The sequence below is a fragment of the Vulpes vulpes genome, chromosome 1 (assembly GCF_048418805.1).
Source record: "Vulpes vulpes isolate BD-2025 chromosome 1, VulVul3, whole genome shotgun sequence".
NCBI lineage: Eukaryota > Metazoa > Chordata > Mammalia > Carnivora > Canidae > Vulpes > Vulpes vulpes.
Genome location: NC_132780.1, coordinates 37,947,221 through 38,188,966, shown reverse-complemented (window position 1 = coordinate 38,188,966; position 241,746 = coordinate 37,947,221). Strand labels below are relative to the sequence as shown.

The following is a 241,746-nucleotide window of genomic DNA, read 5'->3' as shown; positions in this document are numbered from 1 at the left end:
AAAGAAATAATAAAACCTTCAAATGGTAATGGATTTTGTTCACTAGGTAATAAATCAGATTTGCATTTTTAATCTAGAAGGGAATGATTACCAATTCCTTAAGACCCAACACAATTCTTTTGATCTCTCTCTGTTTTAATTTTCCAGGAAATAGCTTTTAACAACCTATACCTTGTCTATTGAATTCTCAACCAGTTCTTGCCCTTATCATTGTTGTGATACCAGAGTACAGTCCTTCTTACTGGCGACTGTTGAAATGAGATGATAACTTCCCAGAAACTGCCTAGAAATAATCATCACTTTATTACCCTTTGAAAAGAAGATTGATAGAAAAGTCATTTGAAAGATGGTTCATTACCATGCCCTAGTCCGATTTCTTTACTCACATCTATCCAAAGCATGAGAAAGGGAGGATTATTCTCTGAGGTCGGAATTTGAAGGCTGTGTGTTTGCCTCTTTGAAGTCTTGGTATTTAATTTTCTGTAGTCATTTCTTGGGCAATTTTCTAAGAAACTAGTTGAAGCTAATTTATCATAAGTTAAAGTCAAATGACAGAAAAGATTTTTTTCCCCCTTAACAGTCTTTTATTCCACAGAGGTTAGCTTCTGAAGGAAAATGAGACTTAAAATAGCATTTCAAATCTCCAGCCACATGGGTGGGTCCATAGAATAGAAAGCGTTCCGGAAACCACACTGGTTTTTTTATTTCGCACAGTTATTATTTTGTGACTTTTCTTTCCAGACCATGATGTAAAGATAAAATATATTTTTGTGAAATGCTCTCCTAAAAATAATTAGTAAGTTGCTTAATGTTTCAAAGAGAGATTTTTTTTTTTAGTCCTCAAGCAGTAACAGACCTTGGTCTGTATCATTGGCAGACTTTGGTATAACTTTATATAATTTGCCTAACCCTTGTCTTAACCCCTAACTCTGAAATGGAGATGAGATGCTTACCTTTTCAAACAAAGGTGAACAATAATGAGAGAGCATTTATAAAGCCCTTTGAGAATCTCATTCACCAGGTTTCCTGTGCGCATGGGATCCAGTTCAATAAATAATAAGAGGTTTTCATTTTTGATATTATGTGATCATTATTTAATGTTTATAGAGGATGCTCAGTGGACCTGTTTCAGTGTAAACACAAAAGTGGTCTCTGCTATTTCTCTGTTTCCGAGGGGAAGAAGCTCATTGCTCCCTTTTTGTTTTGAAGCTTAATTAAATAGCTCAAAATCAGGACATTTACCATTTCACAGTATCTCCTATTTATTTTGCTTTTCGGTGTATTTAGGTTTATGCAGTTAATTTCTTTTGCCATCTTCTGCCTAAAGAAAGCCTTCCAGAACAAGTAAAGCCCAAATCTGGCACCATGACCAGTGATGCTTTTGGGAATAAAGGAGAGCAGGTTTAGAATCTTGATGTTTGTAAAGCTGGATGTTTTACAAAAATTCTAATTAATGGTGACTTACATTTTGTCAGTATGGGGCTGTTTAGTAATAAGAAAATTCTGGCCTCTAGCTTGCCAGCATCTTTTAGCAACTACAGTTGACCATTGAACAACATGATTCAAATTGCATGGGTCCACTTATACACAGATTGTTTATAGTATAGTATTGTAAATGTATTTTCCTTATGATTTTCATAATAGCATTCCTTTCTCTGGCTTACTTTACTGTAAAAATAAGAGTTTATAATACATATAACATTGAAAATATGTACTAATTGACTGTTTATGTTATTGATAAGGCTCCTGGTCAAGAGTAGGCTACTGATAGTTAAGTTTTGGGGGAGTCAAAAGTTATGCATGGATTTCCAACTGCAAGGGAGGTTGGTACCCCTAATCCCTGTGTTGTTCAAGGGTCAACTATAGCCTCCTTTAGAATTTTCACCTTTCCCCAGTGATTTTTTTTTTCATTGTGAACCTGTAGAAATTCCATTTGCTACATTAGTATCACAAAGTCCTCACAAGTATTATGGTAGAAACCCTTTAGCTAATGACTGTCCAAATGCCTTTCCATGGAGACATTTGGAGGAACCATTTATTGATATCATGTGATTGCATTTTGGCTTCTAATGAACCTTTTTCTCTGTTTCTCTATTGGTCATCGACTAAGAGTTTACACAGCCTCAGGATCTTTTGGTAACCAAAAGAAACTCTTGGTGTGTGTTATAGGCTAAAATGTGCCTCCCCTCCTTTCACCCCCAAATTCATGTGTTAAAATTCTAACAAAATTGTGACTGTATTTGACTTTAATTAGTTAGATTAAATCAGGTCATTAAGGTGGGCCCTGGCCCAGTATTACTGATGTCCTTATAAGAAGAGGAGATTAGGACACAGACACACACAGAAAGATCATGTCGAGACACAGAAGGTGGCCACCTGCTAACCAACGAGAGACACCTCAGAGGAAACTGGACATGGCGACACCTTCATCTTGGACTTTAAGCCTCCAGAACTGTGAGGGAATTAAGTCCTTTCATTTAAGCCACCCAGTCTGTTACTTTGTTGTTATGGCAGCCCTAGAGAACTGTTATGATGTGTTGCCGTATTTTGGAATTCCCTACTTACTTTTGAAATTTTGTAGATAGGGGCTTGGGGATCAGAGATGCTGGTATCAACAAAGAAGAGGAGGAGGAGAAATGATTGTGGGATGCATGCATCTGCTGGGGGTGAGGATAGAGTACCACGGGTGGTGGTAGGACTAGTGAATTGCTTTATTGAGAGAGTAGAGGATGGTGTGTTCTGAAAGATCACATGAATGTTGCAGATGAAAACAAGCATGGGCTGAGCTTCATGAGATTGGATATTTGCTTACTGTTAAAGGGCTTCTGGGGATATCTTAGGGGATAGGGTGGGAATAGAGGTGCAATCCCTAGTTTTATACTACTGTTCAGTACACATCCTATTCAAGAAATATTTATGGAGGCTTACCATGTCTTATCCCTTACACTAAGGTTAGACTTATTAGATAAGACCCATTTCTGTCCTCAAAGGTCAAATAAGGACCATTGTCCTCCAGGACAAATAAGGAATTCACAGTATGCTGATCATCATTGCCCAGCAGTAATAACAATTAGAATGGTAACTTTTTATTGTTATTATTATAGGCAACATGTATTGAGCACTCATTATGTGTTAGGCATTGTACTAAATGTACACTACACGTCATTTCATTTATCTGAACACCAACCTGATGGCTATGCTCATTATAAAGATTTGGAAATACTGGTTAAAAGTTAAGTAACTTGATTAAATCAGTACCCAAAGGGGACCTAGGAGTTAAAGCTAGATCAAATCAGTAACATAGAAAGCTAGGTAATACGAGCCAGCACATTTAGTATGCCTTAAAACTGTAAAAACACTTATGAAGGAAATTAAAGATGACACAAAGAAATGGAAAAACATTCCATACTCATGGATTGGAAGAACAAATATTGTTAAAATGTTTATACTACACAAAGCAATCTACACATTTAATGCAGCCCCTATCAAAAACACCAGCATTTTTCACAGCGCTCTGGAACACACAATCCTAAAATTTGTATGGAACCACAAAAGACCCTAAATAGTCAAAGCAGTCTTAAGAAAGAAAAGCAGAGCAGAACATCACAATTCCAGACTTCAAATTATATTACAAAGCTGTAGTGATCAAGACAGTATGGTACTGGCATGAAAACAGACACATGGGGCATTGGAACAGAATAGAAAACCCAGAAATGGACCCATAACTAAATGGTCAACTAGTCTTCAACAAAGCAGGAAAGAATATCCAATGGGAAAAAGATAGTCTCTTCACCAAATCGTGTTGGGAAAACTGGACAGCCACTTAAAGAGTGAAAATGGACTACTTTCTCACACCATACACAAAACAAATTCAAAATGGGTGAAAGACCTAAACATGAGACAGGAAACCAACAAAATCCTAGAGGAAAACACAGGCAGCAATGTCTTTGACCTCAGCCATAGCTAATTATTACTAGATATATACAAATGTCTAATCAACACATGAAAAGATGTTCAACATTACTCATCAGGGAAATACAAATCAAAGCTACAACGAGATAGCATCTCATACTTATCAGAATGGCTAAAATTAACAACACAGGAAAAAATAGATATTGATAAAGATGGGGAACAAGGGGAACCAACCCTCTTACACTGTTGGTGGAAATGCAAACTGGTGCAGCTACTCTGGTGAATAGTATGGAAGGCCTCAGAAAGTTAAAAATAGAAGTACCATATGAACCAGCATGGCACTACTAGGTATTTACCTAAAGGATACAAAAACACAGATTCATTTTTTACAGATTTTATCCATTTATTCATGAGAGACACAGAATGCAGGCAGAGAGAGAAGCAGGCTCCATGCAGGAAACCTGATGTGGGACTCAATCCCAGGACCTCAGGATCATGCCCTGAGCCAAAGACAGACGCTTAACTGCTGAGCCACCCAGGCATTCAAAAAAAAAAAAAAATGATTTGAAGGAGTACATGTGCCCTGATGTTTATAGCAGCATTATTGACAATAGCCAAACTGTGGAATGAGCTCAAATGTCCATCAATTGATGAATGGATAAAGATGTGATATATATAACTACATATATAACTGTATATATAACTATGTTTATAAATATATATATGTAATGGAATATTACTCATCCATAACAAACAAAATCTTGCCATTTGCAGCAACATGGACAGCACTAGATAGCATTATGTTAAGTGAAATAAGCCAGAGAAAGACAAATACTATTTGATTTCATTCATATGTGGAATTAAAGAAACAAAACAATTGAACATAGTGGGGGGAAAAGAGAATCTTAACAAAAGAACAAATTGAAGGTTATTGGAGGGGAGATGGGTGAGGGGAATGGGTTAAATGGGTGATGGGTATTAAGGAGGGCATTTGTAGTGATGAGCACTAGGTGTTGTATATAAGTGATGAATCACTAAATTCTATACCTGAAATTTAAAAGAAGAAGAAGGAGAAGGAGAAGAAGAAGAAAGAAGAAAGAAGAAAGAAAGAAGAAGAAGAAGAAGTTCTAGAGCATGCATTCTGGAACAGATTGAATTGCAGATTTGAAAGTCAGGGCCTAATTTAGGTCATCAGATGAGAAAATCCAAACTGGCATCTGTGGAATGTTACCTTGTGTCCTCTGCATCTGTCAATATCAAGGAAATCTTTCCTGCACCTCAATGGCCACTTACAGACTGTGTAAGTCCATGGTAAAGCCTTTCCCTTTTGACATCACACAAGGTAAGTGCAAGATGATGAGTGGGTTCTCTTGAGTCCAGCATTGTTTCTGCCAGTGAAATTTTCTGCCTCTACTGTACTATTATTTATTTATTTATTTATTTATTTATTTATTTATTTATTTATGTTTTCCTAGACAATTAGATTTTTTTGGTCAATACAACAACTATTGGATAACATCTAGTGACATTCCAGTTTATCAAATATAGTGAAAAGTAGAATCTATGCAAACTACAAAAACTTAATCAGCCTGACCATCACACTGTGTCCCTGAAGGACTTGGCAGATGAATTATCATCAGAGGGTTGCTTGAAGTGCATGGGTTCAGAACAAAGAGAGTTAGATAAATCAAGTACTTAATGGTTCTGGGCTAAGACATTCTGTTTCATCCCATCTTCTCCAGAGGGATGGGCCTGCTGGTGGGAGTGGAATACCAAAGCCTACAAAACTCCAGACTAATTCCAAAGGATGCAACAGAATTTCAGTTGATTCTCATTATGTTACATCTTTTTTACACTATATTGACTGCAAATGTGGACCAAGAAACATTAATTTTACAAGTGAGATACCAATTTTTTTCAGAAATGTAGAATTAGAAAATGTGAGAACTACAAAGACAGATGAAAGTAACGAGAGCCAAAGAGATTATGCTTCACTCAAAGTTAATATAACTATTGTCAGAGGAGGGACTAGAACTCAGGCCTTCCTAAGTCACCATCATTTATATTAATAGTGATCGAATTTCTGTTAAGGCAAATGATGTTCTGTTGTATTAAAACCTTTCTCTGTCTTCTTGGGAAATATTCAGATATTTCTGTGACTAAGTTCTGAACTTGGAAATCTTTATATGGCTGTCATTAAGATGAGTCAAATGAGATTTAATTGTTTATGCTTCTCAATAAGATTACTACATTAGATAGGTGACTTCAGAATTCTAGTTGCAAACTGATACTGCAAATTAATGATTTTAACAATTCTTTAATTTTATGTGTGTATGTGTGCTTGTGTAAGTGGAAAGTAGCTATTTGAATACCAGGCTTGGGTAACCATTGAAGATATATAGTGAAAAGATTGTATAAGACCTGGATTTCAATGAATCTGTCAAATATTCATTTATTGAGGATGATTTATTTCCTATTACCATAAAAAGTCTCTTAGACCTGTGGCATGCCTTGAGTTTTCCTAGGATGGGTTAATGGGAATGGTAGAAAATTCTCTAGACTTTGGAGATAGTGGACTTAGGTTTGAATTAAATCTTTACCACTAAAAATTTTGTGATCTTGGGCAACTTGTTAAACCTCTCTGAACCCATTTTATCATCTGAATATGGCAGGATAATCCGATAATATACTGACCTATGTTTCTTCTTGCTATTTTCTGTCCCAAGAAGGTAGGTGGATGCACTTGCCTCAAGACATGGCTTACTACAGAAGTTGCAAAGCCCCAACATGACAACCTCTCACTAAGATTTCTGGAAAATTGATAGGGGCTAGAATGCGGAGTTGATGAGGCAGAGGAAGTCTACCCTAGGGAAAAGAAGAGGGATTCATTCCTGTAGATAGGAAAGATGGCAGTGTTTTCAGTGAGGGGTTTAGGGCTTGTGAAAGGGCTGGTTCACGGATATCAGGAGGACTAAGAACTATGGCCTGAGAAGTCACAGGGAGCATTACATGTCCATGCTAGTCATGGATCAAATGGAACCTCTTGCCTCTCAATGAATCATGTAGGCTGCGATCAGGGGCCTGATGTCCTGAAGGTTAGAAGACCTTCCCTGTTTTCCAACAAATTACCTTTGTTTTTACTTGTTTTATAATTGGAAAGTATGACTGAGATTGACTCTTATCATTTTACAGAGAGGAAACTTCTTTCTAGATTTAGAAAAATAAAGAAAGGTGCCATTTCTTGTACCTGAGCATTATAGAGAACATTATCTCTGCAACCTAATCTCTACCAAGCAGGATTATTTTGAGAATTAGAAATAACATACATAGAGCACTTAGGGCAGTGTCTGGCACAAAATAGACTTATTGAGAAATTGTTAATAATCATTATTTGAGACATTTTTATTTCATCATCAAGACAGCCTCTAACTCAAGATTGGTGGAGCTAGAGCTTCTTTCTCTTTCTTTTTCAAAAAATAGACTTTATTTTTTTAGAACAATTTTTGGTTCACAGAAAAGTTGAAAAAAAGGTACAGAGATTTCTAGTATACTCCTTACCCCAATATATGCATAGCCTCCCCATCTGCTTCTCTTTTCAAACAGAAGACTAATATGATAGTTCATAGGATTGATCCTAGAATGCCAAAACTAAGAGAGTCCTATATTAGGGAAAACTAGGCAATAACAGTAAACACCAAAATGTGGTGACTTAACACAATAGACATTTCTTTCTTTCTTACTTAATATTCCAGGGCCCAGGCTGACAGTAGTTCTTCCATTTTTAACAGATGGATCCCATGATTGCCCTTGTTGCATATCCACAGCCCTGGGTCCAGAAGGGGTTCCAAAAGGGTTCCATGGAGGAGACACATGGGAGGTTTTATGGACCATCCCTAGAAGTGAAACATCCTTTTTTTCATAACACTGGCTACAACTCAATCACAAGGTCATGCCTACTTGCAAAAAGGCAAGTGCAGTCTAGCAATATATCTAAGAAAAAGAGAAATAGGAATGTGATGAATAGCTAGAAATCTCTACCAAATTAGGGATTATCTAGTCTGATCTAATTCCTCATTTGAGTGAGTGTGGCTCTGAAAGTGGAGTGTTTTTTGGTAAGGCTTTGGAGAGTGGATTTTTTTCTTACTTTCTTCAGAAATCTTTAATAAGTTCTCCTTATTTAGGACAGGACACATTTTTGACTAACTCTCCATATCTTGTACCAGCCATCTTCAAAATATCATCATATATATTCCCTATTGCTTTCCCATAATTCATTTATAATGGCAAAAACTATTGGACACAAGGAGTAAAATCTAATTAGAATGAGAGTAGGCTTTACTGAGCACTGTTAATTTGGTGACAACTATAAAATATGTCCATTGTAACTTTCCTTCCGCTGCTTGAACCCCACCCATTTTCCTCCTTATCATCCCTTTAAGCAACATCATGTGAAATCAAACATATCTTGCCCTCATTTCTAAATTGCATACAATCAGCTAGCAGGCATAGAAGCAGTGAGGTAAGAGTAGAAATTTACATAAGAAGCCTATTAATATACTATACAAATGAGGGTCCTGTGGAGAATGTTAATTCATTTCTTACACTGAATGGCCATGATCACTGTAAATTTTCATCACGGCAAGAGCTAAGATGGAGGTGGAAAACTTGGATGTACATAAGAGATGGGAATTGACTACATTTTATGAAGAGAGTTATCACGTACCTTTTCCACCAAGTAGAAGACCTGAAAGGGTGCTTTGACTTTAAAGCTTACATGCCAGGGATCCCTGGGTGGCGCAGCGGTTTAGCGCTTGCCTTTGGCCCGGGGCGCGATCCTGGAGACCCGGGATCGAATCCCACGTCGGGCTCCCGGTGCATGGAGCCTGCTTCTCCCTCTGCCTATGCCTCTGCCTCTCTCTCTCTCTCTCTGTGACTATCATAAAATATATATATATATATATATATATATATATATTTAAAAAAAAAAAGCTTACATGCCCCCCAAAAAAATTTAAAAAAAAATAAAGCTTAGGTGCCTAAGCTTGAAAATAATTTTCAAGAGTCATCTTGGATCATTTCTTGAAGGGCAGTGGGTGGGGAATTGAAACATTTAAATAAAATATTTCAATTTATCAATTTTTAAAAGGAAAGCCATTTCTAGTGTAATTTTGTGAAAATTTATTGTCTCTTTTTTAAGCTGCCCAAGGACCATGGATGATAGAGCGCATGTAGACTAGACTAGATGTGATCTTTTTGTAACCCCCGACCCCAGGGCTCCTCAATTACTTTATTGGTTGAGTCGTTAATTCATTGATTTAACTAAGATTCATTAAGTGTCTAGCATTTGCCAGCCACTATGCCAAGATCACCAAGGTGGGTGCTCACAGGTCCATGGTAAGACAGAAGTGTTTAGAAACCTTCCTGTACCACAAGCCACAATTGAGACATTTGCAAAATGCTCTTGGGAGTCAAGTGAAGGAAGGGCTCCCTCCGTCGAGAAGGAAGGGAAAGCTTCAGAGAGAATGATAAGAATTTACCTGGAGAAGGGAATGGTAGCCAGCAGAGATGGTTGGGGACTGATGAGTCCATGGGTGGTTATTCCTAGAGCACATTATGAAATAAGATGGAAGGTGGCAAGACAAAAATGTGAGAAGAGCGGGGGAAATTTGTTAAAAGCCTTTCATGCAATTATAAGGAATTAAGTTTTACCACGCAGGCTGGAGAAATAAGGAACTGCTCTCAACACAGTCGATACTGGGTTAATGAATCAAGTAACTAACCACTGAGTATAAACTGCTTGGCCTTAGTAGTACAACACTGAGAATAATGTAGACTCTGCCCATAAGCAACTCTCAGTTTGGTGAGCAGTTACAACCAATAGAGATGGCTCTAGGGGTTTTTTGGGAAGGGCTTTAACTGTTCACACCATCAACCCCTTCCAAATTCACTTCATATCACCATTAACACTGTTATACATGGCTGATAGAAGTTTTCCTAATCTTATGTCAAATCCATTTTTTGGAAAATACTGCTATTCTATTGATCTACAACATAAAACCTGTATGAAAACAATGTCCTCAAAGGACAAGCAAGAAAAGATCCCTAGTCTGCTCTTTCAATCAGATTGTTCCCTCTCTGTAGCTGCCCCGTACAGGAAGTCTGGAATAGCCAACAAGGACAGGTTTTACTGTATACAAGGTACTCTACTAGGTGTGTTCTAGAGGGACACAAAGACCCAAATCAGTTGTTACAGCACAGGGGAGAGAGAGCGAGCAGGTACATGCAAGAGCATGGCATGGGGAGACTTCCTGGAGGGGCCCAAACTTGTCCTGAGTCCTAGGGAATGAGAAGACTGGGGAAGAGCATGTTCAACAGAGAGCACGCCAGGGAGCAGGAACATCAGTGTTTTGGACCAATTGCTGTGTTTTTTTGGGGGGGTGGAGAGATTGGAGGTTGAGGGTGGGAGAATGACATGGTCACCTTGACAAATGAAAGGTTTTGAAGAAAGTGTCCAGACTCATTTGATCAAGATCTGTTCCTTGACAACTATACAATAATTTAAGTGAGATATGCAGGGACGGGGGAAAGGAAGCCCACTCTTATTGACTCAGCATCACTGTCCCATTAATTCATTCCCTTGCTCCAAGAAATCTCATAAGACAAACATCAGGGCGACTGGGTGGTGCACTCAGTTGAGTGTTGGAGTTGGTTTTGACTCAGGTAGTAATTTCATGGTCAGAGGATGGGTCCCCAAGTCCAGCTCTAAATTCAGCCCAGAGTCTGCTTGAGATTCTCTCTCCCTCTCCTGCCCCTCCTGCTCCTGCTTTCTCTCTCTCCCAAATAAATAAATAAATCTTTAAAAGCAAAAAGACTCAAAAACAATGAATATCATGGCCCCAGCATAGACTGCCAAAGATATCTTGGCCATAGTCTGCTTTGCAAGATTGTTGGCATGTCTTTCGTGACCTGTGTGTCCGGGTCTGAGAAGTTGGGTGTTGCATATTTGAGCCTGGTTGGTATTCCTCAGGCTAAGAGGAACAACTGGTTTAGTAAGAGACCGATTTCATTGTACCTCCTAACTTGGGGACTCAGGAGAAGCTTCCTGAGAAAAACATAAAAACCTGTAGATACCTGTGACTTTAAACAATAGAAACTGGCTTTGCCCCTTTCCATTTTTAGAGAAAGCATGGAAACTGAAGATTAAAACCTCTGGCAGGGAAATAACATTGCAGCTGACCAGATGGGGTTTCTTAAAATGCCAGGGACCATGGGTCCTCTTCATTGAGGCCATCGGCTACACATACTCTAGGAGGAGTGGGAGGCCTCTCCTGATACATGCTCTGGTCACAGTCTGGTTTAAGCTTTCTCTGCCAAGGCAAGACGAGACCAGGAGTTTCCCAAAAGGATTAAAAAGAGATGCAGGGAACTGTTCTTAGCTTTAGCATAAACTTTCCAAACTGTAGCCATTTCAAAATGCCCTAATCTGGCACTGCTTTCCAGTAGTTTCTCTTTTCCTACCAGTATAAACTGACTTTTTCTCCTAGTATAGACTGATTGACTGTATCAAACACCTTGTGCCTGGGCCTTGTGTCTCTTGTCCCGCCCCCATTGAAAGCAGTTCTTATGTCAAGAGTAAAATTTTAAGTTGTGTATCTCTGACATACCTTTGACTTCTGCAGAGGAAGTATTTCATTAGATTTTGGAGAATTAGCCGAAAACTCCGCTGGCCTCTGGGCAAGGGAGGATTCTACTGCTCAGGCCTCCCCTTCACAGACAGACACATGCCGTCTGGGAAGGCTACTTTGACCCTCTTTTCTGGAAGGAAGGGGGCCAGATAAGTCAACAATACCAACAGCTCTGGTCCCTCTCTTCTGACACAGAGAACACCCCCGCCTTCTCATCTTATTTTTGGCCTCACTGAGGTACGGTTACCTCCCGCACATCCAGCCAGATCAAGACACTCACCCCAGCCTCCATAACTGAACCTTCCAGCCCCAGCAAGGACTTGAACTCGTGGTCCCAAGAGCAGGATGGATTAGCGCTCAGGGCTCCCACGCTGACTCTATCAAAGCTTTCCTCCGCACATCTCCATTATGTGAACAGCTCTGTTAACCAAACCTATTATCTTTCCCCCTTGGTTTCAAGTTGAGAAAGGGAAAGCAACTTCTTTAATGGCCCACAGATTGATGATTAACATTTTACATGTCCCTGCTGCTAAGTAAAAGAACTGCTTTGTGGACAGTGAAAATGCCTAGGAGAAAGAAGCGGGAGTCAGCTTGGTTTATTAAGTTGTGCTGCTTCATTAATCACAATCTTTTTTTATGGCAGTACTTAAAGGCCCATCCATTGTACTTCTCGGGAATGGGGTAGATCAAAAACAAGTGCTTTTAGTGCACCTTTGACATCTGGCATAGCAGCCGGCTATCTGCGATATTGCTCTCCAGCAGTGTGGGGAGCTGCATTTACTGTGACCGTGCTGGCCCTTCTGATTTAAGCTACTGCAGAGGGCAATGAATTACCTTAAAGGAGCTCCGCTGCCGAACTCCCAAGTTTTATGCCGGACCCCTGCCAGCTTCCCCACTTTATGAGTATGAACAATCAGACAATTGAACTGATTTGACTTTGCCACTCCCGGAGTTTCATTGCCGTGAACCTGGGGATGTTATGATGGCAATGCCACGCTAAGTGCTGCTCTGACTAGCAGCAGCGCCCGCTGCCCGTTCAAGTAGGGCACCCATTCTTGTTAGCTGAAAAACTCTTCTGATTTGCAGCAAGGGGGAAAATAGATCCCATGCAATCAGATTAATTCAACTCTGAATGTTATTTTCATTTAACACTGTGGAGCTAGGCAGTGTCCCCAATTTTTTTTTAATGGTAAACTCATTAAAAGGCAGGGTTCTTTAGCAAGGAGTCTTGTAGCACTGGTGTGGAAGGCACCTGCCAAGTCCTGATGCAGATTTGCACACACACACAGAAATTTACGTACATAACACATATATACCTACCTACTCCACAGGCTGGCTTAGGCTTAATATTGTCAATAAAGGGCATCCAGTCTAGTCATAATCTGAAAAGGGGTGATTTACAGTGTTTAAAACTGATGTTAGGACATACTCATTCTGGCTCTTTATGTAAACTGAAGACACGTGCTAAGGTTTAGTTATTGTACACCTGCGTCAGAGAATGTATTTACTTTCAAGGTTTATTACATGTAAATTTCTATTATCTTTTGAAAGTAGTGTTATTGTATATGAAAGAACAATCTAATGTTCGTTGTAGGAAAAATTCAAGCAGTGCAGCAAAGAACCCAAAAAGGACGTGCAAGTCACCCACTATCTTACCACCTGCAGATTCCGATTATTAAAACTTTATCCAGATTTCTCTGCCAATGTACACTGATTGACTGCTTCATTCATTCATTTTGCAACCCATCTTTCCCTAAACCCACACTCCCTACCTCCTCACAGATGCATATTTAAGACACTCAGTTGACTTCCCAATGGCCTATCTCAATCTCCCACATTGTTACCAGATTGACTTACCAATATGAAAATCTGGCAATATTATTAATGTCATTCTTCTGGCCCAGCAGAGGGGTTCTGTTGCACTTCTAATAATGTCCAAACACAATGTGGCACGTGAGTCCCCTTTACCTCTCTGGATGCAGGTCACAGCCTTGTACTTCCTCCTTCTTGCCTTTGTTATGTTGTCCCTTCTGCCGGGACTCTTCTTTCTCCACCTTCTCTTTGATGGCTAAGTCTCAGCCTGTAAAAATCCCAATATTTATTTATTGATATATAGTCAAATATAGAAATCTTAAGCATACAGACTAGTGAGTTTTGATAAATTATTCATATAACCATCATCTAGATCAATATAGAGGATAATGCCATTATCTCAGAAAAATTTTTCATGTGTCATTCCAGTCAATTCCCAACCCCTACCTTTGTACTGATTTTTATTACTATAGATCATTTTTTCCTGGATCTTGAACTTTTTATAAATGGAATCACAAGGTATATACCCTTTTGTGTCTGACTTATTCTGCTTAACATGTTTTTGGGATTTTTCTCACGTGATTGTGTGTATAAGGACTTTGTTTCTGTTTTGCTTTGTTTTTTTGTTTTTTTGTTAGACTTGAATATTTATGTAGTAGTATCTCATAGTTTTAATTTGTACTTTCCTGCTATCTAGCAACATTGAGTACCTTTTCCTATGCATACTGGCTTGTTCCTCCTTTAAACCAATGTTTTACAAACTACAGGTTTAGTCCAATGGTAAGTCATGAAATCAATTTAGTTGATTGTAAGCCACATTTAAAAGAAAAAAAGAAAGAGATAAGACAAATTATCATAGAATGCATCAGAGAGATTCATACATGGTAAGGTTATATATTGCTTTGTGAAAATTTTTCAGTTTTTGGGAAGAGTGTATGTGTGTGTATATATGTGTCCTGATAGCAATTATATTTGTGAAAAGAGTTTAAAATGACTTAAAAGCAATGAATTAAATTTCAATTAATGGAGACACTCATTGGGCACAGTGAAGGATGGAGAATGAATTGGGGTGATGAGCAAGCAGGAAACAAGTATCATAACTTTTTTTTTTAAAGATTTATTTATTCATCACACACACACACACACAGAGAGAGAGAGAGAGAGAGAGAGAGAGAAGCACAGACACAGTCAGAGGGAAAAGCAGGCTCCATTCCATGCAGGGAGCTTGACGTGGGACTCAATCCCAGGTCTCCAGAATCACACCCTGGGCTGAAGGCAGCGCTAAACCGCTGAGCCACCCAGGCTACCCATATCATAACTTTTTAAGGAAGCTTTACCTGCTTCCCAAATAAGTTTGAATTCGATGCCTCATATCTGATTCTATTTAGCTAATGTTTTGTCATTATTGAATTTTGACTCATGATGGTGCTTATTTTTGTTTCTTCAAAATATCTACTTCCATTTTTCTTCTATTTCTTTTTTTTTTCTATTTCTTTTTTAAGGTTTATTTTAATCACCTGGTGTTCATCATGATTAAGTTGTTTATTTATTTAAATTCCAGTATAACTAACATGCAGTGTTAAATTAGTTTCAGGTGTACAATCTAGTGATTCAACAACTCTATACATTACTCAGTGCTCATCACAATAAGTGTACTCTTAACCTCCTTCACCTATTTTACAACCATCCCCCTCTGGGAACCATCAGTTTGTTCTCTATAGCTAAGAGTTCTTTTTTTTTTTTTTTTTTTTTTTTTTGTATTTTTAGGTTTATTTATTTTAGAGAGAGCATGAGTGGGAGAAGCAGAGGGAGAAGGAGAGAGAATCTGAGGCCGACTCCATGCTGAGCATGCAGCCCAACTCAGGGCTTGATCGATCCCATGATACTGAGATCACGAACTGAACTGAAACCAAGAGTCAGATACTTTAACTGACTGTACCACCCAGGTGCTACAAGAGTCTGTGTTTTGGTTTGCCTCTCTCTCTCTCTGTCTCTCTCTCTCTTCCCCTTTGGCTGTTTGTTTTGTTTCTTAAGTTCCACATATGAGTGAAATCCTTGGTATTTGTCTTTCTCTGACTGACTTATTTTGCTTAGTATAATACTCTCTAATGCCATCTATGTCATTACACATGGCAAGATTTTATTCTCTTTTTTAAATTTTTATTTATTTATGATAGTCACACAGGGAGAGAGAGAGAGAGAGAGAGAGGCAGAGACACAGGCAGAGGGAGAAGCAGGCTCCATGCACTGGGAGCCCGACGTGGGATTCGATCCCAGGTCTCCAGGATCGTGCCCTGGGCCAAAGGCAGGCGCCAAACCACTGTGCCACCCAGGGATCCCTTATTCTATTTTTTTTATGTCTGAATAATATTATATATATATATATATATATATATATATATATATATATATATGGCACATCTTTATCCTTTCATCAGTCAATGGACACTTGGGCTGCTTCCGTATCTTGGTTATTGTAAATAATGCTTCTATAAACATTGGGATGCATGTATCCCTTTGAATTAGTGTTTGTGTATTCTTTGGGTAAATACCTAATAGTACAATTGCTAGTTCCTAGGGTAATTCTATTTTTAACTTTTTTGAGGAACTTCCATACTGTTTTCCAGAGTGGCTGTACCAGTTTGCATTCCCACTAACAGTGTAAGAGGGATCCCCTTTCTCCCCCTTCTCACCAACACCTTTTGTTTCTTGTATTGTTGATTTTAGCCATCTTGACAGGTGTGAAGTGATATCTCATTGTCGTTTTGATTTGCATTTCCCTGAGGATGAGTGATGATGAACATCTTTTCATGTGTCTGTTGGCCATCTGTGTGTCTTCTTTGGAAAAAATTGTCTATTCGTGTCTTCTCATTTTTAATTGGACTATTCATTTTTTGAATGTTGAGTTTTATAAGTTCTTGATAGATTTTGGATACTAACTCTTTATCAGATGTGTCATCTGTAAATATCTTCTCCCCTTCTGAAGGTTGCTTTTTAGTTTTGTTGATTGTTTCCTTTACTGTGCAGACGCTTTTTATTTTGACAAAGTCCCAGTATGTTTTGAATCATAGCTAGACATTCTTTTAAATACTTTATGAGAGATTACATCAAAGCTTTTTAAAAAGAGAATTCTTTTTTTTTTTTTAATTTTTTAAGTTTATTTATTTAGGTAATCTCTACCCATAACATGGGACTTGAGCTCATGGCCTCAAGATCAAGAGTCACACACTGCTCTGACCGAGCCAGCCATCTTTGTTTTAAAGATGTGTTCTCCACTTTTTAATCTTCATTTATTTTCCCTGGGACTCTGCATTGTGTTCTGTACATTCAAATAATTGTACCATTTGAAACAAAACCTCTTTTTTTAGTGTTTAGCTTTGCAATAAGTGAAGTAAATATTCAGATTCATCAATTAACTTTCGTGATTATGTTTACAGGTTTATTAAAGGCAGGAAGGATGGGCAGCCCTGGGTGGCTCAGCGGTTTAGTGCCACCTTCAGCCCAGGGTCTGATCCTGAAGTCTCGGGATCAAGTCCGATGTCAGGCTCCCCCCATGGAGCCCGCTTCTCTCTCTCCCTTGCCTCTGCCTCTCTCTCTCTCTCTCTCTCTCTGTGTCTCTCATGAATAAATACACAAAATCTTAAAAAAAAAAAAAAAGGCAGTAAGGTATAAGGTCTGTAAGTTTGAAACTCAAATCCAGAATGCTGCAGTTCAAATCCTGGTACCACTTCTTATTGACTGTATGATTTTGAGTAGCCTTTCTATGTTTCATCCTCCTCACTGGAAATGGGGAATAATAGTAGTAGCTACCTCATTGGTTTGCACAAAAAGGCTCATTGAATTATTATAAGCACCCAGGAGAGTGCCTAGCATATAGCAAGCACTATTAGCTATTATTATTTTCTCTTTTCTTTGTGTTTGGATCATCCTCTAGTGTTTTGGTAAATGTCTTTGAAAGTGACTTCTTCTTTATCCAGAAAAAGTAGTTAATTATGATTATTCTGCAATCTTGCATATTTGAATATGATTTTTTTTTTGCATCCTCACATAGGAGCAAGAAATTGATGGAGTAGGAATCTTGGATAACAATTTTTTCCCCCTGAAAGCTAGTAAATAGCTTTTTATTGTCTTCCAGTGTTTATTGTTGCAAAAGTCAATGCAATTTTTGTCCCTTGAAGGTGAACTGTTTTATCTTCTTGGATTAATTAATCAGTTCAATAAATATTTATTATGCTGTTTCTATGTGTAAGATACAGTTATATGCTTTAGGTATACAACAGTGAACCAAACCTTTTGAAGCTGACAACCTCTTTGGGGTATGGGGCAGGAGGAAGACAATAACCCAATTACCCAGAGTTAGCTAAAATCCAAGGTCTGAGGGAACAGTTCCCACAAGACTGCTCTCACTTCTGACACCAATTATAAATTTAGGGTATTCACAAAACCACCTTCAGATTTGATAATTCACTAGAAGATCTCACAGAATTTGCTAAAAGCAATTGTACTACTGGATTCAGTTTGCTACAGGGGAAAAGATACAAATTAGAACCAACTAGAGGAAGAGACACATAGGGAAGATTCTTAGAGGGGTACAAACTTCTGGTTGTCCTCTCTTCATGGAGTCATGGTGGCATTACCTCCTCCTGACCACAATGTGTGACAGTTTGCAGAGAGTATTGGCAACCTAGGAGACTCACTTGAGCCTCTGGGATCCAGAGATTTTACTGGGCTCAATCACATATGCAGCTTGCCCTGTTGTCTTTTAGGCTCTAACCCTCCTGAGGTTGGGCTACTATCTTTAATCTTCTATCCCTCCAGAAGTTGGAACAGATGCGGCATAGCCCAAAGTCCCCTGTGTAAATCATGTTTTTACACATTCCAGTGCCCCAAACCTCCAGACAACGACATTCTTATTATGACATTCCAGGGCCCTGCAGTTCACCTCCCTGTAGCGAAGGGCAAAATCAAACCTCCTTTTAGGTGAGGTTAATTCTTCATTGCACACTAATATGTATACAACAAATGCACCGAAGAATAATAAAGCATGGGAAGGGGGATAGAGAGGGACGTGAAGGTACTTCTTCCTGTAGATGCATTGGCAAGAGAGGCCTCTCTTGAAGTCTGTTTTAAGCTTTTTCCAGGGTCAACTCTTTGTTTTCTTTTCCTTTTTTTTTTTTTTTAACTCTTTGTTTTCTTGATCAACTCTCCTTAATTTTGATTAATTTCTGCTTTTGTCTGCATTATTTCTTTCTCTTAACTTTGTGTGTTATTTTATTCTAATTTCTTGAGCTGAAAGCTTAGTTTTATTTCTTAAAACATATGAATATATATTCATATGTATGTATATATATATTGGTATTTAGAGCTTAGATTACTTTTATTTCTAAATCATTTGTAATTTAAGTTTTGATTTCCTCTTTATCCAGGAATTACATAGGAGTTTATTTTTAAATTTCTACATTCGTTTTCTTTCTTTCTTTCTGTCTTTCTTTCTTTCTTTCTTTCTTTCTTTCTTCTTTCTTTCTTTCTTTCTTTCTTTCTTCTTTCTTTCTTTCTCTCTTTCTTTTTTCTTTCTTTCTTTCTTTCTTTCTTTCTTCTTTCTTTCTTCTTTCTTTCTTGTAATGTTGTTGTCTATTTGTTGTTTAACTTCTAGTTCTTTCCATTGTGGGGTGTACTTTCATCTTTTTGGAATTTATTGAGAGTTTCTTTGTGACTCAATACATAGTCCATTTTTATGAATGTTCCATGTTTTTGAAAATAATATGCATTCTCTGTTTATTGGGTACAGAGTTAAATATTTATCTCTTAGATCAAAGTTGTTAACTGTGGTATTAAAATCTCTAAATTTTCTTGATAAAAAATTGATCTTCTAGGATCTGAGGTCTGTGTGATTTTTGTTCACTGTAGCTTTTTCAAGTTCTGCTGGGAACTCTAATAAATTTTGATGTATATATATTTCAAAACTACAGTGATAGGTACGTTAAAAAATAGATGACTATTGAATCTTCTAGGTGGATTTGTAATTTTAAAAAAAGCTAACTAGTCCCTACTATAATGTCCTCGAGGTCTGTTTTGTCTGACTACTATTTCTACATCCTTAGATCATTTTTTGTTATCATTATTAGGGTATCTTTTAAAGTTTCTTTATTTGCAACATTCCTGTATCAATTTGTTTTAAAGCTCTCTTAAAAACACGATCTATTTAAATTTTTTACAAAAACCTGATTTGTGCTTCTACCTTTAGAAAGGTGAATTAACACATTTCTCATAAATTATTGCTACCATAAACTTTTTTGAGTCATTTTATTATGTTTTCTACATACTATGTTTTTGTTGTTTCTTTTCTCATTCTTCATTTAGGAATGCTGTGTGATGAGTCTCTCTGCCTTATTGAGAAAGTTTGTAATTTTGTTCATATAAGTTCTGTAGTTTTACTGTCAATTTATTCACTGAATTTTATAGTATTTATTACTGTAGCAAATGAGACTTTTTTCACTTCATTTTTACTGATATAGTAATTTAAAATTTAGGTTTTTGCATATTTATCATCCATGAAGCTAATGAAATTATCTTTTTACTTTGAATAGATTTTTGAAAAGTAGTCTTTTGGCTTTTCTAGATATTGTGTAGACTATAAGGATGCTTTTTGATTTCACAGCTGAATTTTGCAAGTCCTGGCTACAAATATTGATGATCTTCTGTAACACCTGTTTTTCCCATAGTGGGCTTGTTGTGATGCTCAAGTGAAGAATATATGTTAAAGGCATTTTAAGGTACGAAGAACTCTGCCATGGTTGGTCACTATTGTTAGAGTGGATACTCAGTCAGTATGTGCTGATTCAATTTGATACCTATTTTGGCCACCTTTACCACATATTTCCTTTTTCAATTATCTGTGCCCTTTACAAAAGGCATATGAAACCCTGTGCCCAGGGACACAGTAGATCATGGGAATTTTTATTTAGAAATGAATTACAATATAAAGCTTTCTTTTAAAGTAAGACATTAGGGTCTTTTTTTTCCCTTTTTTTCTGTTGATTCTGATAACACATCTGTGGATACATGCATCCCTGTGGTCATTTTGGTCAAACACAAAGCTGAGCAGATGCTTGCTTGAGCCCCAACCACCTGGCAGGCCTTTGTTATCTCAGCAAGAGTCTCCAGACTGGGAAATCTAAGGGACACATTTCATTGCAGCTGAAGGCAGGATTATGAGCTGATGATTTACTGTGAGACCCAAGCTTTACTGTAGGCACCATTTGGAATGGGAAGCACAGGGATTTGCATCCATCAGGCAAAAGGATCAGGAGCCAGGAGGTGAATTATGGACCAAAGCTGTTTCACCAGCTGGTGAGACTGTGATTCGGGTCCACACAGGTAGGGTTGTGCTCACTAACAAAGGGCAATCAGGCAAGCTGGCATCAACCTTGCCTATGAGGGCGAGGGCATTTGCCTAAAAGAACACTATCTTCCCGCGAGGCAAATGGAGACTTGGAGAGAAAATATTCTCTGGCTTCTCCTGGGTTGAGTTCCATGAACCATTTCCCAACCAGAGAACTGGAAAGCCTCAGAAAGTCTTCTCTTGCTTCATGCTCATCAAGTGTATTCAGGTGTCAGAATTGCTGGGACCCGTGTTGCTCCTTACAGAAAAAAAATCATACATTAATGGGATGCCTGGGTGGCTCAGTCGGTTGAGCATCTGCCTTCGGCTCAGGTCATGATCCCAGGTTGCTGGGATCAAGCTCTGCATCAGGCTCCCTGCTCAGTGCAGAGACTGCTTCTTCCTCTCCCTCTGCCACTACCCCCAGTTCATGCTCTCTCTCTGGCTCTGCTGTCTCTGTCTCTCTCTCTCAAATAAATAGATAAATAAAATCTTTTAAAAAATCATACATTATTACCAAATATTAAGATTAGTCATAAAATAATTTAATATGTAATTTTGTTTTAAATATTATTTCACCAGTGATTAAGTTCTACTCTAAACTTAAAATTGGCCAGAGCTTTCATTTTCCACGATCTAGCTTAAAACACACCAATTCTACATCTCCATCTAATATCTAATTGAAGAAGTCTAAACATCTTCTAAAGATTTCTGTGAGTATCTGCATATCTAAATCCTCAAGGTCACATAGCATTTTGAGGTTGATATTATTAAAAATCAGAAGCCACATCAATGGGAGGTGTATGTCCCACATGGGGGTGTATGTCCCATGTGGTTCCTTGAGCAGCAAATAACCTGAAACCATACATTTACCATCCCTGCTTTATTTATTTTTTAAATAAATGCCCTTTTTATTTTATTTATGTATTTATTTGACAGAGAGAGACAGCACAAGTAGGTAGAGTAGCAGGCAGAGGAAGGGGAAGAAGCAGACTCCCTGCTGAGCAGGGAGCCTGACCTGAGACTTGAACCCAGGACCTCGGGACCCAAGCCAAAGGCAGATGATAAATGGACTGAGTCACCCAGGTGCCCCACCATCCTTGCTTTAAAACTCCTTTGGGACATTCCGACACTGACAGTTTCTCATTGATCCTTTGGCCCATTAGTGCCCAAGCTTCAGGGTCTCACTGACTCCTTTCTTGGTGTCTTTTTCCCCTTTCCTCATGTACTTCCTTTGTCTTGGGAACTCTGTATTCTACAAAACTTATAAATCCAAAACCCTCAATGAAACTGAGGGTTTTCTATTTACCAAAAACTGTCTCCCTGAGCAAGTAGTTGTGGTTATGAATAACAGATATATATATATTTTTTAATACACCAGCATAGAAGAGTGGCAACCAACCCCAATACTTAAAAAAAAAGATTGATAAGGAAATAACAGATCAGGTATTTGATCCAACTTATGAGTGACCAGTTCTGTAAGGCACAGTCATAGAAACACTGAACTACAGAAGCTTCTCGGGTAGGCATTCCAGAGCCATTGTAGCAAGGCTACTTTGACTTCTCTCCTCTGATCTTCTGTCATCGGTCCCCATGAACGCAATCATCGAAGGAACCAGACAGGTTAGGAAAAGAGTAAAGAGCAGAACTAGAGAAAACATGTCTTATCTAAAAGCAACAGTTTTTCCAGCTGGGAATATGTGCACAATGTTGCTAGATCTTCTATTTTTTATAAAAGCGTCTGGAGGGACACCTGGGTGGCTCAGTGGTTGAGCATCTGCCTTCGGCTCAGGGTGTGATCCCAGGGTCCTGGGATCGAGTCCTGCATCGGGTTCCCTGCAGGGACCCTCCCTCTGCCTCTCTCTTTGTGTCTCTCCTGAATATAGAAATAAAATCTTAAAAAAAAAAGCATCTGGAGATTCCAATTTTGTACAGAATTTGTGTAATTAAGTATAACACAGGCAAAACATGTCTGGGGGTGATATTCAGAATGCAGCTCCAGTGCTCCATGTTCTAGATTTCTCACTTTCTGTTGGCTCGGGCTGCTTCCCCAGCTGGAAATACTCCTTCTGATAAACATCTTGTCACCCTCAGGGCTCAGTTCAAATGGTCCTATTTCTCTAGATCTCCCCCATTTTCTCCAACAGCGATTCCCAAATAGATATAATGACTCCTTCTTTACAGTGATCAGAACCCTCTCTATAAATACTGCTTTTAAATGTGTGGCTGCTCTTGCTCGGCCGCTCTGCCTGCTTTGCCACACCATGAAAACCTCAAGGACAGGGACCAGGTTAACCATCCTTTTATCCTCGGATCTGCTATGATGCTTAGCCCAGAGCAAGCACTCACTCAGTGTTTGTTGGATGGCTGAGGGAAATGGACAGGACTCTGGGGGTGGGGCCTGAGCTCAGCTTTCTTTTGTGCTTACCTTTCAGATGGTTCTTTTTTTTGGGGGGGGGGGTTTGTTTATTTATTTTTTATATATTTATTTAATTATTATTATTATTATTATTTTACATTTGCTCACAATGCCTTGCCTTTTGGCAGTTGTTATTCCTGACCTCCCGGGACACGCAGAAAAATAACTAATACAATCTCTGTGAAAAGCTAGCAGGGGAAAGACAATTTACTGGCCATTTTGAGCCAGTATCTGGGCTCTTTCACTGAAGAGTTTATTTTTAAAAAGTATTTCACTGCACAATCCATTGAGGGCAATTGGACAAGGCATTTGTTCTCGTAGGGTGAAGGAGAAGGCGGGTGTGAGTGAGGCAAAAGCGGGACGTGAGACAGAACTGTCTAGATGGCACCTGGGAGTCCTCTCTGAAACATGAATTAGAAAGCAATCTGACTGCTACCTTGAATTTGTCTGGAGACGAGATTTAAATTCTAAGAAGTAGATGAGTATTTCCCATAGCACGATGCCATTTAACCATCTGAGGGATAAGTCTCCACACATTCCTATAACATTACTTTTAGGAATTTAATTCTTAATCTTTTGGGGGAGAGGGCTACGGTGTTTTGGAGGAGAGAATTTAGAGTGAGAGAACTTAAATCCCCTACCCTCTCATGAACCTGGAATAGTTAGTTTTAATTTTAAAGATCAATGACGATGAAGATTTTTTGGTTTTTAGATGGATGATGTAGAATTAAGACATACACCAAGGGATTTTTTTTCAGGGGCCTGTTATTTTAACACCTAAAATATTCTGACTTTCTCTTCCAAGACTAGAAACATCTTAGGATTCCATGGCTTTAAGCACAAAACAAACAAACAAACAAACAAACAAACAAACAAAACAACAGTTTTCACTGGTGTCATGTTTCTATCTTGTCTGGTGTGTGCAGAGGGAGTTTCAAGGCTTCCTGAACAAGAATTCCCTGACCAACAATGTGGGTGAGAGGTTTGCAGAGGGAAAGCTTCTGTGGATTGAGGGTTGAGTTTAGAGTTACTATTTATTTTGGCAAAATCTTTCTTGACTTTGCCTCCCCTGCTTACCTATCTCCAACCCTTAGTAAAATGGCATTTTACCCAAGTTTGTTAGGAAACTTCAGGTCTTTAGGTTTGTAAAGTGTGGTGATGATGGAGAGTATCGAGGAAGAGGTTGTTAACACATTCTAGATGATACTAAGTAGTATCTGTATGGAACATAGCGCCGATAAAGCTTCCCTACTTGGCAGATCCCTTCTACTGCTACTTGGAGCTGTAAAAGGATTGTTAATTCCATTTTCTGCCTTCCTGGTTAAACATTTCTAGCTGGCTGTGAGAAAGTATAAATTCTCAGTTCCTGTTTGAATAGAGAAGTGGGGCCTTTGGTCTGTGGGAAAAGCTCATAGAAGGATGATTGGAAGGTTTGGGGTTGGCTGGCCATGTTGGAATCTCTGAATTCCCACTTAATTCACTTACCTCTTAAATGCCTCTTATAGCATCCTTTAAACAACTTTCTCTCTTCCCTCTGCCCTGTTATTTTCTAAGGCTGCTTTGGCCTCTTTCCTTTGCCTTATGAATGAGTTGTGTGATCTGTGTATTGTTGGTTCATACAAATGTTCAAGAAAAACCTTTATTTTCTTGAGATCAAATTTGAGTGTCATCTCATTGGACAGGTGGAACTTACAAAATGTCAGTGGAATGCACGCTGTGTGAGAGGAAGGAACTTGTGTGCTTGTTCATTATTTTGTCCCCCTACTTTTCATGAGCTGAACTGTGTCCCTTAAAAAAAGGACATGCTGGTGTCTTAACTCCTTATTCCTCAGAGTGTGATCTTATTTAGAGATAGGGAGTTTACAGCAGTAATCAAGTTAAAATGAGTTTATTAGAGTGGGCCCCAACCAATAGGATTTATAAAAGGGAGATATTTGGACACAGATACACACATACAGGGAGCATGCCAGGTGCAGATGAAGGCAGAGATCGGGATGCTATTTCTATCAGCGGAGGAACATGAACGATTTCCAGAAAACCCGAGAGGTTAGGTAAGAGGCACAGAACAGGTTCTTTTTCACAGCCCTTAGAGGGATCCAAGCCTGCCAACATGTTGATCATGGACTTCTAGCCCCCAGAACTATTAGACAATAAATTTCTGTCATTAAACCACCCAGTTTGTGGCACTTTATCACAGCAGCCCTAGCAAACTATTATTGTAATGATCCGCACACTGTCTGGCCGTAGTAGGGTGCTTAATAAATCATGGTGCCCCCCCTCACTAGGGAGGTCTCTGTCCTGCCTAGAAATTGTGATAAAGTGTCTTTGTTCCAGTCAGCACAATCACTGCATATTTCTTCATGATCCAAACCTTGAAGATGAAAGATCTCTTCTTTGGTACTCTAGGTGAGATGCTGGGACAGGCTCAGGAGCCTGGGACTCAGCTCTCTGCCTTGTAAAAATCCTTGGAGTAAGGAATTACGAAGAGCCTAAGGTGTGAGCCTGCCTGAACCAGAGAAAAAAAATGTAAAATGTAAAAACACAGATGATTATCTCAAAATATATCTTCCCATGAAAGACAGAAATTGTTCTGTTCTTCACATATAAGACTTGAGATTGGGTGTTTTCCCCTGTGGGTCAATACGTACAAATCAATTTGCATTTAGCCTGTCTTTTTATTGTGATGCTTTTACATGTGGGGTTGTGCTGACCCTGCAAAGACGAAAGACTCCCAACCCCCACCAGGGCTGACAGGTTCCCAGGACAGGAAATGATGCTCCTGTCCTGATGCTCTTTGAAATGCATAGTGACCAATTCAGAGTCCCTGCCCCAACTGCTTCTCTAATTGGGCTCTCACACTCTGCTCACTGTCTCCCCACCTTAATCACCCCAGGCCTAGGTACAGAGGAAGATTGGAGACAGTTCCTAAACCCCAGAGCCTGCTGAAATGATCCAAGTCCAATTATCCAGATCGGCCAATCCTAAACCTCTTTACCTTGTCTCATCAGTTCCTTGCCTTAGAAACCACGAGGAAAGCGCTTTCCTGGGTTTCTCCCTCACTCTTTCTGCCTCCTGACCAAGCTGGTGCTTCCCCATGTGGTCTTATATGGCTTGAAATGGATGCCCCCTTCTCTTGGAAACTGTTGGCAGCAAACTCTTTTCAATGGTACTCATCTGGGCAGCCCCGGTGGCTCAGCGGTTTAGTGCTGTCTGCAGCCTGGGGTGTGATCCTGGAGACCCAGGATCGAGTCCCACATAGGGCTTCCTACCGCGAGCCTGCTTCTCCCTCTGCCTGTGTCTCTGCCTCTCTTTTTGCTCTCTCTGAACGAATAAATAAATAAATCTTTAAAAAAAATGGTACTCATCTCCTGATCTGTTGGCCTCCTGGTACCCGAATAATAACAAAAACTATGTTTTAAAACACAAGTATGTGTAAAAACCATGTTCTAAATGCATAGATGACTAATACCACTGATATAGATCGAATCCCTAAGTGCCCCTCATGTCATTGATCTGTTTTACTGGTTGTTCTGAAGAGGTTCTTCAAAATGAGCAGATTACGTTGTCAGAGATATTTGGAATACTTGAGAATTTTTAGTGTACGAAAAGGAAGACTGGGAGTCAGGAGTGAAAGGTGTATTTTTATTTAAGGTGTTGATATGACCAAGAGGTTTGGACACACACTTGTTCTGCTGAATTTCAATGAGTGGAACCAGCTATAATCAGGGGTAAAAAAAAAAAAAAAAAAGGAAGATTTGGTTTCACTATTAAGACATTAATAATTAATTACTTTTTTTTTTAACCAGAATGGGCAATGGTGAGTGAATGATGAGTGATAATGAGTTCAAGAGTAGAGTTAGAGAATAAATGACCATCTGTAAGAGCATTTTTTAATTTTTTTTTTTTTAGTTAGTGTGGTGGTTGTAATAAAATTTATCTTTTATAAGTTATTTATGTTATGTCTTTGTCCTCTTGTATATCAACTGTTCTTGAACGATAAGAGCATAATCTTCATCTGTCATATTTTATGATTTGTGTACCTGGTGAACAATGCCTGGCATATTGTAGTAGAAGTAAATATTTGTTGAATAAATGTCTGTTATAGTACCTGATAGGAAATTAGAGACTTTCCTGGATTCTTTTCACATTTCTGTCAGGACTGCTGAGTGTTTCCAACCTGCTTTCTTTTCCCTGTGGGCACACAAGTGGACTACATCTCCCACAACTTTACTGTTATGTGGCACCATTGGATCAATTCTGATTGGTGGAATGTGGATAAGCCTACCTCATCCAAACCTACTATGTAATCTTGCGTGTTCTCTCTTGCTTGCCTCATCTTCCGGCCACATGCAAATGTCCAGTGACTAAGGTGACATGTAATATGACATCTGGCTCACCATTTTGACTGCATGAGGAATGCATATGACAAGCATATAATGTCCCTCTCTTAAAAAGCAGTAGCTTCTCTAAAATTTCTTACTTGTCCAGTGAAATAGCACAAGAAGTGATCAGTTCTCTGGATTCTCCTTCATCTTGACTGAGATTTTGTGACTTAATCAGACTGGATGAGGGGATTTGAGAGGGATATGCCAAATCCAGGCTTTTAGATCCAATTTGTTTTAACAAAATGGGCTCTCTGGTTTCTCTATTTTTTATTTCCTGCCTGGCTGAGTAGTTTGTGAAAATCTAGGAAGTCATGTTCAACCTCTAATAGTCACTCAGGCTCCTTCTCTCATTGCTTTTGGTTAAATCTTTGGAGAAAAGAAGGGAAAGAGTTCTTCCAGTGCTTTTGCCAAGGGGCTGCTATTTCCCCTCCTGCTGCTTATGGTAAAAAACCAAAAACAACACCAAAAACATGTCTAAATCTGGTGTCTCTTCAAGAGGGTCATTTGTTCAAGGGTAAAACCAGTGAAATGACAGCAAATAGTTGGGAAGCTAAAATGACCAAAAGAGAATGGACTTCAATACATGTAGTTGACACATTATTGAGTACTAATACAAGCCATGCCCTGCTTCATGAACTTGAGAGATTTAAAGATCTGGGAGACACAGCTATAAAGAATTTTATAGCATCTTATTTTATAGTAATATTTATTCATCCAGTTAAACTTAGCAAGTTCAAGTTCAGTAAACAGTGAGAGAAAACTTGTATAGCATGATGGCTTGGCCATGGGAGACACCCCCGCCGCCCCCACCAAGATGGTGTGGCGGGATCTGCTTCACTTGTACCTCTTCTCTAACTGGGTCAAGAAGCCATTTGCCATGTGGAGTATGGGGCCAAATGGTGGCTACTCCTGCGATATCTGAAATGTCTTGTGGACACCAGCTTGGTGTGATTATGGGAACATGTTGCCAGTTCTTACTCTTAAATAGAGAAGAGGATCTAGGAATGGAACAATGCTCGGTGGCTCAGTGGTTGAGCGTCTGCCTTTGGCTCAGATCATGATTCCGGGGTCCTGGAATCGAGTCCCACATTGGGCTCCCTGCAGGGAGCCTGTTTCTCCCTCTGCCTATGTCTCTGCCTCTCTGTGTCTCTCATGAATAAATAAATAAATAAAATATTTTTTGTAAAAAAAGGTTAATATCTGTCATCTTATATGGTCCAACCAGAGTTTAAAAGTAGTTTCGCCTTTTGTGTTTCAATGCTGCCTAGATCTAGATTTCTGAAAAAAAAAATTGATAATTTTTCAATAACGAGTTTTGTGATCAATTGTTGGTGGCAATTGACACAAGCCTGGGATAGATAGAGATCGTGAATTGGCTGTCTCTGACCAGTTATTTGAAGCCTGATTAGAAACCATGGGGCACAAGTGGTGCCCCAACAGAAGGATGGGTGCAGTTCTATTTCTGTGTCCTCTCTTCAGGGCCACATGGGGTCTGGATGTCTGGAATAGAGACGTTGCTTGAAACATACTGCATGGGCTACCACTGGTTCCAAAGACTGAAGTCAAGAGGAACTTTATATAAGGCTCATCTTGTTGTGTGGATCAATGCTTTTAGTTTTAAAATCTGTTAAATTTTGCTTTAAACAACTAGTGGAGCATTTCAGCTCTAGGACGCCAACCTGAAACAACCTCCAAGCACCTGGAAAATCACCAGCTTCTCTTAGAATTGCCTTTTTTTTTTAAGCATCTCTGTGAGTCTATGATTATTCTCAATTACTTTCTACTACATCTTCACATAGAACTCAGAGTATTTATATGTTGGTGAGCATTGATTTTTTTTTTTAAGATTTTATTTATTCGTGAGAGAGAGAGAGAGAGAGGCAGAGACCCAGGCAGAGGGAGAAGCAGGCTCCATGCAAGGAGCCTGATATGGGACTTGATCCCGGGACTCCAGGATCAGGCCCTGAGCCGAAGGCAGGCGCTAAATCACTGAACCACCCAGGGATCCCCGGTGGGCATTGATTTTGATGGTGGAGCAGCTTGGTGCTGTTTTGTTAAAAATAAAAATCAGATCTCGAGACTTAATCATCAATTATTTGTGATCTGAAAGTTTTCATCAGATGTAGGGATTGTCACATCTATTGCAAACCTGCTGCAACTTGTTCTAACAAAGTGGGAAGGAGCTGCTTACAGCTCCGCTAGCTGCTAGAGCCTTCTTTTACAAAAATTCTGGAAAAAGGAGAGCTGCTGTTCCTATTTTAATTGCAACTTGGTGAGTTATTTGGCTATAGTGAAGTGTGGGTCTTTTCTCAGTGAGCACTTCTAACTCAGGCTAGGTCCATGAGGATGCAAGAATTTCCAGAAAAAAGTTATTCATTATTTCCTGGGAAAAGGGCAATTCTGTAAGGTAAGAGCCCAGGGGATAATGTTTTCAAAGGCAAATCTATCTCCTTCATCCCCTCCTTGTTCCCTGTTGGGGGAAAGAAAAGAATTAGGCAAGACTTTTTTCTTTTTCTTCTTTTAATTTTGTTCAGCATTAAAGGAGGGAACTTCATAAACATTGATTGTCATTTACAGAAAACATTCAGAAATCATGTGTGCATTATCTGGGAATGCTAACAGTATCAACTAATAATTTACAGGACATAAAATAAGGACAAAAATCTATTACATTCTAAAGTAATATAAAACTCTTTTTTTTTAATTGTTAGGGAGTGCTGTTTTATTCTAGTATATTTATAATAATAATAAAAAAACAACTCAATGCTTACTTCCTAAATGACTCAGGCTGCAGTTTTACTCACATACACAGAAATGAGGGCTTATATATTAAACAAGGAGAGAGAGAGAGATCAGAAAATTTTAGATTTTAAAACTATATGTCACTGGGTTTATTTGTAGTTTGCCTTCGGCCTCTATAGGCCAATAATAATACAAGGTAATAATGTAATTAAGCTCCAGAAAAATCAATGGTGACTATAGGAGGCATTATGCTTTTTTAAAAAGTATAATTATTATGCATCTTAGAGTGAATACTTTCATTGTACATGTGTTTGGCAATGCAGCCTTCGTGCATCGCCAGCAGTGGTGTGCATGCTGTGTCAACTGCACCTCACAGGTGCCCCTTCAAGGTGTCATCCTGGTTGGAAGGTACAGTTAAGTCCCCCAACAGCCCCTGGTTCCAACCGCTGGAGGACTTGGAGTGGTTCTTCACTTTACACACGTAGGCTGGAGCTAACGTAAAAAGTAAATCTCTGAATGTTGGAAGTAGATGAAAATCATTTCTCTCAATCCTAAAAGCAGGGAAGCGTTGTCAGGGATTTAAAAAATATTGGAAAGTCTCATTTAAATCTAAATATCTTTTTTTATTATAAATCGATCATCATAAAATACTAGCCTTTAAAGTCATATCTGGGATGCAGGAAAAGCATCAGGTTCATCAGACTTGCTCCTGCCTGTGTTGTTACAGCTCGTGACACCTTCAATCTTCCTTTCTCTTGGTGTCTCCCAACCCTCCCTCAGGTTCTTGACAACATTTATTTGGTGAAGGTCAGTTATGGCTTCAGCGAATGAGTGATCTGACCTCAGGTTACTCATAAGAAATAAACGTGTACAAAAATATTTTGTTCATCGGAAAGCAGAGTTTGTGTTCCTTAAGCTAGTCCATGCAGAAAGGATTTGGACAAAGCCACACTTGCTACAAGGAAAGATGACTTAACTCAGGCAACCTTTTTTTTTTTTTTTTTTTTTAAGCTTTCTTTTCTCACATTGTCTAGTTCAGATAGCGTTTGCAGGTCTTAGGCCAATCTTCCATACAAATTCTTTGGAGCAGATTTAATTGACAGCCCTGTCCCTTTCTCAGCTGTATTACAAAAAGAAGCGTACACTTAACACCAATGACCCGTCAAGATGCTTAAACTGTTAACAACCAGTTTCTGAGAAGTACGTAACACGCACAACACGCAGAAAGGAAGCAAGTACATATTTGCTCTTTGTTGGTTTTTCCCCCTCTAAAAAAATTGTTACAAAGTCTTAAGCTTAAACAGAGACATAGAAAAATCAGTGTATCCACTGTCTCCAGTTATTTACAGCAAAAATTACAGAGACAGCATACATTGTATTAGACCTTCCACAAGCATATATTAAAAGTAATTACATTTGAAAAAATATTTTTATTTTTCCTCTACATTTCTACAATACATATGCAGTTTTCTGTGGGTGTAGTTTGCACTCGTGTGTGTGTGTGTGTGTGTGTGTGCGTGTGTGTGTGTGTTCCTCAGATGAAGCAGACAGTACTGTGCTTGGATGTGCGATCTGGAGCTTTTCAGACATACCTTATGTGTGTCTGTGTGTGGTCGCGATGGAGGCATGGAGATGCCCCCCTCCAGCCACCGCCAGAGGAGTCTGGTTTTAATAGAAGGATCGTGCCGCCCAGCTGGGGGTGGACACCCTGCGCCTCCCTCAACTGGGTCTATTCAATGCCGGTCACCTTGTGCTTTAGTTTTGGCCATGAGAACAATCACTGAGCTGCTTTTTCTAATCCACTGGAGGTCGTGCTTACAGTCATGCAGGAGGCAAAGATCACTATGGCCAATTCACTTCGGAGGATTTTCAGCAGCTTAGGCAAAAAGTGCACAAACACACAACCTCCATCTGCTGCATAGGAATCCCAGGTCCCGCACTTGAGAACGTGGAGGACTACGTGATCATGACTACGGAATAGGTTCTGCAGATACTGCTAAGGGAAAATCAAAACTTGTCACAGATATCGAAGCCACCACACATTTAAAGAGACGCATCAGGGACTCAAAAGTATAAAAATTGTGTGTTTGGTGTTTAGAAAAAAAAAGTGGCCAGAAAGCCAGCCACCTGGCTCTATGAAGCTAGGAGTTTGGGCAAGACAAATAGAAGCGTCTCTTCTAAGCCATCGTTAAATTGAATCGCTTGCATTTTTAGACTGCTGGTTATTTTTCAACCCGACTCTTGCTATGTCCTCTGGCAGTGATGGTCAGGTAAGGAAAAGAAATGCAGGATCAGTGGGCAAGAGCTTGGCCCCCACCCGCGCCCCACTCTGACTCATGCGGAGTCCTGTCTGGCCACACTTGCTCCAGGAAACGGGCCCCTACATTCAACTCTGCTTGAAACCAGAGGTTGCAAACTGCAGACCCTCTTCTGCTCGGAGACGTGTTGGTTGGGTCGGCCCTGAGCTCTGAATCAACGGACATCACTTAAACTAGAGAGATGTAAGATTCAGAAGCTTGAGCAAAACTTGTGCTTTAGTTCACTCTCGGAAGTCCCTTTACCCATGGGGCATTTCCTTGCCAGCTGGCCACTGGGCTGCTTTCCCTCATTTGCATCAACTCCCTGGCTCTTTAGGCTTTTCACTTTTTAGCTCCTGCTTTAAATGAACACGTACCTCTGGTCCTGAGCCCTGTGCCCTCCCCTGCCCTGTCCCCAGCTGCCCCTCCAAAGACAGGTTGGCAACTCCATCTAAAGACCCACATGGTTTCCTATACCAGGCTGCTGCTTTTATTAGCAGTTGGAAAGAAAAATATTAAATGCCACTTTATCTAAAGCAGATAGTGGACTTTTCGTCTTCTTTATACAGGGGACTTTGTGCAAAGTTTCACTACAGATGCATACTTTCAAGTTATTGCTGTGCTATTGAAAGGTGGCTCTGTCAGGACACAGGCATCCTTGCCTGAGTTTACTGCCAACTGTAGTGACTTCATGGGAAGCAAAAGTTTACAGAGAAAAAGAGAGTCAGGAAAGAGTTATTTCTTCTAATTTCCAATAGCAGTAGAATTTGTCCTTGCTTCTGTAATAAATGGAAACAACGTGCAACAAAACTGACATCATTTACATCCGACTGATGTTTTTTGGGGAAAAAAAAGGCTGGTTAAGTTTTAGGTTGTCCTTGGGACAGAAGAATTGCTTTTGCATTCAAGCCTGGTACACATGGGATTGTAGAGAGTGAGCGTGAGTTGACTAGCCATGTGCATGGCTTTCTACAAACAATTTAACTTGACTGCTGTGACGTTATGTGTCGAACAAGGCAGCTGCGATAGGAAATGGACTATTGTCTCCCTGGCACCTCTTGCTAATGTCCAGAGTTCACTGTGATTTAAGGTGTCACAGATTCTGCCCAAGAAGTCAAATTATACAAGAGACCACTAGATTCACTGTTTATACCTACACAGTGGTCCTTTATTCCAGAGCGCTGAAGACAATATTCAAACAAGGCAAATCCAGAAAAGGTATGTTTGTAGAGTACATCTCTACCCTGGGCTTTCAGGCTCTGGAGGACAAAAAAGAGCCACAAAATAAAGGATACAAAGATGACCCAGATCATGGACGGTAGTATGTGTGGCATCTTAAACCAGATTTAGAATTCCTTCTTCTCCTATATTCCCTCCAAAATTTGCCTTCCCTTTCTATAGATCATAGAAACACTGGAATTTGAATTCACACAGCTTTACCTAAGTTGTCAGATTCAGCTAACACCACTTAGATTTCTGTATTTTCCTTGTTCAGGACTTGTATAGGAAGCTTGGGTTTGCTCGGGAGACACATATTCCTATTAATAGGGCAGCTGGATTATTTGGCTCTTAGCAGCTTTTAGAAAATGAGACTAAGTTGTCCTTATTCGTGTGCAACTTTCTAGCAGGTCCACACAGTTAACAACAGGAAGTTACTGCTTATTGTTCTGAAAGCCTTGTCAGAGAGGTTCTCTCATTGGCATATTTAATTTATGCCATTTACATTTTGTTGTCATTTTCCTGTTTTATTTTCCCTCCTTCTTGATGTACTTTTTTTTTTTAAATGAAACATCCCTGAGTGGCTACAGTGCAACATCTGCATCAAGCAGTGATTGTCATTTACGAAGCATGAAGTGAAGAGTACAGATCATGGATTCTTTCATCCAGTGCCTGAAGGTGTTGTGGATACTTGTGAGTCTTCGTAGGGAAGGGACAAAGATTGTGTGTGGTAAAGAAAGTTGTTCTCAACCAAATTTCAAAATACCTTGGGATGTAGTCACAGAAGATGTTCAAAAGGCAGCTTTTAAAGGCATTTGTTACCACTGAAAATATGACCTGGTTCTCTTTTCAGGGACAGATTTGGCAACTGGGGCGCAAAATGGAAATCTCTCTTCTCAACTGAAGCGGGCTGAGCATGTACTGGTTTTCCACTGTTTTGTTCTGGTTCAATCGCTAGCTGTTTCCTGTCCCCTCGCTTCAAAAGGTTCACGCCGTCCCAGTGAAATGCTTGCACTAGTGGAAACGACAAACAAATTCAAATCCAGTACCTCTTGAGGCAAATGCGGGGAACAATCCTTTTCCTACATCACCCATGGGACAAGGGAGGAAAAAATTCTCAGCCACTTCATCAATTGAGCCAATTTAAATCCTCTAAGGTAAATTGGAGGAAACGAATGATTCCCTTTGCAACGGAGCAGGAATTACAGGCCGACAATGGAAAACACTAGGCCAACGGAACAATGAAAACAAAGTTTGACATAAGTTCAAAGCTCAAAGGGAAACCCCAAGTAGACACATTAAGCATTGCCTATCACAAGCCAATCATAAAACATACATTGCATTTGGAAACGGCTTGGTTTAATTGAGCGCCTTCCATTACCCTGTTTTCCTAGCAATCAGTAAAGTAATCTTTCCATTAGAAGGAAATATGACTCTTGGAATTAATTCTTTATACAAAGAGCTAGCAGGAGTGACATTTACACCAGAAACAACCAAGTCCCTGCAGCAGCATAATATGCAGTCTGCAGCTGTCTTCTTAGACACCAAAGGTAATTTGGTTCAATGTAGTTAAATTAATTGAATATAACAGTAGTTGAGAAGGAGAGTCATTATTTTAAAGCCTTTTTGTTTTTCCCCACTGGCTTGGAATTCATCAATCATGAGGTGGGCAAAGGCCCTGTTTTCTAGAAAAAAAGACTATCACTAACGACTGATCATCAAAGAGGGGTTCTGTGGCCTCTCAGAGATGGCTCTCAAGACCATGTAACTTCAGGAGAGCATCAGAGATGAAAGGGAAATCAAAATTTCCCCTGATGGAAACTTCACGAAGCAGGTGTGCACACCTGCATGTGTGTGTGTGTGTGTGTGTGTGTGTGTGTGTGTTTGCTGAGGAGGAAAGGGTAGTGCCTCCTGAGCTGGTGGCTGTGCTGTGCTGACAGGAGATGGTGAATTCCACTGTCTTTTGCACAAAACTCAGCTCTAGCTTCCTTTTTAAAAGCTCTCGTCTGGGATCAGCTAAGACCAAAGGCATAGGGCCTCCAGACTGTAGGCAGAACAGGCTGCTTGGGGTTTATGCTTTCCCAGTACTCTGCTTGGAGAGCAGGGGGAGAGAGGAGACTTGTCCTAGGAAGTCGGAATTCAGTAAGCCTCACCTTGCCTCCTGCATTCTGTACTTTGTACAAGTTGCTTAAAAAAAAAAAAAAAAAAAAAAGGCCCAGGCTAGACGGATGATGCAGTTTTAAACTGCATAGGAAATAGTTTTGGCTTTGAGGTGTATTAGTTCTACAGAATAACTCAGATGTGTTTTTGTTATCTGTGGAGTTCTGTGTGTACAGTACAGCATTTTGGAGTTGAGAGAAATTAGAGGTCCCACATTAGAAGGACATATAAAATCCTGCTTCCCCCTTTATTGCTGCTTTTTCTAACAAACTTAGCAAAGAGAATGCATATAAAGAACGACTTCTTTACTTTGTATGTGTTCTTTCTACCTCTCCTTTGCCAAAAACAAAATAAAACCCTAACAGCAACAACAACAACAACAACAACAACAAACCAAAGAAGCCCCTCCACAACCCAAACCAAACCAAAACAGGTTAGAGAGAACACATTTACATGAAATGGCATCCGGACCCTGGGTTCTGAGTTCCTCTGTGACTCTAATTTTATTAGAAAAAATTGCTGGTGGTCAGACCTATAGTCTGTATTTCTCTGCTGAGCACCAAAATCAGTTTCTTTCCCAGCCTGAAAGCCAAAAAAAAAAAAAAAAAAAAAAAAAAAAAGTATTTTGCCTGTCTAGGTGAAAAATAGGAAACAGTGATTGTTGGTTAAAAAAAAAAAAAAAAAAGTCCTGGACTTCAAATATTACCTGTGGCCTAATTCTTAAAACAGGAAAATGGCTCCAAATCCTTCCCTGCCCCCCACCCCCCCAATATTTACCATCCTGACAAGGCTTTGTTGTCACTGATAGAGATAGAGTTCTTATACAGAGGCCGTGCATTATATATACTCCTTTATAGACTTATCTCTGAATTGGTACCATCCTGCTGTACACGATAGTTGTAAAGTCTGGCTGGGAACACAAAATCCTGATTGTCTAACGTAAAGGTAACATATAACACAGAAGGGAAATAATATAAGAGAGCCTGACTGAACCTCCTTCGCTAGTGGGTATGGTATTTTAAGCCACAGTGCATGTGCAGGTATACGTAATAGTCATATATAATATTCTCAGATATTATATACTTATTACATACATGCACAGTGCTTTCCAAGACAGCTACAAATTTACACATGCATCAACTATCTAAAAACATAGAAATAGGTAAGCCTATTAAGTGGGATTTTCTTAAATTATATTTGAACAATTAACAGGAGAAAGTAATCATGTAAAGTACCGCTCTGTTCTCGTATATATCTACAATAAAATTCTATAAACAGTTGTCTCCCAAAACATACCCGAATAAAATAAAATTAAAAAAAAAAAAAGATAACACCCAGTGTCCTCTATTTGTATATTTATGGTCATTTCAAAAACAAACAAACAAATAAAAGAGCCCCACTCAGGTGCATATTTACATTCTTCAAACTGTAGCGGTGAAAAATAATTCTATTAAGTGCAGGACATTCCTAATGTTGCAGTAGACATTTTTTTTTCTTAAGTCTTCATGAACACATTGCTTTTGTCTTAACGGTGATGCCTTTCCCGACTAGGAGACAGTCCTCTGGTCGCCTTCATTTGCAGACGGTGGCACAGTCGGGATTAAAGAGTTCCTTGTATAATGGAGGAAAGAGTGTATTCACTATGTCTGGATGTGATTGTTTGAATACCTGCAGCTTCTCCCCATGCAAGTTGCAGACCGCCGTGATGGTGGGGATCTTGGCTATTAACTGCAGAGTGGGGAGAGACAGGAGGGAGGTGGGGTGGGGGGGCACAGAGGGGGAAGGAAGCTCATTAGTGCTCTGTCTTCTGAATCCGTGTCCTTCCTGGCCTCGGATGAAGGAAAGTGGCTTTGGGAAAAAAAAGATGCTCAGAAAGAAAGGAAAGCTCACTTTGGGCTGCTTCTCCTTTTCGACAAAACAAAACAAAGCGCCCCTCCCACCCCACCCCCCCCATCCTCTAAAGGGAAAACAGAGAAAGCAAGCGAGCGGGGGCCAAGCTTCCTGATTCACTGCTCTTAAATAAAGTGTGTATGGGAGGTAGTCGAGTTTAATCGTTAGGAGTGGGTGCTTTGCACAGCCAGGCCGACTGACTCAGAATCCTGATCCCAAAATAGCCAGATGGCTGTATGGCCGTGATACATTCTGTCTCGGTTTTCCTGTTTGTAAAATGGGCCCACTCATACAGTTCCTACCTCTTGGGTTGTTGTGTGGACCGATGTAATTCACAGAATAGTGCTAAGAGTAGTGTAGGCATGGAACCCGATTGGGAGCTAATATTATCTATCATTTCCCACAGATTTTTATGATATGAACGTGAGATTTCCAGTTTTGGAAGGCGACCATGCGAGGAAGGTGTAATCTAAACTGTACGAGGCGTGATCCATAATTCTTGGGACTGCTTTGCTCACTAGCCTGCCTGGATCTTTCTCGTTCTTTTCCACTATAATGCATAAAATGAAACCTATATTTAATCAACAGAAAATTTGGGAGGTCACTGGCTCTTGTTTCCTCAGGGAGGCATTTAAAAAAAAAAAACTCGTGGGGGAATATCCACTTATAATTGCTAGATTTTGGTACATATGTATCATGTGGGATGGATTTTTTTTGAGTTCAAATACCCAGAAGATAGTGTTTTATAAAAACTTAAAATGTCCACAGTTTGCTAAATGCTACATAGGTCTTAGGAGATGAACAATTCTCGCTTTTAACATATTTATAATATTTTATAATCATCATTTTATGTCAAAATCAGCTAATGTCATTGTGATCAAACTACTGTTGGAATAAGATGTGTTCTCATGTGGAGAACACTCTCACAAAAGATAATCCTGATAGTTCATATAGCTGACCAATGGTACACTTGAAAGTGATGATAAAATATAAAATTAAATAAACCCCATCTAATCACCAATTAGGCTCGCTGTGTTCCCTACCCTATTCAATAAAAAGAAACCATATCAGCCTTTGAAGTAAAAGAGGAAATAGATAATTAGTTACTTTGTGGCTCTTCAAAATCAGAAATTTCCACTTTCATTAACTTTCCTTTTAACAACTAATGACTGTAAAACCACACCAGGAGCAATTCAAAAATAGCATCAGGATTAGAGCTGTTGACATATTCATTAAAGGGATCTAGAACACATAAAGAAGTTTGGAGTTCAGACTATCCATTTCCATGGCTGTTTGACAATAGAGGTAGAAATAAAAAATGTGAAATCTTTGTTTATAGAATAGATGTTAAATTCTAGACTGAGAATTAAGGCTGTCTTTCCAACATGAGGTCACTTACATTGTAGCAGGTACTCTGTTGGACACTAAAGTGCCCAAGACATGGGTTCTTGCTTATAACCTGCTTGTGAAGACAGATGTGAGTCATGGTATCACACAGTCAGAGGCAGACTGAAAAACTGTGGTGGGTGCCATGCAGGAATTGGCTAGAAGTGGAAGGTAACAGAATGTTCTGACTCCTGTCAGGCCAAGGAAAGCTTCCATGAGCTTCCATAAGCTGAGCTCCGAAGGGAGAGTGAGAGCTGGCTAGAGGCTGGGGTACATGACAGGCACCGGGGGGCCATGGTAAAGATGCTGTGGTACGTGGCACACCAGGAGATCAGAGCAGTGAGTGAGCACATTGGAGGGAAAAGATGGAGAGATGGGCCTGGCCAGTATATGCAAGTCTACGTAAGGGCTCTTTGGGAGGGTTTTCAGCAAACAAGACGATCAGAATCGCATTCTGAAAGAGTTGCTTTGGATCCGGGGTGGAAAATGGTGTCTTTTCTATATTTTCATAGGTAAAGAGTATACCAGGTCCACGTAACTGAGGTCCCTTGGGAAATTATCCAAGCTCTCCCGACCAGCTGGTTCACACAGACGGAGGCTACAACAATTTGGAACACTTCTTACACATTACAATCTCCCTGAAATAGCAGTTGGATGCAGAGAGGCTTTGGAAGCTTTCTATAATCATCTACAGTTGAACTGATGATATGCAGAGCTCCCGAAACTTCCAGATGTGATTCTATAATGACTGTCAACCTTTACTCTGTGTAAGAATCACTGGGGTGCTTCCTAAAAATGCAGATTCCTGGGATGTATTCTTAGGGACTCTGTTTCAGTAAGTCTAGGTGGAGCTCAGCCTCCCTATTTGAAACAAACATCCCCAGGATACTGTTGGGCTGTGTCCATCGACTGGACATCAGAAAACACTGTTACAGAGGTTCAAATCTCATACATTTACAGCTGATTTTCACAATTGAAAAGTAAACTCTTTATCATATTTGAAACAGACCTGGGAGCTGAGTGAAGAGTTAGCTCCTTTTCAGGAGGCAGAGATAGAATTTATCATCCTCAGAGAGGGGAGGTTTCATTTGCTTAGCTCCATTAGTTTGGTGGAGGATAAGTAATGGAATTCTGGAATTCCCGATGGCATGCAAATACAACACAGAGAGGATTAGACTAATGATTAAAGACAAAAACAAAAACTATGGGTTTTAAAGCCAACTGCTTGGGGGTACTTAGGTGGCTCAGTTGGTTAAACATCTGCCTTCAGCTCAGGTCATGATCCTGGGGTCCTGGGATCAAGTCCCACATCGGGCTTCCTGCTTAGCGAGGAGTCTGCTTCTCCCTGTCCCCACTTGTGCTTTCTCTCTTGTTCTTTCTCTCTTTCTCTCTCAGATAAATAAAATCAGAAAAAAATTAAAGCCTGACTGCTTGGGTTTGAGTACTGCACCTGCTATTATAGCTGTGTGATCTTGGGCAAGTCACTTATTTCTCAGCTTTGTTATCCATCAATTGGTCCCTACCTCAGAGGGTTGTAAGGGTGAACCGAGTCAACACAAACTGTCTAGAGCAGTGCCCAGCACGTGGTGGCGATACATGCATTAGGTGTTATGCTTCCACTCCCACATAATGCTTCCTTCAAGGAGATGAACAGTCAAGGCCATGCTTGTTCAGCCAAAAGATACAGAGAGCAAGAACCCCACTTAAACTTTAACCAACTACTGAAAATCGAGTCATGTGTTAATGCATGGGGGAAATCAGCCATTCACTTTTGTTGAAACGGAAAAGCAAAGTCATACTGATTTTCATTTTCTCGTAGCAATTAGTCACTTGCTCATTTAATAAACTGTGATTCATAAAGTGGAATCCTATATACTACAATTCTTCAAGCTTGTTTCTGCTTCTTTAGTGAAGGGGAGGAACTGTCCTCTTAGCTAAGCATTAATTTCTCATTAAATGCCTAAGAGGACCACCCTTCTTTAGTCGCTCACCTGCATTGGAAATACTTAACTTAGTGTCTTCGGTTTTGGAAAGTGAATATGGACTCCTGCTTCTTTCCTGCCCCCAAACTGGGGTTTAAGGAACATCTGGTTCAGGACCTAATTATGGGATTTGGATCTTGTCCCTGCTTCTCATTTGTATAATGGGCCCGATGATGAGAATTTGCTTTTTTGTGATGAGCACGGGGGCCGCTCGAGCAAGAGTACCAAGGAAGGCAAAGAGCTTCCCTAACCTGTGTGCTCTTGGAGGAGGCCAGTTTAGAGGCATCCATTCAGCTGTGGAGCTAGACATGGGGCCGGGGACATGCTTCACCCCGGAGGCATGAAGGGCCAGGAGGGCACGAAGAGGCAGTGGCAGTGCTAGAGCCCAGAAGGGCCTGGTGGAGGGAGCAGCAGGCAGTCACTTACTGCTCATTAATATTATGTACTGCAGCTGGGGGAACCCCCATTTCAAAGGGAGCTTAAAGGAGCCTCAGCGGCAGTTAATGGCTAAACAACTTTTTAAACAGGTGGGGAAGTGATCCACAAGCATTTGGAGATGGAGGGGGTAGTTGATTTCAAATCATAGTGAAATTATTTTCATGTTTCAATAATCCCCTGAGCAGGGGGAGACACTGGGTCTAGAAAAAGGCAGTGTCGCATTCATATCTCTCTCTCAGGACAAGCATTTCTTATAAGAAGGAAGCTTTGGCTAATACCCACAGGGGTCTACGAGAAGAAAAAGCAGCTGTTGGAGGAGGGATCATAATCCTATGCTTCTTTTCAAGAGGGTAGTTTTATGAGAAAATCCACCATTTTATAACTAGTACGTTTATAACTAGTACATTTGGAAAACTAGTGATCTTGTCCATAGGGGCTTCCAGGCCATCAGGATGCCCTCAGCCTGAAGCAGGGAGCAGACACTGGTTTGACACCGGTAGAAGAAACTCCAGAAGCACTGATAAAAACCGGGCATGTCAAGGGAGGTTAAATACATCGATTTCGCATGCCCATTCACTTTTCTTTTTCTGGGTGTTTGCTTAGCTAAACCTGGATGTGTGGATCAGAATTGTAATACTGAACTTGAGATACCTGTCAGGATGTAAGCCCTCCTGGGCCCACCTTTCCCCATCCTTGGCCTCCATGCTGAGCTGACTGACTAAAGTGAGAGTGGACACCCACTCAGCTAGGGCTGGAGTCTGGAATCAGACTGAGAACCAGCAAGTTACTTTCTAAATGTAGCAGAAGCTACAAGTAATTGAAGAAGCTAAGAGCTACCCTATTTCACCATGTGGACCAGGGAAGCAGAATTAGCTGGTATTCAGGGAGGGAGAAGAATGAAGGAGATGCCTAAAGAGAGATAAACACGTGGGATGGAGAATTATGAAGGCTTCCCAACTCCCTGTTCTAGTGCCTTCCTGAATGGTGGCTGTGTTTCATCCTTAGGTTCCATGAGCTATCTCTCCATTCTTCTCTTTTGCTTAAACTAGTGTGAGTTGGTTCCTATTACTGTTACCAAAGAATTCTAATGAATACATCAACTTGGCAACTTGATGCGTGAGGAATCACATCAAGACCTCTCTTCTTACTCACAGACCATTAGTCTGATGGAGAAACCCTGGAATTTCTGGGTGGCGGACATGCAGCATATGCCAGCAAACTTGGAACAGCTAAAATGGACCAAAGCAATCTAGTCTTTCACAGGAACTCTGCAAGGAGACTGCCCAAGGCCAAGGCCATGTGTGATCCCCATTTTCTGCCTTGCATCTGGCACAGAGTACATACTCCTCATAAGCATGTGCTGAAGTAGAAAACTGCCCCAGGACAAAGCTATGCTCCTTGAGTATGGATTTGGAATTTAAAAACTTGGGTAACATGCTGAATTGTTTTCTATAGTTTTGCCTATCCTTGGGTTATTTTAAAGCATAAATACCCTCATGAGGAAGCCTGAGAAGCCTGAGCAGGGCTCCCAGGGTGCCCGGTTTCACCTGGGCAGTGGTTATGTGGGTATGTTAACTTTGTGATCATTCACTGAGCTATCTATATGGACTTATGATTTAAAAACTTATCAGCATGTGCTATACTTTTAAAAAGCATAGAAAATTTGAATTATGAGACAAGTTCCTAGCCAAATAGAAAGAGGAATGGGGAGGCTCATCACCTGGGTAGGGCCTCCTCAAGTGCTCAAGATTAAATTGATCCCAAGTCCTGAGAGCCACCTACTAAGAATTCCAGTGTAACATCTAGTGTCTTGCAAGAAGAAAACAGGTTTTGATCTAAACATTCCATTATTAATCAGGGCATAGCCTATTTTGACCTCATTGAGAAAGCAATGAACGTCAATGTAAATGACCCTGTGCAGTTTTCATGGATCTCTAGTCAGTATTTGCTTCATAGGCTCTATCTGTGAATAAACATGGTTTTTTTTTTCTTTCTAAATTTGTATCAAAAGAGCACCATTCCTATGACAATGACCAGGAATGATTTCTTTATGGTAAAATTTCAACTTATGAACATGTGAAATAGGACTGTCTAAGCCTTTCATCTTGTCAGCTTTTATTTAGTAACTTGGTTCTATAATACCAGGAAAAACTTCCCTTTCCATGTTGATGATACGGTTGTGCTACTGTTACGCCAGAAACAGACTGAGGAATTAAGAAGTTAGTGTATCTGTTGGCTTGTACTTGTCTCAGCCTAACCCATCACAGTTCTCCCTGGGAAGGCTGGAGCCTTCCAGATGATCGGAGAAGGAGATGAACATCAAAGAACCAGATTTGTCACCACCTGGTACAGCCATTCTAGTCCAGGACAGTCTTTCCACAGTTGACCTGAGCTCTCCACTCTGTTTTCATTAATATGGTACAATCTTAGACTAATATCCTATGGATGAGGGGATGTGGCGGGACATCTTCTCGGGCAGCAAAGGCTTAGAAAGAATAATGGGAAGAATAGTTAAAATTAACAAGTCAGGAAACAACAGATGTTGGCGAGGATGTGGAGAAACGGGAACCCTCTTGCACCGCTGGTGGAATACAAACTGGGTACAGCCACTCTGGAAAATTGTGTGGAGGGTCCCCAGAAAGTTAAAAATAAAGCTACTCTATGACCCAGCAATGGTACTACTACGTATTTATCCAAAGGATACAAACATAATGATTCAAAGGGTCACATACAACCCAGTGTTTATAGCAGCAATGTCCACAATAGCCAAGCTATGGAAGAGCCCAGATGTCCACTGATAGATGAGTGGATAAAGAAGATACATCATATGATTTCACTCATATGTGGAATTTAAGAAAAACAAACAAAACCTAGAGGATCATAGGGGAAGGGAAGGAAAAATAAAATAAGCTGAAAACACAGAGAGAGGCAAACTATCAGGGACTCTTAACTATAAGGAACAATCTGAGGGTTGCTGGAGGGGAGGAAGGGAGTGGAGGGGACGGGATAACTGGGTGATGGGCATTAAGGAGGGAACTTCATGTAATGAGCACTGGGTGTTGTATGCAACTGATGAATCACTAAACTCTACTTCTGAACCTAATAATACAGTATATGTTAATTAAATTGAATTCAAATAAAAAAAAAAGAGTGATCGGAAGAGAGTCACAGGGGACAGGTAATAACTTCCTGGCCAACCAGGAAAAGGAAGAAAGAGAAGTCTGATGGAGAGGCTGAGCTTCAGCATCATCACTAGACTCCTCCATATCTAGAAGAATTAGAAGTTCCACTAGCACAGAACTGTGAGTCTAAAAATACCCAGAAGGGTGGTGTGGCCCATCTATATGGCACATGGCCAGGCACAAGCAATTGAACACTGTTTGGAGAAATGGACTGAAGGTCCTGACAGAAATCTTCGAGCTGTGGTGAAATAGAAACCAGAACTCTCCTCTGCATATGGCAGAGCGAGGGTGCTTGGCAGTCCGACTCACACCGGACTCACACTCCATGCCTTCCTGCTGGATATGTGTCATTATGGAGTTTGCTACTTTTAAACTTCTCGGTAAAGCTTTGGGAAAGAACCCAGGAGCATTGAGACCCCTGGGTGGCTGAGTGGTTGGGCATCTCTGCCTTTGGCTCAGGACTTGACCCCCCCGGGGGTCCTGGGATCAAGTCCTGCATCAGGTTCCGCAAAGGGAGCCTGCTTCCCCCTCTGCCTGTGTCTCTGCCTCTCTCTCTGTGTCTCTCATGAATCAATAAATAAAATCCTAAAAACAAAAATAAACAAAAAAGAACCCAGGAGTGTTGCATATTTGCAGGAGCGCTAGGAACCAATAAATATACTACCGAACAGTATTTCACGACTCATTATCCAGGAGATGCAACAGGAGGATGGTCTGGAGAAGACTTGTTCAAACAAGCCTCCAGCTATGGCCCTGGCCCAGCGGCTGGGATGTGAGCAAGGTGTCCAGATCCAGGCTTCGCCCTTGGCCGTGAGGACGCTGCCACAACCCGGCCAGAGCTAGATTGACTCCTTTTTCTCCTTTGCCCTCCGTCCTCTGGCCAGAGCAAGAGGAATGATAGATTCTTGTGACCTGTCATAAAGGAAGCCCATAGGACAGAGAACCGGATTGTTGCCAGTCTCTGGCAGTTCAAACGTTCACTCACCCCGGCCATGCTCACGCCGGTCCCAGCTGAGAGGAGAAAGAGCACCACAGGTTCAGACTGAGTCACATCAGCACCCAAAGCACAGGGTGACGGAGCCCCAGCTGACGGCCCAACGGGACTGCTGACCTTGGGACGCCGGCTTCATATACACTGCATGCTTTGCGGCTTTGGGCCTAGAAGGGCATCCTATGCTAGATCACCGGAGTGCATGAAGTATGAATTTGAATCTTCAAGACTTGGTGAAATCAGTCTATTTCTTTACTTACTGTAATGGTAAAGCTTTTTTTTTTTCTTTTTTAGGATTTTATTTATTTATTCATGAGAGATACAGAGAAAGGCAGAGACATGAGCAGAGACACAGGCAGAGGGAGAAGCAGGCTTCCTGCAGGGAGCCCAATGGGAGACTCCATCCGGGACCCTGGGATCACACCTTGAGCTGAAGGCTACCCAGGTGCTCCACTGTAATGGTAAGACTTCTAAAGAGTCCCTAACATGACTGCACCATGCCGAGCACTGGGGGATGGAAGAAGAAAGAGGTCAGGAGCAAGTTTTGTTTTTCTCTTTTGGAGTCCAGGAAACATTATACAGAAGGAACTTAATGACCATCCAGTCCAACCTACTCCTTTCCCAGACAGGAAAAGTGAAGCTCAGAGAACAGATGAGGCTTAAGAATATATATGTTGTGGTTTTCTTTTCTTTTCTTTTCTCTTCTTTTTTTCTCTTTCTTTCTTTCTTTCTTTCTAAATGAGCTTAATTAAAGTGACTAGTGTCATCCCATTTCCTGGCTTTTCAAATCCAGGACCTAGCCAAATCTAACTATTATTCATAGCTTGAATATACCTTAAACTTTCTTACCTCTTATCACTTCCCCCATCACTTGAAAGGCCATATTCCATCTCCTCAACCCTCTAATGTCCTTTTCTGAAATAGTTGTCTTCCACTAGTGATTAACTCAAATATACCACCTTTTGGATAAAAGCTTCCCTGCCAAAACAGCATTCCTTTCATCCACAACAATGACAGCACTTACCTACTAGACCTATAATTATGGAGTGTGCACCTTGCTTATATTTGCTGTGATATAACCAGATAACCTTAACATTGTCTTTAGTTACACTTTACTAATGAGGAAACTGAAGCACAGAGAGATTAAGTGACTTTTCCAGGGTCCCTCAGCTAGGAAGGGTTCTGATGATTTATTATAAATGTGCTATATACTATCATAAAGTTGATAAGGAAAGAAAACTAGATTCTTTAATAACATTTTAAAAATAAATCAATAAACTGATTAATACATTAGGATTGAAATCTTCTAGTTAATGGATACAGAATTCCTAATTTTCACACCTTCCCTGTATCCAAGTTTGGTCAAAAGTGTAAGGTACTGCTACTTGAACTTTAATTTCAGGAAGTGGGCACGGCTGTGCATTCTCTCAGGATGAAGTCCAATGACTGTGTCAGAGCCCTGCCCCTCTCACCTGATGTCCATCACTCATTCAGGGTCAACCTGGTCGGCACTACAGTCTTTACGCCTTACACAGAAAGCAGATCTATCCTACTTACTGTGGTTTACCTGAGTCCTTGGAATTGAATGAAACCTATCCCTAGAAGTATGTGCACACACGAGATAGGTTTCATGATGTCTGCCAGATTCTTTAACATGTCTATAAATTACAAATATTAAGAATGGTTGCCACTATTTGAGAGGCCTTATGGAGGCAGAAGAGTTCCATGACTACGGGGGCAGAAGGAACATTTCTGAAAAGATGAGAATCTGTGGTCGTATAGAATAGTTTTTACTAGCTACAAATAAAATGATTCCTTTTAGGGAGTACTTGCTTGATGAGAGGGTGTGCCTATGTGTGGGTGGTACCACTGTCCTTACAGTGTTAAAGTGGTTGGGAACTTGAGACATTTGCCCATTCCTTCCTGCTCCCAACCCCCAGCACTTGACAGTTGAGGAATCTAAGACTAAGACAAATAGAGAGACTCTTCTAAAGCCACACAGTTCAGGGCTGGGATCAACCAGAGTCCAATGGTCATTCTGGTTCATGGTCCCTCCCCCTTACTTCACAAAGCATCCTATTAAAATGTTGGCTTACAAGCAAAGGTCCACACAAAAACCCTATATGCACACATGCCCTGTGGAAGCCATGCTTTGTCGTCTGGCTTCGGTGAATTTGATACAAGAAAACAATCCTCTTCTTTTTTTCTTTTTTTTTTTTTTTGAAACAATCCTCTTCTAATGCTTTCTCTGGTCCCCAGTTTTACGACATTCTATAAGAAGTGGGCTGAACTGTGTACTTTGCCCACTAACGATAGAGAATAGAAAGTCGAGGTGACCTATAGTCAGTGTTTTGTTTTTGTTTTTTTGTTGCCACTAAATATCTTTCATTCTTCAATTTCTCTGTTTCCTTTCTACCCCAAATACCTCTGATTGCTGCCCTCAGGACACCAGGAGGTAGAAGATGGTGTAAGCATGAGGATTTATACATATCTCATTTGAACCTCTAGACATCTGTACAGAAGCAAAAACAAAAAAAAGATAATTCTCATTATCCTCATATCAAGACCTTAATTTTAGGGTGGTAGATATGGGGAGCAAGGTCTTTGGGAGATCCAAAACGTGGGAAGCATCTCCCTCCATTAATCGACCAGATGAATTTATGGTATCTTCTGTGGAGTAATTTTAGAGACAGATCTGTATATAATCATCTCTTCTGCCCGGTGTATCTGAAAGCATGCGGAAGCTTTGCTCTTGACAGGGAGAAAACTGAGGTGCAGAGAGCAGGTGACTTGTTCTTGCCTACATAGAAAGTAAGATCTCTACCAAAGAGAACTATCACTCTATAGTGTAAAAATGTTTCTCCTAGGGAGGTGTTTATCTTAACCAAACATTACTGTAATGAAACAGCATATTTAATTCATAATTCATGGACTTTTTAATAGGAGTTTCTCTATGTGCTAAGTAATATCTGATAATATCTCTGAAAGAATCTTTCCCCTTTTAAAAAAATAAAGACTTTTAAGAGCTGTGGGAGGGTTTTAATGATTATAAATAGAGACCAGGATTCCGAGCATCCTCAACACAAAATACGCTCCATTTCCTAGTTGCTTGCCCTCTAAAAAAAAAAAAAAATCCCAGTTCTTAAGAAATCAAAGATGCTTTAAGATCTAAAATAATGCTGAATATCAATCATTAGAAAATCACTTTTTCCTCTTATGAGAATTTTACTCTGATAAACATCTCTTCTCAGAACTCTTCTTAAAGATCACCATTCTTAATTAAGCTGAATCAAGAAATTGGTGGCAGGTTGCATGCATTTTGCCCCTGGGATACCTCACCATTTTGCAGGAACCCTAGGGCAAATCTTGTATGAAAAGATCAGAATTGAAGGAAAATTTACAAGTCATCAGTCTAACCTTCTACTCTGAGAGGACTCTGATTTACAACACACCTGACAGGAGACCAAGCAGTATCTACTAGAATATGACCAAAGCCAGGGAGCTCACTACCTCACAATGGTTAGCCTAATCCTTTGTTCAGCAATTCTTAGCATTTTATAGTTGTTTCTTATTTTGCATACAAATCTCTCTACTCTTAACTTTGGCCCTCACTTGGCTTCTGAAGTGACACAGTCTTTTCCTTCATTGCATGTCAATTTTGAGGACTTGATTCATTGCTTCAAGATTTTGTTCCTCATGTAAAGCACCTTTAGTTTCTAGCCTTTGTCTTCGTATGCCTGGGGTTAAGATCCATCAATATCATCCTTCCCAAAGAAAGTCATTCTCCTCTCAGTCTACTATAATTTACTAGTCTCCTTTTAAAATGGGCACCTCTACATGTATGCATCTTTGGTAACTTCCAGAAACTGTTGCTGCTGAGAGATAACCCTTGCTTTTATAACTAGCCCTTTTCTGGTCACTGTGCTTTCTTTTGGTGATCGTAGGTCTGTGATCTTGAGGACCTACCTTTGCCAAGGTCTCATCATCCAGGTGATTCTTCTGAATCACATGTTGAAGTGCAAAATAAATTTTTTCCTGAAGCTTCTGGACTTTCCTTGGTTCTATCAGCCAGGCTCGATCTGATAAAGGCAAAGAATTAGGTAAGAAGGTGGTGGGGAATGTGAGCTTTCACCTGCATATATAAGGTGGTGGGTTTCAGACCCATTTCAATCACTTAATTCTACTTTGCTTCTGAAGACATGTAGTTATTTACATAAATACAGATATTTTATAAGAAATACCCTGATGCCAGTAATGCCATATACACTGACTCAGGAAAGGAGGATGGAGGGAAGGACCCAATGGTTCTAATTTAAACACCAGCATGTTTCTTATTACCTGTGACAATTTACATCTCTCATTCCTTTTGTTTGTTTGTTTTTTTGGACATGTAGTTAGATTCTTTCAAAGTAAAAGTTAATGACTTGTGAAGAAAATTAATTACAGAAGTAAGAAAATCTATTGCACAGGAATATTTTTGGTATTTAGGATCCCCCTTCCCTTTTATAAGCTATGCTACAATGCAAAGCATAAACCATGAATTAATTTCAAAAATTTAATCCTGTACGCCCGTTTGCCACATGAATTTTTAAATGGTGGATAGAATAATCCCTCCTTTCCTCTCTCCCATCCTACATTCTTTTCTTTTTTCCTTCCTAAATCGTCTTCTTCCTTCCTTTCTTCCTAGAAGCTTTATACACCATGGTGACAAAATTCAGCCCGGCATCAATGCCTCAGGTTGGAGCTTCACTGAAGAGACATCAAGAGTCTCCAAATGCTGAACAAATACTCATGGAAAAGAACCTGGAAACGATCCATCTGAACACGGTTCAGGTCAGGTGAGAAACTCAATTCTGTAATCCTAGCCAGGGTAAGGACAAGTCTGGCCACCAGTTAAGCAAACCCTTACGTAAGTGGGTACAAAAGCCTTCAGTGACAATTGTCAATCAGAATAAATTAAGTTCCCCTCCCTCTCCCTTCCCTAAACTATCTGGAGCTGAGCAGACAGTGGCTATTATGACAAGAAATGGGGGAAGGGTGGAGTCTGGCACGAATAGAGACTGCCTTGGTTGAACATCTGTTTTTCCTCTCTTTTTGAATATGGCACTAGGCCACGGTGGCAAACGAGGTATTTGGAGCTTCAGAAGCCTCTGAGTGTGGGTCTGCTACCAGGGCTGGAAGAGTCTTCACAAGGTAGAGTAAGCCAAATGGTATGCTTCCGAACTCAGTAGCATTTGATGACTAGGGTGCGTTCTTTACGGAAAAAGGCTCATAGGTCAGCTGATTTCTGATCCATAAACAATAGGCCTACCGTATGTCTGGGGCAGTTACCTTCATGGATTGCTTAGGTTGGATATGCCATGTCCTAAGAATTTGCTGCTAGGAATTTACTGACTTACCAGAGATATACCTAACAAAGACAGTAAATTTTGCAGCATTTTCTTTGACCGAGCAGGAACCAGAATGAAGAAACCACCTCCCTCATCACAGACCCACAGGCTTAGAATGAATCTTATATTTAACTATATTCCATGAAAATGGTCAAATGCAATGAGAAAATGGAGGAAAACTATTTGGCATGTACTTGCTCTCAGAAGTAACTATTTCTTGTCATTTCTCCCATTGATCTTTATGCTTCCAGGCCTGGAAACCTTTGTAGGATTCAAAACAAACAACAAAAACCACCTCCCAAATCCAAAAAAAAAAAAAAAAAAAAAAGCCTAAAGGCACAACTTGATTTTAGCCAGAGCCACAGCAGAAACGGTTAGTAGTAACATGCCAAGTGATAATTTCCATTTTTGATAACGTGGTTAAATAAAAACAGAAGCAAATTTAAAAATCTTCATAAAATTTAAAAATAATTAGATACAGCCTCACTGACAAAAAGTGTAGAGGCTGTGGGGCACTTGGGTGGCTCAGTCGGTTAAGCATCCAACTCCTGATTTCAATGTGGACTGTGATCTCAAGGTCTTGAGATCAAGCCCCATATCAGGCTCTGTGCTGGGCATGGAGCCTGCCTAAGATTCTTTCTCTTCCTCTGCCCCTTTCCTTACCCCCTGCTCTGTCTCTGTCTCTGTCTCTCTCACTCTCTCTCTCAAATGAATAGAATAGAATAGAATAGAATAGTGTAGAAACTGGTATTGGAATGACATGTTGGTATGTGCAAACACAGGTAAGATTAATTTCTTCCAGCCCCACTGAAAACTCTGTCAGGGTATAAGAAGAGATCTAGTCTCTAAGATAAATTTTATGGAAATAATGTGTCTCTTGGCCATAAAAATTATTAGGAATATGTTCCAATAAAGAACTGTAAATGGCATTGGTATCCCTTTACCCAAAATCTAACTGAGCAGACAGCTGAGCGACTCTGGGTTCTCATTCTAGTTGAAGAAGGAGCCATGTACTTTTTGGGATTCTAGATATTTTTGAGCTGGCATATACTTTTAAATAGCATTTCAATTGCTGTGGTTCTACTTGATCTATAAATACCACATATTACCTTCTTTAAACATTTTGGTATTTTTTATTGGATTTTAGAGCTAGAGATGATCTTTATTTTTTTTCTAAGATTTATTTATTTATTTGAGAGAGAGAGAGAGAGAACACATGGAGGGAGGTAGGGGAAGGGCAGAGGGAGAAGGAGAGAACCTAAGTAAACTCAGAGCTGAAGGCAGAGCCCCACATGGGACTCAGTCTCAGGACCTGAAGATCATGACCTAAGCCGAATCAAGAGTCAGATGCTTAACTGGCTGAGCCACTCGGGTGCGCCATGATCTTTAGTAGAATGAAGTCCAAACCTATTACTTTATAGATGAGGAGACTGAGTCTCTGTCTGGGGGGCAAGTGTTTAAGGTCACAGAGATAAATGATGTCAGATCTCCGTGCAGGAATGTCTGTGGCCACATCAGAGATTCTTTCCTTTCCAGTCTTCAATTAGAGTAATTTTTCCCTCTGCTGTCCTCACCTCCTTTCAAAAACTCTATTATTGCTAATTTGGTTGGAAAAGCCAACAAAAGAGTTATTTAAAGAGGAGAAGGTGTACATTTTATTTACTTTTGTCTTCATGCCGGATCTTTCACTTAAATATATTTCTACTAAGTTTCACCTTGCTGGACATTTGTTTTCTGTGTCTTTTATTCTTAAAATCAAAGTAGAATTTAGCCATAACTTAGGCCGCCATTCATCCTCATTAATCTGTTAAGGAAACCTTTTGTTTATCTGGATCTGGAGTGACCCTTACTACTTACCCTACTTTAGCTTGTGGGACAAAATGGGTCATTTTAATTAACTTAAGGCTACTTTCCTTTGAATTGTCCATAAATATCACAAGCTTGCTCAAGAAAATTTAAATTACTTCTGAGTATGTAGGATTGGGTAGGTGTAATACTTGTTAAAGACAGAAAAAACTTTTTTTTTTTTTTTTTTTTAAGGACAGGACCTCAGACCTCCTTACCTGGAGATATCAGAACAGCAGATGAGAACAAAGCAATCTCCTCCTCAGTCAGCTGCAAGGAACACAAATTCTTTGCAAAGTCAAATGCTTCATTCACTAGGTCATCGGAACCTATAAAAGAAGGCAAATTAAATGAGAATACTTGAAAGGGATGGGGCAATAGAAAGAAAAGCCCCATAATCAGAAGGGTATTCAAGGATTGGCACACGAGGAAAAGATATTTCCAAGTTCCTAATAATTACAGAATGAAGAAACTGGGCAACATCTCCATCTAGTACTGAAAGTTAACATTACCAGTGAGGGGCTGATGGGAATGGTGTGTGCCCACTGTAATACTCAACTGGGATCATATAAATTAAACCTAATCTTGTACGTTTGAAATTAGTTCCAACTAAAAAAAATTTAAGTAAGTGATTTGGGGATTCTTCAGTAGAGAGAGCATTTGGAGAAAACTGAAAACAGGATGTAAAAGGGGCCAGGGACTGTCAGTTTTCGTGGTGCTGGAACTTGGCAATGTAGAATGTCCAGAGGCCTCAAGCTGAGATGTTATAAACTCCTTTTAGAATGAAGAGGAGGTAGCTTTTGAGTTGGTAACTTCCCTGAAAATCTCACTGAGGGGCAGGCATTCATTTATTTTTACCTTCTGATGGATGCCTCGTAGGTCAGTTGCTTAGCAATTGTGAATTTTGGCAAAATAATGCTTCATCCCTACACTGATCCTTGGTAAATGTTTATTTTATGAGGCTGGAAATATACCCAAGTTGCTTGCCAAGGCTTTTCCTCCTTTCTTGAAAATCTAGCCTTGTAGATGACATGGATGTATATCAACTGTAGAAGGGAAACATTGCCAGCCAGACAGACTTGCTGTTGGCTACCCTATCAACTGACAGCACAGAAGGTGAAAGGGCACCAGCCTTCTGCGATGTCCATGGGCCAGATATGGAACAAATGGGACTGTCAATTGTTAAAACCTTTCCTGGCATCGGCCCATCTTTGCTAATGTTCTTATCTGCACGGTGTACTGATGCCTACATGTGGATGATACCCAACACTTCCAGAGACTGACCCTGTGCATGCCCACCCACAGGAATGGTCTGGGGATCATTGGGGCAGCTTGACACCCACTCTACCTGTGCTCTCAGAACTTCATGAATTAACAGGTAGAAAGTCACTGCTGTGGGTAAGAAGCAAGTGAAGGAGCTCTTCTTTTAATTAAATATCTTAACTAATGATTATGAATTTACAGAAGACACTTAAGAGATCACCCGTGGACCACCAGTGGTCTGCCTAATATACTCTGTGAGGCAGTAAGATAGAAGGGAAAATAAAAGTTGAACCTACAAAGAATAATCTAGAATGCATCTCAGCTCTTTCAGAACTGGTCTTCGTTGATTTCTGGATGAGGTATGGTTGATTTTGACAGTGTCCACTGTCCTCTCCTGCCCCTCATAATAGGATGCATAACTGTGATCTAAGATTAAGGGGTTAGATAAAACATTGGAGGCTCACCTAGTCCAGCCCTTATCCAATGAGATGCTAGTTCACATTCAGAAATAAAGGCATTTCACTTCCCACCTTCGATCCAAGTGAAGAAACTGACCACAGCTAAGAAAATTATGTCACCATCAAAGGTAAACTCACCTAAGGCCTTGAACATCTGCATTCCTCCATATTTTCCTTCAAACAGAACAGTGTTGTTTAATGGGTTGAAGGCACGGCACATTCTCACTAAAACCACTTCCAAGCAACCTATGAATAAGAAAATAAAGAAAATATGTATATATGTGTGATAATAAAGAAGGTATTATTGTATATAGGCCAAGAGACTTTAAAAAAGCTTGAAAACACACACACACACACACACACACACACACACACACGCAGACACAGATGCACACGTTCAGAAATACCTCAAGAATCCTTCCCAAGTAAAAAAAATGAAGTTTTCTTGGGCAAATGAGTTTTGGCAAATTGCTGAATATCATGTCATTTTGGAGAGTTATAATCAGCATTCACAGATCAAAGACTGGGGGAAGCCTCCACATGAAGGAATTTGTTCAACCTTGATGCTAGCATTCCTCTGAGTTCACTGTTAGCCCAAACAGAACAGGACCCTTGTCAGCAGCCATAGGTGGTGGTGGTGATTTTACTTACTATTATATCACTGGGGTCTAGAAAAGGTCCTGGCATATAGAAGGTATTATTTTATTATTTTTTAAAGATTTATTTGTTTATTTGGGTGAGAGGAAGAGGTTGTGTGACTGGGGGGAGGGGCAGAGGGAAGGAATCTTTAAGCAGACTTCCTGCTGATGACGGGCCCACTTGGGGCTCAATCTCACAACCCATGAGATCATGACCTGAGCTAAAACCAAGAGTCAGACACTTAACTGATTGAGCCATCCAGGTGCTCCTACGTATTTATTGAATGAATCAGTTTGCTGTCTTTGTTTTGCCCTTTCAACATTTACTGATGTTCTATACTGGTGATTTGGCTACACCCATGGTGGCTCAAGGGTGTCCATGGTGCCTTTCTTATGCTGCCACTTAATATTTATGTCTGTGCCTTATTTTCTTTGATCTGCTGATTTCTCTTTGCTTTCCCTTATATGTCAGCTGGCACAGGGGCTAACACATAGACGGGGATTTATAAATCTTAATTAAAAGACAGTGCTTTTCTGACAAAAACAATAATAGGTACCGTTTATTGTGTATTTATAAGGTGGAAGGCACTTTCCTGGATCCTGACATTGCTTATTTTATTTGCTCCATACAATGCCATTTCAGGTGAGTTTTATTAGCCCTTTTTTATGGGTGAGTTACAGGAGGCCTAAGGAGACTAAATGCCTTTTATACTAGAGTCAACATTTTTAAGCAGCCAGAGATGTTGCAAGATTATATGATGCAGTGGTTCTCCAGTGTCCATCTTTGTCACCAGTTATATCTGACACTTATAAATACAGTGAACTGGGTTCCCTTCTAGGAGATTCAGATCCGTGGGCCTCAGATGATGCCTAGAACGGTCAATAAGCTCCTCTAATGCTGCCGATGCAATTTTAAGTTTGGAATTCATTATTTCTAGTCCATCTCTTTATTTTGAAAGGAGGAAACTACCATCTAGAGAGCTTCGCTCAAGGTCACATATCAAATGTGGCAGATTTTTTTTTCCTCAAAGAGTCACAAAAATATCTTCCAATCCACATGCTCTTCAAGAGCCTTAGCACTCCCCCATCAGGAAGAAGGATCCATGTCTCCTACCCTTGAGTCCAGGTGGGCCATCATGGCTGCCTTGACGAATAGGGTGGAATGGAAAATAACACTGCATGACTTTTAAAGCTAAGCCAGAAAAATGCTATGTACTTTGGCCTTGTTCTCTTGGCGTGCTAGCTTTTGAAACCTAGCAACTATGCTCTAAGAAAGTCCACGCCGTCTGTGGAGAGGCTGACATGCCTGGATAGGAACTGGGGCCTGCAGCCCCAGAGCCTTGGCTGAACTCTAGACTCCACTAACAAATACCGCCAACTCTGTAAGTGGATCCTCCCACCCTCAATCAAGCTGCCTTAGTGAACACCACATGGAGCAGAGACAAGCCATCCCTTGCTGAGCCCTGCTCACACTGGGGCTTTGGGAATGAAATCACTGATCACTGTCATTTGAACTAGGTTTTGGGGTCATTTGTACCCAACAATAGATAACTGATAGATCAAGGTCATGTTTGAGTCAAGGTTTGTATTGACTTTCATCATGTGGTGAAGCAGCAGCAGCAACTTATAATTATTCTGTCTTGCCCGGGTTCAGCATATGACCAGCTTTGCCATCTACTGGCTTTGTGATATTGAATGCAGCCTTCACTTCTCTGAATCTTCCCCTCCTCCTATAAGATGGAAATAATACCTATGTCATCAGACTAAATGAGACGTCATGGGTAAACATGAACATGTATGTGTGTTATCGAACACACACATGTAATATATGTTATGATTATTACAATGGCCCAGGTCCATGGAGGTTAACAAACACCTGGATGATTCTTATTTTATATTTTCAAAGAAGGGTCAAGAAGGAAAATTTGTTTGCTGTTTGGGTAATACCATCTGCAAAGTCAGTCATACACAGAGTTTCTTGAGCTACCTCCTAAGTGACTATGCGAGTGTCAGAGAGCATGTGTGAGAGAAAGGGAGGGAAAGATTAGAGCTCAGGGAGTTTCTCCGGGTGTATACTGGCTGCAGGCTATCCTCATTAAAATGATTGGAAATGACCACAGAGGCAGAGCTCTGCTAGCCTGGATTTTTTTCCCCCCCAACAGAAGACAAGTAGTGCGTTTTAGAGCTAGCTCAGCAATTCAGCCACCTTGACACGCTAATTACTTGCACTGCCTGTCAGGCTGGGTATCTCAACCTCCGCAATTAATAGCTCTACTTTCAATAAGCAAAATTGTATTTGACTTCAAAAGGGAACTGAATGAGTATCAGGGCATTTTTATTACCGAGAGTTTCCTTTGGGAGTTGGCTGATAGTGTGGGTGGTAAAAATGAACCACATATTGGAAGGGAGATTTTTCCAGAACCAACACTGACGGAAGGGTTGATGATGTCCTGGTCTAAAACAGGCCCTCCATGGATCTTCTCCTTGCTTACCTGACTTCAGAAGCAGAATTTGATCATTCTGACAGAGCTCCATGAAGCCCGTTATCCGCTTTGCGAACTCGACCACATACTGGATGGCGTGAGTGATCTGGATGGCACATTGCTGCCATAGTGCTTCCCTGGACTTCAAGAGAGAAAACACAGAATGTATACAGAGCAAGGAACATCTTGGAAAGTCAGTGAAATAATCAGTTTCCCTATCAGTGCTTCTCCTAGGGCCCAAGGCCGGAATTTCCCCAATTCCTTTAAAAGAGGTAGACAATATTTTCCAACATATTGTTCTGATATGTTTGAACCTTGATATGCCACAGTTATCAATGTGCTGGGACCAGAATAATGAAAACATTGCAATAATATGTAAGGATAGATATTTAGAGTCTCTTTACTCTTTATCCCAAACAAACTTTGTCCATTTTGTGAAACCAACTCTTGCATCGAGGAAGAGTGATTTTGTTCCCAGGCTTCTAGATAGCTATTTTCATGTGCACCTAACACTAAACTTGTACGATTTTTTCATTGTATCCAGAACTTATGGAGATGGTTTTTTGGCATAATAAGAATTTTACAAGGTAAAGTCTTCAAGTCAAATCACTCTCTGAAGTAATTTAAAATCTCAGAAATGTCTCTTGATCCTTGGGTTATTTTCTTTGGAATGGGAAGCATAAATCCATGTGTATGCATTCTGCCTTTTATTGACCATCATAATATCTGTGCTTTTGTCTCCTTATTAATATAGAAGTGGTAAGATTTAATTATTCCATTGGAGAAAAATCAGTATGTTGTAATCATATATTTATTAATTTATATATCTTTTAAGATTTTATTTTAAAGTAATCTCTACACCCGATGTGGGACTCGAACTCATAATTTCAAGATCAAGAGTTGCATGCTCTACTGATTGACCAAGCCGGATGCCCCTCATATATTTAGATATAGACACATTTATGTTTTTTATTTAAAATTTCATTTGCTAGTAGATCTTATAATTGTGGCTCTCAATCCCAAAGGAAAGTAATATGACTATATAACAGCAAATTCTCTTAAAAACTTCTTTAATGGACACAAAGTAATAATCAAAATAATAATAATGAGATATCTTTTTTCTCCTTGGTGCTTTTTAACATGTAGGGCAAGAAAAAACATTTAAGATGCTTTACTGCATATCTTTGTAGCACAAATTTGCAACTATTATTACTGCTATAATTTCTCAACTGTTTCTCTTCCTTGGCTGGCCCCAGGAAGCCACCATGAAAAGTCCTAAAGTCATTTGATGTGGGCACAGGCTCCCTGGTCCCTTAAATAGGGCACTGTTTTTTAATTGGGGTGGTTTTGCCTCCCAGGGAACATTTGGCAATATCTGATTGTCACAACAGTGTTCAAGGGGTTGCTACTGGCATCTCATGGGGAGAGACTAGGAATGATGCTAAGCATCCTACAGTGTACGGGACAGTCCCCACACAAAGAATTATCCAGCCCCAAATGTCAGTAACACTGAGGTTTGAGAAAGCCAGAAATAGAGAAATCCCAGGGAAAACATTCTCCTAGTTTCCCAAAGTACCTTGCTTTGATACGCTTTAATTTCTTCATAGGTGTGTGTCTGCCATGCCAGCTGGTGTAGCTCCTCCATGGTGTACTGACATGTCTCCAGATGGGACTTAATGATGTTCTGTGCAATTCGATCTGTGAGAAGGAATATCAGTTTGAGGGGTTGTGAATAAATTCTCACTCTGCAAAGACACTAGCTGCGAATGTTTACTACAGGAATCCCTTTGGAGACACTCCAATTGCATGAGTGTCTTTAACACTACTATCTATCTATCTATCTATCTATCTATCTATCTATCTATCTATCATCTATCTATCTATCTATCTATCAATCTATCTATCCCCTATTGTCTTTTTTAAAAGAAGATTTTATTTATTTATTTGAGACAGAGTGGGAGAGAGTGCACAAGTGGGGGGTGGGGTGGGCAGAGGGAGAGGGAGAAGTAGATTCCCCGCTGAGCAGGGAGCCAGACTCTGGTGAGATCTCAGGACTCCAAGATCACGACCTGAGTGGAAGGTAGATGCTTAATCAACTGAGCCACCCAGATGCCCTTCAATTTTAAGTCTTTTAATCAAAATTTACCACCTTTTTCTACCCCTTTGAGTCAGAAACCTGAGGCCTTAAAAGTTGTAAAGTGTTCAAATGATTATTTTTAAAATAAATACTAATGACAATATTTCCTGCTTTTCAGCCTAGAAGTCCACTAACAGTCTTGACATTTATAACCCAAAGACTTTAAAGTATTTTGAAAATCACTAGAGTCCCACTGTTTATCTCAGAAAGAGGGAATTTAAATATAACTTCAATGGCTTATATTTTTAAAGAGAAGATAAAACAATCTAAAAAGATAAATTTTCTATAAAGGAAAGAGAAGAGAGTAGAAGGGCAGAGGCTAGACACTCTGATATTTTTGTAGATTGGACTTTGGAACCATGTCTTATATGACAAATAATGGGAGAGGGGATATAAATGAAACAGTATTGACTCATGAGGTGATAATTATTGAAGTTGGGTCATGGTGACCATTATATTCTCCTTTCTAATTTCTTATAAGATGAAATTTTTCTTTAAAAATGTTAAAGATGAGAAAATGATTACATTCATAAAAAAGTAGGAACAAACAAAGTCAGTCTTTTGGGCCATTCATCTCAAATGAGTTGTATTTGGCAATGTTTCTTAAATACTGAACATTCTGGTTTTGGAAGTATGGAAGTTGAGCTATAGAACCAGATACAACAGCTCTCCTTAAAAACCTGCAACGGGTCCCCTACAGTTAGACAGAGCTGATAGGAGGTTTCCCTTAAATCCCCTTTGCTTTTTGAGCATAACAAGAGCGTGAGATCTTGGGAACCAAAGTACACAGGAATTCTAATATGGGCAGGATGAGTAGAATGAAGAAGACCAAATTTTCTGCCTGATAACTATTCTTGGCTCATACAGAAATAGAATTTTTCTAGCGTTTCAGGTTATGCCATTTCAAACGCGATTTCTGTTCTTTCTAAATAGCCATATTTCATTCCTTCAGGATAACTCCCAAAGCAGTGTTGAGATAACTTTTTCTTTTTTTATTTTTTTTTTAAGATTTTCTTTATTTGAGATAGAGAGAGAGAGAGAGAGAGCAAGAGAAGAGTATAAGCAGGGGGAGGGGTAGAAGGAGAAGGAGAAGCAAGCTCCCCACTGAGCAGGGAGCCCGATGTGGGGCTCAATCCCAGGACCTTGAGGTCATGACCTGAGTGGAAGGCAGATGCTTAACCAACTGAGCCTCCTAGGCACCCCAAGGTACCTTCTTTTTACCTTGCTAAAATTCTGGTATATGTGGCATAAAGTATGTTGAGTTTTGGTGATGTAGGGAATAAAAACATGTAAGCTTGTGCCTCTAATGAGCTTACCAAATAAAAAATCTTATATAGTCCATTGCCTGGTATATTAGAAACACTGAATAAATGGTAGCCACAATGATCATTATTAGGATGTTCTATAGAATTTCTCATTAGAGAAGCAATGGGATGACTCCAATTGACACAAAACAGAGATGTTTAATTTTGGAATCAGTGCTACTGGAGGAAGATATTTCAATATTTATTAGGGTTTTTCAATCAGAACCATTAAGTGCTAGATATAGAAGATCCTACAGAATGCTAAATTATGATTATAGGATGTATTGGATTCAGCATTGAGCTGAATGAATTTCTAGACTTTCATTGCTTATCATTCTAAAATCCCTTCTTAAAAAAATCCTATATTCAAAATTTTATTGAATATCCTCCTATGTTGTAAAAAAAAGGACAGGAATTACTTTATACATCATATTAAAATAGATTGGTATGTCATGGTTCATCATTTTTCAATTTTACTTGGGCAGTCTAATTACTTAGAATCTCAAAAAAACCCCATATCTATTCCTCAGTAAGTATATAATGAAAACATAAGATTTCTATGGCTTTCTAGCTTTCAAACCTTTATCTTCTTGGTGTAGTCTGTTTTCATCTTCAAAGATATGCTGATTTGTCAGTAATTTACAGGCTTCAGGGTTTATAAGGAAAACTACAACTGCCACTCAAAATTGCATTATGAAAAACTCTTTATCTATTCCTTTATGACATCTCCTGGGAGCTACTGGCCAAAGTTAAAAAAATCTCTAGCCTTCTGACACCAAAGTTTGGGGTCCTATGGGGTACAAGGAGAAGTGGGGCATAATAAATACATGGACAGGTTAAGCAAAATTGGAAGTAAAATCCACACACATGCTTTAGGACTCAGCTCAGACATGCACTCCCTGTGAAGATTTCCCTGCTTCCCTGTGTCCTCAGGTAGAGGGGTAAGTTTCTGTTATACTTGATTCTCTGGGTCTTTATTCCACTCACACTTGCATTGTGGTTATTTGTGTGGATTTGTTTGTCCCATATCCTTCAAGATCGTGTGTGCTTTTCAAGAACTGGGTTGCCAAGCCCAGCATAATGCCTTCACATACTCATTCAGCAAACAGTTTTAAAAAATGATTATATACCAGGTTAAGTTATAGATTTTTTTAAAAAGGATATTGTCTTTTTTTAAGGGTCTTACAATATCATATATCATATCATATATCTTATAATGCTGTAATAAATGTCCTTGAGTTATTGTGGGAGCCCAAGGAGCAATGTATCTAACTCAGTCTAGGGGAAGCAGAAAAATAAGATGCCTGTTGGTCTGGTCTGAGTGGGGGTTTGTCGCGTGGAAAAGACACAGGCATGGATAGAAAGCTAGTTAGGAGCTAGATAATTTCTGCTGTTCATAATCCTTACCTTTTACAACCAATTTCCCTTTTACTGAGGGAAAGAGTGAGTGACTCTAGACCCATTTTTATAGAGCTAGCAAATGGTGATTTGAAATCAGATCTGTCTTTTCTGGCAAGAACTCTGTAGTGCTTGCAGCATAGAGCTTGAGAGAGATGGGAGAAATGAGCCCGGGGAAGGAAACTGGCACTTAGGACCCAACAGCTGAGTAAGCCAGGCTGAGGAAGATGGATGTTATCTTTAGGAAATTGGGAGCTGGGACACCTGGGTGGCTCAGTGGTTGAGCATCTGCCTTCGGCTCAGGTCGTGATCCTGGGATCGAGTCCTGCTGCTTCTCCCTTTGCCTAGGTGTCTGCCTCTTTGTGTGTGTCTCTCTTGAATAAATAAATAAAATCTAAAAAAAAAAAAAAAAAAAAAAAGAAAGAAAAAGAAAAGAAAACTGGGTGGTAGTGGGAGCTGTGAAGCAGGAGGGTGATATGGTCAGGTTTCTGTTTTACAAAGGTGATCTTAGCCAAGGCAAAGAAGATGAAGTGGCATGAGGGAGTACTCGAGATTAATCAGGCTGTGGTGAGAAGTCATGCAAGAGATGAGCCTCCGGATTCAGGACAGTTCTGAAACAGGATCCACAGGACTAGCAGGTGGCAGTGAGAGACAGAGCCACATTCACCAACGTTGAGTTAGGACAGGTAATATTGAAAATGTCCATCCACCCACCCTTTCTTCCATTTTCTGCTTTGTTTCACAAAGGATTTGAGAAAGCGTGTCCTGTCCTGTGTCAGATGATCTTCAAGCCTAAGCGCTCACAAGGGCTTGGTGGTCACACATGGAACGCTGCCTACTATTTCCCACACCCCCATGGCGAGAAATAAAAGGCAAATCTCTGTTCGATGTAAGAGTTATTATGAACATCAAGGCCTGGGAAGGCACGGGGGTGCCGCGGTCCCCGAGAGCCAGAGCCGGCTGCAAACCCGCCCAGGCCCCCGCAAGGCTCAGGTCCCTAAAGCACGGGGTAAAGCGAGCCTCGGTCCCCTGGGAGCAGGGCCTGAGGCCGCCTTCTGTCCCCTGGAAAGATGCTCGGCCGTCAGAGGAGATGGTTTCCCGGGACTGAGAGGCTGCGGTTGTGAAAAGGGGAGAAAGGAAGAAAGGATTGGAGAGGAAGGGACAAAGGGAGCCACAAAGAATACAGTATGCAAAGTTCCTGCTAGAAGCCAAAGGAACTTGCAAGAGTCCTTGCCTGGAAAAATAGCAAAGGTAATAGTAAACGCGGCCCTCTCCAGGGAGCGACCACATGAGAAGTCCGGACAAAGAGACTGAGCTCAAAGAGCGGAGGATATGGAATCTTTCTGGGCAATCGCACACCCTTCATCCGTTTCCCGGACTTGGGTTGCAGATGCTGGTCAGAGCCTAGTTTTCCTCGGATTCCTTCACCAGCTTGGGCTGTGGAGTGCGCATGTTAAAGGGGGAGGGCGCCCCACTGTTCTGGGGTAAGGGTTTCCTGGGGAGTATGGCCCAGATGACTGCCAAAGGGGAAAGTCTCCCACCTGCAGAGGCAATGAATGTCCATGAACTCTGCCCTGTTCTCCCTGGGATCAGGGATGATCTAGAGGTTTCTTAAGTGGAAATGAAGAGTTAGCTAGCTACCTTTTCTCAGGAGTTAAGATTCTGTGTATGTTCAGTGAGATAGAGGTTTGTCCAATTCACTCCAAGTACGCAGGCTGCTTTGATGGTTCATAAAATGATGTCAAGGAATGAGAAAAATAATCTGATATGCTCCATCTAGTCATTTCTTTTCAATCACCGATGAGGTGAAATGCAAACACTGATGCCGCCAGGAAAAACGGTGTGTTCATGTCAAGTCTGTGAGTCTTGTTTTTTATTTTTTAATTCCACGAACAATGTCTTGCTCTCACTTTCTGTCCACACCCCTCTCCCCTAATAAAGTTGCTGTTTTGCTTTTGGAACTTTGATCCTGATACTTTTCTTGAAGGAAGTTTGGTTGCAACTCAAGGCATAACTGACTAGCAAAATTCGTAACTCCAAGTATTAAGTAACTTTCTTTATGAGACAGAAACAGCGTCCGATTCAAATGTAAGAATAATCCTTAAAATAACTGATACAGGGATACATTTATGGCACAGATTGCGGCATACTTATCTCCAAACTAAGTTGTATATTTAATTATATGCAGCTTTTTGTACACCAATCATACCTCAATAAAGCGGCTTAGAAAACGGATATAAGCAAATATACTCACTTGATCATTTTTGATGACAAAAACACTAAAAAAATACTGTTAAAATTGCTGCACTTCCCTGGAGCTCTTAGGGGTAATCTTAAATCCACTTATGATGTGAGCAATAAGAAGAGAAAGATTAAATTTTTGAAGGGAACGGTAGAATAAAATTGATGGTAATTCTCAACAGTATGTACAAAAATTATAGAACCCTGGGGCTGGAACTAACCTCTTTCCATTTCCAAATGGACTGTATCTAAATAATTCCGGAAGTGAATTGGCTCCCTAGTCTCTGAGACTTAAAGGATTTCCACATTCCTCCCCCATCCTCATTAGTCTTCATTGTGATCTGTTGAATAAATCTAAGGGGGTAGGAAGGAAGTCCTTCCTGAAGGTGTTTAGAGATGGTTGAGATGTGTATGATAAAGCTCACAAAGGTAAATGGAGTTTTAAAGATCAAGCATATCACAATGTAAAAATCATATTTTAAAGTAACGCTTAAAGACATACATGAAAAATAATTTTGCATATGAACTCATCTGCATAGTAAAGCAAAGTTTGGCAACAAGTCATCTAAATTACCTAATTCTAGGTAGAAAAAAGGCTATGTGTGTGTATTTCGGTGAGAAATAAGTAAACTGACAAGTAAGGTGACAATTTCTTGTTTATAACTCTAATGCTATAAAATGAGGACCATCTTGCAGCTTCTAAAATAGCAAGTGACCTTCTGCAGCTCTGATTTCAACCACTCAGCGGGTTTTTTTTCCACCAAAGGGGCTTATTTTAGCTCTCACTAGACATTTCAGCAAATGGTGCTCTCCAAAGGCTGTAGCATCTCTGACACGGATTACACAGGTGGTTTCATTAGAATCCCACATCCTGGGAGCTGGGAAAGTTGAGTATATCTTTAAAAACTGCTGCTTTCAGTGTTATTACCAAGAGCACCCGTGGTCCAACCGTACCAAGGCGAGAAAGCTGAGACTCCACGCTATATATAGCACTAGAGGGGGTTGCATCTGAACTTCTTAATTCTTTCTCCTCCCCCTCCTTTTTTTTTTTTTTCATGAGAAATGATGGTTTCTTCTTGGTGAACTATACCCTCTATTCATTTTCCTCCACAAGGGATTTCTTTTAAACTTGGAAATATTCTCCCCAAAATACTATATCTCAGCCTCAATCAAAATGATTAATGAATTTTTAATTTATCACTTGCCTTAAGGATCCAGAGAACCACTCAATTCTCTGTTTCGTTTGTACTACTATTGTGAAAGTAGAATTCTTAGGGGATTCACTTTGAATTAATGCCAGGATATCTCTACGGACTTGCTCAAGGCAAGGTTTAAGTGCCTGCGTTAGGTTTTCAGAGTATCAAGATTCCTCGGAATCCACGCTCTGAGGCAGTAATGATAATATATGAGAAAACTGGTTGAGAGGTGAAACATTTAACCAATGTGTGTTTTGGCTTTTTGACCACGGACTACTGGTTTTGTAAGTTTTCTGTCATTAAATAGAACAAGTGTACTGGTTGAGGTGTCACAGGCGACACTGTCGGAGAGGATAATGTCAATTTCAGGACCTTTCTGATTTTTTCTAATCTCCATTTAGAAATCGTTCTATTTTCAGCATAAATAGAATTGGGCTGTTAGCATAAAGACATCAGTAACATTTAAGCTTACAGCAGCCGTCTATTAGTGATGTGTAGCCTCAGTTAAAACAGTTGTATATTTTTAGCATTTAAGTTTCTCAAATTCTTTAAAGACGGGATTGGAGGCATAAATAACCTCTAACTCCTTTGTCGGCTCAGTTTCCATGGTCTAACCACTCATTACTCCCTTACCAGTGAATTAAGATAGCTTCTGGTCTCCTTTTCACACAAATCCTATTGCTGATAATCATAACAAAAAATGGTATAACAGATTTTTACTTCATGTAGACCTGAACCAAAATGTTTTTAGAATTTTCCAGATGTATTAACAAAATATGAGATTATGTAATTAATTCTAAAAAATGATGCAAATGTGATCAACACAGTTCAATGGAATATGAACAGAGTGAAAAACAATGAAAATTTAGATTACCATTACTACAAGTAATAACAGTATGTGGGCAAAGACTGAATGAATGGATGGTTAATAAAATGGCTATTATTTTCTCAAATTTTGAGAAGCTCAGGTAACAGCACTTTAATAGAAGGTAAGAAAATAGAATGTAAAGCAGAAAGAAAAACTGGAAGAATCTATATAGCATTTGTGTCTAAGCAGACTATAAGCCAAACAAAAAAGCATCTTAAACAGTAAAACAAATTAACCATTTAAAAGGGTGCTTTCTTAATAATTTTATAATGGAAAGCTGTTTGGGATCACAGGTGTTCTTGTTTTATTGCAATAGTGTATGTCTAACTTTTGGGAAAATATAGTTCCTTTTCTTCAAACTAGTTAATAAAATTGAGAAGGAATCTTTTATGAAAATGTTACATTTCAAAATTAACTTTCTTTTTTTTAAGCTCTTATTTATTTACTCATGAGAGACACGGAGAGAGAGGCAGAGGGAGAAGCGGGCTCTCTGTGGGGAGCCCGATGCCAGACTCCATCCCAGGACCCCAGGATCACGACCTGAACCAAAGGCAGACGCTCAACCACTGAGCCACCCAGGCGCCCCTCAAAGTTAACTTTCATAATGAAAGACCTCCTTCACAGAACAATCAGCAAACCCCAGCTTACTTCAATGTCCTGGAATTGATGAGTTCTAAGGAAGGAAGCCAATATGGACCCCTCCAGACTTCCACTTTGTGACCTTTGGGAAGTCACTTAACAGCTGAATGTCCTGGTGTCTTTGGGTTTGATTTTCTCTCTACAGAAGGATCTGGCAGGAGAGACATCTCCTAAGAGCATGGCGACTAGAGTCTGAGGGGCTGCATGGGAATTTCTCTTTGTTTTGACTCATGAGGGAGATGTCTTGCAGAGTTACAGAGGGTGAGAGTTCGGCTCACGGTCTTAAAAGCACTTGAAGAGTCTCAGATGGAACAAACAAGAACAACGGAACCCAGACCCCATTAAAATCTCTCCCTACTCTCTTCAAAAGGCTGCACCTCCACATGCAACCCGAAGGACAATTAGCAGGTCACAAATCATGAAAATCTAATTATGAATATTGCTCAGGGCATCATCAGGATTGACTTTTCCTATTTGGATTTTGTGGACATAGGGATTAACTGTGAATTTAAACAGAAGACATCACCACTCCCTTTTGGAAATTAAGTCAATGTACTTCTGACCTAAGCTAATTCAGAGGAAATCTTCGGAGGTAACCCTTACGTTTTCAAACATTTAATCTGAATTTTTAAAAGTAACTTGATCACTTAAATAGCACCATTAATAGGCTAATGTTTTAAAATAAGTGTTTCCTGAGTAGCCTAACACCAAGTCAGCCTACAACAAACCTGTCTGAAAACAAGAGAGCCATTCCACAATAGACCTTACAAATATGGCCCAAATTTAAATGGTACATTTTTTTTCTCCTTAGTGTTGAAAGTATTTTTGCCACAGGAGAGTTTAGATCCTAAAATAAAATCAAAACGATAAAATGAAAATAAAACAAACAAAGACAAAAGTCTTTCCAAGCCAGGCATATTTCCAACAGGTCTCTCCACATTCGGAAGCATCACGGAAGTAAATCCTGAACCTGTTGACAGGGGAGGCTCTCAAAGTGGTTGTATACTATTCCAATAACACCAAGGTGTATTAACCTCCAGTGACCCGGCCGTTAAATGACATTTCTGTGTTCCATGCAGCCCATGTGGTACCTTAACCCTAATGAGCTCTTCCCAAAATAGGTGCTCAGAAATGTGGCTAAAGCAGTACCTATCCATCCTGACCTGTGGAAACGCAATTCAGGGCTCTTTCCAAGAGCCAGTGTCTAAGCATGCAATGACTTGAAATGCCACTGGACAGTGGAGGTGGTTTTAGAGATTATCTTATGAGCATAAACATTTCCCTCCTCGACATAGGCAGAACCTCTGGAAATCCCCTTTCCTCTTCCTTACTGCAGAATATCTCATATCTACTATGGCTTTTGAAATTGAGTGTATAAAGTGGAATTGGTTTTCTGACAGCTTCTCAATAGCATTTTTTTTTTTCAGTTGGTGGATTTTGGAGTTTTCTTATGAAGTTTTGGATTCGGAGTCAAAAATTAATCCCAAACTAGTATCTCTAGGAAAAGTCCACTGAGGAAGATCAATTTTGCACAACTCCAACTCAAAATGGAAATAATGAGTTAGAATATTCACCTAAAGTAGTGAATGCTAGCACATTAGGAAAGCTGTATTAATAGGGGTAAAGCATATAGTGACTAATATGCATACATGTACAAGTACTTGAATTGAATACATATCTCTGTATTGCTTATAATGTAAATCATCTTTATATTTGTTTAGAGGAGCCTTGCAGGTCACGAAGTATATTTGTATATATTATGCCATTTATTCCAGTAAATGCACAGGGCTAGATACTAGAGTGACTACAACATATCACTAGGTAATTTTAGATCTTTGTGAAGCTATTAAAAGTATCTAGAAAGATATGGATTTGAATGACCCTAGCAAAGAACTGTAGTTCTTTGTCCCAGGACATTCTAGAATAATGCATGGCCATGGACTGGTTAATATGATAGTGTGGCCGTGGTAGAGATCCCAGAAATGTGACAAATGGAGTTGATTAGTCCAGTCCCCATATTTGGGAAATTTCTCTTGAGACAGAAAGCAGGATTCTAGAAATAGCAGCCTCTTCTGTAGGTGGCAAAGAACAAGGATGTTAAAATTTCAGAGGAGTGAAGTAAGACTCTCTCCAGTGACTAACGTGACCCGGTAGGCCTGGGGCTAAGGCTAAGGCCCCTTAGCGTCAAAAACTTGTATCTTCACTTTATAGTCTCCCCTTTTCTCACAAGAGAGGCTCAGGGAGGCAGTCAGGTTGGAATGAACCAGTGAGGACAGGTGGGTTTACCCTGACGCTGTATCTGTACAGCATCTCATCCTTCACATTGAATGTACATGAACCCAGGGTATTTGGAGGTTGCTTGCCACTCTCTTCTTGAGCTGCCTCTGGTTATCCTTGATGCTCATTTTAATCTGATTTCTTGTTTTTGTTTTGTTTTGTTTTGTTTTCAGGAGGGTGGAGGGAGAGAAGAGGCTGGTGCATAGTTCTGGTTTGATTGTGATTATTAATTGTATCAGAGTCATTCCACCCCATGGGTTCTCCTGCCTATGAGGGAGGTGTGGCTGGCTACAGGCAAGGGCTTGAGCATCTTGAAGGACGGCCTGGTTGCCTGAAAGTCCCTCCTCTCTACCACTCTATACTTCTCTTTGGGAAGTGGCTATAACAGAGGGACTATCTGTACAGAGGGCTAAAGCTCTCACCAGGAGGTGGGAGAACCATAATCCTTCAAAGTCATTTAATCCAACCCACCTTATTTTCCTGATGAAGAGATCTGAGCCTCAGAAAGCAGAACTGATTTTGAACAAGTTCACAAGGCAAGCACATGGAATGAGGACTCTCCATTTCAATATACTATTCCTAATGTGCCTGTGGGATCCCTAAAGTGCAAGGGGCCTGTGGTTGGGGGAGGAGCAAGAGGTATTGGAAGACAGTGAAGTTCTCAAGATGTCTTCCCTCAACACAAGAAAGGGAGAACGAAAGACTCCTTTCCTCACACTGCTTGAAGGACTTTTCTCACTGATCTGGTCTATTTTTATTTATCTCAATGACTTCCTAGACAATTGCTCCTGAATCGCTTGTCTATCTGTGTTTGCTACCCGTGCCATTGGGGGAAGAAGGAAATACGTAGCTAGAGTTAAATTCTATTCTCTTTACCACTTCTGAATGAGTCATTAATTATGCATAGAGAAATGCATGTTTATGAAATATACATGTGAAAATGCATAGATAGATTTAAGCAGTTATAAAAGATTTATCTGTAGAAGCATATGTCATTAAAGGTGCTGCCTTAGACCATAGCACCTGCTTGGGGTTCTTAATAAGAAACAGTTGAAACATCAATGTTGACAGAATTCCCCCAAATAAAATGCACTAGTAAGGTCTTCTATGTTTCTATATAGACTTAGTAGAATTAAGTAGTAGTAAAAGGGACTAGACACTCTCAGATCAATATCTTTGTAATCTCCTCTAACTATTAATACACAGCTTCTGGAATAGGTAGCTTTTTTTTTTTTTTTTCAAAAAGAGGTTTATTGTCTAGTTTTCATGCTTAAAATTCCAGGCTCCATAAATAGGACACACAAGAAATAGGAAACTAAACCTATATTTAAGATTATATAGGAGAGACCAAGGAATTCGTATTTCTTTGTCTTTATCTTGAGAGAAAATTACTAAAAGCAACAGGAAATTCAGGCAATGTGTGTAAAAGGTAATTTATCCCCTTAGCCTCACAGCTAATTTGATGGATCCCCCCCCTCCACCTTTCTTAAAAGCATATTGTTTGGTTATTTGAAATGTTTTGTTGCCTAGTACCTCACAGACACACTGTCAATCGTTTTTGAGATTAAATGAGCTTCCGTTAAGAGTATTGGTCCTATAAAATCCCCCCACTGATAAGAGCTACAGTAAGGAGCACATACAAGAGCCTCCCCGTCCTTTTTTGCTTGCTCATGGGGCATCCGTTAGCCAGCATCCTCTCCCTGCCACCAACCACTGCAAAATTTTATCCCCGAAGATATAACACATCCTCACGCCAGCTTGAAGTAAAGTTCCAGCTAAAACCAGTTAATACTCCTGTCTAAATATTAATTTGCAGCTTACTTTTGTCCTTGTCTTATTCCATGGCTTTTTCTCCTAGGGATTTTGAGAAGCCCAAGGATATAATTCTTGGAATGTTTCAGATTTTTCTGTTTGCTTACCCACATTTTGTTTTCTATTTCCAAGACCATGAGAATAAACCATTCCTGTTAGAAGATATGGCTGAGAGTAAGCAATAGCCCCCGTCTCCCTCACCTCTTGGAGAGTCCATGGTACCATCATGCCCAGGACTTACAGTATATGACCCACTGAATTGCAATTGTTTGTGTTCATGTCTGGCTCTTAGCTGGTGAGGGCAGGAGCCGTGGTGTTCTGGTCTTGAAAACCTGGCACATTTCAAAACTATGTTTTTGAAAGAATGCCTGGTGATCTAGGGTAGTAGAGTGATGTACATTAGAATTTAAGCTCTGTCACCTAACTAACTCTGTGTTCTAGGAAAATCCCTTAATCTCTTCATCTACAAAATGGGATGATTTCTCTCACCTGAACTCATTAGTGTGAGGCTCAAGATGGCTAACATGCATTTTCTATACTTCTTTCCATACATTAAATATTATTATCATGTCCTTAGCCTAAGAAGTTTGTAGTTTCTTTGGTACGTTTTTAAATTTTTATTTTACTTTATTTATTTATTTATTTTTCTTTGGCACATTGTTTTAGAAAGACAAGCTTGGATTTTCTGGGGAATATTCCTGACTTTCACGATAGTCCTTTAACTCACGTTTTTGGGACCTGCATATTGTTGCTTATACAGTTGCTTTATGGTTCTTAAATATGTGGTCTTATTAAATGAACTCCAGGCTGTAAGACTATATTCCATATGAGCTATTCCAAAAACTGGCTTAAGAAACAGCTGCTTTTATGATAAATTCAATATCAGAATAATGTCCTGGTTGTACACAGTTCATTATTCCTTCAGAAACCAGGGGAAGCAGATCAGGGCTTCTAATAGCCAAGAATGATGTTCAAAAATTCTTTAGTGTCATATCGCCTTCAATTCACCCAGTGAGAATGTAGCTGAAATCAGATTTTCTATTTTGTCTGCACAGAGTTCTTTCTGTGACAGCTTGCCACCACCAGATTAGTGTAGATGCTCATTAATCAAGTCAGAGCAAAATGTCAGTTTTCTCTCTGTGTGCTCCTCTGTGTAGCACCTAGAAGGACGGCAGGCAGGCAGCAAACGTTAAGCATGTTTTGCTCAGTGGGAATGTCAATTAACTTATGAGGGGCTCCCTTTGGTGGGAAGACATACATTATCATAATTCAAAGAATGGCTTTTGATGTTACTCAGACCTGAGCTCACATGCTTATTTTGCTTTTTACAAGTTTTTTGACTTCTGAGCCTTTCTTTTTTCATCTGTAAAATGGACATACACATACCTCCATAATAGGCATAATACAATTGTTCTGAGAATTAAATGTAGGACTTTGCTTAGCACAATGCAGGTGCTCAATAAAAGGTAATTACATTACTTGTAATAACCAGTAATGTCATTAATCATAATGATATAAATAACATTGCAATACCAATTACATTAATAATAATAATAGTAATAAAGCTTACGCTTGATAGGTTCTACCCTAAGAACTTATGAATATTAACTCCTTCAACCAACACCCTTTGTTGGGACTATTATTGTTCTAGGTTTACAGCTGAGACCCAAAGAGATTAGGTAAAGTGCTCACGGGAAAGGGCACGCTAGGTTTTGAACTCAAGCAATTCAGCTTTAGAATCAGAGTTCGTAACCACCATCCATATCACTGACGTTCTTCTGTCCAATGATTCTGCTGTGGATATGGTGTTTTAGTGAAATGAATGACAGTTTTTTGGATGGTGCAAGAAAGAATAGTGTACCACATTACTGTGGCTTGTCACCGGCACCTATGTTGGACACCCATACCAGGAGTTTGTGTCCACTAGATGGCATTGTTGTTTTAACGAAATGTGAACCAAGCCACTATGGTTTAGGTGCCTGTTAAATTTGAGAACACCGGCAGCACAAGCCAGTTGTATTCCTGAAAGTCAGATGGAAGAAACCCCCAAACTTTGCAGCATAGCTACCGATCTCTAAAAGACTAATGGTATCGAGAAATAGGAAAAATATGTACTAGTTTTTTCAGGGTGTTGATATCTGTAGAAAATCTGGATGAGTTTTGAAATCGTCTAGTCCAAATGCATCAGTTCATAAATAAATAGAGTGAGGGCCAAAGAGGAAAAGTTACTGGGAGGTGGGTACCCAGATTGGATGGCTTTGGCTGTAGTTCTCTTTCACTAATACTTCCAACAGATTCTAAATCACAAAGAAACTGTGGTTTCTGAATTCTTAGAAGACCTTCCTTTGGGATATGGGGCAGAAGATTGCCCATCGATTATGAGTTTTTGCCTCATTTTGTTTTATACATATGTTCAAAATCAATACCAGACTCAGATACTTAGATATGAAGGAGGATAAAAGCCAAAAATGGTGTCTATTTCTTTTTCTTTTTAATATGCCTCCTTGGAAAGATTGAGTGACTCTGGTTTATTCATTTATTTAAAAACATTTTGGTGGGGGGGCACCTGAGTGGCTCAGCGATTGAGTGTCTGCCTTCAGCTCAGGTTGTGATCCTGGGGTCCTGGGATCGATTCCTGCATCAGGCTCCCTGCAGGGAGCCTGCTTCTCCCTTTGCCTACGTCTCTGCCTGTCTCTGTGTGTCTCTCCTGAATAAACAAATAAAATATTAAAGATTTTTTTTTACATAAAGAGAAGGGGAGGGGCTGAAGGATAGGGAGATAGTGAATCTTAAGCAGGCTCCATCCATGCCCAGCATGGAGCCCAACATGGGGCTCAGTCCCACAACCCGGAGATCATGACCCAACCCGTAATCAAGAGTGCTTAACGGACTGAGCCATCCAGGCACCTGGAGTGACTCCACTTTAAAAGACTGCCAAAAAAAAAAAAAAAAAAAAAGACTGTGCCTATTGGCTGACAATGCAGTTACTGTATATTAAACACAGAGCAAGTATCAGGGCAATGGCTAAGACAAAGGACTGGGATCAGATGGCCTGGGTGGAACCAAAGGACCCTGGGAAGGCCATGAGACACCTCTATGCCTCTGTTTCCACATCTGTAAAATGGGAATCATATTTTTACTCATAAGGTGTTTGTGAAAATTAAATGCATGTGAAGTGCCTATGTCTAGTTATAGAAACAAGGCTAAGAGTAGCAATAAAAATAGATTTTTTTTTTTGTTCTGCTAGCTGATGTTTAGATTTCTGTGTCTCTCAGCTGTGAATGTCATTGCAGGTGCTCTGTCAACAACTTCTTTACTCACTGTCACATGCTACATTGCTAAAAAGGAGAAATAACGTTTCAGGTTTTATAACTGTGTAACATCACTTCTTCTTCAACCAGATGGTAGAAGTAGCCAAGATACATATGGCATGTACTTCATTATGTGTTCACGTCAACTTTATTTAAAACACTCGTAGGCTTTGGGCTCCTACTCACAGTTTAGACAGAGAAGGTGACTGGCATACAAATAATAACCATTGAACACTTGCTGAGTGACAAACATTGCTCTGTTTTGCAAGGATGAACTCATATAATTCTTACTACAACCGTGGGATCTAGGAACTAATACCTCTCCCTTTTTAAAGATGAGCAAACTGGGATCCGAAAACTTGCTCCAGCCTAAATAATAAGCCAGAGTCAGCGTGTGGACTCGGGTGGCCTGATTCTCAGTGACCCTGTACTGCCACCCCTCAGGGCAGGATGTGAGGAGGTGCTTCCTCCAAAGGTCCCTAAGACCTGGCTTGCTTCCACCCCCAACGCCATACCAAATACTACAGTGAAGCCTGATAGAGCCACTGTTTGCGTAGCTTTTCTAGGATCGTTAACATGCGACTTCATGACCCAGGAGGCTAATGTGTTAAACCTACATCAATATTTTTATGGCAGTTAGTTAATGAGATCAACTGGATAAACATTTAATAGACTTCTGAGCTTAAAACAAAGTTGTAACAGGGTCAGAAGAGAGCATGCCTAGGATAGCGCACTCTTGAGGACCACTTCTTAAAGGGATCAAAGTTCACTGCAGCCAAAAGAGGATCGGGTTGCTGGTGTGATCATGCCTGTGACTGGCCCTGTTCACAGTAACGTATTTGTTGCTCATATGTTCTGTAACATTCCAGACTACCCTCTCTTCACTGCCAGTAATTTAGACGCTACCCCCATGTAGAATTCTTGAATTCAGATTCACAAGAGACGTAGCTGTCTTCTGGTCTACCTCTCTGCCCTTAAAGGGAAGGAAACTGAGGTACCGTTTGCTTCTGGTTTGTCCCAAGTTACCCTAGAGGAAGAGTTTGAGCCTTATTTCATTCAGGTATTACATACTGCTCTATATCCCTTAGCTATTTTATTTCAAATATTATCACTCTGAATACTTGCTGCAATTCTCTGGTTTCTACCAATAACACTTTTCCTTCAGTGATGACCCCAGATTCAACAGAGAGCATCCCTTCTTTATAGATAGCATCTTTCTATCTATAGTGATAATTTCTTCTTCCTTCCTTTGCTTGCCATGAACTTGCACAGGGCTGGGGGAACAATGACATTTATCGCCCCCCTCCAAAAAAAAAAAACTTTTAAATCAATATCGTTTTCTTCAGGAGAAGCTATGCATGCAAGTCATGGAACCTAGCCCCACGACAACGACCATCCCCAGCAGGGCCCAGGAAGCTTCAAAGCAGAATTGCCAGAAAGGAGCTGGGAGGCGACGTCCCACTTACCGATCTCACCCATCGTTATCCCGGGCGCTAGCTGCCCGTTGTTGAAAGAGCTATAGGTAAACAAGTTGGGGACGGATGTGAGGTCATAGATAGGTTCTTGCTTTATCTGTTTGATTCCAGTCATGTCAAGTCCTGACTGATCAGGGGACGGTTGGCCGGAATCCACGTTGTAATAACCCTCAGACTTGGGCAGGTCGATGACGTGTCCGTTGGCATAGGTGCCTCCGGCCTCGCCGTGGAGGCCGCCGAGGCCGTTGCTGATGCCGCCGCCGTACACCCTGGCCAGCGCCTCGGCCTCCCCGCTCTGCTGCTGCCGCTGCTCCTGCAGCCGCTGCTGGTGCTTCTGCACCTCAGCATACAGGCTGTCCCTCTGCTTCTTGGACATCCTCCCGAACTTCACAGCTGGGGTGGAGGGTGGAGAGAAAAAGCAGAAGAGAACACTTGGGGTTATCACTTCCAGCACGTCCAATGGATCACAGAGAGCTGTCCCCTGGGTAGCAGGTGCCACAAGCCCAAGGGGGTGTTTGCCGGCACCCCGCGTTTGGAGAAAGGTGTGTCTGTACTGGTCTATGTGCATTGTGAGCAATAAATCGAAGCTACAAAGAAATGTCAAAATTTAGCTATGTATTTCTTATGGCCATGGAATTAAAAGGCATATTTCCTGTTTTTTTCTTACGTGTGGGGGAAAAAAATAATCCACAAACCCCAAATTACCAAATAGTACCTGCTGTTAAAACGTCCATCAGTATTCATTCTTAGCTTTCTCCAGGAAGCATTAGGGTTGCTGGATTCTTGGATGGGACCCTATTATTTCACATTTTCTAAACAGCATGTTGGGTAAGACCAAGGATGTGGGAGTAGGGTGATAAACAGCATTTTAAGGAAGCATTTGTCTTCATTTGGCTTTTGGGACCAAATTCAAAGAATCTTTGGAAAATAGCAATTTCGTATATCCAGTGCTCAGCAAGTCAGCCCACAGTTACCCCTCCTTTCTCCTTCTACCGCCCCCAGGTTTTATATTGCCCAACTCTTCTGGAAAAATCCTCAGCCATTATAAGGAAAAAGGAGGAAGACGCTCTGTAAGTGATCACAGAGTGCTCTGAAGATGCTTTGATCTGAATTCATTGTTTCTTAACTAGGAGAGCTGAACCTCCTGACCCATTGTGGATATTGACATTTTCCCCCACAAACTGTCAACTCTCAGTTTAGGCTGTGAATATTTTAAGCCAAGGGTCCACCTTGTCTGAATCATCAAACACTACGTCGTTCAGCCCATGTTAACAGTGCAGACTATGACAAGATTCCTCTCTGAGTTTCCATTTCTTTTCTTTTGTGACAGTGTTCCCATCACCTTTAAAAAAGATTTTATTTGGTAATTTATTTTAGAGTGTGTGTGTGTGTGGGGGGGAGCAGAGCAAAATGGGGAGAGACACACAGACTCCCTGATGATTGCCAGGCCCAAAGTGCCCAGACTCGGGGCTTGACCTTGTAACCCTGAGATTAAGACCTGAGCTGAAACCAAGAGTCGAATGTTTAACCAACTGAGCCACCCAGGCACACCCCATCACCTTTTGGTATTGGGAGCCCAGGGATTGTAGAGAGAAGAAAGTGGAGGGTAGAAGCAGGTCCAATTCTTGGATTCATTCACTCGTGTTGGTGACAACAATTTCTGAGAAAAACTAAACGGTGAAGTGCTTAAGAACGTTCCAGCACAGGGGGTCTGTGGAAGAGATGTCCTTTCACAATGCCCTCCCCTTCGCCCGGTTCCATTAATGTTCATTTTCTCCTTCTGTGGGTTACAAGGCTACCAAATTTTATCTAAGCATGGGCTGTTCAGAATGGAGACCACATTTCCCAGCCTCCCTCACTGGCAGGTGCAGCTGTGTGACTAAGCTCTGGGTAGCAGGAAGTAAATGAAAGTGCTCCATATGCTCCTGCGAGTTGGGGCACATTGCTTTCCTCTTTCTTGCCTGATGGGTTGTGGATATGAGGGCTCAATTTAGAGCAGCCCAAACTTCCTGTTTCTTCTTAATCCTCCTAAAAAGACTATGTTCTGGTGCTGCCTAAACAGAAAAACAAAGGAGCAATTATCCAGTAAGTTTTCTGAACGAAGATAATTCATATGTTTAATTCACAGCAAACTCCCCTTTCCACCTCAACTGTCATTTTTATAGAGTCCCAAGTCATTTAGATCATTGTGTTTCACTTTGTTGATAGAGACCATGGTCTTTATTACATTCTGTTTCTCATACACACACCTATTTGCTTACTAATTGCACTGATATTTCCAGTTTGTCTTTGGACCAAATTTTAAAGACAATTTTAGGGAAAGTATTCTTTCTACCTTTGTATCTTTACAAATTATATATATACATATATAAAATTATATATGTATTATAATTATATATATAAAATAACATAATTTCATAAGTAAATAAGTTTATGTGCTTTATATATGTGGATATGTATATATCTATAACCTTTTGGGGAAAAAAACTTTTGTGTAAGAAAAAATAAACTGTAACTTTCGATTCAGGAAGAACGACCCCCCCCAAGAAATTAATTGACACGCTTCTTTATTTGCTAACCTGTTCTTTGCATCCATGTACATTCAGAACAGCAATTTATTACAGAGCTATGCAGGTGGATACAGAATTTCTATTGTTGTAGACTGAAATTTTATTTTGGCCGGAGCAGATCTACCTTCTGAGTTACTTTACTAGAATAGTTTTGTGTTTGTTTAAAATCTATAGAGAAAAAAATATTGAGGAGAAAGTCCTCTATCACAGACACATAAATGTGATGTTTCTTTTTAAAACCCTTTCCATGTAACGCTTGCTTTAGACTTCCATACACTCTATACTTGGTGAAAATATACAAGGCGGTGGATTGATTGCATTGATGACCTGATTCCTCTTACCTATTCCCTGTGTAAATAGTAACACCCTTTCATTCTCGTCAGGCACCCTATTCTCACCCCCCCACCCCCACCCTCCACCCACCATCCCCCCCCACCGCCCTTGCCTCAGGGTCATGTGATCCACTTTGGGCCAATGGGACATTGCTATGAGTGACACAAACAGAAGTTTTTCAAAAGTGCTTGTGTGATTGAATATCTCACCACGAAAAGGACGTGCCTAAACTAGCTTTCTGGAGGATAAGGTATGTGAAGCAGAGCTGAGTCACCTTGGTCTTTCCAGAAAAGGCCATCTACCTTCAGCAGAGGCACAGACTGGCCTAAAGCTGGTGGCAGATGAATGAAGGAATCCAGTTAAGACCCTCCATGTAATAATTTTAGGTCTGGAAATCTGCTGTTAACCACAAGTCTCGTAACCAAAGCAAACGATGTCAAATACGTATGCTGTCAAGACCTCTGGCCTGGTAAACATCTGAAAATCCAATCTTGAGTCATTATGCTTTTTCCAAGGTCCTAACCTACAGGTCACTGAACAAACTGAAATATTTTCAGAGACAACCTAAAGCTCTCCTGTATTTTGGAATTATCCAGCTTCCTCCTAAACCAAGAGCTTTGCTGACTATTACTATAATAGTATTGTAGAATATATTTGCCATTTGCTTCTGATGAGCCAGTGTTTCAGTTGTATGTCCCTTCTGGTAACAAAAGTAGTGACATACTTGGGGAAAATCATTCCAGTACATGGAATAATAAATCTGAGAACTTTCCTGAAATATATATATAATTCCTTGTCACTATAGGTAAAAACATTTGTTGTATTCATAGGCCTGTTTTTAACAAAGGCTGTATTATTATTATATTTTCAAGTATTAGGGTTCTTCTTACCACTACTCATTAATCAGAATGGCACATATTTTAAGTGTTTGCCCCTCTCAGACTAGATATTCTGTTAATGATTTTCACTTGAGTATAGAGGCAGCCACTTATTAAATTGTTAGCTCTCAAACTCATATGATTCTCTATACATCGCAAGTGCTTTATAAATATTCAGTGATGATGGTATTTGTTCATGATCTGCTCTTATCACTCACTTTGATCCCATACTAGCAAAGAACAATTTTATGCAAAATCATCAGGAATCTTTTCATATTTATTTGGATTGTGGGATTCTAAACAGAATGGAAGGTTTTGGAGTAACTATAAAACAAAGTCATTGGTTCTTTGAAGATTTCTACTTACTAACACATGACAACTAGATAAACGCTTTTGGCTTCAAGAGAACCAACTTATAAAACTATCATCTGTGACTTTCCATAGTCGTTTTGAAAATTATTTTGTTACAATCTTTTGGTTGTAAAGTTTTCTATGCTTACATCTTGCTGCTTACCAAGGAAACCGGTCTTAATTTAACTTTTTTCAATTTCAAGGATGTGCCTTTTTTATAGTGCTCTAAGCTTAGTAGAAAAGATCAGATTCCATCTACCCAACCCTATTCATAATTTAAAAATATTCTTTCTCCTCCCTCTCCTTTCCCAGCAGAACTTCCTGTGATGATCGAATGTTCTTTGTGCCTTCCAATATGATAACCACAAGCCACATGTGGCTATTGAGCACTTGAAAAACAGCTACTGGGAGTGAAGAAGTGAATTTTAATTTTAACTAATTTTAACTAGTTTAAAATTTAACTTTAACTAATTTTAACTAATTTAATTTTAACAAATTTAAATTTAAATAGTGACATGTGAATACCATTCTGGATATTGGACAATGCTGTTCTAGAGAAGTAGAAGGCTAATCTGTGAAACCTGCCCTTGTAGGGCAGCTACTGCTTTTTCATAGATGCATGTCATTTAGGATGACACACACTCAATTATTGCAAGGTGAATATCATGCTTTCTCCTTGAGCCCAATAGCTTTCTACTGACACCAAATTTTTTTTTTTTTTTTTTTTTTTTTTTTTTTTTTTATGGTTGGTTGGTTTGTTTGTAGTAATCCAGCTGGAATAGTTTATCCTGATTCCTCCAACTAACATTTGTGAAGGGTCCATTAAAAAGAAAAATAAATAAAATGGTGAAGATTTGGTGGGCATATACAGGCTATACACTCTCACACATATATACATGCATGCCTTCACCTTTGTACACACATAAACACATGTGTATGCATCTCAAGTGGATTTGATTTTTCATGCTCCATCTAAATGAAATTAGAAAAAAATTTGTTACTGTGGAATTTTTTGCCTACTTATATACATGCTGTGGCTAATAAACCACTATAGAAGTGGAAATTCAGGATATAACGAAAGTTCAGTGATATCAAGCTATCTACAAGTGAAATAAACATCCTTGGTGCCATGCATAACCGACAGAAGGCAAATGCTGATATCAAAATGAAGATGCCACTTTATGTCTGAAGGAACATGGGTAAGGTGAATGTGGAAAGAAGTTAGTGTGAGGGCATCTTACTTTGGCTACTGGTACTCCACTAAAGCACTTTGAAAATGCTTGCTTAATCAGTAGAAGGTAAGTATAAATCAATTAGTGGCAGAGGAAGTACCACCTCTCATTCTTGAGTCCTTACTAGACATAGGTAATCAACCATAACTCCAGGGCTTTTAAAATCATTGACACCACAAATGAGCCACTACGTATCAACAAGAGATTAAACCTATTCAGCTACCCTGGTATTAATATAATTTATTTGCTATAAAGTGCCCTATATAATCAAGGTTCAGATGAAACTTCCTCTATATAACAGAGTAAAAAAGAATTATTTTCTCTTAGGAAGAATCATTTTTTTCTTCTGTTGGAGCCTCTTATCCTAATTCCCAAGCACCACCCCCACCCCTGAGCATTTCTCCTCATTAGTTTGACATACGACATATTTAGGAGGTTATTTTCGAAGATGACTCTGGCAGCCTCAGGATTGTCTCTGGACCTAAAATTAAGATGGATCATTACCCTTAATCCCTAGTATCCTTAGACACTGCATTGCTTTTACTTGCAAATTTAAGTGCTGTGGTAAATTTCTTCCTCCTTGAGAGTAGATTGTGGCTCTATTAAATAATCCTCCCACTCCCCAACACATTTCTTTTATGCCATGGGATTCAAGCAATTTTCTAGATTTTGAGGACATTGGACTATATATATGCCTGTCTCTTGCCCATGATTCTTTTTACCAGCACAGACTCCCAAGATCTACCCTTCAAAAGAGACACTTTCTTTTATTGTATAAAGGAAGAAGTAACAAAGACAAATAACCAATGGCTTATCCTTTTTGTGCAATTATTAATATATACTGCCATTTATATACTGTCAATTAATATTTCCAATGAATATTGGAAATAATGTCAATTAATATTGGAAAATCATCAACTTAAGTTCCCATACAATTTCACTAAATAAATCCTTAACCACTAAATCCCCACCCTCCACCTTCTTCACTTTAGTTATGTGGAAGTACACAGTGCCATAAATTTACCCTAGGAATAATTTTACACAGAAAGTTTAGAGAAACAAACAAAAAGTCAGTTAATAGAAAAGTTTTGGAAACATATCTCTGCAAATTTAAAAGCTACCTATAAACTGAAAGGGACAAGATCAGATTCTTTCTATTTTTTTTTTTTTTTGGTCAAATGTGTCTCCTAGTGATACTTTTATGCAAGGCAAGTTTAGATAGGTTGGGAAGTAGAAAAAAGGTAAACACAAGTTTATAATATAAGTATTTGGAGAATGCAAGCTAAGGAGTAAGTAGTTTATATGTTTAGATATTAAGACTTTTGCAGAACTGATTTCATCCAAATGAGTAAAAGGCTCATAGTAATTTAATAACTCAAAAAATCCCTTTACATCATGCCAATTATCCATATTTCTTTAAAATCTAGAAGCCTGGCTGCCTGCCTTCCTTCCTTCCCTTTCTTTCTTCCTTCCTTTCTTCCTTTCATCCATACTACCTTGAACTTCATTAGAAGGAGTGTGACCAGAGGTAGAGAATCCACAATGATCCACATAAAAAGAATAAGTACCAGGGGAACTGTCTGTGTCTCAGAATCTAGGTAAAAGAGAATTCCATGGTCCATTCAACAAACATTTAGGTGCCTGCTTTTAACCAGACCCTGAGGATACAGTGAGAACAAGACAGAAATGCCTCCAGGACTCAGGGTTGCTCACAACCTGACACAGGAGTGCTGTAGTCAATGTCAGTGGGGAAATAATTAGTTTAGATAAGTGCTTAAAAATAGAAGCAATACTAGATGAAATTCTTTGTGTGAGTTTATTTGTCCTCTTTCATTAATCTAAGAAATTCAGTTGGGAATGCACCTCACCCCTTGGTGCCGTATTACGAGAAGGACACCACCCACACCGCCCTTTTAAGACTTGGACTTCTGATTGCCTTTGTAATTTTCGTAATGCTTCAGAAAAGTCCATGTCTGCTAGTAGAACTTCTGGGCTTCCTACAGAAGTGCATTCTATTCCTTAACATCTCCACATACCAAGCAACTTGTGTACCAGTCAGACGGACACATGACCAAATGGTCCTGGTTTGCCTGAAACTATCCCTGGTTTCGGCTCTAAAAATCTCACACCCAAGGACACAGTTCATGCACAGGCAAAACTAGATAAGTGGTTGCCTTTCAGCCTAGGCCTGTGTGACTTTCACTTAACCTTGTCAGCACAGATTGCTCCATGAGCTACAGTAAAGTCTTTCCTTGCTTCCTATTTCATAGACAATACAATGTATGTGTGTGTGTGTGTGTGTGTTTTAATATGATTTTGCTTTTCCTCTTCATGTACTACCAGCACATGGTTTTCTTTTCTTTTTATCCCCAGTTCCCTTTGTCTAGAATCCTTCCAGTAGCTAAATAGACTCCAGCAAAACATCCAATGTGAAAGCCTTTGAGTAAGAAATAGGAAGGCAGTTCCTTACCATCTCTTGACATTCCTAGGGCAAGACACTTCTGCAGTCGGCAGTGTTGGCAACGGTTTCTGTTGGTTCTATCAATTAAACAGTTTCTCTGCCTTGGGCAGGAGTAAGAGGCATTGTTTTGCTGGCTCCTCCTAAAGAATCCCTAGAAGCAAAAAGAGAATGTGAGGGAGATAGATTTCCAGGAAGGAAAATGGAGACAATTAACATATACCTTTGCTACATTTTCCACAGTGAATGTAATTGAGTTTAATTAAAAAGATTTTTTTTTGTACTTCTCCTTGGATAGCTTACAGATGTTTCTACTGGGGAAAATATGTACTATCTACAGAGAGGTGAAGATATCTTTCATTCATTCATTTAATCAATGTTTATCAAAGACATTTGTGAGCTGTGTTATTCTATGCAAAGAAACACATAACAGAGTTCCTGCCCTCACAGAGCAGTGAGAGAAGAGTGGCAAAGGACAGTGTCACTGCTAAGCCCAATATAACTCGATGGGGACAATAACACAATCTTACATCAAGAGTTTTAGGGGTGAGAAACTCGGGGTACTGGTCATCATAGCCATACCGAGGAGAGTGGGCACAGTCTGTACCCCTATCTTCCTGGTTTCTAAAATGCATTTTTACCTATTTAAAAAATTTTAAATTTGGCCAGCATGCATCTGGAAGCACTGGTTGCTTTTTAAACCAGTGATATGCCTTATAATTAACCTCATCTTTAAATAAAGGAAACATGGCATATAAACTCTTCAATAAAAATAAGCAATAAATAAAAGCTGAACAGATGCTCTTTGCTTGACCTCAGGCTATGGAGATGTAGGGGGTTTTCATGCAAGTAGGTTAGGGTCTTCCTGGTATAAACTTAACTGCCATGGACCATATACTACCCTCCTAAATAAATCCATAGCTGAGTTAATCATTTAAAAAATGCTTTGGATTTTTTTTCATATGATTAGTTATATAAAACTGCCTTAGTTATAGAAAACTCGACATAGGAAAATAGGGGTTTCCTCAATTATAACAGGAGGATAGAGCAGGACTGGGATGATAGGGTAGCAGCTAGTGAGGCACCCACCTTGGCCACAAAATTTAAGTACAGCCCAAAAACCCTCTTAATTGGGATAAGTATTATTTTAACACAATATATTAAGAATCAACATTGATGTAAAACACCCTGAAAGTTTAAAGAGGATCAAGATTATCGATTTTTCTTTAGTTTTGGGCTCTCATATGATATGGTCTGGCACATGAAGAGAAGTTGGCCACTCTTGTGAAGAACCTTAGAAATGGATGAGTGACCTGGTATCTTTTTAGAGAGGAATAAATGACTATTGGTTTTGTGTTGTAAGCCCCAAGCCATTCAAAACAAGGACTAGTCTGGTGCCCACAGGTCCACATGTATTACTTATATCATGGACCAGTGGTGGCAGAATGAGATATCCATTTGTCCAGTTCGTATGAATTCATGGGGCCCTTTAAAAGAGAGTTCACATCTAAGCCCCCAGGGATTGAAATGATGTACTCCTCATGTAAATGGTCCCCGACATATAATGATTCGATTTATGATTTTTTGACTTTACAGATGGTATGAAAGCAATATGCATTCAGTAGAAACCATACTTTGAATTTTGAATTTGGATCTCTTCCCAGGCTAGTGAGAGGCAGTATGGTGCTCTCTTGTGATGCTGGGCAGGGCAGCGGTCCCAGCTCCCCGTCAGCCCCATGAGCACGAGGGTCAACAATCCATACACTCACAGCCATTCTGGTTTTCACTTTCAGTGCAGTATTCAACAAATTACGTAAGATATTCAACACTTTAGTATAAAATGGGTTTTGTGTTAGATGATTTTTGCCCAACTACAAGCAAATTTAAGTGTTCTGAGCACATTTAAGGCAGGCTGGGCTAAGCCACGATGTTTGGTAGGTTAAGTATATTAAATGCATTTTTGACTTAAGATATTTTCAACTCACAGTGAGTCTGTGGGGACATAACCCCATGTACATCAAGGAAAATCTGTACCATCAAAGCTGTCAGAAGCCATAACTTTGGCCCATCAGTCTTGATAAAAGATGGCTTGGAATTTACATTTTAAGAAAGAATTGGTGAGTTTCTTTTCTTTTCTTTTCTTTTCTTTTTTTTTTAATCTTTGGATACTCCAGTGCCACTTAGCAAAAGAGCTGACAGAGAAGACTTTTGAAGTCACAGCTACAGGCCTAATTTAAGGCCAAATTGACATTAATTACGAGGCATTTCTTGCTTATCTGTTGCTCATTATTGCAAATGAGGTCTTTGGCATGAAAAAGAGATTCTGTTTCAAATTTTATTGAACGAGGAGGAATTTGAATAAGTGCGCAAGCTGAACTGATGTTATTTGAAATGGGTTGTTTATGTTGACTCAAGAATGGTTTTATGAAAATTCAGAGGTTGATACTCAACATGCTGATACTGACATCTTATTCTGAACAGAGTTTCTTGAGTTTTCTATTTGGAGAAAAATGCAGCATATTTACACATGTGGGTTTTCCCATGAAATAAAAAACAGTAGTGTCGTGTACAATGTCATTTCGGCTACAACTTCAGAGTATGCCTCTGAATAGCAGTGTAATTTCTAGGATTGTGTCTTCTTCCTTTAAGTAGAAAAGATGCCGTGGACCTCCACACTTGTTTCTGGGTATTGACCTTGTGGAATATATTTGTTCTGTGGTTAAACCTTGTAGAAATTACTGTTTAAAATGTTTTGCTTGGGCAGCCCCGGTGGCGCAGCGGTTTAGCGCTGCCTGCAGCCTGGAGTGTGATCCTGGAGACCCGGGATCAAGTCCCACGTCGGGCTCCCTGCATGGAGTCTGCTTCTCCCTCTGCCTGTGTCTATGCATCTCTCTCTCAGTTTGTCTCTCTCATGAATAAATAAATAAAATCTTTAAAAAAAAATAAAAATAAATAAAATGTTTTGCTTTTGGGATGCCTGGGTGGTTTAGCAATTGAGTGTCTGCCTTCAGCTCAGGTCTTGATCCCAGGGTCCTGGGATCGAGTCCCACATCAGGCTCCCCGCAGGGAGCCTGCTTCATCCCTCCGCCTTTGTCTCTGCCTCTCTCTATGTGTCTCTCATGAATAAATAAATAAAATCTTTAAAAAGTAAAATAAAATGTTTTGCTTTTTAATATGAGCGCAGGCTCCTATTTTGAAATCAGTCATTTTCCAAATACAGCTTATACAATGAGACACAAAACATTTACACTTTGACACTGATCTAAAAAAATATATTTGGTAGATACTTTGCAAACTAGACCAGAGGCCTTAAAATTGCAAAATAAACCAACACAGTGGTGGAAATGTTTTTCTTGGTGGCCCTGGATTCCAAAATTATTAGCGTTTACAAAGAAAACTATTTGTCTACCTCCCAGAGATAGTAATAACTTATTCTAAGGAGAGTAAAAAATTACTGACTTGTAATTTTGCTTTATTGTTTCTTCTGATGAGTTGAAAAAATTGCATTAAGGTGGATAACATACAGTCCTCAATTGTAGGTCTGCAGAGGAACAGAACGCAAGGCATGTCTCATGATATTCAAATATGGATTATCACTAATCACCTTTAAAGCAGGTCAGGATGTCGATGGGTTAGTTATATTCATTTTATTCTCCCCTTTCCAGATCCTTTTCCCACTTTGTTTTCATTTCTTTTTTTCTTTTTTTCGCTGAAGTTTCAATTTCAGGAATCATACTTTTTTGAGACTATTTTGCCAGCATTACCACGTGACAGCTATGGTACGTTTTATTTCACGTATATTTGAGTCTATTAGGATTAAGGGTGCTTCTTAGAATCTATGATCATGCTACATCTCCTTAAGTCTACTGATTTAAAACAATTTTTAAAAAAGTTTTAAGTAATTTGTCCACCCAACATAGGGCTCAAACTCAAAACCTCAAGATCAAGAGTTGCATGCTCTACCAACTGAGCGAGCCAGGTGCCCTTAGTCTACTGATCTTAAATGAATGATTTGTTCTGCTTCCATCTTTGATCAAAAATGCAAATTTGCCAACATAACACTTTTCACTCGCAGAGCATAGCTGCGTTTTGTTTGTTCTGGTGACATACTGCCCTTTGAAATTAGGTGTGGAATTGTTTTTTATTTCCCTCATAGTATTTAGTTTCTCGCTCTTGTTTTTTTCCCTTCTAAGGAAGGATTTTAAAAACATACTGTGAAATTTCAAGTTTCTCTTATTTCAGGTTAACTGTATGTTAACTGCTATTTTCAACTTTATATTTTAAGAGCGACTTGTTCATTGGAATTAGGTTGTCTTTGGAAGGGTTGGTTGGATCTGTCCTTGGAGAGACACACGGGGTGAAGAATGAAAAATCCTGTGTTTTCAGCCATTCTTTTTCACTAACTAGATCAGTGATGTTGGCCAAATGACATGATCTTGTTTATACTTCCTTATCTCATTGAAAAATGAGCAGGTTGGGGCAGATGATTCTTGATTAATTTAGATATTATTTGGTATACTTTTGACATTCCATGCTTCTACTTTTATTTTTCTGGAATATAAGAATAAAGGATGACCATATGCATATTGCAACTGTTGCCTGTGACTTCTTTCTCAAGCAGATAAATAATTGTAGCCCATCTGCTTATAACTTTAAACTTTGTTTCCCCTTGTAATAAATGCCCCTGAGTTGACTGAAGATAGTACTGTTAAAACAGCAAGAAGCAGTATTTCTCTCTCTGTAAATGTGAATAATTCAAGATTTAAGTAACAATCCATTGTAAGTAGCTGCTGACCAGGTGGGCAATCACAAAAAGCTGAAAGGCCCAAGGACAGAACACCAACCCACCCACACACCAAGTAGAAATTCCCGAATGTCAGCAGCAGGCACAAGCATCCTTCAGTGGGCTCCTTCTTGAAAAAGCTGTCACCACGTGCTGGGTGATGTACACGAGTGCCTGAGGCAAACACGATGCTGTCGGCAGTGCTGTGTTAAAGTCCCCTACCTTGCAGCCTTCACACGTGATGACTCCGTAGTGGATCCCGGAGGACTTATCGCCACAAATTTTGCATGGTATCACTTCAATTTGTGCTGAAAGGGGAAAAGAGACATTCTGAGCTTCTTCCTTTTGCTCTCCTATCTCCCTCCCCACCTCTCCCCCCGGCATGACCTCAGTGTCCGAAGACCCTGAGGCGTAGGGTCACCTGCCACTGTTTGAATGGCTTCTCTAAGCTGCTTCTAAGTAAAAGGGCATCCATCTACCACCGCTTGCTTTGTTATTCCAAAACTAAAAAATATATAACCAGGGACCAGAAGTTTTCTAAATTCTTAGTTCACTGCTTTCTCCTTTTTAAACTTGATCTGGTAATTAAATTGACTCAAAAATCCCTTGAACCTGTGGCTTTGGTTTTCTTATTTTGCATTTCAAACATGAAGTCACTGAGAGCTATCACACCGCCTTTTTTCAACAGCATTTTAAATAAGTCAATAAAGCAAAACTGGAAGGGGTGGCGGTGGCTTTATGCATTATGTGGCTGGATGTTTGCTTGTGAAAATGTCAGTGGTGACAATACTTATTGAGTATACTCTGTATGTCCATGAAAATAATAAAAGTTGTGGACACAAGATAGGCTATATTGACAGAAATAATTTCACTAATAAAACAAAATTAATACATGGAGAAATCAGGGGAAAAATGATACAACATGTGGCTACTATGATGTCAATACCAACAAATAATTTCGTGGAGATGAGGACATTTGGGCTGATGTTGAAGACTGCTTACAATGAGATTATGCTGACGTGAAAGGCAAAGGGCCCAGCAGAATGGAGTGGAAGAGGTCTGGAATGACAGTGACTCGTGATCATTTGGACAGACAGCTCAGCTCTATAGGAAACGTGGGCAATATGGTTGGATAAAGGGAGTGATATGATAATGGAGCTCCTGGGAGTTACATAGAGGAATTTTCTGGCCATAATGATTCAAGGAAGGGAACAGGGTGAAGACATGATAGAAGCATGGTTTGGGTCCCTTAGAAAGGAGAAAGGTGGGTTCAGCAAGCTAACCAGAAATAAGCAGAAGACCAACTAAAAGACTATTCCAAATCTGGTGCTAGGAGATGAAATTGTGGATTACATCAATAACAGGATAAATAGAGAGGAAGAAGGAAATAGAAAGACAGTTCAATCGGAATAATAAATGAAAGAAAAAAATCCAGAGGTAAAAACTGATGGAGAATCAAAAGGTGACTTCCAGCTTCACCCTGGAGGGTAAGGTTCAATAACAGGTTTGACACAAATGGGATTGTTGGTAAGGCAACTCGTATGTGTGCACGGGGAGGCACCTGTATGTTGAACCTTTTGGAAAGATGAGTTTAAGTCATCAGTATCGAGATTATGGATGAATTCGTGAGATAAACTTTATTTAGAATGTAGTAATTCCTATGTCCCTGGTAGTATTCTAAGTGTTGTTAAAATTGTACACACCAGGAAGAGCTGCTATTCCTGTTCCAAATTTAAAATAATTATGCAAAATATGCCTCAAAATGCTTGGTACATCAATCTGCCATTTGGATGCTTTTCTACAGTTTCCCACCCTGGAATATACAAAACAGATAAATGCAAGACATAACCTGTTTTTTTCTTATTGTTTTACATTTTTGAAAAAGATAATCCTTAGCTTTAGGAGAACATATTCAATTTTTTGAAATTAAATATTTTACAGTAAGTTCAAGTCATCTTTATAAGCAAAAAATTCAGTGTTATGGGCCTATTTTTCATATGAGAAAACTGAGGATCCAAGACATTAATGATACCCTTGAGTTGATTTGGGAGATGGCAACCAGAAATTAGCCAGTTTTCCCAATACTTTGTTTAGTAACCCTTTCTCTTCCTATCACAGAGATACGATATGAATGCAATTTTGAATTCCTATATTATCCCAACAGCACCAGCTAAAGATTTAATGATAAAAACATGAGAAGATGAGACAATAACTAAAATAGTTATTAGCGTAAGTTTTTATATTGCTTCTGTTTCTTTAACTTTCAGAATTCATGAACTGGTATTTGTTTTCAAGGTTTAGTGATATGGGGAAAAAATGTGAGATTTGACGTAATTTTCTTCTGTTTTCCTGGATTCCTGTTCCTAATCTGTTAATGGTTGGGTCCATGGCTAAGATAAAATTCTTATATTGTTATCTGGTTTATAGAGTTTAGCTGACAAACGACAATGATTTGTGAGGATTAAATGAGATATTTCATGAAGAAGTGCCTGGCAAACAGTAAAGAGCTACAAAATGTCAGTCTTTATCAGCATTAGAATTATTGTTAGCTGGTATTTCTAATGCTATTGGACAAGAATTATGATACATCATGTTGTTATTCCTTTATTAAAAATCTTATTTAAAAACTCAAATGAATGACACTATACATTATTTGTATATTTTCTTTTTTTTTAGTAATAACCTTTCAAACAGTGGATTCTTTATAATGATTACAAAATTGACTAAAAATACCAGGTATCTACTGTACAGTTAGTTGTTAGGCTTATATGATTTTAAGTCAGAGGCACTCTTTGCATAAATTACTCCCCAGGGAGTAACTTACACGTGGGGAGAATCTGCTTCAATAACTTCTTAATTATAAAATGATCTAACTCTAAAGGAAATGAAAATAGAGGTAATTTGCCCCCTAGGGTGTGAGAAGATGTTTTTGAAAGCCACAAAGGTTATCTTATACAACTCGGAAAATACAAATGGGATAAGGAATGATTCGATAGAGCATCTGCATATTTATACATATTTATTATCCTAGCTCAACATGTAATCCTGAAGAACTATAAACATTTTAACAGTATTTTTAAAGAGAAAGAAGTCACTTAAAAGGGTATATGTGTGTTGCTATGTGTGGGAAGGGATTATTGACTTGGAAAACCTATGACCGTTCTTACCTATTATGGCAGAACAGGTAATTTGAGGTTCATTAGAGGTGAAGATAAACTTAAATAATTTAAAGGACTAATTCTGTTCCTTTGCTCTCGTTTAAGATAAATAGTTGCTAAGCTACAACATCATAGCTCATACTAGGTATTTTATAAAGCACGTCTTCAAGGCAGAGTATTTCAGACACTGATTAGGACAATACATGGCATTTTTGCTCCAATATAATAAACACTTCTAGTTGTCTTGCCATTAGTCCAGCCATTGTCTCCCAGGCAGTTATCTTGCAGTGGACGTAGATCTGCGACATGCTATTTATCATGGTTTCAAGCTGAACATCTAGGGAGGATTTGGTGGCTTGGATCACACCAGCTGTGAGAGTGAAAGCACCATAAGGAAACTGAGGGAGGAGCTCAACTTTCCTACTCTCGTGTGACTCATGGATTAATTCAACAACAGAGTTCTCTGAAAGATGAGCATAAAGGAGCCAGAATGCCCTGAGAGATGGCTTGAGATGTGCTCATTTCTCTGTTTTTCCATTTCTTATATCTTCTGCTCACTTACATTTTTTTCTATCAATAATCCTCTGTGGAGACAAGAGTGAAAATTTTATTTATCCATTCATTTTTGTGTGTGTATAAAAGTAATCATATATAGTATTTTGGAAGTGATCTTTGTATGTCAAAGAATATCATGAAAGATTTAACATAATTTGATGTTTTACCTTATATAAAATCACTTCATGAAGTACAATTAATTTAATACCCCATGATCTGGCAGGCAGGTCCTATTCAACAATTATAAACTAGTCACAGTTTGTCTCTTCTTTGAAGATGACAGTTCTCTCCTCTCCCCGCAGGACCTCCTGAAGGCTCTTCCTTGCTTAGCGCCCCTTCCTACAACACTGCAAAAAACCACTGTGTGTTCAGTTCTTCCTGATGATCAAAATGTACATGTCTTTTTGTTCTGCTCCCTCAGAACCCCCTGCTGGTTAAGGCAGGTGTTAAGTTAGATTAACTAATCCAGGCTAATGCATTCACTAGAAAATGCATCACTTTGATGCATCGAAATGCCTTAATTCTTAAAAGAACCCATCAGGAATGGTAGTAAGAGTGGACTGTTAAGGTACTTTCTAGTTGAAGGAAACATTTTTACTGCTTGTGTTCTTGTGGCTCTCAATTCCCCATTCCATCTCCTATACCTCAGCCCAGCCATTTTTATAGTCTGGGCATTTTAAGTATAATTGTGGAAAGGGTCTAGGTAATATTTTACTTTTTTTTAAAAAAAAATTTTCTATCAAGACCAAAAGAAAAAAAAAAAAAAGAAAAGAAAAGAAAAAAAAAAAAAGACCAAAAGAGAATTTGTATAACTCTTAAAAAAGCAATAGTCCTAATTTTCTTTCTTTCAGTACAACCAAGAGTCAATATATTCCCTTTTGTAAAAAAGGCTTTAAGCCATACTGATTTCCCATATTTGGGGTGAGAAGAAGTAATCAGAATCTTGTAACTAGGGTGGATATATATTTTGGAATAGGTCCCCAAATGATTCTGATACAAGAAGGTTCCCATTGAGGATTAAATGAATCAAGTTATGAACTAGGAATTCTTGGTAGCAGGTAAATTGCCTGCAAAAGAAATAAAACCCAGTGACAAGCCTATGATCTGAAAATTCTAAGGAATGACCAGGAATTCCCTATTTTCCTGACCTTTGGTTTGGGCTATACTTTTAGCATCTTTTTTTTTTTTAATAATAAATTTATTTTTTATTGGTGTTCATATTTTTCTTTCTTTCTTTCTTTCTTTCTTTCTTTCTTTCTTTCTTTCTTTCTTTTTTTTTATTTATGAGAGAGAGAGAGAGAGAGAGAGAGAACAAGCATGAGCAGGGGAAGGGGCAGAGAGAGAATCTCAAGCAGACTTCCCACTGAGGGTGGAGCCAGATGCGGGGCTTGACTGCAGGACTCTGAGATCATAATCTGAGCCAAAATCAAGACTTGATGTCCAATTGACTGAGCCACCCAGGCACTCCCCTTTTTCGTTTCCTGAAGGGAAATAAGGAGTATCTGCCCCATCTACAATAACTTCCATTCCTGGATACTGGGTTTGCACCCGAGTGTCTGTTTCCCAGAATTTTACAGCTATGCTAAAAGTGGGCAGTGCAAGAAAAACTTCTAATGTCTGAGTGAAGGACAGTTTGCACATACAAAACTTCCAATAAGGATGACTATTTTGGTTAAAATTTCCTTTACACATGGTCTCAGTAGCCCAATTTGTAGCTTACCTATCATTTGTGGCAAGTGGAAATTAAAATCCATTTGTAGTTTTTCCCTCTCTCACTGGCAGACTGATAAGTTTCTACCCCTATTTGGCATACAATCTTCTGATGTCACATAAGAGCAAACCTATAGGAGCAAGTATTTCTAAGACCTGGTTCCACTGTAACTTTGATTTATCAGAAAAGAACCCCAAGAATGAAGTATGGAAAAATGAGACCCTCAGGAAAAAACCAAAAGTCTTTGAGCTTTATATCATGCTACGTGGTGACTCTAAAAGATTCCTGACATTGGGATCAGGTAAGTGTTCATGTATGTTTCATCAGGGCACACAGCATCCTAATCCCAGCTTTCTGCTTAAACGCCAAATACAGTGCACGTGATTCAGTGCACTCTCTTTCCTACTAGAATTCCTCTAATTCCTCTATCAATATTTGGGATATCCCTATCTTCTTAAATTCTCCTCTGTAATATTCTGAGTGGTAGTCTGTGTGAGCCTTTCGTTCCATTCAGTTTAGATAGATAGCTATTGAGTGACCTACAGATAACATTTATTTTTTATGATTCTATCTGTTAATGACATGTCATTGGAAGCCAGAGCAAGAAAAAATTACTATCATATGAGAATGGCAAAATATGAATTTTTCAAAGTCATGATTTATAGGATTATCATACATATGAACAGTCAGCCCTGAAGAGTTGCTTGCCTACTCTCACTCCTCAAAAGCCCGAAACAACAGAGAATGAGACCAACAAAGGACAGTGGCAGCAATTAGTGTTATCATTAATAGCAATTACTGATAATAAGTTAAATATCCCCCTTGGAAGTTGTAGTGGTTTTAAACTCAACAATTTATGAATTAATTTCCATTAACTACATCTTGTCTCATAAAAGTTTTTATTTTAACAAGATAATATGTGTGTAGGAGCTGACATCATTCAGGATGAAAGCAGTAATGTGTCCTGTGACCACCTACAGTGTGGTCCGCAGACCAGGGGCATTGGCATGACCTGGGGCATGTTAGAAATGCAGGTGATCTAGACTTAGCCAAGACCAATTGAATCAGAATTTGCTTTTTAACAAGTTCCCTAGGACAGCATTCAAGGTTGAGAAGAACTTCTCTATGATGTCCAGGTAATTAGAGTTGTTGCTACTCTGAGAACTAATGGAATTTTTAATTTCTTTGGCAATAAGGGAAATGAAAAACTTTTTAAGATTCAGGAACGGCAGTTTCTGCTGTTGTCTGTTAAGTATTTCTCTTTTGTTCAAAAGGCAGTAGGATACTTGAAGGGTTGGTTACAAAAAAACCTGGTCATTAATTGACAAGGGATAAGAAAAAGAAGCCAGTGTATTTCCAGAAACATCTTGCATTACTGTAATTAACACCCAGTGTACTGGGTTTCCTTTATAGATTTTAACGATTGTCAGCTGTGGTGACAACGTCTTCATATTGTAACACTGTGTGGTAGTATGTCCTCCCTCTTTTGTGGACCTGCTCTTGAGGTTTGGCCACTAGCTCACTTTCTGGATGCTCTGCAAAAAAACCTCTCCAGAAGATTTTAGAAAGTAGTTTTTCTATTTTAAATTTTTAATTGCACAAAGTTTACTTCTTTTGGTGGAGATAAGGAGGTCAAACAGTATTTGAAACAGAGATGATCTCATTTCAGCTCTCCATGGTAATTCTGAAGATGATACATTTGGAAAGCTGCCCCAAATGTGGAGTCATATTAGTTAACAGAGCTCAGTAGTCATGACGGCTACTCATCGCATCCCTCCCACCTATCATCACGCTGTCCTGAACCATACTTCTCAAAGTGTGGTCCCTGATCAGCAGTACTGCATTACCTGGGTGCTTGCTGGAAATCGGGTATTAATTTCTACATTAGACTCATATAATCAGAATCTGCATTGTAAGAATATCTCTGCAATTCATGGGCATGGTGAAATTTGAGAAATTCTGGAAGAAAGAAAGGGAAGATGTTCTACAATTTAACTCTCCAAGTGTCTACCCCCTAAACCACAGCTCCATGTGAGGAGAACTTCATCTTAAAAAAAGAAGACATGGAGCACCTGGCTGACTTAGTCAGAAGAGCACGTGACTCTTGATATCAGGGTCATGAGTTCGTTTCCCACATGGAGTGTAGAGATTACTTAAATACATTTTAAAAACTTAAAAAAAAAAGGCTGACATGTATTCTTGATAACTAATTTTTTCAGCTATAAAAAGAAAATAGCGATTTTTTTGCTTCAGCGAAAAACCTGTTTCTCTGTAGTTGTCTCTTTTGTTTCTGAGCCTTTCTCTAGTCTTCATTTAGCAGAAATCTTCTACAGAAAGCTTATATTTACGTGGCACCCCCTGGCGTTCTCCAGGAATGGAGAACTCCACACACCAGGTAACACAGATGACTCAGAGCGAATAAGCAGACTTTATTCCCTTGATAAAAATATACAAAGATCAAAAACCCCTCTTTCTGAAAGATGAACAAATACAGCTTTTCTATGTTAAAAATCAAATTGCATTAAGAGAATGAACAGGTAAATTATGGACAGAATGAAAATATTGTAAAACATATATCTGACAGAGGACTTTTATCCAAAATATTCAGAATTTTCAAAATTCAAAAAATGAGCAAAAGCCCAGAACAGACATCTCAGCAAAGAAGGTGTATGAATGGCAAACAAGCATATGAAAAGCTGCTCACATCATAGGTCATTAGGGAATTACAAATTAAAACAACAATGTGATGCCACTATACACTTATCAAAATGACTAAAATCTAAAGAAAAAACCTGATGAAACCAAACGCTAGCAAGGATTCAGAGCTAAAGGAATGCTTATTTGTTGCTGGTGTGAATGCAAAGTGGGACAGTCACTTTGGAAGGCAGTCTGGCAGTTTCTTAGAAAACTACATGGTCTTACCATATGACCGAGCAACTGAATTGGAAACTCATCCACACAGAAGCCTTTGCATTAATGTTTATGGCAACTTTATTCATACTTGCCTCATAAATGACATATCCTTTAATACATGAGTGGATAAACCAACTATAGTACATCCAGACAAGGAATATTATAAAAAGAAGTAAACTATTAAGCCATGAAAAGACATGGAAGAGTCATATGTACATATTGTTAAGTGAAAGAAGGCAGTGTAATTCCAACTATATGACATCTTGGAAAGGGCAAAATAGAGGCAATAAAAAAATCAGTGGTTGTCACAGATTCAAGGGATGGAGGAACATAAATAGGTGAAAGATAGAGAATTGTTAGGGTAGTGAAATTATTCTGAAGGATATCATGGTGGATACATGTCTGTTCATTTGTTGAAACCTATAGGATGACACAACACAAAGAGTGAACTTTAGTGTATAGACTATAGTTAATAATGTATCTGTACTGGCCGCAGTAACTTCTTACTAGACACGTCTCTAGAGGCAAGGGACACAAAAGCAAAAATGAATGATTGGGACTTCATCAAGATAAAAAGCTTCTGCACAGCCAAGGAAACAATCAATAAAACTAAAAGGCAACCTACAGAATGGGAGGATATTTGCAAATGATACATCAGATAAAGGGCTAGTATCCAAAATCTGTAAAGAACTTCTCAAAAGAAAAAAAAAAGAATTTCTTAAACTCAAGACCCAAAGAACAGAAAATCCAGTCTAGAAATAGCCAGAAGACATGAACAGACATTTATCCAAAGGAGACATACACATGAAAAAAAAAGACATTATAAATGGCTAATAAACACATGAAAGAATGTGAAATATCCTCATCATCAGGGAAATACAAATCAAATCACAATGAAATACCAACTCACACTGGTCAGAATGGCTAAAATTAACAAGTCAGAAAATAACAGATGTTGGAGAGGATGCAGAGAAAGGGGAACCCTTTTGCACTATTGGTGGAAATACAAACTGGTGCAGCCACTGTGGAAAACAGTATTGGGATTCCTCAGAAAGTTAAAAATAGAGCTACTCTACGACCCAGCAATGGCACTAGTAGATATTTATCCAAAGGATATAAACATAGTGATTTATAGGGGCAAATGCACCCCAACATTTATAGTAATGCCTACAATAGCCAAACTATGGAAAGAGCCCAGATGCCCAACAACAGATGATTAGAAAAAGAAGATGTGATATATGTATACAATGGGATATTACTCAGTCATCAAAAAGAATGAAATGTGGCCATTTGCATTGATATGGCTGGAACTAGAGGGTATTATGCTAAGCAAAATAAGTCAGTCAGAGAAAGACAGATACCATATGCTTTCACTCATGTGGAATTTAAGAAACAAAACTGATGGAAGGGAAAAAATAAGATAAAAACAGAGGGAGGCAAACCAAAAGAGACACTTAATTCTAGAAAACAATCTGAGGGTTACTGGCGGGGAGGGGGTTGGGGGAACAGGGTAACTGGGTGATGGGCATTAAGGAGGGCACATAGAACTCATGTAATGAGCACTGGGTGTTATAAACAACTGATGAATTACTAAATTCTACCCTGAAAATAATAATACACTATGTTAACTAACTTGAATATAAATAAAATCTAAAATAGTAAAAGAGAGAGAGAAAAGAAAAAAATAATGTATCAGTATTTGCTCATCAATTGTAACAAATATATCACACTCATGCAAAGTATTAATAATAAAGGAAATTGTATGTGTGGGGTGAGTAGATAAATGGAACTCTATTCAACTGTTCTATAAATCTAAAAGGGCACTAAAAATTCTATTAATTATTTAAAATAATTGAATTACAGAAAACCATTTCTCTTGATGGAGGTAGTGAGAATCATCTGAAACAGCCCAACAAAGACAAATCAGGAATACTTTAAAAAACACTTAATTCAGCAAGCAAGTATTCATTTTAGGCCACAAATAAAAGTAAATCCAAATTTCAATTTTCAAAATGAATACAGTGATTGTACAGCCCTACACAGGTCTAAATCATTTTTTGAATGCAAGGCAGACTGGGATAGTGCTAGATGAGCATGGAGTAGAAGACACTGATTTCAAGTAGGGGGAAGCTCGAAGATTTGATTGACGAGGTGGTTTTGGGCCAGGTCCTAGACAGTGAGCAGCACTTCAAGTGGTCAATATATAGGAAAGTGGCAAAGTTGAAATTGGTGACTAAAGATTGAAAGAGGAAAATCCAATTATGAGAGTAAAGTTCTAGGTAAGATATTTAAACTTATTTTGGGGGCCTAGTTATTGGGGTTAAAAGATCAGTAAATAGTAGCAGAAAGCTTTTAGAACTATCATACTAATATGCTTTCTATCTCTAGTCACATACACCAGGTTGAACTACATGAAATTACCACTTTTTTTTTCTGCAGGAAAGCACTCAGTATTGGCAATTTCATATGGCTCAATGCAGTATTACTGTTTACTATGCTCTAAGAAATGGTTCGTATACTACTTTCTTTTCAAGAATACTTGGAAAAACAGTCAACAGGGACATATATGACAAATATGAAAATAAAGACATTATATTATATATCTGAAGATAGAAAATTCAAAAGTTGGAAGAGGAACATTAATTACACACACACACACACACACACACACACACACACACACACCCCAAGAAAATCCCAAGTAACTGAGATTTGGGATGGAAAGCATACAATACGACTTCTCATTTTCTTTATTGATACAAGCAGTAGAGACCATTCCTCAAGTTCTTAGCACTTGTTCAGAGAGTTCAAAAATAAGAAAAAATATGTCTTTCTCTGCTTGGTGGCAAAGAAAGGCTAAATCTCTTGAAGTATGTTAAAAAAGAGACAAAGCAGGACCACAGGGAGAAGAACTAGGTTATATTCTAAAAGGCAGTGATCAGAATTCAATTTCAATGCCTTTGCTCTGGAAAAGAGAAACCTTATAATATAAAAATGGTATATCATCCTCTTGTAAGGTATTTGGGTGGATTATTGTCCTGCAAGAAGACAGTGTCCACATAAGATCAGAATGTTAGCACCATATTAATATTTTTCCCCCCTGATGTCATATGTTAATTTAACTGGCTCATTATGTCCTGTAATTTGCTTGGATGACCAAAAACTGAACAGTGGTATTAAGTGTCATGCTTTCATATTTACAAACTTAATCTGTTTTTTAATATGTGCTTAGCCATTGATGCAGCAAATTAATTACATAAACAACTTTAGAACATATATGAGGTATTTGCATCTGTTTTATGTGTCAGAGAGAGAGGGTGAAAGAGACAATGGAATGGAAAATGAACAGTCACTACAAAGACTTCCTTTGCCATCACAGGGTTGATTTAGGGAAAAATTTGCATGAAGAGACATTCCAACATGACATAGGGAGTTTTCACTTATGGGAAAACACTTCGGACATATAATGGCATCAGCGACTATTTCATAAGAACTCAGATTTTAGGCATTCATTTTTTTTGATTATCTGCAAGAGCTTTGATTTTGTTTTTAACAGATAATGCTACAATAGCAAAATCTATTGCAAGCTTCTGCACTGAGAATTAGACTATCGTATCATTTATGTTCTCTCAAAGGCATGTATGGGTTCATCCTTACATAAATAGCCTTTACAAGAAAAGGAGACATGTAAATTTTAAAGGAAGGTGTTCTCATCTTCACGCAGCACCAGAAATTATTTTAGGGGTGAAATGATAATTCCGGAAGTCACTTTTGAAGCTAGGTTTTATAATTTCCCCCCCATGCTAAACATCACAAAGGCACTCTATCAATGTAGGCAAAGGCTTAGCCACTCAACAAATGGAGAATTATGAGTGCCCAGCTCCCTTGAAGACTGAGTGCCTGTTCTGCTGATACTGCACACTTTCCCTAAAGAGATTACCAGCATAATCCTAAATATTATAGGACCCAAGCTATCTTATTTTTGAGCTCATCAGATCCAGTATGCTGCACGTAATCCGTCACAGCTTTATTCAGTGTTTATGTAAGCTGGTGCAAGAGTTGTAGGAACATTGGTGACCAAAGTACCAAGAACAAATATCGTGATATTCAAATTTCACTTTAACAAGTTTCCTTTATTTTTTTCCCTATAAGTGGAAGATTCACAATCATTATTTGATAGTTTTTGATAACATCTGCTTGGAGACATTTATGGTTGACTTATTTGTTAGCTCTGTTTCTTATATATTAATTTCTATCAGAGGCCTTTTGAGGCTACCAGTGAATTGAACTGGTAGGAAAAAGGGAAGGTTTTTTTTTTTCTTTTTTTCTGTCATTTCTTTAGAGGTTTGAGTTACCTCAATGCAGCAGAGATATTTCTTTGGGGGGAAAATAATAGAGGAAAAAAATTGGTGAAAACTAGAAATTGCTGAGCACAGTACTAAGTATTTTACTGTAGTAACTTTTTAAAAGGCTGCAGGCTTAAATTTGGATATTCCTTTTAATTCCACTAAAATTTAAAAGGAAAGTAAAATATTTGTTTCTCTTTGCAAAATGATAAACACACATTTGCTCATATAATTTATTTTAAAAATGCGCTGTGTGCATGTGTGTGTGTAAACACACACACAAGCTTAAAATCAAGCATTGTGTTTTATGAATTTTACAACAGCGGGAAAAATTCCTGTTTCTTTTTCTCACCAAATCAGGGGAGAGAGGAATACTTATGTTCACCTGTCAGCCTCTGCTAATTGTAATTCAGACCCAAAGAGGATTAAGTGCATAGACGTTAATACGTCCAGTGTTATTAATTTCTAAACAACAATAGCAACAATATCCCGAGTAAATCTGTCAGTAGTAAGGATAAATAGTCTTTTAAAGACTCCATTGATGTCAGAACTGCAATCTGCTGGTAATGGCTTATTTCCAATACAGTATTTAAATACATACATTTTGAAATCAGTGAATAATTTCATTGAAATATCCATACCAGGAAGCTGTAAGTGTGCAAAGATGTAATCTGAGTTTACATAATATCTGAAGGACTTTAGTTTGATTAGTAACTTTTTTTGAACAATTGCAAGGTTTGTATTATTTGAAACAATTATGTTAATTTACATTTTAATATTTCCCAACTGTTTGTTCCTTGCTACCTAGTAATAGCAAAAAAGTGGCAACACATCATGCATCACATTGCCCTGATATATTTTTAAAACAAATGCTCCAAACCGGTCTCAAAACATTATGAGATAATGTGCATTTAGGGAACCAGCTACTAACTTGTAAAAAATTATGGAGAAATATTCAAATATGATTCACCTTATTGTTAATAATCACTCAACCATATAGATTTCCTTTTTGGAGACTAGGTTTCTTACATATGAGAAACTGTCTGGCATAATAATAATAATGTGAATTTTTAAAAAATCAGAAAAGTAAAATGATAGTAGTAATAGGAACATCAATGACTAAAATCACAGCTACAAAACTGTGACAAGGATATTCATAGAGTTAACTTCATGCCAGTGTAATGTGGCAGGTGACTACCTGAATTCATTCTCAAAACTTATGCATTTGATACTTCACTGCAGGATATGATAATACTTATGCATAAATATGCTCTCCAGTGTAAAATAAAGCCTGAGTGACTTATTTATTATAGACATTCTCAAGTCAGAAAATATTTTATTGTGCTCACACCTAGCCATCAATTCATTTTGCTGAGCGCTTACACATGCTTCCTGTTTTGCCTGAAGGATAGTTTGTACAGCTAAGCATCAGAAGAGAGAAGAAAACGCAAAACTCACCAGTGGCGTCAGCTTTGGTTTTAAGCTCGTTCTCACACATTTTGACGTATCAATTAAGAGTCTAACTGAAAAATATTGCACTTCTCACTGGAGGTCTGATGACCGCCCCAATGTTACTCCACAACTAGAATCTCAACAGACTGCATTAATGAGATTAAGTGAAGGAGGGAGTTAAAGGCATCAACTGTTCCATTTCATTAAGGAAGGGTGAAGGGCTGCCCAGGCAAGGAAGGCAAGAGGGAGAATATTGGTTTTTCCTTTTGATACTACTTATTCACGGAAGAAGGCAGTGCTTGCAAAATCACAATCAGCAGTTTATTTATTTATTTTTAAATATTTTATTTATTTATTCATGAGAGACACAGACTGAGAGAGAGAGGCAGAGAGACACAGGCAGAGGGAGAAGCAGGCTCCATGGAGGGAGCCCGATGTGGGACTTGATCCCGGGACTCCAGGATCACACCCTGGACCGAAGGCAGGCACTAAACTGCTGAGCCACCCAGGGATCCCCACAATCAGCAGTTTAAAAACATTATCCACCCCCTCCCCAGAACTGTATGGAAATGTGTTATTTCTGCACTGAAATTCTTCTTTGTTCTCAGCCCTTTGGAAGTAGATCCAATGGGCCTATGCCATGTGACAAGGGTCATCTCTGTGATTATAGGAGTATAAAGTAAATTTCCTTCAGAATTTCTTTGCTCCCATGATTTTAGACCTTCTGTTGAGGTCCAGGGATGAAGGATGGCGTAAAGGTATTACCATGCTCCTGTTCTTCCAAATGCTGGATCACAGTTGTCTCTGGAGCACCCGGGTATTTTACAGTAGAAGAAAAAACGCATGCCTTATAACATGTGGCTGGGAACCAGTCTGAGAACTTAGCATCAAATGTGTCACCTGACTTCAACACTGGAGTCTAAAGTGACTTCATTCTTCCTGCATGCCTCGGTGCTCCCACTTGCAAAATAAGAACAACAGAGACACATGGACAGAGATTTCTGATCCTCAGCCCTTGCCAGTAGGAAGGATAAATATATAACTGCAAAAATTGCTTTAACTTCCATAGAAAAGAGCATGATCGTTATGTGAAAGCAAAATGCTCATGAGGGGCAGCTTTATTTAAGCTTCTCTTAGAGTTACCAAATTGATTCAATGATGAATCTCAATCCTTTCTCTTTACCGTCACCTTACCTCTGGGACAGCTCTTATTTTCTTTTCACTAATCACTTGTCAAAAATGGTTTCTTCGTTTCCTTCCCTTCTCTTCCTTTCTTCTCTTAAACACTTTTTTTTTCCTGGCCCACATTGTAGTAGAAACTGCTTTTCAATAGGAAGAAAGGCAAGGAGTGGGGCAGGTGGATAGAGAAGACTGTGTGAACCCACTCAATATCATTGTCAGCATGGTGGAGCTGAGACCAGTAGTTTCTAGCTTTGGATGCCCATTGGAATAATCTGGAATACTTGAAAATATCAATGTCTAACGATTTCTCTCTTACCTCCCATTGATTTATTTTGTGTGGGGCCAAGGCATCTGGAATTTTTAAACATTTCCAAAGTGATTCTAATGGGCAGTCAGGACTGAGGACCCCTTGAAATGTTCCTCAGAATCTCCAGAGACACATGTAAAATGTATAGATTCCTGACCCCATCAACTATTGAGTCAGAATCATCTGAGGAGGAGCCTGGAAGCTATGCTAATAAGCACTCATGCACTTGCAATGCTTAGGTAAGTTTGAGGAAAACCCTGGACTTTGAATTAGAACATCTGGTTTTGAATTTTTGAGGGAGTTCTTAATTTTTTCTGTGCTTCAGCTTTCATAGCTCTAAAATAAGATCACAACACCTGCCTGCTAGATCATTGACCACTCCATCCACCGTGATCACCCCCGGGATCCTATTTCTCCACCACTCATTGGTGCTGGTGTTCTTCATTAATCCTTTTCAGATGCTTACATTTCACCTTGACTATAAGCTCCTTAGGGATAAGCGCTCTCTGTGTGTTTCCCAGTGTCTAGCATAGAGATTCAATAAAATGTATGGAGCCCATCAGTGCTGCGTATACACCTACTGATTGCAGAAAGGGGGGGCCATATATGAGTCTCACTGTCTAGTCCCACCATTTCCTTTACCTCATGTTTCACTTTTCTGGCTCATCTTTGGGGTATATTGGCTTATTTTCTTGCTGTTCCTTAGTGGAAATGAGAGAAGGTTAAGAAAAAAAAGAGCTTTTTTTTTTTTTTTGCCTCTTTTTTAAATTCCTTAATCATAATTGGTTCTTAGAATAGGAACATGGAGTTTGGAATAAATAACTTCTCTTGATTTCTTCTTTTCCCTTAATCTACTACTTTCCCCTTCATCCCCTTTGTCATTGCCTCCTTGGACTATAGTCCCATTGGTTTACATCTTCCTTCCATCCTATTGGTGGATCTCTTTTTCTCTCCTTAGAAGTATTATCATTAGTTGACTTCTCCTGCTGGATGGGTCTTCCTTGACCTCACTCCACTGTAGGCAGAGGCTATTCTGCACTTGTCACACCAACGTGGCACTTGGACTGTCCCTGTTATCACAAGACATTTCTAGTGGGATGGAAAATTTCTTAAAAAACAAACAAATACAACTCCCACAATTCAGGGAGGAAATGAGATGAAGCTTTTTAAATGAAAGAAATGTTGTTAAGAGATAAATAGCTTGATTTCATAGGAAACTGTTCGCCTTTGGCATTGTGTTTCTCAAAGTACAGTTCCCCAGATCAGCAGGATCGGCAGTAGCACCTGGGAGCTTGTCAGAAATACAAAGTCTGGGGCTCTGTCCAGGTCTACTGAATCAGAAACTCTGGTGTGTGTGGGGGAGAGGGGTGTCCAGCATTCCATGTTTTCACAACCCTCCAGGTGGTTCTTGTGCACACTCCTGTTTTGGATCCAGTGGTTTACAGCATGGGTTTTCCGATCAGAAGTGAGAGGTAATTCTCACCACCATCACAAACTGGTGTGTGGTTTGGACAAGTTGTAAAGTCTTCTGACTCCTCAGTTGCATCATCTGTAAAATGGCCATTAGTACACCTACCTAATGGGAGTGCTGAAGAATTTAAAGTGCAATGAGATGATTCCTGTATTCAGCACAGTCCCAAGCCCAGAATAAGCACTCCGTGACTGTGCACCATTACTCTGATATTACCTTAGTGGAGAATAGAATCTTGTACTTTAAGAAAGCTCCACTCTTTGTTTTTACAAATGTCTCAAAACAACTGCACATTGAAATCACTTGGATTTAAAACAAAAAAATTATCCTATTCCCAAGAGACTCACTGCAGACTAATTCACTAAGTTTTTGAAGTGAGATCTGGCATTTTCATTTTTATTTTACAGAAGATACCCAGGTGATTCTGATATACACTGTAATATACTGGTATGTATTAAACGCAATATTGCCATGAAAAAGAGGTGTGAGATGAAATGATTCATTATTTCTATGATTTTTCCCCAATTCAAAGGCAGAAAAGTATAGAGAAACGCTTAATGTAGGATCTAGAGCAGAGTTTCTCACCTTGCCATCGCTGACATTTTTAGGCTGGATAATTCTTTTTTTTTTTTTCTGGAGAGCTTTTCTGTGAATTGTAAACATCCTTGGCCTTTATCTATCTGCTAGATGCTAGTATTGTCCTGCAGTTGTGACAACTGAAAAGGCTTCCAAATATTGCCAAATATTGCCTGGGGGACGAAATAGCCCCCAGTTGATGACTCCAGTTGTTCTCGAGTTTCAGTGTCTGTACACAAATCCAGGCTTTATTATTTAACAGCTATATGATTATAACAAGCTACAAGCCCTCTGTGCCTCAGTTTCCACTCTCATGAAATGGAGATAATAATAATAACCACCTCATGGAGTTCTGTTATGCTGTTTGAAAGACAGAAGAGAAAATGTATCTTAAGCACTGAAAACGGTACCTAGAGCATGGGAGATATTATAGACTGAATGTTTATGCCCTCCCAAATTCAGATGCTGAGATCCTAACTCCCAGCATGATGGTAGTAAGAGGTGAGGCCTTTGGGAGGTGAGGCCATGAGGTAGAGCCTCATGAATGGGATTACTGCCCTTCTCAAAGGACGCCAGAGAATTATCTTGTTCTCTCTTCACATTGTGAGGATTATAATGAGAAGTCAGCAGTCTGCAGCCTGAATGAGAGCTCTCATCAGACCCAACCATGCTGGCACCCTGATTTCAGACTTTCAGTCTCCAGAACTGAGAGAAATTCACTGTTTGTAAGCCACCCAGTCTATGGCACTTTGCTGTAGTAGCCTGAATAGACTAAGATAGCACATATTCAGTAAATGTCAGCCATCATTTATGCATATGTGTGTGTAGATGTTAGTTATGGATGTATATATATATATAGCATGTGTATGTGTTATGATATACACACACACACACACACACACACACACATATCAATAGTCTTATTTTGATTCCAAAAAAAAACTGGGGAAACTCTTTCCTGAAGTCTTTACGCATAAGTTGTATATCCATTCATCAATTTATCCTCTGAGTAATGACTCAGAATGACTAAATACTTGTATACATCTTAAAGTCTATAGCTGGTGTAGGAGACAGAGAAAATGAAAAGCATGTCAGAAATGGAGCAGGGCTGTTTCTACCCTTTCGTAGCTATGCTTTTCTAAGAAGTGACTTAACCTTTTGGACTCACTGTTTTGTCCTTGTAAGGAAAATAACATAAGGGAAAAATGACTTTCATGTATTTGTTTTAACAATGTGAAAGCATATGCGTCAATATCCTGGTATACAGAAGGCACACAATAAACATTTAATTCTGTAATGTAGGAATCATATTAGTGGGAAACAACATGGCCATTTTCTCTGTCTTCATGGAAGTCATGGACTTCAAGTGGCATCATTTCATCTAAATTGACAGGTAATCAGTGAAAAGTTTCTCCAGCCATGAAAACCATTTTGTTCTGCCAAAAATTGCATTTGCAAAATGAGGTTTCTGAACAGTACTTAGTAAAATTAAACATAAACTTAAAAATAAATACACTTTAGTGTAGTTAAAACTATACATTCTCCAGAAGGCTAAAAGAACGGATCATCCTATTAATGGTTTTATAAATGCAATATTTACGTGATTGCTCAATAGCAAACTTGTAAACATCTTTGGCCTCTGTCCACTAGATGTCAATATCACCCTCTAGCTGTGACAACCAAAAATGTTTCCAAATCTTCCCAAAAATCCCCTGAGAGACGCTTATCTTGTGCGACCTATTTAAGAGAGTTCAACATTATACTTTTTGAGACACTGTACAGTAGTAATTATTGCTTTAATCAGTAGCTAAATTATTCTGGTGACAGAGCTTGTAAATATTTAACTTTGATTCAAACCTGTATATAAAAAATATTTACATTTCCAAGCATTTTCTCTACAGTGCTTCCATTTATTTTTCATTCAAGGGCAAGTTATATAGACAATAGAATCAAAAACAAAGAGACTAGCAATATGCTTACTGGATGATGACATTGGTACTAGAACCCAAAATTAAAATGGCAGAAATCCTGAGCTTTGGTGGTTCATATACCAACACATTCCTAAGTTTCCTTCCAAAATATCATGTTTTAAACTTTAAGAAAATGAATGGGAATAACTTCCCAGTTTTCTGGAAAACTCTAGATTCCTTTCATTATATGACTTATTAGATTGATAAAATATACAGATTTTGGAGAACAAGTAATCTTTTATTTGCATAAAAAATACTGACTATTTTAAAAGACCAAAGTCTTTTAGACTTCTTTAGAGCAGTTTTAGATTTAAAATAAAGTTAAAAGATAGAAATTTTCCACACACCTATTGCTCACACACATGCAAAACACCCCCCATTATCAACATCCCTTGCCATAATGATACATTTTTTTTAAACAAGGATGAACCTACACTGACACATCATAATCACCCAAAGTCCATAATTTATGTTAGGGTTCACTCCTGATGTTGTACATTCTACATTCTTTAGAGCAGTTTTAGATTTAAAATAAAGTTAAAAGATAGAAATTTTCCACACACCTATTGCTCACACACATGCAAAACACCCCCCATTATCAACATCCCTTGCCATAATGATACATTTTTTTTAAACAAGGATGAACCTACACTGACACATCATAATCACCCAAAGTCCATAATTTATGTTAGGGTTCACTCCTGATGTTGTACATTCTAGAGGTTTGCACAAATGCATCATGATGTGTATCTATAATATCATACAGAATATTTTTGCTGTCCTAAAAGTCCTCTGGGCTCTGCCTATCGACCTTCCCCCCTCACTTCCCCAAACTGCCTCTGATCTTTTCATTATTTCCATTGCTTTGCTTTTAATATTTCTGATATTAAGCAAACACTATCTAATTCGGTAGAAATCCAAGCCTTAGGAGTTGAAATCTGAATATTAGGATCTGGCTGAAATCTAACTTCTTGAATTCTGACATTTGTTCATTCAGCAAACACTTGTGTTTTGAATGCACCCAATACGCTGGCAACTGAGTGAAATACCTTCCCTTATGAATTCCCAGTAGGTAAGCCTATGGTGCAGGAGAGCCAAGAGATTTCCCTGGTTCTCATGTGGCATCTGTTTGATTATGTTCAATGATGGGAAGTTCAGCACTTTGCAAGACAGCCAATTTCACTATTGCAGAAGAACTGCTGATCAATCAATTATGATTTCCTAAAGCCCACATGTTGTAGTATGCACACAAGGCTTGCATAAATAAAAATAGGATGTCCCTGTTGTTCTGTTGGTCTTATCAGTATTATAAACACTATCAAGGGATGCCTGGGTGGCTCAGTGGTTGAGCCTCTGCCTTCCACTCAGGGTGTGATCCTGGAGTTCTGGGATTGAGTCCCACATTGGGCTCCTTGCATGGAGCCTGCTTCTTCCTCTATGTCTTGGCCTCTCTCTTTCTGTGGCTCTCTGAATAAATAAATAAAATCTTTAAAAAAAAAACGCTATCAAAAAGTGCTTTGGGGGGAATCCCTGGGTGGCTTAGCGATTTAGTGCCTGCCTTTGGCCTGGGGCATGATCCTGGAGTCCTGGGATCAAGTCCCGCATCAGGCTCCCTGCATGGAGCCTGCTTCTCCCTCTGCCTGTGTCACTCCCTGACTCTCTCTCTCTCTCATGAATAAATAAATAAAATATTTTTTTTAAAGTGCTTTGGGGGGCAGCCCGGGTGGCTCAGCAGTTTAGTGCTGGCTTCAGCCCAGGGCCTAATCTTGGAGACTCGGGATCGAGTCCCACATCAGGCTCCCTGCATGGAGCCTGCTTCTCCTTCTGCCTGTGTCTCTGCACCGCCCCCACCCCCCCATGAATAAATAAAATCTTAAAAAAAAGGGCTTTGGGTTAGTTTGTCACTACTTAATTTTTGGCATTTCAAGATGAGTGCTGGTGATACAGTTTTACCTCCCTAAACCTGTAGCTCTGGTCTGTAATTTGTTCTTAGGTCTTGCTATTGAGGGTCCTTAGTGCATATGTGTATATATGCATATATATGTATCACATAATACACATCCATATCTGTATACATAAACATATGGCATAAATACTTGCCTATATGTAATTCTTTCTCTGCCCATTTCTGGATATGGGGCATTTGAGTTATTTCTAATATTTTGGAAGCTTTTTAGTTTGCCAGGAAGCTCAAAGATTATTATTAAAGAAGAATCTGTAATTTCCAATATAGCATTCATCTAGAGACTTGTCTTCACTTAAAGTGGCAAATTTCACTCTCAAAAGCCACTATTCACTGGTGAACTTCAACACTGCCTTAATGACCCTTGTACTTCCTTCCAGTCTGAAAGTCATCCTCCTGAGTGGAGGAGACACCATTCTTAAAAATATGCAAACAGATTAAAACCATAAGAACATTTGCCAAGGTATCTTAACTTGGAGGTTGAGTTCAGATAAGCTTCTTCATAAGCCTGTATGTGATGGAGACTACTATTATCTGGTGCATGAGAGACAGCAGTAATTTTGCATGTTGCTCAACATGCAACATCAGAGGATGAGCTTTGATAGTTCTAATCTAGGGCATGTGGCTACAAGTTGCTGCACCTGGGGCCTGCATTATTCTAATACTCTTGCATGGGCTTCATCCATACCAGCTCAGAATTTTCTAGCAAAACCATTCTTACTTCTTAAGAGCATTGTCTTCTTTCATTGTGGTCATCAAGAAAAATAATTTTGTTAACATCAGTGATTTTTAACTCTAGATCCCTAGGTTCTGTCACATATTGTTATTGCTTAGATTTTATTATTTTTTTTCTTTCTGTACAAAGGCACCAACAACATAATTTACTTGAATTCAGATACAGTCATTAGTGCTAAGCCAATTCAGTTTTGCTTCAATATCAGCAAAGGAGTTGTGTATCTCATCTTGTATCTTCTAGGGAGCATATTCACCAAGAGACAACTTAACAACCAGATACAGTAAATTTACTTAAAAATGTAGAAAGTCTAAGAATGGTAGCATTATCTCTGTGTGTGTAGTCCAAGTTTCCATTAGTAGAAAGAAATATGTCCCTAAAGTATCCTACAAGATAAAACTGTGTATGGTTCTTTCCCTTCACTCATCCTGGGACACCTTACACATTTTACAGCCAACCAAAATGACTATTTCACCGAACAGAATAAGAAACAAATGGAGAGTGTAAAACCACATAAACAAGTCACATGTTGGTTAATTTTTTTAAAAAAAGATTTATTTATGTATTTATTTATTCATGAGAGAGAGAGAGAGAGGCAGAGACACAGGCAGAGGGAGAAGCAGGCTCCATGCAGGGAGCCCAGCGTGGGACTTGATCCCGGGTCTCCAGGATCAGGTCCTGGGCTGAAGGCGGCGCTAAACCGCTGAGCCACCAGGCTGCCCCATGTTGGTTAATTAAATGTAAATTTAACATCCTCAAAAAACAAAATCTTCCCTTTCTAACTCAAAAGTGAAAACAAGAGTTTAGTGTGATCTGAAGTCAAAAGCAGAAAATCCAGAGGAGTGATCAAAGGCAAATATATGGGGAATGCCTGGCTGGCTCAGTCAGTAGAGCCTGCCACTCTTGATCTCAGGGTTGTGAGTTTGAGCCCCACATTGGGTATATACTTAAAAAATTCTTTCTTTCTTTCTTTCTTTCTTTCTTTCTTTCTTTCTTTCTTTCTTTCTTTCTTTCTTTCTTTCTTCTTTCTTTCTTTCTTTTTCTTTCTTCTTTCTTTCTTTCTTTCTTTCTTTCTTTCTTTCTTTCTTTCTTCTTCTTTCTTTCTTTCTCTTTTTTTCAGATTCCATTTATCCATTCATGAGAGACACACAGAGGCAGAGACATAGGCAGAGAGAGAAGTAGGCTCCCTGTGGGGAGCTCTATGTGGGACTTGATCACAGGGCCCTGGGATCATGACCTGAGCCAAAGGCAGACACTCAACCACTGAGACACCCAAGTGCCCCATTCACTGTTTTCATTTGTAGAATCCCTTCCAGGGCCCACAGAAGTAACGAGTAGTAGCATCTAGCTATTACTGAGAACTTAATACGTGGTAGGCATGTGTTAAAAGCTTTAATTGCATTCTTATTTATTGTCCCAACAACTCTGGGAGGTAAGTATGAGTACTCTCAAGTTGCCTGTGAAGAGTATGAGGTACAGTGGGGCTAGGACATAGAACTTTTCAGTGGTGTTCTCAAATGAGGTCCAAAGATGAGTAGCCCGTGTTATCTATCACCCATTCCTCTGTACCTGTTAAAGATGCACATTCTTCGGCCCACCTTGGATCTACTGAGGGGTGGTCCAAAGACTCCAGGAGTGAACATTAGACCAATCTGTATTTTAAGAAACCCTCTAGTTGATATTAATGACTGCTGAAATCTGAGGACTGTGGCTTCTAATACACCCTTAATAATAGTGGATCCATTTCTGTTCTGACATTTAACCCCATGTTCTAAATCATAAGCTATAGACTTGTTCACAAAGATGAGTGATATTTAAGAGCATTACGACTAAGACATACTTTTTACTATTAAGTATTAAGCATTGCATGTTTCTTCGATTCAAGGAAGCCCTAAAGGCCTGTTTTCCAGCCTTGGTAGTTTCTGGAGGACTAGATAATTCCAGCAAACAAGGACAAGCTGCATATTATGCAAGCTTTTCCTCTCTTTATTTTTAAGGAGCAGACTGACACTGGGTGATCTCCCTGCTGGGGGCAAATTAGTGACTGCCATGCTGGAGACAGTATCCATACTGTGAAAGATGGAGCATGTCATCATTGCTGGGGTTAAGATGCCACAGAATGTTTCTCTTGGGGATACTGCTGGTCCAGGGGAGGTTTTAATAACCAATAACACCATGAGTTTTTGGTCTTAGAGTTGACCTAGGATCCTCTTAGCCCTCATGAGATTTGATTACCTATCAATCTGTGTGTCTGAGTGAGAAAATATTTGTGATTTATTTTCTCTTTTGAGAAAAATAATCTTTTTTTAAAAAAAGATTTTATTTATTTATTCATGAGACACACACACACACACACACACACACACACACACACAGAGGCAGAGACATAAGTGAGGGAGAAGCAGGCTCCCTGCAGGTAGCCCGATGTGGGACTTGATCCCAGGACCCCAGGAACACAACCTGAGCCAAAGGCAGATGATCAACCACTGAGCTACCCAGATGCCCCACTTTTGACATTTTTAATCATATTAGGCTGGGGTGGCATTTTGTCACCAATATTTTTGCTTAGTATCATTAGTACTTTTATTACCGTTCTTGTGGAGCATTACTTTGGGACTGAGAGATTTAAACTCCAGTCTTCCTGAAGAAAGGAGAACAAAAAGCAGTACATGCTTGTGATGATCTCTCCATTTGCTTCCTAGGATTAAAGGGTTATTATATACAATTTGGAGACTTATTCTGTTTTGCCAGAACAAAAGGTAAAATAATGCATGGAGATACAATTTAGTGAATGCAGCAGCATCTGCCCTTCCATTTTATTTGTATTTTGTTTTTTTGTCCTAAATACTTATTAGGTGTTCAAGTAGCTGTCTTAAGCACTATTAAGTGGCAAATTAAAGTTATTTTTAAACTGCTTGAAAAGCATTATCAAAATATTGCTGTTTGGGAGGTCAACAAAGCCTGGGGAATTTTTAGTGATAAATGTTATATCAAAGACTTAAAAGACTTCTTTTCTTAGCCTCTTTAAGCATTTTTTTTTCCTGGGCTGAGATAAAATCACCAAGTAGAAATAATTGCTATTTAACACCACCACATTTACTAACAAATAATAACTGGATGGTCTAGAGGAATAAACAGTGAATTATTGTCTTATGGTTGAAAATTAAAGACTCTCCCTCATTGGCTAAGGACTTTTTCAGATGAGTAGGGCACAAATGCTGCAGGGATTTTTCAATAAATAAAGGACAATACATATCTTCAACTTTGTGACAGAAATGCTCATAGAGTGAATAACCCAATTTACCAATGCCCTTGCAGCTAATGGGCTCAAAAATAGTTAATGCTTGGAACCTAAAAATTATCTTTTGTTTGCTAAAGGCAGTTGATGGGTGATGTGTTGGAGAAGCAGCCACTTTAGGTATGTTTCAGAAAAGTGCTTATTCTGATTTTCTGAAAAAAGACTAAATGGCCTCACTGAAGAGTTTATGTTGCTTAGGGTATGGAGAAGAGGGAATTGTTAGAATACCTAAAAACAAGAAAGGATTCAAACATTTACTCAAAAAACCCCCTATCCATTGTGAGACATAAGACAGAGCTAATCAATATTGGATGCATCCTGTCTTATTTGAGATTCTAGATCATTCGTTCTGAAAATAACAATGGGACTTTTTTTTTTTTTTACACAGGATCTTATCCTATATAAATGATAGGGATATACGAATAACAACGTTTTACTCTTCACCTCACATTCCACATGTAGGAGAATAATACCAGTATGCTCTGTTCTGTTCATATGTAATAGAATAAACTCTTTACAAAGATTGAACATTTGTGTCTCCCCAAAATTTACATGTTGAAATCTTAACCTCCAATGTGGTAGTATTAGTGGGTGGGGCCTATAATGAGGGCACAGAGAGAGCCCTCGTGAATGGGATTAGTGTCCTGAGAGGCTAGAGAGCTAGCTAGCATTCTCTTCCTACCATATATGAGGATACAAGAAACCTACAATCCAAAAGAAGGCCCTCACCAGAATTTGACCACGCTGACAACTTGGTCCCAGACTTTCAGCCTCTAGAACCAGGAAAAAAAAATCCTGTTGTTTCTAAGCTAGCAAACTCAATGATACTTTGTTGTAGCAGCCCAAATGGACTGACACTCCTCTTTCTCTTTCCATGTCAGCATTAATGGTTAGGACAGTGGTACTGAGCCATTTTCAGTTGGGGCACACTTAGGCAAGGCCACTACCTCAGTGCTTCCACACCATACCATTCTCTCCCACCTTCCAGTAGATTTCCATTCATCTATGTACTTCCAAACCTAAAGCAGCAGCTTTATGATGTGATCTGCTAGTCTGAATTTCTCATAGAATAATAACTTAGAGCCATCTATAAGTACTTTAATCACATGTTAATTTTAGTTTCTGAATATCAGCATTTTAAAAACTCCTTGTAATCCACTACTCAGTATTACGTAAACATGAAACTCTATGGACTTGTCATTTGCCTATTACAAAAACTGAAAATAAGAAGGGCTTGTAATATTTAATTAGAGATTGGCCTTGAGGAAATGCATGGCCTTCCCAGTGAGTTGAGGATCACACTTTGAAACACTGGTTTTCAGGATGGGCCCTGACCTGTGCTCATGTCCTAATCCACTCAAAAGATGTATACTTTGTCAGGATGATCAATCCCTCTGCATCAAGGTTTCCCCATCTATCAAACTGGCTTGATGACTCCAACCTCATAGGGTTGCTGGAGGAATAACGATATCCTGTGGTAAGGTAATTGGTCCATGCTTGGCACACAGAAAATGGTCAGCATATGGTGGTATTTACTAAGCATGAAAACTGCCCACCCCATAGCTGAGCTTGCTTCCCAAATACCAGAAGAGAGCTCCAACTCAAGGTATGCTAGGTACCAGCAATTTCCTTGCTACTGGAGAGTCCTCCAGAGAGCCGCTCCTAGGGACACATATGTTTTGGGGTTGAATACCTGAAACTCCTATGACCTGGCACATCATATGTCAAGAAGAGCTGTTCCACAGACCATGCATTCCTCCTCTGGAGGGGACCTCACTTCCCAAGCTAGTTCTTGCTCTCCATAATCACACGACAGGAAAAATTACACCTACTGATTAATTCAGCAATAAATTCTTATCAAATGCATACTAACTGCCTAGGCCAGTACTCATTTACACTCTCTAGTTATGCAGCTAACAAGTTGCCTGTTATTTTGGGAGAACATTATAAGCACTATCATTCTTACACTAATTATAACAGCAATAATAGTTACCATAAATAACAATACTTTATATGGCACATTTTTATGTACATTTCTACGTGCATTTTAAAATTTGAAAATGTTCACCATTTATAAATGAAACCAATTTACATAGTGAAGAATTTCTTGGCAAAACAAAAGGAAAGGTATTAAATAACCAGATATGGAGAAAGGAATTGCTGTCTAAACAGTGGAGTTGTTCAGACACACATGGAAAGGTGCTCTGTGATTCTGGGATTGTCCATGTTTACTCCTCTGAATGGATGGCTCAGTTCAGACGAAACAGGTGATGGCCATAACAGCCTGTTAATAAGGTCAGCTGCAAAGAGTGGACTGAAACTTGTTGCCATGTTGTGTATCCTGTCATCATTAGGGCTTTAGAATCATGCTATAGCAAATCTTTCTCAGGCACAACTCAACAGATTATTTTCTTGCCACCAAAACTTCCACCCATGCTGTTTTTACTAACATAATATACAGTACCAAAAGACATCATGCATACATCTTTGAAACAATACAAGATTCATTCATTTGGGCACCTCTGAAAAATTGTTGAATGCTTATTTGTGTTGGGCTCGGGAATTCAACCAACCATTTACATAACAAATTCTACATCTTATGATTTTAATCTGAGGAAAAAGCACAAAGTCTCAGCAAAAAAAGTCACCATAGAAGCTATTTTATTCTGCCTGGAAAAACACTGGGCAGGGTGCTCTCTAGGGTTGGCGGTTTCCTGTAAGCACAGTGAGGGTGGTGGCATTCATGGACGGTCAGGCTGGGAATCAGATATACTGTGATGATGGAGCTGGACTCCTGGTCAGCGGGATGTAGAGCAGGAATAGCTGGTGCTGAGTGGCCAGCATGCTGCTGACCATGGGCTAAGCTAAGTGCAAGGTCTAGTGTTGCTTCTAAGGGGAGAATGTGGTTCTTTCTTATTACTATAGCTTGTGCCAAGATTAGGGGGTTACTTTGCTTATTCTGCATGTTTATTCTAAAAGTATAGTCTTCTGGTGGCCATAGACTAAAGCTTAGAGAAAAGAAAACTCCTCTACCTTCATTCCCCCACCAAACTATAATAAGTTGTTGGGAGGCTAGAGGGAAAGTACCTGCAGGAATACAATTCCTTATTTCTTTTGCTTTTGATCACAGGTCTCTATAGAGATGTGAGTAAATAGGATTTCTAGCAGTGTCACATGGTATTAAGTCCTTCTACAACGAAATTTTGGAAATCTCATAGGAAGCTTTATAGCAAGAATCGAGATATTTAGTTGAGTAGTAATCTCTTTTAAAGCCACAAATTTAATATAAGTGTCCTCAGGGAAAAATAAACATTTTATTGACACTTGTTAGAACTTGTATATGCATAAAATATCTCTGATATGATAAATGAGAAACTAGTAATACTGTTTGCTTCTGGGAATATGGTTAGGGATGGGGGGCATTTAATGGAATACCTTTTGAACCATTAAAACACTGTGTATATATTACTCAAATATTTCCTAGGCAAAATTCAATTCAATTAAAATTTAAAATAAAATCCCAAAAGTTGTTAAAATATTCTCAAATAAACATTACTTTTAGTAAATATATAGTACTTCACATGGTTTGCCTTAATTCATTGAATTTTATTGTAAGTAGGTATTTAAGTTGTTTCTAAGGCTTTTTTCCCTATAATAAAATGCATATTTCTGTTTTGCTTTCTTAGATTCTCATTAAAGGAATAGCTAGAAAAAAGGGGATAATTTTTTTGAAGTTCTTTGAAACACTGAGCATGTTATGAACATGCTTATCTCATTATACTCTTTCTGATACTGTTATTAAAATTTTAAAACAGTAATTGCTGACGAAATAGATGAAAAATGGCCTCTTGATATCTCAAAGTTGTAATACAATAACACATTTACTCCAGATTGAGTTCTAACTACCATTTAATATGAAATTTTGGTTCATGTATGTTTTGTATCTGAGGAATGCAAATTACCAAAAGCATTAGTCTAAGAAAATTATAATTTTATTTTTATTTGATTTTATTTTTTAAAGAAGATTATAATTTTAAAGGGAAATCTGGTCAACCCTAGGTAAAAAGTCTTTAGGTTTCGCATGATTTTGGTAAAGTTTGCACTATTTTAGTTCTTCATAGATAAACAATGCAGAAGATATTGTACTATACAATAGGATTATACTTCAATAAAAGATTTTCATGTATTGATGTTCCTACCTCTGATATTCATCTTTGGAATCTTTTACTATCTTAATATCTGAATCTATCTTAGTAATAAAACTATACCAAAGCCAACAGGAGATCTTCGAATTGGTTCAGTTCATGTTGCACCAAATGACAGGTTTGGGACCAACTGTGGTTCAGAGGATGATGTGAAATGACCATAAATGATAGGCCTCGTGGTCCATTAGTGATCTCAGGGACACCAAGTGCCCTCAGGAGGGATTTTGTGAAGGTCTGCATCTTGACTAACTTCAGGGAAGATGGCCATAGCATCTCAGTGGTGAACAGGGAGATTTACTTTAATTGACTTTGAATACAACCTTCACCTATAGATAGACAATTCTCATAATTTGCATAAGGACACAAAAAAAGTCTGAAAATATCTCATTTCTGGTTTCTCCTATATCTGAAATTTCCCATTTGATTATTTATTCATTTGTTGAAGACATTGCTATCTCTAAGGTATTACTTTTAAGAATAAAATCATCTCTATAGGTCATTGGTATTGTGAACTAATTGTTTAGGGGTCAGGAGCTCAGCAAAGCTCTAAGTGAAGAACACCCAGGATGGGTAGGTTTTAATAGAGAAGGGATCAGGGATGTGTCTAGAGCTTCCCTGAGTGCCATAATTGAAAAGTAGTCTTTATGAAGTAGTGGCAAAGTTTGGCTATCTCACGAGATAACATGAGACCAGCCAGGAGATGGCAAGATAAGAAGGGAAATTAGGAATTTGTTAAAGAAAAAACTCAACCCCTCCACAATTTGTCTAGGGCTGGTCCTTGTCTTTAATTGGTCTGGGGAAGTTCCATACTAGTAGTTTCTAAAGCGGCTTGGGTTTCTGGGGTGTTTGAAGTTTGCTTGGCATAGTCTGGCTCAGACATGATCATGAGGCAGCTATTAAGACCCCAGATGCTCAGAAAGGATGAATACCTACCATTTGCTTTGACATGGATGGAACTGGAGGGTATTATGCTGAGTGAAATAAGCCAATCAGAGAAAGACAATCATCATATAGTTTCACTCATATGTGCAATATAAGAAATAGTGAAGGACACTATAAAGGAAAGGAGGGAAAACTGAGTCGGGAAAAATTAGAGAGGAAAACAAACCATGAGAGATCCTTAACTGGGAAACAAACAAAGGGTTGCAGAAGGGGAGGAGGATGGAGAGATGGGTAACTGGGTGATGGGCACTAAGTAGGGCACATGATGGGAGAGCACTGAGTTTTACATTATATGTTGGCAAATTGAATTTAAATAAAATATTTTTTTAAAAAAGGATCACAGATGAAAGTCAGATATGGTGTAGATAAAAGGGAGAGTCCTGGCCCTGCCATAAGTCACTCATACGACCATGTCACTGAATCTTAATTTTCAATGTAGCTATAGTACTTACAACACACTTAGGGTCGGGCCTTTGGAAACTACCACTTTTTCTGTCTCTATAAATTTGATAACTCTAGGTCCTTTATCTTAGTGGAATCAAATACCATCTGTCCTTTAATGGCAGGCTTATTTCACTTAACTCAAGGTCTTCAAGAGCCATCCAAACTGAGAATTTCCTTTTAAAGATTCAATAATATTCCCTTAAGTGTATATACTACACTTTGTTTATCCATTCATCTATAGATGAATGTTTGGGTTACTTCTACCTTTTGACTATTGTGAATCATGCTGTTATGAACATGGTATATCAATTTCATTTTTAAAAATTTAATGTATGTGTGGTAGAAGTAAATTCCATATTTTTTACCTTGGAGGCCAATGAATAATAGCTGGCATTTCAATTCATGGGATTTTTGTGCCTTATGGAAAGAATTTTTGGAGTTGGGAGCCCAGTGTCTAGCTATATACAGTCCAATAGAACTTTCTGCACTATACACAAGTCCATTCTTATTTAGTTGGAAGTGCAGTCCAGGTAGAAAAGAATCCATTACTGGTACCGTGGGCCTGTCATCTCGTCATCTGTGGCTTAAGGAGATTCAATCATCTCTTTCTCTGAAGGGTAGATGGACAGGGGGCTGTTATGGCCTTGAAAGGGAAATATTTGTCAGGTTTGCACAGTTTTTGGAGGAAAAGCAGGGGAGAAAGATTATCTCTTGGCAGTTCATCTTGTAGGCATTACAGACTTTTAGAGCATTATAGGGCCTTTGGAGATCACTAATCTACTACTCATGCCCTCCAACCTATGACTACAAGTAATTGATATGCAACTGATTGTCCAAGAGAGTGATTAAGTTTTATATCAGCACAGTCCAATGGAACTGTAACACAAACCACATATATAATTTACAATTTTTCTAGTAGCCATATTAAAAAGTAAAAAGAACCTGGTGAAACTAATTTCAGTATGTTTTATTTCATCTAATATATACCAAATGTTATCATTTCAGCATCAATGTACAAATTATTAGTGAGATATTTTATCTTCTTTTTCCATATGAAATCTTCAACATCTGATATGCATTTTACATATACATCTCAATTTGGATATTAAGTTTTCAATGGTTTAATTTAAATATGGTTCTGCCAAAAGAATATAGCTGAAATAAATAGAAAAATATTTTATACTGTTTTAATATTTAGATTATAATTAATTACAGTTAAATAGCATTACAATTTTAATTCTTAGGTGCATATTTCTGGTGCTCACTAGCCACAGGTGGCTAGTGACTGCTATTTTGGATAGTACAGCTCTAGATAATACTTCTTTTCAGTAACAGAATTGAGGCTTGACATTTGTAGCTGTGTACTTATGCTGGTATTATTCCTACTTTCATATAGAGCATGGTTCTCAAAGTGTACTCTAGTGAATGGCAGCATCTGCATCACCTGGGAACTTGTTGGAAATGCAAGTCTGAGGGACCCTTCCTAGACCTATAACATGCCAGCTAGGTGATTCTGATTCATGTTAAAGCTTGAAAACTACCGCCATAGGTTTAAAGGTTTTCCTTGGAGTAGGAGATGCCAAGACAACAAGAGCTTCTAATTTATTTGCAGTACTGTCCAATAGAACTTTCTGCACTGTCCAATATGGTAGCCATAGCCACATGGCCATTGACCACTTGAAACATGGCAAGTGCAAATAAGGAACTAGGTTTTAAATTCTATTTAATTTTAATTACCTTAAATTTAAATTTAGTTAACCACATGTGGCTAGTGGTTATCTAATGAGCCTGTCTTACAGACAGGCATGGGGTTCAGTAACTGTGTAGGATCATTGATCCAAACCTGGAGTGAGTTCAGGGTTAACTCAGAGGTAGAATCTGATTAGGCAACAGCCCTGCCTTTTCCAGGGCTACTCCCTTAGAACAGAGATGAAGTGGATTCACTGAACCGGTGTGTGTTCTAAACCCAGGATTACTATAATCAAAACAACCCGTAGCCCACTGCTTCATGAAGACCAAGAGACTTACTTTACCAGGTCAGAGGGAGAACCACAAATTCTGACAAGGAGGCCATGGCACAATAATCTCATTTTGTAATTAATGATTGCACAAGCTGTTCTCTTCCTTTGGCCCTTGAGTTATTGTAACTGACAGTCTATTAATTTTTTAATGGTACAGGCAATCTCGCTGTGTTTATGGTGACCTTTCTTATTTGTTAATTCTCTTTTCTAAAAAATGCTTCCTGGAGCTAACAAACATCCCTACCTTTATCCTGGATCCTTTCTCCTTCCACAGTTCTTGAGCAATTACTATGGTTTCCTTGCACTTCCAAAATACAAGCATTTTCCATAATGACAGAGAGAAAAAGAAAATGACTGTGTTTTCAGATACTAAGATGGAAAAACCTTGGTGCTATGGCTCTTATTACCTAAAATGAGAGTGGATGAGAAGAAAAGTGGCTTGATTTTTTGTTGTTGTTGTTGTTCAGATCAGCACACCTTCCTTAAACCAACCTAAATCTCATGTTTCCCTGGACATGAGTCATGTTTGATCATATGGCTAATATGGGTCTATGAAATTGGGATGTGGTTTCTGATGAACTGTACCTGGCAAAAGAGAGGAATAGCCCAGCTCACGACACCACTGGGGCCCAATGCAACATGCTTTGTAATGTAGGTACACCCATGGGGGCAGGACCTCCTCAAAACAACTCCAGCTTCTGAACCTAATCCCCATCTGCTTATTCTTCCTATCGACAGGAGACTTAATTTGTACCTAGTTGTAAATGCTAGAATTTGTATGATGACCATGCCATTTTTATTTGTAAGTAGAACAACAACAACAAAAAACACACCAAATAATGCACAGAGGGTATTGTATAAACTGATAAACTTGCAAAATAATTCTGTCTTTGGCCAAAGGAAAGTGATACAAAGCTGTTGTTTTTAATATGGCTACCTGAAACCTTCCCAAACAATGGTCTACCTCATCCATCTAACGCTTTAATTGGCAGACAGTAAAGTCTGATGGGAAAATAATGATCTCTTAAATACCTGAGAATGAAAAGCAAATTAAGTTAGCACAGTGTAAAAGGCAAGTAATTACATAATGTCAATCCCATTTTATACTGTTTAGTTTTAAACAGCATGCAAAGAAATGGCATGTTTAGGAGAGAAAAAATAAAACTACCTCTTTAGATGAGTTATACTCTGCTTACTTGGCTGAGCAATGACTCTACCCAATGAGAGGTTGCCTGTACCCAAAGTCTTCTCATTCTCCAACCTGTCCTAATGTGCGTCAACCCATGACAGGGTGACCATCATTTTGAGGCAAGGATTGTTTTTTGGTTCATAGATGTGTTTCTGAATAGGAAGATAACCAGACTGCATATGGGGCAAGAAGAGAGCATCACAGAGAGCCTTGTGTGGCTGGGAGAGAGATTCGACTGAGGGAGGGTCCCTGATCTTTGTCTGTACCCAAGTCTGGCTTTGTGACTTCAAGTTGGTTTTTATCATCTACCCAAAAGGGACATTCTCAGGGACTGGGTGTGCAGAATGATCTGTAGTGATGACAGGGAAGCTCCATACACTCAAAAGGGCAGGTCATCCCAGAATGAAGAAGGATGAAGGGAAGGTGACTGGCTTAGTGGATTCAGGAGATCAATGAACCAGCTGCTCACTCTCCCAATGCTCTTTTTCCCATTTCTCCCTCCCTCCCTTCCTTTCTTCTTCTTTCCCTCCCTTTCTTTCTTCCTTTCCTTCCAAGTGGAAATACTGGTAATTTACATATATGTAGGTGTGAGTGCATGTGTGTATGTGTGCGTGTTCTCTGCAAAAATTTCACAAAATTCAGAGATCTAAAGAAGAAAAGAGATGCAACTAATCTTATTTCCCAGAGAAAAACCACTGTTAAAGAGTTTCCAGTGTATTTTTTGTGAACTTTTTCCTGGCATATTCTCATCTCTCTCTCTCTTTTTCTCTCTCTCATACGTGTGTGATAATATAATATAAAATAAACTCTATCAACATACAAGCTATATATAAATTGTACATAAAATTTCCACGATCCTTTATACTCAGATATTCCTATTTCTGCGTGTTTCCTAACAGGCAAATAAGAGTCAAGGTTCTTTTGTTCAAAGTTGAATTGAAATGATCCTCAAGAACCTGTAAATGGGGCTTCAAATATGAGGAGGTGTGCTGACTGACAGCTCTGGGTCCTCAGATGTGTCACAGGCAAATGTTAGGCCATGTTCATAAATGTACACCTGGTACTAAAGCTTCATTCATGCAAAAAGCATAGAGAATAAATTAGGGTCCATCCAAGAGAGTGTTCCCTATTTCAATTTGTTGATGTCCCACCAAGTAAGTTTAATCTCTTCAAAAACATACTAAAGCCTCACATATCCAGAATTTTATAGGTTGAGCCTCTGCAAATTCCCCTAAAATGTGTGGTTGTTGCTCTTTCAAGCATTATGATTTTTCCACGGGAGCCATTTTTCATGAAGAGCTTTCTAAAATATGTTACATAAGTTTTATTTTTCTTTAAACTAGTATTCTGAACAGGATTCAGCTTTTTTTTGTGAAGGTTCAGCTCCCTTTTAAGGATCTAGTGCACTGATGTAACAACACACCATGGCCCAGATCTTGCGAGGTATGTGGAAATGTTGGTCTCTACACAAAAATGGCTTCAGATGGCTGTGCTTTCTGAGCTCTCGTCTTCTATTTGCAGATCTCTGTCTCTTTATTTATGGACAGTCTATTGCCCTTCTGGCTGAATCAGTGCATTTTCCTGGAACAACAGCATTAACCCTTTCTCTCCATCTTCTACGGAGGACTTGGAAACCATATAACTGAGCTTGCTGGAAATGTGTGTAAAGCAGAATAAAATAGGTAAGTAAAAATAGACTCAGAATTAGGTTTATCCTGATTCTTCATGGAAGAATGAGTTACGTGAGGTTAAGAAAAGAGCTTTGTTGCCTGTTTTGGTTATTTGGAGGGTTTCTTTTTCGAATTAAAAAAACTTTTTAATTAAAAAAACCAAGTCCTGAGTATGGCATCCAGTACATGCAATCAATACAGATTTGTCAAATTGAATGAAACTAACTTTCCCATGTGTATTTGGGGAAATGACATCACCAGATAGTTGAGTTACAGGTGGATGAAGGGCTATACTTGGACGCTGTAAGAATCTGTGCGGGCCCTAGGGTAGAAAGCTGCTGTGATTGTCACCAGCTTGAGAAACAGTCTAAACAAGGAAGACCTTCCTAAGGTTCAGGAAGCTCTTCACAGGCCTGTTACTGATGGCATTCCCCAGTTCCTTATCACCCTTCACCACTGAATAATGGCTTCTAGAACATCCTTGGCAGGCTCACACTGCCTCCTGTTGATTTTGAAACATGTTACTGACCACGACTAGCTAGCCTGGGTCTGACTTCTTGCATTACATGCAGACAGTATCTGCTCTTCCCTCTTGAGATCCTCCATTTTCTACACTTCGCTGGCCCCTAAGTCACCTATTCCTAGAAAATTTGCCCAACAGTGAATGATGAAAGAATCACATTTTCTCAAAAGAATCACACTTCACCCTTGGCTATTTCTTACTCTCCAATTCTACAAATTGTACAGTAATGTCATGGCATATGTTTAAAAATCTGGGGGGTTGGAGGTAGCCAGAAATATGGAGACCTCCCTGGGCAGTGCTTCCTAAACCCTAAAGTACACACTAACATTTTAAAATGCGGATCCTAGTTTAGCAGTTCTGGTATGGGCTTGAGAATTTGCATTTCTAATACATCTTCCTAATTCTGGGAATTACATTTTCTCTAACAGGACAGCAAACTCTTGTCGTTTCTGAAGTTCTGCATTTCCACCATTTATTTTTCCATAAAGCTGGAAGCAGAAGATTGAGAGTTCCTGGGAAAGTAGGTATGACTGGCTATGGTCAGTTTCTGAACTATCAAATTCTGAGCCACTCTATAGAGTAATCCACTTCCCATTTTGTTAAACCAAACAGAAAACAAACATAAATAATCATACACTGTCAAAACAATAACAAAAAATCGACCATCATCTCATTTCACAAACATACACACAGGTATACACACACACAATCTCTCAGTAATGTACTAGGCATTAGAAATGATGAGAAACATATTTGGCTAAGTGTAGGAGTTAGGACCTCTTCCACTTGTTGTACATTACTAAATGAAATGTAGTTTATCTACTGGAATCCCTACGATGTAAACAATTTAATGTGAATACATTTGGCTTCCAGCTGTCAGTGAATTTAGGTAAATCCAGCCTTGAGAAAAACATGCTTTATGCAAAAAACAATTTCAAATTCCATAAAAGCACCTATTTATTATCTTAACCATATCTCTCTAGAATAGTTAAATGAATAATCAGACCAGTCACGAGGACTTTACGATCTATGTCCACTTAGTACCAACTACCCACCTTAAATTAGAATGTTTATGACTATGTCTTATTATTTGCTATGAATCTGAAGTTTTCTTTTCTTTGTAACTAGCGGTTGTGTAACTTTTGTGTTCTCCTAAAACATTTTGAAAACTAAGAGACTTCATCTTAAAAAGAGAATTAATGAGAAGATCATGATGTTTTGTTTCTGGATAGACATTGATTCCCACCATGAAAAGCCATTCATTCACATGCATAGGCTATCATGGTCCCAGTTCAAGACCGGGGTCACTTAAAGGCAATATAAGGTTAGTTAAATTGTAGAGTTCAGTCATATTAAAATTCATTTCACAAGAACTCAATTTAGCTAGAAATTTCAGGGCTTTCTAGTATTTGGTTGAAGATGTCTCCATCTTTCCCCTTTTTTGCTACCATACGATTGGCTCTGAAAATTTCCTTTAAAATAGCCAAATGCAAAAAATTAGGAAGCTTTCCAAATTGAAAATAGAAATAACTCCTAACGAACAATAATGTACTGCCACAAAGTACCATTTGGTGCCTTGTGAGGGACAAGCTGAATGGATGAGAGCTCTCACTCAAAGTGACAGCAAATCATAGAAAGAGCTTTACACCATGTAAGTCAGTGTGCATAATATTTTATATATTTTTTCTTATTTAATCCTCCTGACAATTCCCATTTACAGATTAGGAAATACAAGATTATAGAGGGTACATAAGTTTCCCAAAGCTAGGTATAGAGTCAAGGTATAGACTACACTACAACTTTTAGACTATAACCCAGACTGTTAGTAAATATTGTTATTACATGATTGATAATTTATATTACATTTTAGGACTCATAACTGATCAACAAACATATCTGAGTGCCTCCTATGGCCCAGACACAAACCTAGGCCCTGATCACAGCTGTCAACAAGAGTGCATTTCATTCCAGAAGGGGGCGCTGCTACTCCTAGTGCATTTAGTAGGTCTAGCGCTAGGATCAGTAACTAGTGCTACTACTTCTACTACTATCACTGCTATTGCAACTTAAAGCTTGCTATGTGCCAGGCAGGATTTTAAATGCTCTCTATGACTTCCTTAAGATAGGTAATATTGTTAGCTTCATGGTACAGATGAGGAAACTGAGGCACAGGAGTATTAAGTAACTTGCCCAAGGTGACACAGGTAGTAGGTGAAGGAGGTAGAATTAGAATGGAGGCATCCTGACCCCAAAGTCCACGTCCTTAGTCACCACAGAAAGCTAACCATTTAAATTATTAAATTTAGTAATAACATTAATATTTAATGCTCTATAAGGAATTAAAAGCAAGTGTGCAAATTACAGCACAGAAGAATAAGATGTACATAATAACTGGACATCCAACATCATCTCTGGGTTTGCAAATAATTCTCTGAGGAAGATCAGAGGCTTGTTGTTTTGGGGTAGATTGCAGAGAGGGTCAGCTCAACCAATCCTGGAGAGGGGAGAGAATGGGATATGCAGACAGGCAAGTGAAAACCTCTAGGATGCTCTCATTTTATGGTTTTTCTTTTCCTTTTAAATTTAGTTTCATGGATGTGGAGATGAGGAAGGGAAAGTGTGAAAAAGAAAACTAATATTTATAGAGGTAGGGTACTTTGCTAAATGCATCCCATACAATAAATGGTTTTTAATTCTTATACATGTCCTATGAGAGAGGTCTTGACATCACTTAAAGAATGCAAAAACGTAGGCTTCCAAAGTGACTTGCCCAGGAGTCCCACAGCAAGTAGGTGACAAAGTCAAGTTTTGAATACAGGCCAGTCCTGGGCTCTAATCACTGAACCATCAGGACTCTATTTGAAAAGAAAACTCTAAGTCATGGAGTGGGGGCAAGGACCTGTGTAGTCTTTTCTTTTCTTTCTTTCCCCACTTCCTTCATTTCACTTCCTGCCCATCCTATTTGCAAAATTACTGAATCCTTATATTAAATCTAACTGTGGGAAAATGATTCCAAAAAATATTATGAACCTCAAACATGGATATGTTTTTGAAAGAAATGTTTTTAAAATGCTCTGTAATAAGACGTCCAACCTATACCACTCTCTCGATGTTAACGTGGTATTTCATTTTAAAGAAAAATTATAGTTAGAATCATTCTTTTGCCAAGCATGCATGTAAAGTCTTTGCTTCTTTCTGGGTTTATTGTTTTTAAAAAATCTCATCTAATGGTCAGAGCCAAATCCAAAGGAAAACAAGAAGAAATAAGAAACGTTAACAGTGAAAGCAGGCCAGAGAAATATACAACTGTTTTCCTCAGAGGATTAAAAGATATCTTGCTTTGAATCACTCTGTACCCATACAACAAGGTAATACATGTACTTTAGCTGACTAAAACAAGATTCCATTGATAGCCTAAAAGCTCCGAGTGTTCTTATGTAATGAATATACTATTTCATGTACTAATGGCCCAAAAAGAAGGAGAAATGGTTTTTATCTTTCCTTCAGAAGAAAAGTTAACTGAATGATGAATTAAGAATATAATTCCCTTGTTCTAAATCAAAGAATACCCAACCATAACAAATGATGATCTATAATAATCTTACATTGTATATAATGCATTTATTAGGATGAGAGGAAAACTCATTTCCATCAATAGCTTTGGCTCTTGAAAGCATTATTTTATGTGGAGATAAAAAAAAAAGCGGGTATTGATTTTTTTTTAAAGACAAACTCAAAATTTATTGACTCTAGTTTGCCAAGGTCAATATTTTCCACATAGAGCAGTATGTCCATATGTTTACTGAAGCACACAATCAAGTTTTATACTGTTACACATATTCTGGAGATCCTATGTTGTAGACTGAGAATCAGAAGGAGGCTTATCCCAAATCTCTCATTTTTTATGTGAAGAGACTGATTCTCACTGAAAGGGAGCTCTAATCGATTCAAACCCAAATCCCAAAACCATCAAACCATCCATACAGAGCACTGTGGGTCAAATAGGCTGGATTTCTTTAATTATTTTATCTTTATTAATTCCTAAGTGTTCCTATAATTTAATCACACCACTGTCCATTTAGATGAAGTTGTTAATTTTTATTTATGGAGAAAGTGAAGCCCAAATTTAAACGATCTGTTTTGCCAGGAATTTCCAGCTAATATTGGTACTAAGAAAATACACACATTGGTTAGGAGCCCACTGGATATCAGACATGACTTTTAATATGGAGCATTAGACATAGAAACTGAAAAATGCATTTGCATTGACATAGGCAGGAGAGGGTTATGCTGTTAATTTTATGATTAAACCAAAGTTAAAAATTGTGCTCAGTCTGACCCATCTCCTGTGTGATGCTAGCACACGTTACTAGCATTTCTTCTACAATCTCTTTTCTACTCGAAACTCAAGAACATGGCAAAATGCAAATAAAAACATTTGCCAGACTCCCAGAAAAGATCCAACTTTGTCCATGTGGAGTCGTATGACACAGAAGCAAAAAAAAGAATTCCAAAAATAAAATGCTCTGAAAACACACACATAACACACACACACACACTCATACATACACACTTTTATTTTTCCTGAATCAATAAATACAAATAAAAATAAGTGAAATAGATTTCTTTTTTTTAAAGATTTTATTTATTTCTTTGAGAGAAAGACAGAGAGCTCAAACACGGGGAGCAGCAAGTAGAGAGAGAGGGTGAAGCAGGCTCCCCAGTGAGCAGGGAGCCCGACATGGGGCTCCAACCCCCGACTCCAGGATCATGACCTGAACTGAAGGCAGATGCCTGACTGACTGAGCCACCCAGGTGCCCCCCAAATATATTTCCTTACAATATAGGCTGTTAGTTTTAGAATGCATATGCCATTGGCATCTATGAACTGTTAGCACTTTGGGAAATTATAGACATTTTCTGTGCTGTATCTTCTGTGAAAAAGAGTGCTGTGGGAGGGGCTGGTGAGGAAGGGTGAACAGCTAGAGCACCGAGGATTTTTAGGGCAGAGAAATACCTCATATGCTATTATAATAATGGACACATGTCATTATACATTTATCCACACCTATAGAATGTATAGCACCAGGAGTGAACCCTAAGGGAAACTGTGGACTTTGTGTGCTTATGACGTGTCCATGTAGATTCATCCTTGTTAAATAATGCATCGTTCTGTGAGTGATGCTGATGATGGGGGAAGCTGTGTGTGTGTGTGTGTGTGTGGAGAGGGGGGCCGGGGATATTTGGGAAGTTGCTTTACCTTCCTCTCAGTTTTACTGTAAACCTAAAACTGCTCTAAACAAATTCTAAAAAGTAATGTCTTAAAAAAACTGCGGTGTAGATTTTTTAGAGTATATTTATTAATTTTTAAAAAAAAGATTTTATTTATTTATTCACGAGAGACAGAGAGAGAGAGGCAGAGACACAGGCAGAGAGAGAAGCAAGCTCCATGCAGGGAGCCCGACGTGGGACTCGATCCGGTGACTCCAGGATCACGTCCGGCCAAAGGCAATGCTAAACAGCTGAGCCACCTGGGCTGCCCTAGAAGTATATTTAAATGTTCATAAACCTTCATCGGATGAGAACTAAGTGATAATATACACAAGCCTAAAAGTATGAGTTGAAAGCTAAATATGACTAGGTTCTTATGGGGGAGAAACAAGGGACCAATTGACAGGGCACAGAAGCCCCCTCCCCCACCGTGAGGAATGTGCTCCGAGACCTCTGATGCCACAAACTGCGGACAGTCCGAACCTTATGTATACTATGGTTATTTTTAAATATACATGCATACCTATAATAGAGTTTAATTTATAAATTAGGTATAGTAAGAGATTAACAACAATAACTAATATAAGGTAAAATTATAACAACATGCTGTAATAAAAGTTAAGTGCATGTGGCCTCTCTCAAGCTATCTTATTGTACCATATTCACCCTTCTTCTTGTGGTGATGTGAGATGATAAAATGCCTACGTCATGAGGTGAAGTGAAATGAATGGCGTAGGCATTGTGAGGTAACATTAGACAGCTGTTGATCTGCCAATACTTCAGAAGGATGATCAGTTGACCACAGGCAACTGATACTGTGGAAAATCAAAGCTTTGGATAAAGTAGGGTACCAGAATGCCAATGAAGTTATTCTTTATCATAACCTAGAGGTTAGGACAAACAAAAGGTAGAGTGTGGCTGTCATCTGCATTCCCTCTAACATTAAAAATTCAGTGAGAGAGGAAGAGGACTTACTAAGATTGCTGAAAAGCAACAGATCTTTAGTTTGACAAACCTTGAATAATTTATGATCTGGTTGAAAAATCTGGTAGCTGACACTTGCTTATATTGTTTACAACTAAACTCCGTTTAGAATATGGTTATTTAACTTTTGGAGAACTCCATTAACTTTTGTATTTTCACACATTCCTCTTTTGGTCCCTGATATTTTTTGAAATTAGGTTAAAGAGAGTGGCTTCTAAAATTGGGAATAAATAGACGTACTTAAGGTAGGAAGATTTTCAGATCCATCCTAACTTATAAGAATCTGTTGATGGGGGGATCTCTGGGTGGCTCAGTGGTTTAGTGCATGCCGTTGGCCGGGGCATGATCCTGGGGTCCCGGGATCGGGTCCCGCACTGGGCTCCCTACGTGGGGTCTGCTTCTCCCTCTGCCTGTGTCTCTGCCTCTCTCTCTCTCTCTCTCTCTGTGTGTCTCATGAATAAATAAATAAAATCTAAAAAAAAAGAAAAAGAAAAAGAATCTATTGATGGGGAAGAGTCAAAGTTATAAAATGTTACCAATGCCCTCAGTAAAGCATCTGCTTTTGAAAAATGGTCACAACTATCTGTACGAGATAACATTTTTTAGCCTCAGGCAACACTTTGTGCACATCTATAGATTGGGTGGTTCTGCCATTATCCTGAGGGGCTCTGGTGGGACCACTGCATTGGTTTTGAGACTGAAAAGGAGAATGGAGGCCCCGTCCACCAGAGAGATGATATATCAGATGGTTTCTGAATGATACACCAAAGCCCTGGGTATATCATCCCATAGCCTTATATCATGGATGGTTGTTTTATATGTGACAACACAACTTTACATCCATTGACAACCAGTCCCAATGCCAGAAGCTTTACATCATTTAACTTTGAAGGCAGCCTCCAGATTCATTCCATTTCTGCTTCCCTTTTGCTTTTAACTCCTTTAGTCTAAGGGTCTGCAACAATAGCCACTGAAGAGAGAATCTCGACTGTTGGCAGAGTATGTGCTCCATTACCAACGAACAATGAGTTTAAATGGAATTAACTCATGTCTAGCTAAATGTGTTCTTAATGGCTTTTGTCCTCTGCGATATGGAGCTGGAGCTGACGTGACGAACAGTAGACTCTCGCATAAACAGATAACCTTTCCAATGCAATGAACAGCACTGCTCTGAAAGCCTAGCATACTGCACTACCGGGAAGAACAATAAGAAATCAACATTTAAATAAGTGCTTGCTACGCACCAATCATTATGGTAAGTCTAATTTCATAGACTATCTCATTTAATTCTCACAACCACCCCATAGGTGGTTATACTATCATAATACTCATTTTATGCAAGGAAACTGAGGCATAGAGAAGATAAATATTTTGCCTAAGGTCATGCAGCCAGTACAACCCCAGACAGATCGGCTCCAAAGGACGTCTCCACCACTTCATTATACTGTCTACAGACCTGCAGAAATGATAGAACTGTATTAAAAAAGAAAAAAAGAAAAAAACAAAACTCATATAATTGGTAAGATTAAATAGGGATGAGAATAAAATTCTGTATGATTTGCTACAGAGTCCACCAAAAATGGCCTTTTTAATGATATCAGTAGTCTTTAATTTCTAATCTGGCCAGAGTCTCAAAGTTGGGGAGAATGTTTATTAGCAGGACTAGCACACAGACAGACGACACAAGTTAAATCCTCTTAAATGTTTTCTCGCCATTGTAGAAGTCCTCGTGGAAAAGTTTCCATTTGTACCAGCTCCACACATAGATAACATTTGCATAAACTTGAGCAAAGCCAACAAAATTCTGAGCCTGTTTCTTAGTGAATTTATTTTCTGGCTGGGCAAATGCTGAGTTCTGCCTTATAGAGGGAAGAAGCATCTTTAACTCGTAGACTGCCCATCAGAACTACCACATACTTGGATTCAGCCATCAGAGTCCCCCAAATTTGAGAGGTTCAGAGCTAAGTAGTATTTACTCCTTAGATGCTATATCTCAACCATAAGCCAATGCCCTCATGTTTAGGAAGAATGAAGCTGATTTACAGTCTGAATTGTTTGTCTTCCATAACTGACAGACCATCAGCCTAGGGACAACTTCTGGAAATCTATTTGACAAGACAAAATAATTATTTGGCAAATAAATAATTACCTGTAGAATTACTAAACCAAATAAAACACAGATCATAAATATTTGGAAATACAAATAACCCTGAAAAGGGAGGAAAAAGGGCATCTGTTTTGCAGAATTGCCAGGACTCTGTACAGGAAATGGATCAGTGGATCCATAGTGATTGTCTGGATGTTCAGGGAAGATGCTTGGGGCATGTGAAACTTTGAGAACTGCCTTCTGTGTCTATGCGAGTTCTTCTGTAGTCCATAAACTGCTTTATAAACCATCTACTTAGGCAATAGTAAATTTCTAAAGAGAAACATTTACATAAACCATAGACTCAGAAAGTAGGTTTGTGTCAGTTCTTAAAGTGCTAAGCCTTGCAGACTTTTGGGGAGAGAGAATGGGTAGAGGAAGCTAGGTATGCATTCTCTACACCTTCCATTTTTACACATCAGGGCCCAGTCCATATGCCATATGGCTGCCTTACATGTCAGTAAAACCCTTAGGACATACAATCCCAAGCAGAGATCTGAGCAAGTAGTATAAGTTCTTGAGTCTTGAAGATACAGCAACTTTCACCTTACTATCCTTTTGAAGCAGGTTTTGATATCTACCAAAGAGTAGATCTTTTTCCCCCAAAAGATCAATTACTGTGATTTATCTTATGTGTATATAGACTTCAGGAGGTTGTAAGCTCAAGTACCCTCTCAGGCTTGGATAGGTAACATATGTGGCTAAAGGGAGTTGAGTGCAAGACAATAGGGCATGGTGGGGACTGTGGTAAACTAGTAGGCACTTGCTCTGTCCACAGGGGCAGCTGCTGCTCAGATTCAGCTGACTATTGCTAAGCAAGAATCTAGACACAAGAAGCACCCCTAATTTTTTGTGACTGCTTATAATTTTTAAAAAAGATTTTATTTATTTATTCATGAGAGACACACACAGAGAGAGGCAGAGACACAGGCAGAGGGAGATGCAGACTCCATGCAGGGAGCCTGACGCAGGACTTGATCCTGGGTCTCCAGGATCAGGCCCTGGGCTGAAGGTGGCACTAAACTGCTGAGCTACCCAGGTTGCCCAGCTTCGAATTTTTTAACACTGGTAACTGATTTGGGTGTTTTTAAACACTGTTGGGGTCGAACAAGAGAATATTGTTGCAGGTATTTTGCAAACAGACTTCCAATTCGTAACCTTTGTTGGACTCTTTTCAATTTAATAATTTGTTCACATTATTAAGTGACACTTGCATTCCTCACCTGCCATTCCTAGGCCATGGCTCTGAGCCATTTTTCTAACATTGGTGGCAACTTCCACTGGTCTACTTATCTTCTTGGCTAAGTTCTTTGTTGTACACATAGTAAAAGCCAACCAGAATTTGATAACAGAAAGTAGGGAGTAAATTACCACAGAATGGGCTAACAAGCTCATAATTTCAAGCCTAAACTTTTGTCTTATTAAAATCATGGCCTAATAAACTAAGTAAACCAGTCATAAACATTTTCCATATAATATAACAGAATGCAATATTTCTTTCATCCATGCTGGGATTTCAAGAAGAGATATACATAGACACTGGACAGGCAATAGAATATTTATATTGTCACCAGAAATCCAAGGAATCTGACTTTTCTTTAAACTGATTGATATGGGTGAGAATTCTTTATTTCACTTCATGAGTATAAACTTAAGAACTCAATGCTATTTTTTAAAAATGTAAAATAACAATCTACACATTTATAAAGTGTGTAGCAGGTGTCTGAGTTTCCAGAGCTCTAGAGAAATAGTAGCACAAAATATATTATCAAATAATCTACCAGAGGAATGTCCCATGTGCTAATGCCTACTGGTAGTCATGAATTCAACACCAAATAATGTTGGCTCTTGGGAGAATCGTTTATCAAGAGAGAATTTCACTGAAGATAAAACAGACTGGGGCCTTTGAATAAACTGGTGCAGAGAGATCTGTAGGGAGAGTGGGATATTTGAAGAGGGGGATGTAGGCTCACATTTTATCATTAATGCCTCTTGCTCTTCTGCATTCTGGTTTGCGGTCTACATACTTTTCCCTCTAAAGTGAATTGAGGTATTTCCTATCAATTCATTGCTGGCAAACCTTGATTGCTAATAGAAGTCTGCTTTGGTCTTAAGTTCCTGGGATAAGAGATGAAACAAACAAACAAACAAACCTGGTCTCCATAGTAAATGATCTCTTCCCATCTCTATCCCGAAACTAGTCTGAGTTTTATTCATCAGCTGATGTAGGAGCGAGGACATAGAAAATGTCTGTGTATAACTCAAGAAAAGGAGACCTTCCAGATCCTATTTCATTTCCCCACCTTTGATCATAATCAGTTTTCTATGGAATGGTAACATTTTTGGTGCCTGAGATGCATAAGTCTGTTCTGTAGGGCTCTGGATCTTTAAGAAGGTATGAGCTGGGGTTCTCAAGATGAATTTTTATAAGGGAAGAGAGAAATACATTCTTACTTCCACTTTGGGACCCAAAGGAGTTATGTAGGGTTTCTTGGGTTCTCTGCTACCAATGTCAGGACTTGAACATTTAAGGTCGAACAAAGGAGTTAGTCCCTTTTCCCGTCTGAACTTCTGGCTTTATTCCACAGGCTTCATCTGCATCTGGAGATTCAATGGAGTATTTGATTCTAAAAGAGCCCATGACTTTCCATTACTGATTTTGGGACTTATTAAAGAATTTTTCCTCACTACTACTTCTGCTGTTATAGAAATTCCCATTTTGTAGTCAGAATAACTGAGGCATGGTTTATTTCAGTGACAATCCCAAGGTAAGGTGATATCATTATAAATCATCGGCACCTAGAGTGTTCTTGCCACTAAACTGGATTGATTTTTGTGAATTATTTGGGACCGGCAGCTTCCTTGGGTCCCCAGAGGGAGCTAAAACTAGCTATTTGATCTACCATCCCTTATGAATAAATTTTAGTGGCCTTAATGCCTTCCTTGGAAAAAACAGTATATTCCTTAAAAATCATTGTAGAATTGTTTTAAAGGAGCTGCACTAACAGGTAAGAGCAGTGACATTTTCTCTCTAATCTTTCCATAGCCACCATTACTTAGTATACCAAAAAGACTTCAGTGTCTTACACTGTCTTGCTGGCAATAATTCTTGGAAAGATCATTTTGGATCCCAATCAAGGGGCAAGATCAGAGAACTAAGTCAGAGAACAGCAAATATTGTGTGGTCTCACTTATATGTGGGGTCTAAAAAAAGCTGAACTCATAGAAGCAGAGAGCAGAATGGAAGTTACCAGGGGCTGATGGGAGTGGGAAATGGGGAGATGTTGATGAAATGATACAAAATTCCAGTTATAAGATGAATAAGTTGTGGGGAATCTAATGTACACCATGGTGACTAGAGTTAACCATATCATATTGTATATCTGCGAGTTGCTAAGAAAAACCTTAACCATTCTTTTTATAACAAAAACAACAACATGGTAATTACCTGGGGTGAAGGATGTGTTCACTAACCTTACTGGGGTAATCATTTTGCGATACAAATGTGTATGAAATCATCACATTTTATGCCTCAAACTTGCCCAATGTTATGTGTCACTTGCATCTCAGCAAAACTAGGGCTGGAAAGTGAGCAAAACCAGAAAAATAATTTCACTTTTTTTGAACATTCATGAGAATCTTGGCAAGAGGTAACACTGGCTTACCAAATTACATAGAACATAGAACATCTAAGTGTATTTCAGGCATAGTTTGGAGACTGTGCTACAGGGGAATTCCTGTTACATTGTCTGATGACTTCCTCATCCCTTCAGTGATGCTCTTGTTGAGGCTTATTACACCTGTGTCATTTCCAAATGTCACCTCCTCCTAAATAAAAGTCTTTTAACGCTATTCTGAAATGTCTTCCAATGTTCTCTGGAGAAATATATCTCTCCAAAGGAACACAAACTAGCCACTGACAGAAGGGAGCCAAGGCTGACTAATACATGTTGAAATAAAAATCTTGTATTTTCCAATTCTTACTGTGGATGTTTTTTAAGATACTCCCATTGTGGTGATGTGACATGGTAGGAAAAGTGTTTCTCAAGCTCAGAAATGCAGTTTACATTTCTTAGGCAAATAAAAGTTCTTTTCCATCTCTCATTTATCTACCAATTTATTTGCCATAAACACTTGAATCTTGTGTGTCTATCCAGCTCTTGTACATGACAACATCATAGCTTTTAATAAGAAAAAGCATGGCTCACCCCTAGAGTTTAGTTAGCCCTGAGGTGACTCAGGAAGGAAAGTTTTGGGAATTCAGCCCTTTGATGATGCTAAAAGATGCTGCCAGGGGTGCCTGGGTGGCTCAGTCAGTTAAGTAGCCAATTCTTGATTTTGGCTCAGGTCATGATATCAGGGTAGTGAGACTGAGCCCTGAATCTAGCTTCACATGAGTGTGGAGCCTACTTAAGATTCTCTCTCTCTGCCTCTCCCCAACCCCACCCCACTGACACTCTCTCCCTCTCTAAAAGAAAAAAAAAAATGCTGCCAGAACTTAAAATAAACAAAAGAGAGAAACATAAACAGAAAAAATGAAAGTATGCATCTGCAATATGTAAACTATTGTTAATGTATAAATAATAAATAGTAATTTTGCTATTACTCAATACTTAATATCGAGCTAATTTTAAGTTCCATGTCCATATGCTGGACTTGCTGAAGGTCAAAACTGAAAATGTCTGAAAGAGTTAAAATATTATGTACTAAATGTAAATTATTATTTTTGATGAGGCAATAATGGAATAAGCATTAGAAAAATCATGAAAAGATAAGAACCTAATGATCAGATAAAATTTTATATTTATACATAAAATGACTACAGACTATAAACTGGCTTGCTTGGAAGAGATACTCATCTACAAATATATATAAATATATAAAATCAAGATTAGCAGGTGCTCGTTTTTCACATGTAGACAATTACCAACTGCTGAGCTGAAGTAAGGCAGAAGGAAAGGGATAAGGACAGGCAGAAACACATCAACTGGCAGAGGGCTTGACTGGCAATTGAAACTTGTGCCAAATGAGTTAGGTGGCCTTCAGAGGAAAGATGGAGCCCAGTGGTGATTTTAAGCATAAGAGCCTTCACTTGGAAAGACTAGGGGCCTGTACTCTTTCAGCTAAGTCCCTGGTACCCAGCATTGATTAGGTATCTTTAAAAGAATCTTTAAGTCAACTCTAATATTCAAAATAAAATCTTTTTCACTGCATTTTTATGGCACAATTTTAAGAATCCATTTGCAAGACACCTGTATTGCCTGGTTGTCATAACTGACTTTTGAGAGTCCTTCAGGCCCCGCCTAAACACACTCCACTAAACCAAATAAAAGGTAAAAGGACCATCCCCAAATAATATGTTGCTTGCTTCTTAATCACACTGTCACTGTTCTCTCTCACATAAGTATTCTAAGGCCTAATATAACCTATACTTCCCTGACCTTCCTAGAACCCATAAAGATTTTTATCTTATGATCTTGGTGGTCTTTAGAAACAAGGCTAAAAATTTAGAAATAGGATTGCTCTTGGCTGACCCCTACTGGCCTAAGACTTTCAATACAGAAAAAACAAAAACAAAACAACAAAAAAGGCATCAAGAGAAATAAAAAATGCCCAGAAGGTGGCAAAGTGTTTAGTTCCAATTTTAGTTCGGTATCATTGCCCCCCATTGTACAGCGTTGGGAACTGAGGATCAGAGAGACTAAATAACTGGAAAGTAAGAGAGCTGCGACTTAAGCTCAGGTTTGTCTTGTTTCTGAGTCTGTTCAACTTCACTTTGCACCCAGAACAGGTGTCGCCCTCTCTACTTCCTCTGAGGAAGTGTTTGCTCTTGATTTTGAAGATGATCTAACACTCGCCTCATAGTCAGGAGCACCAGTTTCTCTCAAATGGAAATATACTAACTACTTTGCCTAGTAACTAGTATGTTCCACATGAAGATGCATGTCCAGTGACACCTGTGATCACTCTCTAGAGCAAATGTAGGATGAGGTGAATGAAAATAGGTAGATTCCCAAAAGTAGACCTATGGTCGCTCTGTATTTAAGCTCCTGATTCTAATTTATGGCAGTGATAACCTAGAAGGCAGAGGGAAAAACCACCAAATCCATTCTCAAAAGGTGGATGGGACTCTTCTACAGAATCATTTTGACATAGTGAAGAAATGAAATCCGATTGATAGAATGAATTTCAGAAAGAAAATGAAGAACATAAAGAGAAAGAAAACAGCAAAAGTCAATTGCTTCCATGCATAAGATACATAGACCATGTAAACACACACACACACACACACACACACACAGAGGCAGCCTTTCTCATAACCTGTGAATACCTGGAAACCCTGCTGCACTAGCCTGGGAGGTATAGTGTGGTGCATATGAGCATGGATTCTGCAACCAGTCTACTTGGACGCAGAAACTAACTTTTTCCATTACAGGCTGTGTGCCTGGAGATGAATTAAATAGCATTAGTGTGCCTCAGTTTCCCCATGGTTTCATTACAAGTATTGAGTTTGCAATATATAAAGCACTGGCCTGTACGTGGCATGTTGTAAGCACAAGTTAAATGCTAGCCATTATTATTATATCAGAATGTTCTTAATAAAAGGCTTTTGGAACCCTACTGGCATGAAACTAAAAAAAAGGGGGAGGGGCTTTCAAAATACCATTTTTTTAGTCTATCAATCGCTTCTATGGGCAGTATAAAAAAAAATAGACGCTGATGAAAATTTTCAGTTTAACATGAAGCTATTACAGACTGATGGGATAGTTTTCCAAAATGAAATCCAGAGGTTTCCCTGCTAGTCTTTAAAAAAAAAAAAAGATATATGTTTGCATTATAATCATGGTGACATGTACAAGGACAATTCTATTTTCTCCCTCCTACTGAGCCGTCTTTTGTCCACGATGAAATCTTGAATTCCCTTGAAGTCCCTTTCTCCCTGAGCCTAGCTAATGCTCTGGTCTGCCACTGGTGCCCTTATGCTCACTTCTGTGATGTTTCCATACTTCAAGGCGGGCCACAGAATGGCTGGCGTACAACTGGGAATTCCTGCAAGGCTCGCCAAGTGAACGGTGATTAGCTGCTACAGACAGGAGCCAGGATCAGGGTACATGGTCCCAAACAATGGAGACTAACATTCATCCACAAAAGCTTTCATCTCGAGAACATAACCTCTTGTGAGATATAACCGGAAGTCTCAAGGGTAATTGCATTTTACTGGAATCAAATCTAACAAGTATTTTATAATTAAAGATCATGCTGGTTTCCTTTACCATCACCTGCAACTTAATCATGTACTTGAAGCTTCCCACAAATAGCAAGGCTGTTTAATATTTATTGAACATCCACAATTACTCCACATTTTGTTTCTCTGGAAACACACTCCTTTGGTCTGACTTTTAGAGACCTTGAAGAAGACCATTATTTCATTAAGAAGGGAGGCAGAGAAATCCTGGGTGATAATATCATTAACAACACAAGCTTACATTTCACAGTGACTTTTCATCTGCAAAGTGCGGCCACATGCCTTCTCTCATTTGATCTTCACAAAGTTCTGTGTCTGATTTGTCCTTCCTACTCTGTGGAATGTAATATTCCTTGTATCATTCGGTAAGGAGACTGCTCTTTATCCCTCCCCCTTCAAAATTTCAGGAGGCAAATCCCTAACTTGTAGACAGGAGAGTGGGAGTTTTTCTTTCTGGTGCCAGTCGGAGTTTTAAAAACTGGGCTTTTTGGAATACTTAGCCTATTCCTGGGTGAATGTCCAGGCATGTACAATGATTTTGGAAGCCTGTAATAGTGAAGAAAGTTACCATTGGTGGAACATTCTGCAAGCAGTCTATAAGAGCACAGGCTTTGATGTCAGGCAGACAGACACAAATCATCCTGGCCCTGCCACTATTGGGTAGATTTTGAGAAAGTTTTTCACCTTTTCTGGTTAAGAGAGTAGCAGTGCTAAGCTGCCTGAATGAACAATCAATTTAACTGAGAAGAGAGTTGACAGCCAAGCAAATGCAGCCCTCTCCCTTTCTCCGTGAACCACCTCGTTTTGTTTTGTTTTGTTTTGTTAAGATTTTATTTATTTGAGAGAGAGAGAGAGAAAGCGCACAAGGAGGGGGAGCAGTAGGCAGAAGGAGAGGGAGAGGGAGAGGGAGAAACAGGTTCCCCATGGAGCAGGGCACCTGATGCAGGGTCCTGGGAATATGACCTGAGCTGAAGGCAGACCCTTAACCAGCTGAGCCACCCAGGTGTTCCCATGGACATTGCCATTGAGAATTTCTAGAGACACCACTGAGGCTGAGCCTCAGTTTCCTTGTTTGTAAAGTAAGGAGAAGAATACCTATTTTTTTTTTTTTCAGGGTAATTCTGAAGAGTAAACAACGTGATTCCTTTTGAGTAGAAGCATAAAAGCAGAAATTTTGCAGTTGCTGTTATAAAAAGAGCGAGGTGTACTTCCTGCCCTTTCTGTACAGTCCAGATATTTGAGGTGTCCAGACTCATTTTACATGTGGCTCAATCAACTTTTAAAGGAATCTGGACATATTTAGAGTGATTGGGATTTTGTTTTGTTTTAGTTTTTTTTAAAAGATTTTATCTATTTATTTATTTAACAGAGAGATAGAGAGAGCCAGAGCACACAAGTGGGGGGGAAGGAGGGAGAAGGAGAAGCAGCCTCCCCACTGAGCACGGAGCCCAACAGAGGGCTCGATCCCAGGACCCCGAGATCATGACCTGAACCGAAGGCAGACGCTTAACCAACTGCGTCACCCAGGCACCCCATGATTGGAATTCCTTGTGATTCTTTACTTCTGTATTTTTCCTGAACAAATGCTCCTTTGCCCCTGACCAGTGCCAGGCTTTTCAGTCCCAGACAAGCTTAGCACGGAGCAGCGTGACTGGCACTGGCTCTCCCTAACAGAGTACTCCTTTCTGGAGCATAGCGCCCTATCTTTTTTTCTCGTTTATAATCGCAGCAGTCACTAGAATTAAAAGATTTCCCCCTTTCCTGCTAATGTCAAAATCACCTCCCTGTAGGCTTGGATGCTCAACCGAATTGCTAGTTTGGGGCTTCTCCGTGGTCTTTCCAGGTTCCAGTTTCACGCGATGGGCTTATCTATCAGTTCCAGAAGGTCCAGGAAGGCTGGAGTGTTTGCACAATTCCGACTGGAAGCCTCTGTCCCCTTACCATCATCTGGCTGCACTACAATGTGGACGAAGTTATGTGTGTGAAGACCAAACAAATCTGCGTGTTCTCCCCGGACACCCTGCTTTGTTGCAGAGCTCCTCACCGCCCCCCCTTCTTTCTGCAGGGGTTTATTAAGGGCATATTTAAATGGATAGAGAAAAGAGATAGGAAAGGAAGGTGTCTATGAGGCGAGGAGGAGAAGGTTAATTTGAAGATAAACATTCAAGGAAACCAGCTTGAGATATTAAAGCGACACAACAAGGTGGCGGGATATTGGCTCTTTCTCTCATAACCCTTTTCTCTAAATTAAGATCGTGCTTTTTTATTTACTCAATGTTGTGTTTGCACAGGACTCCTGAAAGGGACTCAGCGCGGGCGCTGTTTGCTGACAGCCTAGTGGGAGGCATGGATGTGCCTGCAAGCTGTCCTTGCCCCTCTGGGGGAAGGGGGTGGGATGAGGACAGCGCCGCCGACCAGGGAAGCGACAATGGGGAGGCAGTCAATCAAAGCTGCGGCTATCTGGAATGGACATCGGCTTGGTCTTGCTGGGGTGGTGCGGGTATCATAATGGCTCTTCTGTTCCTTTAAAATGCTGCTCAGATAATGGCCCGGCCTCCCACGCATTCGGAGAGGGTGCCTCTAGCTTTACGGAAACCCAATCCCCACCACAGACCTTATTTCCCCTTGCAGCTTTGATACCCTGTCCAGCCAAGCTACCCTCTAGGGACGCAGTAGCTGTTTCTTTGGATGCGCTCCGCGGTGGTTCTGGAAATTGCTTCAAGAGCACCTGAGGACAGAGGTACCCCTGCCCTCCCTGCCCCTTCCCTCTCGCGGCACACTGATCTTGTCGAGGGTTTCATTAGTGAAGTCCTCTAACATTCATCTATGGAGACAAGCTGGCAGTTCGCTATCGCATTGAAAAGCGACCAAAAGGAGCTGGAAACCAGACTGTAACCGGGAGAATTTTTGCCAAGTGCTTTGTCCTTGCCACTTTTTGAAGCAGGGTAAGTCATTAGCGAGCCCATGCTAATTGAATTTGATTTAATGTCAACACTGTCACAGTCACATAGAGGACACCAATAAAATCCCAGCCCTGTTTGCGGCAATCATTAGGCCCAGTTTTTCTGACAACAAAAGTTCAGTCTTTGGTTGAAGGTTGTCCCATCGAGCTTAGAGAACACAGTGCTTTCCTGGCCTTCCATGGAAGAAATTCAAGCGCTGAAGTCATCATTCAGAGTGGAACCAAAATTGAATGGGAAAAATCCACTTGTACAAATGACACAAGTGGCTGATTGGCCCCTGGTCAGTATCTGATGTGTAGCCCCTTCAAAACAGTTACAGATCACACTTGAATTTTTTTTTTTTTTTTTTTTTTTTTACAAGATGTACCAGCTAATTAAATGTCCAAAATGGCACCCAGTACACTGTTCAAAATGAAGACTGAGGGGAGTTAAGATGTGGAAAAAGCACACTTGAAAACTTGCCAGTCTTTTCAGTAATCGAAATCCATGCAGAGCCTTTGTCACTTCTATCTCAAGTTATATATTTTATAGGTTGGAAGAGCGGGCCTCCTGATGAATGACCAAAATAATTTAATACCAAAAAAGGTGACATCTTAGTAATCTACAGTCAAAAGATTCTGAAAGGTGAAAATTACCCATTGAAATTCAGATATAATTTGCTGGTTCTTAAACAGTCATTCGATAAGCAATTTCCTCACAGTCTAGAAATTCTCATCCTTTGTGCCATGTACATGAGAGGAAAATTGGGGCTATATTTTAGGAAGTGGCACTGGGATTTATTTGAATGTAACATTGTCCTGTTACACCCGGATGAGAATGTATGAAGTAATGAAGTGAATCCTGCTGAGGAAAAAGGAGATTTCAGCTGATTTTAGCTAATTAGTCTCAAGACTGGCCCCAAGCAAAGAAGGAAGAATATTCCAAGGGGTTTTCCTTACCGGTTTTAATTTAGCTCCAGGCCATTGGCAGTGTGGTTCTGCTGGTTTTGTATCTCGTTGCCCTCACGATCACCCTGTTCTTTTTTTTTTTCCTCCTGTGACCTGCACTTAACCGATGATACCATCACCTCATCAATTGCCAATGCCACCAGTTCAATAACCGGATATCACTGTCGGACATCTCTCTCGATGAGAAGCGACTACAGGTCTTGGCTTTCTCCAAAAATAGCCTGCACCGCCATGCCAGGTGCATCCCAGATTTCTCAGTCATCCAAGCTCAGGTAAGGGACTTTTCATCCCTGCCCTTTCTCTGAGATGCTTTCGTGGTCAATGAAAGATTGTTTCCTGTGACTGTGGTCTTGAGACATAATTGACAAGAATGTTTTCTCCAACGCCGGTACCCATGACTCCATCTTTCTTTAAAACCAGTGACAATCACCTATATGAACAAATGTTACCTGTGCTCCCTTTTCCTGTTCAGTTTAGTGGCTTGAATTTTAAAAGAGAGGGAGAGAGAGAAAAAGAGAGAGAGAGAGAGAGAGGTTTTCATTTCACATCACATGGCACAATAAGAGTTCCTCTAGGGAACCTGCTTTCACTAAACCCTGGCAAAAGTTGCAAATTGATAGCTCAGGTAGAGATATGGTACAATTTGGAAGCCCTTCTCAGGTAGGGAGAGAAGATTCCCAAAGGGCTCTGTATTGTGCAACATAATGTAAGGGGGGAACAGGCAAGAGCTGTAGGTGGGAGGGAGAGGGTTGGAGATGGGGTCAACCTGGAATGTTGGCTAAAGGAATGGTCCCCTCTCTACCCTGCTGGGGGGAGATGGTTTGTGACCCTCACTGCACCTGCACTGGCCACCCTGTACTTCTGCCTCACCTTTCCTCCAGGAGGATAGAGGGCTACAGTATAGCCTACGACCCCCTATTCCATCAAACAACAGGAGCAGGACATAGGAGGGATGAAAGCTATGTTAGACACCAGCACTCTCATTTAAGGACCTTTTCAGTTCAAAATTTACAAGAAAAATCACTTTTCTTTCTACCATGAGCTGGAAAGGGAATTATGACAAAACACTCCCAAAATTTGGTGATGAGAGGTGCTCCCAAGAAACAGCAATGTTTGATTAAATACCATCGTAGGTTATGGAAGTGAAAAAACAGGATAAAATTTAGTTTTAAAAATGTTTTTGATACTGGTATATTTTTTAAGAAAAGAGGTAAGATGGGGAATAGAGAATTCTACATTCTTTTGAGAAAAACAACTACTGTCCAACTCTAGTAATTAAAAATGTTAGCTTTTTAAAATGGGCAGGAGCAAATGCTGTGGTAAAAAATACTCCCCTTGCCTACTGTGCACGCAGTACTTTAACTCCTCAATTCTCACAAGCGGCTGCAATACTCCATTACTTTAAAAGAAGTAAATAATTTAAGGGACAAATGATTAGTCATGATATAAGTGACGTACTTTGTTTCTAATGTAATTTGGACAATATAAACTCTATTTTTTCTGAACAGTAATTTTGTCCAGCTTTACAATGATGAATAAAATTATATTTATAGTGTACATGGTGATGACTTGATAGACCTCCACATTGTTAAGGGCTTCCACTCATGGAGTTAATTAACACATTCGTCACCTCACATATTTACCTTTTGTGCGTGTGGGTGTGGGGGGCATGTGAGAACATTTAAGTTAAATCATAGAGTTAGAAAAGTGGTTGCCAGGGTCTGAGATAAATAAGATCTGGTTATCTAATGTATGACTTGGTGGCTACAGTTGATAACATTGTATTGTAGACTTCAAATTTGCTAATAAGAGCAATTTAACTGTTTTTAGGAAACTCTGAGTGCTGTAGATACCAACATCAACCACACGATGTCACCAATAACTACAATACGAAAAAAGAGCTCTGGGGAAGAACTTTAATGCGTGCATTTCCCCAAAGGTTAAATGATTTTCTATTTTGTTCATGAACCTTCTTTTTATTCATCAAACTACAAACACTTAATATCCATCTATTATTATATTATTATTTATTAATTTACAAACATAGTGTAATTCTCAGAATGTATACCTTTCTAAATTTAAGATATTAATAATGGCATTTTAAAATTAGCTTTTCAAAAGATCTATTTGCTTATTAGCTTTCACATAGGTAACAATGATATAATTCAGGAGTGAGGAAGAATTAATCAAAGACTATGTATTAAATATTATTTATCAAGCCCTTTGGTGAGTTACAGAAATAGACACATAACACACACAGCTGTATTGTACTGTAGTCTCAGTCAATACTGCCTTCTGGTATTCTTATGTGAAAGTTGGGAAGGACAGGGAAACCTTACCCCTTAAAATTGTACCAATCATGTTTAATATTTATTACATAATTATACTTTTTGGCATAAGATAAGCTTAATTAAAATAATATTTCACTACTCTTCATGAAGCAACGCCAATCTTTTCTACCTCCAATTGTTTTCACAGATGTATTCTGAATATACAAAGTTAAAAAAAGTACACACATTGGGATGGTAAAACCCACTTTTTTCTTTGAAATGGTTTATCATAATATTATGCTTAATTACGCCAATATGCTGGAGGATTTTTTTATGGGCACATCAACCAAATTCAAATACATTAGAGATAACAAATACATATTCATTCACACATTCAGCACATATATGCCTGTATGCAAGTTTCCATTAACTTAACAAATAATGGCATGTAACGATACATTAAAAAGTGAGAAAGTGTGGAAGAAAGCTATTTGTCAAAACTATATGGAAATTCCCTTTACTAAAAATAACTCTAAGTTCTAAGGAATAACATTTTTTATAGTTGTCAGTTATTCTCTATGTCATTCCCAAAAAGAGTTCAGAGGAAGAAAGAACTTTAATGTTATAAGATTGATACAGTTTCATGAGCCCTAAAAAATACCAAGTGAAGTTTTCAATTATTAGAATGTATATGCTTTTCCTCTTTAAGGCATACAGGAGAGGGACAGAGAATAAAAAACATGGCCTTAATAAAACACTTAAATAAGATCTGAAAAAAATGGAATAAAAATTTAAAATGTTCCAAATATTTGGCAGACAAAACATGTAAGTGAATTTTTTATTGACTGTGCCGGATGTTTGGCTTTATTTATATACAGCCAAAGAAAGAGAAATTTGCATTTGTATTATAGTTGTCAAAGAGTCATATTTGCAAAAAATTTAATATATGGTTTCTCTATAATTTCCCTGGGGTATTTTTAACTTTTTTATAAACAAAAATATCAAAATTAAAAAATTTTTAGAACATTTTTGAGGTCTCCAGGTTATTTCAAGAATGAATTGGGGCTCAAAAAAATTGCACACATTTTACCTTTGAAGCAAAGTATCTGTGACTGGTCTTTACATATTTCAAGGCAATACATCAAATTTATGAAATAATCTTACCCCCAGAGACACCATAAAGTACAATATAAATAGTTATTACTCTTTTTTGTATGTAATAAACATGCTTGAATTGGCTTCAGATTAAAAAAAAAAACTTTTATTTAAATTTAATTAAATATAATGTATTATTGGTTTCAGAGGTAGAGTTCAATGAATCCTCAGTCTAATATAACACCAGTGTTCCTCACATCACATGCCCTCTTTAATGTCCATCACTCACTTACCCCATCTCCCCTCCCTCCGGTGACCTTCACTTTGTTTCCTATGATTAAGAGTCTCCTATGGTTTGTCTTCCTCTCTGATTTCATCTTTTTTAATTTTTTCTTCTCTTCCCTAATGATCCTCTGTTTTGTTTCTTAAATTCCACATTTAAGAAAGAATGAGATCATTAAAATTGTCTTTCTCTGATTGACTTACTTCACTTAGCCTAATACCCCCTAGTTCCATCCATGTAATTGCAAATGGCAAGATTTCTCTTTTTTATGGCTGAGTAGTATTCCACTGTGTGTATGTGTGTGTGTGTGTGAGTGTGTGTGTGTGTGTATCACATCTTCTTTATCCATTCATCTATCAATGGACATCTGGGCTCTTTCCATAGTTTGGCTATTGTGGACATTGCTGCTATAAACATTGGGGTGCAGGTGCTCCTTTGGATCACTACATTTGTATCTTTGGGGTAAATACCCAGTAGTGCAATTGCTGGGTCAAAGGGGTAGCTCTATTTTCAACTTTTTGAGGGACTTCCATACTGTTTCCCAGGGTGGCTGCACCAGCTTGCATTTCTACCAACAGTATAAGAGTGTTCCCCTTTCTTGGCCTCATTTTTTAAGCTGTCATCATAATGAACTTTAGTAAAAAACAGCATAGACATTTTTTTTTTAAAGTAGGCTGCACACCCAGCATGGAGCTCAACATAGGGCTTGAACTCACAACCCTGAGATCAAAACCTAAGCTGAGATCAAGAGTCACATGCTTAACCAACTGAGTTACCCAGGTTCACCAGCATTGATACTTCTAATAAACTTTGACTATGGCCACACTACATAATTTAGTATGTATACACTTAATATTAAACATTTCTATATGCGTATGTGTACACTCCTTATTCCTTTGAATACATTCCTTTTTACAGTCCCTTAACAACAAAAAATTAAAAGATGACTCTCACATATTTATAAAAACTAAAAAAAAATATGCACTTTCTAAGCTAAAGCTTGAAGTAATGGCAAATAGGTCATTGTATTCATAAATAAAATCAAGAAAATTTGGACTATACCAACAATTTCCTTTTATTGTGGTCCATTAAAATTTTTTCCCATCTGTGTGTTGTGATTGAAGTCGATTGATATATGCTTTATTCATATGGTAACATCTCAATAGTGTATATTCATTCCAGGAACAAAAACTCTTCAATTAACAGAAACCTTAATATTGGGACATTCACTGTAATTTCTCTAGCAGGGGAATATCTCTTATATGTTCTTCGAAGAATATTTCTTGTAATGGGAACATTTTTGACGTTTATGATTTTTAATATTGGGTAAAATTATGATGAGAGATTTTCTAGATGCAGAATTGTAACACTGTAAATATTCTGCAGAAACTATAAATATTTTAATATATATTTGTACTTAAAATATAATCTTAGATTTAGATTTTAACTGTTCATCCAATCTAGATGAAAATGCTGATTCAAATCCATCTAACATGTTTAGGCAAATTTCTAGATTTTGGGTTGGAGGGAGAAGAAATAATTACTACTCTCATAGTCTTTTTTTTTTTTTTTTTTTGCTAATTTTAATCATTATCAGGTGACCTTTCTTTATCCCCAATATAATGACCTAAAAAAAATCACAGTAATTTTGCTAGATTTCTATTTTCAGAAAATTTACATAAATATTTGCTGCAGGCCAATATGGAAACAGAATACTTTTCACCTGAACCAAGCAGCTTTGTGGAGTGCTGTCCAGTGCTGAATTTTGTTTTGTTAGGCAAAACTGCACTTTTAACATGAGAAAGATGTTATAAATGCGTGAAATATTTGGATCTATTTGGAGCATTGAGAGCAGGAAGAAATGGAAAATACGAATAGAAATGATATGTTTGATTATTAAGCAGGAGAATTTGTGTGTTTAAATTACAGAGTTATGATTAGTGAACATATAGAAAGCCTCCGAGTTGTTAAAACTCTGGGTTGTAAAAATAAAATGACACTAGGCTTAAAAGCTCTGTGACAAGTTATCTGACAGTTCTTGGTGTTTGCTCTGTAATTGGTAAAAATGTGTTTTCTTTCATGGCACTCTATTGCAAAGGAAGCACAGATATTTTCAATATATTTGAATAAAAGTACCTGCTCACTCAAGGAAAGAGATATGCTGTTTCAGAGTATTGAAAATAAGACTGCTGAGTCTTTATATTCATAAGAGGTTTCATTTTCTTTAAGATTGGCAGACAAGTTTCAGAAAGAGGGGAGGTTATAGTGCTGAATTACATTTGATATGTGTCATTGCTTTGGAAAAGATGGTACCCATCAAAACTATGGTTTCTTTGTAGATTCTGATTGTCATCCCCCAACCCACCCCGCCCCATGGTTATCATGTTCTTATTCCTGAGAGCCATAACACTGGAGAATCTACTTTTCATTCCTTGCTATTACCTTTCTCTTCTTCCCCTTTTCCCTATTTTAGTTATGTGAGCTTAATTACCAAGAAGAATATGTGAATGTCCAATTCAATTGCATCTCAGATGAATCTTGATTCATCTCCTTTGGAATTCACTCAGCTCTTCTACAACTAGAGGGTTTTGTCAAATATGTGGCACCCCTGCCCCAAATGAGGCAGGTAAGCAACAGCTTTTGGAAAACCAAAACCCACAGATCAAACTCCTTTTTAGCAGAAGTTTCTGAGTTATTTTAGGTTCCCGCATAGGCAAATAATTCATATCAAGTGACGACATCAATATGGTTCCATTGCTGAAATACTGATGATTTCTCTGAATTAATTGGGACTATTAGCCTTACATCTTACTGCACTTCTCACAGCTAACTGAGGAAGGGGTCATCAGAAGCCTCAGAGAGTTATAAAAGATGAAGATTTAGGGGGAGCATAAAGAACCACTGTAGAAATACAAAACTATTGTTAATAGTATAGACAAGATAATAAAATGAACACTAATAAAATAATGGAAAACAGCAAAAACAACATGTTCTTAAAACATTACAAGAAATGCATATGTAGTATACTATGACCTTCCAACAGCTGTATGAAGCAGGATTATTTTTGAGATTCTAACATAAAAAGTTTAGATTTCATAAAGCTGGGAAAAGTTGGAGAGGTTAAAGGCATTAATGGAAAGAGTATATTGAATAATACATTTCTGGTCTTTAATTTTAATCATTTACTCACTATTCCTTTTAACATTTGAAGTGATAGGACTTGGTAAAGGACAGAAGAGGGAGCAGATTTACCCCTGGGTAGGGTACTGTTCCATCAACCTCAAGAGATAACAAGTACATAGATGATTATGGTCTTTTTCACTAAGACTTTGTCAGTGCTTGAAAACAAGACTATGATGCATGAAGTATTTCTATAGAACCTTTTAACGGGGAGTTTTAGGATTGGAGATCATCAGATTATCTTATTCAAAGAGCACTTGCCATTAATCAGGGCCATTTCATTTGAATTAGACAATTCTGATATGAACATAAGAGAATGTCCTGAAGGGGATATGACTTATGCCTAAGTATAAAGAATAAAACTAGGAGATCTCACTGACAGGAAGGCCATGGGTCAACCCCATTTAATCAGAAAGAGACACAGTTTGCTAACACACAAGCAGAAAAGCTTAAGTAAAAATGAATGAAAAAGATGCTTTTTAAGGAAAGGCATATTTTAAGATATTAAGACAAGTTTTTATATCGTACTTTTTGAAGAAATGCAAAGATAAATACTCTTTATCTTCACTTGACTTCAGTCTCTAAATTGGACTGCTTACAAGTCATGTGAGTGCCCACAAAGTGGAGTGTCTTTTAAAATAAACAAAATCACATTGATCTGTAAGATACAGAGTGCTTATGATAAAGTTTGACACTAATATTAGCCAGCTAAACAAAAGCTAGGCAGTAAACAGTAACCAAATTCATCTTTTGTGTGATTTTAATCAACGTTCTGATTTTGATATGGATACGCTTCAACAATTCACTCTTCTCCTACCAAGGTCACTAAGTGTTAAGCTAAAGAAGGAATTGTTAAGAGTATCCCAATGGTTCTCTCTCGCAATTCTCAAACAGTAAATTTATTTGTGCAAATTTGTGAATAAATGGATTTTGCTGGGGAAGCTCTCTTCTGAGTGCATATATTGTGGTGTGTGTTTGCAAAGGGTGAGTGCCAAGTATTATCCAATATCTAGTATTTATGTCATTAGATCCGAAGTACCAGATTCAAATAGCACAAATTGGAACCACCACCGAAAGAGATTTAACAATAAAATAGGAAATTTTAAAAAGATGCCTTATTTTCTTTTCATGTATCTGACAAGTGCCGTTTGCATTAAAAATATATTCTTTGTAAGACTCACCACTGCTTGAAGATGCCAGTGAATCAATATTTACTCAACCCACACTGAGAAGATGTAAGTAGAAAGATGTTCGGATGTTTGCTGCCAATCAAAAAGCCACAGTTTCTCTATGTCACCAATCTAAGCCTAAGCTCCTGGCATCTTTACATCCTTAAGAAAAGGCACTAGAACTGAGATATAGATCCTGTAAATCTCCACCTCTCAGTGCTTTGTTTCATCTTATTTTTAAAAATCCTCTTTTCATTTCTAAGTCCTTTTGAATCCTGGTGGATGCTATTTAAAAAAATACATAAAAACCGTGTTTACATTCATTCTATTTACCTTCCACCAACTGGATATTTACTGACTATTGAAAGAATCATGGTCACCTATACAAAGTAATGAATACAAAAATTCAAAAGGGCAAGAAAAAGAGAAAACGAGATAAAGCAGTAAAAATAAGTTCAGTTCTTTTCAGTGATATCCTCAAATGAAGAAAATGGTGGGTTTGCAAGTTAACACTATTTATAATTTATACAATCAATTCACAGGGAAGTAGGGTATAGTAGATGCAAGGAAGGCACACTACATGAGAAAATAGTTTTCTTGGAAAACAATTCTAATAAAGATGCATAGCTGTCCTCACCCTGAACATGAGGTATAGGCACAAATTATTATGCTTCATTTACTCTTTCTCTAAGATAACGAATTGTGGCTAACTTCATAGCCCTACACCTATTATATAGCACAATAATAATCTCTGTAACTACACCATGAAGGAGAAGGACTGATGTTAGGATGCTGACTCTACAGACTTAGAAGGCTTAGCGTCTGGTCTAAGGTGACATGGACAGGAGGTAATGCTAGCTAGCAATTGAACCTAGGTTTTCTGATGCATAGTTTAGAATCCTTGATATTTTATGGTACAGAACACTACGTATTGGACATTGATGGTTTAGTGTTGTTTAGAAGAAGAGGAATGTGAAGTGTGAATCTTAAATTCTCCAGTGGCTGTTCTCTTTTTGCCTACTGGGTCCATTCTCTGCTCCTTTGTTTTGTTTTGGGCCACAGGCGGCTGACATTGATGAGTGAATGTCAGTCACAACACTGGTCTTTTTTGCCTTCTGGCTTCTTATTGTATTCAGCCATTGGGAAGCACCCACTGTCACACCCACTTGCTTTGGCACAACTCTGGCAGTGATGACCTCCCTCATTCCCACTAGGTTCTAGCTCTAGCTCATAACAGCCTAGCCCAGGAGCATGACTTCCTCTTTTGCTAATTTTAAGTGCTCTGCTTCCCTTGCTGGTTTCCTCATTCTGCCCATACTGTGAACACTGTCCCTTCATTATGAGTGTCTTCAAGACACATCGCTGTCAAAAATGCACAATTTCAATGTAATCATGAGGAAACATCAGATAAAAACCCAATCAAGGGACCTTACTGGCCTTTACACTTCAAAATGTCATTGCCATGAAAAACACACACACACACACACACACACACACACACACACTGAAGACATACTACAGATTGAAGAACACTAAAAAGACACAACACCTAACTAAATGCAATATGCAATGTGTGATCTTGGATTGGACTCCAGACAAGATTTAAAATTTTTGCTATGAAGAACATTATTAGGAAAACAAGTGAAATGTAAATAAGGCCTGTGCATCAGGTAATGGTAATGGTAATGTATCATTTTTAATTTCTTGATTTTGGTGATTGTAGTGTGGTTATATGAGATAATGTCCTCACTTTTAGGAAGTACACATTAAAATATTTAAAGAAGTAAAGAAATATCATGTCTTTTAACCTTTTTGTAAATCAGAACTTTTTCAAAATAAAATATTTTAAAAAAAATTTTTAAAAAGAGTTTTCAAGAATTCTAGCTAAGTGTGCTGTTTCATACCAGGACCTTCACTGATAAGGATTTTAATCTCCATGTTAACTGCTGTCTACTAAAAAAGGATAATCTCACCATTCAACCCTTTCATTGCTTCACAGCCACATGAGCCACCATGGTGAAGTTCTGGGGAGAAGAAAAGATGGCCACCTAGTTCATCAGGTCTAAGAAGGGGTAAACCAACAGAAGACTAAGGTGCCTCCCAAAGCATTCAGAGCCCTTGCTTTGTTCTCAGTTGGGATTCACAAATGAATGCATATTTATAAATTTTTTGATAGTCTTGAGAAAAAATGTATCAATTAATGTTATGTATAACATATATAAAAATTTATTCACATCACACACGCACACAGAGAAGATTGCAGAGATCAAATACATAATAAAGTCTTCCACTTGAATTTTGCTTCTTTGGATCTAACTCCAAATTACCAAAAGTAATATTTTAGCATATCCATATAGGAAAGATATGGAGTCACACCTAACATAACTGGATTAAATAGGATATTAGATTTGATATGCAGCACATTTGGGCATAGAACATTCCCTGGCTCTAGGGTAGCGGAGTCAAGATTACTAGTGATTTGGAAGATACCAGCTTAGCCAAATGACCCAGGTAAACACCATCAGCAATATAAGATACTGGCATCACACACCAGCCCTTGATATAATGTACTGAAGAGAACACAACATCACTTCTATGATATTTTGGCTAAAAATGGATATTCAATTTATTCATGAGAAAACATCAGATAAGCACAAACTGAGTTAAGTGAGATTCTACATAATATCCAACCAAGTAGTTATCAAAAGTGTTAAGGCCACAAAAAACAAAAAAGACTAAGAGATTCTCATGGATTAGAGAGGTACATTAATTAAACAAAATGTAGAATTCTGGATTGGAGCCTGGAAGAGAAGAAAAACACTGGTGGAAAAACTGGAGAAATTATTAATATTAGGGGAAGCTGACTACAGGGCATATGTGAACTCTTTGTACTATTTTTGCACCTTTCTGTAGATCTCTAAGATTATTTCAAAGTAGAAAATAAAACATTGACAGAGATTCATTCTTCTTAATGAAACTATTAAAATTCTACCTTTAATGTTTTCAGTTTTGTGCATAAATGTAGCACATTAAGTCCTAAAATGTTATTTTATAGGAGACATAAAAGGTTTGACATTTTAAACTCATATTTATTTAGTTGGTGTTTATAGGGAGACATCAAAACATGATTCTATATGATAAGAGGATTTATGCAAAAATAGATATTTACTTTGAGTATCTTTCAAGAGAATGTGGTACTTTATTCACTATTTCCCCTGGTAGTCAATTTTATTTTTGATTGACACTTAGGACAAGATCTAGAGAAACATACAGTGCTGGGAGGGATAACTTGATCAGCTCAAATTCCTCTCATCTCTGGAAAAGTCTCAACAAGGCATCCCAAGGAGAAGGAGATTCCCACTATGGCAATTTGGTGCTAATATTTCTTCTTCTGGTTCCATCCATTGGGATTATGTAGAAAAGCAGGACGATTTTCTTACACAAAAGTGAAAGAAAAGTTCTATCTACTGGAGGCAACATGATCTTTAATTTGATTCAAGCGCAGAGAGGGGCAGCAGTTTCATATCTACTCCATAGATTGAAAGCCAAGGCCACTGAATTATGCTAGATTTCAGGCCTAATCTTCATGACAGATGTACTTTCAGATAGCATCATGGCAAATGGTACACATTTCAATAGTTCTTAGAGGATCATGTAAGACAAACTTAAGCCTTCCTGATTGTAGTAAAGAATTATGTATTCATCTTACTTTTTATTTTTAGTGGGGAAGTTGATTTTGAAATTCTAGGAGGTAGTAACCATTTATACCCACTGTATCAATCCTGAAGATGTTTGAGTTAAAATCACATAGTATTAGATTTCAAAAGGATGACCAAGGCCTTTTGATTCTGCTTTAAGATTTATCCAACAATCTTCGTTCAGTCTCTTTTTTTGGTAAAATCTCTAATGTTTTTACCAAAGCTAAAAACTTATGAGAATATATATATATATCTTTGATTAAAATATAAATAACAGATAATATTCTGTTAGTTTCAAGTGTAGATCATAGTGATCTGATATTTTTATACGTTACAAAATGATCCCCATGGTAAGTCTAGTTTCCATCTGTTACCATATGAAGTATTATAATATTGTTGAGTATACTCCCTCTGCTGTACATTATATCCCCATGATTTATTTATTTTCTGGATGGAAGTTTGTACCTCTTAATACCCTCTATTAGGTAGAAGAATAATAAGTAACCCTACCTATTTGGTCTGCCCCCCAAGTCTGGTCCCTTTGGTAACCAACTTGATCCAAAAGTCTATTTTGGTTTTGTTTTATTTGTTTGTTTGTTATTTGTCTCTTTATCTGATTTATTTCACTTAGGATAATACACTGTAGGTCCATCCATGTTGTTGCAAATGGCAAGATTGTGTATTTTCTTAAATCTATGAATGACCAACCCTAATCATACTTCTTTCCCTGATATTTTTAATTCAATAAGCTGCTTTAGAGTTTGAGGTGATCAGAGCACAGCAATTGTTTATACATGGAGCCACAGTGCTCTTTGACTCGCTTTATGTAAGATAACATTCTTGTGTTTTTGGAGAATTTAAGGGATTGTGATACAATGTGCCTTACACTCTACCTTGGATTCTGAGTGCTTTCATTACACCACACTCACGAGCATATGATAGATTAAAAATATCTTGCACTTGAAGTTGTGGGCTACAATTTGAACTTTGTAGACTTAGCTTATAAGGAAGATAGCCAAAGGATGCTTCCAGAGATAGATCCTTACTCTTAAGTGACACGTTGTTTGAGAACTATGAGGTTTTAACATGTCACTGAAGAAGAGTGAATAGAAATGAGTCAATCATAGAGGAAACAAATGCTCCAATTCTCTTAACATTTTCTCAGCACCTTCATTATAGTTTTTTCGAGATATGTGAATTTCAAGCAGGATTCATACCACATGATTATTCAATATTAATACATTCAAATGAGATTTTATAAATGGTTTGCAGTGTGGTTGTGTAATATTTACATGGAATTCTTAAGTTTTTGCCCAGTGTCCCTGCTCTAAAGACCCTGAGAGTACCAACTGAACCACTTTCTATACGACCTTGAACAATGTCTTTAAAAGAAGCAGGTCTTGTTTTCCTTATAAACAAGGAAGAATAACAGTATTACACCTACTTTATGGAAATGTGATAAATATTTCAATATTGCTATCAAGGTATATTCATCTCCTTGGTGGGATGATGTCAAAGAAAACCAGAATATTACTATTATTATCATATCTAGCCTGAATGAACATTAAAGCCCAAAGGTCCTGCCTTTGTGTATAAAACTCCAGTATGAAAGATCTAAATTTGTTTTTAAATTTCATCAACTTTCTAGCTCTATCAATAATGTGCAAAGTCAAAGGTGAAACTCTGGCTATATTAAAAAGAAAAAAAAATCTCACAGAGAGAAAAACAGGCAAGGAAAGATGGTGGCCGAGGATATTGGGAAATGGGTTTCAAGGGCCATCAGCGGGGGGCGGGGGGTGGTCCCCAGGAACTCCACAGGATATCGGCCTCATTTTCCCATTCTGGCAGAAGCAGCTCTGAAATGTCTGCCTTCCATTAATTATTGCACCTTGGATCTAGGGAGGCAATGTCTGAAGACGCACTCTATCCCTTTTAGGGTTTTAGAATCTACTAGTTGGCACTCTGATGAAGAAGGTAAATAAAACAGCTTGTTCAAAAGATGCAAATATGCAAGGAAATATGGCTTACAGAGATCCTATGCCTTGGATTTTTCAACCAAATAGCCAATGCCATATATTCTACCCCACTAGCCTATCACAGTTATGAAATACTGTCTCCTGAGTTTTGAAAATACAGGTACCAAATATGGCATTTTAAAATTGATAACCATGCTCTAATTCAAGAGATTGAAGTCTTAATTAAATGGGTCAGTCACACTCTCCCTAGAATTTTCTTTTCATAATTGTTGCTAACAATGACCACTTACATGTGTCTGCTTTGTAATGAACCTCTCCAAGGAGAACTTTTAGCAGACAAGCGCTCAGATCCTTTCAAGAGCTTAAGTCCCAGGACAACTGGCAAGTAACCAGTGTTAAGGCTTACATAAAACTATGTTACAACACAAATTTGAACATCTCCTGAAGAGAAGTGGAGCAGATTCTAGTTATTTCTCCTTCTATTTCTTCTCAGCACTATGCTCTACCTTTCTCACATTGTATTGTCATGATATTTTTACAGTCTGTCTTTCCCCAGAAGAGTAGGAACCCTGAAGGTTGGATAATTTGATCCATTTGTTCCATATTAGGGTGTGCTGAATTGGTGAATGAATGCAGTTTATCACAAAAAGTGAATCTTCTGTTCTTCAGAGTTCTAACATCTACATATGTATCTGTTTAAATATAATCTTAAAGTGGGAATGAGAGCTAATATAAGGTAGAAAAAGAGAGAAAACTGACAGAGGTGATGGGCATATGTCCAAGAGGTGCCAATCCCAGGACAGTAGATTTCCAATGCTGCATAATAGCATTCCCCAACTCTTGACAGTGGCCCCCTCCTGTTTAGGTTCAATTGAATATCCTCTCCATCCGTAGACACACCAACTGGATGGAACTCCCGAGGAGAAGTCACAAAAGAAAGGTAGTTTTGTGGAGTGTTATAATTCAAATGGAATATAGCAATCAAGATGTCCACATCACATGAAAAATAAAATACATAAAAATAGCATTTTTTAAATAAATATTAAGGAAAAAATACATATTGCTTCACAAGAGAGTTAACGCATACGTGATCATCTGCTGGTAATGATTTGCTACTGAGGACAGGACTAGAATAGGTCATTTTCATTTCTTCTTATTTTAGTATTTTAAAAATTTTACATAATAATTGATAATCACACCTTGAGTTCTAGAAATTTAAAGTTAATAGGAAAATACAACATGAACCAATAAATGCTCCTAATATGAGCAACGTGAAGGAAATTAAACGTGGTATTTTCTCCTTGTTAAAATATCAGAACCAAAACTAAAATCAAAGGGCAAGACTGAATTCCCATCTCCATGCTTCTGATTGTTGCAATTTGTATACGAGGTCACCTGAGTTGTGAGGGATATGACAAAGAGTCCCTTGCCATTACTATAATTCAAGATCAAGTTCTGGATGGCTGTCTTAATGATAGTGGGATTGTCTGTCAAAGCACAATCCCTCCTTGAGTCCAGATCACATATTTGGGTAATATTCACATATCTTGAATACATTGCCGTGTGTTGGATGGGATGTTTTCCACTGAGAGTCACAGAAGTTGTGACTTAAATTGGCTGAAATGATTAAGAAATTTAAGTCCTTTAAAGCATCCAGAGGCAGGGGATGCCTGGGTGACTCAGCGGTTGAGTGTCTGTCTTTGGCTCAGGGCGTGATCCTGGAGTTCCAGGATGGAGTCCCACATCGGGCTCCCTGCATGGAGCCTGCTTCTCCCTCTAGTCGCTGCCTCCCTCTCTGTGTCTCTCATAAATAAATAAATAAAATCTTAAAAAAAAAGGCATCCAGACGCAGGACAAAATCAAGGCCCAATAGTCTTAGCATTCTGGCACTGCCATCTCTAAGGGTTATTCTTCCAGTTGGCTTTTCCCATGGTTTCAAGATGGCTGCCAGCCACACCTTCAGTTACCTGCTTCCTTACTTAGGACTCTAGAAGGGCACCAGCACCTCCCCCTGATCCCTGCCCTAAGTATGGGATGAAAGTCCCTTCCATCAGTTTACTTGGGCCAATAATGATGTTAGAGAAAGCCCTGTGGTGATTGGCTTAAGCATCTTTTCCAGAACCAATCCCAGGCAACAGAGGGTGGTTATTTTGGCCGATTTAGACTCCCAATAGGAATAGGATCCACAGTGTCTGAGTCTTATGCACTACCTGGGAAAAGAGTTTGTCCCTGGGGTTACATTAAAAAAGGGAGTTGGGTGGTGTGGAGTTCTAGTAAATAGAGAAAAGGGGTCAATAAATACTGAGTGGACAAGGAATAGTATCTACTACGTGGTAGTATAGTGGGGAAAAAATCATCGAGCTATGAATCAGGACACCCAGAATCTCTTCCAGGGGCTGGTTTTAACAAATCATTTGACTGTGAGGAATGTCATAAAACTGCTGGGTTTCAGCTATTGCAACAATAGCAAGCTGGTGTAAAAATAATTCTATGGCCCCATTCAGCTCCATTATCAGATTGTTACTCATTCCCTCCCTCCCCCATCCTGGCTGTCTGCTCCCCAGAACACAAAGCACCCACTGCAGCATATAGGTAAATACTTTTAAAGGAGTGACTTTCCTGGTGAACTTTGTTTTTCTTTTCCTTCCTTCTTTCTTTCTTTCTTTCTTTCTTTCTTTCTTTCTTTCTTTCTTTCTTTCTTTCTTTCTTCTCTTTCTTTCCTTTCTTTTCTTTCTCCCCCCCCCCCCCATTTATCTCATGGCTGATCAGCCAATTGCTATGACCCAGCAAAGCAAAACAGTGTGTGGTGCAATTATCTGGGAAATATAAGACCATCTCTGCCATCAGATAATGCAGGGAAGGGTGGGCTTTGTTTCCTGAACAACCTGCCTGGTCACTGTGGATGGTCCCCAAATCCGCAGATAAATGGACGGCTCTCCACTTTTCTTTGGCTGCGTAACTCCCGCTCTTTGTGAACCAGGATCAAACTCCTTGCTGTAGAGATAAGATCATTTATGCCACATTTTAAAAGCAAGGGTTCCTTTTGAAAGGCTCATTTTCCTCTTTTAGTATCATATAGCACTCTTTCACTAACCCAGAGGGTCCTAAGACCTACAGCAACGGCGCTTGTGTTTCTACAATAGCATATATCAATAATAAGTATAAGATATAAATGAATTGAATTTATATAAAGCCTCTGTCTTCCCACAAATAGTTTCAGAAACTTACAGAAATCATTTCAACAAAAGCCTTCCCATTGAAGGCTTACACATACACGTTGAAATTTCTGAGAATAATTATTTTTTATTGGTATCAAAATTATGAAGCAGAAAATAATAGGGCCACCAATTTGTAAAAAACTTGGTCTCAATGAAAGTAATTTAAAACTTGCAAATACATGCAAATAAAGAGCCATTGATAGTTTATGACTCAACTAATAAAAAGAAATCACCAAATACATTTTTTAAAATGCAAACACTGCTTAAATTGTGGAATCAACTGTAAGAGCTTGAGAGGTGACTTCTCTGAGAAATTTCTGCTGGGCTTACAGATGCTAATACCTTTTTATTTTCCCACGCTGACATCATATGCAAACTACCATGTCAAGAACGCATTTGCAGAATACATAAGTAGCGGAATGAAACATTATTAGTTCTTATTTGCAGCTGCTGCCAACCCCTGAGCCCAAGCTCTAATTGGAATTACAGTGAATTTAAAAGCTATGGACACTCCAGGACCTGAATAACATACACGGAGCTGCCATCCAAGACCTACATTCTTTCAAAATGCATTACTTCTGAAAACTCAAAGTTAAATAAACCCCCAGGCCTCATGACTTTGACAAATGCAGAGTTTTAAAGATACTTTAATAGGTTTGAGTTCAAATCTTTGCTATGTATGGATCTTTTTCAGCAATCATAGATTTAAAATGGAAACATGCCCTAGACTTATATTTACTCAGCTTCTCTTTTTCTTTGATTAAAAGTAATTTTTAAAAAGCTGTTGGTTTCTGGATTCTTCTCCATCGCAATGAGCAAGCTCCCACTCTAAATGTTTCTGATTACTGGCTGCTTCTCAGGCTAATAAAAGCTGCTAAATCACTGCTAGGACAAAGGTCCCCAGTGTGGCGCATGAAAAAGAAGATTTACAGTCATATGCTATGCTGAACCGCCTTGTCAGGCCAACACAGGGCCCTGAGTCTGTGACAGGCTAAAACAAACCACACGCCAGATCTTACATAAGAGGCAGTGGGGCTCCAGCCTCAGTGTTTAGGAGAATAAACTGGAGTGAGAAGGAGGCAGGAGGGAAGATGAGTGGGGGCCAGGCTGCGCAATTAGCATGTGACTCATTTTAGTGACCAATTTCCTCAGATAGCTGATTTTCGGTGTTGATTTGCTTCTTTGCTTATTTTTTCTAACTCCTCCTCTGTTCACCTCTTAGGCACACAGGCACACTTACAATCACACCTGCCAGAAACAACACCCAACCATTGGGGTAACTGTATCGTATTTGGCCATATTAACTACTATAGAAAGGAGATGCCAGGTGAAGTTCTAGGATGACAAGATCTCTTTTGAGCAGGGACTGAATTCGTAATACCATCTTACCAGCAAAGAAAGGAGGGGGTACACTGCTATGGCCTGGTGCTACCAAAGAGTCACTGGTCATCTGAATTTTCAGGCTAGTATTTCAACTATCTGTCTACTTCTACTGGGACCTTTGTATTAATTCATTCTTCAACAAACAAACAAACAGAAAGCTTGTATTGAAGCTATGATCAGATAAATGCTTGTGAAAATAGATAGTGGACCTCTATTCTTTTTTTTTTTTTAAAGTTATTCAAATTGCATCTGGAAGAGGTTGGACTTCAGGTAGTTCTACACTCCCTTCTAAGGTTTAGCTGTAGTTAAGCAAGGCTGGCTGTGCCTGCTCATTATTTATGCAGCTTCCAAACAACAAACTCCTGCAACTGTCCAAAAAGAAACGAAAGAGCCCAGTGCTTGGGTGAAGCATACCTTTCCCTGAAGCAGGGTAGGAGTTTGCAGATAAAAAGCAATGACGATTGGACCCAACCTGGGCTTCTCAGGTTGCAATTGCAGAAAAAGGAAGGAAGTCCAGTTCAAGATGCAAATATACCACACCAGGTGTCAGAGGCACAATTCTAGTCCTAGTTGTGATACTGACCAGGGTAATCTCAAGCAAATCACTTTAGTCTTCTGGTTCTGCTGCCTCATTTGTGTAATAAAGTGTGATCTCAATCAAATCACTTTACTCTTCTGGTTCTATTGCCTCACTTGTGTAATAAAGTGTGACCCAGATCAGCAGTTCTCCAACTTAAGCATAGGTCAAGATGGATCACCTATATAGATCTTGTAAAAGCACAAACTGTCGGGCCTTGGCTCTAAGGGTTTTGATTCAGCAGTTCTGTGATGGGGCCCTGGAATTTGCATTTCTAACAATTTCCCAGGTGATGCTGATGATGTGGGTCAGGGAACTAACTACTCATTGGGAACTACTGGCCTAGATGATCCAACAGATCTGTAGGTTCTAGAGTGCTGCATGTCATTTCATGTGAACTAGACTTTCTTTTGTATGTTGTTTATGCCAGTCAGGAGAACTGAGGAGTTGTCATAACTCAGCCTCCAGTGGTTTTAGTAGAATATCACTAGACTCCAGTTTTCTTTGAAGTCATTCATTTGATAATTAAAACAGAAAGTGATGACCAGTGTCTACTTGAAAGTGCAAGATGATTTCTTTTATTTTTTTTATTTTTCTTATTTTTTAAAGATTTTATTTATTTATTCATGAGAGACACACACAGAGAGAGGCAGAGACATAGGCAGAGGGAAAAGCAGGCTCCATTCAGGGAGCCCAATGTGGGACTCCATCCCGGGACTCCAGGATCATGCCCTCCGAAGGCAGGCGCTAAACCGCTGAGCCACCCAGGGATCCCCAAGAGGATTTCTTAAATTGGCAATCTATCAGTCAATATCTATAAAAAATGACCTGCAAAGATATAGTTGGAAATTCATTTGTTGATAAATTCCTGTTCATAGACTGTGTTCTCTCTTTGTATCTTTCTTTTTTGCATTTAAAATCATGTTTGTTACATACATTTCAGCATACTGATTATAGTTAATAATGCTGTATTATATACTTGAAAGTCACTAAGAGAGTAGATCTTAAATGTTCTCACTATAAAAAAGACATAGTAATTAGGTGATGTGATGCAGGTGTTAGCTAATTTTGCAATATAGAAGTGTATCAAATCAACACATTGTGCTCCTTAGACTTTCACAGTGTTCCTGTCAATTGTATATCAATAAAGCTGGAAAAATTTTAAAAAATAAAAAATATTTAAAAAAATGAAATCACATTTGTTATATAAATACACCTGATTGTTGAATATTACTCTAGTTCTTGGTAAATAAGTGCTGGTCTGTGCAGTCACAGGTGAATCACGTGATGTTAATTCTGATTCTAGTTCTGTTATTAGCAAAATATAACCATAGAGAAATTATTTCACCACTCTGGGTCCCAAAAATCCTATCTATAAAATGAGAGTATTCTTGACTTGAATCAACAGTATTTGTTTATGGTTTTGGATTTCCAAAATGTGAGTATATAAAATGTAGATCTGTTTTAGAATATATATATATATATATATATATATATATATATATATAGAGAGAGAGAGAGAGAGAGAGAGAGAGAGAGAGAGGGAGGCAGAAAGACAGACTAGATAAGTCCCATCTGGTAGCTCTAGATTCAGGGTTAGATCATTGTTGAAAGAATTTTCTCTTACCAGAACTAAATTTGGTTTCCCTGCTTTGCTTCTGCTCCCTACCCTTCTGTGTAAAATCCTCCAATGGCTTCTCATCATTCTCAGAATAAAATTCAAATTCTCTAGTAAGGTTTCCTCTATCCCATCTGATCTAGATAGTCTTCTCATAGCTTCCTAAATACTACAGTAACCTTCTTTCTGATCCTTGAACATGGCCACTTGGTTTCTTTCTCAGGGCCTTTGTTTCAGTACCTTATGCCTGAAATGCTCTCTGGGCTGAGTCTTTCCTTTGGTTCCCATATTCAAAGAGATCTTTCATGACTTCCCAATCACTTTCCATCACTTAATCCTATGTCAGCTGCATAGCACTTATTACTGTCTGTTTTTCTTGTTGGGTAATTACATCTTTATCATCTGTGTCTGTATGCATTTCCTCTTGAAAATATAAGCCCTGTGATAGCAGGAATCCTTTCTCTATTGGTCCCTCATTCTTAGAGCCTAGCGAAGTACATAGTGCATTATTATGGTCAATACATTCATGTTGAATGAATGAATGATACTATAACCATGATGTGGGAGAAATCCTTTTGCTCTGTATAGAAACATGAGCCCACATTAAACTAGCTAAACACTTATATTGTGCATCGTATGCTGGGCATTTTTTCAAGTGCTTTATTGATTAGTATATTAACATTTTCTTTGTATATCAAACTTAAGATGTAGTACCATCATCATATTTCACATTTTAAAAATGAGGAAATGGAAGACCAGAGAAATTAATGGACTTACTAAAAGTCAGAAAGCCTATAAGTACATGGTCAAGATTCAAATCCAGGTTGTCTGTTTTCAGAATATGTGTGCCTAACCATTATGTAATGGATGCTAAGAAGAGGCTCTTAAGATAAGTACCCCCTCCAAAAAAAATCCATACCAAATTATTACCTCATTTATGCTTATTCAGTTCTATTGATGAGACCCTCACCACTTCAGACTCAGCCCGTTTCATTTATTGAATGCTCTGATAAGTTCTCCCTTATACTGTGACCCCAAATTTCTCCCAATATTTCCTCTACCTCTGGTCCTACTTTTACTCCTCGAGGCTGACAAAACAAATTTCATCTCTCTTCTACAAGAAGACTCTTTAAATTTTGGAAGCTATTTAGCATTGCCTACAAAAATCTTCTCTTCTCTATTCTGACCATCCCTTATCCTTCTGATGATCTCTTGCTTAGTAATACTTTAGCCCTCTTACTATACTGGTTGCTCTTTTAGTCTATATCCTCGAAGAATTTGGGCCCAACATTGAATACAATATTTCTCCTATGATCTGATCAACACAAAAGAATGAACAAATTTTCTCCATTCTTATTGATAATACAATTCTGTTAATGAATGTTATTAATAGAATTTATAAATGGGGATTAACAGAAAAAAATAATGGCTTCATTGATAGCCAAAGCGCCTACAGATTCCAACTTTTGTTTGAAAATTTTAATTTACTTGCAATTTCTATTTTGCAGTGCAGCAAAATTCTCTTCTCTTTAATTGCACAGCTTTGTGTTAAAATTACACTTTAGCTTTTATTTTTATTTTACTTATTTATTTTTTTAAAGATTAAATTATTTATTCATGACAGACACTCAGAGAGAGAGGCAGAGACACAGGCAGAGGGAGAAGCAGGCTCCATGCAAAGAGCCCAATGTGGGACTTGATCCCGGGACTCCAGGATCACACCCCAGGTCAAGGGCAGGTGCCAAACTGCTGAGCTACTCAGGAATCCCATACTTTGGCTTTTAAATAAAATAGTATCTTAAGCAAGTTAATCAGTTGAAAAATAGCACCTGTATCTGAAAATTTTAAATCTTTTTCAGACTTTTTTTTCTACAATAATGTTATCTCAAAGTGTGGGCCACTCTCTATCCGTGGGTTGTAAAATCTTTTTAGTGGATCACATATTTCTTCTCCTTAAATTAAAGAAAAAAAATACTGTGGAAAATGTGAAACATTCAGAAAAGTGGAAAAAATAATATAATGAACCGACAGGTGTATGTCATCTAGCTTCAATAATTATAGTATTATGGCCAATCTCATCTCAACTATACCTCACCTACTCTCTCTCCTCCTGAATTATTGTGAAACAAATTCCATGTGTCATATCATTTCATCTAAAAATAAGAAAATATAAGCACTTTTTATTTAGGTAACTACCAAATGATTATCACATCTAAAATAAGTTCCTTAACACCATTACATATTCAGTCAATATTCAAATTTCCCATATTCTTACAAATAAACTGTACAACCAACATTTTAAAAACTGAAAATAACTGCATGTTACACTATATGTTGGCAAATGGAATTTAAAATTTAAAAAACTGAAAATAAGAGAGTACAGCACATGTAGTAAGGGTAAGCATGATTTTATGGTGCTTTAGTTAATTCATGTGCAGTGTGTGTGCACATACTGGGTCATGAGGAAAAATTTTTCAACAGCGGGTCCTAGTCAAAAAGTTTAAAAAAACAGCTCTGGTGTAGAGCAGCATTATTTACCAATATAGAGTTCTGACACATATTTTCCTTTCTTCTGGTGGAGTTGACAAAAAGAGCTCTAGGCTCATCCCTTCACTCACTTTGTTATTGGACAAACCTCTGTACATCCCTAGGCCCTCATTTAGAAAGTAAGTGGGAGGAACTAACTCAAGTTTTCTAAATTGTGATGCTCAGAGCAGTGGATCCACTGGGTGGAGAATGAAGGCTTAGAAAATGCCATATACCACATCACCAACTTGAAGATCCATGATGTATATTAATAGCATTTAAGAAGACTCAGAAAGAACAAAATTGCTTCTAATATCTAACCTCCCTGTTTATTCCCCAGGAGTTTTCTTTCATAATATTAATCAACATCCCTGGATAATCTCAGAAAAGCCCCTTCCAGTCCTAATGTTCCATATACTGTAATTCTGTGGTCTAACATTATGTGATACTGAAGAGTTAATGTTTGTATATTGGAAAGGCACTGTTTTGTTTTATTAGAGAAAGATAATCTGTGAAGAATATCAAAAGTACAGCCCTGAAGTTAGTGGTGAGATTTATACCTCAAAAAGACAATTGCCAGGCACCTGGGTGGCTCAACTGGTTAAGCATCTACCTTTGGCTCAGATCATGATCTCAGGGTCCTGGGATCCAGCCCACATTGCTCCCCACTTAGCAGGAAGCCTGCCTCTCTCCCTCTCTCTCTCCCTGCGGCTGCCCCTGCTTATGCATGCTCTCTCTCTCTCTCTCTTGCTCTCTCTCTCTCTCTCTTGCTCTCTCTCTCTCTCTGTCAAATAAATAAATAAAACCTTAAAAAACAGAGAGAGAGAGAGAGAGAGAGAGAGAGAGAGAGAGACAACTGCTTCCTTCTAGAGTTGCACCATGGGTTATCCTGTGGATTGAGACAGTAATCAGAGTTTGGAGACATCCCTCTGACCGTGATTGGTGCGTGTGCCCTGCAGATAGCCTGCCCACGCTGCCATGTTGACGCTCTTTCCAGAATTCGCTGCTAACCCTCATTGTCCTGCTTCCTCTGGAGTTTGTTTTGTAACAACTCTCTCCAGTTTGCCGCATCCAGGCTGCCTTACTGGCTTGTTCTGGATTCCCAGAGATTTCATTTTGGAAACAGTACTTTATTATGCCCTTAACAGTATTCTATCCTCCTGGGCTACCGCTGGCTGGGCCACCCCTTTGGCCACTCTGTGTGACCAAAAACAAAAAAGAAATAAAGCCCTATTTTAAATGTATTTGAATAACAACTAGTTCTGTGCTCTAAAAATCTTTGGCAGTTCTATCAAATCAATTAAAAATATTCATGTTGTGAAAAGCACTCCATCATAAAGTTTTGAAAATCAAACAATGATAACCACTATTATTTTTCCAGGACAAACTTCTCGAGCTGCAATTAACTCTGAGAGATTTTTATATGTATTATGAATACGCCTAGGATTAAACAAAACTAAATTATCTAATCTAAGTCTGTAATTATATTGTATAAATTTAGATGCCTAAATTTCCAATAACGTGAGAATAACTTTAATTTGCTTCAGTGGGCATGCTTTATCTCTAGATCAGCGCTGCCCATAGAGTGTAATGCAAGCCTCATGTGTAATGTTGAATTTTCTAGAAGCCACATTCAAAAAAATGGAAAAAGAAACAAGTAAAATTTTAATAATATTTTTAGTTAACCCAGTATATCCAAAATATCTTCATTTTAACATGTAAGCAATATGAAAATCAACAATGGAATATTTTGCTGCTTATTTTATTTTATTTTATTTTATTTTATTTTATTTTATTTTTGTAATCCTCGAAGTCTCCTGTGCACTTTATTCTTGTAGAACTTGTCAGTTTCAACTAGCCATATTTCGCTGCTCAACAGCCACATGTGGCTAGTGGCTGTCGGAGTGAACAATGTAGCTCCAAATGTTCCATATATTTGTTCTTAGGCTGCCCTTTAGATTTTGCTGTTTATGACCAGCATATAGGACTGATCCAACAATTGCTTTCTTCCAGAATAGTTGTATAGAAAGGAACAAGAAAACTGTTCGAAGTGACATCCTTTTCTGTCAAATGGACTGTCAAGTGGTAATTGAAAGGTGGAAGGGACCTAAAAGTTAGCATTGTCCAATTAAGACGAAGCTGCAGAGAGCTAGAAATAAAAGCTACCTTTCTTTCACTGGAAACTAATAGAAAAGTAGTTCTCAACCTGGCTAGGCTAAAAGACCACTTGTGGAGCTTTCAAAACTTATAGTCACCCAAGCACCACCCTTGCTCTACTAAATGAAAATTTCCAGAGATGGAGTTCAGGTCTAATCTGCAGTCAAAGTTAAGAACCACTTATCAGTGGGGGAATAAGGGGGGAAGAACCACTTATAAGTGGTTCAGTTAATCAGTGGTTATTAGATCAGTTAGGGATAGAAAGGGTGAGAACTCACTCAGAAGGGTGAGTTCTGTTCTTCACTGTCATCTAGAATGTATTTGGAAGTGACTTTTCTTTCATCATATTTTAAAAGCATAGATTGGTTCTTTTCTACTTTAATTAAAAAAATACCTGATTTTAAAACAAATTCCACGTTTAAAACATCAAATGAATTAACAGTGGAAAGATACAAAATATGCCAAAATACTTGAGAAAATATCTAACTATATTTTTTTTCATTGGTATTTATCTAATAAATTGATGAAATTACTTAGTGTGGCCAGAAGAAAGGGAATTAGAAATAGCACACTAGCCATAAAGTGGTAGAATGAGAGAAGTAGTCTCAAAGAATGTGAATGGGAATGTAAACATGTACAACTTTCACAAAAAAATAATCTAAACAGTAGATTAAAAGTCTCTAAATACTGGTGTAATTTGGTCCATATTCACTTTTTGATGTGGTCAAAGACTTAAAGGGTTTGAAATTTAAATAAAGGAAGGGAATAGCATTATTTGTAATATGTTCTATTTGAAATATCATTAATATCCAATAATGGCATAATTATTAAACATATATGATGTTCTCATCGTATTATAGGTATGAAAAATGAAAAATAACTAAGATCATGGAAAAATCCTTAGAATACTTTAAATGGAAAAGTGGGATAGTAAGTAGGATACTAAACTTGTTTAAAGGATAATCTCAAATCTGGAAAACAAAAGTATATACATACACCTAGAAAAGGAGGCTGGAAGAAAATATACTGATATACTTTAAAGTGCCCACTAAGTTTGTTAAGTTTTTCTTCATGTATTTCTGCATTGTCCACAATGACTAGTTACCACTATTGAAAGAATATGTAGTATATTTATATACACAACGGAGTACTACTCAGCCATCAAAAAATGAAGTCTTGCCATTTTCAACGACGTGGATGGAACTAGAGGGCATTATGCTGAGCAAAATATGTCAATCAGAGAAAGACAAATACCATTTGATCTCATTCTTTTGTGGAATTTAAGAAACAAAACAGAGGATCATAGAGGGAAGGAGGGAAAAATAAAACAAGATGAAATCAGAGAGGGAGATAAACCATAAGAGACTGAATCATAGGAAACAAACTGAGGGTCGATCGAGGGCAGGGGGTTGAGGGGATGGGGTAACTGGGTGATGGGCATTAAGGAGGGCACGTGACGTAGTGAGCATTGGGTATTATATAAGATTGATGAATCACTGAATTCTACCTCTGAAACTAATATTAGATGTTAATTAATTGAATTTAAATTTAAAAAATTTTAAATGAAGTTGGAGAAGAAAAAAAAAATGAAAAGAAACAACTACTGTTTTCAGGGTAGCTGTCTTGTGCAGGGAGCAGGAGGTCACCACATACATACTGGTGATTCCTAAAATTGTGCAGGGCACTGTTTGTGTAGCTGTGGGCAGCAGCTGAGATTATGTTGTAAATCCACTTATTTAAAAAAATAATAAATTGCAAAATAAGAAACACTATAAAGAATTAATCTGGACAAAAAATACTGAATTCCATGGGATAAAGGAAATCTTTTCTAACCAGAAAGCTCATTTTCGGTATATGGTTTGTTCCTGTGTTTCCATGGGATAAAGGAAATCTTTTCTAACAAGAAAGCTCCTTTCTAGTAAATGGTCTGTCCCTGTGCTATCTCTGAATTATATATTTTTTACACTTCTCAGCCAATAGCTGTTTCAGAGAAGCTGAAGTTATGAAAATATATTTTAAATATAAAAAACAAAACGAACCTCTTACCTCAACAAAGGTAATACCAATTCAATGCAAAAAGTAATGTCTGCGAGCAGAGAATAGGCAAAGGCACAATAACAGCCAACTCACACACATTAGCTCATCTGCCTCCTTCTCCCGCCCTGTCCACCAAGGTCATCCCATTATTGGTGATGTTACTGCCTGAAGGGCTCATGCATAAAAAAACCCAGGGATTCATCCTTGCCTGATCTCTCATACCCTACACTCAATCCATCAGCAATTCTCTTGATTCTTTCATTACAAAGTATATTAAAAACTCAATATAAAAATAAAAGCCAAAAAACATTTTCAGAGCCACATTTTTCATCCAAGTCACTACTTTGCAGCCTGGATTATTTCAGTAGCCTGCTAGCAGGTCGCCCTGATTCCATTCTTTCATCCTTTCAGCCTATTCTCAGCAAAGAGATCTCTTTAGAATGTAAACCAGACCATGCCACCTCTATGCTTCACCTTTAAATGGGTTCCCATCTTACGTAAGATAAAACTAAATCCCTTACAATGATGTACAAGATCCTATGCAATCATGGATCATAGTAATCACACTGCCACTCTGCCCCCTTTTACTCTCTGACCTTATCTCCTTGCATGTTGGGGTTCATTTAACACATCAGGTGCTCTCCTACCTCAGGCCCTTTGCACTTGCTCTTCTCTCTGCTTCGGATGCTTCTCCTCAGCAGATATCCACATCCTTTACTCCCTCACCAACTTGAGATCTAGGCACAGATCTCACCATTTCAGTGAGGTGTCCCTGACCATCCTATTTAGAATCATGCCTCTTGAGTCTACTATTAGAATTTCCCAGATCAGCTGTAACAAACCTCCAATTTTGGTTCCTTTATGTTAATGCAGTCCCTTACACTCTCAGCTGAACTTTTGTCCTTTGTTAACAAAGGTTTGTGTTAAAAAATGATTAAAGAAGGCAATTTAGGTGATACAAACTTTATTTGACACTGTATAAAGTGGACAATCTCCATTTGGAGAACTGCAAAATGGGGCAGAAAGCAAGATGCTTTTATGGGATAAAGAAAAAAAGAATAAAGAACAAGGAAGAGAAATTTTTAAAAAAAAATCTGACCAGTGGAGACCACAGAGTTAACGTTGTTTAGGATGAGGAAGGATAGGGAAGTCAGTAGAGAGCTCAAAGTTGGCTTAGTGTTTGGGGACTGACTGACTGAATACATACTGTGTTTTTGTCAAAGGGAACATTTTTTAGGGACTTGACAGTCATCTAAGATTTGGTTTGCTGGTGTGGTACCCTAGGCAGGAGTGGCTCCATCTTGGGTCTAGAAATCTAATTCGACATTGATAATCATTAAAGCTGCCTTTCCTATCTTCCCACCTTTAAACTTTAATATACCTCACCACCCGTCCTCCTTCTAGCCTTCTTCCTTCCAAGGGAGATCAAAACTTATTTAAAGCTGTGCTCTGAAAAAAAAAAAAAAAAAGCTGTGCTCTGTACTCATGCTCAGATCCCATTTTTCTTCTGGTTCCCACCCTCTCTACTGACCTATACACATACTCAAATCTCTCCTCTTAAGACAAAATGAACCGTAAGAGACTCTTAATCATAGGAAACAAACTGAGGGTCCCTCCAGGGTTGGGGGTGGGGGATGCCGGTAAATGGCTGATGAACATTAAGGAGGGCATGTGATTTAATGAGCACTGGGTAATATTTAAGATTGATGAATCACTGACCTCTATCTTTGAAACCAATAATAGTACATTATCAATTTAATTTAAATACAATTTTTAAAAAATGAACCAAAACAACCCAACAGATTTTGATCCTGACACTCCTCACTTCTCATTCTCACTGTCAAAATTCTCAGGACATAGCTCTTTCCTCTACTTTTATCACCACTAATTCATTTACAAGTGACCTAAGGTAACTGAATCTGAACCACCAGGTGTGGGTTCTGATTATATGCATTATGCAAAAAGAACAGAATAACACCAGCACCAAATTCACAGGCGATTCAAATGCACAACGGGCTGAGAACCAGTGAGAACTGCCCCATCTCCTGCCAGGCTGTTTGCTACCTCAAAATTTTTCTAAGCTTGTCAGTGGTTAACCTTCCAATGATCAAAGTCAGTGGCTTTTTCTTCTCTCTGCCTCTTGAAACTCTTACCAGTTTATGCTGCCACTGATTATGTCTTCCTTCTCAAGCCCACCTCTTCCCCCACTGGCTTCTGTGACCGTGACCTCCACAGGTTCTTCTCTTTCTTGCTGCATCCTTGTTAGCACCTCTTTCTCCTGCCTCCTGAATGCAGACAATCCCTCAAGGTTCTTCCCTCAGCCCTCACCTCTTATCTCACTATGTTCTTGAAATAGCAGCTGTTTTAGCAATTTCAACAGTGACCTTCTGAAGAGGATTCCTCAAGCTCTGGCATAGCTCTCCTTTCTTGGTGTAGACCCAAATTTCTGCCGTTTGCTCACCGTAGCCTCAAGTCTACCATATCTAAAATCAAACCCATTATTGTTCCCGGTAACCACAGTTTGAAACCTCCAAGTCCTTTTTAGATTATTTTACCTAGATCGTCCCCAATAATCAAACAGAAGCCAAAGCCCTTCAGTCATGTCTATGTCTGTCTTTTTTTCACAACCGGGAAAATTCTCACTACTACCACAACCACCTGCAAATATCTTTCTACTGATAGTTTTCCTCTTTTTATTTTTATGTATTTGCATTTCGTTAGATGCATATGCCTGAAATAAAATATTGACTTTGACATCTCCCTGATTTAAAAGCTCTACTGTGATCTATTTAACAGTGGTTCATGTGCATGTCCCCTGAAAAAATTTTCAGGTAAAATAAGAATCACTAAACTAATTTCCATATTTCAGGTTATTATTCTCATGCTCATTATAAATCTATTAGAAGGATGTATGAGCTGTTGGCAAACCTAATTGACCCCAAGATTTTTTCCCCATCAGAGGAACTGTCCTACCATACCCAGACTATTTTTCTATTTCTACTATTTTCTACAACTTCTCTCCAACTTCCTCATCTCTCTCTCTCCATTTACACTGGCTTGTTCCTCTTCTGGGGGGTAGTTTACTGCTTTCTGTGATTTTCAAAGGCCTTTCTAAGACATTATCTCTTTTACACAACTTCTCCTAATCACCTAAAGTGGAGAATTGGCTTTGTCCATCTATTGGAACAGAGAGTGACTAAACCATGGTATTGTTAGATATATTTACTATAAAAATAGACTTGGGTCACTTCAAAGAGTCCAGTGTGTTAAATTTCTTTTTTGCATAAATAACAAAATGCAAAAAACTATATTTTTGTATATTTTTGTATACAAAAAGTCACTACATTATTACTCCCACTGGAACGACCAATGGTGACAGAAATCTCCATGATTTACCCAAACTTTTGGGTTATAACAGGGCATCCAAAAGGTGCTCTGTGAAACACAAAATAAGCGGAGATTAGTTTTAAGCAAATTAAACCATGAGCTCCCCACAACCTACCACTAATTATCACTGTGATAAGCAAAAGGAAGGACCCCCAAAATAAGTGCTGTAGGAAATCCTTGTGACAATGGAAGTAGAAGAGAAGAACAGTTCACATTTCTATAGCAAGCATGTTAACATTTCCAAAGAGCTTTCAGATACATTGCCACATTTAAGAGCCACAATATCCTGTATAGTGAATCGCAATTTAAAGATGAAGTAAGCAAGCTTCTGAGGTGTTAAATGCCTACCTAGTCTTTTCGCCATTGCACACAACTAGTTAGTGGCCATGCTGACTGCAAATTCTAAAGATCTGCTTTCAAGGTTTCTGTTTATTCCTCCAGATGATGGGGAGCTGGCTGTGATCTCTGTCATCCTTCTGCAGGCTGGGGTTGATTCCACTGATGGAGCTGGAGAGCTGGGGGAAGGCTTCCTCTCTCAGATCTCTGTGCAATCGGAGGAGAGAGGACCCTGTACGATTTCTGCCAGGATATGTGTGGTAAAACACACACACACACACACACACACACACACACACACACACACACACAACCCAAAGGAGAGCTGGTGGTGATGGGGACCCAGAATCAAGGCTCCCATGAGCTGTAGAGTATTGCATGAGAGCTGAGTAAGGCAGGGGAATAGAGGGCAAAGCAAACCCAGAGGGAAGAGGGAGAAGAGAGGAGGGTCTGAAGGCAAATGATAGCACAGAGCTAGCCCTCTAAATCAGGAGCACGTCCCCCCGTGTTCGTGTGCATTTCTTCATTTTGACCCACTGTGTGCAAATTAGAAAAGTGTAAAGCAATCACTGGAGCACATCGCTTCCCCCATCTTTGGTTTTCACAATTTACAGGAGGGAATTGTGCAATTGTACACAGATGTCCCCTGGCTGCTGGAAACTAAAGAACAGTCTTTACGTGTGTGAGTGAAGAAAAGAGGGCCTGCTGTACCGGTGTGGGCCTTTTCAGCCTCCCTCACGTGGCCAGATAGCAATCAACATGAATAGCTGTGTCCTCAAATCAGAAGGAAAATGATAGAGAATGGAGCAAACAGGGGCGCCCAGGCAAACGGCAAGCCCCAGAGTGCTTGGAGGAGGCGGGGGCGGAGGGCAAGTAATGAAGACAAAATAAGAAAGTGAAAAGGTATTGTGTCTGCTGACAGTACATTTTGCGGGGCTCTTCTCCACCAAAGAGAGTCACTGGCACAATATTCTGAAAGATTCCATCCAATTTAAGCCCCAGGTCAAGGGATTGGAAACAAAATCCTCCGGCAGTTTGAGTCTCGCTGGCTTCAAGGTGTTCTACTTAATTGCAAGCCCGCATCACATCCCGGTTTACACAGATAGACGAAACTAGGCTTCGTGCAACGTGCATTTAGCTGAGACTGTGTTTCTCAGGAATTTCTTTTCATGCTCAGATGAAGTGATACTAACTTCCTTTTTGCATTACTACAAAGGAAAACATTTCCCAACTCTCTTTTAAAGATCATTGACGAAGGATTGTATTAGCTTTGGATCCTAGCGATTAGGCATGTATTATTTACTTCAGTTTGGTTGTATTTGAACACATCTGCTTCGGTTTGACAATTCCAACTCTTTCTTTCTCTTCCATCTGGCTGAGGTTTTTATTTTTCACTCCTAATTGCTTGGACTTCTGAATCAATATGTTTTTCTTTCTTCTCTGTATCACTTTTTATTTTCTGAAACATCATTACCACATTTTTGAGTTTTCTAATCCCAACATCGGAAGTCTTTGTGAGTCTAGTATTTCTGTCTAGTGTTTCTGCCAGAATGCCTTGTTTCCTTTAGCATTTTGGTCATTTTTGATTGCTAACTTAATGTTCCTTACAAAGTTCTGGTGGATTCTTTGAGATCTGGATTGAAGTGTCATTTTTCCAGAAAAGATTACATTTGTTTTCATTAGGTATCAGAGGGTACCGGTAATTATTTAAAATATATTTTTAAAAATTTTTTTTTAATTTAATTATGATAGTCACAGAGAGAGAGAGAGAGGCAGAGATATAGGCAGAGGGAGAAGCAGGCTCCATGCACCGGGAGCCTGATGTGGGATTCGATCCTGGGTCTCCAGGATCGCGCCCTGGGCCAAAGGCAGGCGCCAAACCGCTGTGCCACCCAGGGATCCCTAAAATATATTTTCTTTAAATGGGATTAGGCTGCCCCCCTCCAACACATACACATATGTAGCATAAAGTTGTGGGCTGCAAATCCACAAAAGAACTACTTTATGGTTATTAATTCCAAGAGAGATGTGTTTTTCCTCTAATGTTAAGGGATTAATGGCCCTTCCCAGTTTTATGTGGGGGTCTCTCATTAGAATCCCCATTTTGGGAAGTTTCTAAGAGTTAGTTTATCATTTTAAACTTTCCTTTAAATGTAATAGTATAGTAGTAGACTCTACTTCTTTTTCCATTTTGCTTTCACTGTGTGTGTGTGTTTGCCTCTCGAAGTCTTTCCTTTTTTGACTCCATGTACTCTTGTTTATCGTTTTCATAGATTGCTGGTCGAGGTAGAACATGGTACAACCAGTACAGAGAGATATTTGGGAATATTTAGTAAAATAACAATTGCATTGAAATTGGTCCTATAGATGTACCTGCATGCCTACAAAATGATATATTTATGAAGTTGTTCACTGAAGCATTGTTTGTAAAAGCAAAAGACAAAAAACATCCTAAATGATCATCAATGGAGAAATCATTAAACCAAATATAGTACATTTTCTCACTGTAATACTATGCCACTCAGAAAAAGGATGAAGTTCTCTGAACTAATAGTGACACATTTTAAGATATATTAAGTGAAAAAAGTCAAATTATAAAATAGAGTACATTGTATATTCTACCTTTGGACAATGAAAGAGAGAATTACCAGTATAGTTGCCGTATGTATTGATTTGCTTAATGAATATGTACCTAACACTTTTCTTCTGCCAGGAGCTCTTCTGTCTATTTTTTATGACTGTCAACCCAGTTCATCCTCATTTAAGATACTTTAGGTAGATTGTCCTCATTTTTACAGATGAAGAAACTGAAAACAGATTAAGTAATATGCCTGGGATCACATTGCTAGAAGTAGTAGGATACACAATAAACTAATAAAAATGATAATCTGCTGGTTACAGCACAGTGCAGTAAATGGGGCAGGCAGAGGTAGAAACAAGAGATCTCCATGTATACTTTTCAAAAAATGTTTTATTTATTTATTTATGAGAGACACAGAGAGAGAGGCAGAGTCACAGGCAGAGGGAGAAGCAGGCTCCCTGTGGGGAGCCTGATGCAGGACTCGGTCCCAGGACCCCAGGATCATGACCTGAGTGAAAGGGAAACGCTCAACCACTGAGCCACCCAGGTGCCCCATGTATACTTTGTTTCTATCTATCTATCTATCTATCTATCTATCTATCTATCATCTATCTATCTATCTATTATCTATCTATCTATCTATCTATCTATCTATCTATTATCTATCTATCTATCTATCTATTATCTATCATCTATCTATCTATCTATCTATCTATCTATCTATCTATCTATTATCTATCTATCTATCATCTATCATCATCATCTATCTACATAAAATCCAGCATTTTTACTTTTCAGTGCAAGTTACTTATTTCACCATATTGCTAGAAAAGGAAGTTGCAAAGAGCAGTCTGTAAATGCTGTTTATTCTAGCCCTTCTTTTCTGTTGCACTGATGAAAAACATCTTTTCATACAAATAAAATACTCTTTTCTTTATCATTTTCAATTAGAAAATGCTGATTGCCTTTGTGTCTGGGAGAGATTCAAGATGAAGGAAGAAACTAGAAACTTTTTCTTTTGAGGGGTTGGGTGGGTAGGCGCTCTGGTAATTTAATTATAAAACTTAAGGTTGTTCTAGAATTGTGCTTGAAAATCATGTTTTACTTTTGCCCACACATGGAAATCATAATAATAAGCGGCCCCATCTCACTGCCTCTGTTTCCTACCACCCTTTATTATATGCTTTATTTTAGTTCAGGGTATTTACCAATAATCACCAGGTGTATTATTTTGGTTGTCACATTTATTTGTTCATGATTTGTCTCTCTTACTGAAATAATGAATAAAATGCTTTATGAGGGCAAGCCTTGTCTGGTTTATTGATGCTATAGTCCAGAACATTTTCAATAAATATTTACTGAAATTACTAATAGAAAGTCCCAACTTAATCTCTCTATATAAATATATACATTCAAAGTGAGCAGTTTTTTACATAATTTTCTGCTTCTTTTATTTGTTCTCATCCAAATGGCAATCAATCTTTGAATGCTGTGCATTCATTTTCATGGTTTTAGGGAATTAGTTTCTCTAAAGATATTGCATTTCAAGGGGTGTTACAAAGAGAAACCAGTAACTTCTCAATGAAATCCAGCACAAAACATACCAAGAACTTTAAGAATACAGGCACGTGGTTCTCTTTGATGTCTGCTTCAAATTTTCTGTTGTGGTTCTTAATTTATTGCTTATTTTCACAGGTATTGATCAACATATGAAACATATTAATGAACTCTATTCTACAGAATTTGTTTTATAATTTAACTTGATGTTTCTAACCTCATAGAAAAATGAACTTTCCAGCATTTGTTTTTATATTTCTATATCATCATGAGTAGGGCAAAGGATGTCGCAATGAATTTTGTTTTTGTGTTTAATCCCAAGAGAGTCCATTGGTAAAGACATTTCAGGAATAAAGACAAAAACAGCCACCATGTTCTCTCCATTGAGATGGCCATTATTATCTACTTTAGATTAAGGAGCTGGGGATCAGGGAGGTTGTTTAAATTGTCCAAAGTCAAACAGCTACTCATCAGCCCAGTTGGGATTCAAACCCAGTTTTATCTGACTCCAAAGTCCATGCTCTTTTTTTTTTTAAATTTATTTATGATAGTCACAGAGAGACTGAGAGAGAGGCAGAGACACAGGCAGAGGGAGAAGCAGGCTCCATGCACCGGGAGCCCGACGTGGGACTCGATCCCGGGTCTCCAGGATCGCGCCCTGGGCCAAAGGCAGGCGCCAAACCGCTGCGCCACCCAGGGACCCCTAAAGTCCATGCTCTTAATTACAATTGGACCACTTCCCTTTTACTATTTAGCTCTTCTTTTTAATCTTGTTTATTTATTTATTATTTGCATCTTTGTCTTTTATTGTAAACTACTCAAAATTATCATATGAAGTAGATCATGCATAATAAATACAAATATATAAATAAATGTCTCTCAAAGTTCTGATTTTATTTGTATACTAATTGAAATTAATAATTATTAATACATAATGGAAATAATAATTGAAGTACAGAGTATTTATATTGCTACTGCTGGAGCAAAACACAAACAGAGAAAGTACTTTCATAGTAAATTATGCTAAATAGATGGCCTCTTGGAAATGTTTTTCTACTTTTCAAATCCTCTAATTTTGTTTTGTTTTACTCATCTTTAATTTTTTTTTTATTGAAGGGGTGAATAGTGGGCAAATGCAGATACATTTCTCCAGCGGTACCATTTCTTTTCATTATTTTAAAATTACTCAAGTGTTCTTCTTGAGAACAAGAATATTGTGTGTTTTATCAGTTAACAAAAATCTTTTTATTATTTCTCTGTCTGTGCTGCTAAAACTCATCAAATGACATTTAAAACTTCAAATGGCATGAAACTAGTCAGCAATGAAGCTCTTTGAAAATGTTTCATTTTTAAACTAATGAATAAAATGCTTACTTTTGAAGCAGAATGAATAAAGTTAAAATGTCATTCTTGTTTTTAAGAAAACAAACACCTGCTTGAAGATTTCTCATATTTAACCATAGTTGAGGGTTTCATGTGGAGGAAACAAATTAGCCTTTTCAAGTTTCAGGAGGTGCTATGGGGACTTTCTTTTGAGTAGACAAAAGTAAGAGAAGAAAATAAACCTCTTAATAATTAGAAAGCCATGTGCAGGAAAATGTCTTTGCTTTCAGATATTTAAAATATTAATGTCTCACTCACCTCTGCTTACTACATAAGTAAGAGAATGTATGGTCTTTATTCTTCAAATTCCCCAAGCAAAAACAGATTTTTGTGCCAGAAAGCATGTGGAAGAGATAATGATGAAGGAAGCATTATGATGTCCTAAAAAATATTAGATTAGGAGAATAAAAGTTTCCATTCTACTTCCAGCTCTGTTCCTAACTGGTTTGATAACCTGAAATGAGTCATTTAGGCTCTTGGGGCTCAGTTTCCTTATTTGTAAAATGGGTTTTATATCTGCCTAATAGATATATCACTGAATACTGGGGGAATCAATTCAAATAAGTGAACTGCACGTGCAAAGAATAAAAGTTCAATATCAATATAAGAGAGAATTCTTCCTTATGTGGGTCATGAGCATGTTCACACATTGGAGGAAAGCTTAAAAATTCTTCCTTTTCTATGCACGTTAAAAGCTTTTTGAATGGCAGGTATTAAACTTCTGTTTTTATCCTGTCTCACCAGGTGACCTTGGGCGAGTCAGCTGATATTTCTTCTTTGTAGTTTTTACATCTTCAGGATTTCAGGTTCCCCCCTCCTTTTTCATGCAATGGGAACAATTTAATAAATGACTTCAGCTACACAATCCATTTTTGGAACCTTGAAGTTACTGACTTGGTCTTATTACTGCAGGACAGTCAGAGTGAGCAACTGATTTAAAATAATATAGCCAGTGGGTTTCCTTCAGAAAGTAAGAGGAAGAGAGAATTTGAATTGTGTATAAACTTTAACTAATTAATGGTGCTTTAATGTTCCCAAAAGAGGTGAAGAATTTCAGTGAATGTGTATTTCCAAGGACTTGTATAAACTCAAAAAACTAGTTGGCTGACATAGTATCTTCTCTATATCATGGTATAAGATTAAGTCAGAGTTAATGCAATTTCCCCAATCTCCTCTTCCTTTTCTACTTCCTCTTACCTTTCCACTCCTTCCCTATCATCATCATCATCATCATCATCATCATCATCATCAAATATTGAATTCCTATTCAATTTTAATGTAGTGCCTCAGCTCCTTTTAAGCACAGTAAATATAACTGCTGATTCTTCCCTTTTTTCTCCCCTTTTTTAAACCTAAAAATAGATGTTATTTTAACTACTTAAACCTGGATTTTCACTAACTAAATCTGGATTTAATTCTAACTATCTAAACTACAGGCTAAATAAGGTCTTGTCTTTTCTAAGTTGGAAGTAAATTTAATGGAAAAATTTAATACTTTGTGTAAGCAGAGCAATTTGTGATATGTGATGAGACTTTATTTTTTATATATGATTATGTTGCTTCCATTTGGGCATTATCTGTTGAGTCAATGCCCTGAGATTGTCCTAAGACCATGATTCATTATTTCTTATATCTGTAACTTACAGATAATCAACAACAACAATCCTAAAATGCTACATTATTTTATTATTGAGTCACTGGTCTTTAGATTTAGTTCCTTACGCACAGAAAATATTAAATAGACTTAATTTGTACACCTCTAATCTATGAATCCCAACACACATTATTAATAGGTTTCTTTTATTAGCCAGTTACTGCCTTCTTCCAAATTTGGATAGCTCTTGGGAATGATTTTCACATTATACCTTGAAATACTTCTGAAGCAGTCAGGCATTTTTTTCCCTTTTATTGTAAATATGCTTACCGTGAAACAACAAAGGGAGTTTCTCTAAAATCTGTGCAAATACCAAAACCATTTCTCAACTGTTCTTAAATCAAGAGATAAAAGTGGGAGGTTTTGATTTCATGAGGGTAAAAAGAAGCCTCCTGAGGGTATATTTCAATAGAAATAGGAGAAGAAACTCTGGAAAATTTACCCCAACATTTTTTCATCTGTCATCCTAAGCATAGCACTGCAATCCCAGAGATATGGACGCATATTCTCATTAGGCAGAGGCTCCCTTGATTTAGCCACTCTAAGTAACTTAGAAGCAGGTGGGAAAAGAAAACCGGGTAGTTTTTATCTGATGAACAATGTAAATCCCTCTCCTGCGATACAACCATTTGTTTTTTATCTCCTTTCTCTATGTATTTTACTAAAGTGAACAGAACAGTATGTCTCTTTTTGTAAAAGGTAGACACACACACACACACACACACACACACACACACCAATGTTGCTTTGGGAAAGACTGCAGTTTTCATGTAAAAGAACTGCATGTTTCACCTTGTTCTCCAGGGCTCCAAAATGCCAATCTTGTGATGCGCTGTCACAACTTATGCGTGACTGACTGGTTACAGTGCCCGCTGATCTATATGGAGAGGTGAGAATTTGTCACTGTGCATAAGCAGAAAGATCAGTCAGATACAGTGATAGATCTGTTCTTTGCCTGGATTCGTCTGCTGCTATATTAGGGTAGCTCGGCAGCTGCCAAATCCAATTGTGAGACTGGTTTTGTGGTTGAGAAAACAGGAAAAGAAGAAATGATGTCCTGACATAGGCACTTTGGGGTATAGTAGCTGCAGAGCGAAAATATTATTGTAATAATTACATCAAAATATTCCCTGATTCTATATGTACCATGGGGGGGACAGCAGCTGCTTCAGCATCTTGTCTCAGGCACTGCAAAAAGAGTTCACATATTTGGCTTTGGGGTTCAAGTTAGCATCTGGGGTGTAAGTGGGTGGACAGGGTCACACAGAACTCAATCTGACTTTTCCAGGCCTGCTAATTAGAATTAGCATTTATAATTAAAAATTAAGCCATCATGCTGGTGCCAGGGGCAAAATATGGTCAAATGACCCTTAAACAAGATGCAGTAGTGTTCTATGAACATATTACAGATTTTGCAAAACTCATTAATGATGCTAAAGACAATGTGCTCATTAGATTGGAGGGTATGAAATGTGCACAGTAGCTTATCTGCTTTTGTGTTCATTCACTCAGCTGTGTTCATTACTATTCATGTGGATTAAAGAGGGAAAAAATAAGATCAAAGAAATAATATCAAGCCATTATCAATCATATTTAACTGGTGCCCTTTGACAATCAACCTTCATTCAGCATTCCATACCTGAGAGGAACTTCTTGCTCACAATGCTCTTTGCTCCCTAAGGGGGTGCTAAAAGGCATTTTGTTTATTCTCTATTTCTTAATGAACCTGGGCATTTTAATAATAGCAAAGAAGCAGGGAACACGGAGAAGAGATACTTATGAACTAGCAGGAGAAACGTCATCAGAAAAGTTATATTTGGACTCAGTCTGTTGGAGAATACTCAGTGGAGACATGAATACTTTTTGTCAACAGATCAGTTATCCAGATGCCACAGTGGCCATTCACTATTCGGATGGAGTATTTTTGCCATCACTACATGACTAAATTAATGAGTCAATGGTAAAATGCCCACCTTTAAAGGGCCCTCTACCAAATCCATTCTGCAAGGTTTTTTTTTTTTCCCAAAAATGTGACCAACTTATACTTTTTCAGTAAGAGAACAAAATCAGTATTCTTAAGTGTCTGAAATTTCAGCAGCAATGCATACATTAAAAGAGAATTAAAAACGTTTCTCTAGGTTCCTTCTAATTAAGGAATCATAACTACTGTAGTTCATGGATATAATAACAAAGCCAAACTTGTAAGGACTGGTGCCATTATCTCCTTGGACTGACATTCAGTCCTGCAATCAATTTAAATAAGCTTGACAGGCCCATCCATATTAAATGAATTTTTAAAAAGTTGGGGGGAAGATTGAAAAAAACAACAACAACAAAACCAAAAGCATGAGAGCTTATTAACTCTTAGAGAACTGCACTGTGATTAAACACAAAGATGTGGAAGACATTCTGCTGCTGTCTTACTGCCATTAGCATTATTCTCGGTAAGAATGTTGTTGTCACTGCCACTGTTCGTGATTTTTCAGGACATTTTACAGAACGTTTCACAAATGCGGATCTCATCATATTCCCAGGGTGGGAGCAGCCAAATGAGGACTCCTGTAGAACTATAAAGAAAAGTCCTGCAAAATTTTGCATAAATATGAGGAAAGTCACAGGAACAACATTTTGACACTGACTGGATCCTATCAGAGGAAAGCATCTATCACTTTGCTTCAAGGGGAAATTGCATTTGTGAGATAATTCCATAAAATGGATTAGAAAGCCTTTGAACAATGTTTGTGCAGAGCAGAGGTAGCAAACTCAAAGGGCTAGGCAGGTAGTTCAATGAGTGAAACAAGCCCAGTAGGCTCTAGGAATAGAGAACGCATGCCCAGCTAAAGAGGAAAGCCACTTCTCGGTTGCAGTTGTTGCTCTGTAAGAATAGAAGCCCAAAGGTCATGACTTTTTTTTTCAAAGAGAAACTGGAAATAGGATTTCTGTGACGTTTCCTGCTTTAAAACTGAGCCCAAGCCACAAACTAACCAACCAAAAAAACCAACAGACAAAACAAAACAAAAAATGCTGTTGGGATTCATCACACCAGCTGCCATTTGCAATTTACAAAGCATGTTGTCACATTATCCATGTTTATTGAGAGTCTCCAGAATATGAAATTCACTACCGATGCTCTGAAGGAGACTATATCAGTTGAAGACGAGGATTTTAATCTCAAAGAGTATGATGCATATTTGGAGAACCAAACCAAGTAAAGAAAGCAACTCTCTGACAATATGGCAAAAGTATGACACAGCATTGCACTCCTCCTTCTAATTAGTGATAATGTGAATAGATCAGACTTTTTGAGGAATAAAGACCAGAAGGAGTAAATGAAACTGTAGAGAGAAAATAAAAACTAATCTTGGAGTTGTACTTTGGGGTAAATATTAGACCTGGTCACTGAGAAAAAGGGAGGAAGTTGAGTAGGCCAAAGGACCTGTTACATTTTTTTTTTTTAATTTTTTTTGTTAACTTTTTATTTATTTATGATAGTCACAGAGAGAGAGAGAGAGAGAGGCAGAGACATAGGCAGAGGGAGAAGCAGGCTCCATGCACTGGGAGCCCGACATGGGATTCGATCCCGGGTCTCCAGGATCGCGCCCTGGGCCAAAGGCAGGCGCTAAACCGCTGCGCCACCCAGGGATCCCGGACCTGTTACATTTTAAATGGTCTTCACAGACATACATTTCTAGGCAATGTGACTGCTGTTGAAATAGGATTGAATTTACACTGGGTCATTTCTGTTATGTATAGAATAGCTCGGGAAAGAATTATAGAAATATTCAGGTTTTGATTCTTAGAAACTCATATTGACTGCAGAGATCATGGATAGCTGATCAAGGATAGGTAAGCTTGAAAGAAAATTTCTGATTGCAAACAATTCCACAGCATTATATGTTCTTTTACTTTTATTCACAGTGACAGTGTGTCAGCTTAGATGAAAAGAAACACTGAAGGTTTTTCATGGGCTTCAAACATCACATAGTATTAATTCCGATGAAAAAATTTCAAGACATGACATTAAATGGCAATAATTTTGACACTGAATTTCAAGACTAGGAATTTATCACTCCCTCCATATAAATGGCACCCCATCTGCATGAAGACTTAGCAGTCTTTATAAAAGATTATCATCCAAGATTTAGTGTGTTTAGACTCAAATTTTACTAGTAAGAATGGAGAGAGAAAAGCTAATCTAAGTTGACTTATATTTATTTTTCTTTCAAAAGAAGATATAAAAATGTAGAGCTTATTTTTTTCTTTTGTATATTAAAGAAGCCAAATAATAATACAATTCTATTGCCATCTTATTTAAAGAAGGCAATTAAATAGGGGTTATACATATCTGAAGCTCAGATGTCTGAACTTAGTATGTCTAAAACCTATAAACTGATCTCCTAATGAAACTGCATTTTACAAGGGGATAAAATGTCATAAAACAACTAGCTTGATATTTGTGAAATGGGAATGTCATTCTCTCAGGGAGGGAAATCCAGCCTCCTTAGTACTTCCAGATCTTCACTCTATGCTTGGACGTAATACGTAGACAACTGGGAGCTTTGGAGACACTTGATTTGGCTGAGTATTGCACTCATTGTAACTGGACAGCTTTGGGGTTATGGCTGCACCTTAAAGAGCAGGACTTGAAACTAGCATTTTACCTTGATCAGTTATTGTCACTTTGATACAGTAACCAGTAAAATCCCAGTATTTAGGTTGTCAGTTTACATCTTTAACCAGGTAGACTGGTTAATCATGCTGACTGACCGATCTCTTTCAGAGTAAACTGCCTCCCCTGCAAAGTGCTCCCATACACCCAGAGTCTCCTCATGAGATAGTTAGTGTCTTTGGGGGAAGCATTATCATTATGTTGCAGGAGAAATGATGAGTTTGAGGGCATAATAGTCTAGTACCTCATGAAACAACAAAGAAAAGGGAAGGGTTATAAATAAATCGATTTCTGGGATGAACACTACATTTAATAAATGAGAATTGTAAGAAGGAAGATGTCATTTAAAAAAATGAGCAAGCAAAAAAATAAAATAATAAAATAAATTTTAAAAAATGAGCAAAAATTTGCCCACATTAGAAAAGGAATCACCTTGGGCAGCCCGGGTGGCTCCGCGGTTTAGCACCACCTTCAGCCCAGGGCGTGATCCTGGAAACCCGGAATTGAGTCCCTCTTCGGGCTCCCTGCAAGGAGCCTGCTTATCCCTCTGCCTGTGTCTCTGCCTCTCTCTCTCTCTGTGTGTGTCTCTCATGAATAAATAAATAAAATCTTAAAAAAAAAAAAAAAGAAATGGAACCACCTTGAGGCCGGGGTACAAGAACTACTGTCTTTAATTTCCACCTAAAGGAAATAATAAAATAAAGGAAAATGAATAATTTCAGGCCATAAGCCACCAGTTTTTCTGATTGGTAGATGAATGCCTTTTGGTTACCAGCATAAATGGCGAGGTTTGACAATTTCTCCCTGCTTCATTCAATGTCCATAGATCTACCTGACAAGAAAGACCAAATTTCCTCTTTATATGGCTGTATGACAAATTTCACTTGCAGAAAACTTTGTGAAGATTTCACAGCAACATCCACAACTTGGCTGGTGTTATCCTTAAAGATAGGGGTTTCACTTTAATTGTTGGGACTTTATTTAATTCAGGGCATATCAAATATGATAGTTTTGATTTTGCTAAACCCCCCCCAAAAAAGATAGAGAATTTATAGCCATTTCTATATCCAAGGAGTGGATAGAACTCTTTTCTTCCTTAGCCACTAAAACCTAATAGGGAGCAAAATTTTATTTTTATTTGGAAAACATTTTGGTTATGTGTATCATCTTTCATCATACTTGGGCTGGACTTTGGATTTACCTCAGAGGTCTGTAGAAAGAAAGGGAAGATCAGTTTTTAGAATAAAAAATGAATGCTTGTATGTTTGGAGTGAGAAAGAGAGTATACTACACCTTCGCCTAGACATGACATCAGTCTGATAAACTTCCATGTGATACTGCTCTGGAGTGTTGCTAAATTAGTTATTATTCCAGTTTAATGACAAATCCACACATTTAGGACAGACACTAATTTTTATTCCCCTAGATATCATACATATGCTCTTTTACATATAGATATGTAATAATTAAACTTACACTGTTCTATATTTATTCTTTACTGTGCATTAGGCACTGTTGAAAACACTTTTAAAATATTCCGTATTAGCTCTTTTAAATGCACTTACTATTTTATTTCTCACAATAGGGCACTCAGCTTTCAAAGTCCTAAAAAGCCTCAACTTTCAAAGACCTAAATATCGAAAAAATATGCAGTAATTCTACAAGAAGCAGAGACTATGGAGAGGTTTTATTTTATGGTTAACAACTAATTCAGTAAATCTGATCTTAGTGTTGTATTTTTCCTAGTATTCTCAGCTTATTGGTTCCTTATTTATCCTCTTTATTCTTCTGTTCAATCTTCTTGCCGTACAAACTATCCTTCTTTCCTTTCATCCTCATTTTCCCAATACCAAGTCAACCTTCTGAAGTCTTGGGTTTGAATATCCCCTACATTTATGAAGAAAATAAAAATTCTTGTCCAAAAGTCTGTGCTTCTAAATTCTCTGACAGCATGAGGAATTATTTTTGAAATTATGAAACATTTGATACTTGCAAAAATACTTTGTTCATTCCTCAACATCTTCATGGAGGGAAAATACGGCACCCCTCTCTGAAAAGAAATGATCAAATAAAGAGAATATAGTCAACATTTTGCTGAAAGAAGCTTCATAAGTTTGAATCCTGCTGGTCTGCAACCCTAGCTCCAACACTCACTACATAGGTAACTTTGAAGATGTTATTTAATCTCTCTTAATCTTGTATACTTATCTAAAACATGACAGTAATAACAGTATCCACTTCATCGGTCTGTTGTGAAGATGGAATATGGTCACGAGTGTAAGTCTCTTAGCACAGTGTCTGGGATACCGTAGGCACACAAGAAATGTCAGTTACTCCTCTCACCAGTGCAACAAAACCTAAAACCACACACATGGAACTAGCACCTGCTATCTCTTCAATAAATGCTGGTGCAACATTGCCAACAAAGAGGAAAATAATTTCAGTAATAATACAAAAAATAGAACACATTACATTCAGAAGAATTAATTTTCAGTTTGGCCCCAAAAGCTATTGAAAATCCAATTATACCCATAAAGGCTGCTTTAGGTATATCCATAGTCTGTCTATCTATCTTTCTCTTGTTTGTTTGCACTTTACAGGTGCAAGGGGTAAGAGGACACTTGCCTGGCACACTAAATCCTGGATTGAAACATCTAGGGCTGTTGCCTTTCCTACTGCCAGACACACATCTGTGAGAGGCGAGATTAGGGGAACTTAAGACAGTGATGCCTGAGGCTTGCATTACTAACCATAATAAACAGTTTTCTTTTTTCAGTAAAGCAAATATGAAGGGAGCAGCTGTACTAGAATAGTATTTTCACAGTTACTTCTAGTAATAACTGCACTTTAAAAGTGTTTTCAACACTTGGACTATAAGAATCCTCTACTCCCTTTATGTAGATTACAGTTTTTACTGAAGCAGGGTCATTTCCTGCTCAGTTTCCCCTTCACGATTTCCCTGGTCCTTGCCCCAATAGAAAAAAGATCTCTCCTTTTGTGTCACTTAAGTTTTAGGGAAAAGGAAGTGACAGATTTGGAGTGTCTTTTAAAAGCAGATAGTTTAAAAATAAAGTATGGCAAACTACATTTATGGTCATCTGTTGATAGTCTACATAGATCTCAGTCTTGGAAGAGTTGCTCTGAAACTCCATTTGGAAATCATGTGCAATTACGTCATCACTCACAACATGGTGTTAACAGCCACCTATCTTCAAGTGCATGGAGTCGCCTGCCTAACCTATAAACATGCTGCTGAGAGATATACACACAGAGAAATATTTTGGAAGAATGAAAATATTCTTAGTCAAAGTCTGGCCTCATTTGCAGTGACAAAATGGATTTGAAGGAAAATTTCTAAACTCATAAGAAACCCACATGGAGAGCAATAGTAGAGCTTGAACTTGGGCCTTGGGAATCTCAGTCAAAACACTAATTGCTATGGGTTCTGTTCTCTCTTCTGTAAGACCGAGGGGTGAATTAAATGACACTGAGTTTATGAACTCTAAAATCATTCTTCTTAGTAATAAACATGGCTGTCTTCTTATGATATAGTCAGAAAAAAACAATAATTCCCTGAAACTCTTTTTTTTTAAGATTTATTTATTTATTTATTCAAGGCAGACACACAGAGAGAGGCAGAGACACAGGCAGAAGGAAAAGCAAGCTCTCTGCAGGGAATCTGATGTGGGACTCAACGTGGGACTTGATCCTGGATCCCAGGATCATGCCCTGAGCCAAAGGCAGATGCTCAACCACTGACCCACCCATGCATCCCAATTCCCTGAAATTTCTCATCATGCTATCCCTCTTCCTTGCTTTATTTTATTTTATAGAAATTATTACCATCAGAACACTATATATTTTACTTTATCATCATCATCATTATTGTTGTCCTTCTCTCCCTTCTGGAATGTAGGTTTCATTAGGGCAGGGATTTCAGGTCTTTTCTGTGTACTGCTGTATTCCCAGATCCTGGAATAGCGACTGGCACATGATAGGTGCTTAGTAAATACTTATAGAATGAATGAGTCTTATAATTGTTCATAATTTAGCTTACTGTTCCTGTTGTAGAGTACTGTAATTAAAACTTCTTGCATCCTATCTAAAAAAAAAAGAGAATAAATTTCTAATTTAAATTTGAATAATAATCAAAGTCCTTTCACGCTGAAAGATGTATTACTAGCAACAGATAATGGTCGACTGCTCAGGCTAATGGTTTCTAGGTCCAAATTCTCATGGGTTTTCTGGCTGGATTTAATTAATTAGGATGTCTTTTCTCAAACTGTCTTTTGTGAATAGCGGTAAATATATCAACATAGAATATTAGCATTGGAAAGGAATTTAGGTCTTTAAACCCAATCTTCCACTCAGTGAGGTTTATGTTTGTAAATAGCCCTGAAAGTCAACCATTCCAAGCTCTGCTTAAGCACGTCAATGATTGAGTCCAACACTGTTCTCTTGGACAATTATTCCTTTTTATGAATGGAAATCTGCTTTCTAGTCACTTCAACTCATAAGGCCTGGTTCTACTAGTGTCATAGAATGTCTCTCTCTCTCTCTCACATTAAATCTTCATTGTCTTTGTTTTTTTGGGGGGGAGGGTATAGGGCTTGGTTGATATTTGTCATTGTTATTTATTGTCTTGTTTGTTTTTAGGGTTTTAAAGCATATATTTCTGAAAAGTATAATCATCTGCTTTTTCTTCTGATCAGTCATGAGCCTTCCATCTCTACCTTAGGTATCTCTTTTATATTATTACAGATATATATTTTTTGTTTAAAGATTTACTTACTTGAGAGAGAGAGATTGTGTGAGTGAGAGAAGGGGCAGAGGGAGAGAGAATCTCAAGCAGACTCCCAGCTGAGTGGGGAGCCCAATGTGGGGTTCTATCCAAGGACCCCGAGATCATGACCTGAGCCAAAATCAAGAGTCAGATGCTCAACCAACTGAGCCACCCAGGTGTATATTTTAAAGTTAATTTTAATTACATAATTTAAGAAAATGGAGGGATGCCTGGGTGGCTCAGCAGTTGAGGGTCTGGCTTTGGCTCAGGGCGTGATCCCAAGGTCCTGGGATTGAGTCCCGCATCAGGCTCTCTGCAAGGAGCCTGCTCCTCCCTCTGCCTGTGTCTCTGCCTCTCTCTCTATGTCTCATGAATAAATAAATAAAATCTTAAAAAAAAAATTAAGAAAATGGACATCATGATAGTAAGATCACAAGTCATGGCTGACACTGCACTGCACACCTAAGAAAATATACTGTTTCCAAATTTCTGGCACAAACCTTAATTTTTGGTAGTTGACAGGAGGCTTATATTGGATGTCTTACATATGCATCCCCAGTAGCATGAAAAGGTCATGAGAAATTCTGAGAAACAAGTGTTTGAAGAAAACAGACCCACAGGACTGTGGCAGCCTTGGTCTGCAGAATAACAAAGGACATGCAAGCACTACGAAGAAAAAAATAAAAACTGGATCACCCCAACTGGATATCTAGATAAGTCTCAGGAAATCTTTGGTTTTTTTTCTCACTGAAAAGTGTGTTTGTAAACTAGAGTAATGCATCTCAAGCTGCCACATAGAATCATTTGGATGTCTTTGCTAAAGTGGATGTTTGTTAAATTATTGGGCCCCCTCAGTTAGAGACTCTGATCCAGTAATGTGCCTTTTAAATAAATTCCCTGGTAGTTCTGATGCAAGCCAAGAGCTGACCACATCTTGAGTGGTTCCAAATTAGGCAACTCTGAGAGTCCATTTTGGTTTTCTTACTGTGAAAATAAGTATGTGTGAAAAAGCTATAAATTAGATGGGAACATACTTTACTTTTTCTTAAAGTTACTGTATTACATCTTATATTTTTCTAACCAGTGTTTTTACAATTTTGTTTTCCTTTCCTTTTGAAAATTCAACCACAGTTTTGTTTGCATTTGTCTTCTCAGTCAGGGTCTCTCAGTCTTGGCTCTGTGTTGGAATTACCTGAGGTACTTATGGTAAGAGATTCAAATTTAGTTGCAGATTTCAGTAAACAAAGGGAAACATTCATCCCTCTGCTGTAGAATGGGGATGGAAAGCAAAAACTGTAGAATTCTCTGTTATAAAAATTGAACACGGAGTATTCTTAAATTCGCTCATCTTCCACCAAGAATGTCTGAACTAAAAGGAGGTTTCCTACATACCTGCTCCCTTGCTGTGTTGATAATTCTAATTTGAATTCTAGTGGAAATTCTAATATGTGGTGCAGTATCTTCTTGTCTTTTTTAAGAGGGACCCAGGAATAAACTCCTGCCTGGTTTAATAATATGTGAAATGCAAGATGGGAAACTGATGATCATTTGATCAATTATAAAGATAAATCTCTAGCTCTCTCTAAGAAAGAATAAAAATAAAGTTCCATCACTCTACTGCCTGACTTTATTAACTAGTCTATACAATGGTTTGGTTTCCTGCTGATTTCTAAAAAAAGATCTCCGAAACGACTTCTCCCTGCCTTGATGTTAGAAATCCATTTTATATGGCATGTAAGCCTTTAGCCAGTAATGAAAAATCAATATAACCTCCAACTCTTTATAACTTCTACATTTTACTTACAAAGGATTTAATCAGTCACAGTAGGAATTATGGCATATAAGTACTCTCCTCTTTCTCCATTCAGTTGACAAAATGAGATATTGCTTGTTTTCTGAAAATCGTAGTTTAACATCCTCATTCTTGTTCTAAAGATGATATAGTTAGGGTTAATCCTTTATGTTTATTTACCAGCATTAGGAATGTAGATCATTGAGTGAATTCAGCATTAAATAAAATTAAATATAACTTAGTAATTTTTGAATACTGTGTTTGCCCTGAGCTTTGTGCTAAAGCCAATCCAAGGTGAAACATAATAATTTCCCTTTCTGAAAGTCCTCCTTATTATATATCATTAGTATCTAAGATCTATCCTCCAAAAAATAAAAATTAAAAAATCAGTAGGTTTCCAGATGTTATCTTTGCAGGTACATAATACTGTTTTTCTCCCTTTCCATTGTTTGAATATAAAATGAAGACAAATAATATATAATTTTTTGAATTTAGCTTTTCATATTTGAGCTATGATGGTTGATCTAAGTTTTGATTACCAGACAAGGGAAGAATCAATAGTGGTTAGAGGAAAAAAAAAAAGTATTTACATTATGCAAATATAGACGAGACCACAGAGGTAGTTTGAGTGAACAATAGAATAAATATTTAACATCATCTTCTATAAATTAGTTAAACCTTTTCATGCATGTATTTAAATCACCAGCTCATCTTATGGGAAGGAAATGAAAAGGTCAGCAGAAAATAAAGTTAATTAGCTTCTCAGCAGAAGTCAAGACCTTTGGATTTCTTTCAAGATCTCTTAAGACTTAGTGTCTATGAGATGATGATGATATAGTTGTGGTATCAATTATCTAGAGCGAGTTTCCCCCCAATTTCATTACCCATCACATTTAGTAAAATTGAATGCCTTTTTGGACATTGCTCTGATTTGGGTTGATCTTAATTGTTCCTTTCTCTGAAGCAATCCCACCTTTCTTCAGGTCTTTCCAGTTCCAAGACAGATTAATTCCCCTTTCCTATGACCTTATAGCTCTGTAGGTAAAACCCCACCTGGTAAATCACACTGCCCTGTAATTACAGTGTAGGTCTTATCTCTGGCTCTCTGAATGGGATATGACCTTTACTTTATTTCTCTTTCCTCCCTCGGAATCTAGCACAGGCCCTGGCACATAATATATATATATATATATTTTTTAAAGTGGTTAACTCAATTGAATGAAGCCATGGCAATAATTACCACGCTGCAAATTTAAAATTCTGGTGTGTAGTACCATTGAGTTCTTCTCAAGAGTTTTTCATAGTCAGGAATTAAAGACTACATATAACCCTAAACAGCTTCAGCTGCATAATCAATTCATCAACATTGTCTAGCCACACTTATTACTAATTGTAGAAGAAAGATTCAACAGGAAACAAACAAAAGGATTGTTTATTGTTATTAAACTAATTAATTTTAAGAAGTGTTTGGTTTAATAGTCTTCTAGAAAAAAAGAGTCCAGCTGGAAAGCTAGTCAGCATAACAAGTTTTTCTTTCTTTTTTTTTTTTTTAATCTTAACATTTGATTATGGGGCACTAACAATAAGGACAAAGATTTTATTTGGAAAGTGCTGGCTAGAGTGAAATGTTCATATATGTAAAACAACACCGAAGTGGGACAAATATACTTTTAAATCAGATCCTTGGCCTGTAAGTATGAATTTGTGCTTTGCATCTAACCCAGTGTTCAAAGGTACAAGAAGGAGATCTGGAGATCTTTTCTTCTTTTATCCCACGGCACTTCTAATGAATTTTTGTCAAAGGTAGAGGTGTTTACTTATTTATTTAAATTTTGTTAGTCAACGTACAGTGCAATATTGGTTTCTGGAGTAGATTTCAGTGATTTATCACTTACATACAACCCCCCAGTACTCATCATAGCAAGCATCCTTCTTAATGCCCATCACCTATCTACTCATCCTCCGCCCACCAAAGGTAGAGGTGTTTAAAAGAGAGAGTGAAAATGGGCAGATTAAGGAAATGGGGAGGAGCATTTGGATCAAGTAAATTCTTTTAAGAAATGGGGGGGGGGGTTAAAAGAACTGAGATAAAGTGAATGGAGAATATAAAAAGAAGAAGAAAAGATGGAAAGAATTATAACAAAAGAAGAGGGAAAAGGAACCCATGCCAAGGGGGAGACATGATTCAAAAACAAAAACAAAAATAAAAGTGAAAAAAAAACAGGAAACCAGACATGATAGAGAAAAAAGGATATATTCTCATGGAAGATAATAGAAGTTGAAAACATAAGACTAAAGCTAATACAGACTTTATAGACCATGTATAAATTAAGCCTATTGTATAGAAGAAAATTTGAGAAAATCAAAGCGAACAACTTGAGTCAAACATCAAGAAATATCAACTGAATGCTTACTGCTTGTTCAGTACCTAAAATCAAACAGCACCATCCCTATCCTATAAATCAGTGTTCTCTTCTAGGTGAATAGGATTAGAAACAGAGCTGGAAACCAGAAAAGATACTCACATACATTTTACATTTTCCTTCCCTTTTTTTTTTAGGTTAATAGTGATTTGCAGTGACGCCCCTATTCATCAAAACATTTCCTTCCATTCTTTAGTTTATTATCTGGGTACAGTAGAAAGCCAAACAATGACTTTAGCTTATAGGCTGTTACTTGTGAAGAATAACCTACACAGATTCTGATTTATGCTGTTTCTCTTTTTGGTAACCAGTTTAAAGAACTGAATACCACCACCGTCCTCTAGGGAAACAAGTCACACACAATGCACTGCATTAAATGATTTATCTTAGCAAAATCAAAGAAGTAGGCTTTCTCTTTTTTGAGGTAAACAACCATCCACTGCTGAATTACCAATCTGTGATCAGTGCTTGGTTAATAATATGAACTCAATTTCTCGGCCTTTATTTGACCTACATACGGTTAACTTAGAAAATAATGCAAAAGAAAACACTATATAAAATAATTTCGGTCAGTATTTCCTGGAGAGGAGGAGATCTCTATCATCTATTTTCCTAATGCTTGTGAAATTTTGATGTCAGGTACTCTGGATCTAAAAATGCTTGATCTCAATTATTATATTAATGATGTATCAAGTAATGGCCACTTTCAACATGCTCGGTGGAAATCAATAAGTTTAGCACAGTGCAATTCTCCAAAGATGATCAATTTTTCAGAGAGCTGGAAATGTAAAAATGAAATTGAAGGTGTGCTGCTAAAATTCAACAACTATAAATATTCTTTGAAAAGAAAGTTTTGTCCATCCATCCATCTATCCATCCATCCATCTCTGCTTTGTTGCAAAAAAGGTCTTAAGTGATTGCTCAATAAATTTTTACTGAATGTATCAGCAATGTGACAATAGAAAACAAAAGCCAGACAGGAACAGAACCAAGGCCTGTTGGCAGCAGTGGCAGGAGACAGAGGAGGTAATACGCAACAGCACATTTATGAAAAATTGGAATATTACAGCAATGTTGCATTACCAGTCCTTGTAATTTCATAGTAAACCATCCAAAGGTGCAGCACTATACTTTCATATCATTATAGATAGAAAATAAGGTGTGGTTCCATTTCCTGGGTGCATTCATTCAACATTTGTGTCAGGTACCATATTTCTCAATAGGGATAACAGGGTGAAAAATCCGTTTTGTGACAATCCAAGATTAGGGAAAGAATGTAGAAACCTGATTCTTTTGGTTTGTCCATGTTACTAACTCAATAATCAGATGACATCACCGTGAAGTTTCAGGAGATTCCTATGGAAAAGTTCTAAAATAGATTACTGAAAGCTCTGCTATTTAGTGTAGCATCCTAAAGCTGTGCCGGTCCTTTAGTAAAGACATCATCCATTGTTGAAACTTTTATTTGCTGTGAAGATTCCTTTTAAAGTTTCTGCAAAGGCTCACTTTTGCATGTGTTTGGAATTTATTTTTATCAGATTTTAAAATCTGAATTCAATTTTACACAGCAGAGTAAATTATGGCCAACTGATTTACCCAATGAAAGACCATGGGCTAATCCTTTCGGATTATGGTGAAAGAAAAGGAACACTTTAGTTAATTATAGAATGAGTTTGCATGATTTATCATCCCCAGATCTGTTATGGAAAACTTTCAAGGGATTCAATATACATGTGGTTATTTTTCTAGATGATACTGTTGTTGTTACAGCTGGACTTCACCATCTGAATCATCTTGGGTTTATGATTAGACCCCTAAGTGAAACATTATTTTGAATAAATCATCTTCCCAGAATAAAAACAAGAGTTTCGGCTCAAGCTCGGTGATTAATGAAGTGGTACAATCAAGTTTTAGTTAATGGCAGGATTTAGAAGCTGGGAAGTTGTTATGCTGATGTATTTTTCTAGCTGGTAGAGAATGCTAGTTAGCATCCAGCTAACCAATAAACTGGATATAAGTCACATGAAGATCTTTGCTCCAATACATCTTGACCTGATTAGTTAATCTGCTAAATTACAGAATTTGACCCTTTATTTTTTATTCATACCCATCAGGCCTAAATGGTTGAGGAAGCTGTCGATAGTAAATAAATGAAAGGATGTGAAAAACTCTAAGGTTACTTAGTACTAAGCTTTAGCTATTCCCAGACAAGATGCAAGATCAACATAACCGCAGGCAGGTTCATAGGATGCAGAAAAGCAAGCCAGCTCTAAAAATATGAGCAGCATATTAAATGCATTGCAGCTACATAAGGCCAACTTTTTAAAGTGCAGACATTATATTTGATTGCTCCCTATCAGATAATAATAATATTGCTAGTTAAGTTCCTGCTACATTTGGTATTTATTGCCTCATTTAATTCTTGTACCTCTCCAGTGAGGAAACAGGGGGTAGGACTCAGACAGGAAGGAGGGCAGAATGACTCTTAATTTCAAAGCTCAATCTTTTTGATTTTTTTTTTTCCTTTTCTAAGCCAGTATGTCTTCCACTACTACACTCCTATAGCCATCCACAAAAGTAATTTGGGCTCTTTGCACTAACAACTTTATATTTGTGTGGTAAAATTGCTTGTGAGCGACAATTTATTAGACTCAGCGGCCGCAATAGATGAGAGAAGGAATAAGAATGTCTGGGTTCTGGTCTTATCCGCCCACTGATTGCCTGGTTAAGCCGCTGACTTTTTTTTTTTTCCCCTGCAGCATTGGAAAAAATGTCTTTCTTCATCTTCTATGAAATCCTTAAGGGAAGGCTATTTTTCCCCCTCTTTCTCTAAGTCTTTATGTGTTACCTACCTGTGGCAGTTAGTAAAAGTGGGCCTTTCACTGCTGCAGAAGGATAATAAATAGTATGCTCTTGTACCTGCCTCTCAGAGGTATTTTAATTGATATGCAGTTAACAAAGAATGTGGTGATATTCCTGGAAATTGCTGTGAAATGTGAATAAAAAATGATCAACGGGGCCAACAGGCACAGCTTGTCAGGCATGTTTTTAATTTGCATTTATGTAACTTTCCTATTTCTGGGCATCCGTGTGAGGACACATCTAAGAAATTAAGAGGGGAAATTTATTTTTCCAAAATGTTTGCTGACCTTCACAGTACAAAAACCAATGAACCCGAACTTCCGAGACGACAGACTGTCGGGAATTGTAAAGATGACTCGGGCAGTGCATTGTTCCTGCGGGAGGAGCTCAGGCCTTCCTCTAACAAAAAAGTCTAAGTCAGCATTTACTTAGAAAATTTCTTTTAAAAGAGTTACAGAGGCAGTCCAGAAGTATCAATATTCCCTGTACAAACTCATATCTTTGTTCTGTTCTCTTGCTCTTGTGCCGTCTCTCTCTTTTTGAATTTCCTATAAAAGCTAAATTAGGTCTCAAGGGTTCTGCACCACTAAGCAAGGATCTCTTCTAGTCCATTGTGATGGAAGTAAATGTACTCAGGAGGGAGATGTACTTGAAGGAAAGGCTAAAGTATCTCCCTTCATTGAATTCTCTTATCTCCCACACAAGCTACCCACCCTGACTTCTCTAAATACTTGCCGCCAGTGCGCACGCGCACATGCACTCCAACCAGCCCTCCACAAAATAGTGCAGTAGGTAGGCTATTTATCTTAAATCGGCACAACCTTTCTGTGCTTGCCCTGTCTCAACTCTGCCTGGAGAAGATGGAAAGAGCTTTCAAGTTTACAGGCCCTCGAGGTCTCTTTGGAGACCCTAGGAAAATGCGTTCTTGGAAAAGGATTTGGTAAACTCATTTACTGGGGTATAAATGATTCTGAAGCTAAATTTCTCCATGGTATATACCTTACAATAGAATTCAGGAGCAATCAGACTCTTCTTGTGATATCTGTGACCCTTACTATATTGTTCTAATGAGTCTTGTGTTGCTGGTGTATTGTAAGATATGGGACTAAGGTTCTAATAAAGTTGGAGACCAGGCACAGAGTAGGGGACAGATCTATTCAATTTTAGAATCACCAAGGATATTCCAGGTCAGGATTCTGGAATCACATGGTCTTGAGGTAGAATCCCAGTGTGTACATCTTACGCCTGTTTGGTTTTGGACAGGTTCCTTAATCTGTACAAAACTCCGATCCCTTTATAATCAAAACAACAGAAAAGCAAAACTGGTAATAAAGTATTATCCTTAAAGGCATGAATCCATGGACGTGGAAAGCTGGAAGTACCCTGGAGACAATCTGATTTACAGATGAGGAGGTCAGCCCAAGAGGTGACTTGCCTAGGATAGATAGTCAATTAAAGGTAGCAAAATGCCTCTTGATTTAAATTCTAGAACTCTTTCCACTAAGTCCCCAGAAACCAGTCTGGATTTTGTAAGACAACAAATTATCATTGTGTTGGATACTGCTGGCACTTGTGTGTGAGACACATATTCTCAAATTAAGACACGCTGCCTCAGAGCCAGGTGCAGTGTATGGTCATTGGTGGCAATTTTTTTTAAATGAATGTTTATAATAGAAAGGCATGCTTTCAAGTGATTTCGAATGATCATCTTCTCGTCCCAGATGTTCAATTAGTGGCAATGAGACAGGACATTTTAATATTGTGTGTGACACAAAGAGAAAGATGAACCAGAGCGTTTTTCCCCAGGCCACTCCCCCAGCTTTGGCCTGGCCAGTGTGAGGCAGGCATCTGTTGGTCAGGCACCCCTGCAAGGGCCTCTGAGACAGGGAAGGGAGATTAGCAGTAGGATCTCAGCTTGCAGCATCCTCTGGCTGTAAGCGAGTGATAGGGAGAGGAGAGAGCATAGCTGTTCAAACCCTGCATTCGAATCCCAGCTCCTTTAGATGCTACTTGGGTGACCTTGAACAAGTTAGTTAACCTATCTGTGATTCTGATGATTAATTGAAGTAATTAATATAAAGTGCTCACAAAAGTGCCTAGAACATAGTAAGTGATCAATAAGAATTCTCTGTGATGTTGAAGAAATCTAGATTCATGCTAGGGGAATGTGGACCTTATAACACATTTATATTTATATAACATTATTTCACCCCATCAGTTATCTTGTAGTGGGATTTAAAAAAATACGTATTTTTACATTTTTTGGGAATTGGACCCTAAATAGTAAGATAACGGTTTTTGAAAATAGCCACTGTTTGCAAGAATACTGGGTTAGCTTTTTAATCTTTTTAATTATAAATGTCCAGTAAGAAAATATATATATTTTTCTGGATTCAAAAAAAGTTCATCAAATGCCTTTCAAACATTGCAGCATTTATCTATATAAAACTTAGCATTCAGAAATAGGTTCTGCCTGAGAAAGCAGGTTTTGGACTGCTAACAAGGTGCTAATATCTGCACCACAACGCTGTACTTTTCTGCCAACTGACTCGGTTTGTATTTAATTAGACCATAAGATGCTGGGCTGAGTATAGTGCAAGTTACATAAGTCTCGCAATTTAGATCTCCCGATGTCAGTACCTTCCGTTACAGCAGAAAACACCACTGAAATTATCACATTCCTGATGGGGAATCTTAGAAATGAAATGATAAATACAAACATTCATTTGTTTTAAGATCAAATAGTGAAGAATTTGAATTTTTAAAAATTGCAATGCATTTTATAGGTGTGCATTTGAAAGAAGATTCACATGATATTTTTGAGGAGTTTTTCCTAATGGAACGTATAATTTTTAGCAAGGAGAAGAGGAAATATTCAACTATTTTAGATCCTTTGTGAGATCTTTATAGGTCGTGGTAAAGTTTGATAGAATAAAATACTGAGGAACTCCTGTTTTAAATGTGGCAAGTTCCTTCAACACTGCAAAAGAACAGATCAACCCTCCATAGCTATGGGAAAAAAAAACCCATGATGGATATAATCATATTTAGTGAAATGGTATATGGGGAAACATTGCAATTTATATCTGGTAAATGTTGTTTCTCTAAGCCTTTTCAACTGATCGCGCTAAACAAATGTACATAAATATAAGGAAGAAAAGCACCAAACTATCATAACAGTCTTAAACTTCTTCTCTGTAATTGGATGCAATGTTATACAAAGTCAGTGTTTTGAGATCATGTTCACCAGGTAGGTTAGGACCCACTAGATGACAATAAGGACACTTACTAGGGAAAGGTTTTAGGGGGGCAACTGATATATCAGCTAAGCCTGGTGACAGTGGCATGAGCCACACCAAGCCTCCAGACCTCCTCTTTTTTATCTAGTGACCCCCAAATTGTTAAGAGGCAAATTTTAAATGCAGAAGCGGTCAACAGTCACATATTTCAGTTTTTTAAAAGTTCAAACACCAGGGTATGACATAAGACTGATAAATCACTGACCTCTACCTCGGAAACCAATAATACACTATATGTTCATTCAATTAATTGAATTTAAATTTTAAAAAAGTGATAAATAAATAAATAAGTAAAAGTTCAAACACCAGGCCCCCAACCTCAATTCATCTTAGAACGACAAAACTCTTAACTTGGAACTCCAGCAGCTCTCAGCTCTTATCTCAGTCTAACCAAATTTCTACTTCCCAATGAGAGCTCTCTGGGAAAATTATACATATGTTATAGACATTGGTCTGAGATTCTCTGAGCCTAGTTTTCTCATCTGTCATATAGAAATAACAGTACTGCACATCTTTTAGTGACAAAAATTCAAAGACACTCCATGAAGATTGAATAGCAGGGCATTATGCTAAGAATTTTACAATGTTCTCTCATGTAATTTAGCCCTAGCAATGACTCTGTGATGCAAGTGTTATCTTTATTTTACAAAAAAAATTGAGGCCCAGAGAAGTTAAGTAATTTGCCCAAGGCCACACAGTACTTATGGGAGGCTGGGTTGGAACCTCTCTCACTTGAATGCCTGAGATTGTAAATAGCTCCCTAAGAGGTCAAGGACCACCTGTAGTAGCTGACACATAGTAAGGGTGGAGTAGATGTTAGTTTCTTCTCTTACATTTTGATTCATGGGAGGTGGTGTACACATATGATTTTTGCCTTATAATTGTGCCCTCAAACTTGTCCATTCTGTCCTTCCACCTGAGAAGTTTCTCTGTAATTCCTTGCTAATAAAAATCTACACAATCTGAAGGTTTAGTTCAAGTGACCATCCATAAAATTCATTCTAATCACTGTAACATTGACTTTCTCACTTCTGAACTCATCTAGCCTTTACCTGTGAAGGAATTCTTGGGCAATGTGGTGTGCTATTAGTTAACAATTTACATCCGTCCTGTTGAGACCCCAGGGGTTCACTTCTCAACTTCTCAAGAAAAGTGACAGCATTTTCCTTTGGTTAATAACACAGATTCAAAAAAAAAAAAAAAAAAAAAGAACATGGACTCAGGCGGCAGCCTGCTCACTGCTCAGGCCTGAATCCCAGTTTTGCCATTTATTGGATGTGTGACTTTGGACGAGTTACTTAACCTCTTTGTATTTCCATTCTTTCACCTATCAAATGGACCTAATAATAAACACTATTTTTTCAGAAGTTTACTGTGAGAATTACCTGAGTTAATATTTGGTAGGAATTAGACCTGAACACGATACATTGTAAGTGGTATAAGATACTTATTTTTTTAATAAACAAATTTTATTCTTTGGATATTTTCTGACAACTACATAATACTTAGAACATACAAGATATACCAAATATTTGTTCATCAGTTAGCTAATTGGCCAATTTTTGAGTTTTCTCATCCATAATTAATTTGAAGTTTCAATGACCTATTATGCATGAATAAGGTAAAGAATTGGGAGTTGGGGATTCCAAGTTGTGTGACCTCAAGTGGCTCAAAATATAGAGAAGATAAACGTGAGAAGTTATACCGGGATATTAATTAATCACTCACTATGGGAATGTGTATAAATAATGTACTGCAGACTCATTCTATTAATTGTGGCCAAGCTGCCTGTCACTTCTCAGATATATGTCTCCTTGGCTAATGTCTAAACTCCATGAAGTTTAACAATTCTTTTTTATTCTCTTCTATAGTGCATTGTATTTCAACATATTTTTAATATAGTATGATTCCTTTAATGCTTGAATATGTTCACTCTTTCAACATTTATTGGATGTCAATTTTTGTGCTGGATGATGGGAATACAAAGTTCAATAAGGCATGGATCTTTTCCTCAGGGACTTGAGAATTTAGCGTTGGGGTCAGCAAACTATTGCCCACCCTAATCTAGCCTGACACCTATTTTTGTAAATACAGGTTATTGGGATACAGCCATTATCATTCATTTACATGTGGACTATGGCTGTTTTCATGCTCCGTCAGAGTTGAGCAGTTGTAGCAGAGGACACATGGGCCATAAGGTCTAAAACATTAACTAATGGGGGCTTTATGGAAAATGTTTGCTGATCCCTGGTCTGGTGGAATGTACTGAAGTGCCTCTTTTTTGAGAGGGATATTGTTTCTATCTCAGGTTTGTTGATTCTGAGGTTGGTGGTCATCCAGAACTTCTACAGAGATCTGGTATTTTAGAAACCTGAGTGAAATGAACAGTTGATTATGGTCCAAAGCCTCTCAGAAATAACTGTGCCTCGTTATCTATGAAAAGTTAATAGAGAACAGCATATCATTCTTGGTTCTTTTTAGAGTTTGAGATAGTTATTGCCTAGGTACCCAATCCAATGTAGTTCCTAAGCAATTAGGGTATCAGGTTAACATGGACTGGAAAAAATATGATGGACCACCACGGAAGAGGAATCACAGGTCCTGGAGCATTCCCTTCAACTAAAACTTTTGTAAAACACACTGTATAGTATATACTATATAACTGCAAAAGATGCAATTTCTGAGGCATTTTAGATTTTATAGTTTTAAATAAAAATTATGAATTTCTCCTTTTTTAAAATTTTTATTTATTTATGATAGTCACAGAGAGAGAGAGAGAGAGGCAGAGACACAAGCAGAGGGAGAAGCAGGCTCCATGCACCGGGAGCCTGACGTGGGATTCGATCCCGGGACCCTAGGATCGCGCCCTGGGCCAAAGGCAGGCGCCAAACCGCTGCGCCACCCAGGGATTCCCCTGAATTTCTCCTTAAATGTATTAATGAAATCTAAATCTCAAAATGTTTCGGTATCTGTATCATACGTTTGAAAGGAAAATGCATAAATAAGCTCTTCTCTAACAGGAATTTTATAATGCATATTTTTCTTCTTATTCGGACTTCCATTTTACCTCATCTCTCCAGAATTTTATTCTAATGTTAACATTTTCATGTCTGAAAATCTTTTTAAATCACCAGGTTATACTTGTCAGAGAGAAAAACATATTTATATATTTAAATTTAGCATTCCTCTCTCAAAAAACACCCCTGTCTTGGATGTGGGTTCTAAGCGGTAACATTTCCTCTGGATTGATTTTTTACTAGAGCTTACCAATACAACACAATTGATACAAATTACACAAAGATATAACAAATTTTATATTTATCAAACATAAGAATAAATCTTTGAAGGATATTCATCCCTTAGTAAGTCAGATAGGGCTTTTTTCCCTTCCACTTAAATCTGGTACCTATGCTTGTCTCCTGTTTACTACTAGAATATAATAGAGCTTAGCATGACTTCTCTTCCTCTTTCTGTTTTTAGAAATGTAGGTGTTGAAAAATGTATTCACATTAGTACGTAGATAGAAGTAAAACTAATTTTGCCATAGCAATTGAGTTCACTTCTTTAAACTCCTTCTGAAACATATACCTTAAATCACGCAGCATTCTATTATCAAAAACTATTTTTAATGGCTTGAACTAACTGATAATTTGGTTGGATCTTCTTCCAATTTTGTTGAAAGTCAGGAAATGGAAACTACCTGACTTATAAAAGGACGTTTTGCCCCTTCATTAGAATCATTCACTTTTTCAGCCTCAAAATCAGTACTTCAAGTTGTGTCTTTGTTTTAGAGCAATGGCAATGTTTCCGTCTTGGGAACCACAGATAACACATAATAAGATTTGAAATGAATGAGTTTGGTCTTTTGTAAAGTGGAAGTGGGGTTATTGTGTAAGGGGAGGTAGAAAAGAGGAGCCAGCTTTCTCAGGGAATACATATGAAAACTGAGGACCTGTGAAGGAATACTTTTTAGAAATCCTTCATGTACTCCTAGGGAAGGATTTCTCAGTCTCAGCACTGCGGACATTTGAGACAGAATGATCTTCGTTTTGGCAGCTATCCTGTATATTGTAGAACGTTTATTGCCATTCCTGACCTTTACCGACTGGATGCCAGTAGTGTCTCCCCAGTTGTGGCAACCAAAGCTGCTTTCAGACACTGCCAAATATCTCCTGAGAGACAAAACCACTGTCTGTTTTGAACCACGGCCCTAGGAGTCTAAGCACCCATGGATGAAGCCTACCCCAGCAGTGAACATCATACTGGAATTCTGTCCTACTGGATACCAATGTTTCCAACAGGCTCAAGGGCAAATTGGGATTCCTTATCTACCTCAGAGTATAGGAATATTTGCAAATTTCCCACAACCTCACCAATAGGAATTGGTCCTCTAGTTGCTTATATTTTGAGACTTGAGTGTGTCTGTGTTGGTGTTCTTTAACATCTTCAGGAATTGTAAAGCCCCACAGTATTATCAGGAAATACATATGGACTAGTTTATTGGAGGTAAAATGAAGGCAAGTCAATTAATTTTTCTATATAACCATCCTAATCTTTCCTCCAATATTTGAAATAATATATGTCTCAAATTAATATGAGCCTTCAGAGACAAAAAGGGCAATATGCATCCCCATCCCCCTTTTTAAGAGAGGTAGCTCAGGAGAGTGTCAGGAGAGAGGGAGAGAGAATCTTAAGTATGCTTCATGTCCCAATGTGGAGCCTGATGCGGGGCTCGATCTCACAACCCTGAGATCATGACCTAAGCCAAAATCAAAAGTCGGAGCTTACCTGACTGAGTCACCCAGGTGCCCCAAGTCATTCTTAATGAGAACTTAGATAGAACCTTTCCTTTCTCAATGATGGAGAAAGCTTTTTTTAAACTGGATATTATTATTATTTACGTTATTGTTATTTCCATTACTTCTTGTGAATTATAGCATATGGCTTTCAAAAGTAGACTGCAAGCTCTTCAGAGGATGGGAGTGAATCCTATCACCCCTGTATCTTCAACACTTAGGATGGTGCCGAATGCATAAGAGGTCCTTGATAAATATTTTGTTATGAATGAGGGAATAGTTGTGCAAATATCAAATAAGGTAAATGTCTTAATGAGTCATTGAATTTTCAACTTACCCCTATTATTGTACTAGCTGAACTCGGGCAAATGGAGGAAGTAAAACACAATGAGTTAAAAAAGATAAGGTACAGCCTTTCTTACAGTGCCAACGAAACGAAGCATTCACCTTGACACTTAGGATTAATCTAAAAAGAATATGTAAGAAATTTTGAATGGACAGAGGAGGTAATGACAAACTAATTATCTGATATCTTAAAATCTATAGGTGACTTTTAATATTTTGTATATTTTTTGACAGTTTTCTTTTTTATGCATGTTATATAACTTAGATCACATAATACATTACCATTTTGTATTTCAGCTTTTTTAAAAAAAATTATGAAACTTTAGGTTTAGTGAGGTCAGGCATGATGTCCTTCTTTTTTATTTATTTATTTATTTATTTATTTATTTATTTATTTATTTATTTTTGCATGATGTCCTTCTTGCTCACCATCTTATCCCTAGGACCTGACACAATTGTCAGGTATGTATAAACACTTAATACTAGAGCAGAATATTGAACATATGGTAAATACATACTAGTATAACAGTGAATATATACTATGAAAATATCTCATAAAAAAGCATTACAACAGATTTTCCCTGTGTTGAACACATCATGATGAGAGTACAGTAAGTCTTTAGGCACAAGTCTTTAGGTGTAGAATCTTATTGATACTTTATTTCCTCTGGAAGGATTCCTAGAAGGTGAATTACTAGACCAAAGAGTATGATCATTTTTAAGGCTCTAGGCTCAACGATGGTATCAATATGAACACCTACAATAGAATATGAGGGTGTCCAGGTCATCACATACCTGCTGTAATTTGACAGGTAAAGATGCCTTCAAACTGTATTCATTCTTTAATAAGTGAGGCTGAGCTCTTTCTCACCAAATGTTTATTAGCCATTCACATTTCCTCTTTTTGGAAAGTAGTTGTTTATGTTTTTGATTAGGGACAATATCTTAAGGCATTGAAATCATATCCTTTTTTTTAATACTTTACTTTTTTATATATGAGGGACACACAGAGAGAGGTAGAGACACAGGCAGAGGGAAAAGCAGGCTCCCTACGGGGAGCCCAATGCAGGACTCAATCCCAGACCCTGGGATCATGACCTGAGGCAAAGGCAGATGCTCAACCACTGAGCCACCAGGTGCCCCGAAATCATATTCTTAAAGTGTTAAAAAGGGCCTTGTTTATATTTGGGGATTTCCTTTTGCCCAGCTACCTATTTGGACCTGTCCTGCATGTCTGGTACAAATGCTATGTGGCTCATCCAGGTGGTATCTATAGAAGCTCACTGAAAACTACAGAGCACTAAACATGGGCCAGAAATTACTATAAATTTTACCTGCTATTACATTTGTAAAGAGATGAGACTGCATCTGTCAGCTCCTCTCAGGTTTACATAGTTCCTTTTTTAATGTTTTCAGAATTATCCTTAAGAGCAGCTACAGTGCAAAGACTGACAGAATTAATGAGTATTAGGAAACAGCCCTATTTCTAAAAGACAGAGTAAGTGAAGCAGATATTTTACATGAGGTAAAACAGAGAATCACCTGAGATAAGCCTACAATTTTTCTCAACATGACATTAGTAAACACACTAGGTACTAAATATAAGATGAAGACAACCCAATGTGGATTCTGGTGCAGTCCATTTTCTTTCTAATAGTATCTGTAGCCAAATTTAGTCTAGTGTGGGAGTCAGGACCATTATATAATAAGATCAATTCGAATCCTAGAGAATAAACAACAGAGTAAGGATGGTGTTTCGAGCTATGTGTTAAGGCACAGCTTACTGAAGAGGCCTGAAAAATCAATAAGAGTGGACTAATAATTGTGCTTTTAAAGAAATATGAATGGACTTCACGTGAAAGCATAAAAATTAACCATATAAATGGTAGCTCGATGTAGGAAATATTATGTTTCAGCCAAAATGCAAAACACATTATATTCCAGTGTTGTTAAGGCAGAGCAGAAGTCTGTATTTATATAGAATTAATGCCAAATTTAATTTTTTTCTTTAAATGTCTGGGCACAATTAGACCTGGCTCCTTCTTAGGTTTTCAAGGTTCTTTTCTTAAGAAGTTATTTTATGCTTGGACAAGACATTATTGGATAGGATGATAATAGGCCTTTGATACAAATGATGTGCTGATGAGACTTTCAATCCTGGTCAATCACAAAACTAATTAAACTCAGGTAGGTGGTATGCTTGGCCCTCCAACCCATTCCTTTGCTGAAGTGCTTATGGTCAAAGATAGATAATCCTTCTGACAAATATAAACATTGTAAGAGAAAACGAATGAGCTGAGGAACAAATGAGTAGATGAACATTACAAACTGTAGTGTAAGTGCATGTTGGTTACTGAATGAAGAGGAATTTCATATTTAAAAATCAACAGTCTTTATTGCTACTTTCCGTAAAATTGTTTCCTTCTTTGAAGTAGATTCAGAGAAGGTTAGGATCTTAGTAAAGGAAAGGTCTGTAAATAAACAATTTTACTCAAAATTTAAAATCTCTGTAAAAGAAGATATTTGAGTTTATGAAATTAAATTTTAGAATCTTCGAGAAAATTTTACTTTTTATAGTTTGAATTTGCTATTTTTTTTTTTAGTGGATAGTTTCTGTTCAGAATCTGTAGATATGTCCATAATACTTATTTGAATTTTTCCTGAGACTGGTAAATGTCATTATCATTACTTCAGGAATAAAAACAGCAGACAAGTGTTGTTTGCTCAGGGGGATCTTGTGATTGAGTAAAAAACAACTTTATTCTTAGCTATTCTTTATGTGACAAAAACACTCATGAGAATTCTTGTAAAATTTTTATCTTTAGGGCCAATGCTAGTCAAATGGTAGTAGAGGTGCATCGCACTTACCAAGTATAAATATGATAATTGCTTAGTCTGCTATGTAATCAATGTCTGCTATGGGTGCGGCAGTTGGCAAAAAAAAAAATTGTTCAGCTTAAGAAAGAAAATACAGAGTAATGAAAATAGAACTGGACTTAGAGTCAAAAGCCCTCAACTGAAGTCAAATTTTAGTCTCAACCTCTTTAACAAATAATTATGGACAAGTCATCTATTTTTCTCATTTAGGAAAGAAGGATGCAATCAATACTGGACATCTGAGAAATTCAAGTGAAACAAAAATTATCTAAGGAACTCTTAAGGAATTTTATAGGAAAATAACTTTTCTTGAGACGATCATCTTAGAAGGCACTGCCTATTATTTATTGTAAGTACTCAGCAATCTAGATTCGTAGAATCGCATGTAAGCATGATCCACCATTGAGGGCCAGCTATAACTTTGTCATATGTTCGTTTTCATTTTTTGCTCATTGTACTATGATAAAAGAGTCTTTGTTTGACCTAAATCAACATTCATGTCAACCATGTTAGATAACCTTTCAAAAGTCATTAATGAAATTGCAGTGGAAAGAAATTCAGAATCAATTTATTTCATTACAAAAGAACACTTTCTACAATAAATAAAATAAATTCTAACTAACTCTGACATGGGTGGCAGCCAGAAGTGACCTTCAGTAATACTGGTAAACAGAACAAAATAAAAACACAACTGGAAAGGTGTTAATGCTACCTTATTAGCATTCCTATCATTGATATTTCTGAACTGTCTTGGGAAAGATGCTCCTTTCCTTTGTTCCTTTGGTACTTAACTTTTTTTTCTTTAATTACAAGAATGAAAATATATGTGCAAGGATGGAAGTGCTTAGAATTAAGCCTTTTGAAAGGTAGTCAGCATTTAAAAAAAAAGAATATTAGACTGTTTATTCTAAACTTAATTTTAGAGCAAACTGACAAATAGGTTAGGAACCTAAAAATCTCAAAATGAATTTATCTAAACTATTTGGTTAAAAAAAAGATTATTGCCAAGAAGCACTGTACCTTAATGATACGATGTGTTTTTCCTGAACAAATGTTCCTCTATTTAAGCAGACTGTGTGGCATTTGCTCATATTCAATAACTGTGGAAATTTGGAACAAGGTTTCTTCTTTTTATTTTATTTTATTTTTTTAAGAAAAAGTGTTTAATTCCTTTGCTATGTGCCAGGCACAACTTATGTACAAGTTAATAGGAAATGTTCTGTGTAATGAATTTATTATTTGACCTGACAATAATAATGATAGCCAATTATTCACTAGCAACTCAACCTGTCTAAGTTATTTCAACTTGTGTATTATTGTTTGATTCTGAGATCTGGAGCCAACAGCTGCTGGATGGTAAAATATGACTTGTATGTTCATTCCAGCTCAAGCAAGCGATAAACTGAAATTTTTACTTGGGAAATTTAGAAGAAGGGTCTAATTCATGTTAATGCAGTGTTATGAAACACATAGGAAGTACGTTAATGGCTCATGCCTTGGGCAGGTGAAATTAAACATATTTTAAATGTGGCTCGATAAATAACTAGTTACAATTATTTTCATTACACTATTTAGACAAATAAAAATAGCATTACTGTCTGAATTTCCCAGTCTCAGAATTAATTACAGGCAACAACACATTCTGATCCCATTTAACAAGATTGTCTTTAAATAGTGTTTTTAATGGAAAGATCAAAATAGTGGTTTAATGTTTACTAAGTACTAGGCATATTTCCATAACAGCCAGAGTGAAAATCTAGACTCATCTTACATATGTCACTTCAAGTAAAGCCACTGTTCTCCACAAAAATTCAGTCTACATTCACCACCCAGAAAAGCACATCGGCCCACGCATAACATGAAGTGGATCTGTGTGTCCGTTGTCGAGTAACATACCAGCACCCTGAGAGCACAGTAAGAGGTGAGGGAAGAGGTGTCCGAAAAACAGCTGCCTTATTAAATAACTCTTCGATCCAAGCTTCTAAAAGTTAGAAGGGTCTTTGTGTGCTCTCTCTTCCAATCTCTCACCACTTTAGAAAAGTCCCAAGGAATGGGGTCATTAAGCCACTTCTTGAATTCTTCGAGGTCCAAGAAATAAACAGATCAAGAACAACAACCATTCTATTATCAAGATATGTTACAAGAGAAGAGCACCATTCCCAGTCTAATACATTCCAACTAAAAACCAGGATCTAAATAAATATATGTATTTTTCAAGATAGAAAACTTATGCTAACCATGTAAAAATTTGAAGGCGAGGTTCATGCTAATGCAGAGGGTTATGACCATGAGCGAATTTGGCCGCCTGGAAGTCTCAGATGGTGAATTCACTTTGTGCGTTCCCCCCAACCCACGGTCTGGCTTTCAGCTTTGTAGCCTCAGAAACTTGATCTCACCCGTGTTTCAGAGTGGATTAGATCTTTGCATGAGAATTCAAGTGAACTAAGCTCACAAGAGCTAATGTAGTAAGACCAGAATGCCAAATTATCACTTCAAAATGAAGAGCTTGTTGAGGACCTGCCTGGATACTTGTTTTCAGTTTGATCAGGGATTTATCTTAGAGATAGTGCTGGGATGGGCATGACCAATAGTTGCTTCATACAGTTACATTTTTATTACCATCTAGGAGGCCAAGAATTTTCCTTTTTTACATAAGCTTAAGAGGAAGAATACCTCAAAAGTCAGCAAAACCATTATGTGCTGATTTGATAGTTTAATGTTCGGAGTTCAATCTTTTTTTTTTTTTTTTTTAAATTTATTTATTATAGTCACACAGAGAGAGAGAGGCAGAGACATAGGCAGAGAGAGAGAAGCAGGCTCCACGCACCGGGAGCCCGACGTGGGATTCGATCCCGGGTCTCCAGGATCGCGCCCTGGGCCAAAGGCAGGCGCCAATCCGCTGCGCCACCCAGGGATCCCTCGGAGTTCAATCTTATATCCAAGTTCTTAGAACGGAAGAATTTGAGGAATATCGCTGTGGCCCTCAGATCCTGCCTGCATAGTCTATTGCTTCAGCAGAGTTTCTTCTCTCTGATATCTGGTAATCTAAGGTATTTTGCAGAGCAGATATGGCTACTTTCTGGTATTATCTTAAAGGTTAAAAAAGTGACACTGTAGGTATCAGCCCATCTCCTTATTTTATAAAAATAAGAATTTCTCTTATAAAAACAATGTCTCAGGACACTGTAAGGTGTTCCCTCTCCCCTTTATTTCCCCGGGGGTACTATTATTATTATTTTTTTTTACAAGCCATACTCTTAAAAAATATTTGTCTCCTTCAGTACATTTTCTTTTTGTAATTCAAAATTGCCTCAGAGGTTTCTTTGAATTGTCACTCGCAAATCATTTAACTAGTAAAAGTTTTAAATAAGAACAATACTACTATTTGTTCTACATCAGGATATGCTCTTTTTGGAAGAGTTCTAGTGTGATAAACTAACTTTCACATAGTACCAACTAAAAAGACAGCTGGGAAATACAACAAACAATGAACTAATAAATTTCATTTATGATGAGGAAATTAACCAAATTTGGACTTCTGCTCATCTTTAGGGACCTATTGCAAATATCCCTTCCCCTGGGATAGCTGTTCTGATTATGTCCCCACTGCATTCCGTTCTGCTCTTGCTTTGACCATACTTTGACTCACCATTTGTTTACCAAATTGGACATTCTTTTTATTAATTTTTAAAGATTTTATTTATTTATTTGAGAGAGAGCATGTAAGTGAGAAAGAGCATGTGTGTGTGTGTGTGTGAGAGAGAGAGAGAGAGAGAGAGAGAGAGAGAGTGCACGCATACCTGGAGGGTGGAGAGAGAGGGAGAAGCAGGCTCCCTGCTGAGCAGGGAACCAGAGGCAGGGCTCCATCCCAAGATCCCAGGACCCTGGGATCATGACCTGAGCCGAAGGCAGCCACTCAAAACGACTGAGCCACCCAGGTGCCCACAAACTTGGGCATTCTTGAAGTTCAGCTCTGTGCACTGCTTTGAGTAGATGCTCAATAAATCCTGAATAAATCACATATACTTCTATTTGTGTGTGTGTGTGCGTATCTGCAAAAGATGAAAACTTAGAGCCTCTCCTTTTTAAAATTAAAACTGAAAACTGAAACACTTGGAAAGATAATCTTAGTCTTACACTAGAAAGTGCACCTTACTTTGCATTCCGAGAAATGAGCTGATCCATGAGTTTGACAAGGTTTTTAGAAGGGGGAGGACAAAACTTAGCTGGTTCCAAATAAGGAAAGAAATTTATATTTGAAAGTGATATTTAAAAAACAGAAGATTAAAATAAAATATTTTATAATTTTTTTTGTGGCCAGTAATACTTATTTGTACCATGCCAAGTGAGGACTATAAATGCCAAGGCCTTTTAAAAAAGCTTTTGCTGTTTTCTTTTTAAGGATGATTTTGTGTCCAAATTCAGAGAATACCTTTTGCACTTCTGATTAAATATTAAAATATTGTATATCTGCTGTTATCACATGATCACAATATAATTCTAATGAAATTCAGGTGATGGATGTAACAGTCTTTAAAGAAGAGTGCTTTACTGAATAGTCATAAGAAAAAATTTTAAAAATATTATTTAAACCGACTTCTTATAATATTCACCAGAAAAAATGCTTTCCTTTTTTTTCTTAAAGATTTTATTTATTTATTCATGAGAGACAAAGAGAGAGAGAGGCGGAGACACAGGCAGAGGGAGAAGCAGGATGCATGCAGGGAGCCTAATGTGGGACTGGATCCCGGGACTCCGGGATCACACCCTCCGCCGAAGTCAGGCTCTAGACCGCTGAGCCACCCAGGGATTCCCAAAAAAATGCTTTCCTATGTGATAAAATCCATGTAATAGTTTTCTTTAAGCAACCCAAATCTTTCATATACACCACGGTACCAGGATAGTGGGCTCACATGAGTACAAAGTGATGACTAGTAACAAAAAACATAATTCGGTAAACAATCAGATTAATTTTCCCTTCTTTGCTGATGCCTATAATTCCTCTGAATTAGAGAAATATAACCCAGGACCACATGGTATGGTAACTAATCACACAAAAATGACATCAACAAATACAGTTTGTAGCAAAGCAATTTACAAACTCAGCATACCCAGCCAGTTAATAAAACATTCATGCAGAGGTGAACATGCTTAAGTCAAAGCAAATTACTTTTGCTCTTTTATAAGAGCATGTTTCTGGATAAGTTTTTAGCCTCATGTTTTGGAAAAGGTGACATGTTCATTTGGCCTTAAGAACCTGCCTAAGCCAAGAACATCCCAATTTAATCTTAAAATAAAATTTATCATATTATTATAATAATTACTACAAAGTTATATTCTATTTCCAATATTTAAGAAATAAGCACTAACCAAGAAAAATGCATGTTAGATTAAGTATAAAAAGGTATATTTCTACATGTTATTTTTAAATGTTTTCAACGCTTTACGACGCAACATATAAAGCAATGTAGGTGAAATGTATTGAATAACATTTTTAACTCCTCAGATAAGCATGACTAGAACTGTACTTATTAAGGGGAAAACAATCTAGGACTTGAAATACTGATGGCCAAAGAGATGTATTTTGAAAGTGAACAGAGCGAGCCAAAATTCTAAGTGGCTTGCATTGCATAATAATTTTGTGACACTCTGATCACACTATTTCTTTTCATAAGAACCCACCCCTTCAATGCCATTAGTTAACCACATGGTTATTATATTTAGCTTGATTCACTATAAATGCCGTTATAACACCTGTGGTTTCCCTCATTAAGAACTGAATGGATGGGGTCAGGGGTTGAAAGGGCAGCATATGTGCTATGAAAGAACTAGTTAACATAGCCTATTATATTGGTGCACTGGTAAATCTCATTTCTATTCATCAGATGATTAGTTCAATCAATATTTATTCCTCTATGCTCCCTTTGTCTTGTGCTACAAAGGAGGCATCCTTCAATTCATGGCATAAGCCTTGTTATCTATGAATTTGTAGCTTAATTTGAGAGGGAATATTTTATTTATTTGGCAGTCCTGAATTCTTTGATTCCTTTTCTCTCTAATTATCATTAGGTAGTATAATGGAGTTTTGTGTAGATTATTTATAAATAGATGCTATTAACAGTTTCTTTTTATGCGACTCAAGTACCACATGTATTCATTTCTTCCTTTTGAATGCTCTGGAAAGTTGTGTCTGTTTCTCTAAATATGTTTGAATTTGGAAGTCTGGATTGTGAAAGCAAAGATAAGAATGATTTTCTCTCTCAAATATTCATTCTTCTTGTCTGAGTGGGTGGTTATAGGCACATACATATACATATTGTGTATCAGTGTGTATCAACAGACGCCTCCAAAGACTGCTATTATCTGCTAGGGATTCTGTTAAGTCAGAGATTCTATTCAAAGTAAGATAAATATTTGCAAGAAGCTGTAATTGGAAGATGATTACAAAATTACAGGAATAATACTTTATGTGTACAGTGCTCATTTTATCAAAGGTCATTATTCATTATATTATAAAAGATTTATTTCATTTGTCTACTTAATTTCTATCCTTTAGATAAGAATGGATGGAATAGTAAAACTACATTGAGACAAAATATTAATTATCAAGCACAATGTCCACTCCTTATATTTACTTTTCTGTATATTTTAACATCACAATAAAATGTTTCATTACATTAAATTTACGGCAGTATAATTTAAAACTTCTATGTTGTGTTGTTGCCTTTATAGAATAGATACAAAAATGACAGTTTTAAAAAATTCTTTTCTGAGTAATAGAACAAGAAAAAAATATGTATGTACTAAGTCACCTCAATCACTAACAACTTTTGCACGAATAATACACATGCTCATCATCTTTGATATGTTACAATCTGGACAGAATTTGGTGGTTTTAACTTTGGAATTAATTCTATTTCCTCATATAATTACCTGTAAGGCTTAAATTTCACCGAAGTACAGTAACAATAATGTTATTGTTCACAATTTAGAACCTCACTTTATTTACAAATTTACAAAACACCAGCAGACCTACCTATGTAGAATTTTTTAACTTGATAATTTACTAGAATAATTTTAAACTCTATATTAATTGAATCCTATACTAAGTCCTTCAAGTTAAAGGTATATTATTCATTGCAGTGGAAAAAAATCTAGTTAATGTGCTGTGATTCACATTTCTATTTTTTTTAGGACTGTTGTTAGTAAAAAGTATAAAAACTACAATGGTCCCATTACTTTTATAAAAGGTGGATACAAGTTTATAAAACGTGTTATAATAGCTGAAAAGAAAGTTTCACTTGCCTTTTTTTATCTAGAAAAACTTGAATCATGTTAAAATCCTGGTGCCAATTCTATCTATATATGCTAACTTCAGGGAAAAAGTAGGTATTAAGACACAGTTCCAACATAATTTTCATGAAGACCAACCCTAAAAGTTAATATTTTCTTGGTATTGTAAAAGTCCTTGGTGCTGTAAAATTAGGTTTCCTGATTCTGTAACATTTAAATTTGAAATACAGTGTATTTACATTACATTCACACCAGATAACTGCTTTTAAGGCTGCTAATAGTTTCGTATTTAACAAATTGTTACCAAAATAAGTAAATGTTAACATTTGTATTTTACTAAGAGTATAAAATACTCGTTATTTACATTTAAGCAAAGCTTCACATAAACCACTTTAATAATGATTCTAGAAACCATCTTCCAAGGGTTTTCTAAACAGTATAGCAAAAGCTATACTGCTGTTGATGTAAAATCCAGGACTTCTAAGTTTTAAATGAATTCTAACAAAGGAGTTTTAATCTTGTAGTCCTCATGTTTATAAGGATTCAGAATTTCTGCTGTTCAGAATTTCTCCCTTTATGTTTCCATTCTGGTTTCCCAGTTCCTGATTATCTGAACATCTAGAAAAGTAAAAAGCCTTGGTGCTACTAATACATATTCCAAAAGCTGAGAATGTCAAACACTTCTGTGTCATAGTAGCTGTACATTCACTCAGGATGATGGGGATGGGGGGAGGAGAGAGTCCCAGGATGTAACCACCTAAGAAAATATTTTATTTTTCTGGCTTAATATTTTTTTCCAAAAATACTTGACATAGAGATTTAGAATTTTTCTTTAATCTGTTTAAACATTCACTTTTCTTGGAATCCCGTAAGACAGCTTACTGGATTACTTAATGAACAATTATTAATGGACTATTGACAGAGATGTCCTTCCAGCAATTTTTTTTATTATTATTTGTGGATGGTGGGATCTTGGATAGAAATATTTAATTGGAATTTGTGGGAGAAATTAAGATAGGAATTCTGGTTAGCAATATTTAATTGGAATTTGTGAAAGAAATTAAGATAGCGAATTTGTTTAGGAAATCTGAAGGCCTGGCCGGCAGGACATTCAGAGCTCCAGACTTCCAAAGGGCTACCATACCCTTGAGAGGAAGCTGCTGCTTTTCTAAAGTTAGCAGTTAATAAAAATTAACTACCTGAAAATAATAGATGAAAACTGGGCTTTACAAAAGCCAAGCCCTATCCTTGTTTACAGCAAGCATAAAACCAGATTTCTAATCCGTAGGAGCCACAATCACCTATTGATTGCGACGACATCTGTGCCCCTGTTTTGGGAAGCAGGGTTTTCTGTGGAGGCAGGGCTGAAAAATCCGACCATTTCTGTGCGCCTGTGTAATAAACAGCTGACAGACAGGCCTCTTAGGAAGGAGTCTTGAAGCCCGTACTTGGGCTCACTCATTTCTCACCTATGGATCGACCCAATTAAAAGTCTTCCCTTCCATCTTCAGAAGTTATTCTTTTTCAATAATGTAATCTGTGAAGTAGCATCACTAGAACTCAAGTGGTACCCTCTAGCAGACAAAGAGTGAAATGCTTTGTGTGCCACCAAATACAACCTCCTTCACCCCAGGCCAGCCCTGAGTAAGCCACTGCGCTCAGGACGCTCAGGACGAAATCAGTTCAGCAGTGGGCAGGACAATGACCTCAAAGATCAGAGCTTCTTAACCCCTTTCTTACCCTAGAGCTTCCCTCAGGATAAAGTCTCTCATAATGTTGCCATAGACCAACCAGGGGCAGAAGGAGATGGAGGGTGGGTTTGCTGGATTGGTCCCGAAGCCACCACTGAATCCTGAACCAAGTTTAGGTCACACAAAGAGGCCTGACTTGGGAGAGCTGCCAAATGTAAACCTTGAAGCCGAGGCCAAAATCCCTGTCACTGGATCACCTTGGGATGGGGAGAGTGTGTGTGTGTGTGTGTGTGTGTGTGTGTGTGTGTGTGTGTGTGTTGGGGGGAGTACAGGGGAAATAGGGGAAATGGAGTGGATACACTGTAAAGCAGAGTTCAAAACCGTCCCCTCCCCCTGATGTAAGGCTGATTAGTAGCCCAGGCACAAGAGAAAGCTGATTCGTTTCCGGCTCTCACTTCTCAAGTTCACACTCAAGTTCAACCCCTGACTCCCACAAGACGTCTGAGTAGCCCAGACCTCTTGTCAACTTATCCTTAAGGAACAGCCCCTGATGCTGCGGGAGGGCATAGCCTGTAGGAAGTGCACAGGGGTCAGGAAAGGAGAGCCTGGGAGGTGGAGAAAAAGACTCTGCCACCTTGTAAGCTTCCTTTTCTTCCAGGGCGAGCACCCCCCCCCCCCCCCCGCCCTTCCCCCTCGCCGGAGAGCCGCTTTAAGTTAGGACTTGTAAACTCTTCTGGGCAGCTTGGCTAGGGTGACAGCCTTCTGGAAAGCGAGTGTGGGCTGTCGACTGGTTTCTGAAGGTGAGCACTAGGCGAGCGCCTGGCTTTCAAGCCTTCAGGCTGCTGGAGTCCCGAGGCGAGCGCGTGGCGAGCCCGGACTGTCTGGCATAGTGCTGCTTCAGGAGCAGCGCGATCCAGCTACGACCCACTCCTGCCCGCACCGCCGCTTTCTTTAATTTACGGGGAGAGCGAGCGGCTTTTGCGCCGCAGGTCCTAGTGCCGGGTGGGAGCCGGCACGACGCGTGGTTTCCGACCATCAGAACGTAGTCCTGCCTTGGGAGGCATGTTGGAAGGGGAGAAGTAAGGGGAGGGCGACCTGGCGGCCCCAGACCCCAGCAGGGGAAGCCGAAAGGAGGGGGATGGTGGTGAGACGGGGCAGAAACAGAAACACAAAGACTGGGGGCATCTTTCCCTTACAGGTTCTATACTCGCCAACTGCCCGAGTACAATTTTCTGAACGAATCTGGACGGTGCAGCATGTGATCAAACCCCCAAGTGGGCCACTCAACCGGAACCGGCTCGCAAGCCCCGGAGCTCCCACTCCGAGTTCGCGGGGTCCACCAGCCCACCTGGATGGCTATCTCCCTCCCACTCACTTCCCTGGACAACCTCTCTGTTCTTCCCCCTCCTTCCCTCTCCTGCCACGTCCCAGCGCCCAGCCAGTCCCTGCCCCGGCGTCCAAGCTCCAAGCTCCGGGGTTCACTTTGTGCGGAGCACGGAGAGCAGGCCCGCTGCGCCCCGCCCCCCCAGGGCCCTCCTAGAGAGGTAGGTGTTGGCGGGGGAGGGGGGAGGGGGGCGGGGGGCGAGTGGGAGAGGTGCACCGCCGGCTGGAAGACCGAGTGGTTGCAGTCCGACCTTCCCTAGCTCTACCTGCCTAGTCCACCTGTCGCCGGGTCAGGGATGTAGGGAGGCCCGGGGCTGGCCCTCTCCAACTTTCTGTCGCCAGGCCCCGGAGGGCGTGCCAAGGGTAGAGGAGAACCCCACAAAGAGCCGTAGAGTGGCCTGGAAGGAAAAACGGGGCGAGGCAGGTGCCCAGAGACTTGCACACGTCCCCATGGCACGCTGGCTCTCGGCCCGCTCTTCAAGAGAAAAGTTGTGGCCAAGCAGAAAGTGGGGGAGAGCGGGTCCGCGCACAGCGCGCGGGAGACCTGAGGGTCCCGGCACCGCCGGGGAGGAGACCGACGCGGTGGCTGCCTCCGGCCGGCCGGGCCGTCCACTGGGGCAGCGCCGAGGGGCCCCGGGAAGTCTCTCTCGCCTGCCCCCGGCGCGCCGCCCCGCGGCTGCCAGCTCGCCCCAGGGCCCCGCCGCCGCCGCCGCCGCCGCCGTCGCCGCCGTCGCCGCTGGGGGTCTCGGCTCCAGGGCTCACCCAGCGGCCCCTTGACAAAAAGAGCATTCTCGGCCGCGGGGGGCGCCGGCTTCTCGGTCCTCTGGAACTTTCTCTGCGCAACTTTTTCGGGGCGGCGCTCGCCCGTGGACCGAGCACGCGGACCTGGCCAGGGCGGAGCGCGGGCGCAAGGGACGGGCGCGGGGGCCGATCCAGCGTCCGCGTGGGGTCCCGCGCCCCCCTGCCCACGCTCCCGCGAAGCAGGGCCGGGCCAGCGGGCGGGCACGCCGGGGGGGGGGGCCCAGCCAGCCCGAGTCCGTGCGCCCGCGCGCCCGCGCCCCGCCGCCTGCCCGTGCGCCCCGCGCGCCCCAGCCCCGCGGGCCACCGCCGCGCGCCGGGGGCTTCCAGCCGCCTCGAGGGGCCGCAGCCCGCGCCGGCTCTCGCTCCACCCGGCGTCCGCGGCCGCAGCCGGGAGTGACAAGCAAAAACGGTTCGGCGAACTCCTGGCCCGGGAGGAAGCAACTAGCGTCGCTCCTCTCTCCAAAAAGCGCCCTCCTGCGTCCCTCCAGAACTCCCGAGAGGCGTCCACACCTTCCCGCAACTTTGTGCGCCCAAGGCCACCGGCAGCCCACCTGCGGGCGCGAACTCCAGCCCCGCGCCCCGCGCTCCCCTCCCCCACCTCCGCAGGCGGCCGGAGCTGGCCGGGCCGGGGACCCTGCCGCCGCCCGCGGGCTCGCTTACCTCGCATGGTGTGGCCGCTCTCCCGCTCCGCGCAGTCATGAAGCTGCTCCCAGCCCGAACCCCGGAGAGCCCAAAAATCCTGCTCAGCACGAGTGAAGAAGGTGGTCGGCCAAGAGCTGCTCCGCCGAGAAAACCATCCCTTTAGGCGGACGCCGTGGCCGGAGGGTGACGTTCGCCGCCGCCGCCGCCGCCGCCGCTATGTTAACAGTTTTGATGATGGTGGTGATGACTGTTTTGATGGTTGTTTGGTTGTTTGTTTTCAGGAAGGGTGAAGGAAAAAAAAAAAAAAAAAAAAAAAAAAAGGTGCTGTCTGGCTGGTGCCCGGGTTTTGTTTTGCTTTTGTTTTTCTTTTTTCTTTCTCTCTAATGTGCTTGCTTTTTAAAAATGCCACCGCCTCCGGCTTAGAAGATTTCTTTTGTGATCACTTGGACTGAGGAGGAGGAGGAAGGGCAGAAGCAGCAGCAGGAGGAGGAGTTGGTGGTGGTTTTGTTAGTTACAAAGAAGAAGGAGAAGGAGCAAGGGGTGGGGGGGGGGGGGAGAAAGGAAACAGAAAAGGAAGAAAGGCGGTGTGGATGGCAGAGCATGTGCGTTTTCACATGACATCTGTGCCTGTTAGCGGATCCAGTGAATTTTCACTGTTCAGTTACAGGGAGGAAGGGAGCGAGAGAGAAAGAGAGGAGAGAGATGGAGAGAGAGAGAGCCGAGAAGGGGCTTATACGCGAGGGCGGGTTTGGCCGGGACTCCCAGGCCCCGCCCGCTGTCAGCGCCGCCGCCTATCAGCGCCCGGCAGCGCTCGCAGGGGCCGGGACCACGGGGGAGGGGCCGCGGTTCCCGGAGGCGGGCGGGGGTGCGGGAAGACGGCCCGAGCCGAAACTGGCCGCGGGAGACGGTCCGAACTGGGCAGAGGGGCGGGCCCGGCCCGAGAGGGGCGCCGACCCGCAGGTGACCTTCACCGACCCAGGAGGAGGGGGAAGGCGCTGACCAGTCCTTTCGGAGGCGACAGCCGTGCGGCTCCCCGGGTCCCCCGTGGCGTCCGTCTCCCGCAGCCACTGCCCGCCCCGACAGCGAGTTCTGAGCGCCTGGCCGCGCGCTGCAGAGTCCTCTTTCGGTGAACTCCGAATTTCTGGCGCGGCTTTCGTGGCAGCGCAACGCCAATCAATTTCCATCACGTTGAGCGTGACCAAACTGCAGTCCCATGCAAGTGCCATCCGCTTCCTTGCAAACCATCTTTCAGATGCTCCCCGCCCCGAATCCTAAAAACAGGAAGCACGACACACTTGAGATTTCTTCAGGGTGTTTTTTTTTTTTTTTTTAATTATTTTTTTTAAAATGTTTTAATACTTTCTTTCGTCAAGGGAATTTTTACTAGCATTTGCAAAAATCTCCTGGCATTTGCGCTACCTCTATGCAAGGGTAAGAGCCCCAACTGTGGCTACCTCAGTGATGCCAGGGAAATGGCTGAGGCCAGAGGGATGACTGTGTAAGTGCTGTTTATTTGACAAACGTGTAGGGCTCTAGGAGGGAGCACTCTTAAGCCCCTGGCTTTGAGAAGACACTTATCTATTTATTGGAGACTGACAATTAAACGTGAGTATTTTGTATTCCTTAGGTGAAAACTGTCATCTATGACCATTTATTTGTAGTTTGGTAAAAATCCGGTGCACATGTCAAAACTGTTCCTTTGCAAGTTTTCCTCTCTCAGTGGACACAGTAAACACATAGTGATCACATCTACTCCCCGCCCCCGTCCCACCATAGTAGGTTAATTGGTCCCCTGCAAAGCAGAGAGGGGAGAAATTTGCTTCTTTTTACTCAGTCTTAAGCCATTGAGGCTTCTACTCATTAGCGTACCTGTTGGCAGAGCAGGCCTCATCATCATTCACCTGCCCAAATAATTTGATTTTTTGCTCTATTCATATTATGTCATGTGACAAAAAAAATGCAATGCAGAATTGGCGATTATTTAGTTAATTACTGCACTCTACACGGCCAAGTAGTTTGTCCCTCCCTGTTTAAATAAGAAAATGGATTACTTGCTGAATCCTCCCTAGTGCTAAATTGACTTAGCCCTGCTATATGCCCTTCCATTTGCAAGCCAATGTGTAATTTAGGAAAATTTTAGTATTAAGAGTGAAAGTTGATTGAGTCTTTAATTAAATGAAATGAACAGAAGGAAGTCACTGTTCAGAATAGTTATTCTCTTATAAATACCTTTCCCCTAGATTTGTAATTGACACAGTAGTTAATCTTTTAAGATAATATTTAAGGCTCCCTGGTTTTATCATTTTTAATCAAGTAAAATATATTCATTATAACCACATTAAAGCTGCACTAAGTTATGCCTAATTTAGTTGCTTCATTAAAAATTACTGAATATAAAATAGTCAAGAAACAAATTGTGACTACAACATTTTAATTTTATGTGCTTCAGGCGGAGACACAGGAGTGTTGAAAGTTCCAAAGCCTTTGTAAACACTATAATTATTACTGTTGTGATTATTTTAGATTTCTATTTCTGATTAAGGAGAAATTTTGAAATTCAAGAATTTTAACCCTTTTCTTCTAGTCTTAAGTTCCTGAACATTTACTGAATTCTTAAATTTCTTTTACTGCTGGCTGCAATATCTGTAATTCTTAAAAAAGATAGTCAACATATATACGACAAGTGCCTTTCTCCCTTCCTTAGCAGTTTTATATGCCCTTTGCTTTGTAGGTTCGACGATGCATAATTTTGCTTAGAGCTGTATCAAATAGTTTTTAATCCCTTCTGAAAACTTCTGAAAAAAATTATTAATTAGAAGTAAAGACATAAATTATATCATTTTTCAAAACTGTATTATATCATATATCGTGGTACAAAAGTATTTCTTTTTTAGAGTGGAATAAATGTTGATCATTGGTTATGCTGTGGTGATCTGGGACATTTTGGATCTTCCTAAAAATTAAAAAAAAAACTGAGTTCTTGAGCTTTCCTAATAAGTTGCAAATTATGTCAACTGAATGGAACCCACTTGTTGTAAAATAAATCTTCAGGACTTAAAGAAATTAGCATTTTCCAAAAAGTCATAAAATACTTATGTATAATCGGATTTTTTATAACCTGTCTGCCGGCAGCTATCCATATTTTGATTAGCGCAATAAGAATATATTGATATAATGTCCTTGCTCACATGAAGTACAGTGTGAATTAATTAAGTAAATTGGCATTTACTTAAATGATTATGAAAGTATTTGATTTCCTATAATCTTGAAGCTCTGCTTTTGTCTCTGGGTCTGAAGGATGTTCTAAGTTGATATCTAAATTTTGGTAATTTTAAATAAAAGTCAGTAGATTACATAGCACTGTACTTAATCTCAAGAACTGATATAATTTCACTTATGTTCCTGCTAACCTGCTTTCTGGACATATCCCCACTCCTCGAGTTTAGCTACAAGGCCACAGTGTAATAATGACAAGAAGTATCCTGCCAGAGGCAAGGGTTTATTATGAGCCAACTAGGTACGTTGGACATGGCATTTGGGATTATTTCAACCCAAAAATGTTTGAACCAAAATAGGAAGTAATGGTTCACCATATGCTGAGCTGGGCAGTCTGTAGAGACTGTATTAAAGAACTATGAATCTTGGAGGAACATTGGCAATATTGATAATAATATTACATTTGGAGTGACTAAAGGATTGGGTGTATAGGGGTGCTGTTTGGCTGTGAAAGTTAAGAAAGATATATAAGGCTACCTTAAATATTGGGAAAATGAGGAAAAAATAAGAACCTTAAATATTTAAACCTATTAAAAATGGAAATGGTGAAGTACTGAGCTCACTGTTGTTGGAGGCATCCAAGAAAGATTGAATGAAAAGCTTTGGTAAAGATGCTCTAACATACAGATTTCTCTAGTGGTCTGAAAATTGTTTAGATTAGCTCCAATATCTCCTGCAAGTGTAAGGGTATTCACACAGAGGCAATTACGACAGCCCCAGCAGCTGCAACAGAGCTTTGCTTCCTAAGTCAGAGTGGAAGCTCTATGAGAGCAGGGGCCAGGATTTCCTTAGAGTTTGGAACAGCTCTTGGTACTTTATAGGCACTTGACAATTACTGGTTGAATGGATGCTTTCCACTGTTTTGTCCACTGGATATGAACCAGAAATACATCAAAGACCTGAATAAGATCTCTTCTTAGTTTCTTTCTTTCTTTGAAATTTATTTATTTATTTATTTATTTATTTATTTATTTATTTATTTGAGACACACACACACACACACAGAGAGAGAGAGAGAGAGAGAGAGAATGAGAGTCAGAGACACAGGCAGAAGGAGAAGCCAGGCTCCATGCAGGGAGCCCGATGTGGGACTGGATCCTGGTCTCCAGGATCACGTCCTGGGCTGAAGGCAGGTGCTAAACTGCTGAGCGTCCCCTCTTAGTTTCTAATGAATGGGAGGTGGAGCCAAGGGGAAGGAAACAGGGAAAGAGAAGAGTTTTTTTGGGTTTTGTTTTCTATTTTTAAACTCTCCTAATTTGGGGAAGAAAAAAAAATGGTGTTTAGATTTGGTTACATAATTATAAAAGAAAGCAAAATCTAATAATTTTCATATTTATTACTATTCTCAGTTTTCTCCTCAGTTGGATAGTCTTCATAAACTTTTAGTACTTTTAAGTTCTGCTTCATTTTTAAGTGATGGATGCAAATTCAACAAATTTTCAGAATGAAAAAAAGAGAAAATTTGCTAAAAATGTATAGCTGGTGCTTTATGTAAGAAATTCGGAAGACTGTGTGTGGGCCAAAACAAAATGAATCCCAAGATGTGGAATAAGAGGTAAGGTAAGCTTTGGGAAAATGACAAAATAAACAGATTAAGGGGGGGGGGGGGAAAGCTAACATTTATTGGATGAACTATGCTATCTATCAGCCTATCTGATTTCTATTTCCTTAAAAAGCCTACATGGTGTGTACTATTTCTCACTCTCCTAACCCCTGCCTTCTTTTAAGATAAAGAAACACAGGCTCAGAAAGGTCAATTACTTGCCTAAGATCACAAATCCAAAAATGTTGGGACCGTGAATCAAACCCAGATGTAGCCTCTAAAAATCTAAGTTCCATAAGTACAGGAACCTTCCTGATTTTTTTTTTTCAGTGCTGAATCCCCAGAATCTAGCATCTTACTTGACAAACAGTAGATGCTCAAAATACACTTGCAGATGAATAATGGATATTTGAACTCTTGTCCTCTGCAGAGTATGGCATGTCCACACACTCTATGACTGAAAGTAGTTATTTGCTAACTGCCATTAAATTTAAAAAAATGGTGAATTTTGACTTTGAAGATAAAAGGATACTGTGAAAAGTTTATTTAATAATTATCTAATGACTGATTCAGGTCCATCATGGAGTATACGAAATACCTTTGTAATAAATATTTCAGGTCATAGATAATGTGGGCCTGAATTAAAATGACATCAGTAAAAATGAAAGAAAAAAAGAGGGAAGGTTGGGTATATTTTGACAGGCAAAAGCTACAAAGTCTAATTCATGATGATATGGTGGTGCTGGTGGTCAGTGTGCTGGTTAAAAGTCAAACTAAATCTTCATGAGTAGGAAGCTGGTAGAATGAAAATATCATTAGTAGAACTAAGGAAGGAAGAGTAGGTTCTTGAATAAGTAGAGGAAAATGCTGAGATTAATTTTCAGTTTTGGTGTGTATTGGTGACAATGTCCAACAGATGGTTGGGTATGTACAACTGGAGATTTGGAAATTGTGAAGAGGTGAAAATAAAAGGTTTTTAAGACACTCAGAAACATTACGGAGAAGCAAAATAATATGAGAAGAAACCAAATGTCTCTTTTTAATGGGTAGGATGAAGGATAAGTCAGTGTGTAAGAGGATGAACGAGTGATGCTGGACTATGTTGATATTGTATTAGAGAAGTCAAAGTAGGGAAGAGTTTCAAGAAAAAAGGAATGATCAACAATGTCAGATAGGCAGAGAACTCAAAAGCCATCAAGTATGTTGATGAGAAAGTTATTAGTGATTCTCAGGAAACTTTCAGGCCTGAAGAGGGAAGAGCTATTAAGACATGGATGGGGCAGCCTGGGTGGCTCAGAGGTTTAGCGCCGCCTTCAGCCCAGGGCTGAAGATCCTGGAGACCCGGGATCAAGTCTCACATCAGGCTCCACACATGGAGCCTGCTTCTCCCTCTTCCTGTGTCTCTGCCCCCCTCTCTCTTTGTGTGTCTCTTATGAATAAATAAATAAAATCTTAAAAAAAAAGACATGGATGGATGCAAGGAAGTGTTTGGATTATCCTTTCAAGTTGTTTGGTGCATGGGAGAGGGGGTGGACCTTTAGTTTTAAAAGATGGTAGATGAAGTTTTCTTTCTCTCTTTCTACACACACACACACACACACACACACACACACACACACCAGATTTCTTTTCTTCTATATAAATTTGGGACTGAACAAAATGGGTAATTTTAAATATAAAAACAGAGTCTGAAGAAATGAGATCAGAGGTCATGGGTTAGCTTTGGTAAGGGAACCTTTTATTCTGAGGCTAAAATCAAGGAACAGAATAGATAAATACAGAGCAACTCTGCAGAGTTACCAAGGTTTGAAGGCACATGTAGAGGGAAAATATAGATGTCTGGAGCTCAGTTAGCAATAAATTTACCCGTAGAATTCCATGCAAGTCACATTATTTCTGTATCCTGTTTTTCTCATTATATAGTGAGTATATTCTTTTTTTTTAAGTTGTTATTTAAATTTCAGGTTTTTTTTTTTTTTTTTTTTTTTTAAAGATGAGAGACAGAGAGGCAGAGACACAGACAGAGGAAGAAGCAGGCTCCTTGCAGGAAGCCCGATGTGGGACTCAATCCTGGGACTCCAGGATTATACCCTGAGCCAAAGGCAGATGCTCAACCACTGAGCCACCCAGGCATCCTGAAATTTTAGTTGTTAACATAGAGTGTAATATAAGTTTCAGGCATACAATATAATGATTCAACACTTCCATACATCACCCAGTGTTCATCATGAGTGCAGTGAGCATCTTAAGGATAATGACTCTGTCATTTTCAGTTTCATATCCAGCACCTGGTGTTCTAAACTGCTTGTTTAATGATTTGTTCAATCTGAGAGTTAGATCATTAGTGAAACTTTTGTCTCAGTTTAGTACTTGTCTTGTTATCATATTTTGGTAACTCCCTTCCAATTTTTTATCATGATCCTTAAAGACTTAAATATAACAAATCCCCATATATAAGCTAGATTGGGTGGATCTCTTTTTGTTGCAATCATACAAGCTCTATCAAAATAGGCTGATTCAAAAAAACATCAAAGGAACTAAGTATTGGGCTGCCAGTGTGTCTCAGATACTAAATAGCAAGAGATGAGTTATGCTGTATTTTATGGATCTGTATTGAGACATTTTAAGAGTTCTTTAGAATAAATGCCTGTGAATAGCTAATGGGATTACTTTTAAAAATAAGGTTAGTCCAGAATGAATTTAAATGTATAAAAATGCTTAGCCAAAAAAACCAGAAAGTACACTAACATTTTAATAGAGAATAACTAAAGGAACTAGAGGCATAGTGAAGATTATAATGTTTCATGCTATGTATCTTGTACTGTTTGATTGTTTGATTTATTTACAAGAAGTGGATATTCCTAGTGTGTATGTGCATATATGATAAAAAAGTTTTTTTTTTTTTCAAGAAGACCAAAGTAGAAAAAAAGGAGATTAGTACAGGAGACTTCACTTACCAAAACTTACTCTACAGTCATTCCAATAAAATTAAGATATATTGTCACAAAAGTAGATAAGTATTAGAGCATACAGGAATTGAGCTAAGACTATGAGAACTTTATATAAAAATCAAAATGGAATTTAGGTTCAGATTAGAAAATATGATACGTTTTCATATTATGGGTAATGCTAGATTTCTATTTCATATTGCATACAAAGGTACATTTCAGATGGATTAGCGATTTAAATAAAATATATAAGTACAAACCTAAAATAATAAAATTACATTTCTGTGTATATTTGTATAAAGTTTTGGGTAGGGGGAAACTTTTCCAAATTAATAAGCCCAGCTCCTATAAATTCAGGAGCATCCAAGAATTTAGATGTATTTTCCTGTATAAAAATTAAAAAAATGAATATTTAAATGGCAAGAGGCCCCAAAATAAAGTGAAAATACACAATAGACTGGAGAGAATATTGCCACACGAATAATAAAGCTTCTATAAAAATGCATACAAACCTGCAAATTGTAAGAATTAGACAAAAAAAAAACCCCTCAAAACTGGGGTTGGTAGAGAAAAAAGGGGAACTGCTTAATGGAGATTTTTTTTTTCCTGATGGTTTTTGCTACAGGTGAGCAGTTTCTCCTTTGTGTTTGTATCTCTGTCAATGCTCCTGAAAAGCCCCTTTCTAAATCACCTGACAAAACTTTACGATCATTTCTTGTGTTTATTAAAATATGAATTAGAATGCAAATGGAAGATTTTATATAATTTCATCTTAGCTGTTGATCCACTGCAAAGTTTATCCTAAATTGACTACTTTTCTCTATATTCCCGCCTCTCAATTCAAGCTAATGTCCTTCACCTCCCCAGCTGGATACCATGTTCTCAGACTTTTTCTCTCTACCTTTACTTTTGCTTCTTAACCTATATATTTTCCAATTGGCAGCTAGAGAGAACTTTAAAAAAAAATTAAGTCAAACAATAAATAACCTCTTGCTAAAACATCTTAGTGTCTTTCCATTACATTTAGCAATAACCCATACTGCTTACCATGGCTTAGAAGGAGGGCAGAAACATTCTGGTTTGAACTGACACCCAGAATAATTACTAGAAGTGCCCCCTTTCATTCTCAAAAGTGTTCCAGTCTGAGCAATACATGATATAGTTGCCCTAATTATAAATCTCTGCTGCCTTAAAGGTTGTGTTTTCACAGAAAATAGTCCCTCATCATACCACCTAAAAGAGCACTCATTTACAATTCTTTTTCAGAGCATGTCTTTGTGGTCTTTATAGCACAGATCATAATTTATGATTATTTTTTTTGCCTTTTCTTGTTATTATCTAATGGAGGAAATTAAATTAATTTATAATTAATATTATTATTTGCCCCATGAGGCAAGGACCACATCTCTGTTGTTTTGTATTATATCATCAAGGCCTGGTATGATGCCTGATACCTAGGCTGCTTCATAGGAGTTTGTTCAGTAATCAAACATTTGGACTAATTGTTAAAATTTAAGCGATGTAAGTACTAATTTTTGTTTTCCTTTTGAAAATTTGATCCAGGGCAGCCCCGGTAGCTTAGCGGTTTAGCGCTGCCTTTGGCTCGGGGCCTGATCCTGGAGACCTGGGATCCAGTCCCATGTTAGGCTCCCTGCATGGAGCCTGCTTCTCCCTCTGCCTGTCTCTCTCGCCCTGTCACTCTCTCTCTCTCTCTGTGTGTCTCTAGTAAATAAAAAAATTTTTTTTGACAATTTGATCCATACATTTGCTTAGATGTCTTCATGTGTCATTATGGGCATGTTTTTTAAAAAAATGTGGGATATTCAGTTTTTCTTTTTAAGATAATTGGTATGTATCAGGATGATTAAGTATATCAGTTCTGGAGTAAAATGAAACAAAACAACAACAAAAAACAAAAGTTGTTTTTCTGTTCTAGATCTGTTACTTTCTTTTCTTTTTAAAGATTTTATTTATTTATTCATGAGAGACACAGAGAGAGAAGCAGAGACTTAGGCAGAGGGAGAAGCAGGCTCCCTGCAGGGAGCCCGATGTGGGACTCGATCCCAGGACCCTGGGATCACACCCTAAGCCAGAGGCAGATGGTCAACTGCTGAGCCACCCAGGCATCCCCAGATCTGTTATTTTCAATGTAAGCTGGTAGTTAACCTAAAATGCAATTAAAAGAATATGTAAAATGGGACTTACAAACTCAAAAGGATAAAATGATATATACTAACATAATGCTTAGCACATCATAACCATACAAAAATCATCAACTATTTATAATTTTATTACTTGCTTGTGGAAAATCTGTTTAATGAATTAGCAACAGCAAATTTTTCAATTCAGGTCAATTAGACATTGTTGCCCATCTTACTTCCCAGCTACTTCTATGCGAATACACAGAATATAAACTAATTTATAATTTACCACATTATTAGTTGTTTTCAATTTGATTTTTCCCAATTGCTCTATGACTCTGCTTTTCTTTTCTTTTCTTTTTTTTTTTTTTTTTTACTTTTTTCTATCTTTGAATTAATCAGTTTTGGATTACTCCATTTATTTTTCTTCTATTGGCATGCTGGTTACACATCCTTTATTATTCTTTTGGTATTCCCCTAGAGATTCAACATGTTTCTTTTCGATTATGAGAACAAATATAAATTAGTACTCTTATTACATTCCAGTCAATGCTAAGACTTTAGAACACTGAATGTGTGAAGCTTCCCCAACCCTCTGAGTGACATTAGTGTTATTATTATCATGTATTTAGGTTCTACCTATATTTTAAATGCTGTAAAATATTGTTAATATTGTTATTACTATTCTGTATCATCAGCATTCGTTCAGATTTGCCCCAAATTTAGTCATATAATTTTTTTTCCTGCATTTTTGTGTTTCTCTTTGGGATCATTTTCCTTCTGCTTGAAGAACTACTTTTAGCATTCCTTTTCATGTTGGCTGCTGCTGCTGAAAATGCTTGGTCTTTGGTTATCTAGTAATGTCTATGTTGCTTCATTTTTGAAAGATGGTTTCACTGGTTGCCATATTTTTTTTCTTTTTTCTTTCTTTTTTCTTTTTTTCAAACCCTCCTGATGTCATTCCATTGTCTTCTGTCTGACATCTTTTCTGTTCAGGAGTCAGTTCTCAAATGTTGTGGCTGTTCCTTTGAAAATAATGTATCTTCCCTTTTGGTCCTTTTGGGATTTTTCTCTTTGTCTTCAGTTGTCTTACTGTGATGTGCATAGATGTGGTTTTCTTTTCAATTGCCCAGTCTGGAGTTTGAAACACCCTTTGAATCTATGGCTTGGTTTCTTTCATCAGTTGGAAAGTTCTTGACATTTACTGTTAAATATTGTCCTTTCCACATTCCCTCTGTCTTCTCCTTCTGGAGGGAGATGGCATTACATGTATGTTCTAGGTATGGCATATATGTCTGTATGTGTGTGTATGTTTTGACTTTATCCCATCTGTTCTTTTCACTCTTACTACATAGTTTCCATCCTTTTTGCTCTCCAGGCTTCCATCAGGGTAATTCATTTTTACCTAACTTCTAGCTCACTAATGCTTTCCTCAGCTGTATCTTCCAGTTTATTGTTAAACCTATTTGCTCTTCATTTCAATTATTATATTTTTTAGTCCTAGAATTTGGTTCTTCTTTTTAATATAGGTTTCTGTTATCTGGTAAAATGCTCCATCTTGTCATCTTTTTTTTTAAAAGTTTAATTTCCATATAGTTAACACAGAGTGTTATATTAATATCAGGTGTACAATATGATGATTCAAGAGTTCTATACATTACTCAATGCTCATCATAATAAGCGTGTTCTTAATTCCTTTCACCTATTTCATTTATTTTGTTGAACATGTGACTACATTACTATTTTTAAATCCATGCTGACAATTTCAATATCATAGTTGTTTCTTAATTTTTGTTTATTCACCAGAATTTTTTGTTGAAATTCTGGACACAGTCTATTATTACAGAGCCTAGTGGTCTAACTGGCAGTTGAAATGCTACTTTTTACCCTAGCATTTATCTTTCTCTGTATCACTGTAAACTGAAATGGACAAAGAAAACAGAGGTGAAGACAATTCTGAAGATCTGAATTTGAAAAAAAAATGTTGAAAGACAAGCATGTAGACTAAATGATCCAGGGATTTTCCATTAAGATTAAAGAACTTCCTGTATGTTTCCGGTTCTCAAATATCAAAATTGTTATTGGCTATTGCTGCATGTTCATGATATCACTAAAACCACTACCCTCGTCTCAACTCATTCACCAAAGTCAGATCATTTCTCAATACATACTGTTTTCATCACTTCTATTGGGAAAATGGGAAATAGATGGGAATCTGCATTTTGCTTAAGATGTTCTGAGATTTCATCCTTGGTACTTACTACCACATTTCTTTCCTTAAAATAAAGAATATACAGCCAACCTCAGCTACTTCAGGGACCAAGATTATAATCACCATGCAACATCCCTTAGAATGAATTCACATACATGCCATGGGATTGCCCAGTTTGAATGCTTGGCAGACCTAGGGCTGACGGCATTTTGATAAATGATGCACATACATAATTTGAAAATCTGAAATGCATTGGCAGAGATCAGGAGATGTTTGTGTTAATGAAAGCATGCTTTTCTGGATCAAAGCAGACAAGGGAGGCCCAATTCTCTCAGATGAGGAAGGCTGCAAAATCTGTTTAGTGAATGAAAAGAGAGGTTGTTGGGAGATGAGCTCTTTAAGTAAGGGAAAAATACGTTATCAATCCAAGCCAAGTTCAAATAGTCCATCCTCTCTGGAGGACACTGGCAGGAAAAGGATGAACTCAGCATGCTTTTTAAAAACTCTAAGCAAGTATATCAGACCTCTCTAGTGGGACACTTACAATCACAGTCAGCTGGTATGAAAATCTGGAGAAAGAATGTTATGTTTTATTTGAATGTAAATTCTGTTCAACTCCACAGCCAGGACTTAGAAGAGGGAGAGAGAAAAGTATGACCATGAACTTGGGGGTGGGAATAAATAAGAGAGAAGGATGAGAATTCAGGGATTTCAAAAGCCTTGAGAGGAATAGGAAAGGAATATGATGTCTTTCATAGAGTGATAACTAATGTGTATTGCATATTTAGTGGGACATGTTTCAGATCAGTCATTCTGTGATGAATGAGGAAACACTGGGCTAGGGCATAAAATGGAAAGGAGCAAAGGAAGAAGGGATAAAGAAAAAAGGGAAGAGGGTGAGAGAGCAGTGGAAGCTTTCTTTGTTTGGATCCACTTACTGGTTTCTGATAAGGGTAGTTGATTACTGTGGAGAGTTGATTGGTTTCCTGAGTAGTGCCTGAAGGCTTATTTATTTGTTTGTTTTTTAAGATTTTATTTATTCATGAGAAACACAGTGAGAGAGGCAGAGACACAGGCAGAGAAGAATGCGGGACTCAATCCCAGGATCCTGGGGATCACACCCTGAGCTGAAGGCAGATGCTCAACCACTGAGCCACCCAGACGTCCCTTTTTTTTTTTTTTAAACAATTTTTATTTATTTATGATAGTCACACACAGAGAGAGAGAGAGGCAGAGACACAGGCAGAGGGAGAAGTAGGCTCCATGCACCGGGAACCCGACGGGGGACTCGATCCTGGGTCTCCAGGATCGCGCCCTGGGCCAAAGGCAGGCGCTAAACCGCTGCGCCACCCAGGGATCCCCCAGACGTCCCTTTGTATTTTTGGCAATTCAGTCCTAAGCTACCAGTGCCTGTCTTCAATCACTATGATCTACATGGGGAAGAAAGAGTGATAGGCTTTTATGCTTACGTTTATCTACAACACATCAATCTGTAACTAATAACACAGGACTTTTAAAATTCACAATCTCCAGATAAAGTTTTAGAAAAAGGACTTTGTTTTTCTTTACTGCAAAGGAAACACATAGCTATTTATTAACTAAGCTGTTTTATGGTTTTCTAAAAATTTTGGGTAAAGTTAGTATTGTTCATTTGGAAATATACTTGAGCTTAAAAAAATTAGTGCTATGAGACAGCTATTAACTTAAAAAAGGGCAAACAAATTCCTTCCACGTGCCAGTGAATTGACAAGAGGTATAATACATTCATGTGAATCATTTTTCCCCCCATTGGATAGGTTTGTTACAGTCAAAGTACAGGAGAAATGGGAACAAAGAATGTTTCTAAAGAAATTATTTTTGCTGGTCTCAAGTCTCAAAGAGTTATGTAATCAAAGCAGAAAAGTATGGCTTTGAAAATAATTTGTCATGTCATACTTTAACACACGTGCAAGTGTGTCCCCAGAGAAGGCTTGTACAGCTCATGTGTTTAAACTCAAGTTAAGTTGATAAACAGTTGTAGAGTCTTGCTCAGATCTTGTATTCGCTATCTTTGATTCTGAAGATATTGGCTGAATGTAAATGAAATATGTAAAAGGAGGGGTTTAAGGCAACCAGCAGGCATGTTTTTCTGCCCCACTCCAAGGGGTGGGTGGCATTCATTTCCTGCCCTCACAAATTTGAGAAGGAGTAAAAGTATCCAGCAGAGGGCACAGTGCTGGAGTCAGCCGTGGTTTAACCACCACCTTAAATCTACTGGCTAAAGGGAGCTGAAGCACCAGACCACAAAGAAGTGATGGTTAAAAGGGGCTAGCACCTTCCCATGCTTAGGGAGCCAAATTAATATTTTATTTTAAAGTCCATTGAGCCCAAAATTAAGTATACAAAACTGACCATATTCACCTGCCTTATTAGCTGTTACTTATTTTTTTAAATTAGAGACTATATCGAGGAGCTATCAGGAAAATATCAAAAAACTATTAGTTTCTCATAAGTGCCTTCAATCCAGAATAGTTTATTACAGAATGTCTTACCTTTTTCATAGAAATATAATCAACTGTACAGTCAATTATTTTATCTTCTTTTTTTTTTAAAGATTTTATTTATTTATTCATGAGAGACACAGAAAGAGAGAGGCAGAGGTAGAAGCAGGTTCCCTGCAGGGGACTGGATCTCAGGACCCCGGATCATGACCTGAGCCAAAGGCAGATGCTCAATCACTGAGCCACCCAGGTGCTCTGTTTGTTTGTTTTCTGGCTTACTCTATGTTTATTCCATTTAAATATTGAAATACTAGATCTTTAACAACATAGCTACACATCAGTCTTCTTATGTCATGGGGCTACCTCTTCAGGGCAGTAAGAACTCCTTACATTAGCTCTATGGGAATATTAGAAAGTCTAAGGAAAAGGCAAGCAGGCTTTGATCCTGTGGGCAAACACAGTGCCTGCAAGGACTCTGGATGTGATAGGAAGATGTGGCTGATATAGTTCAAACAACTGGGATGAAACTCAAGAAAGGAAAAAATGAATTATTTTTTAAAAGCAGACATCGTAAAGCCATTACTATGTTTACAGGCAGGTTTTTCATTCGTTTAAAAATTCAATGAATACAGATTTACAGATTTAAGTAAAGTCTGACATTTCAATCACCAATACATTTCAACAGAGTTCAGACCTGGAGTAAATTGTTGTAAAGACAATGGAAATGGTTAAAGGTCCAATACTTACTGAATTAGGAATGCTTCTATAAACTATTCTAAGATATACATAAGCTTGAACCTTTTGCTTTAAAATTTATGTGGAAAATTTTTAAGAATTTTACAAATGAAAGGAAATAATCCATAGCCAAAAGTTAAGCAAGCTCAGTAAAAAACAAAACTACAATTTACTAATAAGACGATCTTGTGAACCATATTCAAATGATTATTTTTAATACTTTATTTTTTTCTAGCAGTTTAGGTTTACAGAAAAATTGAACAGAAAGAAGAGTTCCCATATGCCCCCACACTCCACTCCTAGAACAGTTTCTCATTTTAATAACATCTTGTATTACTATGATAGTTTTTTCTGTTTTACAATTAATGAACCAATATTAATACATTATTATTAACTAAAGTCCATCCTTTACATTAGGGTTCACTCTTTGTGGTGTACACTCTAGGGGTTGTGACAGAGTTCTTTAACTGCTCTAAAAATCCCCTGTGGGCCACCTATTCATCTCCATCCTTCTCCCCACCCCAAATCCCTGGCAATCAGTGATCTTTTTACTCTCTCCATAGTTTTGTATTTTCCAGAATGCCATGGAGTTGAAATCACACAGTATGTAGCCTTTTTGGATTGGCTTCTTTCACTGAGCCATATGCATTGAAGTTTCCTCTATGTCTTTTCGTGGTTTGATCACTCTTTTTTTTTTTTTTTTTAAGTAGTGAATAATATTTCACTGTCTGGATATAAAACAGTTGATTTATCCCTTTACTCACTGGAGGATATTTCCTGAATTTCGCCTTGGAGCTCTATAGAGGTAAGAATGGAGTTTGTGAATCACAGGACCAGTTTATTTATTTATTTTATTTATTTATTTTTTTAATTATTATAAATTTTTTACAGGACCAGTTTAATTTGGATGAATTAAATAGGGAGTTTTGTTTCTTTTTTCTTCTTCTTCTTTTTAAAGATTTTATTCATTTATTCATGACAGACACAGAGAGAAAGAGGCCGAGACAGGCAGAGGGAGAAGCAGGCTCCATGAAGGGAGCCCAATGTGGGACTTGATCCCCCATTTCCAGGATCACACCCTGGGCTGAAGGCGGCGCTAAACCGCTGAGCCACCGGGGTTGCCCGGGAGTTTTGTTTCTGTTTCAGTTTTGTTTTACAGGATAAGAAGCCACAGGTAGATAGGTCAGTGTGATGTCTTGGTGATGCCATCAGGGACACAGGTGTCTGCTATCTTTTCCTTAGACCCTTATAGGATATGGCTTTTGTCCTCATACTTTTCCCTGAAGATCTCAAGATATTTTCTCTACCTCCTGCATGATGTCGGGAACAAGGGGAAGGCAGAGGGCAAAAGGTGCATGCCAATTAATGGTCTTCCCTGAGAGAGAGAAAAGTAGCCCTTGGCAGCACGGAACTGGCCTGGCACTATCAACAGGCCTTGGTGTTGCTAGGAGCTGGCTTGGCACCTACAGCCAGGCCTTGACAACTAAAGAGACAGTACTAGAGATACCAGAATTATTCAGAGGGTTGAAGAGAAAAGATGTGAAAAAAAAAAACAAACAACTTTGACTATTCACAACTTGAGCTAGATCTCACCTTACTCCACAGTACACTACCCAAATGACCACTGTAAATATGGCCAAGAAGTTAAATTCACTCTCAGTTTGGATTATTTAAATAGTTTCAGAAAAAAAACAAACTGAGAGAGCAAATGGAAAACTGTGAAATAGTTATATTTGCAAATAGAAGAACCTCGTTTTGACATTTTCTTAAATAACCAAAATTTATTCTTAAAACATTAAATAACACAAGTGATACATAAACACATATGCATTATAAAAGATTCAAATAATACAAAGTGTATGGTGTAAAAATGACAATCCCCTTTCCCTTCCTTCACTAACAAGAACAACCGCTAAAATATTAGTGCATTTATTAGAAGACATTTCACTTTACATTCATACACATTTCACTTTACATTCATACACATAAAAACATAATTTTACTTTTTCTTTTGCATATATGTGTCATAACCCATGTGACATAAACATGTCTCTGTGTGTATATATACACACACATAATATATATGTAAAATATTCTACAAATTGCTCTTTTTTTCCCATAGCAAATAGAGCTGCTAGGTCTAAGTGTTTAACATTTAACATTTTGGTAGATATGGCCACCCCAAAAACGTCTGTTTCCAATTTTGATCTCACAGTGGTGTACAATGCATTCATCTTCTATCTACCCTCACCAACCCAGAATCATTCTCCCATTTAGCACTTTGTATCCATTGCTGTTTTATTTTGCATTTCCCTGATCACCACTGATGGTGATGATCTTTCCATATGTTGATGGCCTTTAAAAATTGTTGTATCTATTATCTTTATCATTTTCTTGCTGATTTGTAGGGATTGTTTTATATGGTGTGAATAGTAATCCTTGGTGATAAACATGTATGTTGCAAACATTTCTGTCTGCATGCAGCTTATCTTCTAACCTATTTATGATGTCTTTTTTCCCTCAGTTTTTCTTCTAAGGGGTTTTATATAATGACTTAAAAATATTTTCCTTTCAACTTCTGGGTTTTGTGTTTGTTTTAAAGATTTTATTTATTTATTCTAGAGAGAGGGGTGGGGAGAGGGGCATAGAGAGACACCATTCAAAGCAGACTCCCTGCAGAGCACAGAGCCCAACATAGGGCTCTATCTCACGACCCCAAGATCATGACTTGAGCCAAAATTAAGAGTTAATTTCTTAACTGACTGAGCTACCCAGGTGCCTTATGGTTTTTTTTTTTTTAATGAAAATTTTTCTCACCTAATCACCTGATTATAAAAATATTTTGCCCTATTTTATTTAAATATTTTATAGTTTGGCTTTAGGTTTATTGCAGAATCTGAGCTCTCTTTTTTTGGTGTGCTGTAAGTAGGAATCTAACTTATCTTTAACTACTTGGTGTAATGGGGTCAGAATGCTTAAGTCTGTTTTCCAGCTCTGCTATTTGCTTGTAGTTCTGAATTACTTGACTCTCTGGGCTTCAGTTTTAGCATTACAAAATGTGTATAATACTTTTCCCTACCTTTTAAGATTGTGGGATGGATGGCATGAGTTATTACATGAAAAACACTTAAAATGGTTTCTGGAATAGTATAAACCCTTCTTCATTTATATTTAGTTCTGCCCCATACCCCTAAAAACTCAAAATCTGAAATAAAAAAGCAACAAAACAAATCTAATCCTTTCTCTAGTGAATTGATACACAAT

The 241,746-nt window shown here is 38.5% G+C and overlaps 1 protein-coding gene across 2 annotated transcripts; it reads right to left on the bottom strand.

Moving 5' to 3' along the window:
* Positions 1–10,483: 10,483 nt before the first annotated feature.
* Positions 10,484–223,851, bottom strand: RORB (RAR related orphan receptor B). 2 transcript variants are annotated; one of them, XM_026001547.2, is made up of 10 exons: positions 223,166–223,851; positions 89,443–89,528; positions 84,450–84,591; positions 76,607–77,008; positions 59,534–59,655; positions 57,967–58,099; positions 54,975–55,082; positions 53,334–53,444; positions 49,847–49,959; positions 10,484–13,677 (listed from the first exon to the last, which is right to left on the bottom strand). In XM_026001547.2, exons 1-10 carry the CDS (start codon positions 223,170–223,172, stop codon positions 13,666–13,668), a joined length of 1,236 nt encoding a protein of 411 aa, XP_025857332.1. In that variant the 5' UTR covers positions 223,173–223,851; the 3' UTR covers positions 10,484–13,665. The 2 variants fall into 2 exon arrangements, with proteins under 2 accessions (XP_025857332.1, XP_025857330.1); XM_026001545.2 differs by lacking the exon at positions 10,484–13,677 and adding an exon at positions 36,737–37,739.
* Between the last annotated feature and the right edge of the window lie 17,895 nt (positions 223,852–241,746).

Excerpts from the sequence above, each read along its gene's own strand:
- RORB (XM_026001545.2), bottom strand. Across the intron at positions 58,100-59,533 it reads TTAAAGCGTATCAAAGCAAG|TCCAGGGAAGCACTATGGCA; the intron begins GTACTTTGGGAA and ends TCTCTCTTGAAG. Across the intron at positions 53,445-54,974 it reads GCAGATGTTCAAGGCCTTAG|GTTCCGATGACCTAGTGAAT; the intron begins GTGAGTTTACCT and ends CTTCTTTTATAG.